The sequence below is a fragment of the Anolis sagrei genome, chromosome 1 (assembly GCF_037176765.1).
Source record: "Anolis sagrei isolate rAnoSag1 chromosome 1, rAnoSag1.mat, whole genome shotgun sequence".
Classification (NCBI taxonomy): Eukaryota; Metazoa; Chordata; class Lepidosauria; order Squamata; family Dactyloidae; genus Anolis; species Anolis sagrei.
This window is the reverse complement of record NC_090021.1, coordinates 95250596-95533702: the sequence shown is the minus strand read 5'-3', so window position 1 is coordinate 95533702 and position 283107 is coordinate 95250596. Positions and strand designations below refer to the sequence as shown.

Below are 283107 nucleotides of genomic sequence, written 5' to 3'. Positions count from 1 at the left end.
GTGCCATTATTCTTAACAAGGAATGGTGGGGGTTGCAGTCCAACAAAATCAGTAATCCCATATGAATCCCGCTCCAGTTCTAAGATTACGTTCCTTACAATCCAACCCAGTTCATATCTATTTGAAAGAAAGACTCACTAATTTAAATGAGTTTTAAATTAAAGGATTACAGCCTTAACACTTCCAGCATGGAAAAACATCCTTTTCGCTGCTTGAATTAGGGAAGTTCAAAATCAGTATTTCCTATTTGGTAAATTTGAGTTATGATCCACAAGTCAGCTCAGAAGAAATATTTTTAAATGGATTAACTGAGTTGACAGCCAAATATTCTGCTTTTACTAGACTGTTGATAGATATGTAATTCAATGGATTTTGTAGACTTTAAAGCTGGGCCAATTATACAATCATATTTGTATTTTTGAATGTGTTATTTATATCAACAGATAAGCATGGAAGGCCAATCTAATAAACATTCTGAAAAGAAAAAAAGGATTATTGAGAGTGTTTAACCTTGAGTAGTTTTCAATCAACAAGCCATTTTACCTATGTGTGGTTCCAGTAGAGATTTATTTGCATTTCTTTGAACATGCCAGATACAAGTATGCATTCAAGGTGAGGTTCTGTGAGAATGATAGGCTTGGGTGGAACTCAACAAATTAGAAAACAGACCAGACTGGTTCTGAAGATAATAAATAAGTCAGCAGGTAAGTCAAGTTCATAAAAAGAAGACACCTGGGAGAAAGAATGTACTGGAGGGAAAGCCCAATGCATCACAGCGCAGACTAGATCCTCAAATTGGCATCAAGAACAGTGATGGCACAGAAAGCAAAATCAGAATTAACTGGGGGGGGGGCTGTTTCTTTCATATATTCACCCACCCACCAACTGTCCTGATTGTCAGGGACAGTTCCAATTAATCCTCTACTGTCCCACTTTTTCAGCTTCTTGTAAAATGACTCGGTTCTCCCCCTCCCATTTCCCCCCCCCCTTTGGGCTTATTTCAGTTTCTGCAAGCTGATTTTAAAGTGCAAAGGGTTGTGGCATTTTCCTCATGAATAATATTCACCATCTTAACCACATTGAGGGCTCATCTACTCTGACCATAGATGAGTTTGGCAGAAATGGGTTTCACTGTGTAGATAATTAAACATGTCTGGGACAAGTTCAAGGCCAGGAAGTTGGTTACATTAACCACAAAAGGTGACCTCAAGCAAGTTCCAAAATCTGCAGTATCTATGGTTTGGCAGCCATCAGAGAATGCCCCTTATTTCCCTAGGGAGACATATGAGGTGGGGAAGAAAGGGAAAGGGGCACTTTGTAAAATCCAGAATTTGGGGGCAGCAAAGATGCCCCAAGGGCATAGCAGGGTCCTATTGTCCACTTGGGACAGGTAAATTTACTAAATTCACTTGTTGGTAAATTTACTAAATTATTTGTTTACTATTTTCCTACTGGTAATTGATGATCTCCACTGCTAACCCCCCCCCCCCCCCATGCCAGCTTGCTAAGTAAACAAATTCCTTCAAACTATTATATTTCTTTCCCAGAAACAGCAGGCTTTCCCATTTAACTAAACATGACAGAGGAGAGACAGCCACTCTTACCGAATTCTAACAACTTGATTCACTAGAAGACATTTTTAACTTCAGTGTTTATAGGGGCATCTAGAAAGTTAGGAAAATAGTAAACAAATAATTTAGTAAATTTACCAACAAGTGAATTTGAAGCTATGGATAAATTATAGAAGTATAAATAGTTTAATGCATATCCTTTAAAAAGGCAATGATGAAATCAGTACCGCACACTCTTTAAAGCCTATTCCTTATAAACAGTCAGCTGTCAAAATACTTCCAGCACATCCTGCTACACCTTTCCGGTACAGGTAGTCCCCAAGTTATGAAAAAGATAGGTTCTGTAGGTTTGTCCTTAAGGTTTGTTGAACTTTTATGTAAGTTGGAACAGATACATTTTAAAAGTGTAACCTCAGCCAAAAATACATATTTTTACGTTTGGATAGCATACAGAAGGGTTGACACCACTGTGGTGTTTACTTTTCTGTCTGTGCCCCTGTTCAAAAGATTGTACCTCATTTTCTGTCTCTGTGAGAATTGGATTTTGAAAAAAAATAGCTTGTTGAGAAAACAAGGATTGGTGATAAAGCTTCAGTGGAAACACCTTTTCCCCATGGTAACTCTTCAAGGAGTGAATTTTCCTTCTGAGGGGTAGATTTCTCTCACTTCCTGCTGTCTCACCCTCGTTCTTAACTATGAGTTGTTTGTAAGGCAGATGTTTGTAACTCGGTTTCTGCCTGTACTTTAAAAACAGATTTTGAAAGCTGTGGATCTGGGGAACCTAGTACTATAAATATGAAGTTGTTGTCTTCCTAAAATCTTGAAAAAACTCAACCAGACTCTGTGAAGTCATGTATAGCGGACATATGAGTATAAGTAAAGGTAAAAGTTTCCCCTTGACATTAAGTATAGCCGTGTCCGACTCTGTGAGGGTAGTGCTCATCTCCATTTCTAAGCCAAAGAGCTGGTGTTGTCCGTTGTCCGTAATGGCCAGTATGACTGCATGGGGCCCTTTACCTTCCTGCCAAAGCGGTACCTATTCAGCTACTCATATTTGCATGTTTTCGAATTGCTAGGTTGGCAGAAGCTGGGCTAACAGCGGGAGCTCACCCCCTCCCCAGATTCGAACCATCAACCTTTCAATCAGCAAGTTCAACTGCTCAGAGGTTTAACCTGCTGTGCCACCGAGGGCATATACACATAGGAGTATACACATACAAACACACCAACATATATTTGTCATACAGATTGAAATCATCTTTAATTCCTTTTGGATTTAATTATAGTTTAAGAATAATACTGTGATTTCAGGGTACATACACGTCTGAAGTAATAACACATCAGATTACTTTGGCTATACGGTTTATAGCATGGATGGTCAGACTGAGTACAATTGCTTTAAATTAATGACAGAATAAATCTAGGTATCTTTTCCAAATAATACAAGTTATATTTTTCTTTTCATCCAGTATATTCTTGAAGAATTGTTATACAAATATTTCACTTTGATAGCTGAAAACAGCTGCTGTTTTGTAACTATACCCTGACACCACTAGATGTCATCAGGTTTCTGCCACTTTCACAGCTGATAAAACTTAACATAAAATGTGATATCCATTTAATAATTGTTTAAAATAATTTTACTGTGTTTAATTTATTTGCTGATATTTTAGACAATCTAAATAATTTTATTTACAATTTGTATGTTTATTGCCATTCCTAATTTGATACATTCAATTTCACTGATTTAGAACAATTCTTCCCACAAGGTTGGACATTTAATTGTGCTACATGTCTGGGCCAGTTTAGATGTCCACCATTATTTTGGCTACCTCTATTAATTGCATTTGGTGGCAGGAATGAGCAAACTTTAATGGAAGCCATGTATGGAATTTATTTACTTTGAAAGTATATGTATGTGTGCTTGTCATAATTACAAGTCCATGAAACCTCAATATATGAAACCTGACATGGGTGTTACAAGGACCTAACTATATGAACTTGGGTTTTATGTGTATGTGTTTAATATATTAATTTGAAATCCATTGAAAGTTATCTATAACATGCAATACCATTTCAGTCACTAAGTGGAAGACTTTTCTAACCAATACTTCAGTTTCCACTGCAATTTGCATATTCCTTATCCTAAAGGCTTGAGACCAGAAGAGGTGTTTTGGATTTTGGATGTTTTCGGATTTTGGAATATCTATATTTGCATATATGTATGTAATGAGATACCTTGGAGATGAATCCAATTTAAACAAGAAATTCAGTTATGTTTGAAATGCACTTCATAGACATAGGCAGAAGATAATTCTATGAAGTACACAATATTTTATAATTATGTACATGTAACGAAGTTTGTGTGCAATGAACAATCAGACAGTAAAGATGTTATGATCTTAGCCACCTATGTGGACGATTTTGGAGTATTTTGGATAAGAGATGCTCAGTCTGTGCTACTATTTCCACTAATTATTACTACTACTAATATTAGTTATTCCCCGCCTTTTTCTCAATCAAAGTGGCTTACAAAAGTTAAAACAAATAGTAAAGTTCATATCCCACAAAAGTTAAAAAGTATAATTAAACTATCAAAGGATTAAAATCCAATTAAAAGTATAATTAAAAAGAAAATTAAACAATATAAGCAATGCAGCACATTATTAAACCCCTTTCCCATGAGCAATCAGTTTTCAAAAGGATGTTGAGAGAAAAATCATTACCTGTCTGCAAAAGTCTATGAAGCAGTACATAAATTTAACTTATTTTGGAGCATCCACTGAGGGCTTTTCCACACAGCCCTATAACACAGAATATCAAGGCAGAAAATCCCACATTATCTGAGTGTGGATTCAGATAACCCAATTCAAAACAGATATTGTGGGTTATAGCCAGCCAGTTAACATTCTGGTTACAGCTCTTTGGACTAGCTAAAGTTTCCAAACAGCATTCAAAGGCAGTTCTATATGGGTGGCATATGTCACCATAATCAAATCGAATTCTCTAGCAAGAGGCACAGTTGACACCCAAGTTTTAACTGGAAATGCATTCTTAGCCACTGCAGAAACTTCAGTTTCCAGTCTCAGGGCTGATGTTAAGCGACAAACCATCTTCAGGGGGAGAATAACCCCTTTTGGCAGAGGCTGAATCCCTATTCCCTGTTCTGACTGTTCTGAAGTCATCCCACTAGGATCTTGTCTGAATTATATTTCAATTTGTTTACTTCATCCAGTTCATTACAGATGACAGGCACTGGTTTAGACTGAAACAGCTTCCTTGGGATATAAATGTCATAAATGTCATAAATAAATAAATAAATAAATAAATAAATAAATAAATAAGGGCATTGGATCCAGATTAAGTTTACCAGAATTATAAATTAATAGGATGCAAATAATTCACGACTAATCTTAGGGCCCTTCCACACAGCCCTATGTCCCAGAATATCAAGGCAGAAAATCCCACAATATCTGTGCTTTGAACAGGGTTATCTGAGTGTACACTCAGATAATGTGGGACTTTCTGCCTTGATATTCTGGGATATAGGGCTGTGTGGAAGGGCCCCCAGTGAGGTAAAGTAATTTAAGCTCTGGAACTCTGCCTCAAAACCTACAGGTTGACTTTAGAAAAGTCACTCTTTCCCACAGTCTTAGGCGCCTTCCACACAGCTGAATAAAATCGACATTATCTGCTTGGAACTGGAATAAATGGCAGTATGGACTCAGATAACCCAGTTCAAAGCGGATATTGTGGAATTTTCTAACTTGATATTCTGCCTTAGACTCCTTCTACATTGCCATATAAAATCCAGATTATCTGCTTTGAATTGGATTATATGTCAGTGTAGAGAGGCTTTAGGATTGTCAATCAGTCAGGAACTACATGACAGCAAACAACAATCGCAGCAACAGCTGCAAAATAATTATGGTATGCAATCTTTAGAAAGGAGCTTGATAATGGCAATTCCAAAATTGCTGACATCTTAATATGTAGATTTCTGACTTGACTCTTTTGATTAGGATGGTAAGATTATTGTTCAGATATCTTAAATGTCAGTTTTCAGAGCTTTGAAGCATTAGGAATCCTGGCAGCTACTGTGCGTGCCACCCCCATAATATCTCCACAGATATGTATCTTAGGCAGTCTTCCCCACAAGATTTCCCTTCTTATTCCATTCCAGGCAGGGAGAAAAATGAGCAATGAGATGTTGAAAGTAAAGATAGGGCAAGGAAATGGGAGGTGCAGCGGGTGTATACCCTACTGCCTTGAGGCATTTAAAAGGATAGTTAAAATCTCTGACAAAGGACTTGACAAATATCCTTTGGTGAAATCTGAATTATATATAGCTATTCTGTATGCAAAGCTTCGAAAAAATAAATTTTAAGACTAAAAAGCCATGTTTCTCAGAGGATTCTGGGAGCTGTAGTTTACCAAAGAACTTTGCTAACCTCTATATGAATGTATTCTTAATAATAAATACGGGTGGTTTGTTTTTTTTAAAGGCCTGGGGAAGCATAAAACATAGAAGGGTAGGTTGCAGCCAGGTATGTAGCCGGGGGGTGGGGGGTGGGTGGGCTTGAGGGGCTTTGCCCCCCCCCCCCCGAAATTCTCATGGTGGTTCGCAAAAAGGCCTTACTGGTGCATTATTTAAACTGTTATGTTTATTCATATCATGATCTGATCACCATACTCAATATATCCCATATGCATGGGGGTATTGGGGTAACGATAAAAATTTTTAACAATAAATTAATAGATTAACGTGCCAGTAAAAAACAAGCCGAGCCGGGAGAATCCATGTTGCAAAATCCAAATTTCCTTTTCCTATTGCCGCTGGCCTCTAATCGAACGCCTGGCCCCAGAGCCAGGTCTTCAGTTGTCTCCTAAAGGACAGGAGGGAGGTGGCCAACGTGATATCCTTAGGGAGAGAGTTCCACAGACAGGGGGCCACTGCCGAGAAGGTCCTGTCCCTCGTCCCCACCAACCGCATTTGCGAGAGTGGTGGGATCAAGAGCAGGGCATCTCTTGATGATCTTAAGCTTCGTGATGGTTCATATATATTGTTTTATATATATTGATATGTCTATGATGGTATGGGTTGGTGATACAATCAACTGTAAATGACTTGGCACTGTGGGCCTCCATGTTTTTCATCCATATCATATTACAAAGGTGGGAACAAGGAGGAGAGGATGGGAGCACGGGAGAGAAACCACAATCAGCTCATTATCATACATGAGTCAGCTACGTCCCTTGAAATTTTGTGTCCTGGGAAACATTGTAGGCAGCTATCATGGTCCTATCAGAAAATTCATCCATTCAAGAGGAGCTTGACCCCTGACCCCCCACTCAGCCCAAGATGGTTGAGGAGCTGACTGCTTTGGCAAACTAGGAATCCTCAAGAGTACCTGGTGCTGCATCCTTTCATAGCAGCAGTTCAGCATCAGTGTCCTAAGAGAAAGCTTAATCCTCTCCAAGTCCATGAGAATGTCAATGTCTGAGCTCAATTTCAAGTGCCAGTCAAAATTCTTGGCTATAAGTAAGGACTTATTGAGAGCAAGCACTTCCTTAGGGATATGTGGATCTGAGTTCTGGGTGGGATCCCAATAGTTCAATAATATGAACATCATTTCTGGCACAGCAAATTTGTTGGAAATAATGTCATTTATGAAATCCAATCCCTGCCTCCTAATAATTGCTTGGCCTTTAAGTGAGTTTAACTATTTCATCCTGGGAGCTCTCGACTTGTTTGTTGCTAAATGACATGATAGATTAAACCCCATGGCCATTTATTTGGCTTTGTGCTGTCCTCAACTGACTTCGATTACTCACTAACAAGACTTGATTGTTTTGACCTCACCTCTTCTCCTGGATTCTTCCTGTCTTACCTGTGATTTGGGCCCTGAATGGCCTTTGGCTCATATCTGCAGGTCTTCTTACTGATGAAAATAAATGGAGAGAAAAATGCTAAGTATCATGATGTGAAAACATGTAGTTGATGTCACAAAATGAAGCTGAACAAATTGGAATGAGAAGTGTGTGGCTTTAGGTGCCAGAAAGAGAACATAAAGTCCCATATCAAAACAATTCCTCCAGGCAAAACAAACTCTTATCTTGTTCCCAAACTAAGGCTGTGTGCTGAATGTGGCCCTCCGAGGACCTTTACCCATCCTCTGCCCTTAACTTTACAATTAGGGTTGCTTTGAGTCTAAGGACCCTTCCACACTGCCCCTATATCCCAGGATCTGATCCCAGATTATCTGATTTAAATTGGTTTATATGAATCTCCACTGCCAGATAACCTGAGATAAGCAGATAATCTGGGATCAGATCCTGGGATATAAGGGCACTGTGGAAAGGGCCTGAAAGGGTTTGAACACACACAACAACATTCCTAATTAACTTGACTATCTCATCAGCCAAAAGCAGGCCAACACTTCCCTTTTCTTTTCTTTTCCTTTTTTTTTCTTTTTGCACTACAGATAAGATGTATGCAGTGTGCTTAGGAATTCATTCAGGTGGGGGGGTTTTCTTTCTTTCAAACTATAGTCCAATAGTCTGAAGGGCTATGAACCGGCCTTCTGCCTAAAATGTTTGAGGACTCCTGATCTAAACCAGCATGTCAGTGAAAGCAGTGTAAGGGAGTTATGGGTGGGTGAGGGCTTATGATTAACTAGTTTTTATTGTATTATAAACCATAAACCAATAAAAAACATTGAATAAAGTATTAGTTTACTAACTACATCTGGCATGTATCAACCCTTCAATAAATATGTGTTAATATACATTGAGAACAAAGGGGAGAAAGTTTAAATCTCCCAGAAAATCCTTGGGTGCAGACTTGGCAGCAGCAATTAATTGCTCTAATTTGGACAGAATTTTATATGACCAGATAATTCCATAACAGTCATCAGTCAAAGCTTGCTTCAGACACAGTACAAACCTGTTTTACTGCAATAGTAAAAACAAAAATTACGAGTGTTTTTCAGCCAGCTTGTATTTAACCACACCTAATACCCTTTGGCCCAAAATATTTGCTGTGTTAGTATGCTTTTTTCTCTTTCATGTCATTTTAAAGTAATGAGGAAAACCAAAACATTCGATTGAACTACACTCAGGTGTGAATATATTATGCATATTTCCTAATGACAATGCACTGCCTAATGACAGTATGATGAAATCTCAATAAAATTCAGAGGTTTTTTTCTTCTTCAAAATTCCAAATTAAGTTGTGGTGTACTATAAATCATGTAACTTTGACAGACTTTGAAAGCTTTTTCTCATGACTAAATTATAGCTCTTGATATGAAAACATGTAGGAATGTTGTGTTCTACTGAATTCTCAGAGTTTCTGTTGAAACAATGAGCTGAAAGGTTCAGGTGTGAATTCGTTTCATCAGGGTGGGCAGATGTGAGAGCAATATGCAACTTTCTGGAGTTGACAGATAACAAGACACTTCGAATCTCATTCAATGTGCCCTACTGGGTGAATTTGCAAACCCCACTATGTATTAAGAAACCTCCAACTGACTGTAGTGGTTGTTACCTCATCTAGTAGCTACTGCAGCTAGCCAGTAGTACCACCATTTCTGTTGCTATTCTTATAATTTCTTTATGTTCTTTAATAGGCGTCACTTCATTGGGCAGCAGAGAGAAGGAAAGAAAGGAATTAATGCTTTTCATGCACACTTTCCTTATTTCTTATCTCTGCTATGTTAAGAAGTTAGTTGTCACTGAGATGGTAAATAACCATATAAAATTGCTGTGGTGGGACTCTCAGGGCTGGAAGCTGCTACTCCAGTCTTGTAAAAGTACAACTGTTTCTAATTTCTATGCCATAATATGAGTCTACAAGAACATAATAGATAAGCAGAGAATAGGGATGTGTGTAGATTTCCAGATGTTGTTGGACTGCATTTCCAGCTACCCTTCCCCATTGGCTGTGTTGACTGGGGGCCCTTCCACATAGCCCTATATCCCAGAATATCAAGGCAGAAAATCCCTCATTTTCTGAGTGTGGACTCAGATAACCCAGTTCAAAGCAGATATTGTGATATTTTCTGCCTTGATATTCTGGGATATAGTGCTGTGTGGAAGGGTCCTAGACCTGATGACTGACTGTAAGAGCTGTTCAGCAGTGAACAGCTTCCAAGCACCTTTCTTGGAAGCTTTTAAACAGAGGCTGGATGGCCATCTGTCAAGGGTACTTTGAGCGTTCTTTTCCTGCATGACAGGGAGTTGGACTAGATGGCCCATGTGGTCTCTTCCAATTCTATTATTCTATGATGAATGTTTCAGTCTACTAGTATCTGGAGAGTCACATGTTCTTCAGCCCAATATAGATGGGTGTATACTAGGCCTGGGTAACAACGGAAAAATTTGTTTCTAAAATCGATTCGTTTTTTGGGTTTTTTTGCGTTTCGTTATTTAAAATAATTACAAAATTTTCCTTAAAAAAAGTTCGATATTTACGAAATTTCGTAAATGGTAAAAAAATTACGAAACAATAACGAAACAATAACGAATCGATTCGTTAATGGCGGCTGCGACCACGCAATACGCTAAAAAAACTTCTGAAGCTTCCCTCTCCCTCTGTTGTTGACTGTTGGTGTGATATTATAATTTTTTTCACTAATTAAACAAAAAACAACTATAAAACTTGCCCCAGACATGCGGAAATAATAACGAAACGACCTCAAACCAATAACGAAACGAATACATAACGAAATACGAAGCATTTACAAAACGTATTTAAAAATTTGTTTCGTTTTCAAGTTGCTCCAGAATGGTTTGTTATCGCTTCGTTATTAAAAAATTAACGAATTTTTAACGAATTACGAATTAACGAAACGAAACCGCCCAGCCCTAGTGTATACAGAGTTTGTGGAATAGGGATTTGAGAGTTCAACTAGGACTTTGGGAGACCAGAGATCAATTTACGACAGATCCATGGAGTCTTGGGTGACCTCAAGGCAGTTACACTCCCAGTCTTGGAGGAAGGCAATGGCAAATTTCCTCTAAATAAATCTTGCCAAGAAAGCCATATGATAGAGTTGACATAGGTTGAAGTCAACTTGAAGCCACAACAAAACAAAGAGTTGAAGTGACATTTCTGGAAATCACTATTATCCCATATATGTTTTAAATGTTCTGTTAGATTTGTATTTTAGTATCAGTTCTGTGATGGCTAAAAGAAAAATCTGTTATCAGAAACCATATGCAATAGTGTAAAACTTTGTTTTCATATGGCTGTAGAAGACTCCTACATTGTTTCTCATAAGCCTTCGGATTCATAGGGCGCCCTTGAATAAAGGAATCTGAAGATTTTAACTAAATTGACCAACAAGGTATATATGTTTTTAAAATGATGTTCAAATAATACTGGTCAATCTGTTTTTGAATACAGATTTTGAAAACGGGATTTTTGTGCTTTTTTTGCATATAAGACCAATAAGCAGAGGGCAGGGAAACAAGGGGCTTACTATTTGTGCACCTGTAAGGCCCCATGTATACACTTCTATATAATACAGTTTCATGGTGCAGTTTAAGTGCAATGAATTGCAATATATGGCAGTATAGACTCATATAATTCAGTTCAATGCAGTTAAACTGCATTATGGAACTGCATTATATGGCAGTGTAGATGGGGCTGAGACTCTGTCATTTCAAGATTTTATTGTAATCTGCTCTACTCACAACATCTATGCAATGCCTGGCCCACTGGTACTTGCTGACAAAGTACCTCAAGTATCACATTAAAAGCTTGGACTGATTTAGTGAATCTTACTTTAGATGATTGGTCAGGCATGTCTCAAATGATTCTGGGAAAGCTTTGTCTATTTTACAAGGATAATCCTGAGCTTCCCAATCTGATCCTAGCAATAAATCTACAAAGTAGCTGGGAGTCAGTAGTGGCTGCTCTTAAGAGTATGGCTCCTTTAGCTAATTTATACAGTATTTCAACCCCTTTGATATGCAACTTCAAAAAGAAAACATTAAATAACCTATGTTATCTGACTCCAGGGTCCATGAGAAGTTTTTAATTAGCCAAAATTAAGAAAACCAATTAGCATGTTTGCTCTAACATACTGAGTTGATTTTTCAACATTTGCCTCATAACCCCCATCATGACAAGGATTTTCAGGAAATGTTTGCAAAATATCTGCATTTGTATAATATCAAATTCCTGGGTGCATTGGAAAGAATTTTATAAACACCAGGTAGAACTCAAGAAATCGAAGAAATAATACTTTAAATGAAAAAAAAGTTTTTATAAAGCAGTAAAGTGATGTTGTTTGCTTTTGTCTTATTTTACTTTTAATATTTGTATTTCATTATTAATATCAAGGTAATCAAGAGTTTATGGTATAATATTGGATATGTTTAATAGTAACTCTCAAGTTACCAGACACTTAATTTATTTGGCACCTACCAATCCCCATGGGTGCCAGTTAACAGAGTATACTATATTGTTCCTCTAGTCTGACAATACACATTTAGTATATTTTCCAGATAACGCTTCTGGAATAAAGTCCACTTCATCATATGTAAATGGTCCATAATTCATGCTATCATAGCTGTGCTAATTTTTCTGATGACTCTGGTGTTTTTAATAGTCATTGCTGCTATATCTCAATACACTAGCACTGGGAAGCACAAGGAAGTGGTTTGTATTGCCTAGACACCCTGTTTTTTGGTTTTCCACATAGAGATTTGGTTGGTCACTGTGTGAGCAAAATGCCAGACTAGATAAACCTTTGGTTTGATTAAGAGATGCTCTTCTGTAGCTATTTTCTATATGACTCACTGCCCCACATTAGTCCTTTCCTAGGGCCCTTCCACACAGCCATAGGTATAACCCAGAATATCAAGGCAGATAATCCACAATATCTGCTTTGAACTGGGTTATCTTAGTCCACATTGCTATATAATTCAGTCCAATGTTGATTTTATAAAGCTGTGTGGAGTGGGCCCTAGTCACGATCACTGGAAAATATGTCAGTGTGGACTCAGATAACCCAGTTCAAAGCAGATATTGTGGGATTTTCTGTCTTGATATACTAAATTATGTGACTGTGTGGAAGGGCCCTCAGGTCTTCTTGAGCTAAAGTAAAATGCTGATCAGATTTAAAATATAAATTGTCCAGCTCCACTTGCTCATTCAGGAACAGTTTTTTCAACGGAGATATTACTTACTTACTTAAGTAATCCCTCGTTGTCCAAGTATGATGGCCTTCCAAATGTAGTGTCTTGGCGGAGGATATTTAGGTGACTGTGGAGCCCTATTCTTGATTCGCATGTTCTTCCACAGTGAGGGCATTGGTTTTCAGATGAAAGGTGGACCCTATCAGGGTTGGCTTGACATGCCTTCCTCTTAGCACATTTCTCCCTTTTGCCTTCCATTTGTGCCTCTTTGAATTCTGCAGCACTGCTGGTCACAGCTGATCTCCAGTTAGAGTGCTCAAGGGCCAGAGATTCCCAGTTCTTGGTGTCTATGCCACAGTTTTTAAGGTTGGCTTTAAGCCCATCTTTAAATCTCTTTTCCTGTCTAACAACATTCCATTTTCCATTATTGAGTTGGGAGTATAGTAACTGCTTTGGGAGATGATGATCGGGTATTCGGACAATGTGGCTAGTCCAGCAGAATTAATGGCATAGAAACATTGCTTCAATCCTGTGGTCTTTGCTTCTTCCAGCATGCAGTATTGTCGGAGGCAACACTGATGGAATCGTTCCAGGTGTTTGGTGTGATGTCTGTAGACAGTCTATATAACACGGTTGGGAGGACAATAGCTTTATAAAAAAGGACCTTGGTATCCCTACGGATGTATCCCTCCAGTGTAATTGTCAAACATAAGGATTCCGAACATCATTCAGAAAAGTGTTATATTTCAATGTTAATGTTGACTTTTGTGGAGAGGTGGCTGCCTAGATAGTGGAAATGATCAACATTTTGGTCAACAGATATGTGGATAATATGTAAATAAGAAAATGTTATTACAAATTATCAAAGTCCCAGTTGGTGAGTAAGATAAAGTCTGTTTTTACTGCTTTTTTTTCTTCTCTGTACCTTGTATGACAGCACATTTTGAATTTTTCCCTTCATTAACTTTCTGAGAAGAAATCCAAATTCAGATTGAAGATAACCTTGCTTGCATATGCTTTAGGTATGGCTTACAGGGGTGTGGGAAATTGCAGCAAAGACTAGTAACCACATGAAACTCCTCCTGCTACCATTAGAAGCAACAAAATCCAGCATAATTGTGCAAACATAAGGATTCTGAACATCAAAGCATGACTAATTGAATGGAAAGATTAATTTGTTCATTTCACAGCTGTCTGTTATTTAATATTAAAAGATAAAGCAACGCTGGCACTGGTATATATAGTTTTTACTTTATGAGTGAAGGCTCCTTAAGAAAACATATGGTATTTCTTAAAGTCTCTGCATGGGTTATGTATCTGAGGCTACAATCCTTAAGCAGCTGACCTGTGTAGAATTTAATTTGACTACCTAATTTAAAGACAAACTGCAGCAAGAGACCTGGTCAAAGATTCAAAGGATAAGAGGCAGACAGTGTATCTGGGGATGGGCCAGTGTCAGATATTGGAGCTTTTGGAGGATCAAACTGTCTTGTGGGCTCATTCAACAATATTCGAGCTGGTAGTGAAATTTAAAATTTGGGCTTCCTTTGACTCAAAAAGCCTGAACTACCTACTTTAGTAGGGGAGTAGAAGGTATATGTCATAGCGGATTCTTTGTATGACGATGATGATATTGCCACCAACCATTTTTAATGTAGTCTATCAGCAGTTTCCCTAATCTGTTATATTAGGATTAGGATATAATTAAACTAGCAGCCAACAGCCATTGAAGGGTGCTTCCAGACAGGACTAAAATTTGCTCTAAAGTGGGTTTAAAAACTCACTTTGGCACATATTTCAGTACCCACACCCCCCCTCCCCCCAAAAAACAGGCTTTCCTGGGAGTGGGGGAGGGGGTGACTACATGCCACCCTGATTCAAATCAGGATGCATGCAGCCACCCCAAAGACCCCCAATTTACCCCTAAATTAAAGCTAAAAGTACCTGGTTGTCATAAGTTCCCTCCTTGTGCCCTCCTGGCACAAGGAAATTAAACATCAGGAAAGGGGGCGAGGAGGAAAATCCATCCTCACTCCCCCCTCCCCCCCCCTTCAGTCTCCTGGCATGTCATTTCCTCGTGCCAGGAAGGCATAAGAGGGAACTTATGATGACCAGGTACATGTTACTTTAATTTAGGGGTAAATTGGGGGCTTCAGGGAAGAGGGTGGGTGGCCTCTCTGTCTTTTGGGTTCCAGGAACCCCCCCCCCCAAAAAAACCAAGATGGCTGTGTGGATTGGGCCCAGCAATCATGTGACGCTGTCCCCGAGTCCAATCCCCACAGGGCGCACACCTGGTAAGACCCGGATCCTGCTAGGTATTTAATTAAGTTGGCACAAACCAAGGAAACATTGATTTGCTCCCTATTAATTCAGTTTTACCAGAGGCACCTGGTAAAACCAAGGCAAATCCTGGGATATGTGTCTGTCTGGATGGGCCCTGAAAGGTGATTGGACATGGTATAAATCCTGGTGTCCTCTCCACATGACAGTTTACTCTATCATTCCACTTTAACTGCCATGGTAACATCCTGTGGGATTCTGCAATTTGCAGTTTGGAGAGGGGTATTTTGAATTCAAAGCTAGAGAGCTCTGGTGTTAGCAATACCACAATCCCATAGCATGTAGCCATGGTAGTTGACAATTATGTTGATGTTGGGGTTTTTTTTATAATGTATTCCTTTGATTAGATATGATTATGATGGTGCTGTTCATTTTTATTGTATGTTATGTTTTTCTACTTTTTATATGTTGTTTGCCACTTTGAGTTCCAAGCGGGATAGAAATAGATAAATAAAATTTAATGTGAAATCATAGTGTTGTGATTGAATAGGATTTGAGTTGGTTTAGAAGTTCTGTCTTTTAAATTATTATGACAAGGTGTGTGTCCCCAGATGTATAGTTTTGTAATAGAAATGTGCTGTCCAAAGTGCAATGCACAGGTCATGTTCAGCACAGTCTCTGAAGCCTTCTACCAGTCCCACAAAGCCTAAAATACCCTTTCCTTTAAAAGAAAAAAAATTCATATGATTTTAGGCATTCCATCCCCCAAACCAAGTAGAAAGTCCCTCAAATATGTAAAAATGTGGAGACTCCCCAAACATCCCAGAACCTTGAACTATTCCCAAATACTATTGAGTCCCCCTAGGGGTGAGAAAAGCAGTATATAAATACTGCAAATAAATAAATAAATAAATAAAAATATTCCTTATCCTGAATTCCAACATGCACAATTTTCCACATGTGCAGCTGAAATAATTACCTCTTTGCTTTCTGATGGTTCAATGAACAACCTTATTTCTTACACAAAATTATTTGAAATGTGTATAAAATGATGTTTAGGCTATGTGCATAATATGGATGTGAAACAAATGAATTTTGTGTTTAGAGTTAGGTCCCATCTCCAAGTCATCTATTCCGCATATGCAAGTGTTTCCAATATCTGGAAACATTCCTCCCCACAGTCACTGAAAACTTGAAGGAGTTCATGTGAAACCATCCATCTAAGCCAGTGTTTCTCAAACTGTGCTCCTCCAGGTGTTTTGGACTACAGCTCCCAAAAATCCCACCCAGTTTACCAGCTGTTAGGAATTGTGGGAGATGAAGTCCGAAACATCTGGAGGAGCACAGTTTGAGAAACGCTGATCTAAGCAACCAGATTATGATCCACGAATAGTTTCAGAGTATCATTTTATTCAATTTTCCTGCAGTAAACCTACACATATTGTGGAAAGAACACCTGTGTCTTCCTTCCATCCTTGGAAGTGTCAGTCTATGGGAATGTGGCTTTAACTGACAGGACAGGCTTACCTGGGAATGCGCTCCATTGAACTTAGTGAGGCTTAATTTTGAGCAGGCATGCCTATACTATTAATTTCATCATTAAGATTCTTTGCTATGATTCATACCTGCTGCAGAAGCAGGAAACCCATTTGTAAAATTATTCTGTTTTCTTTTCATCAGAACAGAGGGTGGTTGCTTTGAGTAATAACAAAGGAAATCCCCTTTACATGAGGAAGCAGGGATTTTAAAATCTGATACAAAATTACTTTTAAAAAGTAATTGTGAATGCTGATCATCATTTGAGAGAATTATTTTACAGCAGGTGATATAAATAAAAAAAATTGCAAAGACAACACCAGGTCTTATGAGAATCATGCTATATAGTTGTATTTGCTTGTCCCACTTCTCCTTTTCCTTTTCAACCCAATTTTTAGTTTAGACTGCTGTCTAGAACACATTTCTCAACCTGTGGGTTGGGACCCTGGGGGGGGGGGTCACAAGGGGGTGTCAGAGGGATCACCAAAGACCATCAGAAAAAAACCAGTATGTTCTGTTTGTCATGAGGGTTCTGTGTGGGAAGTTTGACCCAATTCTATCATTTGTGGGGTTCAGCATGCTCTAATTGTAGGTGAACTATAAATCCCAGAAACGTCAACTCCCAAATGTCAAGGTCTCTTTTCCCCAAACTCCACCAGTGTTCACATTTGTTTACATATTGAGTATTCTTGGCAAATTTGGTCCAGATCCATTATTGTTTGAGTCTCTGGATGTAGGTAGACTTAAGGTCAGTGCCTTCCAAACCCTTCCAATATTTTCTGTTGGTCATGGGAGTTCTGTGTGCCAAGTTTGGTTCAATTCCATCAATAGTGGAGTTCAGCATTCTCTTTGATTGTATGTTAACTATAAATCCCAGCAACTACAACTCCCAAATGACAAAATCAATCCCCACCCCGCAACCTGAAATTTGGGCATATCAGGTATTTCTGCCAAATTTGATCCAGTGAATGAAAATACATCCTGCATATAAGATATTTACATTATGATTCATAACCGTTGCAGTTATGAAGTAACAATGAAAATAATGTTATGGCTGGGGGTCACCACAACATGAGGAACTGTATTAAGGGGATGCGGCATTAGGAAGGTTGAGAACCACTGCTCTAGAGGTTTTAAACCATCCAGTTGTGGGCTAACCAATGAAAGGCAAATCAGGCTGGAAAACCTTAACAGCATTAACCACCAGGAAGTCTCCAGGACACAAAGAGTCTTATATAAGCTTAGAAGACCTGCACAGCCAAGGAGAGAGCACTGCAAAGAATTTCATTGCTACATGAAAGGCCAACAAGGTTATATTTTATTGGGTCGTTCCTCTGTATTTGAAGTTTCATCTAAAACCTTCAAAAGAGATATCCAGCTTTTCCCATGACCCCTAGCTGTCCTCTGAGATTATAGAACTATGGCCTTAATCTTGTTGTGTATTTAGATCCCTTTCTTTGGCAGGTCTGGACTTATGAATCCAATGATGAAAAGGGCAGGAATCTTGTCTATTGCTTCCCCACCCAACATCCATCTGTGCATTAATCTAAAACATAGACACATAAAAGCTGCATATGTAGATTTGGAATTATGTGATGAGAATCTGCATGCATACAATGTATTTTCATGGCTCCTATTTACAGCATGTAATTAATGAGTGGGCAACAAGTAAGATCACTTTGTGCTGTCAGTGGCAAAGATCCCAAACACTTTTAGCATAGGCTAATATATGCCAGCATATTTATGATGAATCCCATAGTTGCACAGTTGTTTGTATAACAGGTGCCAAGGTCTTGAGCTCAACCATTGTGTAACAGTCAATTAACTCCCCACCCACCAAGTCAAAAGTGAGAAATGCAGCTATGTAGGTCCTAATAAAACATGTGCCTGCACTAGAGACCACACTTACGCAGCGTCTGAGAAAAGCGCAATGGGTTGTGCAACTATTTTTATGTCTGCATAGTGTCTGAGAGAGCCAGCATGATGTAGTAGTTTGAGTATGGCCCTGGCGATCAGAGTTTGAATCGTGTTCAGCCACAAAAACCACTGCATGGCTTCAGGCAATTCTCACTCTCTCAGCCTCCAAGAAAGGCAAAGGTACACACACACACATCTCAATTATCTGCTCAAGATCCTGCAAACTCAAACAAAACAAGAACTATGCTTCCAGGTTTTGAAAAATGCAAAGTCATTATAGGAGTCAGCTGCTTTCCAGTCGACAGAGGAACAGACTTACCTTGATTGCAGGAGCTGCTTCCTGGTAAGTGGGGATTGGGGGGTCATGGCAAGATTCTCTGTGTAGCACTGTAACTACGGTGTTTATGCATACATAAATTCCAACATGATTCCAGTCATAGTTATATAAAGGTGGGTTAGACATTCATTCATACATACATAATGAATAAACAAAGTTGGAGGGATAGTATGGATCGTATTTACACCACCAATAATATCTGGGAAACAGCTATTCAAGCGTAGTTCAGCACATGTGGAGACGCCCCCCCCCCGGGGGGGGGGGGAGAACCATAGATTCTGTGATAGTATGAGGTTTGCACAGTTTTCATGGATTCAAGAAGCATTCAAGAAGGTTGATATAAATTACCAGGAGATATATATTTGGTTCATATCTCTCGACTTGGCAGCGAATCCAATGAGCATATCTTTGAATTGGGAATTCAGGGTCAGCAATGGTTTGGGAAAAATGTGAACTGTACTCAAGGAATTGATGGCTTTGCTAGATGGGTTTTGCCAGAAATGGGAATCTACGTACTTTTAAAAAGGAGAGTAGTAATGCTGAACTGGTTAGGCCTCGCCCGCTTTAACCATTTTGAATCAGATTCCTCACAAATTTATAAAACAATTTTCATGATCTAAGGATGTTACATTTTTGTTTTCCTTACATTATTATTCTATATCAAAAGCATTGCATAAAACTGATAAAAAAAATAGAAGGAGCACAAGCAGCTAAATGTTTTTGACCAAAACCGGGCAATAGCTACCGCATTATGTGTAGCTTTAAATAAGTCTTCCTCTGTGTATGAGCCAGGGCATTCTGGACAAGCATACAGATGCAGAGTTGTTTGTTCTGCTCAACAGTCTCACAGGTGAAGGATCCTTTTAGGTAGTGCCATTTTGCCAGGTTGACTTTTGATTTGTGCACTCCGCTTCTAATTCTGTTCAGGGACTTCCAAGTAGTCCATTTATGGTTTGCCCCTGGAGACAGACCCTCATGGTTTAGCTGCCCAGAGAGATATTCTTGCTGTTGCTGGGGAAAGTTAAGAGGAGTGGTGGTTCTCATGAGGCTTTTCCTTGATCTGAGTCTACTGGGAGGATTTTCTTTACATGACTTATGTCATATCACAATGGTCAAAAAGTTCATTCCCTAAGTGAAGATGGCTTTTATTCAGAAAAAAATGCATGCAAGGCAAAGTTTAGAAAATGTCTTTCCCCACCCCTTCCAAATAACACACTGGAATGCATTTTAATATGTAGCTGGCTGTTTGCTGTTGACTTAAAGTTCAATAATATCTGAATGCAAAAGAGAAGTTATTAAAGAAAACACTGTATGAGTCAAACAAGCCTGTGGGCAAGAAAACAAAGAAAGCAAAGAGAAAGGCAGATGTTAACAATGTAACATATTAATATATAATTGAAGTACCCATGATTGTATCACTTGCTCATATATGCAGTTTTTAATGTTTAAAATGTCCTATTTGACTGGGAAGTCAAGTTGTGCAGCTCTCTAGCTATCTTTTACAAATCACCTGCCACAGAAAGTTTCTTTACTCACCCACTTCCAACGCCAGGAGCAAGAAAGCTCAGAGTTTTATAGTGAAGATTGTTGTCTTCACTCATAATCCAGTATAGTACAGACTAATGCAGAAACAGGTAGCATGGACAAAAAGAGGCACCCAAAACTACTTGATGGCACCCAACAACAGCAAACTACTAAATCTGCCAGCCTTTTAGAAAGCATGGAGTTTTCACCAGATTTCTAACTCCACAGGAATCTACAGACAGATCCCCAGAAGCTTCTTAATAGTATTAAAGTTTGCTTTCGGTATATTCAAAGTACTACATTGGCATACAAAGCACATGCCATTCATTAGATCCACATTCTTTATTAACTATTGTCTGATTACAATCCTATTAAGAAGTTAGTCATTATGTATTTCTTTGAAGCCTTTACAGAAAATGCTCGAGTTCCTTTTGTTTTATTGCATAACCTAGAGTTCTCACGTATTTATTTTGAATTTTACTGCCATCAGCTTTTGACAAAACTATGTGCATGCAAACCCAAGCGAGGCAGTTCAATTATTATTTCCACACACATGAAGAAGAATGTTTTCATCTTTTGAGAAAAGAACAAATTGTTTCTTCTAAATGTGAATGTAACAATCCTATGTTTTACTGACGTTCATATTTGTATGTATATATAGAGCTATGTGTTTAGATACATTTGCATCACTGCAATTAGTGGATACTGGTCTTTTTAGCTCGATTGGTTTGACATTTTAGCATTTGACATATGGCACAAGACATTTTCTAAAAAGGATTCCTGTTGTTAACATTAATAATCATGAACAGCACTTCAGTGTTAACCTGCAACGGCTATTTGAAGTTGCTGCTTTGTTATTACAATTGAAGGAGGCCTTCCAGTTTACATTAATATACTAGTTCACTTTTTGTGTGAACTGATTATTGATAGAGTCAAAGGGTCAGAGGCAAGCTGAGTCCTCTGACCTACCACAGAATTCCTTCTACTGTATATCACACCTCGGCTATTGTAATAATTAAGGAATTCCACAAATGGAAAATAACCAAGAAATCCACTGTAGGACACATTAACAACTACACAAAGGTGGGCCTAGCTGCACCCTACAAAGGAATATAAACAACACACCAACCACGACTGAAAGAACAAAATAATTCTTCCATCTCAAATACAGTATTTGTTCCAAACAGTCTATTTGTGCATTAACAGGGTGTTTCAACAAAGGTGGGGGATATTTCTGTTCCCCGCCTGCAATTGGAGGTGTCCCCAAGACTGGTTTTGATCCTGAAACTTAACACATTTCACTAGATAAACCTTATTTCTGGTAAATTATACAACTGATGATCTACAGCAAAGGAAAGCATTGTAGCCCCTTAGCTGAATGGGTTCCAGCATCCTCTTGGTAGTATAAAGCAACCAAAGAAATTCCATCAGACTAAACCAGGGCCAACACCCTCTATCCCTGTGGCTGGATAATGCATGTAGTGGGTGGTGATGCAGTTGTGGAGAAAGCAACCGGCAGATGGATCCCCAGATAGAATAAACAAACAAAATTAATTAGGGCAGGCATGGCCCAGCTCCCATCCTAATGAGAGCAGCATAAGTGAGTTGTTGAAAAGAAGGTGTTCTGAGTAAATCTTGCCAAGAAAACCATGTACATAAGGCACATAAGAACAAAAGGCACATAAGAACAAAAGAAAAGTAAACTTTGTTGGTTGGTTCCGAGCCCATTGGTGCCTTCTCATCCTTGAATTGCCATGTTAAAGTTGGTATAATAAATATAAAACAAACCTTTTTATACCACGGGGCAGCTGTTAACATTTGGCCACAACATTGAGAAGGGCGCTAGATCCCATTTACCTATTGGCAGGGGCCTTATCCACTATAGGAGCTCTCCCTGATTTCTGTAGATTACCGTATATACTCAAGTATAAGCTGACCCGAATATAAGCTGAGGCATATAATTTTAACACAAAAAACTGGGAAAATATATTGACTCGAGTATAAGCTGAGGGTGGGAAATATAGCAACTACTGGTAAATTTCAAAATAAAAATAGATACCAATAAAATTACATTAATTGGGGCATCAATAGGTTAAATGTATTTGAATATTTACATAAAACTGTAGTTTAAGATAATAAATGTAATAGAAATAAAATAAGAGAGTAAAATAATAAATGTAATAACAATAATGATAAAGTAAATTAATAAATGTAATAATAACAATAATAGAGAAAATAATAAATGTAATAATAGAGAAAAATGATAAATTTAATGATGATTATGATAGTAATAATAATAACAGAGTAAATAAATAACCTTGACATGAGTATAAGCCAAGAGGGGCTTTTTTAGCCTCAAAAAAGGGCTGAAAATCCGGCCTATACTCAAGTATATACGGTAGGCCTTAATTACATCATTTGCTGTTCTGGAGGACCTCCCTACTCTCAGAGGTTATACATAAGTTGTACAATATGTTATTAAGAAGGAAGTGAGTCCTCATTATGTTAGCTGCCCGAATCCACCTAAAAGAAACAAGTCACCTTGAGAGAACTTGAAGCAAAATCCAGTTTATCACATCATTTTGCATGCTTTGCAGAGAAGGAAAAGCTCTTGCAGTCTGCACATTGTGTGAACATGAGAATTGGTCTGACTCTTTCCTCATTTTGAATTTAGAATTTAGAAGTCTTCCTACCAACAGGAGCCCCATCTACACTGCCATATAATGCAATTTTAAACTGCATGCTATGGTCAGTGTAGACTTATATAATGCAGTGTAATTGCATTGAACTGCATTGTACGGCAGAGTAGATGGAACCAGAAATAAATGGCAGCCTGATAAGGGAACATTTGCTAGATGTTGTAGCTATTTGTCTCTAAGTAGACAGGAGCTACAAGAAAGCCTTGTGGTTTATTTTATTTTATTATCCTACCCACCACTCTTAGATAAACAACTATAGAAAGAGATAGTTACAGATAAACCAGGATAAAACAAGTGTACCGCGAGATGCACAATGAAGTAGTTCGATAAAGTAGACCCGAGTGCAAATTCCATCATGACCACAATGCTGAATAAGGAACCTTGGGCTGTTTTTGCTTGTTAGCCCAAGCTATCTCTCAGGGCTTTTGTGATGATAAAATGAGATTAGTCCATGTTCAAGTCCTTTAAAGAAGGGCTGGCTAAGAATGTGATTAATAAATAGAGCAAGTCTTCCTTGTATGTATAATGTCTCTCTTTCTTCCAGCTTTTCTTTGGCAGAAAACATTCAAAATTCTGAACAAGTAAGGCTTGGCTGTTTACATTATGCAAACGCAATATGTACTCTGGCCCTGAGACTTTAAGATTAGCAATAAAGATTTTTTTTTAATTTCTCAAAGGAACCACAAATAAAACTCCATAGTAAAAAACACAGGATATCCAGAAAGCCGACAAACCATGGTGTTATCATCTGTCAAAATGGTTATATTTTCTGCACTATTTGAAAATCCTTGCAGTGAAGCAATGCTACTGACTGATTCTGGCCCTTGAGCCAGTGGATGCCAATCCTTGGCAAATGTCCGACAGAAAGAGACAGTTGTTTCCAATGGGCACAAATTCACTGTCAGTTCGTGACATAATGGAAAATAGCCCGAGAAGCATCAAGTTAAGGACAAATGCCATTGGCAATTAATTCTAAAGAGGTAATTACGTTCATCCATTGTAGCTAAACTGAAAAAAAGAGTCCTAGGTGAATGTAAAGGTGTTATGGGTGCTCCCAGACAGTGCTTTTACAATGCAATCATGCTACCACATACATAGAAGGTGACAAGAGGTCCAGACAATGATGAGTTCAGTTGGCAGCCATCCTCTCTTTTCACATTGTTTCTTCTATCTCTTCCATCTCATGTGCAATGGAGGTGTTGGAACCTGCCTCTTTGCATCTTTATATAGAATGAGGGAAATGCCTTCGTGCAGAAGAGTTAACTGTTCGAAGAGATGATAATCAGCCTGTGCATGCACACACATACACCAGGGAAAGCAGGCTTGAAGATTACAATCAGCCCTCCACATTAACTCAAGTTTAGGACCCCTGTGAAAGTGTAAAACCGCAAATAAAGACATTGCTATGTTTTCACCTGAGAGAATACCTCTCCAGGAATTTCTAGGCCTTCCAGCATATACTTAAGGCCAATTTCTACTGGAAGTTGACCATGGAATCCTAGAAATGTGTTCTCTCTAGAAATCTCTACATCCCCAACATGACTGGAGGATCTTTGTCCCACCCTGGGCATTCAACAGATATATAAATCCAATTTTCCTAGTTCCAACAGACCTCACAATCTCTGAGGATGCTTGCCATAGATGCAGGGTTTTTTGTTTGTTTTTTTGTCGTGTCAGGAGCAACTGCTCCTGTTGTGAGAGAATTGGCCGTCTGCAAGGACGTTGCCAAGGGGACGCCCGGATGATTTTTGATGTTTTATCATCCTTGTGGGAGGCTTCTATCATGTCCCCGCATGAGGAGCTGGAGCTGATAGAGGGAGCTCATCCGCCTCTCCCCAGATTCGAACCCGCGATCTGTCGGTCTTCAGTCCTGCCGGCACAGTGCTTTAACCCACTCCGCCACCGGGGGCTCCATAGATGCAGGTGAAACGTCAGGAGAAAATGCCTCTAGAACATGGTCATATAGCCTGAAAAACCTACAACATCCCAATGACTGGAGGAAGTTGGACATCTATGTAATAACACTGAGGGATCTAGATATTTCCTGAGAGAACTTTTTAATCAAATCTGTGAATACTCACATCCATAAAAGTCAAAACTGTAAATGTGGAGGGATGTCTGTACTACAAGATCCAAGCATATCACTGGAGACCTAAGCATCCCCAGTTAAAAGAACTATGTAGGATGGTACCTCAGCTTCAGTCTCTTTCCTGAATTGAACCATCCTGAATTGAACAGTTATTAATGCAGTAGCTAACACCTAATTACTATATTGATTCCTATATTGCTTTATAATGGGACTACTTTTGAAGAAAGCCATTTCCTATTTGGAAACTTTAGTTACTTTCAGCACAATTCTAATTATTATTACTTCTCTTTCAGGCTGTATAAGTCTTATGAGCTAAATATCTGAAGGAATGCAAACCTACCTATATACTGAGATCATCTTCCCTATATCTCCAAATAAAACAGATCTTAAAGAGCTGAATTTATCTAACTTTCTTTTTCTCTCTCATCCAAATGAAACCACATTTTGATAGCACTGTCCCTGGGACACCTCCTCACCTGGAAGAGTGAGAAATAACTATTGTATTCTCAGATAGTCTAGAATTTGATTCTTCATTTGTTAGGCTACCATTACTCTTCAAATTCAGAAGTGTACATTTTGAACATTCGGATTTAACCTCATCTTTTAGAGTCCCCTTTAATGTTACAAAAATCAGTCTCTTGGGTGAAAAAATAACAAAATGTTTCTGACTGTAATGCTTCATTTTTTTTAATTTAAGGGAACACAGTCAAGCCTGGACTCAGTATTCTTTCTAATTATCTCATGAAACATAATCTAATGTCATTTCATTACAGGGAAAGCTATGACAAATACTTCCTCCAACAATGCTTGATATCTCACTCATTTCAAAACAGATCTCAGTCTAAATCCCCCAAAGCTCTTTCTTCCGCTGCCACTCCTAGCTCATACTATTCGGATTCATATCAGCTTCTTTCATTATTAGGCTTATGAATTCACTAATTCATGTTTTAGACAACTAAATGCTCAGCAGTTGTAGTATTTGACCTAAATACCCCAAAGTCACTCGATCTCATCTAGAAAGCTAAGCAGGAACAGGTCTGGTTAGTACTTGTATGGGAGGCCATCCATGAATCCTAGGCTATATTTCAGCAGAGAGAAAAGTATTATTATTACTACCCTCCAACTCTTCCAATTATTCAGGGACAGTCCCAATTAATCCTCTGTCATCCTATTTTTTCAGCTGCTTTTAAAATGTCCCAGATAATATATCCTTCCATTTTACCCCATTGTCTACAGCTTAGTTCCACAGTTATCCAGAAAGTAAAGTTACAAGGCATGTAGAGTCCGACACAACTGGACTTAATGTCAGAGGAAAACTTTTACCTATTTAGTAGCTTTTGTGGAGAATCTTTGCGGGGGAAATTGGTATCACTGTCATGTACCGGGAAGCCAGCAGAAGCGAACAAGCAGTGCCAGTCATCAGTAGCTCATCAAATGGCGCTATGGTGAAGGTTAGAGATTAGCGTCCTCGATCTGTTTCCCTCCAAGTGCAAAATTTGCACTGTAATACGCTACCTAAATGCTAAGGGCATGAACGCTGCTGCAATTTATCATGAAATCATTTCAATTTATGGAAAGAACATAATGTTAAGACAGCATGTGACAAAATGTGTATGGAATATATTGTGAGACCATAAACAAACTTCTCAGAGCCATCCAAATCAAACATCGTGGGATGCTGATAGAGGGAGTTTGTCTCCTTCATGACAATGAGTGTCCGCACACCACTCACACAATACAAGAGTTGTTGACTTCATTTGGTTGGGATGTTTTAAGTTGTCCTCATCTCGCCCCCAATGACTATCATCTGTTCAATAAATTGAAGGAACACCTTGGTGGAAAACAGTTTTTCAACGACAATGAGGTGAAAATCAAAGTGACAAATTAGCTGAAAAAGGCGGAGGGAAACTTCTATGACACAGGCATTAAAAACTCATCTCACAGATGAAAAAATGTATTGAACTGAATAGTGATTATGTGGAAAAATAATATAATACCTATGCTACAATCCATGTAAGTTTTATTAAAATATATTCATTCTTTGTATTTAAAAAAATATCTTGTAACATTACTTTCCAGATAACCCTCATAGTTTGCACTCAACTAATTCTGTGGGGTGGGGAGGAAAGAGGGAGAGATCTTCCCTTCCCAGTGGACTCAGGGCGCATCCAGACAGGTCCTATAATCCAGGATCTGATACTAGGTTTTCTGCTTTAAACTGTATTATGTGAGTCCTCACTGCCAGATTTATCTGGGATAAACAGAAAATCCCAGGATCTGATACTAGGTTTTCTGCTTTAAACTGTATTATGTGAGTCCTCACTGCCAGATTTATCTGGGATAAACATAAAATCTGGGAACAGATCCTGGGATATAGGGCCTGTCTGGAAGGACCCTCTGGGAATAGCAAATTTGTCTATTCTTTCTCACTGATAATGTTGGCCATTTTCCCCCAGTCTGATGTTGTTTGGCCATATATGTTCCAGTTTTAATCTGAACTTTGGAGGTTATGCATGCACTAACACTAGTTGCTGCTATTGGTAGACGCTTACTTCCCCAGGGATACTATAAAACTTACTTTAAATGTTACTATTTTAATGCCTCATAATAACCATAATGAAGTAATCATAATAGGTCAATCACAATTCCTTTCTCTCTCTCCTCCCCCATAGACATGTGCTTTTGTTATTCATGCATAGTAAGAACATACTTTAATTATATATAACAATAGTAGAAAACTACTAAATTGCTGGGATTATAGATGCTTCCAATGAGTAACTACATGATGAAAAAAGGATGCTATATTTACCTCCCACCTTCTTTCTAAATGGTGCCTGACTAAACTAGAACACACGCATACTAGTGCATACACAAAAAAAGGAGTAGACAGTAAATCTGTTGGCAAGGAATTGGGGGGGGGGGAATGTATGAGCAAGACAGAAGGAGAGACAAGGAAAAGACACCTAAAGATTATAGGGATTTTGAATTGCCAGAAAGGGCACCATTATGAATGAATTTTGGGTGGGGTGGATTATAATGATTCTAAGGAGTGAAATAAGGGAAGTAAAAGCAAAGAGGCATGTGGTTTTCTATCTGGCATCTGTGGTTTTATCATTTAATTCCCTTGAGTCTATATAATAGTACACTATACAACAGAAAGTAGAATTGTTAGCTTAGGAAAAGGATGATACCTTTGACCTTTTTTCAAAACCTGTTTCACATTCAGTAGTATTCATGGCATGAGAAGAGGGTTGAAGGTTCAACCTGTGGGGGAAACAGAAGATATGACTATTCCTAAGGGCTCATCTATATTGACCAGTGATTGCAGGGCCACTCTGGAACAGAAATTATGTGAAGTAGCCTCCTTTCCAGGTGTTCATGTAATCTGTGCCCAACTCATGGAGGTGGCGGGGTGGTGCTTACATGGCTCATCTAGGACAAAACCAATTTGCCCTAGCTAGATTGTCAAATTACCGTATATACTAGAGTATAAGCCGACCCGAATATAAGCCGAGGCACCTAATTTTACCACAAAAAACTAAGAAAATAGATTTACTCGAGTATAAGCCGAAGGTGGGAAATGCAGCCACTATGGGTAAATTGCTAAATAAAAATAGATACCAATTAAATTACATTAATTGAGGAATTAGTAGGTTATGTATTTTTGAATATTTACAAAAATGGTAATTTAAGATAAGACTGTCCAACTCTGATTAATTATTTACCGTCTTCAATGTAAATGTGCTTACGTATCCTTCCAATAATAATAAAGAGAGTAACATAATAAATGTAATAACAACAACAATAATAAAAAGAGTAAAATAATGAATGTAGCAATAACAACAATTACACAGTAAAATAATAAATATATAATAATACAGTAAAATGATAAATGTAATAATAATATATAGAATAAAATAATAAATGGAATGAAAATAATAATAATAACAGAGTAAAATAATAAATAACCTTGACTCGAGTATAAGCCGAGGGGAACTTTTTCCACCTAAAAAAGGGGGCTGAAAAACTAGCATTATACTCGAGTATATACAGTATCTTCCCCAACACTACTGCCAGGCAACCATAGAGGTCTGAGAGCGCTCCTGGCCATTGTGGGTGTCCATACGGACATCAGTAAAATGGCAGCATGACCAAGGAGAATGAGAGGAGGAATGGTGACATGGGCCGGATCCATCCCCCTTTCCCTATGCTGATGAACACAGGGAAAACGAGTCGGTAGCGGTAGCCCAAGTACATTGGATCTAGTTATGCTGTCCATAATGTGCCCAAAGTGCAGGGCTTCTCCAAAGTATTCCCTTAGCACAGTGCTAAACCAGTTTAAAATGGTTTACCTCACAATAAGGACCAGAAGTCCCTAGACATCATGTAGATTAAGATCTTGTGGGGAGGCCCTGCTCTCAGTCCCACATCCTTCGCAGGCTTGATTGGTGTGGACGAGAGACCACAGGGCCTTCTCAGCAGTGGTCTCTCAGCTGTGGAACTCTCCACAGCAAAATTAGATCAGCTCCCTCCTTCTTGAAATTCGGAAAGAAATTAAAAACATGGATGTGGGACCAAGCCTTTGGACATTAAATTTCAGTGCAATAAGTGAATACAAAATTTACAATTTAAGACTGGAATGGCTTCTGGACTATGTTTTTGGATTGTGTGATTTTAATAATTGGTTTTAAGGCAGAGATGTTTTTAACCTTTTGGTTTTAATGTATATGTTTTATTTTACTGTATGTTTGTATATGCAGCATTGGATTGTGCCTTCCTGCAAGCCGCTCTGAATCCCCTTTGAGATGCGAAGGGCAGGGTATAAATATAGTAAATAATAAATAAATGGACCCCCAGGAGCAACTTCACACTCATCATGGGGTATAGATATGCTCTAAGGATCTCATCACATTAAGACATTTCCCATGACTCCAAGTTACTTGTCCAGTTTAATTGCTTGCCCCTTTGAGCAGGGCGATTTTATCCCATGGAAAGAAGAGGTTCTAAAGTGATGTCAGTTTTCTTTAATGTAAGGGGCTTTGGGCAGGGCAAGGAATTTCTTGGCTTTCGGATATAGTACTTTTCTCTGTTCTTTTTTTCAAAAATGATTACAGACCGTGTGATTAATGTAAGATGAATGTATTGCCAGCTCTTAGGTTGTGAGTGTGATGGGGAGGCAGAACTCAAAATGAGACACTGACGATCTAGACGGGTGATTCTCTACATTGAAAAGACGGTCAACCGTTCTTTTCCATCTCAATGTACTTAGGTCATATGAAGAGAAAAGGCATACATTTCATTTTTTTCCTGCTGCTGCTTTGTTCTACTTTTTCCCATTTTTGTCTCCTTCATTTAGTGTTTATCTTTTTCTATTTTTCACTTCCAATCTTTTTTAATTTATTGAATGGTTGACCATTGGTATTGATTAAGACACATCCCAGTTGCACCTTCATCAATAATGTATGCAGTTTTTTTAAAAATAGGTTTTAGTAAAATATCCACACTTTGCATACACACTCATGCTTTTTGAGGGCTTTGGAGAGCACTTTGTTCATATTTTTGCTGTCCTTTGAGAGGGCTTTTTCAAAACCAGGAAGTAAAGCAGTTGTAGCATGTGCAGCTGCCTTCAAGTCTCCTGTTGACTTAAGGCAAGCCCGTGAATTTCTTACTTCCTGATTAGAGCAAGTCTTCTTGTGGACTTCAAGCAATTTGGGAGACTGATATCCACAAAAGCCCGTACCAAAATGTAAAACATTGAATCTCATTTCCCCCCTCCCTTTCCCTTGTTATTATGTATTTGAACTGAAATTATGCCACTGATGTGTGGTGCTTTGCATCTTGAGAGATTTAATGTTCTGTCTGAAATGAACAGTCCTGAATCTTCGTGCCTCTGAGCTTCTCATCTGTAATTTTCTCTGAGTTTCAAATACAAATTTTAATCTTCAAGGTCACCAATGATGCTGAATTCATGGTTGTATATTCTCCTGAACTGGATATACAGATTGACTGTCCCTTATGCTTGGAACCAGAAGTGTTTTGAATCTGGGATTTTTCAGATGTCTGTATTTGAATATAAATTACATACACAATATCTTTGAGATGGAACCTGAGTCTAAACACAAAATTCATTTATGCTTCATATACACCTTATGCACACAGCCAGAATGTATACTTATACACAATTTAAAAAAAAGATTTTGTGCATGAAATGCAGTTTGTGTACATTGAACCATCAGACCTCAAAGATGTCATGATCACAGCCATCCATGTGGACAAGATCACGTGTTAGATTTTAGAAAACTGGATAAAAAACAATTATATAAAAAATAAAAATAGCAATCTTTCATAAACCTCAACATTACATGTTGACAAGACCAAATTTTTCATGATATCTATGGACAAGATGCCAGTGTGGTGTAATGGTTTCGATGTTGGTCTAAGATTCAGAAAGCTCTGGATTCACTCAACCAATGAAACCATCTTGGGAAAATCACATTATCTCACACAGTTTATGACCAGCCTCCTTCAAATAAGTGTTGACCAGAAATCCTTAGGACAGGGATGCCTTAAGTCAGAATTTATTTATTTATTATTATTTATTTATTTATTTACTACGCTTATATACCGCAATTCTCAGCCTAATGGCGACTCATTGCGGTGTACAACATAGAAAAACAGGTGCAAAATACAAACATAGAGACAAATAATCCACAGTACATCATTAGCAAAACATCTCATCAAAAACATCAACATTATTACAAAGCCATTCCGAGTCGTCTCATCGTCAAGTTCACAATCCAATACCATTTCCGTTGTTCCATTCTAACCACCACATCAGACGGGGCTTGGGAAGCATCCTATGACACTTCCTGGCCAGTCCAGCAACGGATGGGCATGCTGCCCACCCCACATCATCACTGGACTTCCAGTGGAGGCCCACTCCAACATGGGAGCCTGTCCGTGTTGTGTTGGCTCCAATGGAGTCAGCACAGATCCTCACTACCCAGACGACACTTCCCCCAATGTGATGGGGGAACCGTCAACACAAGAGAGTGGCATGCAGAATGGCAGATTTGCCCTGTTGCCTTTCTTTTCTTCAGCAAAGAAAAGGTCACAAGAGCAAGAGAATGGAGAAGAGAAGACAGCACTCAAGAATGTGAAATATCCACTATGCATGTTCTGTTGTCATTGAGATTGTTTGGAAGGCCTCCTCTCTCATTGGTTGATGCGGTTTTTGCTACACGAGGAGCAGGACTCCAATTTGTCATGAGTATATTTATACAGTATATCCTACCAAAATGATAATTTGCTATTACACATTTTAAAAAAAACCCAAAATAAGTGGCAGGATGATCTATTGTCTTTCCTGGGTAGATGCCACAATGATTACTTTAAAATGAATTGCTACACAAGTAATGCTATTTATAGTATGAAATTACACTAAGGAAGCTCTAACACACAAGGAATGGCAAATGCTTTCTTATAATTAAATTGTTTGGTTTCTGCAACAGTTCTAGAGTTTTGCAATAACGTTTTACTACTCAGGGTAATTGTTACTTCATATATTTGTGCTAGTCTCAGATAAGTCATCGAAACAGACAGTCCAACATTTCAGACATTCAAATTAGTTTTGAGTCATTATTGTTATTATTGCATTTTAAAAACTATATCACTGGAAGCATACCTTTCAACTGTTCCAGTTTACCAGGGGCAGTACTGAGTAATCCTCTGTTCTCCCATTTTCCCTATTGTTTTTAATCGGACCTACTTTCCCCCATTGTCTTCAGATTTCTTCAATTACGCAAACTGAGTTCAAAAGCAATTTGCAGTCAATTAACCATTGGGGGCAGGAGGTGTGGAATTTTTTTGTTCTTCCCAGAAGACTCCTGCAAAAGCAAACTGCTGCAGTCTCTCCTCACTTGTTTGTTCCTCCTCATTAACAACTTTTGCCTACACCCAGAGGCGGCCCTAGGTAATTTTCAACGGTAAGCAAACAGTATTTTGGCGCGCCCCCCCCCCACCCCATGATATATATTTTCTGTTCATCGTGGGAGTTCTGTGTGCCATATTTGGTTCAATTCCATCATTGGTGGAGTTCAGAATGCTCTTTGATTTTAGGTGAACTATACATCCCAGTAACTACAGGTGCTGCACTTGCTCCTTTGCCTGGCCCGCTTTGGGTCCAGAGGCATGCCTGAAGACCCCGGCGTGTGCACCAAAAGTCACCTCTTCTCCTGACTTTCTCCTCAGCCATTGGGACCGAGAGAGAGACGGACAGAGGTGGAGATGCCCATCTTTCCTGAAGGTAGGCGCAAAAACAAAGGAGGGAGTGGAGGTGGGAGATACCTCCAGCCGGAGGGGCTCTCTCTCTCTCTCTCTTGGTCCCAATGGCTGAAGAGTAAGTCAGGAGAAGAGGCAACTTTTGGTGCGCATGCTGGGGTCTTCAAACACGCCTCCGGACCCGAAGCGGGCCAGGCAAGGTGGCTCCGCCCCTTGGCCCACCCACGGATTGGTGAGAGGAGAGGAGGTGGGTGGAGCGCCCGGAGATCGGGAAAGGGGAAGGGACCGAACATGGAGAATGATTGAGAGCCGGCTCTGCTCGCACACCCGATGGCCGGGTGGAGCAGGAACGAAAGGAGCTAGGCGAGGGTCAAGGGCCCGGCCCCTTTGGGAAGAGGATCGCCCAGCAGCAAGGCAAGAAAGCCGAGGCTCCCCCTGGACTGCTAGGGATGTTGTGAGCTGCGGGGGCGCTCCTCAAGTGGCGGTCGAGGGACATTTTAAAAGGCGCCTCTGCACCCCTGGCAAAAAAAGTGTTCTGCCACCGCTTACTTCGCGTAATGGATGAGCCGCCCCTGCCTACACCCTGATGTTGTTTGGTAATGGCTACATGTACTCTGATTTCCATCTGTGAAATGTTGAATGTAGAATTACTTGTTGCAATTATTTTGAGAGATAAGGTAAAAAAATAAATTTGTATATCTTTCATTTCTTTTATGCTATTTATTTGTGAAATATAAAAGCTAGGTCAGTTTATATGCAGGTCAATGTGAGTACTGGGCCTTAATTCATAGCATAAAAGGGACCATTCCCTTCTCTGAGTAGAGTGGCAGAAGGAAAGAGTTTAGTCTGTTCTGAGTGAACCTAAAAGAAACACCAACTCTCTTGATTCTCTCTGCTGTGGTGTTACTTCTGGCCATTTTTAGTTACCTAGGTGGGAAAATGGGGATCCTGGGTCAACATTGGAGCTTTCTCCTCTCTACAAAATCCATGATTTTGGATCCAAAACCTGCTTTTGACATATACATGAGATCAATTTATACATGTATTGTAGTCCAGCAAGCGTCAGAGGATTTTTCTGAAGGTTCCAAGGATGAAGGGGATGATGGGTTTCAAAGTAAGGCATCTGTGAGTGATTGGAGAGAATTGGAGGCAGATGAGGCCAATGTTTTAGATTCCTGTGGTCATTCAGTGGAAAGTGAAAGTTCCAGTTTCCTGGAGAAAAGACCTTGGGCCAATGGGGAGGTTTCTAGGGAGACTAGATTAGACATGAGAACACAGGGAGTGAAAACCAGGCAAACTAGATATTCCCAGTGAATCTGAGATAATTTCATGTGTGTCTTAGAGGGATTAAATTAAGTGGTTTGGTTTCAGGCCCCTCAGAAGAGAAAACATTGCTATTAGAAGATTGTTCTTCTATTTCTGCTCTCAAGTTTTTGTTCAAGTATTCTCAAGTTTCCTGTGTTTGCTGATGCCTTTGATTCCTTGGAGAGTTTATCTTGGAAAAGTTCCTGTTTTCATGTTCATGGATTTATATTTGGAATATTGCTGTGGATTTTGGTTTCCTTGACTGTTCCTTGTCATTTTTGGATTACTACTATTTTGTATTTTCTAGGTGACTGATCCTTTTGGAATTGTCCTCCCCCCCCCCCCTTTTTTTTATATGCTTTCTTTAATTAACATTTCTAGATAGAATTACTGGACTCTGGTGTTGTGCTGGGTGAAAAGGTGTTTTAGTGCTAGGTTGCAACAACATGAGTATATATGGTGCTTGCTGACTACTACTGCTCATTGTTTCCATACAAAAGTTTCTTCCAACTTCTTTTCTCCCTTTAGCTTTTCAGGTGCATATTTAAAAAGACAAGCTGGTTCATATTAATTATTTATTTGTCTATTACATGCAACCTGCAAGGAAATCACATATTTCTCTCTACAAATCTCCTGTAAAGTAGGCCAGCCTATGGAGCGAGTAGCCCCAGGTTGCCCACTGGATTTATGGATCAACATGGACTTCAACCATGATGTCCCTTGCTCCTGCTGAACATTCTAGTTAACATAACACACTGGCCCCTGTTTTTTTTTAAAGCCAAATTTGATTAAAAAATAACTGTAGTCTTTGTAACTCAGTCTTGGCATTTATTTCCCAATGCCATGTTTAATGTGGAATATATGGTCAAATGAAAGTGCCCCTGGTTGTGTTCAGTTTGCAAACTTCTCAACTGCAATTACAAAATTGGAGAATAAAAGAAGGATGTGAACACAAGAAACTCTTTTTTCAGACATGCAGACTCTGGGATTTTGTTTTCTGGAAACTTATAAACGGCTCCAAATATGCTAAGGAGTATGACTGACAACAATTACTTTCAATTGATTTATGACCTTGTAAAGTTGTGTGCCTGTATATCTGATGATGTCAAATCGATTTCACCATGCCTTTCCTTCGAAGTTTGAGTCAGTCAACAATAACAAATTCAGTAAGAATCTGGTGAGTGAAAATCATAGCAAATAAGCATTCAGAGCAGCAAATGAAAGCTTATCCAACAATAGAAGACCATAAAAGCAAAAAAAATGTTTCACGAAATTATTCTCAAGACCAATGTTTTACTCATGATAAAACCAGACTGGAGAAAATATCAGTAAATAGCTGGTCTTTAGCCAAACAAATGATATGATAATTCTGGTATCTCTTGAAAAGCTATTTGCATTCAATGGTTAGGTGGGAGACTGTTGATGAATCCCAAGTGCTATAGGCTGCATTTCAGAGCAAGGAACTGGCAAAACCACGGGATATATAGTATGCCTTGACTAAGAAAGACCTCTGAAATTCAAGGGGTTGCCATAAGTTTACAATTTGAAGACATTAACACATACAGGCTGTGTCCGTATGGCCAAAATAAAGTGGGCTCACCTTTTAGCTGTGTACAGCTGGATTTGCAAGATTTGGATTTGCCAGCCGGGAAGCTCCAGAGTGATTTCTTGTTTTGGAGCTGTGGACAGCTGCATCAGGCTGTATCTGACAGCTCTGTCCACTCTGGCAAAAGACACACCACTGGATCACTACCAACAAACCTCTCCCTCCTAGAAGCTTCCTGGCAACATCATAGTTCCGGTGAAGTTACACTTACAATCAGAAATTCAATGTTTCTAACAAGCCTTTGGCCCAACCAGGCATGTGAATAGCCAAAGGGCCCTGGGGATGCTCCTGGCTCCATTGGATCAGTTCTGGAGCACTTTAACCTGGATTTACCTTTTTTTAGGTGTATATACAGCCACAGTTAGCCCAAGACTTCGATAATGCTTATCCCAAATCTCACTCTATTTACCCTTCTCTTCTTCTGCCCTGTTCTCATTTTGGTTTGACTCATCTAGTGTCTTCTTCTCCTTTCCCCTTTTATATTTTGATCTAGGTTATATCAATAGCAAAGTTATTTCATATACACTTTTCTCTGTAGTGAGGATATTTATTTTATTTATTTATTTCAATTACTTCTACCCCACCCTTCTCACCCCAAGGGGGACTCAGGGCGGCTTACAGACGAAGGCACAATTTGATGCCTGAATCAATTTACAAACAATACAGAAAAGCAATTCAAACAGTTAACAAATTAAAAACATCAATACATAATGAAATAACAAAACAAAAAAATCTCATGCTCAGTGTTCAGAGTTCCGTATATCCATTCCATTCCATCTGTCCTTGTTTATTGTCAGATCTTTACTTTAGCTGCCAGAATGTCCAAAAGCTTGGTCCCATATCCAGGTCTTCAATTTTTTCCTGAATGCCAGAAGGGAAGTCGCTGATCTAATCTCCCCGGGGTGTGAGTTCCACAGGTGAGGGGCCACCACTGAGAAGGCCCTGCTCCTCGTCCCCGCCAACCTCACTTGTGATAGTGGCGGGGTCGAGAGCAGGGCCTCCCCAGAAGATCTTAAACTTCGAGATGGGATGTAGAGGGAGATCCGTTCGGACAAATACACTGGGCCGGAACCGTATAGGGTTTTGTAGGTCAAAACCAGCACTTTGAATTGTGCTCGGAATTGGATCGGCAGCCAGTGGAACTGACGCAACAGGGGGGTGGTATGCTCCCTGTACGCCGCTCTGGTGAGCAATCTGGCTGCTTCTCGCTGGACTAGTTGAAGTTTCCGAGCAGTCTTCAAAGGCAACCCCACGTAGAGTGTGTTGCAGTAATCCAACCGGGATGTAACAAGAGCGTGGACCACCGTGGCCAGATCTGACTTGGATATGGCATTGATAGGGCAACTCCAGTATAACATTACTTTCAAACTATGTGTATAAGATGTATGTGAAAAATAAATGAATTAGTATTTAGACCTGGGTCTCATCTCCAAGATATTTTATTATGTACATAAATGCAAATACAGATATCCAAAACTTCCCAGAAATCACAAGTCCAAACCATTTTCTGACCCAAGGATTTCAGATAAGAGATATTCAATCCGTATAGCATTGCAACCTTTGACTCTGCATTGTTATCGTTGGCACTAGATGCTAGCATATTGAATCATTCTTGCAGAAACTTCTGTTGTTTGATTTGTGGCTTTATTATATAATTGCTTCACAAGCTGGCATTTGTTTGCTTTTGCTTTGTGTTTACACCTAATTCTCTGTTTTATTAGTTATCAGTCATGAGTGTTGACTACTTCATTTTTGTGACACCTGCAATGTACCTCAGGTTGACATGTCACTACTTTTGTTTCCTCTGTTCTCACAAGAATGTTACTCCATTGGAAGGGAAAGAGGAAAAACTTGACAAGGCTACTTTGCCCAGACTCTCTTTACATTAGAGAGCCCAGAACTTGGGTTATTTCAGTAGGAAGTCTCAACACTGGCATAGATTTCATTATGATTTTCCCTGCTTACAGAGCATTCTTAAGTATAAAGAGGCTTACAAGCAAAGCATATATAGTCAGCTCTCCAAATTTGTGGATTTAACATTTGCAAATGTGGATATTCATGGATTTGATAATATGTACTCTATAGGAATCTTTAGGTCATCCAGTGTGGCCCTGCTGTAAACTTCTGCTGGAAATTGACCATAGAGTCTTGATAGAGGGCCTAGAGATTCCTACAGAGATGATCCCTCAGGTTTAAAAAAAAACCCTGAATTTTATAATTCAGGTTTTCCCACCTTCACAGGGGTTCTGCACTCCTGACCCCCCATGAAAATGGAGGTTCTACTGTACTTAGAATTGCTCACATGTGTTCAGTGTAGCTTAATCCCAAGTAGGTGTGATTTTATTTCTCTCAGGAGGAGTTAATGACAAGAATTGTCTTAATATTTCTCAATGCCTGATCATTTAATACACTTCTGTTTCACCCTGCCTAAGGAAGTTCAACTACATAGGGTTCATGAGAGCCCAATTTTGCCGGTTATTTCAGAGAAGCCTGCCGAGCCCCGTTTTAGGGCACATCTATGCCGGATTAGTCCCAATAAGTGTTCCCACTGGGATCCCTCCAGCTGCCATGGAGGTGGGAGGTAATTTCCACAACAGGTGTTGCCAAATTGGTCTGGTGCTTCTGGGCGGCCACCATAACAACCTCCCCCCTCCCCCAGCTTTCACAATGTGGTGATCTCCAGCCACAACATACCATCCCTTGCTCTGGCATCAGCCAGAGTGAAAAGCTGTTAAGGGAGGGACGGGGGAATGGGGGAAGGAAATTTAGATGCACAATGATGTATGCAACAAAGCCTTTCCATCAATGTATTGGATTTTAACTTCCTTGCAAAGAGGGGGTGGTAAAATCATTCCGGTCAGTTGTGCATTTGGCAGGGAAACCTCTTCACTGTAGTAGCAGTGGGAATGGAGTTGTAAGCTGCAGCACATGGCAGTGATATTACTTCATATGACTCCATGCCCTTCAGCTATGTTCTTTCAGGTCTTAGGGCAGGCCTGTAGCCAATTTTTTCAGATTAAAAAACCTGGTTTACTCATGAATTTTAACTGGTTAACCAAATCTCCATGCTAAGTCTATGAGTCCCTCCAGAACTGCAAGCACTATCTCAAGCAAATATTGACAATTTATTCACACTGTCATTACTTGCAGCAATAGCCAATGTAGCGAAGCAACCAAGTTTGGGGGGAGGGTGCTCTCATTAAGGAGGCCAGACTTGGTGGAGGTGGTTGACAGGGGCAGAGATGCAGGCTACTGAAGGCTGCTCTGCCCCCTGCTGTGCTCCTTGCTTCAGCGTGAGCTAGGAGGCAAGTTTCAACACCACCACCCCCAAATTTTCAACCCCACCCAAAAAGGTTTTCTGGCTACGGCCTTGCTTAGGGGAATATATCAACCCCTCCAATCAATTACAGAATCACAGCTATGCTTGCTAGATATTTCGCAGCACCAGGAATGGAGCAACTGAAATAGTTCCAGTGGTTGTTACAGCTGCCAGCATTTAAATGTATAGTGTTACTGACATTGTGAAATGGGTTTCATGACAAACATTCAAATTATGTAACTCACAAAGATATAAGACCTTGTGCCACAAATGTATTCATACATATAATATACATTTGGAAAATTAAGAGGAAAAGAATAGTTATGATTACTTTCTTGAGCCAAATTCCTTTGTATGGTATTTCAGTTTTCCCCAGTTTTTTAGATTTCTCCCTCTGAGGGTGTACTAGTTTTATGTTTGGAAAAAAACATATGCATACAATAATGTAAGCAAAATATATGGATTAAATTAACAGACAGTTAACCAGCCTATTTTGGAATGCTAAATGTCTAGAGGCAGTACTAGGTTTTATATTTGAATGAAGGCACAGTAGCTAGTAACCACACCTGGAAGATTATAAAGATGCCCCTGCAATATGACATTTTAAAGATATCCATGTTGCAACCCAGCACATATTTATTTCATTTTAGCCCTTTGGCAGTCAATTATGGATAGTAAGTGGAAAGGACTGCACGAGGGCAAACAAACTGAAACCTAATCTAGACAAAACAGAGGTGCTCCTGGATAATCAGAAGGCAGATCAGGGAATAAGGATTTTGCCTGTACTAGATAGGGTTATACGCCTCCTGAAATCTTCAGCTCGCAGCTTGGATATTCTCCTGGACTCAACTCTGAGCCTGAATGCTTAGGTTTCAGCAGTGGCTAGGAGTGCATTTGCACAGCTAAACTAGTGTACCAGTTGCACCTGTTCCTTGAGATGTCAGATCTGGCTGCACTGACATATACCTTGTTTACTTCCTATTTGGACTACTATAACTCATACAATGTAGTACTGCCTTAGGAAATGGTTTTAAAACACAGTGGGGCCAGAATGCTGCAGCCAGAATGCTGACTAGGGCCAGTTATAGGAACCATGTGATTTCATTGTTAAAATAACTATTTGTTCAATTCTGGGCATAATTAAATGTGCTGGTCATGACCTATAAAGTCCTATATGATTTAGGTTCAAACTATCTGTGCTGAATGCATTGTTGAAGGCCGTAATGGCCAAAGTCACTGGGTTGTTGTAGGTTTTTCAGGCTGTATGGCCATGTTCTAGAAGTATTCTCTCCTGACGTTTTGCCTGCATCCTCAGAAGTTGTCTGCAATGCCTTTCATGTTCCTTAATTGGTGTTTGGGCGCTACTTCAACCAGAGAAGTCAGTCATAGTAGAGCACCTGATGAACCAGCCTGGACACAGCATATTATTTGAGAACACAGAAATGCTGGACCACTCCAACAACCACCATGTCAGATTACACAGAGAAACCATTGAAATCCACAAGCATGTAGACAATTTCAACAGAAAGGAAGAAGCAATGAAAATGAACAAAATCTGGCTACCGGTATTTTTAAAAAATCTAAAATTATAACAGTAAATAAAAAAACAAAACTCAAACCCTGGGGAACGCCAGAGAAGAAACAATCAGGAACAGCTAATCATCTCTCAACAAAGAATTCCCCCAGGTAGTAACAGGGCACACCTAAAAATTGTCAGACCATCAAATGCTAATCAAGTGGCCAATTGAAACATTCACACCTAGTTCCAACAGACAAGAGTTATTTCTCCCACCCTGGACTTTCCACAGATATATAAACCTCATTTTCCTAGTTTCCAACAGACCTCACAACCTCCGAGGATGCCTGACATAGATGCAGGCGAACCGTCAGGAGAGAATACTTCTAGAACATGGCCATACAGCCCGAAAAACCTACAACAACCTAGTATCTGAGAGGCTGTATCTCCCTATACTACCCTACCAGAACCTTGAGATCTATAGGGCAACACTTTCCCAAACTCCCGTCACCAGACACAAGGGACAGCCTGATAAAATCCAGATTAAAATTCACAACTTAGAACTGACTGGGTAGGTCTGCTGGAAGAGATGCCTCTTCAATTATGTCTTACATTCCAACAGCTGATTGGAATGTAAGACAAGGCAAACCAAATGTCAAACCAAAACTGGCATTTGTAGTTTAGCAGTTGTATCATTAGGAGATATAATGATACGGGGGGGGGGGGGGGGGGGGAGAGAGAAAGCTCAGCACAATCTAACAAAATCTAACTTTTCTCTGTGAAAAGAAGTAATAGAATCATAGAGTTGGAAGAGACTGCGTGGGCCATCCAGTCCGACCCCCTGCCAAGAAGCAGGAAAATCGCAAAGCACCCCCGACAGAAGTCCCTTTGCTGAGAACTGTTTTCCTCAGATATTTGCAACAAGGGAAACTGAGGGCAAGTGGCAGAAACCGCTTGAGTCATTTGAAACCAGTCTGAAAAAAGCATTCCAGCACATGTTAACGTGAACAGCCCTGCATTGATGGTTAAGCAGGCAGAACTGATCCTTTCAATTGCTATTTTTCTGTGGGTAAAATTCTGTCCTCAGATATGTATAATGTACTCAGTTCCCTCAGTTAAGAGGGGAGTTGTCAATGACACTTGATCATCCCAGTTCATCTTCAAGACAAACTGACCAGATCAGATGGACAGCTATTAAGAGCAATTGAAGAGCTACCTTATTACAATGGAAAAGACAATCTTTACTGATGTCTTGAAAGTTCTGGATCAATTTTTAAAGTATTTGCTGTCGGCATTTAAATTGTTTTGCTGCAATCTAGAGCCCAAGCTCAGAGAATGATCTCACATGTGTGTGCAAGGGAGGGGGGGGGGATAAATGGTTTACTTCTGAAATGTACATAGCATCCGTAATGCACTCTATGTGGGGCTGCCTTTGAAGACAGCTCAAAAACTGCAATTTGTCCAAAGATCTGCAGCCAGGCTACTAACTGGAACAAGCTATAGAGAGCACATGATGCCCCTACTAAAGCAACTCCATTGTCTGCCAATAAATTTCTGGTCCCAATTCAAAGTGCCAGTTATAACTTATACAGCCCTAAACTACTCGAGTACTGTCTATATTCATGATCACATCCTCCACTATGAACTGATATGGCCTCTAAGATCTGCCGGGGAGGCCATCCTCACAGTCCCACCACCATCTCAAGCGCAGTTGTTGGGGATGAGGGAGAGGGCCTTTTCAGTGGTGGCTCCCCGGCTTTGGAACTCCCTCCCCAGGGAGATTAGACAGGCCCTCACACTGTCCTCCTTTTGTAGGGACTTGAAGACATGGCTTTTCAATCAAGCCTTTGAGAATATTTAGCCCCTAGTTGTCCTACCTAGTAGTAGCACATCCTGCACTTTATCTCATGCCTTCTCTCAATTACTGCAGTGGCACTTATTTTATTTTAATGTTTACAGCCCGGCCATGGTGCCAGTAATTTCCCGTCACAGTTAGAGGACCGCAGCTTTATTGAGTCTGGATTGATGTATTTGTATGTGCATGTGTTTTATTTTATTGTGTTTTATATTGTGTTCAGTTTTATGTATATTTTTAGGCACTTTGTGCCGTCTGGAAGCCACCCTGAGCCCTTTCAGGAAGATGGTGGTGAGGTATAAGAATAAAGTTGTTACTGTTGTTATTTTTAATATTATCTCATAGGTAAAGGTAAATGTCTTCCCCCGACATTAAGTTTTGTTGTATCGTACTCTAGGAGGTAGGTGTTTTTTTTGTGTCAGGAGTGACTTGAGAAACTTCAAGTCACTTCTGTTGTGAGAGAATTGGCCGTCTGCAAGGAAGTTGCCCAGGAGATGCCCAGATATTTTGATGTTTTGCCATCTTTCTCTCATGTCCCCGCACAGGGAACTGGAGCTGACAGAGGGAGCTCATCCGTGCTTTCCCTGGATTCGAACCTACCCTTGTGCCAGCAGAACTGGAGACTGACAGGTTGTTGGTTCGAATCCTGGGATAATGTGTAATGTAATACAATATAATACTAATAACACTAATATAGTATTCTAATTATATATTTTATATTACATGTAATAGTACTAATAATATTATGGAACCCCCTCCCCAGGGATATTAGATTGCCCCCCTTCCTCCTGACTTTCCGGAAAAAGTAAAGACCTGGCTCTTTGAGCAAGCTTTTGAGAATGCAGCGGAATAGATAACACGGAACTATGAATGATGAACATGGAATGGCCAGGCGATGTTACTGGATAATGTTTTTAACAAGATGACACTGATGATTATATGCTTTAACTGTTTTTATTTATGTTTTATATTGTAATGTTGATTGTTTTTAATGGCACTTTTATGAACGCCTGACATTGAATTGTGCCAGTCTGTAACCCGCCTTGAGTTGCCGTATGGCTGTGGAAGGCAGGCTATAAATATAGTAAATAATAATAATAACATAATATTACAATATAATGGTATAGTACAATATAGTAATAGCTAATGCTAATATTGTGCTACGGTAATAATATAATATATTGTATTCACATATTACTTGTAAGCTGCTCTGAGTCCCCTTCAAGGTGCGAAGGGTGGCATATAAATGTAGTAAATAAATAAATAACTATAGTTTATTGTATATGTCCAGTGAAGTTGGATCAATTTTTTAAGAAGTGGGGGGGGGGGGGGCTCTCATCTCCATTTCTAAGCCGAAGAGCCGGTGTTGTCCGTAGATGCCTCCAGGTCATGTGGCTGGCATGACTGCAATGAAGCGCTTTTACCTTACTGCTAGAGCTGTATCTATTGATCTACATACTCACATTTGCATGCTTTTGAACTGCTAGGTTGTCATAAGCTGAGGCTAATAACAGGAGCTCACCCTGCTTCCCGGATTCAAACCACTGATCTTTTGTTCAGCGAGTTCAGCAGCTCAGCGGTTTAACCCGCTGTGCCACTGAGGGCTCTCAATCTCATATATGTGCTGGGCAGGTCCGTAGCCAGTATTTTGATTCGGGGATGGGGTGGGGGGCTGAGTTTGATTGTGGGGGGGTGACTTTGGTTGGGGGGGTGAGGATCTACCCTAGCAAACCTTTTGTATTATTGTCCCAATACCCCCATGCATATGGGATATATTGAGCATGGTAATCAGATCATGATATGAATACACATAACAGTTTAAATAATGTACCAGTAAGGCCTTCTCGTGGACCACCCTGAAAATTTCGGGGGGGGGGGGGCTGAAGCCCCACAAGCCCCCCCCCCTATATGCCTGGTGCTGGGAGAATGGTGGGATTTAATTTAAGAGTGGGAATTGAAGTCCAAAACACCTGGAGGGCCGAAGTTTGCCCATGCCTCTTCTAGAGTGCAGGGATGCACTTGAGGTGAGCCTCAGTGGGCGGGGGAAGAGGGAATCCCTGGCAGTGGACGTTGCGCAAGAAGCGGAGGGCGGGGCGGGGCGAGGGCGGAGGGAGGGGCGGGGTTTCGCGCGCGCCACAGAACACCTGGGCGCTCCTGAGTCCCCCCCCCTCCCTCTCTGTAACCGTCGCCTCACGCGCGCGAGGGACGAAGCCGCCCCCGGAGCAGCAGCGTCGCCTCCTCCGTCCCTCTCGCCGGGGGTCCCACCATGGAGAAAGCGGGTTTGCGCCGCTTGGGGAGGCTCTTCCGGCACCGGAGCGAGTCGGAGGACTCCGAAGCGGACTCGCTGCCGTCTCCGTGCCCTTCCCCGGCGCCGGAGCCGCGACGGGAGCATCGCCTCAGCGCCAGCAGCCAGGCCAGCTCCCCGGGGGCGCGGAAGAAGCGCTCGGGGTTCGGCCCGTGGCGCCTCCGGAGGAAGGAGAGCAAGGAGCCGGGCGAGGACCACCGGGTCGGCGGGGGCAGCGTGCCCGCCTCGCCCTCCTACTCGCCGCACCCCCCGTTCAGCGCCTCGGAACCCAGCACACCCACCAACAGGTATGAAGGTCCAGCATATTCATTCTACGCCAGGCCCGGGCCAACTTGGGCCCTCCCTCCAGGAGTTTTGGACTTCAACGCCCAGCATTCCTAACAGCCTCAGGCCCCTTCCTTTTCCCCCTCAGCCGCTTATGCGGCTTAGAGGGGAAAGGAAAGGGCCTGAGGCTGTTAGGAATGCTTGGGAGTTGAAGTCCAAAACCCCTGGAGGGCCCAAGTTGGCCCAGCCCTGCTCTATAGCCGCCCTTCCAAGGCATCATCATATTCCGCTGTCCAACTGCTCTTCCTTAGGTGACATCTCCTTTCCTACATTCAGAAACCCTCGTCCAGAACGGGGTGGTGCTTGTTTCTAATTTTAGACAGAAAAGCTATACCTCAAGATATACAGGCAAGCCCTACCTTACGAACAAGAGAAGATTTCTTTTTCAATAGGTTTGTTCTGAAGTTGAATTCATTTGTCAGGTAGGTTTTAACTATCTTATCTATCTTCAGGCCTGTAGCGAGGGGGGGTGGGGTGTTAGGGGTTCAACCCCCCCCCCCCCCCGAAATGTTTCAGTAAATTTTAACTGGTTAACCAAATCCCCATGCTAAGTCTATGAGTCCCTCCAGAACTGCAAGCACTATCTCAGGCAAATATTGACAATTTATTCACACTGTTATTACTTGCAGCAATAGCCAGTGTAGTGAAGCAACCAAGTTGGGGGTGTGTGTGTTGAATGCTCTCATTAAGGAGGCCAGACTTGGTGGAGGTGGTTGACAGGGGCGGAGCTGCAGGCTATTGAAGGTTGCTCTGCCCCCTGCTGTGCTCTTTGCTTCAGCGTGAGCTAGGAGGCAGGTTTCAACCCCCCCCCCCCCCCGAAAATTTCAACCTCTCCTGAATTTTTTTTCTGGCTATGGCCCTGTCTATCTTTCTATTTATCTATGGCAAGCCAGTAGCCGGGTGGGGTGGGGGGCTTGAGGGGCTTCAGCCCCCTCCCTGAAATTCTCAGGGTGGTTTGCAAGAAGGCGTTACTGGTACATTATTTAAATTGTTATGTTTGTTCATATCATGATCTGATCACCATTTTCAATATATCCCATATGCATGGGGGTATTGGGACAATGATACAAAAGGTTTGCTAGGGTAGATCCTCACCCCCCCCCCAGAATCAAACTTAGCCCCCCCGAATCAAACTCAGCCCCCCCCCCCCCAATCAAAATCCTGGCTATGGGCCTGAACTATGGATAGCATAGAGAAGGGTGGACACACCCCTGTGGAGTTTGTGTTGGTCCCTATGCCCCTCTTCAGAGGATTTCGCCTCACTTTCTGTCCCTGTGATCATTGCATTTTAAAAAAATGGGCTTGTTGTGCAATAAGGGTTGGTGATACAGCTTCAGTGGAAATACCTTTTGCCTATGATAACTCTTCCAGCAGCCACTTCAGCACACTATTTATTTATTTGTTAAATTTGTATACCGCCTTTCTCAGCCCACGGGCGACACAAGGCGGTTTACAGAGGCAAAATTCAATGCCCAGCAACATCATAAAACATTTAAAACATTAACATAAATATACAATCATAACGAAGTCAATAAAACATAGATCGTGAACATCTCCAAGTTAAAATCAAGGTCCAGTCTCATCATCCAATCGTTCCTTATTCCTATGTCTGTTACACTGCCTTTTCAAACACTTTCTCAAACAGGCAGGTCTTGACTTTCCTCCAGAATGCTAAAAGAGAGAGGGCCGATCTAATGTCTCTAGGAAGGGCGTTTTGGTTTTTGACTCCTGCAGAATTCTGGGGTTTGTAGTTTAGTGAGGCTGTTAAAGCCTTCTCCCTAAACTACAAACCACAGAATTCTGCAGGAGGCAGCAACCGGATTTATAGAGGATTCATTCTCTAGTGTGATGAGGTAGCAGGAGAAAAATTCCCTTCTGAAGGTGAGAGTTCTCTCACTTCCTGTTGTCTCATCCCCATTCTTAACTGTGAGTCATTTATAAGTCAGAGGTTTGTAACTTGGAGACTGCCTGTATTTTAGGAAGGGAAAAGGTACAATGATGTTTCAGTTGTGTTTTCAGCAGTGATGCTGCTGCCTACTAGTCGCCTAATGGCCACCACAGGAATTTCACTGGATTTTCTTAGGCTGGGACTACTTAGGGCAGGGGTCCTCAAACTTTTTTAAACAGAGGGTCAGGTCACAATCCCTCAAACTGTTGGAGGGCCAGATTATAATTAAAAAAAAAACATGAATGAATTCCTATGCACACTACAGATACCTTATTTGCAGTGCAAAAAAACACTTAAAACAATACAATAATTAAAATGAAGAACAATTTTAACAAATAACAAGTATTTCAATGGGAAGTGTGGGCCTGCTTTTGACTGATGAGATACAATTGTTGTTGTTGTTGTTGTTGTCGTGTGCTTTCAAATCATTTCAGACTTTGGTTGACCCTGAGCGAGGGCTGGGTAAATGACCTTAGAGAGCTGTATCTGGCCCCAGGGCTTAGTTTGGGGACCCCTGACTTAGGGTATAATGCTAATTAGGAGAGAATGCTTCTGGATCATGGCCATACAGCCCAGAAAACTCAACAGCAACCCAGTGATTCTGGCCATGAAAGCCTTTGGCAACACTAATTCACTTTGTAGAATCAAAGTAGTTAGACACCCCTTTAACTGCCATGGCCCAGTGCTTTGTAATCATAGGAGTTGCAGCTTTGTGAAACACCAGCCCTCTTTAACAGTGAAGGTCAAATGAGCTCACAGTGCACAATGGCTTAAACCCTTGTGCTGGCTGAACTGCTGACCAGAAGGTCAGAGGTTCGAATTCATGAGACTGGGTGAGCTCCCATCTCTCAGCCCCAGCTTTTCATGCGGGGACATGTAAGACGTCTCCCACAGGATGGTAATACATTTGGGCATCCCTTGGGCAACGTCTCTGCAGATGGCCAATTTTCTCACACTAGAAGCGACTTGTAGTTTTTCAAAGTCATTTCTGACATGATGAAAAAAAATTGAAGGTTAAAGACGTTGTGGAACTACCATAACTAGGATTCCATTGCACTGAGCCATGGCAGTTCAAGTGGAGTCAAATTATATTCATTCTACAGTGTAGAGACACTCCTAGCCCACATCTGCACTGACCATGTAATGCTGTGTCAAATTGGTATTGCAGAAAGTGGTTTCCCTGTGCAGATTATTATATAGGAAATCCTAAAACCAATTTGAGGCCTGGATGGGGATTAACACAAACCAGAGAACACTGATGTGCAAGAAGGGATTTCTTTTGGCGGTTTTGTGGTCAGTGCCAATGGTGTCCTAGTTTACTGATGGCCACTGCATGAATTCCATTGGATTTCCATAGGCAAGTTTTACTCACGTTTTTTTGCAAGTTTCTTCTGCTGAAATCTAGCCTATAGCAAATGATATTCATTGGGCATCTCCCATCCAACTGTCAACCAAGGCTTGACCCTGCTTAGCTTCCAAGATCAGAAGGGATTGGGTGCTTTTAGGGCAGGGGTCGGGAACCTTCGGCCCTCCAGGTGTGGTGGACTTCAACTCCCACAATTCCTTGAGGCTCGGCATTCGCCCCAAAGGCTTACCTTGGCCCAACGAGGTTTGTTTGGCTCTTTTTCATGGAGGACGGGCAGCAAAGGGGGAGAGACGAGCGTAACGTAGCTGTGCAGATGGCGAGGAAGGATGCGGAGCCCACAGACTGGCCTCGGAGGGAGAGAGCGGGCGGAAACCCCTGCGGGCAACACGCCTCCTCGCCGCTTCGGCCCTTAGCAACCGCCCCGCATGGACCCCCTCCCTAGCAACGACGCCGGCTGAGTGACGTCGTGCAGAGCTTGTCGGGGAAAAGGGAAGGCGAAGGCTGGAGGGAAAGGGCTCTGCGCTGTTTACAGAGACAGGGAATGTTGTTGTCCTCTTGGACAAAATGGGGGGGGGGGATGTCACACTTATACAGAGGGGCATGGCCAGGCCCTGTAGTGTCCTGCCATGCATTTTGGGGGAGAGGGGCACAAGAAAGTTCTGTGGCACTAGAAATAGCCTTGCTAGTAACATGTGACCTGCAGTTCAAAGTGGCTATAGCTAGGGAGGGGGTCCATGCGGGGCGGTTGCTAAGGGCCGAAGTGGCGAGGAGGCGCGTTGCCCGCAGGGGTTTCCGCCCGCTCTCTCCCTCCGAGGCCAGTCTGTGGGCTCCGCATCCTTCCTCGCCATCTGCATAGCTACGTTACGCTCGTCTCTCCCCCTTTGCTGCCCGTCCTCCATGAAAAAGAGCCAAACAAACCTCGTTGGGCCAAGGTAAGCCTTTGGGGCGAATGCCGAGCCTCAAGGAATTGTGGGAGTTGAAGTCCACCACACCTGGAGGGCCGAAGGTTCCCCATGCCTGTTTTAGGGTATCTAGATTTCTCAGTAATTATACATACACAATTAGTTGTACCTCACTCACTAGCATTAACATCACCACCACCACCCCGCCGCCATCAGTTCCTTCCAATCATCAAAATTACCAAAAAAGTTTTTTAGGGATTTCCAGTCTTTGAGACCTTTCTCTGCTTACACAAGACAATTTGTTTTACTGGTTGCTCCTCCATAGTAGAAGTCTTCCATCTTCGCACATACAACAGTCTTGCTGCCAGGAACCAATCTTTCATAGATAGATCTTCTCCAGCTTTGCAGCCAACTGTCCCAAAAGATACAATTTTGGTTTCATGTGACTATTAATCTTTAAACTCCTCTGAATCAACATGTGTTTTTGTACATGTCAGGCATTTTTGTTTTGTTTTTCTGAAAAACAGGAGCTCTGCTTTTGTTTCACTCCCAGAGTTCTGTCAAGACTGTTGGATGTTGGAAAAGAGCATCATGTTGGATGTTGGATGGAAACAGTCTGTGTATATCCTATTTGTTTATGCTGGACTCACGAGAAAGGGATAAGCAACCAAAATTATAAAATTCTATTTGTTTGAAGCATTAGAGATTTAGCAGCACCTTGCATCAGAGCAGATGAATCAGACGCTTAAATGTATATAGGGAAAAGACACCAAGAATGAACTGACTATATGTATCAGGTGCAATAACATTGGTAGTGCTCATTTTGCTGAATTGTCTGAGCAGTGCAATGGTTTGAGTGTTGGACAGTGACTTCAGGAAACCAAGGATCGAATCTGTTTCCAGTCGTGGAAACTTCCTGGATGACCTTGATCCAGTCTCTCTCTCTCTCTCTCTCTCTCTCTCTCTCTGCTTATTAGGAAAGCAGTGACAAACCTCTTCTGAATAAATTTCTGAGAAATTCTTGTGGTACTAGGCCTGTTAACACTACACAGTTAGAGTGCTATATTCCACTATAACTGCCATGGAAACATCCCATGGTTTGGTTTTTAGGATTCTCAGTCAGAGAGCTCCATTGGTACCTTCCCAAACTACCCTGCACTCTGTTCAGCTAACGGAATACTAATGCTATAATTTTGTGGTGTGGATTAGGCCAGTGTTTTCGTTAAATAAGTATAAATTTGAAGGCATAGAACACAGCAGTAACAAAATGCTTGCTATTCAATTGATTTTTAGACAATCTTTTCACCAGCTTGGCATTCTTCTGATGCATTATTATAGCCCCCATTAACATTCTGGCTGGGGGTAATGAGAGCTGTAATAAAACAACCAAAGACCTTCCAGTTGTGTGTGACAGGGCGACAGAGAGGTCTATCTCCATCTTCAAAGTACCCTCTTCATGGCATAAGCATGGCATGACATGACATGAGAGGAAATGCCTTCTTCTCAGGTGTCTGGTACTCTGAGGTATTAATGCAGTTTGACACCACTTTAACTTCATGCTCAATGCTATGGAGTTGTAGTTTTATAACTTCTCTGCCAAAGAATGCTTGTGCCTCATCTAACTACAAATCCCATGATTTCATAGCATTCAACCATAGCAGATAAAGTAGAATCAAACTGCATTGATTCTACAGCGTAGATGCATCCTGAATATGAAGAGTGTGCTTAGTTAATCCTTGGTTAAAGCTAGGGAACATTAGTCACCATCATTATATCCTCGCACAATAAATCCTAAACAGGTTAATTGTGCATTGTGAAAATTACTTTTGTACCTACTGATGATTAGTGTCACTGCCTGCCATCTGTGACTTTTAACATCCTTGCCCCATACTTTATGTGAAAACTGGCACATGATTCCTTGATGCCAGTTGTTTGATATGCTAACACCCCCAGTCTCTATTCATGTTTGTTTAGATACTGCTATACTTTATTTGCTTATACATAATGTTCACTTCTTTTAAAAAATATTCCTACCCCAAGTAACATACAAAATATGAATGATAAAATATTTACTAATAAATCTGTCATTCTGTACACAATCACTTGGCAATTAGTTTTTGTTGAATGCATTAAGAATTATTTCGAATATACATACATAGGCAGGTGTGTGACGATAATTATTATGGCATCATCAAATATAACAGCAAGATGATGAAGACTGTTATTATTATTAGGAATGACTGGGCACTGACTGTAGTTTGTACATACAGTAATTTGGCACCAAATCAGATTTGTTGTCATTCAGTTGCTGTTGTTGCTATATGCCTTCTAATTAACTTACAGTAATTTTATTTTTGTTTTTGCTTTCTTTATGCTTTCTTTTGTGCTACAGGAATGTGACTTGCCAAAAGTAACCTGGTAGATTTTATTGACAGGGTGGGGATTCAAAATTATTTTGGGGAGCAAACATTCACAATCTTCTGGAGTTCAACTTTCAAATCACACTCCTTGAAATATGTCAAGCAAACTCATAAGAACAGATACATTCTTCTGTACACATTGTTTACCTGGTTTTATTTTGGGCAGTTGTTTTTCTTAATGTTGTACTGAGTAGGTGCTGATGTAAAATGTTATTATTGTTAAGTTATTATGTTTATTTATATCCCACTTTGTTCTCCACTCAAAATATTCCTAACTCAAAATATTCAGGCCTCACATCAACACCCAACTGTATGACTTGGAAATCAAATTAATCTTTATGTCTCAATGTTTTACCTGCACACACATTAGATAAAAATTGCTAACTTTGAACACCTGTCAGTGTGATCCAGCAGCTAGAACACTCTCTCCACCTGGCGGCTTCCTCCCCCCCCCCCCCCCCCGCCCCCAACACAGCAAATATTGTCACCTACACCCCATAGAGGATATGTGGGGGCAAAATGCCTCCAAATGTGGCAGGTGCGTGTTGACATTCATGGTCTTCCAGGTTAGTATATAGTTTCCTCCCACACTTAGCCATTTATGTTTTATATCATTGAGCAATGTATAAAATCCTAATTGATCTGAACTTGCATTTTAATCTGAGTTCTAAATATTGTTATACATCTAAATATAGTTGATTCGAGTGGGACTTCCAAAGACATACAGAGGTAGCTGTCAGCTTAATTTTTATATGGCTCTGCATTTATTAATGTCTTTTAATGATAAAACTAGATGAGTAAATTATAATACTTATGCATTCATATAACATCACCTTAAAATACTTGAACAACTCACCTCTGAGGATGCTTGCCATAGATGCAGGCGTAACGTCAGGAGAAATGCCTCTAGAACATGGCCATATAGCCCGAAAAAACCCACAAGAACCTAACTATATTATTGTTTCTCAAACTCCCTGCCACCTTTATCTTAGAGATATTATGATCTTTATCTGGGTCCTACCCTTTCATCACTGTCTAACTTGTGCAACTGTTTGCTGGTTTTGGGCAATAGCAACTCAAATGTTAATCTTGCTATTTACCAAGATAACTTTTAACTTTTGGAGAGCAATCAGAAGGAGAATACAATGGTTTGATAGCTGCATTTTCCCTTAATTATGTTACTGCATTAGTTTTCTCTCCTTCATTACTGCCTAAAATCCTAATGTTTAAAGATAACTTTCTGCATGAAATGACATATCTGAACTATGCTTAAGGAGGCTCACATACATAGCTATAATATGTGTCATGAATGAAACACATGGTTTTGTTTCATGGCTCTTTCCTTCTCTATGGCTTTTGAGAACTTAAATCAACCCATGTTATGTTCTATCTACTCATGTAATCATTCATGTACCATAAACAGAGATTCTGCTTTTTCAGAAGCAGTGCAAAGTCTAAAAAGCCCAATCCATTCTTATTTTATGTGTGGCATTGATGTTCACAAAACGGAAGCTATGTTTGGCCAGATCTAGCATGACTAAGGGCTTGTATACATTGAAACAAAAGCCTAGACTTGCCATGGATAGATTGCTGGACACAATGCATAGTGACTTTCAGTCAGTATCTTGTGTTTTTTGGCCATATTTTGAATTTGCCCACTTTCCCACTCTAAGCAAAGTTAGGAGATATTCCAAAGTTTGTTTGAAACTCCAGAGTATTCTGGGGCCTTGGACAATTTGGATAGCTAGAATGGATTCCAGAGGCATCAAGGAATGCTACCTGTTAATTTTCCTGGTTTTCTCAACAGTCTTCCTACATGATATAAAAAAGATGGTAGTGTGGAAATCTGTTACTTCCATGGCTCCTTTCAGAGGTTGCTGTGATTGTTTTGTATTATCAGAATTAATGTGTGGGATACCACAGGATTCTATCTTCCTGTCCAGACTTTAAAATATATAGATGTGTGAGTTGTGGTCATGCATGGCATCTCACTCAACCTTTTAGCAGTTCTCTATATTTATCAGACTCAGGAGCAGCTGTTAGCTCATATCTGTACTGTCTGGTGAATCCTACTGTTGGCTAATTGAGTGAGAACAGACTGAAGCTGAATTCATACGTAAGTTGAAATGTCAGTTGGTTGGAGGACTAGGTTACTTGGGAACAGTGCTAGTGTATTCCTGGGAAGGACTTTGCTTTTGATACTCGGGTTCCAACTCTGGCAAGGAATCAATTTTAATAAGCCAGTTTAACTAATTGACTGAACTTCCCTTTTTTGATATAAAATTGTATTTATTACAATCCACTCTTTGATAATCTTCCATTTGGAATTTGCCGCGTCTGCAAGGATGTCTTGTTGTTATTACTGTCAATGTAATCACCATCACCATCATTTATTTATTTATGTAGCACCATCAAGTGTGCATTATGCATTAGAACAAAACAAACAAAAACAACTGATCCTACCAGAAGCATACAGTCTAAATTATGCACGTATACTGTATCTGGTACAGACTTTTGCCGTCTGTCCTGTGCAGGAGATGTAACAGTCATTTTGACTTTGTTGTTGTTTATTCGTTCAGTCGCTTCTGACTCTTCATGACCTCATGGACCAGCCCACGCCAGAGCTCCCTGTCGGCCATCACCACCCCCAACTCCTTCAGAGTCAAGCCAGTCACTTCAAGGATACCATCCATCCATCTTGCCCTTGGTCAGCCCCTCTTTCTTTTTCCTTCCATTTTCCCAGCATCATTGTCTTCTTTAAGCTTTCCTGTCTTCTCATGATGTGGACAAAGTACTTAATCTTTGCCTCTACTATCCTTCCCTCCAATGAGCAGTCGGGCTTTACTTCCTGAAGTATGGACTGGTTGGATCTTCTCACAGTCCAATGCACTATCAGAATTTTCCTCCAGCACCACAGTTCAAAAACATCTATCTTCCTTCGCTCAGCCTTCCTTATGATCTAGCTCACACAATCATAGGTTACTATGGGAATACCATTGCTTTGACAATGCAGATCTTCATTGCCAGTGTGATGTCTCTACTCTTCACTATTTTATTGAGATAGGTCATTGCTCTCCTCTTTTTAACTTGATCAGCTTATTGTCTGGGATTCTGTGCCCACCATGAGGACGTACCAGCATCACAATGCTAAGTTCCCTATCCTGTGTTCTAGTCTACTGTTCAGCCAATCAGATTTCTTCAAGATGTCACAAATTGGTTCAAGTTTAAAAACAAATCTTTCTCTTACTTATAATGAGCAAACACTTTTGCCCCTGTTTTTGCCCCTCACTTTCAAAAGATACACCTTTTGATGCTTGTAAAAGCTCAGGTGTGATCAGTATGTGTGGATTGAAATACAATATGACCTTTTTATCCATTGATTTGATATCCATGTTTCATTTGTCCATGCTCCAAAAATATTTTGTAGGTCTCTCAAGGTCCTACAGCATGACTATCGTATTCTTCCAGTTCAAATATAGTCAAAATATAGGATTCACTATTGTTTGTACTTCGTTATCCATAGAGTTTTTGGATTGTATGCCTGTGCATATGAGAATCATACTGTAGGGGAAATCAGCCTAACATTTTAATGTAAATTAAGTGTAAAGCCACTTGAGAATATTCTTTTTTTTTAAAAAAACATTATTGGTGAATGACGTAGACAACCATAACCACATAAAAAGAAAAAAATCTATAGGCAAAAATCTCATGGACATGACTATGATACTGGTTCTTAATACAGTTAAAGCTGGTGAACATAGTTTTAGAGAAAAGTAGGACTATTGAAATGGGAAGGGGAAAGAGGACGAGGAGAGACAGAACAAGAGAAAAAGGGGGGGGGGGAGAGAGAGAGAAGCCAGTATCTGTACAACACACTTGAGTTTATTCTATTATTGTTTATAAAGGCAATACTCAAATAAATTCATAAAATAATATAAGGAAATAAACAAAGCTTCAGATTTCGATGGCAATAACATTCACTGTCTTTGCCAATTATGACATCCCCATCTTAGTATAGTCATTGATTTATATTAAGGAACAGATTCTTAAAATACAGCAATAAAATACAAGAAGAATATTTAACACTTATATAGAAAAGTCTGAACATTCAAAACACTTTGCTTGCATTATTCAGTAATTCCTATGTCACCCCTGTGAGGCAGGCCTACTGCATTTAGGGTTAAGAAATGAGCTTTGTGGTTTGGTCTTTTACTTTCTCAACGAAACTTAGTTATTAAACTATTTTATATTTGAAGGATTGCAGATAAGCAAAAGTACATAGGAAATAATTTATATTCAAAGGAGTTGTTATGCTAATATGAGTTCTCCTGGTTAAGCTTGTGCCAGGTGTGCTTCAGTTCTACAATGCTAATTCATCTAACAATCTTGCAATCTTGCTCTTAAGTCAGTTAATGGGAACTCCAAGGTATTGAGAGATTAACACTATGGTTGTCTAGTAATACTGCAATAATATTTCCTGGTGGCGGCATTCACCTGGATAATTCTTCAGGTATTATTGGCATTTTCAGTGCCCAGTTCCTGCTGTTATTGAAACCAGTAACAGTTGCTTCAAATTAGTCAGAGTTTCAGCCTAGTATTATTTCTAGCCTTGTTTACGTTTGTGCCAGATTGTCTCTATCAACATTTTGAACAACTGTTATAAATATTTCATCAGAGAATGAAATAAGCCCACACACTAGTTTGGCATGAGGACCAAGGTATTTCTATAGACTGTAGTAACAGGACGTAATTGAATGAAGAAAGATGTTTAACCTAGATATAAAGAAAACTTACGTAATGACCATAAAATACAAAATCGCTACATGATGCTTACATTTTTTTTACTGTTTTTTCGTAGTATTCTCATGTACTCCCATTACTAAAAGGGTGGGAAAAGAACTTCAGGGCATAGACAAGAGTATGTGTTTCGATGAAAGATGAATTAAAGCTTGTCAAAAATAAATAGATATTGGAACTGAAATGCACACAATTTGCTAGTGATGTGGAATTTCTAATGATGTACATTTTCTAAAACAGCTCTGACAATGGCCAAAGTATTGATGGGGACAAGAGCCTTAGATGAAAGGGTGCCCATTTACACACATAGGGTTGGAGTTGAAATGGTCACTGCTTTAGGACCCATTTTCCCTATATGAACCCATTCTCTCAGTCCCATCACTTTCCCAAGCACATTTGCTGGCATAAGGAATAGGGACTCAATCACTGCTCCTGTCCTTTGATCTTTTTCCATAGGGAGACTAGGATGTCATATGAGCACTTTTCCAGCACACTTTCAGAGCATTTAGTGGCTGTTTTGTTGCTTCTTTTAAAGATGTTGCCCAATGAATTATTAATGCTTTTAATTCTAAAGATTGATTACTGGTAATTGCTTTTCCATTTATGTTTTCCATTTTTTAAATTTGTTCTGGATTCAGTATTATATAGTCATCTTGAATCTCAACACTGGAAAAAGATGGATATTAATAAATAAAAGAATATAAAATATTCCAAAGGGGGGAAAAGTTGTGAAAAATATAAAGCATTTACACAAAATAGCAACCACGAGAGGACATAGCAATGCTAGAATCCAAGTGTACAGATTCAGGGAGGGAGGGAGAGTAGGGAAGTCTATTAAAGGAATATGAGTCAGAGTCTTCAGCAGGAATGACTTGTATGCTCTGCAGATGGAACTGGAATGAAGTCTTTCTCTTCCTTCATCTGAACTGTGGAGTTCTGCCTCCAGCAAGAGAACAGGCCTTCAGATTGGTTGACCTCTTCCACCATTTGCAGGAGGCAGTAGTTCTCAACCTTTGGGACCCCAGATGATTTGGCCTTCAACTCTCAGGAATCCTGACAGCTGGTAAACTGGCTGGGATTTCTGGAGTTGTAGGCCAAGACACTTGGGGACCCACAGGTTGAAAACTACTGCCCTAACGTTTTCTGAAAAGAAGACACAACACTGTACATAGAAAACATACACAGGGTTTTTTTTTCAGAGCCCCAAGTTAACATTTTACAAATATTGAAGATGCCTGTATCATTGGGAGGCAATGAGGACCTAACTATGTAGTCTTCTCTCCCCCACATACCTTAAGGCTAACAGTATTGAATTATTTTTAAATGTTGCTGCTTGTCATTTTATGAGATGATAATTTTTCTATATTTTTATAACTTTAAGCTATTAAAACAACACATTAGTCATAAAATAATAAGCAATGATGATGCAAATAGGTTTTTCATATGTTAAGCACCATCCCCCCCTCCTGTTCTAACAGAATAAAATGTCACTCCTTTTCCTTCACATGAAGATAAACATTTTCTCCAACATATATAGAGCATTTTATTTTTTCTCTTCGCTGTCCATAAATAGTCTGGTGTTATTGCGTGTACTGGATATTATGTGCTCTGCTCTGGGATATTGTGTTGCTTAAAGTTCAATTGTTTTGGAGGCAAACCTTTTTGCAGGTGGCGTCATTTCAGCCTTCAGGAACTGAGTAAGTGTTCATGGATATATATATAAAAAAATTGCCTTCTAAATTTTTGCAGCCAACCAAGATACCATATTAATGACTTTGTCAGGCCTATAACAGTCTGGCTAGTTGGCAGCTTGTAGAGTTTGGAAGAAAAGAAAGAATAGAATAAAGTACTTCTACTAAGTTCTGGAGCTAATTTTATTTTGAAAGTGGAAATGAAGCTGAGCATGACTCCCCCTAACAAGGGATGGTGACTTATAGTTCTGCAAAGGACAAAGGTACCAGACTGCACAATAGGGGTTAAGTCTTGGTCAATTTGTCAAGGCCTTAACAAACAATGAGGACCCCATGAAACTTTGGGAATGGCTAGACCTTGGGGTCTCTGCCTTTCTCTCTCGAGAGCTGTAGTTTTCCAAGGACCATGGGACCGGCTTCCATCCCAGCGCTGCAGGGCTTTGCGTCTTGACCCAGTGGAACCCCATAGACTCCCTTTGGTGGCTTTTTGAATTCTGCTACATTCCTGGACTTCACTCTCTTCAAGGACTCGCTCTCTACCCACGAACTTTCTTCAAGACAACTTATGAATTCATGCTGTGTCCTGATATCATCTGCTTTTTATAATTGGTATTATTAATCTCTCTCTGGGGTCCTGGATGGGAAGATAGCTGCATATGATTTAAATATGTAAGGGAACCACCTGGCCTAAACAATTGTTTGACAAAAGTTTCTGTAAGATAAGGGGAAACCTTCCCCTCTGCTTTTTGTTTACTTCCCATTGATAGCATAAACCCCAGGCATTGTTCCTCTGTCTCACAGCCAGGAAGGACACATGTTGATTCACAACACTCAAAGCAGCCCTGTATGGGCTCTTTGTCTCACAAGAGGACATGGCATTCCTTTGTTTAAAGATTCCTTCCCAGATTCCTTTGTGTTCCATCATCCCACCTCCATCTCTCCTGATTGGCTGTCGCCTATGGACCACTGGAGCTTCCTGATTGGCCCAGAGGCGCCGGGGGCGGGAGGGCCGCCTCCCAGGTGTCCGCCCATCACCCAATCACAGCAGGGAACAGCAGGGAAGCCGGGGCGGGGAGTTTGGACTCTGCAAATTTGAATTTACTATAAATATGACTGCATTGGTGTAATCTCCTCATGCTCTGCTGGCGAATGATTGCAGCTTTGCATCCGGTTTCAGCTGAATCGCATTAAACTTCGATGGCTCTTCTTCAACTGGTGAGACTTTTCATTGGGAAATCAGGCAAAAATATGGGATGCTTCTCTGTCTCGCCAGGGGAAAAAAGAACTCTTTGATGAGTCTAATTGGTCTCTGCCTCCTGACAAAAACCCCTAAATTTTAGCTCTATAACAGAAACTTGTAAAGAATATGCTTTGAATGATTTTATAAATTTATTAGCACTGTTACTGATCAATGAATTATTGATCTAAGACTCATGTTAAATTTCCATTGAATCTGCAAACAAGAGATAGATAAATTATTTGCTTTTTAAATAATGAAAATGGGTCAATGGCACTCTACCTCATCACATGGATAAGATCCCATGGGGTGATCCGTCACCCTCCATGATGAATTGGCAGGGCAGTGGGGCAATTCTGGAGCCACACGTCACCCACAGCTGACGCTTCCTCATCCCACATGGGGAAGTGTCGCTGTGTGACCCCCCCCCCCCCCCGGTGCGCTAACTCCGTGGTTATCTATGGAACACAGGAAGCCTCCTGTGTTCTGAAGGAAGCGTCCTGCCATGCTGCCAAGATGCTTGCTCCACAGAGCCCCACCGGAAGCCACCAAATGTCATGTGATGTGTGGTGTGGGGCTCAAAGAAAGATCCTGGCAAGGAAGATCCATGCAGCATGCTAAGAAGCTAAATTCAACAAGTGTAATGTGGTGGTTAAGAGAGACATCCCAAATAGAAGTAATGTCCTTCCAGTGACATTCGTCTTTTGCATTTGTAATAAAATATTTTGATGCTGGAAATGTGCTAACTGTGTAGTTTTTTTAGTTGATCAGAGTATTATAGACAGATTAAACTAGCCAATCAATTATCTGTCTATAGCAATTCTATATTACAGTAATTTCATGCAATATACTCTGAAATTAAGACATCTAGGGTAGCATTCACCAGTTTTTCACACAAAACACATTTTAAAAAGCATGCCAGTAACAAGTTAAGACAAGTTCTTTGTACTGCTTTAAAATAGTAAAGATTATGGGGTCAAATGTGGAATGTGCCCTTTCATGATAAGCCAGAGAATTAATCTACCCATAAACATCAGAAGAAACCATTGTGCGGGGGGCATACACATAAAATAAAACTAGTATTTGTTGCAATATAAATTGGCAAGCTCTTGAAGGCTCACAACAACAAAAGTTTCTGCAGCACCTTTTTCTTACTAGGGAATAACAGCTGGCATCATTATAGTATTAATTCTGTTCCTGTTATTTTTACCATGCATTGCTTCTAATAATTGTGCCATGCCATTTGGTGAGGATTTGTTTATATAGAGAATATATAGCAACTACTATGAGAAATATTGCTTAGAAATAATGAGCATTGTGACTTGAAAGTGCATAACAACAACACTTTTTCTACTTTTTTGTATAGGAGGTCATCTTGTTATTTGTCTATATTTTACAAAATAGTTTTCATCATAGGAAAAAGACAAAGGGCTGGAGACCTTCAGCTGGGCATGTGGAACATGTTACTCAAATGGTGGTCTTTATTGGAATTATCTACTTGTTCTACAGGATTTGTGTCCCTGAACACCTGTACTAAGATTATAAATTTTCAGTTCTCCTGTTCAAAATCTGTTTATTTGAATAATATGAAGTAAGTGGGTGGAATTCAAAACTGTACACTGTGATAATAGGCATATCTAAAATGACGTCAGAAAATTATTTATTGCAAAGATAGGTTTATTAATGGAAAAATAGTCTAGGTAAATTTGAGCATTTGATGTACTGTATATAGAAACAGCCGTATATATCAGAATTGGTAACACCGGCCCACCAGATGTCTTCAGATTGCAAGCCCCATAATTTCTCACCATTGGTTATGTTGCCAGGAGTTGTGAGCCATAATAATCTGGAAGATCACATTTTGCCCTCCTTTGCTGATGTTTTCCAATACTTGCGATCTACAAACAAGCAAATAAGGTAAACTTTGCACTCTATGCCCTGCTTCTGAATAGCTTGGCAAGTTGTAGCTGGAAATAGTAGAAAACCAAACTTACGTAACCAGTTTGTTAGGATCCTATATTTTGGGAGAAAAAGGCTTGGCAACATGAGGACCTTCAGAACCCAATGGAGAGCTGAAATGATTTCATTTAATAGCTTAAAGCTGTATAATTAAGTGGAAAAGATATGTAATGTGTTTAATAATGTCTACAATAGTTGTAAATGTAGGTGAATATGGGTTTCACTGTGCACTTGTTATGATTTTAAAAGATAGCATGTGCTCTCTACATAGCTGATCACATCTGACTATATTATAGACATCATACAACTCCTGTACTTTTATAGCTTTTGGCCTTTTCTATCAAGCATTGAGAGTGTCATCACATCTAGGCTGCAGTTCTATATTCACTCATCTTACTGAAGTCAGATTTACTCCTTCAGAATAAATGTGTACAAAACAGCACTGAAAGTAGAGACCAGTATTGCATGAGAAAACTTGTGAGTTTTACAAAAATAATGAGTGCTTATAGTCTGTGTGCAGCACAGCTATGCCTGTAGTATTTCTTTGGTATATTGTTTACTTATATTCTGTGTATATACAGTACAGTGATTTGCAACAATTTTAAATTACTGTGCTGAATGTTTCAACAGGCTTACAAGTAGATCCAATTAATCATTAATTGTCAAATATTATATGTATGTGAACGTATGCACGGACATAAGACACAAGCAATAAACTAATGAAATAAGGGGTATATGTATAAGAATTGATGGACATTGTAGAAATAGCCTTTTTTCAGTGAGAGATTGTTGCAGAAGAAGATCAGAAAGTGAGCTGGGATTGTTAAATAACTATTCATCTGAGTTTGATAAAAGATTCTGTATATCTGCTCTTGGCTTGATCCTTTTGTGGGAACCAAGCACTCTGACTAAGCAGGATGTAGAGAGGACCACACAAGGAGTACCCCAGGGCAGATCTGCCTACCCCTTTCCCACCTGCTGGGGAAAAGTCCCATGGGGTATGAATAACTGGGATATAGATTTAATCCACTGTGCAGTTCCCATTGCCACCTAGGGAGCCAGGCACTACTAAATTCCATTGATTTGTGTTGGAACATTACATGGTATATCTATTGATACATATAAGAGTAAATCTGTTGCAGCCTTCTTCCGCCTTCATAGCTGTTGTAACATGTATCATGTTATCCTCCGCCTGCTCCGCCGTTGAGGTCTTTGGGTCTTTGGACTGTGCTTGGTCTGGAACCTCCCCTGCGGCCACTCCTGGGAGTGCACAACTCCAGTTGTTGTTCCCATTGGTTCATTGGAACATGCAAGCCCCCTTACCACGACAAGGTGACAGTCCATCGAGGGAGGTCATTGTGTTAAACTACACCACCAGTGGAACCTCACTCTGTGAAGACGGTGTGTTGATCAGTTGTGCACTGACCTCCACACACTAAAAAAACTCACACACAGGTGTCTTCCAAACAAAATAAAAACAAACCAACCAAAGTCCCATGGCGATCAGTGAGTGGTGATGGGGGCAGAACTGTGAAATCTGGAAGCCCCTAGTCACAGACTGGCACATGGACGGTGGATACGGACTTAGTCGTTCTACCTCAAGGTCCGAGGCAGTTGAGTAGTTCGGCAGCTGTATCCATGACTGAGCAGCCCTTTTGAGGATCCACTCTGCTCACCCCACACGGGGAGGGGGCTAGAAAAGGTGCCCTAAACATAGTCTGCCTCTCTTATCCCTGACTGGACTGCTGCATCCAGTGGGGTCACCACCCTGCGGCCAAAAAAGAAAAATGAACTTCAGTACATGATACATACTGACACTGATGGACAACACTGACAGTGAACGCCCCGAACACAGAACTGCCATCATTGCAAGGGAGTTGGGACGATTTAACCTCGACATAGAAGCCCTTCAGGAGACCCGGGGAGCAGGAGAGGACAGCTGAAGGAAGAAAAAGGAGGCTACACCTTATTCTGGAAGGGACTGCCCGAAGAAGACCAAAGAACGCACGGAGTTGGCTTTGCTATCAGAAATGATCTGGTGAAACATCTGACCGAAGCACCCACAGGCATCAACGAATGACTCTCAACCCTCCGAATTGATCTTGCCAAAAACCAATAGGCAACCATTATAAGTGCCTATGCACCAACACTAGATGCTGATGAAGACATCAAGGAAAAAAAATACTGTCAGCTGGACACTGTCCTATTGGAGATACCTAAGGAGGACAAAATCATCCTCCTGGGGGACTTTAATGCAAGAGTCAGGTGAGACTTCGACCTGTGGCCAGGGATCATAGGAAAAGACGGGGTTGGAAACAGCAACTCAAATGGCATCCTGCTTCTCACCAAATGTGCGGAACACAACCTTGTCATCACCAACATGCTCTTCCGCCAGAAAAACAAGTTCAAGACATCATGGAAGCACCCCCGGTCAAAGCATTGGCACCTCTTAGACTACGTAATCCCACGTGCCAGAGACCGCCGTGACATGCTCCTCACAAGAGCCATGACAGGTGCTGACGACTGCTGGACAGACCACAGGCTAATCCGATCCACAATGGCTATCAAGATCGCTCCCAAGCGCAGACTCCAAGGAAGAAAGACAAGGCGCAAAATGAACACCCAAACCCTTCAGGAGCCCTCCAGACAAGCCCTTCTCCAAACAGCACTCAAGGACCATCTACCCACAGAACACCCCGAAAATGTTAAGGAACATTGGAACAAACTGAAGACCTCCATCATCACAGCCTGCAAAGGAACTATTGGGTATCAAACCAAGAAACATCAAGATTGGTTTGATGAAAATGACAACGAGATCCAACAGCTAATTGACAATAAAAGGAAAGCCTTCCAAACATGGCAGAGAGACATCAACTGTGCTTCTAAGAAAAAGATCTACGCCAGTGCAAAAGCTGAGGTCCAAAGAAGGAGAAGAGAACTCAAGAACATCTGGTGAAGAAATCCAACACCTGGCAGACACCCATGATGCTGAGGGATTTTTCAAAGACACAAAGGTCATTTATGGACCAAGAAAACATGGCATACAGCCTCTACGCTCATCAGATGGAACCAAACTCCTGAAGGACCAAAAATCAATGTTGGAAAGAACACTACCAAAGCCTCCTGAACTACAACTCCAATGTGGCTGAAGAGGTTCTCTTACAAATCCTGCAACAACAAACCAGGGATGAGCTTGCAGCACTGCCTAGTTTGGAAAAAGTCAACAATGCCATCAGCCAACAAAAAAAAAAATAACAAAGCCAGCGGACCTGATGGGATCCCTGCTGAAATCTTTAAAGAGGGAGGACCTGAGCTGACACACCAACTCCACCAACTCATAGAAAAAATGTGGGTGACCGAGAAAATCCCAGCAGATTTCAAGGATGCCACCATCATCACCCTCTTCAAAAAAGGGGAAAGAACAGACTGCGGAAACTATCGAGGTATCTCCCTTCTAACCTCCGCTGGGAAAATCCTTGCAAGAATCCTTGCAAACTGCCTTCTACCCCTCTCAGAAGACACCCTCCCAGAATCCCAGAATGGCTTCCGCCCCTCCAGAGGAACCGTGGACATGATCTTCACTGCACGACAGCTCCAAGAAAAATGCAGGGAACAAAATCAACCTCTGTACATGGCATTCATTGACCTTGCAAAGGCATTTGACACAGTGAATCGCAGTGCTCTCTGGACCATCCTCCAAAAAATCGGGTGCCCAAACAAATTTGAAAATCCTGCGACTCCTCCATGATCATCATTATCATCATCATCATTTAAAAACTTATTAATCGCCCTCCATCCGAGAATGCTCTAGGCGATTTACAGCTAAATTATAAAAGATAAAATACATACATACAAAAATTAAAAATTAACAGAGATTGAATGCTCTAGTAAAAAGCCAGGTCTTAAGTGCGAGTGTAAAAGGCCCTAAGTCACGCATGGCTCTCATGTAGGGCGGCAAGGAATTCCACAAGGCAGGGGCAGAAATAGAAAAAGCCCTGTGTCTGGTCCTTTCCAAGTGCACTTCTCTAGGACCCGGTATATGGAGTAAGTCACGTTGGGCTGATCGTTGCGACCTCCGATGATGGGAGAAGGAGAGGCGGTCTCTAAGGTACGATGGACCCTGGCCGTAAAGAGTTTTAAAGGTCAGAACTAGTATCTTATACAGGCCACGGTACTCAGTTGGAAGCCAATGTAAATGTTGCAGCACTGGTGTTATATGGCATTTCATGGGCGTTCTTGTGAGTAGCCTGGCTGCCGCATTCTGAACAATACGAAGCTTTCGAGTTGTAGACATCGGAAGGCCCACATACAGGGCGTTGCAATAGTCCAGCCTAGACGTGACCGTGGCATGGATGACAATTGCCAGAGCCTCGTCAGATAGGTAGGGTGCCAGTTGCCTCGCTTGTCGTAGATGGAAAAAGGCCTGTTTACTGGCAGCAGTGACCTGAGCTTCCATTGTCAGCTGTGAATCCAGGATGACACCTAAGCTCTTAACAGTGGTCGATGGAGATGACATGATGGCAACAGTTTTGGACACCAATGGCTCCCAAAGTGACCCATTTAAGGTGGAATCAGGTGTCAAACAGGGATGTGTTATTGCCCCAACTTTATTCTCCATCTTCATTGCTGTGATACTTCATCTTGTTGATGGGAAGCTTCCCAGCGGAGTGGAAATCATCTATTGGACAGATGGCAAGCTGTTTAACCTCAGCAGACTGAAAGCCAAAACAAAGGTAACAACATCTGTTATAGAACTCCAGTATGCTGATGACAACATTGTCTGTGTACATTCAGAAGAAGATCTACTAGCCACTCTAAACACCTTCGCAGAAGCATACGAGAAGCTTGGCCTGTCACTGTACATCGAGAAAACCAAAGTGCTGTTCCAGCAGTCACCAGCCAACCTCTCTCTAATGCCAGAGATACAGCATAATGGTGTAACATTAGAAAATGTTGATCATTTCCACTACCTTGGCAGCCACCTCTCCACCAAAGTCAACATCGACACCGAAATACAACACTGCCTGAGCTCTGCGAGTGCAGCATTTTTCCGAATGATGCAGAGAGTGTTTGAGGACCAGGACATCCGTAGGGAGACCAAGGTACTTGTTTATAAAGCTATTTTCCTCCCAACCCTGCTATATGCCTACGAAACATGGACTGTGTACAGACATCACGTACAACTCCTGGAACGGTTCCATCAGCGCTGCCTCCGGAAAATCCTGCAAATCTCTTGGGAAGACAGGCTGGAAGAAGCAAAGACCACCAGCATTGAAGCGATGGTCCTCCGCCATCAACTCTGCTGGACCGCCACATTGTCCGGATGCCCGACCACCGTCTCCCAAAGCAGTTGCTCTACTCCGAATTCAAGAACGGAAAATGGAATGTTGGTGGACAGGAAAAGAGATTTAAAGATGGGCTCAAAGCCAACCTCAAAAACTCTGGCATAGACACTGAGAACTGGGAAGCCCTGGCCCTTGAGCGCTCCAGCTGGAGGTCAGCTGTGACCAGCAGTGGTGCAGAATTTGAAGAGGCATGAATGGAGGGTGAAAGAGAGAAACGTGTCAAGAGGAAGGTGCGTCAAGCTAACCCCGACCGAGACTGCCTTTCACCTGGAAACCAATGCCCTCACTGCGGAAGAAGATGCAGTTCAAGAATAGGGCTCCACAGTCACTTACGGAACCACCGCCAGGACACCAAACTTGGAGGACCATCATCCTCGGACTATGAGGGATCACCTAAGTAAGTAATGAGAGTAAAGAAATGCATATATTCAACCTTTTCAAAATAAGCTTGTGGGAATCCCTCCCTGCAGATGAATGCCAATAATTTAAAACCCGAAAATTTAGACTGTTGTTTTCCAAATATTGGAATTGGTGTGAGGTGCTTCCTTCCATATATCCATGCCCTATGATGCTTTCAGAATTTACCTAGACCATGCTCTTCAAGGTGTCAGAAATTACCAGTGCCAGGGGAAAGTAGTGAAATTTTAGACACAGGTATGCATCCACACCACATAATCATAGAAGTTGACTTCTGGGATTTGCAATTTTATAAGGAGCTTAGAATTTTCTGCCAGGAAGCTCTAATGCTGCAGTTCATTTGAGTATATTAAAGAAATCTGAATACCATTCCAAACTACATTAGAGCTTTCTGTAAGATTAAGGCTACATCTACATTGCCAAATAATCCAGTTCTAACTGCATTATAATGCTCAGTGTAGACTCATATATTGCAGATTGAACCACATTGAATTGGATTATACAGGGTGAGGCAGCATAACTTTTTAAAAATGCACGCCATTCAGTTGGTTGAAGACATAGCGGAGTGCTAGTGGTCGCGTTCGAAAGGCGGGAGTATAAAGTTTTGTCCTGACACAGTTCAGTCGCCATCATGCGTTGGAACAGTGAGGAGCGTTCTTTTGCCATTGAGGCCTACTTATCGAGCGGATTGGGAGTGACCGGCCCGCTCTCCAGATTTGGCCCCTTGTGATTTTTTTCTATGGGATTTTTTGAAATCCCATGTTTATGTGAACCGTCCAAGGACCCTACAAGATTTGAAGACCAACATCCAGGTAGAAATTGCCAACATAATGCCTGCTATGCTGGCAAGAGTCATGACAAATGCCAGAAATCGGTTTACTCAGTGTATGGAGAATGGGGGACGTCACTTACTTAATTTGATCTTTAAAACTACGTAAAACAAAACTTTAGGTTTGTGCCTACATTATAAAAAAAATTCTGATTCATACAATGAGTTTTATTAAGTTTTGAAAAAAGTAAGTTATGCTGCCTCACCCTGTATGAGTCTACACTGCCATGTAGTGCAGTTCAATGCAGTTAATCAGCATTCTGAAACTCGATTATATGGCAGTGTAAATGGAGCCGCAGTTGATCATCAGGCAGAAGGCCTTTGCCCATTAAACTGACACTGAGCCCCCTTGGGTCAAACATAAATATCCTAAAACAATGGTGTACAACCTGTGATCTAGGTGTTTTGGACTTTATCTCCCAGAATTTGTGATCATTAGACAAACTGGCTAGGGCTTCTGGGAGCTGGAGTCCTAAAAACCTGAACGGCTACAGGCTGTATACCATTACCCTAAAGGCACAAAATCCTGTTTAATCTTGGAATCTAAACAGAATCTGTTCTAGTGGATGAGAAACTGAAAAGAAATACCAGGTACTGTAAGCTATATTTCAGAAAAAGGTAATAGCAAACCGCCTCTTAGTATTCTTTAACTAAGAAAACCCAATGAAATCCACCAAATTCACAAGTCTTGTTGAATTTGATGGAATATATATTAGAAAACAATACATATAAGTAGGATTGTACTGCTTTAGGATACTTTTTAGTTTCCTATTGTGTATTGTAGTAACATGCCAGCCAATGTTTGTGGTTTGGAGCAAGGCCATAGTTCAATCCTTGAGACAGGAATTGGACAGGCTCAGACCTGTAACACAATTAGAGTGAAAGTTGTTTAAGCAATGGATATTTTATATTTTACAAATGGTATTCTTTTTTGCTGATTCAAAAGTTGCCATTTAAAGAGTCTCAGGAGAATGTCTCCACTTTTCTCTATTCACAATGTTCTCCAGGAAGAGATTTTATTTTTTCCACTATGTAAGGCTAAACCATGGAAAAAGCTGGAAGAGCAACCTTTTTTTTTTTTCATGTCAGGAATGACTTGAGAAACTGCAGGTCACTTCTGGTGTGAGAGAATTGGCTGTCTGCAAGGACGTTGCCCAGGGATGTTTCATCATCCTGTGGGAGGCTTCTGTCATGTCCCTGCATGGGAAGCTGGAGCTGACAGATGGGAGCTCATCCCATTCCCTGGATTCGAACCACCGGCCTTTTGGTCAGCAGACCTGCCAGTACAAGGGTTTAAGCCATTGCCTAAATCAAACCCAATTGATTTTTGAATTCTGAATGCGAGTGTTTGCGGAAGTGGGCACCAACCAGAATTTATGGGTCTTTAACCTGTGATATTACATAATGAAGAGTAGGCATTGGGCTATTTTTCTAATGCTGGAAAAGTGAAGCAAGCATACCTCAGAACCTGTTAATTTTAGACTAATACTGTAATGTAGGTACAGAACACATTATCAGACCAAAAAAAAAAAAAATGTGAAGGAACTGCTAGGCTAAGCTGGCCCAAATAAATAGAAGGTCAGCTGCTGTCCTCACCTTTTTGCCTTGTTTTTTCTTGTGTTCTATTTTGAAATGGTCATATGACTGATCAAATAAATAAATATTATTATTATTATCACATATCAGACCAAGTTACATATGTGCCTTCTAGGTTTCTGCTGCAGTTTTGCTTTCATTTTTAAGGGTAAATTCTAGTTAGGTAGTACATACTCTTGCTTTCTTTAACAGCCTCTTTGTTTACAGTCCACAGAGATCTCCTTGTAGGTTAAGAGGCACTGCTAAAGCAGAGAATGCAGGGTGAGGAAATCAATGCCAAGTAATCTGCATGGAAATTAACTGCAGAAACATTGTAATAAAAATCATGCTTTTACTCTTCCTGCACATGGGTAATGTTCTAAGAATTATAAAACCATTCTTTATTGCTGCTTTCCTCGTTGCTATAGTCAAGGCTAGCTCGGTATTTCTGGTTATATTGTTATTTTCAGGGCTAGCCTGTGGTCTAAGATCTCCAAAAGACATGTATTTCTAATTCCACAACCTGCTGGTTGTTACTTAGAGGTTTTTAATGTGATGTGATGAAGTGACTCCTTTTCTGTTTCTGACATAGGTAGCTTTCTTTTTTCTGTATATTTGTGTTATCGTCTTTTCTGTACCAAATACATGTTGACAACGGAAACTCACTGCAGAAATGGGTCAAAATTATATTCCCAGATTGTTTTTATCACTAAGAGTTTTTTCTCTTAAATAGTAATAGTAACAGCTTGAGATGGTGGTGCCACCAGCCTGCTAAAGTTACTTTAATACTCAGGTACTAGACAGACAGACAGACAGACAGACAGACAGATAGAGGCAGTGTACATTTTTAATTTGTCCTTCACTTAATTTTGTACAAGTGTATGATATTAAGGAGAAATAAGTTCAATACTAGAAATCACACAAATGTAGAGAAAATAATGATGTTGCCAGGCCAGCTGGTGTCTTGTGAAAGGCCTGTTCATGTGAAGTCAACCATTTAGTTCCTCCTTAATGTTCCAACTGAAACTTTGGGAGCACAAATGTTGCATAAATCACTCCACATTGTTCCCACATAGCACCCCTGTGTTGCATTCTTTAAAAAATTGTATCTGCTGTTTCCAGTGAATGAATGAAAATATGTCTATAGGTGATTTGCAGGTGAAGTTAATGATTAATTAGTTATATCTATCTGTGCAAATAACACTCTAAAAACAGTGGCATTGCAGCATCCGCACTGCTTGAAATGTGGGAAGACTGGCTGTGTTTTCATTCACCACTTGACATTTTCAAAGAAACCGTGTCCGTTTAAATTATATAGATGCTTTCATGAGCAGCTGGATATTTTTAGACTCTGAAACTAATGTTGCAATGGGGATTCTCTTCTTTAGAAAGTGATGTGTTTAGTCCAGGGGTCCTCAAACTTTTTAAACAGGGGGCCAGTTTACTGTCCCTCAGACCATTGGAGGGCCGGACTATAGTTAAAGTAATACATGTAATAACAATAGAGAAAAGACTGACTGGGGAAGGGGGTGAGAGAGAAAGAATGGGAAGGGGTGTTAGAAAAAGTGGAAAAATGAGGTGAAAGGGAGATATCTGGAAAAGCAGGACAGATTGGGGTGAGAAGGGGGCAAATAGGGAAGGAGGAAAGATTGAGATGGAAAAGGGGGTCTGGAAAGTGGGAAAGGTTGGGATGGAAAGGGAGGCTGGAAAGTGGAAAACTGCAGTGGGAAAGGGGGCAAGACTGAAATGGGGAAAAGGCTGGAACCTGGGAGAGGCTGGGATGGAAAGTGGAGAGAGAGGGACTGGGGAATGGGGGTAGTAAAGACTGGGATAGGAAGGGGGAAACTAGAAAAAGGGAATACTGGGGTGGGAAAGGGGTGCTAGAAAAGGGGTGGGGCTGAGGTGGGAAGGGAGGAAGGTGTTGTCTGGCTCAGCCAAGGAGAGAAAAGCCTGGGGTCGCCTCCTCCTCCTCTCCCCCATCCCCAGAAGGGAGACCTGGAAAGCAGGGAGGAGAATGGAAGCAGGGGGGCAGCTGCTTGATTGTGGGAGGGGGCTCTCCTCCACACTTCCATTCCCCTCCCCACTTTCCAGGTCTCCCTTCTGGTGGGCAGAAGGGAGAGAGGAGGCGACCCCAGGTAGCTGGTGGATCACGGGAGGGAAATGGAAGCACTGAGGAGACTCCCCCTCCCGCGATTCACCAGCTCCCTACCTGCCTGGTTGGCCAACTGGAGAAGGAGGAGGAAGAAAAGAAGAAACGGCAGCAGCACCCTTTCTCCTCTTCTTCCTCCTCTTCCTTCTCCAGAGCCAATTGGAGGAGGAGGAGGAAGAGGAAGGAGAAGGGGCGCTGCTGGGTTTCTTCTCTTCTTCCTCCTCTTCCTCTTCAATGGCCAGTTGGAGGAGGGGGAGGAGAAAGGCAGCAGTGGCCTTCTCCTCTTCTTCTTCCTCCTTCCTCCAACTGGCCATTGAAGTGGAAGAGGAGGAAAAAGAGAAGAAGCTGCAGCAGCGCCCCTTCACTTCCTCTTCTTCCTCCTCCTCGATGGGCAGCTGAAACAGGAGGAGGAGGAAGAGAAGGAGAAGGGGCGCTGCTGCGTTTCTTCTCTTCTTCCTCCTCTTCCTTTTCAATGGCCAGTTGGAGGAGGGGGGGGGGAGAAAGGCAGCAGCGACCCTTCTCCTCTTCTTCCTCCTCCTTCCTCCAACTGGCCATCGAAGAGGAAGATGGGGAAGAAGAGAAGAAACTGCAGCAACACCCCTTCTCCTCCTCCTCCTCCTCGATGGGCAGCTGAAACAGGAGGAGGAAGAAGAGGAGGAGAAGGGGCGCTGCTGCGTTTCTTCTCTTCCTCCTCCTCTTCCTCTTCAATGGCCAGTTGGAGGAGGGGGGGGGGAGAAAGGCAGCAGCGGCCCTTCTCCTCTTCTTCCTCCTCCTTCCTCCAACTGGCCATTGAAGAGGAAGAGAAGGAAGAAGAGAAGAAACTGCAGCAACACCCCTCCTCCTCTTCCTCCTCCTCCTCCTCGATGGCCAGCTGGAGAAGGAAGAGGAGGAGAAGGGGCGCTGCTGCCTGGGCAGCGTAGATAAGCGACTGCTCCAACTCCCAGAGCAGGCAATGCTGCTAGACCAGCCCTGCGTGAGCTGCCTGCCGGAAGCTAAAGCCAGGAGGGCCGAGTGGAGAAGGAGAGCCCAGCTCTCACCCCGGCTCTGACGGCGCCCATTTATCCGGCCCTTTCTTGCTGCCCTTGGGAGGGGCAGCCCTTCAGGGCACGGTGACCCAGCGCGGGCCGGATAAATGCCCCTGGGGGGCCGGATACGGCCCGCGGGCGTTAGTTTGGGGACCCCTGGTTTAGTCAGATTTTAAAATATGTGAAGCAAACTGGTTCTATCTATTGAAGACAAGGGCTGGACTTCTGTTTCAGAAACTCTTTTCTCCTGGTACTACCATCCATATATTAGCAATATGAGAAGTTGTTTATCAACATACAAAGTAAATTGCTCAGAGACTACCACGTATCTCAATGACAGTGCAAATCCCAAGTTGAGCATCTTCCACTCATTCTTCCTCCCAGAATCAACACCAAAGTAAATGTTCCATATCATCTGAGAGATCCATCTATCATTTGGATATTTACAATAAAAAATAGCTAAGAGGTGGCAAGTGTGGCTGTCTGGATGAGGATGAACAAGCTGAAGATTAATCCCGACAAGACAGAGGTCCTCCTGGTCGATCGTAAACCAGACCGGGGTATAGGGTGGCAACCTGTGCTAGACGGGGTTGCACTCCCCCTGAAGTCACAGGTCCGCAGTTTGGGGGTACTCCTGGATCCCTCACGTTTGAGGCTCAGGTGTTGGTGGTGGCCGGGGAGGGCCTTTCCACAATTGAGACTTGTGCGTCAACTGCGACCGTACCTCAGGAAGGCGAATCTGGCCAAGGTGGTCCACGCCTTAGTCACCGCTAGATTGGATTACTGCAATGCACTCTACGTGGGGCGGCCTTTGAAAACGGCCCGGAAATTTCAGTTGATCCAACGGGCGGCAGCCAGGTTGTTAACTGGGGCTCCTTACAGAGAGCTCCTCCTGTTCAAGGAGCTCTACTAGCTGCCATTCATCTACTGGACCCAATTCAAGGTTCAGGTTCTTACCTATAAAGCCCTGAACGGTTTGGGACCCGCCTACCTACGTGATCGCATCTCTGTATGCGAACCCACACGATCTCTTCGATCTTCCGGAGAGGCCCTGCTCTCGATCCCACCAGCATCGCAGGCGTGTTTGGTGGAGACGAGGGAGAGGGCCTTTTCGGTGGTGGCCCCTTGACTCTGGAACTCCCTAAAGACATCAGACAGGCCCCAACCCTGGCAGTCTTCAGGAGGAGCTTGAAGACATGGCTGTTCCAGTGTGCCTTCCCGGAATAACTGAATCCCATAGCACTTTGTCCTCCAAAGCACTTTACATTTCCCTGAGTCTGCTTGTATGCCCTCCACAAACACTAGTATCACCTCTCGTTCATGGTTCAGCATTATTTCCAATTTTAACTTTACATTTGGCCTTCCCACTGTTTTAACTATGTGTTGCTTTTTTGATAATGTTGTTTTTTATTGTCTATGTTTTTAATTGCTTGTATTGATGTTTTATTGCTTTTGTTGTTGTGTTTGGGCTCGGCTTCATGTAAGCCGCACCGAGTCCCTTGGGGAGATGGTAGCGTGGTACAAATAAAGTTAATCTATATATATAATAAAGAAGAGTGTTTGTATGGGAAGGACAGAGGTGCGGAGGGCGGAAGGGGTATGTGCCAGCGTTCTGATTGGCTGCCGCTGTGGTGCTATTTGCATATGGTCTCTGATTGGGCAGCTTCAATAGGAGCCCCTGGTGGAGAAGAGGGCTCATGGCAGAAACGGGGCATGACAGAAGGAAATTTGCATATGGTCTCTGATTGGCCAGCCTCAAATCCAACATTCTGAGATGACAAAGAGAGGAAAGGAAAGGCCAAAGGGGGCTGGGTCAGAACACTCCCAATACAGACCGAAATAGGCACACAGAGCCCCCATCACCCACTCGACATCCTACTGCAGTTTGGAGGAGGATGAACCATGGATGATGGGACTTGCAGTACCACCACTCACATTCTGAGACCGCTGTTAACCTTATCCAATGACTGATCAGGACCAAACTTCGCACAGAGACCTCTCATGACCCACTTTACGTCCTGGTGTGGTTTGGCTGGGGATGGACCATGGATTATGGGATTTGCAGTACCATTGCTCATTCTTCAGACCACTACAACCCTCATCCAATTACCAAAAAATACCAAACTTGGCACACTGAGTCTCCATGACGCACTCTACATCCAGGTGCGGTTTGAAGGAGGATGCACCATGGACGATGGGACTTGCAATACCTGCACTCCCTTCCTAAGACCATTATAACTGCCAACAATGATGGATCAGGACCACAATTCACACAGAGAGTCCGCATAACTCAATCTACATCCTGGTGCGGTTTGGAAGATTTTGACAATGGATGATGGGACTTGCAGTCACTTCACTCACTTCCTGAGACCACTGAGACCCACGCCAATGACTCATCAAGACTAAACTTGGCACATGGAGCTTCAATGACCCACTCTACATCCTGGAGCAGTTTGGAGGATGACAGACCATGGATGATGGGACTTCAAGTACCTCCACTACCCAAGACTGCTGCAAAACTCATCTAATGACCAATCAAGACCAAAGTTGGCACACAGAGCCCCCATGACCCACTCTACATCCTGCTGCAGTTTTGGAGAAGGCTGGACCATGGATGATGGAACTTCCAGTACCTTCACTCACATTCTGAGACCTCTGCAAACCTCATCCAATGACGGATCAAGACCAAACTTGGCACATAGACCTCTCATGACCCACTTTACATCCTGGTGTTATTTGGAAAACTTTGGAGATGGATGATGGGACTTGCAGTACCTTTGCTCACTTCCTGAGACCACTGAGACCCTCGCCAATGACTAATCAAGACTAAACTTGCCACATGGAGCTCCAATGACCCACTCTACATCCTGGTGCAGTTTGGAGGAGGACAGACCATGGATGATGGGACTTCAAGTACCTCCACTCCCTTCCAAAGATTGCTGCAACCCTCTTCTAATGACCAATCAAGACCACACTTGGCACACAGAGCCCCCATGATCCACTCTACATCCTGCTGCAATTTGAAAGGGGATGGACTTTGGATGATGGGACTTGCAATACCTTCACTCACTTACTGACACCACTGCCACCCTCATCTAATGACTGATAAAGACCAAACTTGGCACACAGAGCCCCTATGACCCACTCTATATCCTGCTGCTGTTTGTAGGAGGATGGCCCATGGATGATGGGACTTCAAGTACCTTCACTCGCTTCCTGAAAATAATGCTGCCATTATCCAAAGACCAATAAAGACCAAACTTGGCATACAGAACCGCCATTACACACTTTCTCTAATAACCCGGGCAACGCCGGGTCCCCAAGCTAGTAAATAATAAAAATAAACTGTGGAAGTCTAGAAGAGCATTTTAGCCCTCCAGGAGACCTTGGGGAACTACACCTTCCCCACTACACATACTCCTGCAAAATAAAGCGTCCCCCAGGGGATCTTTTTGAGCATTCTCAAGGGCTTATCTCGGGGGGGGGGGGGTGTTAAAATGTTGGCAAAATTTTGTTTTGACCCCTAATGAGTCACCAGGGGGCAGTATGTCCAAATATGGTGGCAATTCCCTCCATATCCCTTATAAATCAGTTTGGGGCATTTCTAAGCAGCAATGTTTTGACCCCTCAGGCCCTAGGGGGCTGTATGTGGTCCACAAATCACACTTTGTCCATTCCTCTATAAAGCATGGAAATATCTGTATCAGTTTTGCTAAAGGGACTTCATTACTCAGGGTTCATTAAAAAAATATTTTGCCTCTAAATACAAAGTGATTTATAACTGCCCAAGAGAAGCATTGCCTGTTCTCTTAGTACTAGCTTTTCCCATCCCAATTTACTATGTTGTCAGATAAGATGAAGATTGGGAATGCATTATTTATAAAACAAAAACGAGTATTTCCTATATTGAAATGGTACATTAGGTTTCCAGTTCCTTCAGATTTACAAGTAAGTGGCATGTACATCTCTCTAGGAGTAATTCCTAGCTTTCTTTTACTTTTATTTGGGTTCTGTGGAGCTGACTATTACCAAATACAGTATTACAATATTACAGACACAACTGAGCTTTATACCAACTATACAACAATATGACATTCTATGCATCTTAGGATGTGCAAGTCTTAGTGCAGAACTCTTCTGCCTGTGCTGCTCAGTAATACTGCAACATTTGGCACAACTTCAAAATCTTTATTCAGGGAGAAAAGAGCCTACTCCTTAGTCCTGGCAACTACTTTTCTTCTACATCTTTCTTCCTATTCTTCACAACTCAGTCAACAAAACAATTCCTTCCTTCACTGGGCCAACCAATACATAGTGGGGTTATGCAACCAATACATAGTGTATTTAATGTCACAGTAAGTTCTTTCATATTAAGTGGGATGTTTACTATATTTACTATTTATTTACCATATTTGTACCTTGCCCTTTTCACCTAGAAGGAGACTCAAGGCAGCTTTACACATAGGCAACAATTTAATCCTATAAAAACATACAATTAAAATAAACATTTGAATTTAAACCGCAAATTGTGTGCCTTCTAACTTAACGGCAACTCTGAGGCAAGCCTAACAGGGGGTTTCTTTATAAATTTATATCCAGATGAGCAGGGATTTGAACTCTGGTCTTCAGAGCCATAGTTCAACAGTAAAATCACATTACTAAGCTACTTCTTAATAAATGGGTTTACTAGTCTTTCTTTTCATCTGCCAAAATCTAGTTCTGCTTTATCTACACAGTAATGGTATATTTTATACATTATTGCACTCAATGAAATTTCTAAATGGTAGTGTTTCAGTTGTCTTTTTTGTTATCAAAAATTATGTGCATAAGATAAGAAATGCAAAATAAAATATTTCTGGGAGCATTAAAAATTCTTGGTGCTTTCCCAGTGCTAATTAGATCTGCCGCAATATATCCTTGTGAATACCTCCAATCACAGTTAAAAGATGCATGCATGTCTGACTATGGAGAAAAGCTATTCTGACACTGGGTCTCTGAAAAATCCAAGTATATGGTATGTGTGGTTCCATGGGAGAAGGAGATATATGCAGTTCTAAAACTTATTAAACCTATAGAAACACAAACACACACAATCACTCTATCTCTGTCCTTCTTGGTGAGATAAGATATACAATGATAGTGCTGCTTTGGAGTGTCACATTAGAAAAATATGGTTAGATCTGTGCAAGAGTTATACACAGCAGCTTTAGAGTGTGAAACAGCAGTTACAACATCTCTTGTGAATACAAAATAGTTGCAAACTTTGTCACAAATGTTTGGGAAGTATAGTACAGTGTAATGACAAAAGAACATTTATGGGCATAGTCCTCTGAATGTAGGTGGAGGTTTATGTTATTTTAATTTTGAAAGATGGAAATGAGTCTAATTGTTTTGTTGCCTGAAGTTGTCAGACGAGTTCCTTTTTCACTCAACTCTTTTGCTTTGTTTGTTCCTTCTTCTCCCATATCTGCATTGCATATCTCTGTGAAAGATTTGCTGCCTTACCTCTCAGCTGACTGTTCAAGTGCTGAACCCCTGAGCAGTGCAGATTTGATTTCAAAGATAAATGATCTTTGATATGTACATCAAATCCATGCAGGAGACTTCCTTCTTTATTGACTAGAAGGAGAAGATTTTCTCTATCAATTATTCTTCTATCTGATGAAATAATATATATTATAGGGCAAATGTAATGGTGTGACCTCTCTGGTTGATCCCAAGCCTTCTTTACAAGTTAATACTTCCCTGGTTTATGAAGGGAGATATATCTATAACCTTGAATCCTGACTGGTTCCCTTCCCCTGTGCTATACCTCTCTAGTTCCATCCTGCTTAATCCGATGCTATGGATGCCTGACTCTCTACAACTATACTTAGGAAAGGCTTCTAGACTTTAAAAAAAAATCTTTGGAGAAATAACATTTGCAATGTCTTTAGTTCTACTGCATAAATTCCAATCTTCAACAATGATGGGGTTGACACCTTATTCATGATGTTTATGTTTTTAAATACAGTAAGAACGGACTAGCAATTTGGTTGTTTGACATAGAGACCAAATTTCAAATCTCCACTCAAGCACAGAAACCACCTTGGACAAGTTATACTTTCTTAACCTCAGCAGAAGAAAGTGGAAAACACTTTCTGAGCAAATTATGCTAAGAATATAATAAAATAAGACATAGTCATACATTAGAGTCAACTTGAAAGTACACCATGACACAATAAACTATTGCTCTTCTCAGAATCGAAGTTTAGAAATAGGGGAAGAGATCCTGTTAAAGAATCAGAATGCTTCTATCAAAGTGATAGTTTTAGCCATCAGTAACTGCCATCTGATTTAAAAAAAAGGAAAATATGACAAAATGTAGCAGTTGCACCATGACTGTGTATATCAGGGTTCGAATTCCTACTCAGCCATGCGAACCCACTAAGTGACCTTAGGCAAATCACAGTCTCTCAGACTTAGCGGAAGGCAAAGGCAAACCCTCTGTGAGCAAGGTTGCAAAAAAAGCCCTGTAAGAAGTTTGCCTTAAGTTTGCCATAAGACAGAAATGACTTGAAGGGACACAACAATAGCTAAAAGAGCACACATTCAAAGTATTACAATACAGTTTGTTAAATAAATATCCTCTTTTGTATCTTGTGTATAGACAACTTTTCCATGTGCTGTATATGTTTCTCTTTGCAAAAAAAAGGGGGATTGCAACTTTTGTATTTACTAATTTGGACAAGCGTCCTCTTGACTCCAATAAAGTGAGTATATAGTTATATTGGACAGTGCCTCATGTGCCTTCAGGCAGAGACAATTTTTGAAATCCCACATAGAAAATAAGCACATCTAAATTCATGCAATTTTTGAAAAGTTGTTCTGAAACATTTCTGCAGTGCCATAATGTTGCATTTTAAAACATCTGACCAGTCCTGTTTTTATATTTGAATTCCTCCAAATGTACTATGGTAATTTCATGACTACCGTATATTCCGGCATATAAGACGACTGGGAATATAAGACGACCCCCAAATTTTCCAGTTAAAATATAGAGTTTGGGATATACTCGCCATATAAGACCACCCCTCTTCCAATGCACACCAAATAAAATTTTTTAAAAATCAGATTTGAATTCAATATGGTAATTTTAATTCAAATGTTTATGACATGCAGGTTCCTATGAGAGGGACATTGTACCTTACATTGGACATTATAGTTGCTCTTCCTCCCTTGAATTTCATTTACACTTTGGGTCCTTTACATCATTCTGGCAAGTATGAAAGCAGACTTTAAATGGTTCAGATTACATTTATGTTGCCATAGAAGCTTGCATGCAAATAGAAGTCAGGCTTTGTACTATGAGTACTGAGGTGAAGGCAAAGCATTTGTAAAATTTTTATCTATATGCAGTCTTTAAAAATCAGGACCTCCTATCAGAAGAGAGGGCCATATTGGACCCTCATCCTTCAGAAATGTAGCATTTGGCATGGCACATGTTTACTGGGTCACATCTTGACATGTCTTCATCCTTAAATCACCGTGACAGCTTGAATTGTTTTAGAGTTTCTCAAGAACACAGCCAGGTGATGTTTAATTGTTAGAAGGGGAAAAGAGATCAGAAAAGAAGAAGGGGGACCCTGGGTAAATAAGAGCTTTCAAGTTTGACTTCTGTCAAAAATAAATGCAAAGATACAGGATGGGGGACGTGGCTCGAGAGCAGTACATGTAAAAAAGATCTTGGGGTCCTTGTGGACAACAAGTTAAACATGAGCCAGCAATGTGATACAGCGGCAAAAAAAAAAAAAGCCAATGGGATGTTGGCCTGCATCAATAGGAGTCTAGTGTCTAGATGAAGGGAAGTCCTGCTCCCCATGCTCTATTCTGCCTTGGTTAGACCAATTGGTCCATTTCTGGGCACCACAGTTGAAGAGAGATATTGACAAGCTGGAATGTGTCCGGAGGAGGGTGACTAAAATGATCAAGGGTCTGGAGAACAAGCCCTATGAGGAGCAGCTTAAAGAGCTGTGCATATTTGGCTTGAAGAAGAGAAGGATGAGAGGAGACATGATGATGTCCATGTATAAATATGTGAGAGGAAGCCACAGGGAGGAGGGAGCAAGCTCTTTTTTGCTGCCCTGGAGACTAGGACGCAATGGAACAATGGCTTCAAACTACAAGAAAGGAGATTCCATCTGAACATGAGGAAGAACTTCCTGACTGTGAGAGCCGTTCAGCAGTGGAACTCTCTGCCCCGGAGTGTGGTGGAGGCTCCTTCTTTGGAAGCTTTTAAACAGAGGCTGGATGGCCATCTGTTGTTTGCAGAATAACAACCACAATTTTAGGCTGTAATTCTTTGGAGTTATTTAGCATTTTTGGTCTTTTGAATATCACCAAAAGTAAGCACTTTGAAATGTAATTGATGTACAGTACTGATGAATATCTCACAGTATTTTGCTTAGATGCTGTTATGCTGGTATTTTGTTTGGTCATGAACTATTTTTGATGTGTAATTTGCCATTTCTCTTATTGTGCTGTACTGGCATATGTCTTCCTTTTCTAGTAATGTCATCAGTAGTGGACTGGATGAGGGCAAACAAATTGAAATTTAATCCAGACAAGACAGAGGATCTCCTTGGTCAGTCGGAAGACAGACCAGGGAATAGGGATTCAGCCTGTGTTGGATGGGGTTACACGCCCCCTGAAGACACAGGTTTGTAGTTTGTGGGTCCTCCTGGACCCTGCATTGAACCTAGAGGCCCAGGTATCATTGGTGGCTGGGAGGGCTTTTGCACAATTAAAACTTGTGTGCCAACTGCACCCATTCATTGAGAAGCCAGATCTGGCCACAGTGATACATGCCTTAGTTACATCCCATCTGGATTACTGTAACGCGCTCTACATAGGGCTGCTTATGAAAAGTGTCCAGAAACTTCAGCTGGTCCAAAAAACTGCAGCCAGGTTGCTCACTAGGGCTGGCTACAGGGAGCGGACAACCCTCCTATAGCAGCAGCTTCACTGGCTGCCAGTGCTGGTTATGATGTTTAAAGCCCTAGCTAGATGGTTCAGGTCCAGGCTATTTGGCTGACCAAATCCTCTTATATGAACCTGCCCAGACTCTGAGATCTTCAGGAGAGGCCCTTCTCTTGGTCCCACCTCCATCTCAAGCTCAATTGATTGCAACGAGAGAGAGAGAGAGAGAGGGCCTTCTTGGTAGTTGCCCCTCGACTCTGGAACTCCCTGCCCAGGGAAGCCAGAATGGCCCCCTCCCTGCTGTTCTTCCATTTTATTAGTCTAAAACCATTTTATTCAGGTGGGCTTTTAAAGATGATGGTGTTCAAGATCAATTCAGGGGGTGCTGTCGTTAAAAACAAATTGAATTTGTTTCCATAGTTTTCAACTGGGAATTTTTAAATACTGCTTATATTTAATCCTGTTTTAATGTTTGTGTAGTTGTATATTTTAAATGGTTATGCTAATGCTTTATGTTAATGCACTTTCAGTCCCCTTCGGAAGAGTTAATAGTAATAATAGTAATAATAATAGTAACTACTCAAGAAGTCAGGCCCTAGTAAATTCCATATGTTCATATAACTGTAGCCAGGGAACTACTGCAAGGTCTTCTAGACTGGAGGTCTCTGTGTTTTGCTGGGCTCATAACGACAATATATAATGAAGAAATAATGTGCTGTTGCTTCCAACGCCTCCAAGAGAACTACCTGAAATCAGATTTTCAAGGTAAAGCAGTGTGGATGAGCCAGTGCCATATTGCTTCTGAGTGCAAATATCTCTGGAGCGTACAGTAAACATGAGGCCATCACTGTGCTGCACAGTCGAGTAAGGACTGACACAGCACCTGTGTTTTGCATAAAAATCGAGTTAATAAATTTTGATAATCCCATAGATGATTACTAGTGGTGAAGCTATCAGCATCACAACAAGAGGTGACTTTCCAGTGCAAAGTGTGTGGCCTTCTGACAGCTTTTCGCTGGTGTATGCAGATTAAGTAGCAGAACTGGAGAAGTCTCCAGACTGTTTACTGTTTGTCACCATCCTTAGCTGTTATCTGATGAAAGAACCTGCTTACAGTAGTATACCCAATATCCAAACTTGATGTGGTGATCATCACTATATTGACTTCAGTTATTTTCTGCAGTATAAAGCATAAAGAGGCATACGTGGTCTTTCCATCTATGCACAGAACAGGAGCCATATAGTTGGAGTTTTGGTGCATGACTATGCACTTTTAAAAACAAACAGCTGTCTTTAAAACTCAAGAGTCACCAAGCTGCCCATACTCACAATGAAAATAAGAGTGCAGTAGGTCCAAGTATTCAGGCCCCTGTTTACAAAAATGCATTCCTTTCCATTTATCTCTGAGATTCCAGGAGCATGTGTATTCACCTATTCATAGTATGATTTGTCAGGTCAGTGAAGTTACTTCAAGGCGCATCACCTTGATATGGTATTCTGAAATAGTTTATCACTGTATTTTCAGATTTGATTTTTAAAAAAAATCTGTGTTCTCTTTTGAAACTTAAAAATATTCAAGACAAGAAACTCAAGTGAATTAAAAAGGATTAACTTTAAAGGAGTAGTTTGCAGATCAAGATGAGAACATTCAAAAATAGGAAAAGAGGAATCTGTGTCTGTTCACACATAATGATAACACGTAAGGTTAAATGCTGACATTCTGTGCCTCTGTTTATTCATAATGATAATGCAGGTTGACTGGTTAGTCCTGGTTTACTGTGAACAAGTAGCATGTTGGTGCATGTAGTCCCTTGCTGTTCTGTGCGAGTAAATATTTAACATGGCAGCAGTCACTTATTGTGGCACCTTGTTTTACCTGATCACGTAAAAGGGAGTGGCAGATAACAATAATGTATTTATATCTTATTTGCCTCTCTTATGCATCGCAGCAGGAAACAATAGATTACAGTACAGTAACTTATAGACATAAATTAAAAACACAAACACCAACAAAAAATATAAAGTGTGTTAAAAAGCATGCCATCAGTTTTAAAAGAACAGATATTAAAAACAATCTTCATAAATAAAAACCCTCATAATTAAAAAAAAACCATCTGGATAGTCTTGTTAGAAGAGATTAGCCTTTAATGTTGTTTTAAATGTAGACAGTGTATCCAGCTGTCAAATCTCTTCCGGCAGATAATTCCACAATTTGGGAGTGGCTGATGAAAAAGTTCTCTGGTTAGTACTAACCAGCCTGGTCCTGTCTGACTGAAGTAAATGTCTAAGAAAATTTGAGTGTATGGGACAGATTATATGGGAGAAAACAATCTACTAAATCATATAGCACTTTAAAGGTCCCAGCAAACACTTTGTACTTTGCCTGGAAACTATTTGGTCACCGGTGGAATGGTTTTCATACAGGTGTAATATGATCTTGCCTAGATGCACCAATAACCAGTCTGGCTGCTGTGTTTCCAAACTTGATACGGGGGTTGCCCATTGTATAGTGTATTGAGAAGCCCAGCCTCGAGGTTTCCAAAGTATGCAGTACCATCTTTAAACCCTCCAGCTCTAGGAAGGAGCACACCTGTTGCATGTATCTGAGCTGCCATTTCAGCACTCCTAAGCTGCAAACACAGACTTTTGGGTGTGCATTACCCCAAACAGGTCTAGTTTGTTACATGTGTAGGTGCACATGTTTATGGCATGCATCATTTAAATACTGTGCTGTTCACCTGTCTTCAACCTGCATTAAGTGGTCAGTGTAGATGTGCCCATAGAGCAGGCATGGGCAATTTTCAACAGGTGTTTTGGACTCCAACTCCTACAATTTCTAACAGCCCATTGGAGAAGGGCAGAATAAATATTACCCCTAAGCAAAGTGAGGACTATTGTAAACTAGAATAATTCCTAATCTGTATTTCTACTCAACCGAGATTTTAAGATATGGATCAACATTCTTGCAAATAGGTTGAATAATGTTAATAAAAACACATCAAAGACCATATCAAATATGAACCTAATATTTAGCTAATATTCAAAATTTAAATATTTCGTATTAGGAATCAGGAAAAATGCATTTATATCTATATTTATTGATTTAGAATCTTTGCTAAGTTTTCTTTGAGTTTTCTTTGGCATTTTTGTTGAATTTTGGATTGACAACGATGTGTTAGATGAGTAAAATTGATATATTCTACATCAATTAATTTTTTCAAATTAAAACAAATATGTTAAAACTAAAAAGAGGCACATTCTACTATGATGACGACTACTATTATGTATGTTTATACCCTGTTTTTTCCCTCCACTCAAAGTGACTTACAGTAAAACCAATGTAATACAATTTAAAACCTAAAACTAAACAAACATTAAAATAGAATGAAATATTAACAATATTAAAAACAAACAGTTAAAATCCTTAAAACCAATTTAAAACCTATTAATAACCAAAACAACAGCAGTCCCTGGCTAGTTCTTTAAAATCTCCTTCTTTACAATCCTCTCTGAATAAAAACGTTTCCTGCTGCTGGATGGATAATAGGGATTGGGTAATTCTGGCTTCCCCTCTGGCTTTGAGGGGCAGCCACCAAGAAGGCTCTCCTCTCGTTCCCCCACCGAGATTTCTTGCAATAAATGTGGGCACAAGAGAAGGGCCTTTCCTAAAGATGTCAGGGCCTAGGCAGGTTTGTACAAGGAGATGTAATCAGCCAAATAGCCTGGACCTGACTTGTTTAGGGATTAAAAGTCATAATCAGCACACTGAATTGTCCCTGAAAACGAACTGACAGAGCAGCTGCAACAGGGAGGTTGTCCACTCCCTTTGGCCAGCTCCAGTGAGCAACATGACTGCAGCTTTTTGGACCAGCTACAGTTTCCAAGTACTTTCTACAATACTTTTTATCACATCTATTATTTATTTATTTATTTATTTAATTGTGTCAATTGCAGATGTTATTTGATCCAATGTTGAAATACCTGGATTAAAATGGGGGGGGGGGGTTGAGGGAGATCAATTTAAAATAAACTTACTGCTGTTATTAAGTTTTTGAGAAAGTAAAAGAAACATTTCAAAAGGTTATGATACCTCAGGATTTCTGCCAGATATCGAGACATAAAAGTGACAATGAAATCAAATGCTTAGGATTAAACACAACTCAGTGATATATGTCATTTTCAAGGAAGTATTGAAACTCTCAGAGGGGAATCTATGTTGATAATTTGTGAAATAGCAAAACACAAGTCAATCATAATGCATTATACCAGGAAAACATCTTAGAATTAATAAAATAGAACCATTAAAATTTATTTTATGAGAAGGATGTCCATAATGAAGATTAGTGGGTTACCAATATTGCTATATTTTAAAGTATTTAATCGCCTAGATAGGATGAGTCCACTCCAAATAGTATAATACACTACACTGGAATATATAGGTCACAAATTTGTTGGTTACAGCTATAAATGAGGTTAGCCCAAATACATTGGTCTGCATCCAGGCACTGATGAGACCTATTTCTGACCCGATTGTCATGAAGCCAAGACCCAGCTTCCAAACAGGAGGTTAATCCAAACAGCGAACAGTCCAAGTTCAAACTGAAGAAATCAGTTGAAGAGACACAAGCTTGAAGGAAATAACACAAGGTGAGCCAATAGTCCATTCCAAGATTCAAAAGCCATTTTCAGCAGACATTAGAGCAGTGGTTCTCAATCTTTTTTTGACCAGGGACCACTCTCCAACATTTGTACCAAAAGAGTTACAAATCAGTTTTGGTCAACTTTAGATTCAGTTTGGTTATTTGGGGGTGCTGATTCAGAAAACTTCATTTGATAGACCATATCAACTCTAGTTTCTGATACAGAACATATGCCATCCAGTAGTCACCATCTTTTCACCCACAGAAAACCATATTAATAAGCCCTGGCACTATAACAGGGTTTTGTGAGACTGGTTGCTCTTCTTGCAACGGTATAGTAATGTTGAGGCCACGGACCACAGGTTGGAAACCACTGCACAGAAGTCTATCATCAATCCAAAACCCAAATGCCAAAGTCCATGAGTTAGTACAAGGTTCACAAATCCCAAAATCACCAACAGTCCGAGGTCACAACTTTTAAATTATCTCTTTACCCTGTACAAATTAACTATGTAACATCAACTGAAGCATAGGTTTAAAAGGACTGTACTTGAAAATAATCGTTTGATAAAAGATTTGAAAAAAGAAATCAAAACCCTCTTGCAAAACAGGACTAAATGTCTAGCAATTATTAAAACAAAATCACATACTAATTTTCAATCTGACAAAAAATTAAATGGAATTCATGACCAGGTTTCTCAATCTTTATTGCTTTAGATTGCAGTGAAGAATCAGATACAAAGGATTTTGGAAACTGAAGAGTCTAAAAGTAGGAAATATTAACAGAATTTGTGAAATTATTATAATCAAAGTCTATATATCTATAGCCATAATAAAAGTGAAAATATGTATGTGTGTGTGGCTGGGGTGCCCACTTTCACAGACAGGCTCCCGCTTCCACAAACAGCTACAATCCTCACCCATAAGGAGCCACCAAAGACCCTCCCTCCAATGGCACTGCAGGTTATAGCGAGCACCACAAACATGTACAACCCCTGCTAGTGTCCTCCACACACACAAGAGTGCCCCACCACCCAATTGAAGGCTTTGATAATGAGAACAATACCATCCTAGGTTTTATGTGCTTCCTCTACCACAAACATTTCAGTGTATCTGACTCTCTCCATTGGTGGGGAATTTGCACGATCCCATCCGCTGCCTCTCCTTTCCTATTCTTTTCTGTGAGGCACGACAAACAGAGTGGAATTGATCAGCAACTGAACATAGTGAAGGGGGCTGGGGGACTGACTCAACATGATGGAAGTTGTAGTTCAACCTTTATCAAGACAGAGCTCTGTGACCCCTACTAACAATGGACCTGGACCACATTTGGCACACACAATCCCCATGGCCAACAAAAAATATTGGAGGTCTTTGGGGAGAATTGACCTTGATTTATAATAGTTGAAGTTCATGCACATCCAAAGAGCACTGTGAACACAAATAACAATGGACCTTGGCCAAATTTAGCATGCCTACCCAATATCCCCAAATTTGAATACTGGTAGGTTTTGGGGGGAATTGGACTTGATATTTGGGAGTTGTAGGCACTGGAATTTATAGTTCACCTGCAATCAAAGAACACTCTGAACCTCACCAACAATGGACCTGGACCTAACTTGGCACACAGAACCCTCATGACCAACGAAAAAATACTGGAGGACTTTGGGGGGAATTCACCTTGATTTGGGGAGTTATAGTTCACATTCACTTACATACAGGGAACTCTGTGAACCCCTAACAACGATGGAGTTGGATTACAGTTGGCATACATAACCCAGTACACACAAATTTGAGTACTGGAGAGGTTTGGGAGAGATTGACCTTGATTTTTGGGTGTTGTAGTTCACCTGCAACCAGAGAAACTGTGAACCCCACTGATGATGCACCTTGATCAAACTTGGCACACAGAATCACCATGACCAACTGAACATACTGGAGGAGGTGGGGAGGGGGGGGGACTGACTTTTCTTTCTGGGAGTTCACTTACATCCAGAGACACTGTAATTACCACTGATGATGGGACTAGACCAAACTTGGCACACAGAACCCCAATGACCAACGGAACCTATTGGAGGGGGTTGAGGGGACTGACCCACCAGGATAAGCGGTAGTTCATCCTTCAGCCAGAGACCACATGCCCCCACCGATGATGTATTTAGAGAGCAGACTTGCCCAACATGGCAAACTAAGTACTGATGGGGTTTGAGGGGATTAACCTGGCATGATGTGAGTTAGTTCATTCTCAACCTTATGCATTTTGTAAAATGAAAAAAGACTTTTTCAAATAACCCAGTCAACACTGTGTACCCAAACCAGTTTATAATAAATTCAAAAAATTCAAGCAAGAGATGTAACAATAATTCTTCCCCTTTGTAATTCATACAAGATAGATATTAAAATTTTACTTCCCTTTCCCCATATTGCAGAAGAAAAATATCAACCAGGGTCTAATAAACTGGTTCCCTGATGCAGCTGTTTTCATTAGTGGAACCAGAATTGGGTCTTGTGAAACTTGTCCAAAAGCTGGTAGTTTTACTGATTGCCTACAATGTAAAAAGTCAGCCTGGTTATTCTGCTGGTTTGTTATCTGTTTACATAAGCAGACATTTGGGGCAAAAAAGAATCCACTGTTTCTTAATTTTCTCTCCTTTGGTGTCGTATAATAGCCTTGTCAATCTAGCTTGCAGGCCTCAGGCAATGAAGCAATTCAAATAGTTTGTTTTTCATTCATCTTTATTTATGACCACTTTCTCAGCTGAATTTTCATTACTGGTGCTACAATTAGTCTTAACGGGACAAAAAAGAAAAAGAAAAGCATTAGATACCAAAGTCTTTGTCCCATATAATGTGGGCTCTTGGTATCTGCTGGGGTTTGGGTCCAGGCCCCTCCTCCATGGAAGCCAAAATCTGTGGATGCCCAAACCCAAGGGTCCTCAAACTAAGGCCCGAGGGCCGGATATGGCCCTCCAAGGCCATTTACCCGGCCCTCGCTCAGGGTCAACCTAAGTCTGAAATGACTTAAAAGCACACAACAACAACAATCCTTTCTCATCAGCCAAAAGCAGGCCCACACTTCCCACTGAAATACTAATACGTTTATATTTGTTATATACTACAAATAAGATATGTGCAGTGTGCATAGGAATTCATTCATGTTTTTTTCAAATTATAATCCGGCCCTCCACCAGTTTGAGAGACTGTGACCTGGCCCTCTGTTTAAACAGTTTGAGGATCCCTGCCCAAACCCATTATATATAGAATGGCACAGTAAAAGGGTGTCCCTTATATAAAATAGAAAAATCAAGGTTTGTTTTTTTTTCATTTTTAAGGAATATTTTCAAGCCAGATATGGAGGATCAACTGTATAACTTCCATCAGCTCTGTAGGGTGATAATCACAATTTAATTTTTGTTTGATAATTTAAAAAGCAGACTATTTCTAGTACATTATTTTTTCTGTTTAAAGTATGTATAAAATGGTTGTGGGATAAACTATTCTCCAGGCAGTATGTATGATTACTTGAAGCCACAAAATATAATAAGCAGTGATATAGCTGGAGATCAGTAATGAACACCTATTCTCACTGTACAGTCCAGTGGAGTTCTGAGATTTTGTGGACAGCCCACCCCCGATCCAGCTTCAAGTTGCATTATATGATCTGTGTAGGCACATCCTTGACCATCCTTAGAAGCCTCTGATGACTCCATCTTCCACAAATTCATCCAATAACATTGTAAGGCCATCCAAAAATATTGCCGCCCTGTGGCAGTGCATTCCATATTAACTAGATCCAAAGCGAAAAAATGTTTCTTTTTCTAACATCAGAATCTGTCATTTTGTTCCAGTGGATGGCCCTAGGTTCTAGTATAGGGAGAAAAGCTCCTGTCCGCTTTTTTCCACAACATACTTTATGATTTCTCTTTTTATATCTACTTTTCTTATCAAAACAGCTCTAGATGTTGTAAGAATTCCTCATTAGAATTTATACATTTCCTTGAACATTTTTGTTTTCATTTTCTGTACCCTTTCCAGTGCTACACTTTTCACTTGTCATCAGATCTGTTCATAGCATTCTAGGTGTGGTCATACCATAGATTTGTATAAAATACAGGTGGCAGTTTAATTTCCATATACTCCACCATTTAAGCATGTCCTTTTCTCATGTTAGCCTAGGCTGAAATCCAGAATACTCCAGAACAATAGATTGTATGATGGTTGCTGTGGTTATGTGGTTGCTCCGGCACAGAGTGTCTACACTACACTACAGCAAATTTTTAATACTAGGCTACTACACCTGGCCATGTAGGAGCCGAGGATGAAATGTTCTTCTTGGCTTGTGGCTCCATACTTCTCTGTATGCAGTTGCATGCGGCCACTTGTTATCAAAAATGGCTGTGTGTGTCAGTGTTGACACACGTGTCATAGGTTTGCCATCACAGGCCTAGGGCTACATTTGTCCATACCTCTACATCCTATCAGTCATGTGGCTAATTCTTCAAATATTTGGGTGTGCAGGATGGAGAGGGGAATATAAATGATTTCTGTTCATGTTATCTGTGAGTGAGTGAGAAACTTTCTGTTTCACAAGGAATTCTAACAAACATATATTTTATGAAAGATATTTAGAGAACAATGTAGTGATTGAAATGTAATCAATGAAAACTTGCAACTCAGCAGGCAATATTACATCTGATGAAAAGGAGAAACAGCTGTCATTAATAAATATAGATGCCCGTTTATGATGTCATATTTCTTGCAGTTTTGCTTTTATAAGATAAATGAATAATCAGATGCAGTCAAAAAAGAAACTTTTTTGACTGCAGCAGATATATAATAAAATATATATCTTGTCAGTATGTAATGTTTTCCAGTATGAAAATTGCTTATAGTTTAAACTGTATGGTTTCAATAATGCATGGGTTAAAATATAGAAATGTGTAGTATTGGTAGAGTGTTACTTTTGTAGTTTCCTATGTTGACCGGATAAAATTCTGATAAGAGAGGAATGTGCTTATTGCGATGTGCCTAGATGTGAGGGGACATGATTGAAGGTTGTTTTGTATATTTGTGTAAATAAAGCTAAAATGCCGCTTTTGGTAAAGGTGAATTAAGGAGTCTGGTGTTTTTACCACTTTGTGCCTTCAAGTAGAAACTTGGAAGGTCAAAGCAGCTAAGATTTAATAGAGGTGGCACTAGTAATGTATTGAATGTCATGACTTTAAAGCATATATTAAATTCTTCAGTCAGATTTTCTCCTTATGAATTAGGAGTGGTGTTTAAACTACGTATTCTAAATATTTGTTTTGAAATAGGTTAAAACTTTTCTTCCCTTTTTTTTCCAAGTAGCAAGTGTTATTCATGTGTGTGGCTTATTGTGATTCACTAATTCCAAAGTAGATGCCATTCAGGTTTTTGATCCTACTGCGTTAGTGCCTCCTTTGGGTAGGGCTGGTTTCATGACCAAATTGACTTTCACTATGATTAGAAAGTACTGATGAAAATATACTGGTTGATACTGAACCATACATTTGACTTTCTTACAAAATCACTTTATAATTTGGCTTATCAAAGACATTGTTTAGGGAACACCTTACTGGAAGAGCAGGCTCTTAGAATATTAGGTACCAAAAAGACAGATAAGCCAGTAGGCAGGCTAATGTGAAATGCTCACTCAGCATCTGCCCACACTCTGCGTTTTTGTAGTGTTTATCTACTTACTTTCATGAATGCTCATATTGTTTTTAGAGTTGTTTCTTTTCTGGCTGTTATATCAGCATTAGAGACTGTCCAGAAGAATAAGTTTTTTAAAGTAACTAGAACATTATAAATCATAGACTCCAGAGAAACATTCAATAACATTGGTGAACTATAAGTCAATGTAATGTTTGTATATATTTATGGCATTTAATGTTTGCCGTATATATATTGTGCTCCACCCTGAGTCCCCTGGGGGGTGAGAAGGGTGGAATACAAGTGTTTTAAATAAAAATTTAAAAATAAATAAAATTTAAAAATAAATAAATAACAATGAGTGTTATTTATTGTGATATAAAAGGAAGCAACTGATGCTTTTTCCAGACCAATGTGATTTATTAAAAATATGTGTAATGAAAATTAATTGTCATTATTAGAATATTTCATCCACACATGAAGGATGGTGTTAACCTTGGGGCAGGATGCAGTAGAATTTCTATAGGAAAATTGCAGTTTATAAAACACACACAATATAACTGGAAGCCATGTTGTCCTTTTGAAGGGCTATACAAATGTTATTTCAGTGGATATAATGGCAGAACATCTTGTCTCTTAAGAAAGGGTTTAAATAATATATCTGTTTGCCTCTAATGTACTACAAGGCATTTTAAACATTCATTAAGTGGTATGAAAAAAGAAGGGGAGTTGTGTCACTCGACACTAGTAATACTGCAGACAGTAGTCCCAGTTATACTTGCAAAACAACATTTCATATAGAACTGAATAGTCTCAGCTAAATTACTGTTTGGGAAAGCTTATCCCCAATGCCTTCACAGAGGGGACATGTTGTGCTGAGTCTCTGAACTGGCAGTGTTGCAAACAGGCTTGACATATGTATGAGTCCTATCATGCTTATGCCGCCGCAGGACTTTGGAATGAGATCCAATGCCATTCTCCTGCTGAAGTTTGAGTGAAGTCTTCTTATGACTTCAAATGTCTCTGGATTTCTAGTGATCCTGACAGGCCTATATAGAGGTTTGCAAAGTTGTGGTTAACCAGGTCATAATGAAGATTGTTCAGCTTTGCATTGTTATTCTTGGGCAGATTTTTTATGATGCTCTGTCATATCTAGCAGATACAGTAGGATAAAGACGACATTGGGCATGGATTAAAGTGTCTGTGTGGAGGGGAAACGGAGCCCCGGAGTTGACCGATAATTGGAGTAGTGAAGAAATGTGCAGTTCAGATGGATGCAAGTAGCTTCACCCCTGACAGCATTTTTACTTGTCCTATGGATTGGCTGATAACAGCAATCCTTGACAGATTCTATCCCCTGTTCAAGCAAGGATTTAAGCCTGTTGCTTAAATCCTTGCTTGAACATGTGTTGGTCTAAGAATCATGAGACCCAATGTCTATCTTATTTTTCTTCACATTGTCTCCCTAAGGAGAATAATATATGAATATAGCTGATTTGGATTTGTCATATTAAAGTTGTAATAATCTAATTTAATCCAGAATATGTGTTTGTGGTGCACAGAACTAGTTTTTTCAGAGTCATCATACTGAAGGCTTGGTGTTCAGGCAAGTGGGGTAGAGGTTGTAATTTATCTATACAATGTCAGGGGACATGACTTGTAGGTTTTAGACAGACTGTTAATAAGCCTTCCCAGTTATCCCCACTTGCAGCAGAATTGACTAAACAAACCATAAAACCTTATTTAACAAGTCATCTGGACAGTTGTGAAGCAAACTGGCTGAGAAACAACCCAGAGCAGGGAAAACACCCATGTTAAGAGCTCTGTGGTTTGTTTAGCTGATCCCACTGCAAGGAGGAGCAAACAGGCTGTATGTATTACTATTGTTTCCATAACTGATAAGCCAAGGTTCACACGGTTCCCTTTGTTTATTATGTCAAGCAATCATTGTCATGGTATTGTAGGATGAACTGATTGTATACAACTTTCAAACAAACATTAAGGCAAATTGTATCCCCAAATTGTTGTCCAATTAAAGTGTTTTACTTGTTGGAAGTAAGAAACCTCAGAGTTAAGTCCCAGATCTTTGGTTTCCACTAGGTGGCAAGATTTCATAGAAAGTTTAAAATATTTCCACCCATCTTTCATTCGTATTCTGACATACTGTGCTGATTATTCTACAAGCAAATAATGGCTCCATCTACACTAGCATATAATGCAGTTTGAACTGCAAAATATGGTCAGTGTAGACTCATATAATGCATATTGAACTGCATTGTATGAGTCTACATTGCCATATAATCCCATTCAATCTGCATTATAATGGCAGTGTGGATGGGCCCCCAGGCAAAATGATTGCTCTCTGTAGATCTGCAAACAAATGCTTACATTTAAAACCACCCATAAATATATTTTAGTCCTTTCCATAATCCAAATGCTACATAAAAATAAGTTTCTAGACGGATAGAAATAACTGGATAGACAGTATTTTCAATTATGTTTTCACCCTCTAAAATGAATATGTATATTTTCTCCCATATATCATTTTTTTGCCTTTATATTGAATTGTTTATTGGAAAATGAAGGAGAAACACCCAAAATCTATGTATTTGCAAAGACTGTGTGACCAAGTCTATCAGAATATTTATTTATCAAGGGCCACCAGGTTGTCCTGATACCTGGAATTGGAGATTCACTCAGATCAATAAACAATTAGTATGTAGTGAAGTTGGACGTTTAATTAAACTTGAGTAGCTGGCGAAGGCATTTATGAAAACATATTTTCCATGTTTATAGCTTTTCCACAACATTATGCCAATAGATCGTCCTCAGAACCTCAGTTTATGAATACTTTTAAACTTATGAATAGGACTTGGGCCATCTGCCGGGGGTGCTTTGATTGTGCTTTTCCTGCATTGCAGAGAGTTGGACTAGATGGTCTATGTTGTCTCTTCCAATTCTATGATTCCATGATTCTGTGATTCTAATCCTAATTACACAACCAAACCCTATTCCAAGTTAACTTTCAATCTGGTCTACCCAACCTTCTAACTTCTTTGTAATGTCTTCCCCAGGATACCATTTTTTCTTTAAAAAAACAAAACTCTGAAATGTCAGTTCTGAATATTAACATTTCATTTATTCGTTTAAAATAATTTTTATTGTGTAAAGGTGGTGTACAGAATGCAAAAGAAAGAGAAAAACATCAAATACACATAAAACAAATACATCTGTCCATCAGGACCCCCCCCCCCCCCCATCCACTCATGACTTTCAACACCACTTAGCGTGAAATTAATATCTTATTTAAAAAACCTACCCTTATCTTTATATTAATAAATTCCCCCTTGTGGCTACTTTAAAGTCTATAGTTGTCTTCCTTTCTAAATATTCAAATGCAAGCCTCCATTTTCTAGCAAAATCTTCATTATTTCCTCCCCTAAATACCATTGGAGAGCTGGACCTTTTGATTATAATCTGTTAATATTCTTCTCCAGTCCTTTATAAGTAACTTTTCCCCCTTCCATGATTTTGTTATTTTTTAATCTTGAAACAACAAAAATGTATTGTTAAAATTCTATGTCTTCTTTACTAATTCTTTCATAAAAATAAACCTAAGAGAAATTAACATTTTAATATGCCAAGCCAGTTTTGAATATCAACAGTATAAAAAATATCTACCATAATGCCCTTGATATCTGCTGGGGTTTAGTTCCAGGACCCCTTGTGGATTCTAAAACTGTGGGTGCTTAAGCCACATAATACCAAATGATGTGATAAATTTCTACCCCTTATATAAAATGGTAAAGGTTTGCTTTTCAAATTTTGAAAAATATGTGCAAGTTGTAGATCAGGGGTCCTCAAACTAAGGCCCGGGGGCCGGATACAGCCCTCCAACGTCATTTACCCGGCCCTCGCTCAGGGTCAACCTAAGTCTGAAACGACTTGAAAGCACACAACAACAACAATCCTATCTCATCAGCCAAAAGCAGGCCCACACTTCCCATTGAAATACTAATAAGTTTATATTTGCTAAAATTGTTCCTCATTTTAATTATTATATTATTTTAAGTGTTTTTTGCACTACAAATAAGATAGGAATTGATTCATGTTTTGTTTTTCAAATTATAATCTGGCCCTCCAACAGTTTGAGGGACTGTGGCCTGGCCCTCTGTTTAAAAAGTTTGAGGACCCCTGTTGTTGATGATTGAATCTATGGATGCAGAATCTGTGGCTCCCTTAAAAATCAGCCTAAGTAAAGTTTGAGCAAGAATAAGTTTTATCATTTGAAATATTTTTCTTATAGAAGAAACAAGCTATTTTGCCTCCACACTCTTCCTCTCAGCAACCCCAAATCTCCCATTCTCAGCTCCTACAAAACTATCAATTAAACTGCCAACTGCGTATTCATATTGTGGAGAGAACAGGATAGAGCCAGGAATGGAGAGAGCTCCAATAATCTTGAGATGCAGTTTCTGTATAGGTGTTTTCTTGGAAAACAAACTAAGAGATTTTTGGAGAAAGAGCTTACTGGTATTGCCAAACTCAGGAATGACTGGAGAAATGTCCTGGGTTGGGTAAGGATGCAGATGCTCCACCAGGGGGCACTCCAGGATGAGTTTTGCCACCAGAGATAGTACACACATAGCTGCAGGTAAGCTGGCCAAGACTGAGGCAAGTCTTTCCCAGCCCCAAACCATCCTGGGCAACTTGACAATTGAAAACACTGTAAACCACCTTGAAGTAAAAAGGAGCCTGCTATATTGTCTGGAGGTGACTTACAGAAAAGTGTTTATATCACTACAGTTTTAGGTCCTCCAGCTTCTTGCTGGAACTTCTTAGCAGATGGACTTAGCAGGATTGCACTGTTAGCAGATTAACCTGTTATAGTCTAATCGGAAAGCTGTGCCTGGTTAAGCAACTCTGTTTATTTATTGATCTATACACTAACAAAATGTATACAGCAAGTGCCTTCTTTCGTCAAGATGCCTGCTGTTATATGAATACTAGGCCTGTGCGATTGATGAAAAAGATGTTTCAATACTCATTACAAACTTACGGGGCACCAGCAAATCGTTTTTAAAGTGTTTCTAAAATATCATAAATGTACATTTGTTACTGTAACGAGAGTAACAAATTATTAGATACTATTTCATTAAGTAATTGCATGGGGTGAACTTCCAGGGCTTCTTTTCACTCACTTTAGAGCTATTGGGATGAAATTTGCTACAGTGGTAGAACATATTTACCACTATTACCCCCCCCCCCTTGCCAAGTTACAGAACATTTCACTCTATTGATTTTTGATTATTTTTAAAAGGCTTTTTTTGTTTTACAAAAAAGTACAAGAGCTATGTCCTTGAATTGCTCTATAATTACATAACATAACCAGGGTATAATTCTCTCCAACTTTGTGGCAATCAACACACACAAAACAGGCTGACAGTAGCCCTCGAAGATAGTGATACCATCAAAAAGACTTGTGACTGCCTCAAGCAACTTGCTGTGTGGGTTGTGGCAACCAATACACACAAAATAAGCTGGCAGTTCCTATAAGATACCTTCAAAATGCTGCAAAAATTATTAAAAACACAAAGCTTCAAGCTATCATCGACTTCTCTCTCTCCAGTGCTAGTATCCTAGTGCCTGCTTGCCTGCCTGCAAAGCTAACTACCAGTGTTGAGTTCTTTTAACTTTCCCTGCCTGATCACAAATGGAGGCTGTGACATGGTGCTCGGAAATTTAAAAAGCAGTGCTTGTGGCTCTGCCTCCTCCCCCCCCCTTCTTCAGTCTTGATTAGCTGAGAGGCATGGCAAGAAGTTTGGCTTTACATCCTGTTAGTGCTTGATTGCTCTGTGAATTAAAACTATGTTGCAGAGAGTTACAATGTTTACATAACTTACGAAAAAATACCAGATGAAAGTTTTTATTCTTAAATTTTTGGTGTGGGTGATGCCTACTTGTCAGATATTATGTTGTATGCACAGATCTAATTAATAAGATCCGAATTACGACAGAGAAATGAAATTTTGCACAGCTCTAATGCTTACATTTTCTTAAAAGAACGTTGCTTTTTAGAAGAGTTGTTTTTCTCGTATGCAAATGTATGTACATTTGTATGTACATTATTCAGTTCATTAACAGGTTTTTATTTTTAAGTGGCTCACAGACCTAATGTTTAACTAGGCTCATACATGCCAAGATGTCGCACATGCCTTCCTAAGAAACTAATTCTGTTAATGTGCCAATAAGAAGATCCTGCTCCTTCTATCTACCTATGTACAGTAGTTCTCTAACTGATGGAAATCAGAATCAAATGTTATTTGAAAATATGAGCAAATGCTGGCTAATATTACTTTTAGCTATCTGAGATCCAGACACCTCAGTGCAAAAGTGCAATACAAGTGCCTTTTCTTTATACTATGAAGAATCCGGGGCGGGGGGGGGGGGGACCCACAGCTGAGTGTCATGTTTTTTCTGATGACGCTGCATTCTAGACAGCTTGTTGGAGGCATGTATGTGGAGCTGTGTAGGTTTGGACAGACAACCTATACTTTACAGGACCCTGCAGCATGAGGTGGAGCAAGAAAGAATTCACATAGTCTCCTGAGATCTACCCCTTCCTATTATTTGCATGAAATACATGCTCTTGCAGAACAGAATGGGATTCTTAACTTCAATTTGTGCATATGTGGTATTATTAATTGTAAGCAAAATTTGGGCACAGTTTGGTGGCTCCCTACTTTTACACAAGAATTTAAGAATTTGATACAAACCAGCTGTTCTGTGTGAATGGAAGGACTCCTTTAATTCACAGGCATGAGTCAGATCGAATTGAGTTCTAGACCTCCACTATTGGAAGTGGGTCCCCAGATGTTTTGGCCTTCAACTCCCAGAAATCCTAACAGATGGTAAACTGGCTGGGATTTCTGGGAGTTGTAGGCCAAAACCCCTGGGGACCCACAGGTTAAGAGCCACTGCCTTAGACAGAAAGCTTGAAAAAATAGAGACAAAAAGGAATGCTATATAGGAAAAAACGTTAAAAGATTGTCTAGTCTATAGAAGATAATGTGAGAAACATTTTGCAATTGTCATGCTACATGTCAAACAGAGAATGGATTCTAGACAAGAGACATATAGTATATTTATTTCTCCGTTTACCTGAAGTGAATGCATGGCCTCACAAGACACACGAAGATTGGAAAAACTAAGGACCAGGAAAGCACATCTACTTTGCTCCCTGACTTTCCTTCTACGCTGCAGAGACACAGATACCATCCCACAATTTCTCGCAGCCAAAAGGACTTTCAAAACACCACAGGCTCACCAGATCTATGACCGCCTGGAATGCAACCTCTTATGAGAGGGAATTCACACCATCTGCAAAGAACTTGCAAACACAGACAAGGAACTGCTGCACCTCCATATCAACATCAGCCAGAAGATGAATTCCCAGGACAGGGACAAAATAGACAACATCACTTACAGGAAAATGGAGAAAAACATGGATGCCCACACCAACAGACAAAAACAAAAATTCCACAAACGCCAAAAACAACAGCCGAAAGCAGAACTGGATACATCACGGACCATCATCAACCTGACAGACAGACAACTCTCTGAGGACCAAGTATCCCTACTAGCAAAAGGAGGAAATTTTGCTGTAACCGCCACCAGGATCCCAGTAGAAAACATCATTGGCAATGTCGAATCAGCAATTTATCGCCTCCCCGAGGAAGAAGCAGAAGAAGTAAGAGCGGAAACAGCAAGGATCCTGAAAAAGGCAAAACTTTTCCCCAGTAACATTACAAGGAAGGAAAGACAGAGACCTCAGAGACCTCAGCTCAGATCCTGACATCATCATTCTCCCAGCAGACAAGGGGAATGCCACAGTAATCATGGATACAGAACAATACAAGGAAAAGATCAGAAAACTCCTAGATCCTACTATATACAGAAAGCTTAAACAAGACCCAACTTCCAAAATAACCAGGAAAACCAACACTCTGATTAAGAACTCCTCAATCAACTTTGACATACGACAACAGCTATGTAAATCGGAAGCCCTTCCACCTAGGCTTTATGGACTCCCAAAAATCCATAAGAACTCCACCCCACTCAGACCCATCGTGAGTGCCATTGGATCCCCAACGTACGACTTAGCATAATTTCTTGCTGCACAGTTACAAAGCCATATTGGGCTCACTACACACTACATCAAGGATTCAGCCCACTTCATAGAAAAAAATCAGCAATCTCAAGCTAAATACCAACGACAAACTGATCAGTTTTGTTGTGGTGTCTCTATTTACCATGGTCCCGGTAGCAGACCCCATTGCACTAATCAACCAGAGGTTCCCAGAAGATATCACAGCTCTGTTTCACCATTGCCTCACCACCAGCTACTTTCAGTGGGACAATGAATTCTACGAACAGAAAGATGGAGTAGCTAATTTCTACATGGAACATTTTGAAAAACAAGCTCTGGAAACAGCAACAAAAAAGCCTACTATATGGTTCAAATATGTGGATGACACTTTCACCATTTGGAGCCATGGAGAAGAAGAACTAAACAGATTCCTGGACCATCTTAACAGCATCCATCCAAACATCCAATTCACCATGGAAAAAGAAAATGAAGGAAGTCTGCCTTTTCTAGATGTCCTAGTCATCCGTAAACCAGATCAACAATTGGGTCACACCGTTTACAGAAAACCCACACACACAGATAGATATCTACATAAAAACTCCAACCACCACCCAAGTCAAAAAAGAAGCACCATTAAAGCCATGGCAGGCCGTGCAAAAAGAATCTGTGAACCTCACCTCCTTCCAGATGAACTGAATCACCTCAACTGGGCTCTACAGGCCAATGGATACTCCACCTCAGACATCAGAAGAGCTGCAAGACTGAGAACAAGCCATGAGAGTAAAGACGAAGATCCACCCAGAGGAAAAGTGTTCTTGCCATACATCAAGGGAACCACTGACCGCATAAGGAAGCTGATGAGGAAACACAACATACAAACTATCTACAGACCCACCAAGAAAATCCAACAAATGCTACATTCAGCAAAGGACAAGAGGGATCCTCTCGCTTCTGCAGGAGTCTACCGTATACCATGCAGCTGTGGACAAGTCTACATAGGGACCACCAAACACAGCGCCCAAACACAAATCAAGGAACATGAAAGGCACTGCAGACTGCTTCAACCAGAGAAGTCAGCCATAGCAGAGCACCTGATGAACCAACCTGGACACAGCATTTTATTTGAGAACACAGAAATGCTGGACCACTCCAACAACCACCATGTCAGACTACACAGAGAAGCCATTGAAATCCACATGCATGTGGACAATTTCAACAGAAAGGAGGAAACCATGAAAATGAACAAAATCTGGCTATCAGTATTAAAAAAAACTCTAAAATTAGAGCAGCACAACAACAGAGAGGAAACAAACAAGGACATCTAATTACCTCTCAACAAAAGATTGCTCCAGGCACTGCCAGGCAATCAAATGCTAATCAAGGTGATCAGTTGAAACATTCACACCTAGCTCCAGAAGATAAGAGTCCTTTGTCCCACCCTGGTCATTCCACAGATATATAAACCCTTTTCCCTAGTTCAAACAGACCTCACTACTTCTGAGGATGCTTGCCATAGATGCAGGCGAAACGTTAGGAGAAAATGCCTTTAGAACATGGCCATATAGCCCGAAAAAACCTACAACAACCCACTCACAGGAATAGTTTGATAATAAATAAATAATCACATTTTATATATAAAAGCATATAGAGAAATATAATAACATTTAAGGTTTCTATTTGGAGATTCCTAGCAAATTCCAAAGGCTTTTCAGTATGCTTTGCATTCAAATTTTATGTCTGCCTGCCTCTTTCATTTTATATTGTGCTTTTCTGATTGTATACCTAAGAAAAGGGCTTTCATTTCAATTGAATGGTGAACTACTTTGGAAGTATTATTGGCCGGAAGTGTGGTAAACCACTTTAAATCTCACAAGAATAGACTAATTAAAAACATTTGGGGAGAGTTTTTTTACCTCATAATAACAAGAGATATAGGTTCTCCAAAGGAGTAACTCCGTGACTACATATGACTTTGGGGAGATAAAGCAGAGTATAAATAATAAAAAGAACTGGTGGGATCATAAACCTGCAAAGGTCGTGGAAAATGAACGCACAAAAATACTGTGGGACTTTTGAATCCAAACTGACAAAGTTTTGGAACACAATACACCAGACCACAATTGTGGAAAAGAAAAAAGTTTGGATTATTGATGTCACTGTACCAAGTGATAGTCAAATTGACAAAAAAAAACAACAGGAAAAACACAGCCATTATCAAGACCTCAAAATTGAACTGCAAAGGCTCTGTCATAAACCAGTACAAGTGGTCCCAGTGGTAATCGGCACACTGGGTGCCGTGCCAAAAGATCTCAGCCAGCATTTGGAAACAATAAACACTAGCAAAACCATTTGCGGACGCCTTCCTCGTCACCAGGGATCGTCTGTTACAGAGCAATGGCGTCCACTCTGCTGCGCTTCTCCCTCCACAGACTTCCCCCTCCACACGGGATGGAGAAGCCTGTGGAGGGAGAAGCGCTCTCTGCTCTCCCGCGGAGAACAGAGAGCGAAGCAGAGCGGACGCCATTGCACTACAACAGAAAATCCCTGGTGACGAGGAAGGCGTCCGCAAATGGTGGAGGCGGCGCCAGGTGAGCGTGGCCAGGTTTCCGGGCCAGAGAAGCCAGCATCGCTTGGCCACGCCCACCTGGTGCCACCTCCACCATTTGCGGACGCCTTCCTCGTCACCAGGGATTTTCTGTTGTAGAGCAATAGCGTCCGCTCTGCTTCGCTCTCTGTTCTCTGCGAGAGAGCAGAGAGCGCTTCTCCATCCCGTGTGGAGGGAGAAGTCTGTGGAGGGAGAAGCGCAGCAGAGCGAACGCCATTGGCGGTGGCAAGGGGCTTTGTGCGAGGCCAGGACAGGCCGCGGGGGCCGGATAGATGCCCTTGGCGGGCCGCATGCGGCCCGCGAGCCGTAGTTTGGGGACCCCTGATCTAGAGAGTTAAATATTGAAAAAGAAGGATAAAACACTCATCAAAAGATGGAAAACACTTCTCAAAACAGGCCAGATGCCAGGTTCAACAAAACAATAATTCCTGAAGAATTATGGGAGAACTGAAAGACAACAAACTAGGTCTCAGTAGGATTAACTTAACAATGTCAATAACTTAAAGGTTAGTAACATTGTTTGTTTCCTGCATATGCATATCCATACTGTCTTAGACTCATTCTGCATGAAAACGATGGTTTCCATATAATAATGCTGTTTTGTCATTTATTTCAAGTATCAGCCACTTGATAAATGCCATCTGACATTCTGGGCCGTACAATTATTTCATTTCATTTTCTGAATTTTTGAAACAATAATCACTATGGTCTTTCTAACAGATTTTTATAAACATGACAGTACAGCTTCACCAACATTGTCTTGTGCTTATCATTTATAAAATACAAATTGTATTTGTTTTTCAGATACTTTGACATGCCTGATACAAAATTTGCTGCTCAAACGAATCAGCTGCCTCTAGTCTCTTTGAAAGAGTCGCAATTCGCTTATGCTATTCCAATGGTTTCCATAGCTTCATCTACGCTGCCAGCATCATTTAGAAAGGTAAGAGAAATCAGTAAATACTAGACAGACTGTCATTTTTTAAAATGGGAAAAATGCTGTTGAATATGTCTTTAATTCTGATAGTTTAGTATTTCTTCTAGTGCATTAGAAATAAGAAATGACTTTGGAAAGTTTTGATAAGAAAAAAATCCCTATCTCAGTCCAAAACATATGATAAAGTATAAAATATATGCTTTTTTCATGGTTCAGCTCCATGTAAAAGTACAACAATCTATGGAAAAGTACATTTTAGAAATAGGGAAATAAATTCTTTGGCTGCACTGTGTTTTTCCCCCCTTCTTTGAATGGATCTTGTCAATTGAAATAGGGGAACAAGAATGTAATTCAGTTTAGCATGCTATGAGCTACATTTGATTGTACTGTATGAAGATGTTCAACTTCTCCGGTCTAGTTATTCATCTTACTTGTTTAAGTATTGTGTCATGGTGGAAATCAGCATGAAAGGAGGGCACTTGTTATATCTATTCTTCTGTGAGAACTATTCTTAAGTGATTACCTTGCAAACAACATTATGCAATCCCTTTTCTGTCACAACTTATTTTAAAAGCATCAGGCTGGGTGCATAAACAAAGTTTCTCATAAACTACTATAGATCATAGACTATTTACTAAGCTGATCATTTTGCTGAAAGACTAACATGTAAATTTTAATAAATGAAAGAATAAATGCATGAGCACATGGTGCTTAAAATAAATAAATAAAATTGTAGTGGTGAAAGAAAGAGGAGATGAAAGAAACATCTCATAGGAAGCACATGAAAGGGTAAGACTGATCCCTGAATTCACGTTCCACTTAGCAGTATACACATTGGTCATATGTTTCTTTACTACTGAGGAACCTACACAGATCAGAAAAAATGTTTTTTATAACATATATGTCTTGACATGTAAATAAAACCTTAATTGAGCACTTTAAAAGTGTATGTGCAGGCTATGTTTGGTCTGTGTCCATGAAAGTGTATGGGCTTGGTTCCAGACACTAAATTAGTTCTCATGGAAATCAATAGTCTTAAGTAAGACAGTATACTCAAAAAGATCTTTATCACTTTCTAGATTAAATTCTGCATGTTGCAGGTAAGTGTTTTCAGAGTCATTTTTGCAGTAGTAGTTGTATTACTGAGAAATGCTGGACAAGGGTATTGTCGTCGATGAAACTCAGTGTAGATGGACATGCATGGCTGGATTTTACTACTTGAAGGTGTGACTGTTTGCCTTCTATTTTGAACCTCTCCTCCTTTTTGACTTTCCCTACAGTATACAGATTTTCATGACATATCTGTATTTAATGCTTTATACTGCTATACGGTATCACTAAAGGTGGTTATATATTTTGTAGCTACTGTATATCAATGAGCTAAGTTTCATTGATGGTTTATAGTGTCTTGTGTGTTAGATATGGATTTTGAACTTAGGGAACTTTTTATATGTTAGATTTGAACTTGATAAACTGCTCAGAGGTAATAGATTCCCAAGATAGGACAGGATTACAGAAAATAAAATGAGTCATTGGATTTTGTAGTGAGACACCTGAATGTGCTTTGAAAGAACTGACAAATATTCCTTACACAAATGGCTTATGTGATTGAGCTTTAATTGCAACTGGCATCTTATCAGGTAAGGATAGAAAAAGCTACTGTACTTTGTAAATTGAATACTTTTGCAGAATCAAACAAGATTGCCACAACAGGCCACTGCTTATCTTAAGTGGCATCAGGCATTCTCATTACTCAGCACATTAATGAATTACACTTTATCTCCTTGTGAAACTCTCCCTAATTCTTTAAGAGCTAAAGCTCTTGTTATGATTCAGAATGATTCAGGAGGAACATTTCCCAGCCATTGATATCAGGCTCATTTATTTATAAATGTACAGTATTATTTGTTTAGTTGTATGAATTGGAATTAAGCTACTTTTTCTTGTTCTACAGAGTATGCATTTTCCATAATTTTTAATTTCTTATTTATGATAGTAGTTTTGGATTATTTCACCGCACTGCTGTTATTTCTGTAGTAAACTACTTCCTTTTTGTCAAGAATATATCCTGGAAATTTTTAGAAGCTTCATTCCTTCAGTATTCATAGTATGTAGAGAAACCTATGTGAGCCACTAATTGGTTCAGTTTCATAACCCGTTTCCTATTTTTATAGCTTTGTGCTAAATAAAATAGAAAGAAGACTGAATTGTTTATTTGGATTGTGCTGGTTAATCAGTTGAATTTGTTTTTAAAACGTATCCACTGAAATGTGTTAATACATTTGAGGTGATTGTTGTTCTATATAATCATGCTATCTAACCCAATAATGTCTAAATTAGCACTTTCTGCAGGAAACGTTTGCACCTCTTCATCTTGCTTAGATGAAGAGTCTGAATCCCTGCCTCCCAATCACCTGAATGCCCCTTAGTAAAGATATTTTAGATCCTTGAAAGAAAAAAACATAGGAAGAGTATCAAATAAAATTCATTGGACTAAAGAGGGGAAGGAAAAAGCAGGGATATTATCATTAGATATTTTTAAAGCGTTCGATTGTGTGGAATGGGAGACATTAAGGGAAATATTGAATAAATTTGGAATGGGAAATAGAATAAAAGGAGTACTAAAACAATTTTACTCAAGGAACTCAGCAGTGGTAACTATAAATGACGGAGTGACAAACGAAATAAAAGTGACTAGGGGAACCAGACAAGGGTGCCCTTTGTCTACGATACTATTTGCTATGGTGATAGAACTGTTTGCTAATAACATAAGGAATGATAAAAATTTAGAAGGGTTAGGAAAAAAGGAGAAACAGAAGGTGAGCTTATTCGCTGACATTGTTATTTATAGAAAATATAGTGGAGAAAATGGATAGAATAAAAGAACATTTGGAGATATTTGGGAAAGCAACAGGTTTACAAGTTAATTGGAACAAGTCAGAAATGATGCTACTTAATTATACAAGAGAAGAAGAAAAAGATTTTATAGAACAGAGCAAAATGGGAATAAGAATTAAGAATAAATTAAAATACTTGGGAGTAATAATAACTAAGGATTTAAAAGAGATAGAGGAAGTAAATGTAGTAACATTAAGGAAAGAAGTTCAGAAAAAGTTAATAGAGTACGAAGGTATACGCTTATCCTGGTTTGGAAGAATAGCTTTAGTAAAAATGAAAATACTTCCAAAAATAATTTTTATATTTAGGATGCTACCACTTCAAATCACAGAAGAAGAACTAACTAGATGGCAACAAATGATTAATAAGTACTGTAATGGAAGTAAAAGAAACAGACTAAATAAACAGTTATGGTACAGATCGCAAAAGGAGGGTGGATTAGCGCTACCTAATATAAAAAAATATTATGAAGCAAGTAGATTAAGTTTGGTTATAGAAGGAATGGTTAAAAAAGAGGGAATAGATTGGCTTAGTAATGATTCAGGAAAAGTGGAAGATGAAACTTGGAATATATTTTTTAAACGGTTTACTAGAAAAGAAATGAGGGAAATTAGAAACCCAATGCTGAGCAACATACTGAAAGTATGGAATAAATATAAGGGGAGGTTAATAAAGGAGGGATCAATTATAACCCCAATAGTGATGGAAAAGAAGTTCCCAAAAATGTTTTTAAAAGTAATGGATAAAAAGATAAGGGAAATAAATTTAGATAGGATAGGGGATTGGATGAAGGTGGAAATGAAGAGGGAAATGATGCTGGAAGAGTTTAAAGAAATAAAATTGTCATGGTTTCATTGTATACAATTAGAACAATGGTTAATAAACTGGAAAAAAATAATAGAAATGGAAGCCAACTCAATCAATTCGAACAAATAATACAGAAGGGAAGGGCTGTAGAAGAACACGAAAACTTGAGAGGTATAATTAGCAAAATTTATAAGATACTAATTGAAATGAAGGATGAAAAAATAAAAAAGTGCACCCTTAAGGAGATTTGGGAAGAGGATTTAGGGATAAAAATAAGTGAAATAGAGTAGCAACAATTATGGGGACAAAGACATTTAAAAAATTTATCGATACGAGTTAAAGAAAACTATTACAAGTTAATATGGAAGTGGTAAGAATAGCATATATGAATAAAAATAACTCAATAAATTGTTGGAGAGGGTGTCAAAAACCAGGAACATATATACACATGTGGTGGCAATGTAAATATGTAAATAATTTTTGGGAGAAAGTATTTAGAGAAATAGAAACTATAATGAATATAAAAATAGATAAAAGTCCTAGTATAGCCTTACTATCATTATATAACAATAAGCAATTGAAAAAGGAGGATAAAGAAGCGATAACAAACTTACTAACTATAGCAAGACTGCTTATAGCAAGGAATTGGAAAAAAGAAATGAATATACAAATAGAGGAGTGGTATAAGGAAGCGTGGAAAATAGCAATAAATGATAAATTGACATGTATATTAAAGGTTAAAAAAGGTATATAGAAACAAAGCGATTTTGATGCTGTATGGGGAAGATTTGTGGTAAATGGATTAAAAAATAAGGAAGGAAAATTACCGTCACAAGAAGAAATGAAATTTTGGACAGATGAAATGTAAGAATGGTGGCTTGAGACGGGTGGAGGGGAGCACTGTGGTGAAAAAAGGAAAAAAAGAGAAAAGGGGGGGGGGGAAATGTCAAAGCAAAACAACAAAACAACATGTTAAAGAGGCTGATATACAAAATGCAATAGTATGTAATAAATGTGATAAATCAATAAAAAATTGTTTTAAAAAAACATGTAGAAAGTGAATGCTGTTGAAAGTAATGTGCAGTGTGTAGCCATTTATCTTGCTGCACCTCCTGTTCATCAAAAAGTTAACCAGTTTGTTAACATTCTGACAGTGTTGCTGTTCATTTCTATTAATTCTTCCCAGTACAAGAAAAATCTATTTAAGGTGGAAATTCTGAGTACAATAAATGAAGAATTGTTATGGCTACAAAACTGGCTGCTATGCTCTTTATTTACCTCGTAACATAGTCACTGTTTTGTAAAATACAATGCCTCTTTAATTATAAATATTTTTGCGCCACAATTCCTAAAGTTCTGTCTATTCCCTTGCCCATCTGTGAGCCAGTTAAAACATTGTTCTGAAACTTTGTTTTCATTTTAAGAGTTTAACATAAGAAAGCTGCTAGGGCAATAACTTCATTCTGTATTTTAAAATAATATATTTACCTATCTATCTATCTATCTATCTAAAGCTAAATATATGCCATTTTCACAGTCTACTTTTCAGCATGAAGGATATTGATTAGAAATGTGAAGAACATAGAAAAATAATTTTGAAATCATAAGTTCATTATAGCTACTAGGTGTTCTGATCCTTTATTGAGAAACTGGTGTTGAAGAAGGAATGTTTAAATATTTCTCTGTCAAGTTTTCTGGTCAGAATTCGCTTCTTCCTACACAGATATTTGAACAGCTGTCTTTCCACATTTGTGGATTTAACTTTTGTGGATTTGATTATTTATGGATTTGATTAAAAATATCCTGTCTTAGAATCGGTAGGTCTCTCAATGTGGTTCTATGGTCAGCTATCAGTGAAAGTTGACCAGAGTCAAGATCTAGAAATTCCTAGGGAGATGCTCTCTCTGGTTAAAAAAAGGGGCAATCTCTTAATTTGCAATTCTTCACTTTCATGGGGATCTTGTGCCCCTAACAAATGTGGAAGGTTAGCTGAACTTTTCATTTATGAAAGCTAACAAGATTTAGGGGAGTTGCTTTAGATTATCCAGGTGCTACAAGCAACTTTAGATGCTATAGAGAATTGGAAAGAAGATGATGATAATGGAGACCACAAATGTAGTATGGCCATAGGGGATATATATGGGGGATATATTCCTGGATTTTATATAGATTAATGAAGCTGCAGATAATATCCCACTGTGTTATTCTCAATGAGACAGATGATAGAAGTACCAAGAAGAGGATGTAGCCTGTACAGAAGGCTATAAATGGATAAGTGGATCAGATATGAGGTTTTACTGTAAACATTTGTGTAATCACTTGCTTTGTATGAACTCTCTGGAACTCATTTATAGAGAAAGAAATACCAGGGACCTTTCCATAGCTTTCTTCCTCTTCACTTTTATCCTCATAACATTCTTGCCAATTAAGTGCAGCTAAGAGCAGGTACACTGTAATATGGAGGATCTGGTTCACGTTCCCACCAACTCATGAAACTTGTTGGGTGACCTGGGATCAAACATGTTTCATGAGTTGGTGGGAACTTGAACTGGACCATCCTTGTCCTAGTGCACCCTCCTAACTACTGGCTCTGCAAAAGATGTTCTTCTGTTTATTGAATTCTGACTGTCACGCTATTTGTAGGTTACTTCTTAGGACATTAATTTTAAAAAGAAACTTAAGCAATAAATAGAAATGTAAAATATTAAAAAATCCCACAATAACATTATCTCTTGTTATGACCTGTACGTTTAGATGTTTTGCATATCAACCAAGAGATAAAAGCAATATAAATAGTTTAAAGCATTTAGTGAATATTTCTTCAGAGTCCTTTAAGTTCTGCAAAAGATTTCTTACTAATAACTAATATTTTGTTATAATGAAAGGGTACTGAATGTTGTAAGTCACCTTGGATCAGATATGAGAAGATCAGGATATAAATTACATGACTATATGAACAATATGTTTTCGGAATTGTTTAATAAAAGGGTTAATAGCACAATTTTTGGGATCTCTCGGAGAAAGTGTCTGGTGAATACTGACTTAAGGAAGAACACTCATTCAACAAGACTACAATCCTGTCACACTTGTTAAGGAGTAAATCCACTTAGCTAAATAAGGGCTTCCTTAGGAGCACATATAGGTAGGATTTGTATTGCAAAAGTCATGTGCCTTGGTTGTTTCCATTAATTAATTCTAGCTTCCTTATATTTCTCATTGTAAGGGAAAACCCACATCCTAAGTATGCACACCACCCAACATTCAGAGAGGAAAAGGTGTTTTGAAAAACATAGGATGCTTTTCAGGTCTTGATGCAAAGCATGAGATAATGGCTTTGCATCAAGACCTGCAAATCTGGATTCCTTGTTTCATTCCTTTGCTTAGTTCTGTGAGGATACAAAACACCATAGCCAACTAGTATTTTTCAGTCTTGTTCTGGCAAAAATAAAATCTAGGACCGTATCCTCATTTTTAGAAGCTATCTGCTAAGATTTATTTTTTATTTATTTATGTAAAAACTTATGCTATGGATCTTGCATTACTCTTTCAAAGTTGGACGAGCCTATTGACATCATTTAAATTTAATTTTAACTTTAATCTGTCATTATAGGCTTAATGAAATAAATTTCAGAGAAAACTGCCATAATAAGCAGTGTGTTGAGTTAATAACAAAATGTTATAGACTCTTGATGGCTCCTTAAGACTTTCAGCTATGGCCTTAAGGGGAACTCACCCTAGGCTTCATTTTAGAGAGATCATTTTTACTTTGCCAAAACATTGGGTGTAAAATACTGGGCAGTGCTACATTGAAGCAGTAAAGTATATGCTTTGAGAATGCAACTGTAGTGACATTTAAAAAAATATCAGAGTGTGCGCTCCAGGAGGTTCAGGAAGACAAAAAAGAAATGAAAACCAGTTTGGGATAGATCGGACAGAGCTGGAGCTGCAGATTTTCATGTGGCAGCAATTAGTTAGCTCTAACTAAAATAATGGTTCCCCAACTTTTTTGGTCATGGAACCCTTCAAAAGACACCCCCCCCCCTCCGAGGAACACCAACCCTGACCCTGAATTTTCAATAGAACCTTAACTCTGTCCCTCAACATTGTGATCTCACAAAGGTTCTTCTTTTTTCATCTTCTCCTATTACCTGAGTGTTTGTATAATGTGGTAGGTTTGGAAATTAAGATAAAACATTTTAAATATAACCACAAATTTTTATTGTGGTACAAGAAAAATATTGGATATAACCACAAACTTTTCCTCTGATCCAGAAAAATACCTAAAGTGATATATTAAATGTTTCATTTTTGTGCTTAAAATAATTTTAAAATTGGGTGTTATGTCCTACAGCTGAATATGTAAAACCAGGGTAGCATCCAACATCCTCCTAAATTTGTTTTCAGTGTAAGCATGCATTAAAAGGCTTGATTCCCATTGATAGATGGACATGAAGTAGAGCATTGTTTGGATAGCCTTTCTAGCTGTTCACAGAGATATGTCCATCAGTCCTACCCAACAATCATTCAGTGGCACTGATTCAAATTTAATTTTTAAAGCGAGGTACATTGAATTTCAATTAGATTTTCATACATGCTTTTGTGGAGCTAGAAATATGATCTATCCTGATAAGGAAGCCCCCCCCCCCCATTTTTTAAAAAAATCCTGGAGTGGAGGGTGTGTGTTTGTGTTTGCGTGCTTGTCAAACTACATAAAAAGGTGGGGATAATATATTGGAGGAGGTAGTGAGTGGTACTGTGTGAGCAGTCTCAAATGCTGTCTGTAAGCAACAGAAGATTCTCAAAATACGAAAAGACTGAGATCAAGCCTGATTGCTGTTTGTGGTGTGATAAAGCCCTGATTTTCAGGAGAAGGAACTGCCAAAACCACCTCTGAGTATTCTTTGCCTCAGAAAAGCATGTGAAATAAATGGGGACACCATAAATTGATGGGCAATTTGAAGGCACATAAACACATACCAAATATAGTTGTCTAAACGGTTGCTGATCAATGCAATATTATGTTCATATATCTATTGTAACATGGAAGTTGAGAACTTGAGAGTGGATTAGTGGACATTTAGTTGACACATTGAAACACTCTTAGTCCCTTTGATAGGGCAATGGATCTGGATGGGATGCTCAAATGAAAACTGCTTTATTATATTTTGCTGTGTTTTGTAAAGCAACTGAATAAATGTATGTCACACCCAAACATTCTACAGGAGCCAAAGAATGAGATGCGGCTATATACGCCTCTTCATTGACCATTCCTGTTTTTAATTGTACATTAGGAATGTACATAAAAATTAACACATGAGGAATGTGTGTTTGTTTACGTATTTAAAGTGTCTTTGTAGAATCTGTGATAATGGATGTCTTAGGGCACCTACTGAATGCTTCCTCTCTAATTCCTCAGAATTCCCCCTTGGGGAGTTGGTTTAGCAAAAACTAAGGCTTTCTTAACCTTCCCCATTCTCAGATGTCACAATTTGCTGTGACTCACCTTAAGAGGATGTCATTGTCTGTGTACCGAAGGGATATTATAGTCAATTTGAACACTGTTTGCTTTTCCTTATGACATTCCATTTGAAGGGAAACAAGAACGCAATGAAACCTGGGAGAGTCAGTTGTAGTGGATGTATTGCATTAATGCACACATCACTGCATCTCATAAATCCTTGTCTGCTTGCCCTTCTGCAAAAAGCAAAACTGAATTATCATCATAATGGTAAGACAGCTCATCAAATTTTTAAATCTAATTTTATGTGTATTAGATTCAGAATATTTGTATTTTCTTAAACTGTGGTTGGCACTGCAGACTGAGTAGAAGAATTTTGTTTTGCTCTTGGGTGTGGAGGAGATAAGAACAGGCATGTCTTCTGAGACTTGCTTGCTGTTTTAAATCTTGCTCATATCCCATACCTTGTTGTAAGCTTCACGTGAACACAAGGAATTTAACTTTAGTTATCTCTTCTGCTTTGCTTTCTCTGGAATGCTCCATTTGATTTACAGCCATACTGAAATTGCATAGAGAGAAAAATGGATTAGTCTGTTACTTATCGAAAATATATTTTAATCCAAAAGGACATTTCACTTATTTGGCTTTATGTGATCAATTATCCTTGTGTGGTAACATTCTGTATACATATTGCAGTGGACTACATCTACCTGAAACTCAGAAGAATGCAAGAATATGGCTAGTTTTCAGGGGGAGGGTGTAGTTAAGCATTCTAAATGAGATTTTTAAGAGAACAACAACAAACAAGGGGTGTCTCATTTAATTCAGTTCTCTGGGTGGCCATTGTAATTTTGTAATTCAGTTTTAATCTAACGTTTCATTTTTAAGTAAAATCAATAATAATGCCACTAAAGTATTATTTTAAAAGAAACCTGGCAAAGTAACACACATTAAAGATCCATGTTGCAATATATGACCAAAGTGTTATACAGAAACAGTTCACTTAGATACTGAGACAACTTCATTATAAACCACAAAACTACGTCAGGGTCAATAGTTAATATTGCTGAGAGGAGGGGTCACATTTACTGTAATTCAGCATAAAACTAGATAAAGGTATTTCTATAGTCTAATGTGTTTTGTCTTCTGTGATGTTAAATCTTCTTGATCGTTAATTTAGTTTTTTGTTTTCATTTCCCTTATAAACAAGCCACAATTAGAATTACTGATCCAGTTTACAACTGTCAGTGGCAAAATTTTCCATTTTACTTTCTCCAACCCCCTTCCGTACTCACTCATTACAAGCTTCATTGAGCTAGAAAGTTTGTTCAAGTATGCACCTTTCCTTCCCCATACCCAAAAAACCTGAGCTTACATTTGCCTTCCTTTCCTGAATATAAAGTTGAAAGATGTAGGTGACCTGCATAGAATTTTCTTCCATAACAACTTCATGCCTTGTTTGTCTGCATATATGGGGTGGGGAAGACTTTGTTGTGTTTGGTGGACTCATCCTCCATAGTGATGCAACAGCAAGCATATTCAAAATCTTTGCTGAGCATTGACATGCTTTTAGGTGTTCTAATTGTCTCTTCCATAGTTTATTTTTATGCAGAACAGCTATAAGCAATGTTTCAAATAAAAATGTCTGAAGTTTACTATGTCACAGAAATTAAAATCAGCTTGCCTATCATTTATATCATATTGTGTTTTGCTCAGCTTTCCTGCCCAGCTATTGGGGAGTAATTATTATTCACAACTATTAATCATGTTAGAGGCCATTTACAACTCAAATGTAAATGTGATGAGGGCATGTAAAGTGGTTGATGAGAGATACTTCGGTATCCTTTTATTCAAAACAAGTGATGAGAACTGGTAAGATTGTCTCATGATGGACGGTCAGAGTAAGTCAGAGTGTAGATGGTTTTGTAACATTGTTAAATGCAGATTCTCAATATACTTTTATTATGCTACTTATGCTGACAACCTAATCTCACAACTGGCAGAAACGTGGAGTATACAGCAGTGTTCCTTAAGTACATCATAAGCTTGTAATGTAATATATATGAAGGAAGAATATATATAGATGCACATAATTTCAATACAGAGCTCGCTTTGGCAATAAACTTGCTGCACTATTGAAACATGTACTGAATAAGCACACCTAGATTGTTCTCAGGGGAACCAGTTCTTCTGCATTAAAGCATATGCAAAAATATCACAGTGTTTATTGAACCATTCTTCTCAGGGTAGGATTGTAAATAGCACAAGTTGGCTTATTGTATGATTCACAAAAATTCTTTGCTTAAGAAGACATCACACATTTCCACTACAAAAGTGGAATACTAGCAACCAGCAATGAGTTAGGAACCAGGTACATATGCCAGGAAGGACACATTTCTCCATAGCAAAAGCCCGTGCAAATCCATTTGTCATGTACGTCTGCTTTTGTTGTGTTGTATCTGTGTGATATGAAAAAGTTTGCATTAGGTTCAGTGCAAGGTAGCCCAATGTGATAAGGCCACATTCTAACTAACTATATCAGCATTCTCCATTTTGGTTCTGTTAGATAAATGCCAAATGAGGTGATTTTGTGGATCAAGCAAGTGGTTGTGGATAGCATGGCAAATACTTTAAAATCATAGGATAAATAAATTCATGGGCATGCCATGCCCATGAATTTAAATGAGTTTGCAAAGAGCAGCATTGATTGTAATGATTAGTCATTCATATTCTTCCTTTTCCACAAACAAGATATATTTACATAGTTTCTCTCTCATTTGTTTTCAGAGGCAAAAATAGTAGATGCATTTGCTATCCACTTCCCTACTCCTAAAATTTTGATAAATTTAAGATCCTATTAAAATAGTGTTACTTCATAGTATTTAATCTTGACCAGTTTATGTTATTTTAAAAAGCTCATTTTATTTGCACACAGAGATATACTTATTTCCAACTATATGACAGTATATCAGTAATAAGGCAAATATCTCAAGAATAAGGCAAAGAGTGCAAGAAATATTTTGCTGAGATCATGAAGTTGCTAACAGGGCTAGTCTGCTAACCTCCCCCCCCCCCCCAATTCAATTCACATGTTATTAGCACTGCAGGTTGATACAAGCTGAGTGTAGAATCCACTGAAGGCATTTATTGGTAGATGTCTGCATTTCTACTAAACTAAAAGTTTAGTTCTGAGAGAGTATGTGACTCACCCAAGGTGACCCAGTGGGTTCCCATGGCCAAGCAGGAGATAAACCCTGGTTTCCTAGAGTCCTACTCCAGCACTCAAAGCACCACGCAGGTGATGTGTTTGCTTATGGATACTGCTTATTCAAGACTAGACTGTCATGTGAGTATGAATTTCACTCTTGTGGTTTATGGATTTTATTACGTGTACACTTTATACTAGGCTTGTGCTTTTCGGGTGAATCTTAATCCGTTTCTACTTGCTGGATGCCGGAAGCCCCCCATATCTGTTTTCAGGCATCTCCCAAAAACAGGCATGTTTCCAGGGCGTTTTTGTTTCGCAGCTGAAAATCTGGCTATTTTCCCTCCATTGGCGACAATGGGGGGAATTCGCCTCCCAATCCCATCATTTTAGGCAATGGCATAGTTTGTCCTTATATCCTTCATTAAGACCTAGATTTAAAAGCATCTGAGTTACTTAAGATACCATTCTTCCTGTGATGCTTTCCTCTCAGTCTGCAGAGGAGACCTGGGTTTCAAGAAAGGGCTTAAGATACCAATCTTCCTACAATGCTTTCTCCTCCTCAGCCTGCAGTGGAGACCTGGATTTCAAAAAAGGGCTTGAGATATCACTCTTCCTGTGATTCTTTCCCCTCATCTGTAGAGCAGACATGGATTTCAAGAAAGGGCTTAAGAGCACCCAAAATATCCAGTCTCTTGCTGTCCATTCTGCTGAAGGGGCGGCAGTGCTGAAGAGAGAATCTGTACACACTGAATGTCATCTGTAAAGAAAAGTCTGAAGAGATGATTAACCAGTTGGGTTGCTGCGAGTTTTCTGGGCTGTATGGCCATGTTCCAGAAGCATTTTCCCCTGACGTTTCGCTCACATCTATGGCAGGCATCCTCAGAGGTTGTGAGATCTGTTGGAAACTAGGCAAGAGAGGTTTATATATCTGTGGAATGTCTAGGGTGGAAGAAAGAACTCTTGCCTGTAGGAAGCAAGTGTGAATGTTGAAATTGGCCACCTTGATTATCATTGAATAACCCTGCCGCTTCAAAGCCAAGGCTGCTTCTTGCCTGAGGGAATCCTTTGTTATGAGATGTTAGCTGACCCGGATTGTTTCATGTGTTGAATTCCCCTGTTTTCTAAGTGTTGTTCTTCATTTACAGTCCAGGTTTTTGAGGGTTTTTTTCATATTGGTAACCAGTTGTTCCTATAGATATGCATCTGATCTACAACTAAGAGATAAGGAAAGTTAGGCTTTAGTGTTATATTTTTCCAGTCTGATTTTGTGGGGGTGGAAAGTTTCATCTTTTTCTTAAACTGAGCATTCAAAACACCCTTTGGACTCTCATCTTTTTTTCTCTGTGGCTTTCAAGGAGAGGCAGGTTACGAATTAAGATCTGGGCCTCTGAATTTGAACTTTAGTTAGGTGAGCAGAAGTGCCAATCACCTGCTATTTAGATCATTTGAGCCACTTGTAGTTTTATGCCTCCAGGTAATGTCTGACCAATGGAGACCCTAAGGCAATAATAATAATATATTTATAGCAACAACTGGTTACCAGTATGAAAAAAAACCCTCAAAAATCAGGACAGTAAATAAAGTGCAACACTCAGAAGACAGGGGAATTCCACACATGAAAGAATCCGGGCCAGAAGATTCACTGGAACTTATGTCACAAGTACTACCTGCCAACAGTAAAGAATTGGTGGGATCATAAACCCGCAAAGGTCGTGGAAAATGAACATGCAAAAATAGTATGGGACTTTCGCATCCAGACTGACAAAGTTTTGGAACACAATACACCAGACATCACAATTGTGGAAAAGAAAAAAGTCTGGATTATTGATGTCGCCATACCAGGTGACAGCTGCATTGAGGAAAAACAACAGGAAAAACTCAGCTGCTATCAAGACCTCAAAATCGAACTGCAAAGGTTCTGGCATAAACCAGTACAGGTGGTTCCAAATCTCAGCCGGCATTTGGAAACAATAAACATCAACAAAATCACGATCTGTCAACTGCAAAAGGCCACCTTACTTGGATCTGCGTGCATCATTCAAAAATACATCACACAGTCCTAGACGCTTGGGAAGTGTTCGACTTGTGATTTTGTGATACGAAATCCAGCATATAGATCTTGTTTGCTGTGACATACTGTGCTTTTGTGTCAGTAAAGTAATAATAATAATAATAATAATAATACTTTATATAGCTCCCGTCACCATTTCCCTGAAGGGACTCAGTGTGGCTCATAAAAGCACTCCAAAGTGCAGCACACATAACATACACAATACATAAGCATCTAAAACAACGACAACATTTACATGATCCATGGGGTTGTCTTAGCAAGATTTGTACAGAGCAAGGCTGCCTTTGCCTTTCACTGGGGCTAAGTTTGACATGTCCAAGATCACCCAGTGTTTTCCATGGCTGAATAGGGATTTGGAGCCCTATTTCCAGAATTGTAGACCAATGCTCAAACCTACATCATTCTAGCTGTCTTGGGCCTTTACAATCATTATTTTGTGACAAAAAAGGCTTTCATGGGAACAAGAATACTATCTTCCTGTGCAAATTTGCATCAGATGTTTGTGTTGGTTTTGCATTGCCTGCTTTGCATTTCAGTGAGGCTAAATCCCATCTGGCATAAATAAAATATACATTTGCCAGGGATTATTCTTTTTGCTCATCACTTAAGGCTTTACCAGTTCAGTGAGTTGAGTGAGCAAAACAGTAAATTAAGTAGAATGGAAACGAATGATTGGTTCTCTAATTTGAGGTCTTGATTTATGCATATGTCATTCCATCTCTTTGCAGACTGCATGTGTAGTTCTCTCCTATGTTGTGATGTGTAGTAGCATATTTTCTTCAGAATACTTTCACTGATATCTGATAAAATTGATGCTCTCCACAGATGGATCAGTTTGTTTAAAAACAAATAACCATTTTATCATACCAAACTTCTTTTGAAATAACATGTTTTAAGTCGCGTTTTATAATTGCGGTAACTTCAGATGTGGTTTATTGGCATTGCCTTAGCTTTTTTTTCAAAATACCCAATAAGAACTGTTGGCTTTCTACCATAGCATCAAAAGCAGTTGGTTTTGCTTGAGGCATCTTTTTGTCCTGAACAGGCTGTGAGGCTTTGCTGCAGCAGCACTTGGAATTGCTCAGACTTGTGTGAGGCAACCAGCCCTGTGAAAATACCTCATTTCCTGGGCATTGTTCTACCTGTCGAGACCTTTTGCTTCTGTGCTTTGGAAAATTATACCTGGTTCATTGGCACCCTCAAACAAGCAGCCCTATCCTGCACTTGCTTCCCTCAGAATCAGCATTACTAAGGATGGATGCTGCTGCAGTCCAGGAATATCCTGGATTGCCCACATGTCCTATGACATTACATCTTTGGCTTTGAGGGAAAGCATGCAGTCTGAGCATGGTCAGGAATATACAGGACTGTGTTGTCGAAGTCTTACATGGCCAGAATCACTGGGTTGCTGTGAGTTTTCCGGGGTGTATGGCCATGTTCCAGAAGCATTCTCTCCTGACATTTCACCCACATCTATGGCAGGCATTCTCAGAGGTTGCGAGGTCTGTTAGAAACTAGGTAAGTGGGGTTTATATATCTGTAGAATGTCCAGGGTGGGAAAAAGGACTCTTGTCTGCTTGAGGCAGGTATGAATGTTGCAATTGGCCACCTTGATTAGTATTTGGAAGCAGCCAGGCTTTGAAGCTGCAAGGCCGTTCAATGCTAATCAGGTGGCAACATTCATACTTGACTCAGACAGAGACTCAAGATCTCTTTTAAAAAGAGACCCAATAAAATATAATATTTATTTTAAAGCTGTATCTACAGGTATATAATTTACAACCTGAGAGTTCTGTTTGCTGGAGCTCCGGTGAGCGAGCTGCATTTGGTGATGCATTTTAGACTGCAGGTATCTGTGCGGAGGTTTGGTCTTGGGAGCAGGGCTCTGGGCAGCAAGGCGTGGCGTCGCCCCTCAGCCCTGGAAGCTCAAGGCCGGGTTGGGAGGCTCCCTCGGCCTTCGAGGAAAGCCGTACCAGGGAAACCCTGCGACGGGGCCCGCCTCGGGGTCGCCAGAGGTCAGAAAAGACTTGGGAGCACGCAGCCACCAGCCCTCTGGCTTGACCTCCCTCCCACCTTCCTTCCCTCCTTCCTTCCTTCCTTCTCGCCCTCCCTCCGTCCCTGCCTGCTTGCCTTGGGTGCAGAGCGGCAGCTGCGGCGGTGGGCGCCGGAGGCGGGGGCGGGGCGGGGCGGGGCGGGGCAGGCTAGGCTGAGGCGGGCTCTGCCGTCAGACGCTTGGCGCCTCCGCTGGCGAGAGTCACCTGAGGGAAAAGGACGGGACGGGCGCTCTCGGGTGGGCAGCGCAGCCCAGCCGACCGGGAGCAGTAAGTCACGGGGGGGGGGGGCTGTGGGGAGGGGCGCGCGGAACATCCCGCGGAGGAGGCCAACCAGGCGCACCTTACCAGGCGCACTCTTGGGGAGGCGGGGGGGGGGGGGGGGGGGGAGGCGCGAAAGCGCGCGAACCTGGACGAAACCAGGAAGCTCCTTGCGGCAGAGCGCGCGGTGGCCCGAGTGGCCCGTGACCTGGCCGGAGGGGCTCCTGGGCCCTCGAGGGCTGCCTTGCTTGCGGGAGACTCCTTCCGAAAGGAAAACACGGGGCGCCGTGGCCTCACCTGCGCGCCGCCGTCCTGCGGAATGCGGGCGCCGCCTTCGCCCTTGTTGGCTTTCGAGCGGGACCCGGGTGGAAAGGAGTTTGGCATCGAAGGAAACGGTAGACCTCGTTGATTCCGAGGAAGGCATTTCCTTGTTCTCTCGAAGCAGACCCAAGCTGTGGCTCAGAGAATTAATATTTACAGCAGAGTCTCAACTAACCATCACCCATGGGGATTGGTAGATGCTGGATACCGGCAGTTTCTGGTTGCGTGAGAGTTACTGTTAAAATAAGCCTGACTAATACTGTACCCCGTATTATCCCATCCCATCACCCCAGTATTGGCTTGATATTACTATTGAAGTTCAGTAATTAAAAGCAAACCAAGACAAATATGGACAACTTAATGTAATACCGTTTCACAATATTATACAGGTATTTTAATTTGTATTTAAAGCAGTGTTTCTCAACCTGGGGGTCGGGACCCCTGAGGGGGTCGCAAGGGGGTGTCAGAGGGGTCTCCAAAGACCATCAGAAAACAGCATTTTCTGTTGGTCATGAGGGTTCTGTGTGGGAAGCTTGGTTCAATTATATCATTGGTGGAGTTCATAATGCTCTTAGATTGTAGGTGAACTATAAATCCCAGCAACTAAAACTCCCAAATGATAAAATCAACCCCCCTCCCAACCCCACCAGTATTTAAATTTAGGTGTATTGGTTATTTTTGCCAAATTTGATCCAGTGAATGAAAATACATCTTGCATATCAGATATTTACATGATGATTCATACTAGTAGCAAAATTATAGTTATAAAGTAGCAACGAAATAATGTTATGGTTGGGGGTCACCACAACATGAGGAACAGTATCAAGGGGTCGGGGCATTAGGAAGGTTGAGAACCACTGATTTAAAGTATTTTTCTTCAGTTTGATTTTTTGCTGGTTGCTTGAGCATTCTGGTTGCTTTGAGTTCAGAATACCTGAGCCTATTGTATTTTTTTTTCTTGAAGGAGAAAAGGGTGGCCCTGAGCCACACACTCCACTGCTGCAATGACACAATCTGCATGCAGCTAATAAAATTCATATTTATCAAGAATGTGACCTATGTACTGACTTGCTGTAGAAGTTTAATTGGTAAAGATATCCTTTGCTCGCCAGTGTATCCCAGTGATTTATTTTACTCCCAGATAAATATAGGATTGTACACAAAGGCAAGTAGATACTGATTATTTTTTCTAATGGCATGCGTAAATAGGCCATTCTGTTTGTAGCCTTACACCCACATCCCTGGAAGTACCTACCATTAAATTCAGTGGGATTAACTTCTGAGTAGACATGGTTCTTTACTCGTAAAAATGCCCTTTCGAAAGAATGGTGGAGAGCCTGGATGATCATCTGATGAGAGTGCTTTGATTTTGTATTCTTGCATGGCAAGGGGTTGGACTGAAGGTCCCTGGGGTCTCTTCCATGTCTATGATTCAATGAGTTTCATTGCACCTCCCCATTTCTTTGGCTATACACATGCTTTATAGTAGAAATAAATGTGTACCAAATACCCTTGCTTTGAATTCTGACTTTCTTCTTTTTTCCGATTTTCTTTTTAGTCCAAAAACCGCACATCAGAGTCTTCTAAGGAAGAAAACAAAAAGAAACCAGTTTTGGGGAAATTTGGAAACTTTTTTACAACAGGAAGAAGGAAAAAAAGTCAAAACACATTAGAACCTGCTTTGAGGCCAAAAATTATAGGTGCCGATTCTGCATCCCCTCAAAAGAACTTAGCTCCATTGGCATCACTAGATATTGATGACATAAAAGATCTGTCTAAAAGCGAAGAGTCTCTTATTGACCAGGCCTATGATCAGAACCAGTCAAGGACACCAAATAGCATTGACGACCGAAATGAGTATCTCTACAATAAGGACCTGACTCCTTTGTATAATGACATTGTTTCAGAATGGAATACTAAAGGGATTTCTTCTGACAGTGAATGGTCATCTGAATGGCACAGTAGTAATGAGACAATAAAGGATGCAGTATTTAGTAGCAGTCTTTCACTCCAGACACTGGGGGCAGAGAATGAGCTTGTAACTGATACAACTTATACCACAACCCCAGACTTCCGCAAAACTTTAGCTAACACATCCAGTGAAGATCTAGAACACAGCATATTAGACCACAAGCAATTAGTGGATGTGCATCCATTTTTGGGATCAGATTATGCAGCTTCAAATGACCAGTTCTCTAGTTTGGAATCTAAGCCATCTGAGCACATTTGCCCTTCCAGAGTGTTGACACTAGATATCTTTCTACACAAAACAGAGCAACCAAATTCAAATAAAACAGAGACTGCTACGTTAGACAAGCCTTGTAGTAAAACAGACGCCATGGATAAAAAAACTGCAGCAAGGAGGTCTGGAAAGAGGAGGAAATCTCAGTCTTCCAGTGATGTGCCAAATGGGGATAGAAATGTGGCTGAGAATAGTGTCAAAGAAGAACCTGGTTTTGGTAGTATTTCTTCAGATCTGACATCAGAAAAAATAAACAACTCTGAAAGAAAAGCTAAAGCTTCTCCACAGAATAATTATCCCACAGCCAACCATGACACAAGGACTGGAAGTAACCACAAAGGACTTAATAAAACAGAGCTAGATAAAAACAAACAGCAGACCTCAGCTTCATCTCCATGCAAGAAGAAATCCCTTAAAAAGAATCAGTCTGAGGCAGGTCCTCTTTCACCTACTGGTTTGAAAAGTCAAGGCAAAGATTCTGCCACCAAAAGACAAAATGAAGGTGTGGCAGGTAGTAACCCAACATCTAAAAGCACTACATCAGAGAAATCATCTTCTAGTGAAAGCTCTATGGTGACTTACAAAATTTCTCCCACAGAGCCTACAAGCACTTCGCCACTTTCTGAAGAGAAAATAGACTCAAAAGTATCACATTTTCCCAAAAGCACTGATGGCAGTGGTTTGGGGCAGACTGACAAGTGTCGAAATGGTGAGATGGGAACTACAGATGAAAAGTCCTCTGATTTGGGCACAGTGAAACAGAGAAATATAAGCTTTGATGTTTCCAGAACCGTCACAACAAAAGTTAGCCTGTAAGTAGTTTTACATTTTCAATTAGTATATTTCTTGAAGCAATTTTAATTAAATCAGCCAGTAAGCATGTATTGTAATTGCTATCTATTCAAATGTCTGGATTTCTCTTGTTGTGATATAAGTGATACTTTTAGACTGAAACTTCAAGGCTCGTGTACTGATGCTGTTTGCCTCCAAGCTGTTTTCTTTTTCTTCCTCTTGCCTTCCAGGGCTTACTACCATTGTGAATACTTTTAAGGATTCACGTAATTGAAGATAATTAGACTACTTTTGTATTGTTAGCTTCCATTTGGAACAAAATTTTGTTGGAGCACTTCATTTCACATTATAGTCTCCATTGTTGCGAATTTTTTTCTTTGCTCAAGAGAAGCTAGAACTCACAGTAAAGAGATTGGGAGGATAATACAGCCAGGCCTCGACATTTGCTGGACTTGGGGGCACAGGACCCCTGTGAAAGTGGAAGAACCACAAATTAGGGGAAAAACATATATCTGAGATAACACCTCTTTTAGAATGTGTAGGTTCTCCAACATGACTCAATGGTCAACTTCTACCAGATGTTGACCACAGAACCCTGCTGAAAAACCTAAAAAGGCCTAGACGTGTTCTCTCAAGGAATCTCTAGTGCAGCTTTGTTGTCAACATCCACCAAAAGTTGACAATAAAGTTGTGCTGGGAGGACCTACAGATTCCTAGGGAAAACACACTAATCAAATTTTCAGATAATCAAACCCATGAAAGTTAAACCTGCAGATGTGGAGAGCCAACTGTAATTATACTCATATTGGTGCCCTCAACAACATTTTGTATGGCAACAAATCTCTTTCCATCTGCATTGTTAAAAGTAGCTGGCTGAGGGCCAAACTACACATCACATGGAGTTCTGCAGAAGTATGTCCTAGTGGAATTTTTAATTTGCTTCGTGGTGAATAATGCATGAACAGAAAGGCCTTTCCACCAGTCCTTAATAAATGGATTAACTTGTGTGAGGGGAGGCAGTATTGAATTGATACAAAGCATTATGATTTCCCAAGCACTTAGAAAAATACAATAACAGTAGTTTTTCAAGTCTGATTTATTTTGTAGAGAAAATTAACAGTGAATTTAAAAGTTTGTCAAAGGACCACGTTAAACCATTTGTGAGTGTCAGATTTTCTCATAGAAAGCAAACAAATCAAATACCTAGGTATCTGTCATTATACCAATTGGACATAAAATGGCATACCTTTTATGATACTTTCCCAGTAAAACAGGCTTGTTGCAGAAAATCTATTGGGATCAACAATTCACAAAAATGGGAAGTACAGACATTTACAAGATTAGTATGTGAGTTATACAAGAACTGTCTCCATAATTAAAAAATAGATAAAACACCAAGTTATGCAATGAAAACGCAAAACTGATTCTATCAGTTGCATATGTATAACAATGCAGAAACCATGAGTTGTGTATTACCAGTAGGAACAGTGAATTCTCACAGGTGATAGTCTATGTTGCTCAAGCAGCCTTTGCACAATCATCACTTGCCACGATTGCCTGATTAAAAAGACAAAATGGTTGCCTGAATGAAGCACATGGTTGCTGCCATTTGCTGTCATGGCAGTAACTTTAGAGATGACATTTCTCTCTTCATGTCACTGCACCCTGACAATTCTGAAGCTGCTTCAGATTCCTCGACTCTTTATTAGCCATGGCTTAATTAATTTTGAATGTCAGAAGCTGTGTAGATGGCCATAAGAATTAAATGGCAGTGTAGATGGCCATAAGCAGCTCAGTTCTGTGAACTGCATTATATGACAGTGTAGATGTGGCCTATGGACAGTTATCACATTTCACAACTACATGAGTGGGGCAAGCTGGATGAAGCACATAATCAACATAGTTACAATTTTTATCATTGCACTGACTGCAGATATGACCCTTCTTTTCTTAATATCAGTGGTAGCAATCCTATAATTCTTAAGGCTCCCTCTTTATTTATTTATTTATTTATTTCCCGCTTTTCTCCCTGGTCAGAACTCAAAGCAGCGAAATACATATAAAAAGTAGAAACATAACATGCAGTAAAAATAAACTGCACCATCATAAACATTGTCACATCTAATAAAAATAATAAAACATCAATGCAATTAGCATCCAAACAAAGAAAACAGTTAAATATTCAATAGATTAAAAATCCCATATAGAATGTCCATATCAGCTCAATATATTTCTAGAACAATTTGTTGCAGAAGTTGAGATGTTCACAGTATGTTAGGCGCTTTGTATAGGTCTTTAGGGCCAGTAGCCCCCATCATATTTGGGGGGACGGGGGACGGACACTGTAGATCACTATTTGCACTTACATTAGAAAATATCAGTGGGAAGTATCAGATCACAGTTGTCTGCAAAACCTTTTGTTTCATTATGTAAAATATACATCTGTGGTTTCTTTTTCATTTATTCTTTCTTTCCTTAGCGTACAACTTATAAGTACGCTAATTATTTCTAAAACCATGTCATGCTGAAGATGACATTTCTTAATTAAAACAAGTATATACATGGTAAGGAATGAGCAAGCTTTAATAGCTGTTTATGGATCACTTTGACTTCACCAACTTACCTGAATAGTTTTTCTGTTATCTTTTTGTTTCCAATAGAAATATAAATTATCTTTAAAGTTGTAACAATTATCTTTAAAGTTTTTACAATTCAAACATGTTTTTAAACATTAAATTAAGAAGTGCTTCATCATTTGAAGTATCACATTCATTCATATCTCACTATGGTTAGTGGCTACCTTAAGCATGGATAGGTGGAAGTCTACTTCAAAGGTTTTATGATTTTTTTTCAGGGCTGTCAGGCTGGATTTGACTCTAGGAAAATAGTTGTTTTTTTCTAAACACAGTGTATAAGGTTTCTATTGAACTGCGTTGTGTGACCTATAGATACTTAGCTTCTTTTGATTCTAAGCTTTCTAAAATCTCTTCAACTTTCTTTATGACTTCATTTCAGTGTAGCTTTGTGAGCTAACCAAAAATACATCACTTTATGGAGGAAGGAAGAATTGCCTATGGATTTATTTGGCAAAGCATTTTATAAATGAGAGTGAGAATCACATTGTATTCCTGAGGAGATACAGATTAGTCATCAGAAGATATCCTTCCCCCATGTGTTTTGATAAGGCCATGAAGTGTTATAGAAAAATATAAATGGTTTGTAATATCTGTGTGTGATTCAAGGAAATTAAAATCACTTCTGTTATTTTGATTTTGCATTGCATTGTTAACTTTATTTCCTAAAACTTGGAAAGTGATACATAAGTTTATTGATTAGTTATTTGATGTGCCTTGAATTACTGATAGCCTCATCCTCTGTTGACACCCACAGCAGATTTCTTAATGAGTGTTATTAGAATAGTAAGGTTAGTTGTGGCTTCAGTTACAAAAATACTGGATTCAATCCTAATTTCTTCTTATGTGAACAAAGGACTTCTTCCATTCATGAAAGATACTGGTGGATCCTGGTCATGACAGCAGGGAATTTCCAGCATTTATTTTTCTGTACATCCCACTATTCTGGAAGGCACCTAGTTCTCTAGACAACATTTTTGGAGAATGAAATGGATTACAAAGAATAGGGGGTAATTGTCCTAGGCTTCCTCTCTCAAGGAAATTCCCTGAGTGAAACTCTATTCAGGTAAAGCTCCTGCTAGTGAAACAAAGATTTGAACTAAACCCATTCATCCTTATTTATCATATACTGGTAGCAAAAATCCTGTGCACTCAGCCTGAGAGTAAGCCTCACTGAATATAATGGGGTTGAGTTCTCAGTAAATACGCATAGGATTGTGCAGCACAATTGCAAGTCTTTATATTTGGGTCTGAGTCCCATTAATACAGTAGTTCTGTGAAAACATTATCAAGATAGGTTCTAAAATAGCTGCTCTGTTTTGAATTGAATCTCCTTGAAATAATTGGGATGTACTTCCATGTAACATGCATAGCAGGATAATGTTGTTGTTATCCATGATATTTTAATTTATAAAGTATAAATATCTCCGCTTGTATTTATGTTGTTTTACCAGTCTGGACACATCTGTTAGCATAGTTTCCAGAAGAGATTATGAATTATAATTGTAGTCATTTTATGTTGTATTGTATTATAGGAGTCATAAATTATTCAGCAACTGTTTTTCCCCTTGCTGCATTTTAGAGACAAGTGAACTCATTTTAAAAATCTGTCAAGTGTTATTTTTTGGAGAGAAAAAACCAAACCTTTCTCATAGACAGTGTAACTTGCCTTTTCATTTTAAAAGTTTGATATTACTCTAGTTTAAGAAATGTAGTCTTGAATGGGATTTCAGTCAGTTTACTTAAAGTTGTGCAACAATATTTCTGAAAGGAGAAATCTCTGGTCTTTATCCACAAAGTTAATTTTGTATACTCTTCATACTTAATTCAATGCAAAAAAGCAAAGTGCATGTTGAGTGCTCCTTATCCAGAATCCCAAAATACCCCAAACTGCCCACATGGGTGTCTGAGGTAGTGACACCTTTGGATTCTGATAATTTAGTGGACGGAAACTATGTTTCATGCACAATGTTGTATAAAATTACATTCAAACTATGTGTCTAAGATGTATAAGATAACTGAATTTCATGTTTAGACTTGTGTCCTATCTCTGAGATAACTCAAGATATCTAGACTATTGTTTTGTTTCCTAAAATTAGAGTGAAGTTTCTGTTTTTCAAATTCCATTTAATTGTCAAATACGGGTCAACACCACTTTCTGCTATGCTGTCTAAAACAATAGGCAGTGCAGTTATGCTAATGGTAGTGGGAAAATTTAGTATTTGTTCTCATATTTTATGTTTAAACATCCTTTGCATCCATCTTCATTGATTTGTTATGTTAGCTACTACAGAGAGATGGAGTTGAGGGGATTTAAGTTGTTTTTTTTAAATATGTACAGTGTTCTCTCAGATTTTGCAAGGTTTTGTCTTGCTTGACACTGTATTTAAACAACAAACCCCCTTTTGACCAGAAATTACCAGGGATGGATGACATGGGGAGTGATATCTCAATTAATTTGCTTTCAGCTTCAAAAAGAATATGCTATCTTTTCAAGACTGTGAGCTAAATGACCATGTTTTCTTTATTCTTTTATTTATTTATGTTAAAACATTTCCTGCTCAAAATCATAATCTGTTCTGTATCTCTTTGATATTTCTAAGCCTTGACACAGTTCAGATATGAATAAGCGATAAAATAAAAGCATGGCTCTTAGATATGTGCTGGAAAATTCTTGAAGTCACTGCTCTCTCACACAAATGAGAGGGACAAAAAAAGCAATAAGCTAAACAGAATACAGTCCTCAAGGTCTTCAGTCATTGACTGATCGTGTGATGTCAAATAATTCTGATCAGAAAAATTAGGTCTTCCCATTCTATTGGCTCAGCTACTATTCTCTTACTAATGCTTTACCTGTTGAGTAGGTAAATACACTGCAGGAATCTAGATCACACCGTTATATAATCAACTGCTACCATAACAACTCAGAGGAAACCAACTTTTAATTAAATATATATTAGTGGAATGTCTCTATATCATGTATTTCTTCAAACAGGAAATATGGTGATAATGATTCCACTTTTGTTCTAATCAGACTCAAGGTGGCATGATTTTTTTTAAAACCCCAGATAAATCAGATAAAAAAACTAACTTCATAACAATAATTTAAAATGTAATTACATAATCATTAGAATTAGAAATAAAACAGCGAACATAAATACTGTAGCATCTGTGACAGGCCTTTCTCCCCTGAATAGCCAACCATCTAAGCCTGGCCAAAACAAAAACAAAAAGTTCACCTGCATATGGAGTAATCTATTTACCCAAGTGTGAATGAATGAGTAAGTACATGCATACATTGCGATGTGAGACCAGTGTGTGTAAAGCAGAAATTATGTCCTCAATTTGTTTCTCTCAATTTCTTATTTGTTTGGTGGATGTGCTCTTTTTCATAACATGCTAATCCTCTTATGTGTAATTTTCACTAAATTCAGAGGGGGGGTTGCTCTTGCCCTACAACAACGCCTTAGTCATCTTATGGCATACATTCGCAGATGACAAGGGGGTGGAGGAGTGCTGAACTAAAATAAAATTCTTATGCTTTTTGTCAAGTTCATGCTATAGTACAGAATTTACATCATGTCTTCCATAAATATGAAAGCATTCCAAGTTTTCTTATTTTCTCTACTCCTAGCTCGTCTTTTTGTTTCTTTGATAGTCTGTATCCATCCTTGGATCTCTTTCTCCAAAACAGTGTTTCCCAAACTTTCCTCCTCCAGGTGTTTTGGACTTTAGCTCTCAGAAATTCCTGCCAGCTTACCAGCGGTTAGGAATTGTGAGTACTGAAATCTAAAACATCCGGAGGAGCACTGTTTAAGAAACTGCTCCAAAGGATCACTTCAATATATAGTAGACCAGACTAAAGGTCCAAGAAGGACCCAGTTTCCCTCAATGTCTACTAACATGCTTCCTGGAAAAGGGCATTAAAGCAACTACTCTAAAAACTCCAAACTTCCCTAATCCTATTTGAAGCTCAGAGCTTGGTCTTTACAGGCTTGCTGTGGCCTCTTATTTCCCATGATTGGAGAGTCCCCCTTTGGGGGTTGAGAAGGATGGGATAGAAATGCGAGAAATAAATAAATGATACTTATATATGCCCTTACATTTGTCATAGTGATCTGATTTATGGATCTCAACAAAAGGATCCTTGTTTAGAATAAAATGATCCTTTCTTCTGTTTCACTTTTAAATGCATATTTAATGACTCCTGGTTTTCATACAGTCCAGTTTATTCCATGTCATTTTTCTAAAAGCCATTTTTATTTTACTTCTTACTTCTGAGGAAATATATCTGTCTGTTCAGAATCCAGTTGTATTGCTTTCAATGGAACTTACCTCCAGTGAAATTTGTATATATTTGCCTGGAGTAGGCCACACGGGCTAAGAGGCCTACTCCAGGCAAATTTATTAGGCCACATGGACTAAGAAAGGACAAAGAATGTAACTGGGGGATGAGAGAAGACAGGATTTGGCTACTAAGGCAAAGGATCACTATATAGGAGATGGATAAAAAAGAGCAAGATACTTCAAAGAAGCAATTGCCACCAGAACTAATTCACATTGTTTTAAAATACAAATTAATTAAAATGTTGGTGATGACAGGAACAGTTAATGATGATTTCATCTGTGCCTTTGCATCATGTGCCTCAATAATTTAAATCCAGGAATACAAGAATGGACAACATCATACTTACCCTGTGTCAGTTCACACACAGCATGGGTTTCTTCATCCACAGACACCCTGGAGGCTCTTGGTTTCATTATAATCTAAATAATGTGGCGAGAGGAGAAGTAGGGGCATTCAGAGCCAACAAGAGGGAGGGAAGAATGGTACAAAGAAATGTTAAAGGAATGTGTGTGTTCTGACATTTTCTATTTAATGTCCAAAAAGTGAGAGAAACAGCCAAGTTTAATAGAGGAGGGGGCAGAGTTAAGACGAAAACTCCATAAAATAGTCAGTGGCTCCACTGACACAAGTTTCATTGTTATTCCAGTCCAGTTCATTGGCTGGCTTGAAATTGTAACTCTGAGTAGTTTGGGACTCAGATTGGTGGTCCCATCTAGAATATTTAGTGCTCTATGCAAAATGTAGTTTTAAAATGCAGTTTATTGACTGGATATGGATTCTGTTCACTTTTTTTTTGATATCTTAAATAGTTTTGAAATGACACAAATTCTCCTAGTCAGTGAAGTGGATGCACATTGAGAATGATATAGAAGTTTCTAAAGAGCTAGTATTTTATATGGGGTTTTAGAAGCATGCAGATTTTGAACCTGTTGTACTTCAGACATCTAGGGAACAGCTTCTCTTTTCTGAGGGATATAATATCTGACAAAAGAAAAACATGGTTGCAATCTATTCAATATGATTGCAAGATGAAAAAGATATTTGTAATTGTTTCTATAAAAAGTCACATCCACTGAGAGTTTACAGTGATTATTTTGACATTTTTAAAAAGTAGAGTGAACTAAGGTAGTAGTAAATCAGTAAAAATATAGGACCTAAAATTAAAGTGAAAGGTAAAACAAATGCGTTGTTAAGAATTCCATGCATGTTCACAGAATATTTCTCAGCTACAAAATACAATGTTCCTTTTGAACTGTTTCTGTTGCTATTCTAAAAGAAGTTGTTCCCTATTCTAATCATATATTTGTATATTTTGTTTTATTGTGGATTTTTTGTTTGCTTGAGTTAAGTAAAATTTACTGCAAAGACATAAGCAATCTTTATGCAGTGATTTATGTACATTACTGTATGAGGGATATTCATTAATAAAAGGAACTTATCATTGGAAGGGATATTGAAGATCCTGTTCAGTCCCCCATCCAGCTAAGTTCAGGTTCTGTAACACAGGTTTCAACATTCCTAATGGCTGGCTTCCATCAAAGGAGAACTCTCCCCTTCCGATGCAAACTCCTCCACTGTTTAAATGGTCTTGCTCTTGGAATGTTTTTTCAGCTGTTCAGCTTAAATTTTTATTGGGCAAAATGATAACTTGAAATGATATGTCACTCTGGGTGCACCGAAATTTGCTGCCAGAGACTTCAGGGTGGGAAAATAGCCCCTGTACAGTAGCCCACCCCTGCTGTAGAGCAGGACAGGTTTTTTTTTTCTGGCTCATCTTTGCCTAATGACATTTTATGCCCTCCTTTCATCTTCTCATTTGCCACCTAAAGAGAGGTCAACCCTCCTGTTTAAGGCGCTCCATTGGCTGCCGTTCATCTTCCGTTCCCAATTCAAGGTGCAGGTGCTCACCTACAAAGCCCTAAACGATTTGGGACCCGCCTACCTGCGTGACCGCATCTCCATATATGAACCCACACGATCCCTTCGATCATCTGGAGAGGCCCTTCTCATGATCCCACCTGCATCGCAAGCGCATTTGGTGGGGACGAGGGACAGGGCCTTCTCTGTGGTGCCCCCCCCCCAAACTCTGGAACTCTCTCCCCAAGGACATCAGACAAGTCCTAACGTTGGCAATCTTTAGGAAGAGCCTGAAGACCTGGCTGTTCCAGTGTGCCTTTCCAGAATAGGAACTCCTAGCATCATGTCCCAAATGCATTTTTTTAGATATTTAGGATTGTCTGCACATTGCACCTACCTCCAAAAACCTCTACATTTCACCTGTCAAGTCCAGCACTTTTTAAATTTTGTCCATTACATTTGGCCCAGCCTTAGGTTTTAAATGCGTCATAGTGTCATGTTTTTAGTGTTTTATTGTTTTGCTTGATGTTTTATTATTTGCTTTATGAGTTTTACTGTTGTATTTGTTATGCTGTTGTTTGTTATGGCCTTGGCCTTTGTAAGCCACATCGAGTCCTTCGGGAGATGTTAGCGGGGTATAAATAAAGTTAATAAATAGTAAATAATAACTCTGTAAAAATTAAATTTAAATCATTTTCCATAAGACTTTTTCCTGCTTCTCTGCATTTGGGTTGTTTTCTTCTGCCTGCATTCTGATTAATGACACAAAAGGTCAAATATGGCCTCTCACAGAAAAGAGTGGAAGTATTACCCTATGTATTTATAAATCTAGTCAAAATATCAACCCAAAAAACTTGGGCCAACTTATCAATGGGTCAGTTTGAATACTGTACCTTAACTCTTACAAAAAAAAACCCTTTATCACCTTAACTCTTGGAAGCACCAATACCTTTACTCTCTCCACCACAGCTTCTGGATTTTTAAAATGGGGAAATAGGGGCAGCTGGCTCACAGAGTTGAGATTGTTTCCCCTCTTCACTGAATTACCCTTGACTTGGGTTGCTGTGAGTTTTTCGGGCTGTATGGCCATGTTCTAGTAGCATTTTGTCCTGACATTTTGCCTGCATCTGTAGCTGGCATCTTCAGAGGACCGTTGATAATGCCAGTCACAGATGCAGGTGAAATGTCAAGAGAGTATGCTATTGGACCATGACTATACAACCCGAAAAGCTCACAGCAACCCAGTGATTCTGGCCATGAAAGCCTTCAACCCTTGACTTATTCATGGTTTAAAATCCATTATTTTTGCACCCAAATCTGGCCATGACTTACACATAAAATAAAGATGAGTATATGCGGTATTTCCCATAATTTGAATGCTATTCTTCTTTGAGTGCAGCATAAGATTGCATTTAAATCCCAAGAAGAGTGGTCTCCAATCCTACTTACTGAGTTGTATGTTTCACAGAGGCCAATAAGATATGGCCCATAAGGCTGAATAATTTGAAGTAGATCCACTGTATTCAATTGGTAGAGTTAATTAGAAGTATTTCACCATAATTTGATTACCTATATAGATTTGTTTTTTTTTAACACATTAAAATGAAATATTATTGGCATAGAGTGCAATGTAATTCTTTTTTTTTATTATTTTAACTTTCCAGGCCAGCTAAACCAAAAAGGATTGAGTTAAACCTTAAAACATCAAAAAGCCTGGAAGATTTAGGAAGTGACCATGACTCAGTGGACAAAGCAGTCAAAATTAACTTCAATATTGCCAATAAAATATCCATGTTCGAAAACAAACAGTCAAATCACACGCAATCTACTGAAGGCTCAAAAAAAGGTTCAGTATCAAATACATTTGTTGGTAGAGCAAAACTGAAGTTTGGGAAACAGCACACTGAAAATGAACAGCTTAACAGAGCAATAAACAAGGCAAACAGCCGCCAGAAAACATTGCAAAATGGCACAAAGATTAAAGAAATCGCTTCAGATATAAAAATCAAGTCAGAAGGAAGGACCCAGTCCAACATTATAACAAATGAGGAAGTTGGAAAAGCTGCTGAATGTCAGGTTAATCAAACTGGTAACATAGATATTCTTACAGCTAAAAATTTGGATGTAGAATTAATGAAGGAGAATCTGCAACCCAAAAGTGAAAACAAATCTATAGAACAGCGTAAAGAGATTGCAAACTTCCAAAATAATAACGTTAATGTGAAGGTTGGATCCATGTCTCCTGAAGGTGAAGAGGAACATTATTTGAAAACAGACTTAAGTTCCACAAATAAAGATGAAAAGAGTTTCTTGCAATCTGACCTCACAGCTAGAAAGTCAGAATTTGAGCAAACTCTGATTCCTGAAGACAAAACCGAAGATAATAATATGACAAATACTGTTTTAGAAAATATACAAATGTTTGAGCAAAATATCAGTGGACAGCAAAGTCCAAGAGGCAGTTGTAGTGTTCTCAAATCTGGTAATGAAGAACCCATTTGTGAGTCCCCATCCGATATGGCAAAATTTACTGAAACACTTAAAAATCTAGATAGCGCTATTTGTATACCCCAGAAAAAGAAAAAGGCAAAGGTTCCAAAATCTCCAGCACCTCACTTTGCTATGCCTCCAATTCACGAAGACAATTTAGAGAAAATATTTGATCCAAATGTATTCACTGTTGGTTTGGGAATGAAGAGAGATAAGCCACAGGATCTAGCCCCATCCCTACAGCTGAAGCTGCAAAGTTTAGAAACTGAGGTGAGGGTCAGACCCAAACGTGCCTCTGCTGAAAACAGCATCATTCTCCAGTGTCTAAAATCGAACAGAGCTGATCCTGTCCTTTTCCCAGAAACAAATGGAAAAGAGAGTAAGGATAGTACAGATGGAGAAGTTAAGCGATCTCGACTTGAGAACAGTGCCATCTTTTCAAGCCTATTGTCACCCAGTACAAAAGAAAAAGTGTTTGTGCCATCTGTGACCTCTATAAACACAATCACAACATCATTTGCATCTCAGAAGACTTCTGATTCCTTGGGAATACCTCCTGTAATGTTTGATACAGCTCAGAGGCCAGAGGTAATAGAACGGACATCAAATACCTCCCCAAATGTTAAAAACTGTGCATTCTCAGATATATTTTCCTAGTAAGCAGCCTCTGATTGTTTTTTATCACATTGTTCAGTCTTTTTCAGATTTTAAGGCTACAAACTATATAGACAAATACTTACAAACTGATGACGCAAAGAACCAGAGAATTTTACAAATGCCAAATTTTGGAAACCTTGACACCGGTTTTTCAAGCTGGATGAAACCTGGACAATATGAACCAAATAGTTTCCTAGATATAGAGGTTGGTTTGAAGCTGATTATATACTTTTACACATTGAACCTTCATGTTTTTGTTATATACACAATTTTGATGATAGAGCAAAAAAAAATTAAATAGATAGATGTAGAAATGGCCACTGTAGTTTCTAAAAGAAATACTTTCTTCACAGGGAAATTTAAAAAAAGGTTTCAAAACATTACTAATTATTTAAAAATGTCATCTCATGATTGAGATGACAATAGTATAATAAATATGTATGCACTTTAAGGTATAGTTCTGTAGTCACCTCTCCCTTGCAACTCATGTTATTTCTGGTTTATTTACAAACAGGAAAATATTTATGGTTGCACTGAAAGCAGGTTAAGAATTCATATCTGCAATAGTGCTGAAATAAAATGGTTAAATATCTCACATTATGCACTTAAAAGTATGGTGATGGATTAGTAAAATGGTCAAATATGCTGGACTGCATTGTCCCAAAGAGACATCCATTGTATAGTAATGCACAATCTTATGAAAATTTAAAAGAGTGATTTCTAAAATATTTTATATACATTCTATTTTAAATTAAAGTACACTGAAAATACAGATTTCACTTTCGTAAACCTAACTTATATGATGGAGTAAAATACATCTTATTTTTTGTTTGAATTCTTATGGTTTGCTTCCTTTGTTTTAGCAGGCATTTTCAGGAAACAGCCAAAATAAAATTAATCCTAGGCCTGGAAAGGTAAGTTATTATTTTTTTTGTTTATGACATTCTTTGTCCATGCTATGTTTTCTTGTTAGATTAAAACAGCTTGTGATTTTTTTAAATACAGATTGTGATTGTGAACAAGCCAGGTCCTTCAGAAAGTACCATTGAGGTGTTTAATGATGTTTTGGATTGCACGTCTTGGGTATTCTCACCTGTGATTTTTGTTAAAATCATTCGAGGATGGTAAGTATTTAAGATCTTTTTTTCCTCCTTAATGTTTCCCTAATTCTAAATCCAGTCACTTAATTCTGCTTAAACATGATTCATTTGTTTTATCAATGTATGTTTGGCCCTGTGCCTGTTTTATTGCCTATCTTGGTTGAACTAGTTTACTTTGAATTTCTTCTAGGGCATGTTTTGAACTGTCCAAGCAAGCATAATATTTGAGCTAATGCATGTAGAACCTTTATTGTTAACTATGTTCATATTTTCCCATTTAGATGTCAAAAGGCCCACCTGTAATCCTAAATGACATCCACTTTCTAATCCCCGTGTTTCCTAATTTCTGAGTACTGCTTTCCATCTTTGGTAAAAACCAGCAGGAAGACTATATTGATTTTACTGAATGCTGAATGCAGCAATTGGGTTCTTTTTACAGTTTATGTTGTTGGTTGTTGCTGTTCTGGGGAGCACAGGGCACTCTCTCTCTCTCTCTTTTTTTTTTGCAATAGTTTCACTGACTACTGGTCCTTTTGGGTACAGTTTATCTGAAAGGAGTATCTATGCCTATGTATTGTGATGTCTATGAGATCTTTTGGTGTCACAGAAATATTTGTGACTGGGCTATCTTGTTGGTTGCTCCCAATCTCTTAATTCCATTCTTAGGGAAGCTAAACTGGCTTTCTTCCTTGTGATTTATTATGAAGAGATGAAGACTTTAAAAAAAAATCAGCCAGCCTTTGAAATGTGATTCTATAAGGAAAAGACTTAATAGTGGTTGTACTGGTACTTCTTGTCTTTTAATTTGTGTATTTTAAATTGCTTTTAATTTTATTGAGTCTAATTGTACTTTAATTTCTCTTTTTACTAATATATGTGTACTACCCAGAGCCTCAGTTTTGGGGGAAAGGCAGGATATATAACAACAACAATAATAGCAATAGTTATTACAAATGGTGATGGTAGTGTTGCTGCTGCTGTGACAAACAGGGGCAGGCAACTATGGAAGGGAATGGGGCCACATTAATCCCCAAAAGACCTTGAAAGGCCACCCTGTTTTGCTCCTGTAAAACAAAACAAACTCAAAATGCCAAACTTTTTCCCCAGATGCCTCCAAAGGGACAGTATTTTTGGGTTTTCTGAGCCATTTTAGGCTTTCTGAGCCAATGTATGTTTTTAAAACATCAAGAAATGAGTAGAAGTCACTTACTGATTGCTTTCAGATTTCAAAAAAGGGCCTCCACTTCCACTAGAGAGTTTGGGAGGCATTTTGGAGCATTTGACTCCCTGGGAGCAGAATGGACTTGGGGTGCATGTGCCCGGTGAACTGCAGTTTCCTCATTGCTGTGAAAACTGTTCTGCATTATAGAATTCCTGTGGCTGCCAAAGGTGTGCAAAATGATTATAATAAAATCTAGATATCTTAAGACAAAAGAACTTGCTAACAAAGCAAAAAAGTGAAATGAGGCATGATTATAGATTTCACTTTGTGCTAGCTATTTGTTAAAGGGCAAAAACAAATTACAATAATAATAGTATACGTAATTTATACTATAATTTTAAAATTCTTTATTTGTGTACATGAGTTGTATGGAATCTGGTGCAGCAGCACACCAAGCTAGTAATACAGTGGACTGAAGGTACTACCAGATCCCTTCTGAGGATTCCCTCTGTGAATATAGAGCTACACATAGGTGCGCACAAGAGAACAAATTGTGCCCATACTCAGTATAGATCAAAAGTAATGTAAAGATGATCAGGCTCTTTTTTTTCTTTTTTTTTTGGTCTCCAGATAAATAAAACTCTCTGTCTTCCTCCCTCGTGCCTTTTTTCTTGTCAATTTCTCCCCCAGATTCCTCCTTGGCTTCATCTCTGCGCATCTGCTCTTGCTTTGATTTTCTCCTTTGCATAGTCTCCTACCTTTCTTCTGACACAGATTTGTGGCTCCGCTCTCTTGATCTACTTTCTGGATTTGACTGATGCTGTATACGTCTACCACCAGGTTTCTTACCTTATTTCATTTCTGACTTTATAGTGTGGAATTGGCTGTGAATTTCTGTTTCCTAGTTCCTTCTTGTGCTTCATCTTTTGAGGCTGGTGTTGCCCTTTCCCAAGTTCTAGTTATATCTTCTTCCCCTGTATTTAAAGGACTGTTTGGCCTTCAAGAAGATAATGCAGACAGTCCACTGTGAAGAATTTGCATGGTACTCTGCAGATGAAATTGCCTATTTTAACTTGGATGCCATAGTTGTTGATACAGTCTCAGGGATAAACAGTCACTGCTTGTCAAATAATAATGAGTTCTTTACAATTTGTACAATGTGAGAATGTGAACAGGATGCTTGGAGAAGTGAGAACCACCAAATGTCCACTAGATCCTTGGTTAGGTTTCCATTTGCTACATTGTAGGCTTCTCAAATGACATATATATTTCTCAGGATCTTGCAGGATTTGCTTCCTGCATGGTTAATTTTTTAAAACATGGGATCTAAGGTGACATTTATTCTTCTATCTGGTTAAAGGTTTTATATTTTGAGTGTTACCAAATCAGCAATTTTACAATGGTGAATTATTCCTTCATTTTATTCCATCATGTCTTTCCCCTAATAACCACAATCCCACATTATGAGGACACAACAAACAAACAAAACCTTTGAACCCACTGTCTGACAATCTAGAGGAGTGCTTCTCCCTCTATAATGCCTGCTTAAAAATTGAAGTTTGCTAGAGGGTCCTCCTTTTTGCCCCACCAGAGAAGCAGTAGACCTTTTTAAGGTATGACATCCCTGGTTTTGGAAAGCTTTGTAAATTCAGTTGGCACCAATATAGCACCAAGTACAAACATAGCTATTTGTTAAAACCTTTGGGGCCTGATTATTTTACTTTAAAATGTCCACGCTCATATTTTGATATTTTAAACTTATGTTTTAACTGGTTGAATGGTTTAATATATATATATTACTCTATTTACATTTTTCTTGTTTTATATTGACTTAATATATTTAAATCAATTTCACTTGGAAATGTAGGGCTGGAATGCTTCATTTTCTTTCCTATAAAGTGTCTTGTAAAACTTGATAAGAATTCCTTCTATTAAAAAACCAAAATTAGCCTTTATCTAGTTTGTGGTCAATATAGAAATAATAATAATTCCAGCCATGAAAGCCTTTGACAATACAATAATAACAATAATTGTATTTCTTACCCGTCTCTCCTCGTATCTCGAGGCAGGTTACGTTATCGCTAAAACCACATCTGAAACATTCTATAACATACACATATTAAAACATACATATATATATATATAAACAGAACAAAGATAAAACATAAGACACAAGTTTGAAATTTGTGATTAAAACTGGTTGGGTACACCTGCAGGAAGAGATAGGTTTTCAAATATGTTTAAAATTTTGACAGCTCATTCCGCTGTTGGAGCTCTTCTGGCAGGTCGTACCAGTGTCTTTCATAATAATAATTTTATATAAACTGTTGTGTACTATTTCTGAAAAGCTAGTAATGTACAGATAGTCCCCAAGTTATACAAACAAGGTAGATTCTGTAATTTTGTTCATGAGTTTAATTTGTATGTAAATTGGAACACATGCTTTTTAAAGTGTAACACCAGCCAAATATATATATCTTTTTAAACTTTGGATAGCATAGGCAAGGGTTAACAACCCCGTGGAGTTTGTTTTGTTGTCTGTGACCCTGTTCAGAAGATTTCACCTCACTTTCTGTCTCTGTGGTAATTGAATTTTGAAAAAAAATGGCTTGTTGTGGAAACAAAGATTGGAGAGAAAGCTTCAGTGGAGACACCTTTTCCCCATGATAACTCTTTCAGGAGCGAATTTCCCTTACGAGGGGTAGATTCTCATGTCCTATTTTCTCACCCCTGTTCTTAATTATGAGTCATTTGTAAGTTGGATGTTTGTAACTCAGGGACTGCCTGTATTGGTTTTTTTTTTTTTAAGAAAGCAACATGTATATAGGCTGTCAGGCATTTTTAAAATACCACTAGCTCTAACTTGCTGCCTGCTTCATTTTACAGTTGGATTTTGTATGAGAAGCCAAACTTCGAAGGGCCTTCTATTCCTCTGGAAGAAGGAGAACTGGAACTCACAAATCTTTGGGGAGAGGAGCCATATGATGATAAAGATGGACGCACAACCCATGAACCTGCAGTGATTGGTTCAATCAGGCATGTAATAAAGGCAAGTAAAGGCTTGGCTGTCTTGTTTCTTACTATAACTTGTACTTTGTACTAATTTATAGGACTTGCAGCACCCTAGTAACCTCAACTTGTTTGTTTAATGCTGCTGAATTATAAATGAATCTAGGGTGTCCCTAACAATATGGCATATTCTCTACACATGTTGTAATGTTTTAGATGTTCTTTTCTTTTTCAGGATGTTAGTGAAGTTTTAGTTAATCTCCTGTCATCACAAATAATTCATTTTTAATTATTTGATTTGGTCAGATACGTACTGCGTGATGCAATGTATATAAGAATCCTATCTTGTTTGAACAGCTTCTCAGTTATCAACTTTGGTATGCATATTATTCATCCAAATAGGTGACTATATGCATAAAATTGGACATTCACTGTGCAACCAAATTCATATTTGAACAAGAATGCTGTCTGTACTGTTTTGAATAATACATAAGTTCTTGTGTACATTTCAGCTCCCAGAAATCCCAGTCAACTTACCGGCTGTTAGGAATTGTGGGAGTTGAATTCTAAATCACCTGGAGGGCGATCTACACCCTAACAAAACTAGTTTACTTCATTGAAAAAATCAAGCCATTTTTCACACACAACATAGATTCCATAAGAGTTACAGATAAGATAGCTCATGAACATAGAATTCAATGAAACATAAATCCAAAAATGAGATGGATATAACAACTCATTAACCAGATGAAACCATACAACAGTGTTAATAGCTGTGCTCCACCCTTCCATCTCAACAAGGCCATTGTCCTGGCACATGTTTTTCAGTTAGCTAATGTTGAGCAAGTGTGGTCAGGGCAGAGAGAGAAAGATGAGATGGACTGGAACAATCTTAAGGCTCGCTCCAAAGCATAATAAATTCAAAGTCTACAAAATGCAATGTTCAATAAAGTGCAAAGTACGATCAAGTGAATAAATACAAAGTAATGTCTTGATCAGAATAAGAAAGTGGAACAAAACATGAAATATACATTAAATTGCTATTTTTAAAAAATCTACTAGCACAAAATTACATCTCCAGCTGAGCTATATGAGAGGCCCCTCTATCCACCTTTAGGTTAGGATTTGCAATCACATTTTATTTGTGTTTTCCATTTGTTTGGTTTTTCCCCCAGTGTTGTGGGAAAATTCTAGATTTGGGGATTACAAGAGCTGCGGTTGAGTGGCAGAGTGGTGTAGTGGTTTGTTTGTTGGACTATGACTCTAGAGACCAGGGTTTGAATCCCTGCTTGGCAATGGAAAACCACTGTATGATCTTGGGCAGGTCACATTCTCTCAGCCTCAGAAAAATGCAGTGGAAAAAAACCCCTTGAACATTTTTTTCTAAGAAAACCCTTAGGTTTGCCATAAGTCGAAAATGACTTGGAGACATGCAACAATTGCTTTAGTGAGGAATTACAGTCAGTGCCAGCATGAAGGCTCAGAAGCTGTTGCTATACTAGGATTGGCAAATTCAGTGAGCCGAGTACCAACTTGCTGTCCTCCAGGAACTGTTCAGACTAACAACAAAATCCCCAAATATGACAAAAAAATAAAAATTAGTGTTTTAATGTTAAACAATGCATAGTGGGTTATGGCCTATTGAACAAGTAAATAAATGGTTGTTGCTGGAGGCTTGGACAACATGACAATTTATTCCTTTTTTATAAGAAAAAGAGGAGAGGATCAGTACCTGGAAAAATGACTATACTTTCCCCACGTCTCCTTTACATATTTTAAATTTAATTTTATTATTTTGCCAGGATTATAGACTATGCCGAATTGACCTGTTTACAGAACCAGATGGTTTAGGTCTTGTGAATTCATATTTTGATGATACAGAAGAAACACGATTTGGTTCTCCCCAGAAGACTTCTTCAATCCGAGTGCACTGGGGCATGTAAGTTCATGGATATACATGAATGAATGAATAAATGAATATGTATGTATATATGTATCTGTAGACTTATGCATTGTATTACGCTTTCTTTTGTATCAGTCTTTTAATGAATGATGATAATTTAAGATATGATTTATTGATAAATGTTTTACATATGAAATATGAAAAAGGAACTTCACTATCAGAGGCTTTGGCAACCAGAGTTAACCTGTGCAGGCCTTCCCCAAGTTACAAACAAGATAGGTTCTGTAGATTTGTTCTTAACTTGAATTTGTATGTAAGACGGTACAGGTACATTTTAAAAGTTTAACATTAGCCATGTGTGTGTATATACTTTGGATAATATAGCTGTGGTGTTTGTTTTCCTGCTTGTGTCTTCAGTGGAGACACCTTTTCCCCATGATAATTCTTTCAGGAGTGAATTTCCCTTCCTAGGGGTAGATTTCTCTTACTTCCTGTTGTCCCACCCACATACTTCACTATTTTGGATGTTTGTAACTCAGGGACTGCCTGTACTCATCTTTTGTTCACATTTGGAAAGCAGAAGTAATTTAATTTTCCTTCTTCATGGCTATATGACTTTTGAGCCTGGCTTGTATCATAGAGTTTTCCGTTGATTAAAAAAAAGATTTCCAAAGTGCAACTTGACAGATCAGTTATTTTTATTCTGATCCAGAATGGGCTACTCCAGATTGACATTGGAGGCAGGGCTGTAGCCAGAAAAAAATTTCGGGGAGGGTTGACAATTTCGGCGGGGGGGGGGGATTTGAAAATTTCGGGGGAAGGGTTGAAAATTTCGGGGAGGGTTGACAATTTCGGGGGGGGTTGAAACCTGCCTCCTAGCTCACGCTGAAGCAAAGAGCACAGCAGGGGGCAGAGCAGCCTTCAATAGCGTGCATCTCCGTCCCTGTCAACCACCTCTACCAAGTCTGGCCTCCTTAATGAGAACATTCAACACACACACCCCCAACTTGGTTGCTTCACTACATCAGCTATTGCTGCAAGTAATGACAGTGTGAATAAATTGTCAATATTTGCTTGAGATAATAGTGCTTACAGTTCTGGAGGGACTCTTAATTTTTTGCATCTCATAGACTTAGCATGGGGATTTGGTTAACCAGTTAAAATTCATGAATAAACCAGGTTTTTAAAAAAAAATCTGAAACATTTCGGGGGGGGTTTGAACCCCTAAAACCACCCCCTCGCTACAGGCCTGATTGGAGGTAATTACACTTCCAACGAAATTGTTTTGCCTCTTCTACTCACTATCCAATCTGTGCTCCCATCTGAACTTACCACAGTGGTACCTGTTGGACACCAATATAGAGGGAGACTTTTCTTAGTGCCTGGAATGATGCTATTTAGCACACCAGGGAGACGGGGGATATGGAAGGGAGAGAGGAGTAGTTCCTCTTCCCCTTCCACCCTCCTATCTTCTCGATGCATTGGATAGCATATTTCCAGGTGCTAAGAAAAATAGGTGGTGGGGGGGGCACGGCAGTTGCTGTCCCCTTTTCCCATATTGCCTGAGGGAATTGCATCAAATCAATTGTGAAGCAGCACAGTTGATTAGACAGAGAAGCTCAGGTTTATCCAGAGACTTCAAGTTATGCAGGTCAGAGCCATACTACTGCCAGATCAATAAAATAAAAGATTTTATTGATCTGGCTCCTCTTCAATGTATCTGACTCCTCTTCAAATTAAATTGTGTGTCAAGTCATACCTTTACTGACCATGGAAATAAGGATGAAAAATGTTCTAAAGCTTTTAACTGTCAGTGACTGTCACCAAATAGGCGAGAGGTGGATATAAAGTGGCACATTTAGAAGGACCTGAAGGGAGCAATGATTGCTACACATTCTTGCTCTTGGGAGAAAGAACTATCAGAAAATATTTATTGATTGGCCCTAGTTAGTACACCAACAGATACAGGTGCTGTAGACTGTATTTCAGAAAAAGAAACTGGCTAAGCTGAATGACTCTTGCCTAACAATACTCTTGCCTTTGAAATTCATTAGGTCACCATAAGTAAAAACTCTACCGTATTTTAAGGCACGCACACACAGAGACACATACATGGAGTGATCTTGTAATACATGTATTACTTCAACATTCTTCCCCAAAATTGCTAAGATTGGAGTGCTTCGGATCTTTAAAAGAGCTTCAAGTACGTGTGAATTTCCCATGCTGGGGCTACTCCAGAATATTTTGCCTGGAGTAGACATAGCTTCTGTTTCTCTGTATTAAAACTGCCAGTCCTGAATCTTGAGAAGCATGCAGACTCTGATTCAGCCTTCTTTGCAGGTGCCCTGCATTGTTCTGTCATCTCCCAAATCAGCCTTTTTTTATTCTTTGATAAATCTAAAGCATAGTTACTTACATTGTGTTGTAATCAGTTGTAATCATTGATCAGAATGAAAACCTTTGTGTTATTCCATCATGAGCTGTTTAAAAATATTTGACTGGATGTTTGTTTGCACAAGAGGATTAGGTTCTGATCCTCCATTGCACCTTCTTCAAGATTTGAGAAATATTTGTTATTCATTATTAGTTCTTCTAAAAATGTTTGGCAGGGAGATGGTGAATAAGACCTCTGCTTATGCTGTCCAAATCTTTTACTGGACAAAATATGCTTTCCTAATGTATCATTGTATTTGCAATCTTAGTTTTTGTAGTTTGATCTTTCTTCAAAGCTCACTCATGAAAATGGGTCATGGTGAGGCTGGGTATTCTGAGAATGACAAGTATGTGAATAGTGCTGTGGACATGCTTTGACACGTACTTACATCCATATCTTAACAACAGCTAGGCAGATTAATTTGGCACTTAACATTAGAAAATATGAATAGAAATGTGACCACTCTTTGTCTTAAACATTTGCAGGCACTTAAAAGAGCTTTACACTAATCTTCATGATAATTCCACAAGTTAGACCAGTCTTATATTGTCTGCATAATTTTGACATTTGAGAAGGAAAAAGGCTAAAACTAAGGGATGACTGGCAGGTGTTAAGGTTAAATGTGTTTACTGCAACATTCATTTGATGTGAATAGCTTTTGTTAATTTAAGTAGCCATAGGATGAAAGATGACTGAGACTGCTGCTGTTTGTGATTATCACATTTGCCCAATTTTTATAATCTGTTATGGATGTAACATTTTTTATGAAAGCACATGAAAAACATTTCCATTATTGGATATCAGTATTTTTTTTTCTGGCAAGGTAGAATGACAGACCAGAATGATGAACTTTGGGAGTTCAATGTGCCATGTTAAGTTGCTTTATCTTAATGGAATCTACAAAATTGGGTCCATTAACCTCTGCAGCTAAATCTAATTTTAAAACTCTGACACTGAATCAAAGTGTCTTGTAAAAAATAGTGGTACACATCCTTCAACATGTCTAAAAGAGAAGTGTGTATTAATAGAGTAATAGTAGTAGTAATAGTAATAATAATAATTTTATTTCTTACCCGTCTCTTCCCATAATAGCCATTTATGCTCCATGTTCTTCCGAGTTTGGAACTCAAAACAGGTTACAACAAAGTTAAAAAATGCACAGTAAAAAATAAGCACAGACAGTTTTAAAACATTATTTATAAGATTTGCAGAAAATGATAGTGAACAGAAGAAGAAAAAGCTTGATGTGGGCTAGAGCCAAATGAACATTATTAAAAAGAAAAATGCCTTGGCATATTAATGCTGGATTGTTGCTGTTATGTTGCATGCACAGTGATCAAGAGAGGAACTAACAAACTTCTGCTTGTGCCACAAGGCTCTTAATACCTCACTACACAAGCCACAAATTGCTAATGCTATAGTCCATTATTCAGATGATATGATACAATGACACCTTAGCCTTATGTATATATACACATATTTATTTGCAAGCATGTTCCATTAAATTCCATAGAAATTCCTCCTAGATAGTTATGTAGGATTTTTTTAAACTTAGTTATGATGCTTTGGCAAAATAAGAATGTCTTTAATGGGGCTTCCTTGGATTCCTTTCAACGTCAATTGAGCAGAGTTTCACTGAGTAAGCTTTGTGCTTGTTCTCCACTCCCTTATATTCCCATTTTTCCCTGGTGTGTTCAGGAGAATTTTCAAATCTTCCAGAGCACATTTCAGAAGTGAATGGCAGAGTGAGTGAATGTGTTCTGTAAATGGTATCCGTTCAGTCATAGAAAAACTTTCCTGAGTTTCAACCTTTGGCATTCCTCACTGGGTCTTTCTTTAGACATTTTTTGAATTTTAAAGAATTCCATTTTCAGATTTCTTTCTTTGTTTCCTATTTATAGATGGCTACTATATGAAGAACCTGGTTTTCTGGGAATTCCTTTAATGTTGGAACCTGGAGAATATCCTAATCTATCGTTTTGGGAAAGGAAAGATGCATATATTAGGTCATTGAGGCCCTTGAAAATGGTGAGATAATGATATATGAGATATACATTTTCAAAACTGATCATGGACCACAATTTCAGTGTGAACTGTAAAGTCATTTAGAATTCAAATAGCTAGAGACAGTTAAAAAAAATCGTATTTTTTCCATAAAATTGTTGGATTCAAAGAATTTCTTCTGTTGGAGGAAGCCAATGCAATAAATATATTTTAGAATATGCCTTAGCTTCCATTTTGAGATCTTATTAATAGTCATTTCAATATTTTGTGATGGTCTAGTCTTACTGAATGAAAAATGAAATAATTTTCCAGCAATTTTTTTCTATTTTTGTAGGGTGGACGTAAAGTTGAGTATCCTGCAAGCCCAAAGGTAAAATATTTCAATATCTATTTTGCCTATTTAAATATGTAATTACTAGATCTATTTGTAATAATGTTTTTGTGAACTTAGCCGCCTATCATATGAACAATTATTAATGTGCCGCCAGTTCTTATTGCTGACAACAAATCTTAAGTCACTTACCCATAATATTTATATTGTTCCAAATAGGTCTCCATCGAGTGCTTCAAACTGCAGTTGTGTTTATTGAAACATTTGTTTGGGAGGGATAGCCAATACCCAAGAAGACAGGAGTAGAATTCAAAACAATCTTAACAGTTTAAAGAGATTGGCCAAAACTAACAAAATGAAGTTCAACAGTAACAAATGCAAGATGCTCCACTTAGGCAGAAAAATGAAATGCAAAGATACAGAATGGGAGACATAGCCTGACTCGAGAGCAGTACGTGTGAAAAAGATCTTGAAGTCCTTATGGACAACGGCAAAAAAGCCAATGGGATTTTGACCTACATCAATAGGAGTATAATGTCCTTCTTGCCAGCCGAGAGAGAAAGAGAGGCGGCATCCTCCTCCTCCTCACACCTAGAGCCAGCCTGCTCTTCATCCTGGAGGTTCTGCCTGCTTGCCTTGCTTCCTTTTCTTCCACTACATTGTTGCTTGGGCAGTTTAAAAAGCCCGACAGGAGAGGGAGGGGAGAAAGGAAGGAAGGATTGAGAGAGAGAGGGAGAGAGAGAGAGAGAGAGAGAGCACTCTCCTCCAGATCCACCCCCTCCCCTCCCTTTCCTTCACTTTCCCTCATGGCTGCCTGGGAACTCGCATGGGAGGGATTCTGTGTGTCTCTGTAAGTGTGTATGTGTATATATACACACACACATCTCTGCACACTTCAGCTCCCAGAAAGTTCACCCATATTGAGTTATGGGAAGGAATTCTCAGAAATGAAGTCTAGTACTCAAAGAAAGGACAAAAACAAGAAACGCTGTCCAGGAAGGCACAATCAAAGAACTCCCGACAGAAGGCCATCCATTTTATTTTACAACAACCCTGGGCTACAATATCTACAATAATAATATCGATATATCTCTCATAATATCTATCAGCCTTTAATAATAATATCTATGTCTGTAATAATAATATCTATAGGTCTATTATAATAATATCTATATGTCTATAACAATATCTTCATGTCTATAATAATATCTGCATGTCTGTAATAATAATATCTAGATGCCTATAATAATATCTGTAGGTCTATAATAATATCTGTCTGACAATAATATCTATATATCTATAATAATAATACCTATATGCCTATAATAATAAAATATCTGTACCTCTGTAATAATAATAGCAATATCATATCAATAATAATAATAATAATAATAATAATAATATCTATACACCTATAAGAATATCTATGTCAATACTAATAAAAATGTCTATACCTCTGTGTAAAAAAAATAGTGTCAGGAGTGACTTGAGAAACTGCAAGTCCCTTCTGGTGTGAGAGAATTGCCCGTCTGCAAGGAGACATTGCCTGGATGTTTTGATGTTTTCCCATCCTTGTGGGAGGCTTCTCTCATGTCCCTGCTTGGGGAGCTGGAACTGACAGAGAGAGCTCATCTGCGCTCTCCTCAGAATTCAAACCTGCGACCTGTCGGTCTTCAGTCCTGCTGGCACAAGGGTTTAACCCATTGCACCACCAGGGGCTCCACCTCTGTAATAATAACAGCTATATCATATCTATAATCATAGTAATAACAACTAGATGCCTATAATATCTATAGTAGGTAATAATAATATCCATACATCTGTAATAATAATATCTATATGCCATTAATAATAATATCTGTGTCTATAATAATAATAATAATAATAATAATAATAATGATATCTACATGCCTATAATAACATCTATACATCTATAATAATAATAATCTATATAAATAATAGTAATACCTATATAATATCTTTGAACTGGGTTATATGGCAGTGTGGACTCGGGTAACCCAGGGCCCTTCCACACATCCATATAACCCTTTGTCCTCGAGGAGACTGAAATGGGCCTATATTAGGTTGACACTTTGCCACTTCAGTTGTGTATTGATAGTATAGAAACCAGCTCTTCCTCTTTTCTTTCTTTCCCATTTCTCCACAATGGGCCACAGCAATGCGTGGCCGGATACAGCTAGTGTTCTATAAATACAAAGGAAATGTTGAAATTAATATATTGAATACATACTATAACATACCAGACCCATATACATCCTGATACCATGTGATCTCTTACCAAAAGATTGCTTAATACAATTTTACCAAGTAATATTTCTCTGCTCATTGAGGGAAGAATTTCAGTACTCAAGTGAGAAGTGTGTATTGAGGATGTTTTGCTATTCAGAATTCTATTTTCTACAGAGAAAGAGTGTTGTGCTGTAAATTTTGAAGAATTTCGCTATGAATGAGAAATTATGTGATCATATGGCATTTCTGAAGGAAGATGTTATAACTTTCAAATGCAAAAAGACAATCCCTCTATAGTATAATTATTTAAATATATTTCAGGTCCATAGTTCTTTTCATGTTCCGTTTGAGAAAATAGTTATTTATTGCCTGGTTTCAAGTAATGCCTTTTATAATTTTTGAAGGTATTTTACCCAAGATACATTATTATATATGTCTTTTCTCACTACTAATCAAATGCATTTGGAAGCCCTCCCCATTATTTGTTTAAGGGTTAAGTCAAGATACTTGGTGGAAAATATGTTATTTTAAAACATTGAATTCAGTTCTCAGCTTTTAGAAGATCTTTTTATCAGGGATCTCAAGACTTTTTATCTTTTTTTTAATGGTAGTATCAAGCACTTCTCAGGGAGATATAAAAATTTGAGTTAGAAAAGTTTGATCTTATTCTTTTAGCTTTGGCTTACAATCATGTTCTTATCAGTTGGAAGCAAGTATTGTGGGATAGCCTTGGATTTATTAATATATTTACTTGTATTTAATTTATTTATTTTAGTTTGTTTAGTACTATTGCAAATTGTTTTCATTATATTTTGACATCACAGGATCCAATATTTATACTTTTGCCAAAGTGGTGGAGTTTTATCTTCAGTGCTCCGCAGTGTTCTCAATTGTCCAAAAATCTGCCAAAACGACTTTCATACTCTTTCTTAAAGGCTTATCTTACAAGTTTGCCATAGGAACCTATTGGGTAAAGTGTAGTACTTAATTTTTATACTCCTTTTTTTCTAAAGATAATAATTTATGAGAAGCCATTCTTTGAAGGGAAACACATAGAACATGACTCAAAATTAATTGCTCTGACTGAAGAAGGAAAACAGAAGGATGAATCAGCAGTGTTGGGGAAAGGACTAACATCAATAGGATCCATAAAAGTGAAAGAAGGAGTGTAAGTATAAGGCATTCAAAATTGTCATTTCATCTGGTAGCTATGCATGTGGTTTGTGATTTTGAAAACCAACCAAGTTGTCCATCTTCATCATGATGAATAATGATTTGCTGAAAGCCATTGCAATAAGTGCACACAATTCAAACAAAAGGGGGAAAAATCTTTCCATCACATTCCAGGGAATACAGTGGATATGGTGTAAAGTGCTCCCATTGAAACTTTGGGATCACAATTAATCATGGCTAAAATCAGATTGTTGTTGACCTGCATGAGGATCAGCCCCACAGCAGCCAAATTCATGGGGCAAGCCTTGCCCCGCATTACCTAAAGCCAGGGAAAGTTTGAATTCTGTCCTAGAATTTTTGCTTCCCCCCACCCAAAAGTAGGGCCCAATTGGGCTAGTTCCCAAAGAGTACCAGGTGCAACTGTCTCCACTACCATCCCACATTTCCCAGGCTCAGGTGGGCTAGAGAGACCAGATAACAGTCTCCTCCTGCCAACTGTATCGCAGTGGTCACTGCCCATGACACATGTATTTACCTGCTCGCTGTCACTTGCTGTGACATCAACTGGGTGTGACAGGGAACGCTGGGAAGGAGAGGGAGTAGATATTATGGAAATTATGGAAATTACATAGCTGTCTGCTGTTTATGCTGTGAAGCGTATTGTTGACATTAGTATGATGACTCAAAAGTAAATCCTACTAGAACTTTATAATATGTTTGAATGGTGGTTAAGTAAATACAAATGCAACATAGTAAGTTTTGCTTATTTTTAAACTTGTTGCATGATCTATTTACAAATGTAAATATCATAGGAACTGCATTTAGTTAGTTCTGGCTAGTGTAGAATATAGTCCACTTTCTTGCACTGGGTAGACATATATAGCACGACAGTGTGCTCATTACATTGGACACAGCTACATTAGGCACTATTAATAAAATAAATTTCAATATAAAATATAAATGTATGTATATACACCTCTCTCATTGCAATTGTAGGGCATATTCTTTGTCTTTATTTTCTTTTTTTGTGATAAAATTATTGTTCATAATTTCCTCTTGTGGTTAAATCTTTTTTTTTCCCTTACCATTCATTAGATGGGTTGCATATGAAAAGCCTGAGTTTACAGGACACCAGTATTTACTGGAAGAAGGAGAATACAAGGAATGGATGGACTGGGGTGGTTACAATGAACAGGTGCAGTCACTACGGCCTATTCTAGGGGTAAGTTCAAGAATTATGCTACACAAGTGCAGGTCTAGAAAAACATCAAGTGCTTGCTGTATTTTTTTTTTTTTTTTGTATTATGGGCGTATTGAGCACCTATTGCCCTATGGACTTTCTGCTGCCACCTTTAGCAAGGCCATTTCTTTTATTCGTGTGGTGCCATTATACTTACTCTCTTACACACAAAGATTATATGCCTGTCAGTCTACCATACACAATTTCAGAGTGTGAAAAAGAAGGGCAGGGCAAAGAAGAATATTTTGTTACTTCTGCCATCCTTGGCACACCTGTACTTCCTTGCCTAATCCTACTGGAATGAAGCACATGTGGAAGCAAGCTATAAAGAGAGGAAACTTCTCTATAACTGAGTCAGACCGTGTCAGCTTTGTTTCCAAAATCAAACAGGTTGAACTATATTCAGCCTGGTGTGGTGGTGCTTACTGGTTCGTGAACTATAGTCCTAAATTTGGATATTACAAGGTCTTTCGAAAGTACATTCATTTAGGAGGCAAATTGGCATGTGGTGGAAGCACCCGATAATCCCAGTGCACCCCCCTTCTATAATCCTAAAAATTTTAAAAGTTTCCCACAGGAAAGGTTAGAACACTAACAGAAATCGAATCATATTTTGGTTTTTATCACACCTGTGCACAAGATGCCTAATTTATGACTAGTATATTATTTGCTTGTATTTTAGTTCTGATTTATTTATTTTACCCCCCCCCCCCCTTTTTTTTTTTGTTTTTTTTGTTTTGTTTTACAGAGCTTTTCACAGCCTCACATGATCATGTATTCTGAAAAAGACTTTGGAACTAAAGGTTCCAGCATTGACGTGTTAGGAATTATTGCCAATTTGAAAGACACTGGCTATGGCTTAAGGACACAATCAATCAATGTCCTCAGTGGAGTGTAAGTCCATTGTCGAGCTTCATGTTCATTTTTCTTTTGCTAGACAGGGTCTGAAGCACTAATCACTTACTTGGTCTGAATAATTGGTAGTTTACATTTTGTGTTTGTTATCTGATCAGAAAAAGAATTGTTCTCTGTGGATGACAACGGATTTTTTTAAAAATGTGCTTGTTTGTTGGATGATTGTGGCAATTTTAAATATGCTAATGAATTACGGAATTTCTCCAGAGCTCCCAAATCCATAATGCTCCAAAATTGTCTACATGGATGACTGAGATGGTAATACATTAGGTTTCTCATGGTTCAGTGTACAAAATTATTAAAAAAAATATGGTGTATCAAATTACCTTCAGCTTGTATGTATAAGGTGTGTATGAAATACAACTGAATATTGTGTTTAGACTTGTGTCTCAAAAATCCAAAACACTTCTAATTCCATTTTTATAAGGGGTGCAAAACATGTATCTGTTTCTTAATGCTATCTTGATTTCTGTGATGAAAAATATAGTCCATTGCTCTGCTAGTTTACATAAGATTAAGGATTATAAATGATTAATTTCATTGGATAATATGGCTGTCATCTGGTTGGTTAGTCTCGAGTAGCATTAGATGCATAGATGAATCTAATAGATTCAATGGGTCTATTCTAGTCAGGACAAAAAGAGGATTCATGTCTGTTATTGTTTTGCACCTGTGACAAATATTTCCAGGTTCAATTACCAGTTGTTGTCTTTCAGACTCTTGTTGAATACAGCAAATGCTATCTGCTTAGAAAGCTAGAATGTATTAAAACAAAAGAAGGGCTTCGCCTTCATCCCCAGTACTATAAAAACTCGTAGTAGTAGTAGTAGTGATAATAACTTTATTTATAATCCACTCTATCTTCCCGAACAGACTCAGAAGAAACAGTTAGCTTTAGTTACTTGAGGAAAATTTGGAAAGGTATTTTACAACATAGCTTTATTTGTACATTCGCCTTACTTTTGTCAAATAATAGGTAGAAAACACTCAGGCCATTTGAAGACTGTATGTGTCTAAACTGCTGTGTTTCCATAGCAGTGTGCTTCAAATATAACCAGGTGTTGATTGGCATATTGCAACAGTTATCATTTCAGCTACATACATGCCAAGCTTCTTTGCGAGCAAATGAGAAATCAGTGTGAGTTGTTCTGGGAAAAGGCAAGGATATGTGACCAAGTCAGTATACCGAGGCAGGTGATACAGACTTTGTGTAGGTAATATGGAGCTTTCTGAATATATTCTGACACAGATTCACAAGAAGTCTAAAGAGAAAATTATTGATATTTCTATTTATTATTTTTAATAGCAATTCTGTAAAGTTCTACTGAGAAGTGAGCTCCATTGGATTCAGTAAGGCTTACTTTCAGATAAATATCTACATTATTGCATATATGCCTCCTTCTTGAGGTGACAAATCAGAAAGATTAGTGTAATTTCATGGATAACATGAGACTTTCCTCTTGTAATCCTAGGTTCCAAGTGCAGCTCAATTTATTTGTTTCCCCAAAAGACATTGGAATACGTCACAGTCTTACTTATATATTCTTAGGACAATGTCCTTATTAGGGTCAACAAATACTCACAAAATAGTTTTTCAGACCATGGGTTTATGAGGACACATTTCAATGCAGACATGCTAGCTTGCATTATGCCAGAATTCTACATTACACCTGGACTAAGGACCTATGGTTTAATGCTAGGTAACAGTCCATGATAAGAAGACTGTATAGGATAGGTATGTAGCCACATGAAAATATCTGAACCAAGCTAGTATTTTAACAGACCCTGAGGAATCCCTGCTTTTTGTTTCCATTTATCACTGCCCCTCCCCCATATCCGTATCTATTCATTCAGGGATTTTTACTTCTGTCTCTTACTTCTGTCTTCTGCTCTCAAGCATGTGAGGGTCACATCTCAGATGACAACTGGTATTTGAAAAAATTAAGATCTGTATGACCAACATGTTTTTTTCCCCCCTGCTTCCCAAGTAGTTTCTATGATACTTGGATAATAATACAGGAGTCCTGTGGATATGTGACCAGCCCAAACCCAAGGCTGTTTCCTGCTAGCAGTGACAGGAAGGAAAGCCTGTATTCAACATATTTTCATGGATATTTTCACTGTAGAATAAAGAAACAAAGAATTGTTCAGTAATTAGATTCTCAATATGAAACACTTTGACTATGTTTTTATTTTAAATGCCTAGCATTATCAGGATAGCTTACTGTTGGCAGATATGGAAGTATGTGCACCTGATAGAAATCTGTACTGTAGAATTAAATTTTTTTGACACTACTTTATAATAATAATAATAATAATAATAATAATAATAATAATTTATTTATTTATATCCCTCTCTCTCTCTCTTTGAAGGGACCTGGAGCAGTTTACAACAAAGAAAATAGAAACAAATAATAATAATAAATGCAGACACTGTCAAAAATAACTTAATAACAATAAAATAGACAAGGCAAACACAAAACATAGTACACATAAGTTAAGAATTCGAACTATAATAAAATATAGTGCAATTTAACTGCCATGGCTCAATGCATTGGAATTGTGGGAGTTGTAATTTTACAAGATCACTGTCAAAGAGTGCTGGTGCCTCACCAAACTACAAATCCTATGATTCCATAGTATTGAACTAGAGCTCTTAAAATGGTGTCAAGCTGCATTAATTATATAGTGTAGATCCACTCTGGTCTGTGTGCAGAATTTTTGATGTAATATTCAAGAGCAAACATGTCAATTGCAGATCAGACTTTGTGGTTAATGTGCTGTTCATACCGCTGCCAAGCGGAATGCAGGGCAAATTGGGTGTGTTTTGAAGAATATGTCTTTGAAGATTAGTTAATACTCTGCTGAATGAACCAAGAGAAAAAATCAGAATGAGAGAGGATGAAACATCTAAATTGTGAAGCAAAATATGGCCAAAAGAAGCAACATTGTCATTCTAAATATTTTGATTTTTTAAATCCTGCTACTTCTATAGTTGTTTTAAGCTATTTGCTATTAAACCCTTAGGACCTGGTTATATTTACTGTGTTCGGGACTAAGAAAATTAAATTAGCACTATTTAAAATATGAATACTATTCTGAAATATGCTGGGTAATATGGTTTTAAATGCATTACTTTTATAAACTGGAGGAAAACAGGTTTTACCTGTATGACAAAAAGTGATAGCCCTTGGAAGGAGAGTTTGTAGATACAGTGTCAGAATACCAGTATGACAGAAGTAATATTATTATTATTATTATTATTATTATTATTATTATTATTATTAAAGACATTAGACTAGCATCCACGTTGGCAGTCTTTAGGAAGAATTTGAAGACCTGGCTATTCTGTCGTGCCTTTCCAGAATAGGATAACCCAGCACTTTGTCCGAGAAGCACTTTACTAGAGTTTAAGACTCTCTGCACATGGCACTTGCCCAGATTTCCAATACACCTCCTGTCACACCCAGCACTTTTTAACCTGTACCCATCATTGGCCCGGCCATGATTTTTATTGTCTAATAGTGTAATGTTCTGCTATTGCTTATGTTTTTAATTTGCTTTGTTTTGTATTGTTTTGTGTTGTTATTGCTGTTGTGTTGAGGCCTTGGCCTTTGTAAGCCGCATCGAGTCCTTCGGGAGATGCTAGCAGGGTACAAATAAAGTTTAATAATAATAATAATAATAATAATAATAATAATACAGATTGAGTATCCCTTACCTGGAAATGTGAAATCCAAACAGCTCCAAAATGGTCTACTCGGATGCCTGGGATAGTGACATCTTTGCTTTCTGATGATTCAGTGAACACAAACATTGTTTCATGTGCTAACTTTAAAAATTGTTTTAAAAATTGCCTTCAGGCTATGTATATGTAAGGCAGTGGTTCCCAACCTGTGGGCTGTGGTCCACTGGTGGGCCGTGAGACTTAAAATAATGTCCGCGGCTCTAGATGATTAAGTATGGTTTTCTGTGGGCGAGCAGATGGTGACTACTGGATGGCATATGTTCTGTAACAGAAACTAGAGCTGATGTGGTCTAGCCAATGCAATTTTCTGAATCAGCACTCAAACGAACCTGAGTCCTTCCGGGGAGTGAGAGTGGTCTTATGATGACGTCTTCTTTATTATGATGATGCTATTGTATTGTAGGTACAGTATTAGGACCCATACAAACTTAGAAGATTATAATGAAGCTTCTGTGTGTGTGGCTTGAAAAATGTTCTGGCATGCAGGGGCTTGTAAAATTCTAGTAAAATAAGCTTGACTTATTTTTCAGGTGGGTGGCTTATGAAAATCCTGACTTTACAGGAGAGCAGTTCATCCTTGAAAAAGGACTGTACTCCAGCTATGAGGCCTGGGGAGCCAAGGATTTTAAAATATCTTCAGTTCAACCCATCACTTCGGTAAGAAGGTCTTTTTAAATGAACACACTTTTTATTTCCTCACACTTGTATTTTTATTCTATAACTTCATTCACTTCCCTAGCCCTATGATATGCTGTTTGCACTATCCCTTGCCCAGCCCTTTTATAGTTGATTAAGTCCATTTTATTTATTTATTTTGCACTATTTCACCTTGGTCGCACAACCATGTCTTCAGCCTTTTCCTAAAGGTCAGGACAGAGGGGGCTGATCTAATTTCACTCAGGAGGGAGTTCCACAGTCGAGGAGCCACCACTGAGAAGGCCCTGTCTCTTATCCCCGCCAACTGCACCTGTGAAGGAGGTGGGATCGAGATCAGGGTCTCCCCAGAAGATCTTAACCTCCTTGCTGGCTCATTGAGGGAGATAGGTTCGGACAGGTAAGTTGGGCCATTTTAGAACTCCTGGCCATTGCTATTGTTGAACCACGTGTGATGGAGCTTTATCAGGTTTTTTGTATTTTACAATGTTTTTATTTTATTTTTTTCACTATTTTGTTTATTAAGTTACAGTGATGTTGTTCTACATTGTCTAATGTGTCTAGTCCAGATGTAAACTGTTTGTATGGTTTTCTCTTGGCATTGAATGTTTGCCATATTGTTGGGGAGATAGGGTGGTCTATAAATGAAGGTTATTATTATTATTATTATTATTATTATTATTAATCTATCAGCATATGTTTGCAGATTTTTAAAGTTGTCTTTGTTTCATTTTGTCTTTGTTCTCCATGCATTTTAGGATATCACCAGTGAGCACACTGGAAAATTTAAGGTAAGCATTCCAAAATCTTGCAAGGTAAATTCAGAGTGCAACTGAAACTGCAGTATAATAGCCTAAAGGAAGATTCAAAAACTTGTGGTATTGCAACTTCTGCCATCATACCTAGCTATTATATCCAGTGTCTATGCTGGTTGTAGAGGAACATCTGGAGGGTGATGCATACTTGGCCTTCAGAAAAAATAGGGTGTGGGGAGAATAATGGGCAATATAGTTCATGAAAAACAAATAGTCTTAGTGGCAGGTAATTAGGAACAGTGTAAACGGAGCACCAATAACAGCAATCTGAGCTGCCAAGAGTTGTATAATACAGTTGGGAAGCAGCTGACAGACATCCCCACGTGCTCCCATGAATTATCTCCTGTTGAACAGGTAGAAGAGGGGTCCCTGTCACAATTCCTTCTCACACTAAAGATTGCTCATGGGGTGGGGGACAGGGGTGGACCACCAGCCAGCTGCTTTCTGATCAACAAGGAAACAGCTGTTGATCACAGTAAGTAAGAATTGGCAGATGATCACTAAATATCAACTAGGGGTTGTGAATATGAAACGGCTGAGTGCATTACTCTACCCAGCAGGATTCCAGCCAATGTTCCTGCCATGATGAGGGCAAGAGTGGAAAAGTGTCATTGTACTGAACTCTAGAAATACTTGAAAATAGGGCGTGTTCTCTGCTTCCAAATCAAGCATGACTGAAGGAATGAGGCACTTCTTCCTCTCAAGCTACAAACACAGGAAATTGGTAGGAATTCATCTTGAAAAACCACTGAGCTTTAGAGTTCCTGTGGCTTTTTAATGCCTCCTGCCAGCATTAAGTTCAAAGCAGGTCCTAACCAGACTTTTATTATGAACTGAGCTAGGTATTTGCCAGCTCAGAGAATGTTATGTCTGGCAGGTTCATGTGTGGAGCCCTAGCAGTAAAGAATTAAAACAGGCCAGTATCGTGCTAGACAAAGAATTTTGCTTGCAGCTCATAGAACTGAGCCAGTTTGCAACATCATAAAAAGAATATCACCTTAGCATCATCTGAGTAGAGATGGTTGGAAATAATGGTTCCTTTAACAAAGAACAGATTTGAAATATAAAGGCTGGGATCATTAGGGACTTAGGATGGCATAAGGCCAATAGATATCATTGTATGTCTTTTAAAAAAAAGTCTTTGTGCATGTTAACCTTTTTTTAATCAACTTTGCTTAACAATTAACTTTTTTTCAGGACTACCTTTTTAGCTACCTTATTACTGCACTCCTTTCACAGATTTTTAGTAGCTGGTGGAGAACAAGGAGAATCAGAGAAGCATCTGACTATGCCTTTACAGCCAAACACAAAACAGGCAATCCACAGAGATGTCTATGGTCCTCTAAGAAATCTTGACAGATTACATTAGCATTCTGTGTCTGGGTGTAAGGACCTATCCAAACATTTCTAGGCTCTCCATTGGCAATAAAATGGCAGTGGAGTAGGAGATACAACAACTAAAAGCTGAGTTGTCAAGGGGAGAAGAGGGGAGACATAGACCTGTCCATGGAACTTGTATGCCATGTCTGCTAGATATGATCTCATACAGTGTGATTCTTAGATTTTATGTAGTTTTGGGAAAGTGCTTGTTTTATACATAATTAATGAAAGTCCAACTAGAATTATCTGATGACTCAATGTAATGTTTGCGAAAATGTTCTATTTTATCTTTAAAGGTGCAGGTATTTTCAGAGCCAGAGTTCCAGGGCAACAGTCAAATATTTGAGAAAGACATTTCTCAAATCGAGAAATCATTTCCTGTTATGTCTTCAAAAGTATTATCTGGCAGGTGAGTACAAAACTGAATTAGTAAACACAAGTTAAGCAAGATAGCCACTTAGAGAAGGAAATTTTTGAGCATAGAATAGATATGGATCATCATATGGATCATCTAGGTCCTATTCACTGAATGGTGCACACTTTTTGATATCAACATCCATATCCATGTGGTGCCATCACTGATTATGTATGTCAGTGGAGCTCAGTTGAGACATATGCCTTCTTCTTTGAAAAGTACTATCTTTATAAAAAAAATCACGTGAGGAGTGATGAAGGTTAAATTTCAAAGATTTGATTTGAAAACATATTTTCTATCTTGAAAATAAATGAATCAGAGTGCAGTGAATGTATTTCAAATTGTTTTGCCCTCACAGTAGAATATTTATATGTTTGTTTTGAATTGGCCAAAGGAGTTGGGAGTAGGAATTAATGGTTTGCTTATTTTACAATATTATGTCTGCCATCGGCTTTCTTTAAGGAAATTAGAACTTCTGTGTTAAGTTGAATGCATGATGCATCTCATCAGCAAGCTGAGGCCAGACAGTCATCTTGTTCCAATAGCTAGTATTTTATCTTTCTTGCAATCACACTCTCTCAGGCTCAGTGGAAGGCAAACTTCCACCCAACAATTATTGCCAAGTAATCCCTGTGATAAGTTCACCTTTGGTTGTGATATGTCAGAAATGACTTGAAGGCATTCATTAACAACAATATATTCTTTTCTTACAGCTGGATTGCATATGATCAAAAAGACTTCTCTGGGAATCAGTATGTGTTAGAAGAAGGGGCCTATCCTGATCTCTCTGCAATGGGATGCCTTCCCCAGACATGCTTGAAGTCTCTACAAGTTGTAAATATTGTAAGTTTATGTTAAAGACTTTAGGAGTAGTATAAAGTGAAACCGGATCTATTTTAAAACCAGTGTGTAGAGGTATTTTGATGTAATGGTTTTAGTGTTGCACAGTGTCTTTGGAGAATCAGGATTTATATCCCCACTCAACTGTGGGAACCCATTAGGTGAATTAGGGCAAGTCATCCTCTCCCAGTCTCTGAAGAATGGAAAGACAAATCCCTTCAGAACAAATCTTGCCAAGAAAATCCCATGGTAAGGTCATCTTTGGGTCACCATAAGTCAGGAATTCAGTGTAAACAGTAATACAGTGGAGAGGTATCAGGATGCATGGCTAAGTAATAGAAACAAATGAGGAGTTAGAACCTGAACATAATGTTGCAGTGTAGCTTGTTCAAAAAGATATCAAAGTGGAGAAACATATTGTTAAACGTGTTATTCTTTAATACAGAGCAACAACACGGTTATTGTTATTTTACCTATACTGCACAATTATCAAATCATGCAGGAAAACACTATCAAAGTACCCCAACAGATGGCCATTCTGCCTCTTTTTAAAAGCCTCCAAAGAAGGAGCTCCCACCACCCTCTTCTGTCGAACAGCTCTTACATTCAGGAAGTTCCTCCTAATGTTTGTCTCCAAGGCAGCAGAAAACAAACCTGCTTCCTCTTCCTTATGACCACCTTTCAAATACGTAAACGTGATTGTCATGTCTCCTCTCAACCTATACCTCTGCAGGCTAAACATGCCAAACTCTTTAGCCAATGAGACACTTTGTTTATTTAGGATACTTGTAGCACAACATTCTGCATAGGTGGTAGAGCAAATGCTAGTGAAGTTTGGACAGTTTTGAAGACGTTTTAGCTTTTTTGCATCATGTTATTAATAAATTACATTAAAAATTCTCAAATTTAATGGGAAGCTTTTGGTGCCACAGCCTTTTTTTAGTGGGCAGAACCAGATCCCAAGAGCATCACAAAGTAACTAGGCCCCGACATCTGTCTCTGAGAATAGGCATTGGGTGTGTCTCCTGTGTCAAGGAACAAAGTCCCCTGAAGCAGCAGAATAGTTCATCACTTTTGACACAACACCACTGCCACTTCACTCTGCCTAATGCATAAGCAGCTGCCAAAAAAAATCAGGAAGTAACCATGTCAACACTTTTTTTGACTATGTCTGGGAATTTAGATTCTAATTATTTGTTTTGGGGAAGTTGGTGGGATTGGTTTGGCTTCTACAAAAGTCCTACTTCAGCAACCATTTGGACTTCAAGGGTGTCAACTATGAAGCAGAGTGGAATAAAACTATACACAGCTTATCCTCCTTAACTATGGACTTGCACCCACAGATTCAACCACCTGCAACTTGGAAATATCACACACATAAACACACACACAGATCCAAAAAGCAGAGGCTGGATGGCCATCTGCCAGGGGTGATTTGAATGCAATATTCCTGCTTCTTGGCAGGGGGTTGGACTGGATGGCCCATGAGGTCTCTTCCAACTCTTTGATTCTATGATTCTATGAAACCCAGATTTTGCCATTTTATATAAGGAACACCATTTTATCACAGCATTGTATAGAATGGGACTTGAACATCCACGGATTTTGATATTTGGAATGAGGAGTATCCTGGAACCAAGCCTCTAGGCTATACCAAGAGCCCACTGTATTTGTGTTCCCTAGGGTTTTTGTATCTAACAAATCCCTTTCTGTTAACTATAGTAGTACTCATGAGTCTAACCCTTCAAAAATGTCTTTAGTTCTTTTCAAAACAAGAAGGCCCAAGAGAGTGCTCTGAGATACCCATCCTATTTCTCAAATTTGTTGTGTGATCTATTGCAAGCTACTTGGGCTACCTGAATTGCTATGCAATGAACGATTTTTTAAGTAATGGTTCTAATACAGAAAACAAAAATTATTAGTCTGACTCACTAAATCTATTTGTCTAAATTCAATTGATTCAGTGGGTCTTCTGTAAATGGGACAAATTGGTGTTCTTGTCCGGGTGTTTTGGACTTCAACTCCCAGAAATCCCAGCCATTTTAGCAGCTGTTGGGATTGTGAGAGCTGAAGTCCAAAATTTCTGGAGTATTAGAGTTTGAGAAACACTGGGACAGTAAAATGTTATACATAATACTTTGAATCCCATATTGAGAATAAAGGTAGGATATAAATCCCATAAATAAATTAACAACCCACATGTATTTCACAATTTCTGCTGTTCAGAGCACACTTATTTGCCCATGTAGCTGTAGGGAAGGTTTGGCATTTATACCTACTGCTGACTCATGAAAGTGCCAGCCAAAGATGGAAGGTGTGGCTGTACTATGGAATATCTCTTTTATGAGTAATTCCATTTATTGCCAGTTTGCCATCTAACCAGTTTTGGCCCATATGACATTTCTTGTCTTTGAAAATATAACTAAAATCTATAGTAAATTATTCAGCTTGAGAGGGAAGTTGTGGTGGACTGCAGTTTCAAAAGGCAACCAAGTTAGGGCACGCCTGTTCCAGGAGATCCCTCTTTCCCAGCTTCAAGCTCACAGTCCCTTTCCTTGTAAGAAAACACATACAGGATTCCTTTATAAGACTTGTGGCAGCACTGTGAACACCAAAAGGTTCTCCATAATTGCTTATTATTACTGTTATTAATTAAAATTGGACTAACAAGTCCTTTTAAAGCTAATGAAATTTAAGCATTTTAAAGCCCATTCACCTAGCTTGAAAACATGGCTAGCAACTTGGGAATACAGAGGTGACTCTGGTTGGATCAAAACTGCTCTATATCCCAGAATCTGATCCCAGATTATCTGCTTATCCCTGAATAACTGGCAGTGTAGACTCATATAATTCAATTCAAAGTGGATAATCAGGGGTCAGATCCTGGGATATAGGGTAGTGTAGATCCAGTCTGAATTAGACTTGGAAAATGCTCTCACCATGGCGAATGGTTGAAACTGATGTCATAGAATCATAGAGTTGGAAGAGACCTCGTGGACCTTCCAGTTCAACCCCCTGCCAAGAAGCAGGAAAATCACATTCAAAGCACCCCCAACAGATAGCCACCCAGTCTCTGATTAAAACCCTCCAAAGAAGGAACCTCCACCACACTCCAGAGCAGAGAGTTCCATGGCTAAACAACTCTCACAGTTAGAAAGTTCTTCCTAATGTCCAGGTGGAATCTCCTTTCCTGTAATTTGAAGCCATTGTTCTGTGTCCCAGTCTCCAGGGTAGCAGAAAACAAGCTTACTCCCTCTTCCCTAAGACTTCCTCTCACATATTTATACATGGATATCATGCCTCCTCTCAGCCTTCTCTTCTGCAGGCTAAATGTGCTCAGCTCTTTAAGCTGCTTCTCATAGGGCTCATTCTCCAAACACTTGATCATTTTAGTTGCTCTCCTCTGGTAAATTGTCACTGGTAAATTAAAGTTGTAGAAAAGGTATATGCTTCTGATAATCATTTTCAGAGCAGGATGGGAAATCCTGAATTAAGTTGTCCCTTAATACTTCATGAATATCATGTAACTGACCATAACATTTTAAAAGATCTCTAATATAAATATAAGGAAATAAACTTTTTCTTTAAAATAGGAACTTTCCGAGCCAATGATAGCTCTCTATGAAAAGAAAAACTTCAAGGGAAGGAAAATAGAATTTACTACAGAAGTCGTAAATCTTCGCTTCCTTGGCTACAATCCTGATGTAGCTTCACTAGAAGTCCATGGTGGCATGTAAGTTATATTTTGAATGTAGAGTTTTCTCTTGATTTTACAACAATGTCTAGGACTTCCTTCTTTGAGCAAGGCTGCCATCATGTTCCCTTTTAATTATGAGGAGTCAGAGAAATATCAACCTATCAGAGTCCACCAGAAGATTTCAACTTGTATATTTTAGTCTGAACAACCAAAAACTGTGAAGACAAGGGGTTTTTACCTGCCTTGATTGTCAGTAGTAATTTGTGAAGGAAGGCATGATATAATTGTGCTATATTGTAACTTAATAGCAAAGAAACAGTTCTGCTAATCCGATCTGGTCCATGACATGGATTTGTAGACATGGTATCCATTTACACTATATTTGCTGAAGGCAGAATCCCCCTTCCCATTCTCAGACATATACAAAGACCTTTACAATTTTGCTGCTTTCCCCTAATGCACTAACCTACTTTGCTTGCATTCCAATATTAGTCATGATGCAAAACGTAGTTTGCTTGGGTTTTTAAAAAGTGTTCATACCTTCATACTTCTGATGTCTTGGTCTGTTTTGTTACAATTTCCTGCATTTCTTAGGCTTATCTTTACTCGTAGATAAATGTAACCACTCTTCTAAAAGTTCCAGGCACAATGAAACTGGGATTTAACTTGCCAAGCTAATCTGTATTACATAAGAAACTATAAGAGGTGGATCCCGGCAGGGTTAGCTTTACCTTTCAAACAAAAGCTTGAGGAGATGGTGGAATATTCAGTCAGATATAGGGTCGTATCTAACTAAGCCTGCCTCCCATAGACTTCCATCATAGGCTGTCACCATGGACTTTCATCAGCAGCTAGGTCTAGGTCTCCTCTTCTTCAGTCCTTGAACCCCCATCTCCAGCATGGGCTCCTGAGGATCTAGTGCAGTGATTCCCAAAGTGGACATTACCACCCCCGGCGGATGCTGCAGCGATCCGGAGGGGGGGGCAGGGCGGTAATGACCACAGGTACATTTGAGGGCGATGAATAACTGTGAGCGGCGGTGAAAGCATAAAAGAAAGAAGATAAGATTTAGAAAAAATTATTTCCAGGGGGTAGGCCAAATAAGTTTGAGAACCATTGATCTAATGTGACAGAAAGCCCTGTCCCCGCAAGTCTGGCCTTGCAGTTCCAACCCTTGATCTCTTCACCCTGCCCTTTTATGCTTAAGCCCTCCTAAAGAAGTGGCTGTGTTTTCCAGTGGATTCAATGTGGTAAGCATGACCAATCTCCTTAGAAATTCCTAAATGGAATAGTCACACTAATTTATAGAAAATAAAGCAAATACTTAGTATGTAGCAGACAAACTAAACAGGAAATCCCAGAACTCTTTCTTCAACTGTTGCCAAATACTTTTCTTATCTTACCCCTATCTTGGGGCAAGTAGCATTAATGTAGTTTGACATCACTTGAGCTGCCATGTCTGAGTGCTGTGGAATTGTGTGAGTTGTAGTTTGGTGAGGTACCAGCCCTCTTTTGCAGAGAAGGCTAAAGATGTAAAACTAAAACTCCCATGATTCCACAGCATTAAGTCATGGTAGTTAAAGTGGTGTCAAACTGCACTAATCCTTAAGTGTAGATGAACCCTCTGATTGCCCACATTCTATTCTCTTTTTTCCCACCTGACTCCCATTTGAGCCTTTATGCTCACAAGACTCAAATTTAGACACCCCCCCCCCCCCAGCATTCCTTGAACTGTGGTTGACTGTCCCCTAATGGGACTTGCCCAGCTCTTCTTTTTCACAAAAGAAAAGCCCTGTTGCACAAGATAACATCAACTCACACAGCGGTAGTCTTTATACATAATAAAAAGCTGTGGTTTTCCAGTCCACCTCAAACCCCAATTTCATATTCTATATTTAATTTCTAATCATTGCCCATATTTTAACTACTCAGAACTAAGGCAAGGCCAACTGTTGTGGCAACATATTAAGATCTTTTGAAATTAATGTATATCAATTATATAATAGTATGGTACTGTACAAGATGGGGTGGTGGGTGCAAACAAAAGGCTTGCTTGTTTCTTGTCTTTCTTAGGGGCACTGCCTTGCTTTTTATGAGTACTTTTTAGATACCAGCTTTTATCGTGGCCTTTATTGCACCCACTGTTGTTTGATGCAATATAGCCACTGTGCGTCCAGCCTAAAAATATTTCTGTGAAGCAAGTTTTACTGGTTTCATGGGATATAATAATATATCTGGGGTTGCTGCTGAACTAAAATGTATATGCGTTATGCTATATGATATTGCTATGAAAAATTTAAAAGGATTTTGTTTCTTTCAAGTTTTGTACACTTTGTGGCTATAGACAGTAACATTTGGTTTGTTTCAGATGGATTATTTATGAACACAATAATTATAAAGGCCGCCAGATTTTATTGGCACCTAACAAAATACGAAACTGGTATGAGTCCAGTAGCTATCAGAAAGTAGGATCTCTAAGACCTTTATTGCAGGTAAGAAACAGCTGTCCTTTGTGGAAAGCACTTAGATTTTTCTGCTTTCACTGTAGTGGTGTTCATATGTAAATTTTTTGGTCATAGTACTGATAAAAAGTGCCATTTTAATCATAGCATATGATACAAATAAGAACCGCATAGTGCAGTGTTTTGAGTGTTGGACTAGAACTCTGAAGACCAAAGTTTTAATCCTTTTTTTCCATGGAAACCCACTAGGTGACTGTAACAAATCAGATTGTCTCAGCCTCAGAGAAAGACAAAGGCAAAGTCCCTCTGAATACATCTTGTCAGGAAAACTCAGTGATCGGGTCTCCTTATGATCACCATAAGTCAGAAACAACTTGAAGTTATGCATCAACAACAATACAAATCAACACTCTGGCAGAAATGACTAGATTATTTAAATACAGGACTTCAAAATAATGACTTAGATTGCAACACTCAATTCCAAAAATTATCTGAGTGGTTTAAATTTGAGTAAATTGCTTTGTGAAGATGATTAGCTCAACTAAAGGTGGCTCTACACTGACCTGTTATTCTTGGGCTGATGCAACATGTCCCTAGAATGGTTATCACAGCAACACATACAGTCACTGTGGAGGCAGAAAGTAGTCCCAACAACTCAACGGCATAAAACCCGATTTGGTGTCATCAGACAACCACCTTAACTGTCCCCTCCTGTTCACATTGCGGTGGTTTCTGAATGTCTCTCTCTTTCTCTCTCTGTGGTTGGGTAAGCTTCTCTAATCCAGGTTGTAATATTATTGGTGCTATAAGGGTGAAAGCAATATGGAGTGACTACACTGGGGAATAGTGGGTATATTAATATCAATAATATAGTTCAAATGTTGTGATCTTTTTACAGAAAAGAGTCTACTTCACACTTAGAAACAGAGGAAATGGAAAGTTTATGTCAACTGATGGCAATCTGAATGACTTGAATCTTCTAAGGATACAAGGCGTAGATGATACTAAAACTGATGAACAAATCTGGATGTATCAAGACGGATTCATCAAATGCAGGGTAAGGTTGTGTATTAAACAAGTTTTGATAGGGTATGCAGTTACTGGCATCCTGGATCCTGTGGAGAGGAAGACAAGATATAAATCAAATAATTAAATACATAAATTCAGCATCCTACATATGCTTTTTGTGTGAAACATGGTTAAGAATGTTCACTTATGAATTTTTTTAATGTCAGGAGCAACTTGAGAAACTGCAAGTCACATCTCATGTGAGAGAATTGGCTGTCTGCAAGGTTGCCCAGGGGATGGCCGGGTGTGTTACCATCCTGTGGGAGGCTTCTCTCATGTCCCCACATGAGAAGTTGGAGCTGATAGACGGAGGCTCACCCCGCTCCCCAGATTCAAACCACCAACCTTTTGGTCAATAGTCCTGCTGGCACAAGGGTTTAACCCATTGTGCCACCAAGGGCTCCTATTCACTTACGATAAAAAAGGATATAACTGAAAATGAAACAATCTCCTTATGTTTTAAATTTTAAGAATTAAGCATTCTAGCCATTTCTTTCTCATAAAAGATTGTGATCTTGGTTTGCATAGCTTCTACAGGGATTGAAGATGCTCCAAGGGGATGCCAAAACAACCAATAATAAGTAATACTCTCTACCTCAGGAGCTCTCACATCTTTGCACTAGTCTTGAGGAGTCCTGTATTTCTATTTCCATTGCTACTCTGCTGTTCCCTTTCACTTAGGATCCTGAGCAATTTGGAAACAATTTCGTGTAATGGCTGTTAACCAAACCTGGGCCATTGATAATGAAACATGGGGCAAAAATGTTGAATTGCAGATAGCAGACCTTTAAAGTATTAATAATTATTATGTTGCCACCTTCTTCCTTTTGGTTTGTAGGAACAAGTTTAGCCATTTTTGCATCAAATTACAAACAGCACCTACATGACTTGCCTATATAGCTATCAGCACAAACTCGACAGTAAAGTCTAAACAATAACACAAAAGAAAATCCGCCTGAGTTACATACTTCTATGATCAAAGCACATAGCTGTCTTCTAGCTATAACATCAAACAAAGTGAAATAAGCATGAGTGACAAGCCATGTGTCCATCTGTATGTCTTTTGAAAAGTTGTGTAAGGTCTCTCAAAGCACTGTGCCAAAGGGAGAGGCTCTTCATCTGCACAAGCCACTTTATAATAGTGGTACATTTGGTTCCATTTTAACCACCCATGAGAGCATGTTTGGACAGGGAGAGATTAGAAGCTGTAGGCTTAAAGCAGAATATAAAAGTAGGGGCGTTAATTTTAACACCCCATCTAATACAAAAAAAGATTCGTGCATTTCAACACTCAAAAGGTGCTCTACAGCATGGCTTTAGTTGTCTTCATTTGAGTGCATTCAAATATATTCACTGAATTCTTGAAGCTTGGATCTCAGTATAATTAGTTCAGTAATAAAATATATGCTTTACATAAATAAAGTCCAGCTTCAGTCCTAGAATCTTCCCTTAAAACAGAGTGGCAACTGTATGCAAGTTCATGCATGCAATTGTCCACTTCCCCCAAGTATAACTAACGGCAGTTTCATTCAAAAATCAGTTGAAATGTGCAGTCTGGAAGTAGCTAGCAAGCACTTCCTGTTTCCATGCCCTGTGTTTTTGGCCAATTTTTAGCCACGGGACAGGTTGGGGTGCAGCATATTGAGCTTGTTAATTGAGTGCATTTCGGACATTTGGGTGTATTTGATTTACAATAAAAATATATTTTTAAACAATATGTGCATCCAATTATCTTTGGAGTGGTAAGGGAGATTTGGGAGGTGCAAAAAAAGGCTGCCAGCCCCACAAACTCCTGAATGTAAAAGGATGTCAGATTGCAGTCCTTGGGGATGGGAGGGAATAGAATAGGCCAAATGATGAACTTGACTATCTCACCAGCCTCAGATATTTCTGTGTTTACTAAGAATACTAAAGTCCATTGGTTGCATTCACTTGGAAGTTAACTGTAGTCAACAAACTGTTTTGGCAGAAAGAAGGTTTTTCAAGATACCCCGTGTTTGTAATTCAAGATATTTTAAATGTCAAATAATTGTGATAGTTTGGCCTTTCAGCTCTCAACATTTTGTAACACACTAGTAAGACCTCATCTTCCACATGGCAAAATTGTGCCACGAAAAAAATATTAATAGAATACTATGGGGAATTCCTATAAATCTAAGATTTGCATCTTTCTGGATCCTATTACATTCTATCCCACTCCTACAACTGTGTATAGATATGCTTTATAACTAAGGCCTTAATATGACTTTGTTTCAAAGGAATCTGTTTCTATCTACAAAAGCCCTTAGTAAAATAAAAAGTTAGTCTTAAAGATAATCTTCCTTTTTTCCTCCTCTCTTCCTCTTTCTTTATAAATCTTTTTTTGTAGGGAGGGGGTACCTTCAGTTCCCAGATTCCCCAGCCAATATGTCCATTGACCATGCCAATTAATTTATTCATTAAATTTATATTCTGTCTCTATGTGTAAGATTGAAAATAATTTAAGTTATTCTGAGCGTGCTAGTACAAAGAAGTAACTTTCCTGGGTTACCTCTCAATGTATAGCAATAGAACTTGAAATTCTTAATTTTCTGAGATGCAAAGCTATTAGTGTTATTAGGCTCTGACTCTTATTGTCTAACTTCCCAGGTGGCAGAAGACTTCTGCTTGACAATTGTAGGAAACCTGATAACTCCTGGTGCAAAACTGGGTCTGGCGCTTCAACAGAATGAGGACAAACAAAAATGGAGTATTAATCCAGATGGCAAGATCTACAGCAAGATGAAGCCACACTTAGTATTAGATATCAAAGGTAAGAGCGGTGGTTGTAAGTTATAAATATCTCTGGTGTTAGATCGCCTGAGAGTGAACTTTTTTTATCATTGCTATAATTGCAGTGTACATAATGCATCAACAAAACACAGAGTAGTAGTATGCTTGTGTTCATGATGAGGGTGACTGTCTTCTTCTGAACACTTGAGCAATTTCCATTTTGTATACATTGTAGGTATATGAACTTTTGTTGGAGGTTGGGCATCCTCAAGGAACCACTGCATGTCACAGATCATGAGAGTCACTTCCTCCCCCCACCCCCCGAAAAAAAAAGCTGTATAAAATAGACATTGATAGCACAAATTATTTTAAGTCCTTTCTTCCTAGGAAATTTATTAGGTTTTGTCTATCACTTGTATCAAGGAAGCTCAATACATTTTTCACAAGTTAATAAATATTTACTGAATAATATCCAGATATGCTAGGATATTAAAATCTCTGGTCTAATAAGAATATAATTTTGTCCCATTGTATCCTTAAAAGTAGAATGGAAAGCATTAATCAGTTTGAGTGAGCATTTCGATCATAAAGACTTTGATGCCCTCTTGAGGATACAATGAATTATTACAGTAATAGCATGAATCATATGTCTACATTGAACTCAGGTAGATGTGTACAGGACTCCAGCCTTGTGAAACCAATACCTATAACCACAAAAATAATGTTGCCTTGAGTCCCCGTTCCCCCCAAAATGAAGTATCTCATTATATTGTTACTAGGTGCACTGAGTTATTAGCAAAAGAACATTTATCTTAAACTAGATCAGTGTCCAGGCTATTACTAACAAATAGTCATTCCCAAGCCTCTCTCACAGGGGAATATAGTACACATCCTAGAATATTATTTGTATAAACTGTCATACCAATGTTGTTATTTTGCTTAAAGTAGAAGCATGATTTCTGTTAACAACCAAGAATGCCCACTCATATTGCCTATAAAGCTATTTTTTTAATCCTTGGGAGACAATGTACAATTCTGTACATTGTGATTAGCCTGTCTTGTGTATAATTTGAAGCATCACAAATGTGTGAGCATCAGATGAATAGGGTCAAGAGTACTGCCTTATATGAAGAAAACAAATGTAGGAATAGAAAAGAGGCAGCATCTGAAATATTAAATATAGCCTAGTAGTGCACTGTAACTGTCTTTGCATTCCAAATTCTATATTAAACCATTATTTTTTTATTATTCTAGGAGGAAAGCACTATGATCAAAACCACCTCATTGTCAGTTCAACCAGTGAAGATAGGCAGACGCAGTACTGGGAACCACTGGTCATCTAAAAAAAAGTTATAATTCAGAAGCTCAAGATCTAAGGGATAGTACAAGAAGAGAAGCAAAGAATAGGATGTTTGACTTTGAGAAATTGTGACGACAGAATTAAGCACACCTTATGGGAGCCCTGCACTCTCCAGGCCTTCACCCTGACATGGCCCCAACTGCACAGAGAAGCAAAGCTATTTTGCTGACTCACTCCCTTTGTCAGACACCTTGCACCCAGCCTCACCACACACGCAGCTACCATGCAGATGTGGGGGTGTAGGCTCCCCATACAAGTTGCAGCTCTTAAATTTGATGTAAAGCCAGGATGCTTCTGTGGGGCTCACCACTTCTAAATTTCTCTCATCATAGGGAGGGAGGGGCAGGCCATATACCACGACTGGCTCTCTCTTTCCTCGGGGAAGTGGGAATGTTTGAAGGTGAATTATTCTGTCAGCCTTCAATCTAGTTATGTGTGTATATTATGGCTACTAGCCCTCCCTCTGAATGTCTGTTCTTTCTTCATTGCAAAATTTGAAATGCATCACCAATAGTTACTTTACAACTATTATAAATTACTAAATTATTTCCAAAAAGTAGTTTTAATGTCCTTTTACTCTATGCTGAAGTTTTTTGCACTGGTATGTGTCTATTAAAAACTCAAGTATTCCAACAGCATGTAAAATGACAAACTGTTTACCCATAAGAAGTCTTTTAGAACATATCAAGTGATTAAAATAAAAGGAAAATACTGCATTATCACTAAATGTAATAGAATAAGAGTATGTATTAAAGAGTGATACATTGTGAACAACAGAAACCCAAAAATATATAAACCAGAAATGTTGCTGCCAACTGAAATTTCAGGTGTTCAGCAGAATGCATTACATATCTGCTCAGCTGCCTTCCCTTGCAAGCTTACAAGCATTGTCTTTAAGTGGCACTTTTTTCATATTTTAATTCTTCTACTTAAAAAAAAATTAAATAGAAACATGTAACGAAGTTCATAAATTTTAAAACTGATTGAGATAGGGGAACGCTTTACTCAAGAGGCTATACCAAATGCTCGCTTTTCAACTTCCTTTGTTCTGAAGTCTCCCAGATAAAACTCACTATTTACATTTGTACATTATGTTTTATACTTCTAGTTTTTGTCGTCAGTTACTTCAGTGTTAAGGTTTTTTTTGTGGTGTCTGCATACATAATTTTCATTAAAAATCCAGTTTTATTTTCTTCATGCTGAAGAAAATGGGTGCTGCTCTATACCACAGACAGACAGCATTGCTGATTTTGAAATACATGTAAATCATCCCCAGGATTTACATTTACACATCTGTAATTTTTCTGAATTGTACTATATGTACAAATATGATGCCATATTTGTTGCTGACATGTAAAGCCAAGAGCATCTTGGCTTTACACACCCTAAACAAATAGGGGAAGTCCAGTAATCTCAGCAATCACAAGCTATAAATTAGAAATGTGAATATAGCTTTTGCATTCTACTAGAAAATCCAGAGTAAAATGAAAGATTCCAGCAGAAACACATAATTATTTTATCTTCTCCACAATTCTCTAGTTCTATTTTCCAGTGTGAAAATTATTCTTCATTAGTTACTGTGTTTTTAATGTTCCTATGTAAGCCACTTATAGTTACTACTTGCTGAAGTGCTTAGTTCTGTGTCTTGAAAATGTTTTTAGTAGTTCTGCACTGACTTATGTGGACCGCTGTATTTTCTCAGTTTGTCATTGTTTGTTAGGAAACTAGTACCTTCCATATAAATGTTCCAGTTTTTTCCTTATCACTCCAATCTGTTATACACATTTTTGCAGCAGTCAATATTTCATTACAGTTCCTTTTTCTGGTTCCTTTTAAGAAAATGTTGCTGATTCTTTTGGTACAGAAAATGTTTTTGGTTTTAAGGTGTTGTTCTCAATTGCAAGCATTTTATGTCCAAACTGTTGTATAAATGCATATTTTACAAATAAAAATTACTTGGACAAAACTTGTTTCATTTTGCTTTTATGGCTCAGGATTCTTGCATAATGTCCTGCAAGTAGAAAAAAACCAGGAGGAGCGATGATCCTATGAACTACTATCACCAGAGAAAATAAGAGTCTCATTTGAAGCATCACATGGCACAGCATGAAGCACAGATCAATAGTTACGAGTTGCAGCCCTGCCAAAACTGCAAATGTTAATGGGCTTTTCAGCCATTACAGAGCAAGTAGTATCAGCACATTTTGGATACCTGACACATTATTGCTTAAACTTGGAACAGAATTGCCACAAATAAATGGAAAATGATACATCTGCCATGGTTTCTCCAAAAATGTGTCCACGGATGCATTATCTCCCAGTGATAGGGTCCTTAATAGTTTTCAAACATTGAGTATTAAATTTGTTTTTGAAAAGTGCCAAAATGTTCAACCACACACAACTTTAGTACAACACACCTGCTCCCAATTTTTCGTTTAAAATGTAAGACAAAAATATTTAAAGTACTCATTGTGAGTTCATCTAAGCAAGTAGTGGAGCACCCAATTCAGACTAGAGTTGAAAATGATGGTGCAAACAGATCTTTTTCTCTTCGCATGACTAATATTAAACCTTTTCAGATAACATTTGCATGTTGCTGAAATAACACCTTTAGTACATCAAGGGTTCAAAAATTATGTTGAATGTTTTTAAATATGTTTATGGCTTATTGTACATTTAATTTTATAGATTACTGTTATATGTATGGTTGACTTGAATTGTTTTTAAAATGTTGTGAGCCACTTTGGGTCCCATTTAGGGAGAAAAGCAGGATAGAAATAAAGATGATGATGATTTACATTGCCAAACAAGGTGAAGAAATTTCACAGAAATCAAGAGTACAAACTGGTAATTATTTTTTATTAGTTACACAGATCACTGTTTTTCCTCGTGCATGCCCTTCTTCCATCTTCCGGAAGGCCTTGGGAACATCAGAAAATGAGAAAACTTGATCAATAACTGGATGTATCTACAAATGAAGAAAAATACTGTTAGAATGCTGTAAATTTTATCTACAACAGTACAAACTTGTGCCTCTGATAATGTTTTCAGGATGTCTTTAATTAGGCAGTAAAGGGGAAGGTTCCCTGCCTTATATATACTATGATGTAACTCAGTATTCTTTGCCTAAGAAAAACATATGAAATTCATGGTATTACTGTAAGTTGACACATGTTTCGGCGGTGCATATATGCAAAATTGAAAAATCAAACATTGCAAATACTCTCAAAGCAGTGTTTTCATCAAGGTCATCACTTATACAAACTCTAGTTTCTTGAATAACTAATTAAATTACATTATCTTAATAAAATCATACAAATTATGGGATCTATGCCACTTTTCCTCCAAGAGCACAGGATAGCCTACATGCTTTAACCAACTCTTAGTCAAGCAGTCTTGGGGCACTGCTAGGCCTCAGCTCATGGAGTCTCAATACTGCATCTATTTACTAGGACCTCAGGTAGATTCCTATCAGCTCTGAGTGATCATTAGTGACAACAGAAGAGTTTTCAAGTGGAGTATAGATGAAGAGCAAAGATATACAGCTTCCACGCCATTTGGCAATTAAACATAGGAAAAACATTTCCATCATGTCAAAATTAATCAATTGCAACTTCTCCAAGTACACTCAACAGGTATCAAGAAAACATTCTGGAAGGATGTGTTTGGCTTCCTTAAATTTTTGTCCTTGTCACCTTGACCTCTGGCACATGCAAAAAAATATATACATTGTGTGGGACTTCCTAGTTTCTCTGTTTAAATCTCCATCAGTGTGTATCTACCGGTACTTTTAGCTGGCAGAACTAGCTCTCTTTCTAAAAGCACCCTTAGTTTTATGGACTTTGCGGAGAAGTCATAAATCCCTCCCATGTGGAGAGACATGTCCAAGGACCACGAGACAAAAGTGTCACAACCTGATTCACCACATCCTGATTTTCACCATTTGCCTCTTTTCTCTAGATCAGTATGAGAAAACATACAGCCCTCTATAATGTTTGCTTGCAGCTCCCTTGGCCTTTCACCCTGATTACTATGACAAAGGCCCTGTTCTATTTCTCTTGCAAAGTTTTCACCCTTTGGTCCTTCCTCCACCCACACAGTAAGCTTTACCCCTCCTTTCAAAGGATGTCCATAAAACATGCCCAAGAATGCTTGTTTAGAATACTGGGATTTGTGAAGCAATTAGGCTTCGAAAAGGGGAATTTTTCAGGAGAATGGCAGCAAGCAGTAGCTCCCTCTCCCCAATCTCTCAGTGGTGAGGAAGGGGGTGGTTGATAATGTATGACTTTGACCGGTAACTAGATGCAGAATGATGACATCATTTAATTGCATCAACCTATGGGAACACAGCCAAATGCATCTTCACCCTCCCCCACCCCACCAGCCATGGAATTATCATAGCAATGGAGGGAAGGCTATCACAATAAAATGTGCATCAATGATAGAGAGAGGGGAGACTTTGGTCATTGTGAAGGGAGGAAGTTAGTATCAACGTCTGACAAATGACAAAAAAAGAACAACACACATAGGATACACACTTGCATATGTCACAAACAGGATGCCAGTCACTGTGTGTGATGATCTTGTACACTGGGAGTCTTGCTTTCCATTGTCAGTGTGAAAGGACCTTCTATGCCCACACAGCAGTCTAGGCTTCATCTTGTACAAGGGAACCGCTTGCAACTCACACCATGAGGCAGGAAAGGCTCCATCAGAGCCTCCTGTGAGCAGCTGTTGGCATTCCGTTACATTGTGCATGTGTGGATTCTCGCCTTCATATGCAACAATCTCACCCAAGCAGCAAAGCTTTCAGGGCTAACAATACCTCTGCCACTCAAACTATAAGTCCTCAGTCTCCAAACAAAAACACTCCATAAATTAACTTAATACTGCATATTTTATCTCAGAAGAAACAAGACATTAACTCTTCATAAATAATAAATCCTGGCCAAGAAGGTAAATATGTCTTTCCTTGGTGAAGACCACACTGCCACACAACACAGAGCAGTATATTGTGTGTGTAATTTTTTTTTAAAAAAAAGGTAGTATTTCCTAGGATAAATCCATAGGGGGCACACTTTCACTGCTCTATGAAACCTACAGTACCATTTAAATGTAGGCAATTTAACTTGAAATCATTATAAGATCCCAATTTTAAGAGGCTGCTATCAAATCCACAAACCCAGCTATACTGTTGCAGACCGCAGTCTGATGGCATCATTGACCCTCCGCAATGAAGGGAAGTGGCATGAATGCTAAAACTGATGATCCCAGCAATCTGGCACATTAAACACTTTATCTAGCCGGCTGATCCAGACTCATTGTTTCAATAAACCTGAAAAGGGCTGACCGTGTACCCAGTACAATATGCCATTCAGTGTTTACGGCAAACAACCTGACAAAGACAAATATTTCTTCCTGTGCTCATAGCCGGTCAGGTCAGCAAATAGTGACATGACAGTAAGTGGAGATTAAACCAGACAATGAAAACACTTATCTGTTTACAACTACGCATCAGCCCCCTGGCCACAGAACAGTTGTTTGTTCAGAGAAGAGAGATTAAAATGATGACTTCTGTGCAGAGAAAGGATTACATGCACCAATACAGAACTGCTAGTCTGAAAGAATAAACCCATACTGAGCCCGGGGTCCCGTCAGACATATCTTTCAGCTGTTCATTCCTGGCAGCAGCGACTTCTGAACTGACATCCAGTATACCAATAGCAAACTCTGTTTTCTGAGTTGGGTCTTTTTTGTAGTAAAATAGTCTAATCCATACACAAAAACCAGGTAACACTTTGGGCTGTCAGAAGTACCAAAAGCAAAACACCCCTTTTGAAAAAGAAGCCTTAGAAGAGAAACCACAAAGAGCTCCATAAGGACTGAGCATATTCTCCAATGAGGGCATGCTTATTGACCAACTTCTGAGGGGATATTCAGAGAAACAGAAATCTGGTGGTGAAGGGGAAAGAAATTGAGCATTCAGGAAGAGGGCAGGGCAAGCAAGGACAATGAACAATAGTACGGCATACTACAGCTTGAGTATCCCTTATCCAAAATGGTACCAGGAATGTTCCATATTTCAGATTTCAGAACACATATATCACAGAGATGGTAGTCAAGTTCATTTATGTTTTGTATGTATGTTCAACGCATAGCCTGATGGTCATTTTACACACCATATTTTAGAAATGTTGTGCATGAAACCAAGTTTGCTTACACTGAACCATCAGAAAGCAAAAGTGTCACTAATCTCAACCACCCAAGAAAACAGTTTGAATTTTGGAGTTATTTCAGATTTCCAGATAAGGGATATTAAACCTATATAACATTTTGTTATGGGCCCCAATTGTATATACTGATAGATAAGCCAACTGCTATGTTGACTACGTAAACAAAGGGATCGTTTAGCACCTTAGAGCCTAAAGGAAAGAATGCAGCTTTTCAGTCTCTAAGGCAGTGTTTCTCAACCTGGGGATTGGGACCCCTGGGGGGGTCGCGAGGGGGGGTCAGAGGGGTCACCAAGGACAATTAGAAAACACAGTATTTTCTGTTGGTCGTGGGGGTTCCATGTGGGAAGTTTTGCCCAATTCTATCATTAGTGGAGTTCAGAATGCTCTTTGATTATAGGTGAACTATAAATCCCAACAACTACAACTCCCAAATGTCAAGGTCTATCTTCCCCAAACTGCACCAGTGTCCACATTTGGGCATATTGAGTATTCATGCCAAGCTTGGTCCAGATGCATCAGCGTTCTCTGGATGTGTGTAAACTACAACTCCAAAACCCAAGGTCAATGGCCACCAAATACTTCTAGTATTTTCTGGTAGTCATGGGAGCTCTGTGTCCAAAGTTTGGTTCAATTCCATCATTGATGGAGTTCAGAATGCTCTTTGATATTGTAAGTGAACTATAAATCCCAGCAACTACAACTCCCAAATGACAAAATCAATCCTCCCCTCAATCCCACCAGTATTCAAATTTGGACATACTAAGTATTTGTGCCAAATGAATGAAAATACATCCTGCATACCGGATATTTACAAGATGATTTATAACAGGAGCAAAATTATAGTTGTGAAATAGCAATGAAAATAATGTTATGGTTGGGGGTCATCACAACATAAGGAACTGTATTATGGGGTCACAGCATTAGGAAGGTTGAGAACCACTGCTCTAAGGTGTTTCAGCATCTCTTTGCAAACTCATATTCCAGACTTACATAGCTTTATTTTTGATTTCTAGAGAAACAAGACAATGGTAAAAATGCTTCACAATGTAAAGAGGGCAGCAGAAACAATCTACCCTTTCCTTATAAAATTTAATGCAGCTGGACTTTATTTTATACTGGGGAGAGAGGTGGACAGTCCACTTCCCATATTCTTCCCACCATAAAAACACTGATTTCTGAAGTCAACAGTTCACACTTTTCTCAGTAGCAGAATCCAGACCTTTCAGACTGCAGCCCACAGCATGGAAATGTATTAATAACGTGAGAGGCGACCAGCCCCTCACCCTGGAAAGGCTCTGTTCTCTAGAGCATAGGCAACAGGAGGGCTGCAGAGACTGTTGGCCAAGGCCTTCCTGACTACTCACTATTTGTCGTGTTATTTTTATTGGCCATTGCTGTATGAACCTTGGATGAGTAAGTGGCGGCAACTGAAATCACAGCTGTATTTGGTACTGTTCTACTGTCTGAGCGGAGCCCAAAAGGGGGCACTAGACAGAGAAGGATAGTCCATTGTATGGGGGGGGAAGGGAGGTTGAAGGAGTAAAACAATTTTTTCGTTTTCCTGTTATTCCTCTCACCCATGTTGCCCTTGTGGAAACAACCCTCATTTATGACATTGGGGGAGGGGGGGGGGAGAAATAACCAGAGAAAATGGAGGAAACCATTTTCCTCCTTCAAATCTCCCCTCCCCAAAAACGGACTATCCTACTCCATCCAGGCTCCCTTTTGATGGCCGCCCAGTTAATAGAACTTTTACGCTGCTTGTAATTGAGAGGAATCTTTCTTTTTATACAGTAAGACACTTTATTCCACTTTGCTTTAACGGTCATCACTTCCTGCCTGGCCTCGTGTCCTTCACATTTATTATTCCTCTGATAGTCATACTGCAATGGCTGCCCCTTTCCCAGATCCCTAAAGTCAGCATCTGATTCACTCTGAACTCAATGCTGGGGAGAGCTGACTGTAGCAAAAAAGATACTAAGCATGCATCTGTTTACTGCACAAAGTACAATGTAGCTTATAAAAGTGCCTGTTTGCTATACTATGCAACACAAAATACCCCAATTCCAGAAGAAACTACTGCTTTCAATGGACGTCACTGCCCATTCGAATGGGGGAAGCTCACAACAAAGAGCAGCTGCTTCATCTCTCAATACATCCACAATTAACTATCCTAAATACTCTACACAGAGGGTACATTGCACTGACTGAAGATACTTTTCAGTGTTGTTTGGGAATATCAGGGAATTAAACAGGGTTTCCACCATCCACAGACTGCAAGGCATGATGGCCTAGTGTCAAATTTGTTATTCTTTAAGGCCGGGCTGTGGAGTCAGCAGAAATGTACCAATGTTGACTTCTAAAAAAACAAAAAAAACAATTTATAATATAATTATATAAAGTAAATATATAATTGGGTTGCTGTAGGTTTTTCAGGCTGTATGGCCATGTTCTAGAACCATTCTCTCCTGACGTTCTGCCTGCATCTATGGCAGGTATCCTCAGAGGTTATGAGGTCTCACAACCTTAATTGAAATTTCTCTCAAGTATGACTTTAACAATGTACATAGACAAAATGGAACAGTATACATGCATCTAAAGGAAATCAGGAACAGTTGAGGATTGTGTGTAGATGTCATTCTATGAGATCTAACCTAAACACAAAATCTCTGACTTTAAGACTTGCCCTCTGCAAAGAAAGAGCTAAAGCATAAGCAAACAATTCTATCCTCTATGCTAATCTTGTGACAAAAGAAATCTCAGGTCATCCACAAACACACTGAGAATGTTCTCAATAGTACAAGCTTCACCTGTTCAGAGTTTTACGCAGATGTCACACCCTTCAACTATTGACTATACAAAGGCAGCTCAAGTACTTCCCAGCATAATGCAAATTTCCCAGCCCTATCAAGTGACTGCACAACAGTGCTTCTGGGTTCACTATAGCTTACAGCGGGGGTTCCCACCTGTGGTCTGTGGACAACCAGTGACCCGGAAGAACTGAAATATGGTCCGCAGCCTCACCGTTACTACACCATTGCAACAAGAGTGAGTGGTCTCGCAAAACCCTCTTAAAGTGCCAAGGTTTATTAAATATGGTTTTCTGTGGGCAAGCAGATGGAAACTTCTGGATGGCATATGCTCTGTATCAGAAGCTGATGTGGTCTATCCAATGCAATTTTCTGAATCAGCACCCCAGATAACCAAACCGAATCTAAAGTTGACCAAAAACTGATTCGTAACCGATACTAATGTTGGAGAGTGGTCCCTGGTCAAGTGGTCCCTGGTAAAAAAAGGTTGGGAACCACTGACTTATAGGGATGTTTCTGCATTACCTAAAAGAAGCCCTTAGCATGAAGCAGTATCATGCTATTGTGAGGAATATTTGATTGTCCAACGGAAAGGTATGTTAGAAGAACAGGAAGTTCAGCTCTAGTCGGCCCATGCAGCCAAAAACCCTCAAGATTTTGCCAGAACAATAAGGTTCCTAATATTCACTAGTAACAGCCCCCCTACACACCAAATTCAAGTCCCATTATATACAGTAAAATGGTCTCAGTTATATGAAATAGCAAAATCAATGTTTGCTTCTTCTTTTTAAAAACATTTTCAAGCCATGGATGGTTGACTCTATGAATACAGAAACTATGGATATGGGGGGGGGGGATTACTGTGTGTGTGTGTGTGTGTGTGTGTGTGTGTGTGTAATTAAATCAATTAAATATATAATGCTGGTATCATATCAAAGAGGCCTTGCTTTCCAGGAAATCCCGGCTTTGAATCGTGACTCTGGTATCATCACATTTATCGTCCTCATTTTCAAGTCCAGAGGAGATTGTAATACTGGCTTATTTTATAGGAATGCCATTAAATAATGCATATGAAACACTGTGAGTACTTTTAAAACACTGTACTCATCTTAAGAACTACCATTCTTTATTACTACTTATATTATTCGTAAATATTCGTCACCACTAATCTAGAGAGGCTTAACAAGGGGAGATAGCAATATTCTTCTTTTCTAAACCCTTCAGCGTAGCAGCTTCTGTAATGCTGTGTTTCATTTCTCTGTGTATTCATCCTCTCTGTTCACAGATTTTAGCAAATTATAGGCCAGCAAAGGACTTCAAGCCTCGTGTCTCCTTGGAAGCTGGTGTGTGTATTGAACATAAATGCACACACCACGATTAAAATAGCCAAAATGGCAATGGAATAGCCAACTCCTCATCTATCCAAAAATGTTTAGATTAAATAAACTGATGTTTCAGCAGGCAGTGGTAAGTAAAATCAATAGCAATTCAGACATACCTTTCCTATATTAACAAGATCAGCAATTTCATCCAGATAAGGACCACTTGGTGTGAAAAATGCCCACCGGTAATGGACTCCTTTACAAAGATGCTGAATTGAAAAACAAATACATATAAAGAATGGTCAAAAGTGGATAAAAAAGCATCAGCAATTGAGGCACACAAAAACAAAGCTTTAAAATAGGTTTAACTTAAACATACCTTTATAGTTTTCCCACCAAAGGTCACTCCAGTCTGTAGCATGCCATCAGCTACACCAAGTCTATCCACATTCACGAGGAAGGGTGTTACCAAAGAGACATACGTGGCCCCTGACCACTTCTTAAGGAGATCAGGAGCCCACTTTTCGGTGGATCCACCAATATTATCTAGGATGAAATCAAACCTAGAGAAAATAGAGGCAAGCAAACAAAATAAAATGAGTGTACAGAAAAATATGATAATGTGATATAATAGGATTGAGGGCATAACCTATAGAATCGTAGAGTTGGTAGAGACCTCATGGGCCATCTAGTTCAACCCCCTGCCAAGCAGGAAAATCGCATTCAAAGCACCTCTGACAGATGGCCACCCATCTGTCAGGGGAGAGAAGGCTGAGCTCCCTCTGTCAGCTCCAGCTCCCCATGCAGGGACATGAGAGAAACCTCCCACAAGGATGGTAAAACATCAAACATCCGGGCATCCCCTGCGCAACGTCCTTGCAGACGGCCAATTCTCTCACACCAGAAGCAACTTGCAGTTTCTCAAGTCACTCTTGACACACACACACACACACACAAACTAAAGTAGAGCTTTGTTGTTTTGAAGTTCACAAACAGGAGAAGGCAAATGAGCAACATGGACAGTATTAAATATGTAATAAACAGCATCCAGTTCATGGTGATACTGCTCATGCATCACATTTCACATGTCAATCACAACAGCAACAAAAATGTTATTTAGGAGATATCACACACACACCCCTCCCCCCTCCCCTCCCCCCCAGTAAACAAATACTGTATTCAAAATGGCTGGGCCTGTAAAATACTCTCCTTCTCCATATACATAGTAAAAGATTTCAAACAGACTTGTTCCATAATTAGCAAATGACTAGAAAGGATACATGCAGACACTTTATATTACATGTCCATTCATCCTAACAATCATTTTATGGTCATTAAGAGTCTCATGATACCAGTGCAACAGAATAAGTGACGGGCAACTTGTTTAAACACACAGAAAGTTAAACCCAATTTGGATTTTAAAATGTTGCCAGGTGGAGCCATGATGTAACCGCATCAATACATACGCTGGTAACATTTTCAACTCCTTTTCCATATTCCCAGATTTATAATCAATCACTTCATCAGCTCCAAGGCGTTTCACCAATTCACTGGCATCCTCAGAACAAACGGCTGTCACATGAGCATCCCAGGCTTTCACTAACTGGGGAAAAGACACATACCAAAAAGAAGAAGTCAGAGAGCAATCGCTCAGGTGTTCTATGCAACTATTCATTTCATATTTGGATTGTGCTTGTACAATTTAGCTTTAAACCATCTGGAATCCCACTCATAGGGCAAATGTGAAATATAAATAATAAATATAATTCATGTTTGGATTTGGCATTAATGAGAGTATTTCAAGGTGGAAGAATCATGTTGTAACTTGTAACATTTCATCACCATGAACAGGAAGAGAACTTCCTTGGATCTTTGAACTTGGAGGTTCGATTTAGCCATCACGGCCATATGGATTCTAATAGGCATGTCCTCCATGAATTTCTAATCCTTTTTTCAAAGTCATTTGAGCCAGAAATTGAATGCACTGGCTCCCAGGCCATTTCCAAGCTCAGTTCAAAATGGGCAACAGGTTACCTGACAGGTGGATGTCCATGCCATAATATCCTCTTTTATCTTTTATTTCACCATTCAAACTATGGCAGGTGGCCCCTGGAGAAAGTGCCTTCTCAGAATTGTCACTCTGAGTGTGCCATACTTTCCCCAGAGATTTGTCTTGCACACTTATTCTGCATTGTTTTGGAATCAGCCTCTTTTCATTCAAGTTGGTCTGATGCATCTTTTTATTGTTGTTGTTGCAATTTTCATGATATGCTTCTGGATTTTACCATTTTCAATGGGTAAATGTTTTTTTTTAATTTGTACATTTTGAAATTTTTATTATCATTTTCAAATTGAAATGGACATGGTATAAAGCTATTACATAATAAAGAGATACATAAAAAGCTGGGCTACTAAAGAACAAAATAATAAACAAACCATTTTAAAGGGTTTTTTTGTATCAGGGGTGACTTGAGAAACTGCAAGTCACTTCTGGTGTAAGAGACTTGGCTGTCTGCAAGGATGTTGTCCAAGGGAAACTCAGATGTTTTACCATCCTGTGGGAGGCTTCATGTCCCCGCATGGGAAGCTGGAGGTGACAGGCGGGAGCTCACCCCGCTCCCCGGATTCAAACTGCCAACCTTTTGGTCAGCAGCCCTGCCGGCACAAGGGTTTAACCCATTGCACCACCGGGGGGCTCCCATCTGTCAGCTCCAATCCAATCCAATACTGAAGTAGTCTTTCCCTATATACACAACTGCAAAGTCCTTTCCTATATACATTTATGAAAAGATTGGGATTCGATGGGGGAGCCCTCCAAAAAGACCATACTGTGAGGGCATTCTCAGCTGTGGCACCCCCGATTGTGAAGCTTTATTTGGAAGCCCATTTGGTGTCCACACAGCTTTCATTTCCACAACAAGCAAAACACGGCCTTCAGGACTTAATTAGATTTATTTAAAATATCTATGGATACACTTTTAAATGTTAAACCTTTTAAACCTGTTCAGAATTCGCTAAATTGCTTTAAATGATTTCTTTTAATCTGCCTAAATTTATTTTACTCATACATTGCCTTAGATCTCGTGATGTTATAAATGTTTTAATAAATAATTAAATAAACAATAAATATATTTTCAAAGTCAGAAAGCTTCCCTGTACAATTTAGTTTTGACACATACCAGCAGTTCGCATCTTGAGTACTGTATACTAAATGTACATGGAATCTTTCTAATTGCAGGTCCATCCCTTTAATAACCTTTACTTCAGGTCAGTAAGATAGCATAGTAATATCACTGGCAGCCCATGAGCCAAGCAGGAAGGGTCAATTTCCACCCATGCCCTGATTTGGACCATTGGCCACTGGTAGTGACTTGGCTAATGGAATTGTATGACTAAAGTGAGACTTGACTGAAAGTTTCATGCTTCACAATTTGTTGTAAAATCACAAACATGGCAACCTCTACCATCTCTAGTGAATATACAACACGTTTTCCTTTTCCTGCACATTTCTGCACATACGTCATCCCCATAAGTTTCAATACATTGGTCAGGATTATCAGTTGTAACTTAGTTACCTGTATAGCAAAAGTTCCTACTCCGCCAGAGGCACCAAAGATTAATACTCTAAGAAATAAAATCACAAGCCATTAGTAGGTACACACACATATCTTTCTATAATCCAACATTCAAAAGAAATGAAGCTGGTGACATTTTGTTGTCCAAGTTTCCTTCTCAATAGTCCTATTTTATACAAGACAAGGCTAAAGTAGAAGTCTATCAAACCAAAATGCTAGACCAAGATGGCAACACCAAATATACTCTCTGCTTTTCTATATCAGAATGCAAGGAAAATATTCATCTGGTGATATAGGAGAAAGCTTTCTTCAGCCAAGTACCTCATCTACCTTAAATATCCAATGATATATGCTAAGAGCATAACAAAATACTAGGAAAGTTAAAAAGGACAGAAGTTTACCACATAAGTTTGAATTTCTACTGTAACACGTTTCAACACTCTATCGCTCTTATGAAACTGGAGTAACTCAATTGTGTTGCACCTTAAGCCAATTGCAGAAGAAATTTTGCTACAAGCAGAAAAGCAGGCAAATGAAAGCAATATCTAAAAGCAAGCCAAAAAGTCATTTTTAAATTACATGTCTTTCTTGGTCAAGACAGGAACAAGTCATCCTTCCTCCACCTGAAGACACATGGTCACGAATAAGGAACTGACATATTGTTAACATTAAGATTTACATCCTGTCCAAAAAGCCTTTGTGCCAATAAAGAAAGCTCACAGTGTAATCCTAGAGTGGTTGAATAGGGCAAGGTGAACAAACTTCATGAAGTCTAATAAATTTCAGAGAGCACAAACATTACCCACAGACATTTATATAACAGAAAACTCTCTGTCTTGAGTACATTCAAAAGAAAGTAGGTCTATCACTCCTTAAGGGAGGCTCCAGTGCCACAATTGGCTACTTACCTTTTATTGCTACAATTATCCTTATTTAGTCTTCCAACTTGGTTCATGGCAGACCATGCAGTTAAACCTACATAAGGCAGGGAAGCTGCCTGAACATGACTGAGACATCTTGGTTTTCTAGATACCTACACAAAACGCAAGAGACAGACATGCATCTAAGAAATGAAGAGAGTTGTATCTTATTACTGGACGGAAATGATTTAAAATTTTCAACTGCTGAGGGTAAATAGATCATTATGTTCACATATTCTACTGTGTATATTTTTGTGCACACATGTAAAATGTCCTATAAGATTTGTTTGTGCATATTAACAATGCAGAGCTCATAAACACTGGGCTGCTATTAAGGTAAGGACACGCTAATTCAATGGTTCTTAACCTGTGGGCCATGGACCACCAGTGGGTTGCGAGGACAAAAATCTGGTCCACAAGCCTTCTTCTCTTTATTTATTTTATTAATTTCTGCTCCTTTTGTGCCGCCTGCCATTCCTTCCCTGTTGCTGACCATGGCATGTGTTCTGTATAAGAAACTAGAGCTTATGTGATCTATCCAATGCAATTTTCTGAATCAGCACCCCAAACAAAATCTAAAGTTGACCAAAAACTGATTCTTTTGGTACTAATGTTGGAGAGTGGTCCCTGATCAAAGTGGTCTCTGATCAAGTAGTCCCTAGTCAAAAAAAGGTTTGGAACCACTGTTCTAATTGTAAAATACAACATTAGAGTCGGATTACCTGTGGCAAGTAGAATGGCCAAGAAATGGCTGGTCATTTCCCCTTTACAATGTTGAAACACTAAAGCATGGAAACCTATTGATGGCCTATGAAATGTAAATTCAATGCCATAATATATCCTATTGTAGAAAGTATAGTAAGGTACTTCATATTTTCCAGCTAGGAGAATGAAAAAATCTGCTAAATACCTATCTCCGTTTCTCTATCTTTTCCCCCCTCCCTCCTCGATTTAAATGAAGAGAGAAGGAAGGAAGGAAAGAGAAACATCAAACTGTGCCATATAGATTAAGGGAATAGCCATTATATGAATTATATGGTATTTCACTTGACTTACAATACTTGCATTGTAAGCATTGAACACTTCTAACATATTGCCTTACTTTTGTGTGTATTTTTATTTCAATAAATAAAAAATGTTTTGTTCATTACCTCATTTCCACTTGCTACAACAAACTCTGATAAAGTCCCTTGCTTCCAGGGTGGAATTGCTGCCCAGACCTAAACACACAAAGAACTTTGGATTGTGTAAATATAATCAATAGCTTTTTGCCAAATATAACACACTTTCCAAGCCTTAAGAAGATCATCTCTCTATGAGAAGAAGAAATTAATAGCATATTAACTTGCTATATTGTAGTATACGATGGGAAGTATTGAACAAGTTCAGCAGGGCCAGGGGCCATTTTCCACATCTCCTCACAGGTTGTACCAAAAACTAGCAAAACCCAGAAACTACAGCAAGTGTTACAGCAGTTCTAGGAGTTGGGTTTGGGTTGATAAACTGGGTTAGGGTTCAGCAAGAGTCAATGAGGAGACTGACACCCCATCTATACTGCCATTATAATGCATATTAAACTTGATTAGATGGCAATGCAGACTCATATAATCCAGTTCAACGTGCAATCTATACACTGACCATATAATGCAGCCCAAACTGCATTATATGGTAGTGTATATGTTGCCCGGGAGAACTACAAAGATTCACGGAGTTGTATGGGACCTTTACCCCACTTGACAAAATGTTCAGCTTTTCTGATAATAGAAGTCTCCCTTAGGGGATAATTTCCTTATACCTGCTGAACCAACAAAATTGACTTTTAAGATGTATAAGTACACTTTTCCACCTCTAGCCTGAGAGGGAAAACCATGGCTAAAGTAACAAATTAAGTTGTTTTTTTGTTTTTTTTACTGAGGTTGAACATCTCTAAATCAATTCAAAATAGGTCATGTCTCTTCAACTCACATCTTGACATTACCTCATCTCCAGGTTTGAAATAGGACACATTTAATCCACATTCCATCACAACCCCTGAAACATCGCGGCCAAGTGTTAAAGGAAATTCACTGCCTGTTGTTTTGATCCGCAATGGATCTCGCTTCAGCCTTAAAGCAGCAGCTCCATAACCACCTGCGCAAAAACAAAACACAGAGGTTTGCCTTGTGGGCATCTATACAGATGTACAGACCATCTTGCACTCATGCCTTATCCATCTCATATTTATCCCCACAATCATCTAAAGAACTTGATCTCCATTATTCTTGTAGCATGGATCGGAAATTGATCTGAGAAACCCACTGATTTAAGAGGCTCGGCCATGGACTAAAATGAAATTCCCCAGGTTGCTGCTTCTCTAACATGCCAAGTTTATTTATGGATTGGATTTGTGATCCCCATGTCATATCACAAAGGGCTTCCAAAGCAGCTTTGAGCAAAACAACCATAATATCATACTTAATATCATTGCTACTTATATTTTCGTATATATTTTATTTTCATATGTTTCATACATACTTAAACAATAGTGTTACCAGAGAAACTATGATTTTTGACAGCAGACTTTTATAGGAATGTTATTAAGGCAGGGATATAATGTTGTTTAAAAAACAGTTTATTTTAGTTATGGTACATAACAGAGCAACAAATCATAACCATTATAGTCAGGTAACAATATTTTTGATGTATACATGCCTATCTACCTTAGTCAATCAACCAGTTAATTCTGACATTGAGTACATATTATTATCAGTTTCTTAACTTAAAACATATAGACTTGCTATTTCTACATGCTATGCACTGTTTTCAGTCTAAGCTTTCTTCTCATTTTTTCTATTTCACACACTAACACACAACACAGACCATACACTCACCCCAAACCACTATCCCACACAAAATAAAAACCTCTTCCCCACACCTGTGCACCCTTCACCATGACTTCCAACACTGAAGCACTATGAAGCCTTTAAGCCCATTTATCCGCCCTTGTTCATAGTAAACCTAAATTCCTAATGGAGCTTCTCTATGTTACTGACTCTCTATTCAGATACGACATGGCCAACTTCAATTTTTCTAAAAAGTCCTCATTACTTTTGTTCCTCCTATTATTGGTTAGTTTAGCCATTAGCATATATTCCCGCATTCTTTCCCTCCAATCCTTTTTTGTTAAATCTTGCTGCTGCAAAGCTATATTGGTATATTGCTTGGTCCTTTTGATTATTGTTTTCTCTATTACCATATCCCAAAATGCCTGAATGGTCACACAATTCCACCACATATGGAGGAATGGCTCTTTCTGTTTCCTGCACCTCCAGCAAATACCTTGTCTACTTTAGCCAGTGTTGCTGGGGTGATATAGCACCTATAAAACATTTTATATTGATTCTCTCCTATTGATCCCAATAACATAAATTTGAATTCTTTGTTCCATAGGTCAGGGGTCCTCAAACTAAGGGCCGGGAGGCCAGATACAGCCCTCCAATTACACGGCTCTCATTTACACGGCTCTCGCTCAAGTCTGAAATGACTTGAAAGCACACAACAACAACAACAATCCTATCTCATCAGCCAAAAGCAGGTTCACACTTCCCATGAAAGTACTAGTAAGTTTATATTTGTTAAAATTGCTTTTCATTTTAATTATTGTATTGTTTTAAAGTGGGTTTTGCACTACAAATAAGATGTGTGCAGTGTGCATAGGAATTCATTCATTTTTTTCCCCAAATTATAATCCGGCCCTCCAACAGTTTGAGGGACTGTGACCTGGCCCTCTGTTTAAAAAGTTTGAGGACCCCTGCCATAGGTATTCCCAGTTATCCAATTCTATTGGTCTACCTAGGTCCTTGGCCTAAGATATCATTACTGTATTGACTCTGTCATCTTCCATGTTGTGGGTCTTATTTACAACTTGTTAGCAAATAGTAAAGACTGAGGTTTTTGCAAATTGAAAGCACATGCCCTTGAATGCCGATCATGCCATATTTTTGTGTATATCTTCACGATGCTAGATTGTACATATTTTTGTGTATATCTTCACGATGCTAGATTATGTATGGAAGCACTTACTTCTCATGCTAAGGTCTATAGGGTTTAAGCTCGCTGCGTGGACTTTAATAATAACTTCGTTCGGGAAGTGTATGATGGGGAACATCATGTTGCTGGTGAAGCGGAGGGCATCATTCTTCCCGTACCGGTCGATCACCCAGGAGGGCATCGTGGTCCAACGTGGGCAGGAGGCGTGCAGGCATCGGCCCAGAGGCTGCGGGCAAGGGCCTGCTCCCCTTCCAGGGAGAGAGGCCAAGCAACCAGGCCTGGCCCAAAACAGGCTGAACACTTTCCTGGGCAACATGGTGAAGGCGAAGGGGAGAGATTAAGCTGCTTTAGCAACCCAGAAGTTCGTGAAGGCAGCTCAAAGGCACCCTTTCCCACAAATCTGAACTGAATCGTGATATCTCAAGATGATAACTTCTAGCTTTGCTCCTTTTCCTTCAAGTGAGCATCTCTCACATTATTTCCATTTATCAAAATGTAAAATAGACCTAGGAAGACAGAGAAGGAAGCAGTTGTTGCCTTCCAGTTGAATTTACTTCAATTCGTTGGGTTTTCCAAGAAAGGAGATTTCTGAGGTTCACAGAAAGTAAAGCTCGGTGGGTTTTGAGGGGGGAAGAAGGGCGGCTCCTTCCCTTCAGATTATGTCACCCACAGGCCCTATTTTCCCGAAATGCATTGCCTGGCACCCCCGCCCTCCCCATGAGGTAAAACTTGCAGCCTCCAGACACGGAACTCTCTCTCCCCTAAGTCTCCTTCAGACAAACTCCCTTTCTCAGTTCCACGAGAGGGACGGTCTGCCACCGGGGCCAATAACAACACGGCAACATTCCCTTCCTACAAGACTTGAGCCAATCAGCGGCGCTGATGTTAGCATGCGGCTTCAAGATGGCGGCGCCCATGAGCCTGTTCGGTCACTACCGGGAGGCAGGGACGGGTGCCGAATAGGGCTTCGCGGAACGTTCCGCCCGGCTCCGCGAGGAAGATGCTGCGCGCTTCGATCCGAGAGGTGAGGGAGGACACGCCGGGTGGGATTGGCTCTTTTCCCTCCGGTGGGCGGGGCAAGAGATTGACTCCTCACTTTCATTGGCGGGAGCACCTTTCAGTCTCTTGCTTGGCAACCTGGCCACCTAAGGGCCTTTCCACACAACCATATAACTGATAATGCATAATATCTGCTTTGAACTGGTTAATTGAGGGCCCTTCCACACAGCCATATATCCCAGACTATCAAGGCAGAAAATCCCACAATATCTGCTTTGAACTGGGTTATATGAGTCCACACTGGCATATAACGCAGTTCAAAGCAGAAAATGTGGGATTTTATCCAAGGCCTAATTGGGTTTTGGCCTCATCTGTGCTGCAGGTACATGAAGGAAGAGGCATTCCTGCCTGGCAGAATGGGGTTGGACTGGATGACCTTTGGGGTCCCTTCCAGCTCAATGGTTCATGTGGCTACACCAATGGCTACACTGGGAGAAGCTTCACCTGTTGTAATTCTGCTTGTCAGGAAGCTGCTCTTGCTACAGTGAAAACTGGAGGCTGCTCCTGGGTCCCTGAAATGGTGCCTCCAGTTTTCACTCTGGTAATCATAGGGCCCTTCCAGACAGGCCCTCTAGCCCAGGATCAGATCCCAGGTTTTCTGTTTATCCCAGACTCATATAATCCAGTTTAAAGGAGAAAACCTGGGATCAAATCCTAGGAAATAGGGCCTGTCTGGAAGGGCCCATAGCTACCTGACCAGCAGGAACACAACAGGTGAAGCTTCTGCCAGGAACACTTCCTGAAATTCCCTCTTTTTCATTGCTGTTGTTGTGTGCCTTTAAGTTCTTAAGGTGACCTTATTTCTGAGGCAGAGAGTGACTTGCCCAAGGTTCCTCAAAGAGTTTCCATGGCCAAGCAGGGAGTTAAACCATGTTCCCTAGAGTTGTAGTCCTGTGCTCAAACCACTATGCCTTGCCCGCTCTCTTCTGAACAGATGTTAAAGGTACAAGAGCAGCCTTCAGTTTTCACTGTGGTGACCCTTCCTATCATTGTTAGACATGCTATAGCCCACCTGCTCACACACCAGCAGAAAGAGGCTGTATCTACATTGTAGGATGAATGCAGTTTGACACCACTTTAACTGCCATGGCTCAATGTTATGGGAGTATAGGAGCTGCAGTTTAGTAAGGCACCAGAACTATTGGGCAGAGAAGGTGAAATGCCTTGCAAAACTGCAACACTCCTGTTTCCATAGCATTGAGCTTGGAACGTATCTCCCTCTACAAACCATCTAGGACCTTAAGATCATCTGTGGAGGCCTTGCTCTCAGTCTCACCGCCATCGCAGTCCTGTTCGGTGGGGATGAGAGACAGGGCCTTCTCCGTGGTGGCCCCTCGGCTGTGGAACTCCCTCCCTAATGAGGTTAGATCTGCCCCCTCCCTTCTGACCTTCCAGACAAAACTTAAATGCTGGTTATAGGATCAAGAGTTCACAGACTAGTTGTTTTACTGGGAAGACAAGAATTTATTGGGCTGTTTTGGATGACAATTTAAATATGGAAATTGTAATCTGGCGAGCTAGTTCTAATGTGTATTTTTTAACTATTTAATGTATGGATGTATTTATTATGTGTTATATCATGCTTGGCATTGAATTGTTGGAGTGTTTGCCTGTGCCTTCAAGTCACCTGTCAATATATGAATTCCTTAAGGGTTTCTTATAGAATACTCAGAGGCTCCTTCCTTGGAAATACAGCCTGCAGCCCTTTGTGTTCCTTGACAGACGTGACCCTGCTTAGCTTCCAAGGCCAGATAGGATTTGGTGCCTTGTAAGTTATTTGGACCTGGATGGGGGCACTTAAAGTCCTTGGAGTAATACAACAAAATCAAGTACAGCTATGCCATGTGACAAGGATGCTTTTGATTTTATTTATATTCCAGTCTTCTACCAAAACAGTCAAACTCAGTCATTGCAATTCAGAGACAGCTTTTGTAATGGGATTTTTAAAGAAGAAAAGCTGTTGTTGGTGGTGTGCTCCTTCAAGTAATTTATGAGTTATGGCAACCCTGAGATGAACCTACCAGGGGGTTTTCTTGGCAAGATTTGTAGGGAGGGTATTGCTTTTGCCTTCCTATGAAGCTGAGAGTGTGTGACTTGCAGGGTCACCTAATGGGTTTCTGTAGCCAAGTCGGGATTCAAACTCCAGTTTCCAGAGTTGCAGTCTAACAAGCCAACTTCTATAGCATGCCAGCTCCCACCTGTGATGTGCAGCACTGCAATTATGTCTGCATTTATTTAAGAAGTAGTGTCATTGAGCTTAGTAGAATTTACTTCTGGTTAGATAAATACAGATCTGTGTTCCCAGGTGAGCATTCTTGAGCATTGGCACACCATGTCCTCAAACATCTGTGTTTAGCTTTCCCCATCCTTCTCTTGTCACCCCACTGCCAAAAGTGCCTCCATAATGGAACATCCACTCCAACAGATGCAGGATATCAGGTTAGACAGCCCTTGATTACAGTCTCTCTCAGCATCTCTTCAGCAAGAGGTACTCTTAGGCCCCTTCCACGCGGCTGTATAAAATCCACCTTGAACTGGATTATATGGCAGTGTGGACTCAGATAACCCAGCTCAAAGTAGATAGTGTGGATTATCTGCCTTGATATTCTGGATTATATATCTGTGTGGAGGGGCCCTTAGCAAAACCTCCTGAGAAGACTTCAGGACCAAGGAAAGCAGGTCTTCTACATCCTTTTACACTGTCATTTCAGACTATTCTGTGTTTGAAATAAAGTGATGATCCCCATTTAACTATTGCATGCCTATTGAATATAATCCTTGTATATTCACTTATTTTCATTCAGATTCAGATTTCTCAACACATACATATATATGATCGCTTTAGCTTCTCTACAAAGTCTACAAAGTCCACAACCATGTTTAAATCAAGCATATATTCAAAATATAAAGTACACATTGACTTATCTTTGCAAGGAAATCAAGACAGTAATGCATGTACGCATAGATTATTCTTTGTAAGTCATTGTATAGAGAGTAGGAATCTAAACTGCTATTGTCCCCCACTACCATACACACAAAATAGAAGAAACCTATCTGTTTACACATACCCACCAACTATCTCAGTTTGCTGTTAATCCTCTGTCATCCTACTTTTTCTGCATTAGACCAGGTGTCTGTTGTTACCAATGGACTATAGATGTGGGTGAACAAATAGAAACTTAATCCAGACAAAACAGATGTTCCTGGTCAGTCCTGGGTGCAGGCTATTTTAAAAACTATCTTATTATACAAGACAGTGCAAGCTTTATAGTTCTGTTGGAGAGGATGTTTTCCTCATGCCCTTCACAGATACATTTGGTGAGGACATGCGGTCCTCCATGGCTGCTTCCAAGTTGTGCAGTTCTCTTCTACTGGTTGGCCCCCTCCCTGCTCTCTTTCTGCCAGCAGACCAAATATATTTTTATTCAAACAGGAAGTGAATTTTTATTGCAGAGCAGCTGTTTACGAATTTTACAATAAACATTTTAAATTGTTTTGGAAGATGGCTTGTGTCCCACTTTGGGGGAAAGGCAGCATATAAATCAAATCCATTCAATAGTATATGTGAGAGCCAATGTACTTTTGAACTTTGACTGGATCTACTCTTCCATATAATACAGTTTGGAAGTGCACTACATGGCCAGCATAGGCCCTTATAATGCAGTTAACTGCACTGAACAGTATTATATGGGCCCCTTCCACACAGCGTAAAAAAAAATCCCACATTATCTGCTTTGAACTTGAATATATAGTAGTGTGGACTCAGATAACCCAATTCAAAGCAGATAGTGTGGGACTTTCTGCCTTGATATTCTGGAGGCCCTTCCAGATTCCCACTATCTGATCCAGGTTTTCTGCTTTAAACTGGATTATATGAGTCCGCACTACCAGATAATCTGGGGTAATAAGAAAATCTGGGATTAGATCCTGGGATATAGGGCCTGTCTGGAATGGTCCTGGGGGCCCTTCCACACAGTCCTATATCCCAGAATATCAAGACAGAAAATCCCACATTGTCTGTGTGTGGACTCAAATAACCCAGGGCCCTTCTACACAGCCCTATATCCCAGAATATCAAGACAGAAGATCCCACAATATCTGTTTTTAACTGGGTTATCTGAGTCCACCCTCAGATAATGTGGGATTTTCTGCTTTGAAATTCTGGGATATAGAGCTGTGTGGAAGTGGCCCCAATTCAAAGGAGATATTGTGGGATTTTCTACCTTGATATTCTGGGATATAGAGCTTTGTGGAAGGGCCCTCTGGATCTGAATTCCCACTCAGCCATAGAAACTGGTGGATGACCTTGCTCAGGCCACATTCCACCTCAGAGTAAACAAAGGAAAAAACTCATTCGGAACAAATCTTGCCACAGATATCGGGGATAAGCTCACCCAACAAAAGCAGTATGTATGTGAAGTATTCCTAATCTCATATTAGAAATTATATTTTAAAATGTTTAAGTGTTTTTAATCATGCTTTTCAAAAAATATATTGATATTTAATTCTTTTCCATTTTTGTTTTAGTTTAATCTTTTTAAAGTTATTGTGATTTTTTGTAAATTTCACTTGGGAGACAGGCAGGATATAAATTAAATAAACAAAGAAAACAATCAATAGGTTTTGCCACCTTGGCCAGACTTAGTTGCTTGGGCTTTCTGGGTTCCAGTTGTCATCTGTGAAATAATGGAAGGTATGTTTACATTTTGAGAACACAATCCTGAAAATGCTTTCACAACCGTACTTCATGTAAACAAATATGGAGAAAGCATATTCATCTCTGTTTTGTGTAAATAGACACAAGACTGCATTCTCTGAATATATGTGTATGTTTGTTGATTCTATAATATGGAAAATAATCCCAAAAGTCTTAACAGAGCATCTACCTCTGATTATATAAGAAAAAGATCTATGAGTAACACGTTTTAACAGATATAAATTTTGACCTTATTTCTCATCTGTTTGCAAAACTAAATCCAATGTTATTCTGTATTGTGACAATGTTGCAACTATACATTTTGATAATGTATCATATAATTTCTAATAGTATTATCTCATAAGTCATTGAAATTGCTTTTTAAAATATAGGTGGTCATTCTGAAAACTGCTTAGACATTATTAAAGTTTGCTATTTAAATTCTTCCTAAAATAGAAATCTTTTTCATATCAGATTTCTGCAGCACTAAAGGAAGGCCAAGTAAGTCCAACAGAGCTCTGTCAGAAGTGTCTCTCCCTCATAAAAGCCACCAGATTCCTTAATGCGTACATCACTGTAGCAGAAGAGACAGCATTAAAGCAGGCTGAAGCATCGGAAAAGAGGTACAAGAAAGGTACATTAATTCCCCCAAGTGATTGCTTTTCTCTTAAAAAAAATAAAACAACATTTTTCATGTTTACATTATCCACTAAGACATTTTCTCTGTGTTATAAAATTATATGTACAATTATGTTTGGGTCCCAGGTTTTATTTTAATTTCTGTTTGTACCTGCATTATTTTCCTGTAGTTATCATTGTGAAGATCACAGATGCAGATGTAGTGATTTTTTTGAGCTGTAATGCCTTATCTTTAGCACTTACATGCTAAAACAAGAAATCTTGAGTTCTGGAGCATATTCACAGACAATGCAATTTCAGTGAGTTCTTGGCATCTGCTAGGGATTGGTTCCAGTACCTTCATAAATAATAAAATCTATGGATGCTTAAGTCCCATTACATATAATTCCACAGTAATATTGTGCAAAATGACAAAATCATGGTTTTGATTTTTGGAAGGGGGGGGGGGAGGAAAGAATATTTTCAAGCCTTGGATGGTTGAATCTGTGGTTATGAAGGACTGGCTGAATAGCATTGTGATTCCCCTTTAATAGCCACTTTAATAGTGTAATCCTGGGTTTGGCAATTTAGGGAGACACATTTAGCTCAGCCAGAGCAGTCTAGCATTTCACCAAACTACAAATCCATGGAATAACAGTACTATAATTGTTTGGGGTGGATGGGTCCCAAATTTTACAGGGTTCTCTCTCACACACAGAATTATATATGTAAATTTAGAATTGCAGATCAGTTGCCACAGACCTACTTAATGATGTGCTTATTTCACCTAAATGAAGGTTAATTCAGGCATTTCCATTTAAATTGATTGAGGAAAAAGCTTCTAATCAGTAGGAATGTTTAGTCCCAGTCTTTATTTAGATTTGCTTGATAACTGGATAAATTTGTTTCCAGGCTCCTCTAAAGCAGTGTCCCACAATCTCAGTGCTACCAGGCTCTTGGACACCATTCCCATCATCCCTCTGGGGATGATGGGAGGAAGAATAAAATGCCTGGGACTCAGATTGAGAAAGGCTGCCTTCAAGAATCAATCAGAAAGGAAATTGGGTGTGCTCCCTTTATACCGCTGCCTAATCTGTTTAGACATCAGCTGCTCAGTAGCCATGTGTGCTCAAGTTGGGCATAAACAAGCAAAAGTTAAATTTCCATAACTCGGTGTTGCATCGGACTTGGATACAATTTTTTTCTCACTGAATTGCATATCCTTGTACTATCTACAATACAGGTCAGAGTCTAGGACCTTTAGATGGTGTTCCTGTTGCTGTGAAGGATAACTTCAGTACAGCTGGAATTGAGACAACATGTGCGTCCCTTATGCTAAAAGGTAAAGTAATGTGTTTAAAATAAGCCAACACCCCAGAAGCTCTGCTCTTTAGTCTGTGAAAGAAAGAGAACAGTGTGCTTCTGTTCAGACTTGAAATTATTCATTTACTGGCAGGAGAATATAACTGATGAGTAAATTGATTGGATGGTTTTTATGGAGCGATCTTAAATGTGCCTAAGAATGTGATGATGCAGCTGTATTTAACCCTGGTAGCTGTATTTTTCATGAGCCTAATTATTTGCTGTATTTGGCACATTATGTTATTATAAAATAACCTCAGGTAGTATGCTGAACATGGTACTAAAATCCCAGTGTAACATTAGGCTTGCAACTGAGACCATCAGATATTGGGCCATTATCACATCTTTCAAGAATCAAACTGCTTTCCCACCTGTTTCTGAACACAATTTAAGCTTACTTTTATAGTCCTACATACACAGTTTGGGATTTGACAGATACCTGTTCCCATGTCCTCTTTCCTATGCACTGCAGTGAGCAATGGAGGTTTTCCTCTAGGTGTCCTCCATATGATATTTGGTGATTACAAAGAGGCCTTTTGTTATGATGTGGCCCTCTTACGGACAATCCTCCCTAGATGTGCTCCCCTAGTCTTCTCATCAAGCGTCTTTATGTTCCCATTTGAGTTTTAAAAATCCTGGGTTCCTTCGCTCGCTGCTTCTATTATAACATTTGTTTGGCAGCATTGTTCTCATTTTCTTGTTTGCATATATTTTTATAATGAACTACCTTTCGAGCCGTTTGGCTGAAGGTCATAACAAAATATGCCAAATGTTGTAGCTCATATCATATATGAAACAGATTGCTGAGAATTCTGAGTTAATATTCATGAACATGTTGACCATTTATCCCTTCTTGGCTCGCCATACCAACAGGTGTAGCTGAACTAACCAGGAAAATGACCCTATTAAATCTAAAACCCTGAGGAAACTAGGAAAGAAAAAAACCATTTCAAACTCTAGCTTCAAATTCTGACTTGTTAGGGAGTAAAAAAAAACAGGATTCTGGTTAGGGTAATAGAAAGTTTTTATTTTCTTAGTTTATCCTAGTTAGCTAAGATATTGCCCCCAACAAATTACCATATCAGGCTTATTGATTTGTCCAGACATGCCCCATTCTTCAGCCAATTCTCTTTCCATTTTCAGGATATGTCCCCCCTTTCAATGCAACAGTTGTCCAGAAATTACTGGATCAAGGAGCTATACTTCTTGGAAAAACAAACCTAGATGAATTTGCTATGGGGTAAGTTGACTTAAAAACAATTAAGATCTGACCATGTGATACTTGCAATATGCTTCACTTCTTTTTAACTATACAGTTATTCAGGATTTGGCCATACGAAGCAAGGGATTCTGGGAATTATTCTGTCACAGAGGCATGATAGATCCTTTTTGCTTCATTGAGCCCCTTTACTTCCAAGACAAAAAGGCATTCCCTTCCACACTGCCCCTATATCCCAGGATCAGATCCCAGGGTATCTCTTTTTCTCCCAGGTTATCTGGCAGTGGGGACTCATAATCCAGTTTAAAGCAGATAATCTGGGATCAGATCCTGGAATATAGGGCAATGTGGAAGGGGCCTTAACGAGGATGGATTATTAAGGCCTATCCTGTGATTTTAGGAGGAATTTGTCATACTATTTCAACCTGTTTTCAACTTCTGTCAGTAGAGGTTTCCCTTTTAGTAAAGGAAACAGATAGCTAGCTGGAAAAGGTTTTGCATTCAGTACCAGTTTCTGTAATTCTATGAAACTAGATTTTTACTAGATTTTTACTTTGTTGGTTAGGGATGATGCCAGTTTCAATCCAACAATATCTGGAGGGCCACATGTTTCCAAGTTCAGAAATCCCACTGTATAAAATAGAGCCAGCAGGTGTATAGGTGTTATTCCCAACACTATAGGGTTGCAGCATGCTATAAACTATGATAGCTGTAGACATCGTTAACTCCACAATTCAAATCTAAAATGCTAAATTCCCCAGCTGTTCTCCAGACCATCCAATGGCTAAAGAATAAAACATGTTGAAGGGCTCCAGTTTGTTCATCTCTCATTGAATTCCTTAATGTATAACATCAGGACTGATGGGCCTTTATGATTCATTTTTAAGTAAAGGTTTAAAGAGAAAAAAGGATGCCTTATAAGCTGTCTTCTTGCTTCCTAACAATTTCTCTTCTTAGCTCAGGGAGTACAGATGGAGCCTTCGGACCAGTTAGAAACCCCTGGAGTTACTCTCGACAGTACAAGGGGAAATGCCTGCAAAACCCTAAGGCTCAAAATGAAGACGGCAACTGGTTGATAACTGGTGGGAGCTCAGGAGGCAGTGCTGCTGCGGTGTCATCTTTCACGTCCTTTGCGTAAGAGACTTAAGAGCAGTTTCATTATTAATAGCATTTGATTAGTACCGGTAAGATATTAGCATCCTTATCACATCACACTGTTACAGCACTATATTCCACTTTAAATGCCATAGCAACATCCTGTGGAAGCCTGGAATTTGTAGTTTAGTGAGGCCCAAGAATGTTTACTGATCATTCGAAAGGCCCCTCCTTAAATTGCAAATCCCAGGATTCCATAGGACAATACTGTGGTTATTATATGTTTTCAATGGTTTTTGTATTGTATTGATTTTATATTGATTTTATAATGCTGTTTTAAATATTTTAATTGTATATTGTGGATTGTTATGGCATCGAATTGCTGCCAATTTGTAAGCTGCCTTGAGTCACCTTTGGGCTTGAGAAAGGCGAGATATGTCGCAAATAAATAAATAAATGCTATGGTAACTGAAGAAGAACATAACACTATAGAAATATAGTATGATATGCTGCTAAGTACTCCACAAAGCTTAGAAGCTTTGTTAAGCAACCAAACCCAATGGGTGCTCAGCAATGGTTCCACTTCATCCTGGAAAGAAGTGACGAGTGGGGTGCCGTAGGGTTTGCTCCTGGGCCCAGTTGTGCTCAACATCTTTATTAATGACTTGGATAAAGGTTTAGAGGGCATGTTCATCAAATTTGCAGATGACACCGAATTAGGAGGGATAGCTAATACTCCAAAGGACAGGATCAGAATTCAAAATGGCTTTAACAGATAAGAGAGCTGGGCCAAAACTAAAAAAATGAATTTCAACAAGGAAAAATGTTGGATACTACTACAGTTAGGCAGAAAAAATGCAAAGATACAGAATGGATGGTGCCCGGCTTGACAACAGTCCATGTTCGAAAGATCTTGGAGTCTTAGTGGACAACAAGTTAAACATGAGCCAACAGTGTGATGTAGCAGCTAAAAAAGCCAATGAAGCAAGGGAAGTCATGGTGCCTCTCTATTCTGCTTTGGTTAGACATCACCTCAAATACTGTGTCCAATTCTGGGCACCATAATTTAAAAGACATATTGACAAACTGGAAGGTGTACAACAGAGGGCAACTAAAATCATCAAAGATCTGGAGACCATGCCCTATGAGGAACGTCTTAGAGCTGAGTATGTTTAGCCTGCAGAAGAGAAGGCTGACATGATAGCCATGTATAAATATGTGAGAGGATGTCATAAGAAAGAGGAAGCATGCTTGTTTTCTGTTGCCCTTGAAACTAGGACTCAGAGTAATGGGTTCAAATTACAGGAAAGGAGATTCCACCTGAACATTAGGAAGAACTTCCTGACCATTCAAGCTGTTCAATGGTGGAACTCTCTGCCTCAGAGTGTGGTGGAAGCTCCTTCCTTTAAAACTTTTAAACAGAGGCTGGGTGGCCATCTGTCAGGGAAACTCTAATTTTGCTTTTCCTGCATGACAGGGGGTTGGACTAGATGGCCCATGTGGTCTCTTCCAACTCTATTCTATGATTCTATAATTTACAGTGTGCTCTATACACATAGGTTAACACTTACAAGGAGGAGTGAGAATGGGGTAAAGCACTCTGAGGTTTAATGTATTGTCAAAGGCTTTCATGGCCAGAATCACTAGGTTTTTGTAGGTTTTTCGGGCTATATTACCATGTTCTAGAAGCATTATCTCCTGACATTTTGTCTGCATCTATGGCAGGCATCCTCAGAGGTTGTGAGGTCTCTTGAAAACTAGGAAAGTGGGGCTTATATATCTGTGGAATGTCCAGGGTGGGAGAAAGAACTCTGGTCTGTTGGAGCTAGGTGTGAATGTTTCAGTTGGCCACCTTGATTAGCATTTGATGGCCTGACAGTTTTTAGGTGTGGCTACTGCCTGGCGGAATCCTTTGTTGAGAGGTGATTAGCTGTTCCTGATAGTTTCTTGTCTGGAGTTCCCCTGTGTTTGAGTGTTGTTCTTTATTTACTATTATAATTTTAGAGTTTTTTAAATACTGAGGTTTGTTTTTTTCATGTGCCAATAGGATATGCCATTTTGTGCTGCTGGGAAAGAATTAGTTGTGACAATGTGGAGGAAGGGATGTAACTGATAACCTCAGCCTCCCTTCTCAGTACTATGGGATTAACAACATATCCAGCTCAAGCCCAGTCAGAACAAAAGGATTGGGTTCTATGAAATTTTACAAAATCTCCTTCTGTGCAGTGAAATCCCCTTTCATCCCAGGCTTTGATCTGACATCCATGTTCAGATACCATGGCTTTTCAGACTAACACTGTGCAAATATAGGACTGTTTCCTACATTTCTGAGCTATACCAACACTGTTACCATTTTTTTAAAAAAAAAGTAGTAAAAAAGTAAAAACCAGGAAAACAAAGTGAACCACAATAAGATTTCTAATTTTGACAGCAGAACCAAATTTTCTGCCCTCAGACTGTTATTGGAAGTGATTGACTTCAGTTCTGAAAAGAAGTTCTGTATGTAAGCTTCATGACGCAAAGAAGTCCAGGAAGAAAAATGATGTGTACCATGGAAACTGTACCTGTTCAGTTTCTTACAGATCTAATAGGCACCTTTGGCATAACTGAATGTTACAAATTCAGAGCAAATAAGTGGTTTGCTCCTAATTGCCACTGTTTGTTCTTCAACCGCAGGGCACTGGGTTCTGATACAGGCGGATCCACTAGAAATCCAGCTTCTCTCTGTGGAGTTGTCGGGTTGAAGCCAACCTATGGCCTAGTTTCCCGTCATGGTCTTATTCCACTTGTTAACTCTATGGATGTACCGGGCATTTTAACAAGATGTGTAGACGACTCAGCCACCATATTGGGTATAAAATGTCTCTCTTTCTCTCAGTGTCTCAATCCTGATTTAATCCCTTGACATACTCTACTGGTCTCTTCTCTATACCTTATAAGGTTTATAATTATGTATATTAGGTATCCTTGGTGGCCATGATCTGAAAGACTCTACGACCGTGCAGGACCCTTTTCAGCCGTTTCAGCTGCCCAGTTTGACAGAGCTGAAAAATCTTTGCATAGGCATACCAAAGGTAAGTGGCATGTAAGTGTCGGCATGGGAGAAAATAAATCAAGCTACACTGAATATTTATATTCCACTCTTTTTATCATGAGATCTCAGGGTACCATAGAGATAACACAATACAAACAGTTTAAACTATTCCAAATTAAAATCAGTAAATAAACATGATAAAAGCACATTGAACAGCTCAAACAAAACAACATGGAGAGTTTAAAAAAAACATACACAATAAGGTATCTGTGGTTTTATTTATCCATGTCCAACAACATATGTCCCTTATAAGTATTTTCTAGGTCCTTTAGCACAATTCCCTAGTATTCTTGGGACAAAAGTCCTTTATTTTCCTGCTTCTTGGCAGAATGGGGTTGGACTGAATGACCCACAAGGTCTCTTCCAACTCTGTGATTCTATAATTTCAATAGGGTTCACTATTATCTGTAGTTTCCCATATCCATGAAAAGTCTAGGAACAGAAGTTGGCCACAGAGTCATGCTGGAAGACCTAGAAATTCCTAGAGAGAGAGACTCAGGTAAAAAAAACTTTATTCACAGCTTTCCACTTTCGTGGGGATTCTGTGCACCCAGTCCCAGCAAATTTGAAACTCCTGATAAGCATGTCTGTGTGTTGTAGGGAACTATATTCATATTCTAAATATCTGGGTCCAAAGGTCTGTTGATCATTTTTGTTAAGCAGTTCCTAAATAAAGCAAAGAAAATAAGCTTTACCATCCCTGTTAACTGCTATGTATCATATCCAGTAGTCATGATTACCAATTAAATGGCAACAATACTGGAATAGGACTTTTGTTCTATTTTGAAGAAACATAAACACAGTAGTTACTCTGGGGAGCAGAGGTATTCTTTAATCCTGAATATGGAATGGGGCCGTCTATGAAATAAGTGAACGCCAAAGAAGGTGCAAGTCTACTGAGGAGCGCCTTTGTAGTTATTGAATAATCCTCAGTTTGCACTTGAGGGAAATAGCAGAACATCTTTTTGCCAATGAGTTCCTAGTCAGACATTCTACATTGCAGTGGGACTTAAAGTCATTTCCGACTTATAGCAATGATAAGTAAAGGTAAAGGTTTCCCCTAACATTAAGTCTAGTCGTGTCCGACTCTGGGGGTTGGTGCTCATCTCCATTTCTAAGCTGAAGAGCCGGCATGACTGCATGGAGCGCCATTACCTTCCTGTAGAAGAGGTACCTATTGATCTACTCACATTTGCATGTTTTTGAACTGCTAGGTTGGCAGAACCTAGGACTAGCAGAACCTAGGACTAACAGTGAGTGATCACCCTGCTCCCCATATTCGGACCACTAACCTTTTGGTCTGCAAGTTCAGCAGCTCAGCAGTTTAATCCACTGTAACTCATAATTCTGGTTCCCTCATCTCATCCCAGTCATGGTCAACTTGCTGTCCTGTGAAGTTCGGCACTGAGTTTGTAACTAGATTCACACTAGTTAAAAAAAAACCTGCCACATAAAAAGAGTGAGGGAGAAATTTCATGTGCATATCAGAAGTTTGTGTTAACCCTCCATGACCTACTTGAATACTTCTTAATGTTCCAGTCGAGATATTAATTATAAAATGCATATGAGGGTTTTGTCTCCAAAAGGTACCAAATCCAAAAAAGTGAAAAATGAATTATAGATGGCAGCCCATTGTTGGCTAGAAGTAGAATATTATGTACAAATCAAAACTAGCAAAATGTAAATCACTTTGGTACAGGGTTGGTAGCCAAAGAATGCATATCCTCAGCATGTTCTCTTTTTCAATTCCTGAAAATTTGTTTAGATGGATTTGGTTCCTTTCGGAAACAAGCTCCACATATATGCATCCACTTTGCATATCTGTGTATACAACTATGTTTCCCCCCCTTTGCCCCCCCCCCAAGGAATACAATGCACCGGGACTGTCCCGTGAAACACTGACGCTCTGGTCCAAGACAGCTGACCTTTTTGAGAAAGCTGGTGCCAATGTGGTTGAGGTGAGCCTCCCCCACACCTCTTACTCCATCGTCTGTTACCACGTTCTGTGTGCAGCAGAAGTAGCATCAAACATGGCTCGGTTTGATGGTTTAGAGTACGGTAAGTGCTTTGCTGCAAAGGATTTCTTGCAAAAGAGATACAAATTCATTTCCTAGAATTCCAACATAATAAAAACCTTGTTAAGAAGGACAACTGCAGTGTTGTGCCATAAAATACTCTTTATATTTGGCAGCTCCTAAGCTGTGTAAGATCTGCTGAGCTTCTAGAATTGATCTCTCTGAGTCCCCCTTTTCCCACTGTCGTTGCCCCTTCAGCTCTCATTGGTGTTTATGGTGTTTGTTGGCCTCCATCATACTTGCCTTCATGTTTCCATCTGATTCAGTTCAGGCACGCGCGCACACACACACACACACACACACACACGTATATATATATATATATATATATATATATATATATATATATATATATATGACCTTGTGCAGGACCATAAGGAAACATGGCAGAGAGAACTGAGAGTCAACTGGTGGAAGCTTCAGAAGTGATAGCTATGCATATATTATGATTTCAGATCATTTGTAGACTTGGGATAAATGGAAAACTGGTGGAGGGTGCAAGTGCAACACTACTTGTGTAGTTTAAGGGGTATTACTTAAAAGAGAAGCACATTTCCCTGCAAAATTCCAGTGCAGTAACTTTTCTTTCGCCTTCCTCACACCCAATTTTGTCCAGTGAAATTTCCAGTGGGCAGAGTTGATTAACTCAAGGGCTTGGGCAGACGCCTTGGAATGTGTAATGTTCAGCCAGATCAGTCCTTGTATAGTTATTAATCCCTACTATCCTGATGTTTGAAATCACAGCAGAAAGGGGAGTAATGGTTGTGAAAGTGAGTGAATAGTGGACCACTTTCAGAGGGAATGCCCAATGAGGCCCACTGCAAGTCTTTTCTTGCTTAGCATGGGTCCAGAGTGTACCTGAGCTGATTCTGGGAATGCAGGTTGCTTGGCACAGTGACAGTAGTATTTTACGCAGGAATGGTTGGTTTCTGGAGTTGGCAAACAGAACAGTTTCTCTAAACATAGAGCGAAGAATGAGCCATGCCCAGGAGCTATCATTTTTGGACTGAATAGCCCATTCAGAAAGGGATTGTGTGTTTGTAACTGGACAGGAGTTCAAAGAATGATGATTGATAGAAAGCTGGTTAAGCCCTGCACCAGGCAAGAATATTACACATTCAAACAAATTCACAAAAGCACCAGGCAAATCTTGATTCACTCCAGAGCAGGCCACCCTCACAAAAACCAAGTGTGTTCAAAACAAACAGATTTGGAGAACAGGATGGGGTTTTGAAAAATCTTGGTCATTCTAGGTAGGTACACCTGTCTTGCGAGTCCCAACAGCTAGCCTGAACTCATTTGCGTCAATGGAGATCCAGGAATGATGTCAGAAGAAGGGCACAACATGCCCCAGTGCTAATTCTGAGCCATCGTTTCTGATGAGCTTTTTAATTACAGAAAGATTAGGTCTTTTACAAAGCTCTGAAGACTCTCCTACTGACCTCAGCAAAGTCTGTTGGTGTATGAAGTTACTTTTTTCATTATTCCTGGGAATGTGTTTTTGTTATGAGAAAAATGTTGTCTCAGCTGTGTCCTCTGAAGAGTGTGCTCCGGCTGCAGTGCAAAATACACACATTGTTCAGCTGGATTGTCGGTCTCCGCTCAAGGTCAACTGGAGTGGGAAGACAGTGTCATTGAAATACCTCTGCACTTCCTGATCAAACACAATGGGTTCTGTTCCATATCGCGCTCCCCTGTACCTTTCAATGAACTTTTTGCAGGGCCAAATTCACTACAGTTGTGTACTTCCACACCTCGACTCCCAAATTCCTGATTCCTGTTTCCGTCATTTTAGAGTAGACACAGCTGGGTCTGGGCGGGGGAGAGGGAAATAACAAAGCTAGGTCATCCTCCCTTGATATATAAAACATTCCCATTAGGGCATAAAATAATTTGCCTCTCTTAGTGATACAGTAATTCCAACATAGGTTGATGTTTGTAATATTGATATGTAATTTCAATAATGATATTGAAATTTCATTAGCCTAAATGACAGTGTTATGGCACAACAGTTTTTAGGTAAAACAAGTTCTGAAGATAAGAGCTTCCTCATCCAAATATGTAATTAATGTTGAATAAATGAAATTTAAAGAAGACATTTTAGGTCTACTGTGAAGTGTTTTAGGTATGTCAATAGGTTTTAGAGCAGTGTTTCCCAACCTTTTTTGACCAGGGACCATTTGACCAGGGATCACTCTCCAACATTAGTACCAAAAGGGTTATGAATCGGTTTTTGCTCAAATTTAGATTCAATTTGGTTATTTAGGGTGCTGATTCAGAAAATTGCATTGGATAAACCACACACAGAACATATATCATCCAGTAGTCGCAATATGCTCACCCACAGAAAGCCATATTTAATAAACCTTGGCACTATAAGAGGATTTCTCGAGACCAATTGCTCTTGTTGCAACAGTGTAGAAATGGTGAGACCACAGACCATATTTTAGTTCTTGTGGACCACTGATAGTCCACGGACTACAGGTTGGGGAACCACTGTTTTAGAGAAATGCAGTGGGTAGAAATTATTATTATTATTATTATTATTATTATTATTATTATTGGATGGCCATATTCAGATTTAGATGAGATATGAATAACCCTCTTTCAGAAGCCCTGTTTCTTGCATAAGAAACATGCTAAGAATTTCATTTCATTTAGCTATACGGGTTGATCACATCCAACTTTTGTTAATGGCTTCTAAACAAGCCAGGATCTGAAGTCATGGTTTAATGTTTGCTTTTGAATCACGGCTTGTTTAGAGTAATTGCCTATCGTTCCAGGTTTATTTCTAACACAAATCTATAATCAGTTGTGGGTCTCTGGCTCATGCATGTGAACAGGAAAATATTTTGTGCACAAAGCTCAGCAATATCTTAAAGTAGATTTTGTTATCAAAAAGTACCATCTCTAAAAATGACATAGGTAATAGCAGTATCTATAACAATGTAATAGTTTAAAATTACCTTCAGAAGTCACAAAGGCTCTAAAAATTTCAGATCATAAATGTTATCGCCTGTCCTGACTGAATTTTATTAGTTCGAATAAAGAGCATGAATAAGATAATTTCTGGGAGATTCTAGGGCACAGATCCAGATGAGTTTTCCCTGTGTTTGTGTCTCCAGATAGTTCACAAATGCACTCGAGCTGAGCCTCCCAGGGGTCAAAAAGCAATGTTAGCAAAATAATAATAATAATAATAATAATAAATAAATCCAAAAACTTCATTCCACTAGGGGGCATAGAGGACATTTCCACCATATTTTGTCGTTGGAAAAACAAAACATACCACTTAGGAGCATTTAGGGGCACTTCTCACTTTTGGGATTCCCAAGGAATACATCTACATTATAGAATTAATGTAGTTTGATACTGCTTTAACTGCCATGGCTCAGTGCTATGGAATTCTGGCTTTTGTAGTTTGGTGAGGCATCACAACTCTTTGGCAGAGAAGGCTAAAGGCCTTCTCAAACTACAGCTCACAGAGTTTCATAGAATAGGGTCCTGGCAGAAAAATTGTGTCAAACTGCATTAATTCTACAGTGTAGATTAGGCATGGGCAAACTTCACCCTACTGGCTGTTAGGAATTGTGGGAGTTGAAGTCCAAAACCCCTGGAGGGCCAAAGTTTGCCCATGCTTGGTGTAGATGCACCTAGAGTCTCATCGGGGGTTGATGCAACCCCTAGCTTTCCATAGTTGCCAATCCTTGCTCCAGGGGGACATTTTTTGCTAGAAATGTTCAGGCAGGAAACTCCAATTAATCTTAAATCTGAATAACTGCCTCAGATAGCTGCTTTTGGGGCCCGTGAGGAAATCTTAATTCTTTATCCAGATTGTCTTATGTTTGGCCATATGCAATGCGAGCAGGCAAGCTGCACTAAACTTCCATGATTTATGCTGTTGTTATATCTGTTGTCTATTCATGAGGCAGTTGTGAATGGTTTTAGGATGTGTTTCCAAAATGCTGGTGACTTCTAATTTTAGGACATCGGAGCAGTGTTGACAAATCAACTGAAGCCTTGTATGCAGCGACACGCAGAGAAGGCTTTAATGATGTTGTAAGGGGAAGAATTCTATCAGGAAACTACTTCTTGCTAAAACAGTAAGTTCAGCACATTTCGAAGCTTGAACTCATGAGGCCAGCATTTTATTTGTTGTTCAGTTAAGGGTGACATTACTCATGTTGGACAGATTTTTCCACCTAGTTAAGGCATTATTATTATTATCGCTGATACTGCTGCAGCTGTAACAGAGAGCAGCAAACATTGTTTTCCTAAAATGCTGCATAATTTAGTATTTTGACATTCTCCCTGTCTCCCTTCACCTCCTTTCCTATGTTTCTACTTATCTGCAAGGTCACTTTACTTCTAAATGATCTGTATCCGTGCTTTTGCCACTATTTTTGTTTGGGTGGGTTATCAGTTTTTAATAATAGATAATTTATTTATTAGCATTTAATTCTCCTTGAAAGAAAATGGCATAGAACTAAGAAGCAGAGAATGCCTTGAAAATATTCTCAAAATAAATTACAAGTAAATGTTGCAATTACACAGAAAAGGTCATTATCATTTATCTGTACCTGAATCTCCAGCCTCAAAAGTACCTGCTACTTCCATACTCTGTGCCACACTAAACCTTGCCTTGAAAATCTACAAGAAAAGAGACCACAGCTTCAACTGGATAGCTTTTCTATCAAACTGCAATGATTTTTAACAAAATAATGAAATAACTAGTTTCAGCTTTCTTCTGTTTTTCTGTAAGGTGTACCATAAGCTCATATAACATAGTGGCACTGCACAACAGTTCCTATATCAGTCCTGTTTTGCGTGTTTTATTATGCACTGATCCGGATCTTTAGAATGGGGTCAGCTATGGGCCCCCTGGTGTTGCAGTGGGTTAAACCGCAGAGCTGCTGAACTTGCTGACAGAATAGTTGATGGTTCGAATCCGGGAAGCAGCATGAGCTCCTGCTGTTAGTCCCAGCTTCTGCCAACCTAGCAGTTTGAAAACATGCTAATATGAGTAGATCAATAGGTACAGCTTCTGCGGGAAGGTAACGGCACTCCCTTCAATCAGCCACATGACCTTGGAGGTGTCTATGGACAATGCCGGCTCTTTGGCTTAGAAATGGAGATGAATACCAACCCCCAGAGTCGGGCACAACTAGACTTAATGTCAGCAGAAACCTTTACCCTTACCTTTATGAATCTACAGTGGGCATGGGCAAACTTTGGACCTCCAGGAATTTGGACTTCAACTCCCATAATTCCTAACAGTCTACTAGTTAAGATCACTCTGACCAAAAGGTCATGAGTTCGAAGCCAGCTCGGGTTGGAGTGGGTCTCCAACCATTGTGTAGCCTGTTGTCGACCTTTGCAACCCAAAAGACAGTTGCATCTGTCAAGTAGGAAAATAAGGTACCACCTTAAAGTGTGGGGAGGCTAAATTAACTAATTTATGAGGCCATAAAAAAGTCTCCAGTAAAAGCATGCGGGGAATGTGGAAGTACTTCACCAGTGTCGCAGATGGACGATGAAAGCGACAGCTCTCCTGGCGGCCAGAAAAAGTTAAATAGCCTCTGTCTATGTCTGTATATGTTGTATGTCAAATTGGCATTGAATGTTTGCCATATATGTGTACACTGTAATCCACCCTGAGTCCCCTGTGGGGTGAGAAGGGTGGAATATAAAAGCTGTAAATAAATAAAATAAATAAATAAAACACCTGGAGGGCTGAAGTTTGCCCATGCCTGATCTAAGGGAATAATCCTACATTCCTGGGGATGGTTGCCTAGAAGTAAATCCTATTGAACCATGAACCTTTGTACTTGTATGGCAGGCAACTGCACTTGATTCTCAAACCCCAGAAAATATAAGTAAGTTTTCATAGCGCTTATTTGAGATGAGCAATACTGATAAGTGCCCATGAAGTTTGAAATGAAATCTGGTCTGCTCTCTTGAGAATGAGCAATGGTTATCATCTACATATTATCTAGCTTCAGAAAGGTCCATATAGTGTTGTGATGCTTTGAACCACAGGGTTGGGTTTATTAGCAAACTCTGGAAATTTTCCATTTATGCCCACCCCCATCCCATAAGGCTATAAGGTGGAAATAATGACTCATTTTTCTGTTTCCAGTTCTCACTGACCTTTCCTTTTACTTCTGCTTCTAGAAACTATGAGAAATATTTCCTCAAAGCCCAGAAAGTAAGAAGGCTCATTGCCACTGATTTTGCAAAAGTTTTCAGTTCTGGGGTTGATGTTTTGCTCACTCCCACTACTCTCAACCACGCTGTGCCATACAGAGAGTTCATCAAAGAAGACAACAGGACCCGCAGTACACAGGACGACATTTTCACTCAGGCTGCCAATATGGCTGGTAAGCAAAATGTGCCCATTGCTAACGATATCATTTATTATTTCTTCAATTGGTCATTTTCAGGCAGTCATCATCATTTTTCTTCAGGAACACAGGAGGGATCTAATTAGCAAGATGTGATGACCCATTTATTTAAAAAGAGAGCTGATAACATCTGAATTAGAACATCAGTCGAATCTAATTTGAAGCCACTTTGTGTGCCTGTTCACCTCAGAAACAATATATCTGCCAGGAATTGTTGCTGGGTGCTTTCAAGTCATATCTGAGTTACGGCAACCCTAAAACAAATCTATCAAGAAGGTTATGTTTGTAAGGTTTATTCAAAGAGGGTTTGTCATTGCCTCCCTCTGAGGCTGAGAATGCGTAATGTGGCCAAGGCTTCCATGGCTATGTGGGATTTTGAACCCAGAGCCATGGTCCCACACTCAAACTACTTCACAACACTGGCTCTCCTGAAAATTATACAGAGCATATAAATTGGGCTTGATATTTGGGCAATTTGTTGTTGTTTATTCTTTCAGTCACTTTCGACTCTTCGTGACCTCATGGACCAGCCCACGCCAAAGCTCCCTGTCAGCCATGGCCACCCCAGCTCCTTCAGAGTCAAACCAGTCACTTCAAGGATCCCATCCATCCATCTTGCCCTTGGTCGGCCCCTCTTCCTTTTTCCTTCCGTTTTCCCCAGCATCATTCTCTTCTCCAAGCTTTCCTGTCTTCTCATTCAGTGGCTAAAGCACTTCATCTTTGCCTCTAATATCCTTCCCTCCAGTGAGTAGTCGGGCTTTATTTCCTGGAGTATGGGCTGGTGGATCTTCTTGTGGTCCAAGACACTCTCAAAATTTTCCTCCAACACCACAGTTCAAAAGCATCTATCTTCCTTCGCTCAGCCTTCCTAATGGATTTAGGACACTTTATTGCATCCTTTCACAGAATTTGCTTCTACTAGCTTGACAGCATTCTAAATCTAGTCTGGCCTTTCCAAAAGTTTCAACCATTAACTATAGCTACAAATGATGGACTCTGGCTGGTTTGACATTAAAATGGGAAGCTGGAAATGGCCCAAACTTTATTTTAGGAAACAGCAAGTATCCTGTTCTATGCTGAATATGTATCTCTTGTCTGTTACCAAGGGGATGACTGGAAGAACAGTTCAAGTATTAATGTTTGAATCAAATAGTAATAAGGTTGTTATGAGACAGGAAGCCTCCTCCGGTTTATTGTGGTTATTTTCACTTTAATTGGCTTTGCCATATGGTCTACCTCTTGTTGACACTTCTTCCCACATAAGTGACAGATGGGTATTTGTTGTCATCTCAGTCATGATAAGTTGAACCAGGAATCTTGCTCTTCTTCAGAATCTTGGTTAAGATTCTTGGTTTGCTGTGAGTTTTTCGGGCTGTATGGCCATGTTCCAGCAGTATTCTCTCCTGACATTTCGCCTGCATCTGTGGCTGGCATCTTCAGAGGTTTTTATTCTTCTTGTTTCTAAACAAAGATCACATCAGAGTCAGAACTGCTCCCAGTCCATAAAAAAACACAACTTACGTAATGCTAGATGCTTTTTTGCAATAGTCTAAAAATAAAGGAAAAAGCACAGAAACATAACTAAAACTTTTTGTGCCTTGTTCTTATCACATGAGCATGAGGTGAAGGAAATGTACTTTTTCACCAAAGGTTATAAGTGCATTGTTTCCTATTTACATTCTGTCTCACTGCACACCATTGACAGGAACATATGATTAGCTAATGTTGTGTGGTAGGTACAGTAATTGATTTCAGAAGAGTTTACACCCAGCAATTAAATATCAATATAATTACTTTGTCTGCATAAAGTTTGGATCTGTGGTTTTTTAAAACCCACATGGCAATAAGAAATTCAATGACTGAGGTCCTCGTGGTCAAGAATAGCATATGTTCCACATCCCGCCATTGTCACAGGCACGATTGGTGGGGATGAGAGACAGGGCCTTCTCAGTGATTGCTCCCCGGCTATGGAACTCCCTTCCTGGTGAGCTCAGGTTGGCCCCCACCCTCCTGTCCTTTAGAATGATGGTAAAAACTTGGCTTTGGGACCAAGCTTTTGGGACAGGACAATGAAGTGGCAGTGGGAAAGATGTCAGGGCCAATTGGATTTGATGCAGATGGCTAGGACGGTTTTAAATGGTGTTATTTTAAATGGTGTATTTTAATATTTCGATAAATGGTTTTTAATGTTTATGTATTGTATCCAGCCATTGAATGTTTGCCATGTATATGCTGTGCTCCGCTCTGAGTCCCCTTCGGGTTGAGAAGGGCAGAATATAAATGTTTTAAATAAATAATAGTAAATAAGGAACTGTGCTATGGCTTCCCTGTCACCACTCCAGTGCTCACTCTACGGCAGACATAGGCAAACTTCAACCCTCCTGGTATTTTGGACCTCAACTCCCACAATTCCTAACAGGAATTGTGGGAGTTGAAGTCCAAAACACCTTCGGACCTGAAGTTTGCCCATGCCTGCTCTATGGCAATTCAGTTGTTGGTGGAGACCATTGCTGTTTGGTTGGGTGTGGGTAACTGTATCTCAAAGAAGTGTCTGTACATCTTCTGCTGAGACCAGCAGATGCTGCCAAAATATGTCTTTGCTGTTCATCTGGTTTGGGATATTACCATTGACTTCTCCTATTGCTCTCCCCACATCAGCAAACAAATGTGTGTGTGTGTGTGTGTGTGTGTGTGTGTGTGTGTGTGTGTGTGTTGGGGGGATATTCCAACATAATGATGAGTCTTATGGAATTTTGGACATTATAGAGGGAAGGGAATACCAGCCTTTACACATACAGCCAAGACACATATGCAAGCATAAAATGGATTCCACTTGTGAATATTAGTACTGTATTAGGGTCGTTGTGTTTAAAGGTCTTCCCATCAACCAACTCCTGTGGTGATTCATTGGTGAAAAATGAATGTATTCTATTCTCAGAGAGTTGAAATGAATATCTTGTTCTTACCGTGGGAAGAAATAAAACATGGATTGTTCTTAAGGGACATATTCATGGTAGCTATGCAAAACAGTCATAGATTGACAGTGGTTAGTAGTTACAACACTGTTTTTAAAAGACTTCCAAACATTGGGTGATAGGGAAAGCTGCTAAGATGAACACTTAAATTAAAATGTAAACTTTCACTGAAACATCAAATAAAAGACCATCATATCGATCAGATGACTTGACTTTTAGACACAAGAGGTTGGCATTCAGGTCAGAGTTCAGTTCAAATTTCATTGGATAATGTGTTGTCAAAAGCTTTCATGGCCGGAAACACTGGGTGGCTGTGAGTTTTCTGGGTTGTATGGCCATGTGCCAGAAACATACTCTCCAGAAGTGTTCTTTCCTGACTTTTCGCCCACATCTATGGCAGGCATCTTCAGAGGTTGTGAGGCCTGTTGGAAACTAGGTAAGTGGGGTTTATATATTTGTGGAATGTCCAGGGTGGGAGAAAGAACTCTTGTCTGCTTGAGAAAAGTGTGAATGTTGCAATTGGCCATCTTGATTAGCATTTAATGGCCTTGCAGCTTCAAAGCCTGGCTGATTTTCTTTCTCCCACTCTAGACATTCTACAGATATATAAACCTCACTTGTCTAGTTTCCAACAGATCCCTCAACCTCTGAAGATGCCTGCCATAGATGTGGGCGAAAAGTCAGGAAAGAACACTTCTGGAACATGGCCCAGAAAACTCACAGAAACCCAGTTTCGTTTGATAACTTGGAAGTTGTTATTTCATGTCCATTAAAGGATTTTGCCAATTGCAACATTCACAGGCACAGAGAAGAAATGTAGTAGTCATGGGCGATTTCAACTATCCCGATATTTGCTGGAAAACAAACTCGGCCAAGAGTACAAGGTCCAACAAATTCCTCGCTTGCCTTGCAGACAGTTTCATGGTCCAGAAGGTAGAAGAGGCACCAAGGGGATTGGCTACTCTTGATCTCATCCTAACAAATGCGGAGGACCTGATCGATGCGGTCGAAGTGGTAGGATCCTTAGGGGCAAGTGACCATGTGCTCCTGCAATTTGAGGTACAAAGGAAGGCCGAAACTAAGGCAAGTCAAACCCGTATTTTGGACTTTAGGAGAGCTGATTTCCAAAAAATGAAGGAAACGCTGAGCAGCATTCCGTGGACACAGATACTAAAAGACAAGGGAGTTACGGATGGATGGGAATTTCTCAAGAGTGAAATACTCTATGCGCAATTGCAAACCGTGCCAACAAAGAGAAAAAATAGGACAAGTGCAAAGAAGCCAGAATGGATGTCCAAAGAACTTCTAACTGTGCTAAGACACAAAAGAGACATGCACAAGAAGTGGAAAAAGGGAGAAATCACCAAAGAAGAATCCAAACAAATAGCCAACACCTGTAGGGAAAAGGTCCGCAAAGCCAAAGCAAAATACGAGCTCAGATTTGCCAGGGACATTAAAAACAATAAAAAGGGCTTCTATTCTTATGTCAGTAGAAAAAGGAAAAACAAGGAGGCGATAGGACCTCTTTGAGGAGAAGATGGGGCAATGCTGACAGGGGATAGGGAAAAGGCAGAACTACTTAATGCCTTCTTTGCCTCGGTCTTCTCACAAAAAGAGAGTCCTCAACCTCAGCAAGATGGAGTGGATGAGGGATTGGAGGACATCCAACCCCTAATTGGGAAAGAAGTCGTCCAGGAATATCTGGCCGCTCTTAATGAGTTCAAGTCCCCAGGGCCAGATCAACTACACCCCAGAGTATTGAAGGAACTAGCGGAAGTCATTTCGGAACCATTGGCAACCATCTTTGAGAGTTCTTGGAGAACAGGAGAAGTTCCAGCAGATTGGAGGAGGGCCAATGTGGTCCCAATCTTCAAGAAGGGAAAAAAGGATGACCCAAACAACTACCGTCCGGTCAGCCTCACGTCGATACCGGGCAAGATTCTGGAAAAGATTGTTAAGGAAGCGGTCTGCAAACACTTAGAAACAAATGCAGTCATCGCTAATAGTCAACATGGATTTATCAAAAACAAGTCATGCCAGACTAATCTGATCTCTTTCTTCGATAGAGCTACAAGCTGGGTAGATGCGGGGAATGCCGTGGATGTAGCGTACCTGGATTTCAGTAAGGCCTTCGACAAGGTCCCCCATGACCTTCTGGCAAGGAAACTAGTCCAATGTGGGCTAGGCAAAACTACGGTGAGGTGGATCTGTAATTGGTTAAGTGGACGAACACAGAGAGTGCTCACTAATGCTTCCTCTTCATCTTGGAAAGAAGTGACAAGTGGAGTGCCTCAGGGTTCCGTCCTGGGCCCGGTCCTGTTCAACATCTTTATTAATGACTTAGATGAAGGGCTAGAAGGCATGATCATCAAGTTTGCAGACGACACCAAATTGGGAGGGATAGCCAATACTCCAGAGGACAGGAGCAGAATTCAAAACGATCTTGACAGATTAGAGAGATGGGCCAAAACTAACAAAATGAAGTTCAACAGTGACAAATGCAAGATACTCCACTTTGGCAGAAAAAATGAAATGCAAAGATACAGAATGGGTTTCGCCTGGCTCGAGAGCAGTACGTGTGAAAAAGATCTTGGAGTCCTCGTGGACAACAAGTTAAACATGAGCCAACAATGTGATGTGGCGGCAAAAAAAGCCAATGGGATTTTGGCCTGCATCAATAGGAGCATCGTGTCTAGATCTAAGGAAGTCATGCTACCCCTCTATTCTGCTTTGGTTAGACCACATCTGGAATATTGTGTCCAATTCTGGGCACCACAATTCAAGAGAGATATTGACAAGCTGGAATGTGTCCAGAGGAGGGCGACTAAAATGATCAAGGGTCTGGAGAACAAGCCCTATGAGGAGCGGCTTAGGGAACTGGGCATGTTTAGCCTGAAGAAGAGAAGGCTGAGAGGAGATATGATAGCCATGTATAAATATGTGAGAGGAAGCCACAGGGAGGAGGGAGCAAGCTTGTTTTCTGCTTCCTTGGAGACTAGGACGCGGAACAATGGCTTCAAACTACAAGAGAGGAGATTCCATCTGAACATTAGGAAGAACTTCCTGACTGTGAGAGCCGTTCAGCAGTGGAACTCTCTGCCCCGGAGTGTGGTGGAGGCTCCTTCTTTGGAAGCTTTTAAGCAGAGGCTGGATGGCCATTTGTCAAGGGTGATTTGAATGCAATATTCCTGCTTCTTGGCAGGGGGTTGGACTGGATGGCCCATGAGGTCTCTTCCAACTCTTTGATTCTATGATTCTATGATTCTATGATTTGGATACAAAATAGTTTAAGTATAATTAAGTGAAGTAATGTGCCTAGTTGGCTATTGTGTAGAGAAGCTAAATAAATAAATAGTTGCCACGTGTATATATTTTTCTTGTTGTTTTGATATGAAATTACTTTAAAATGATGCAAGGCAATTTTTGTGTGTCTTTCAGGGCTGCCGGCTGTAAGTGTTCCTTCTGCCCTCTCAGAGGAAGGCTTGCCAATTGGGCTGCAGTTCATTGGCCGTGCTTTCCATGAGGCACAACTTCTTACAGTGGCCAAATGGCTTGAAAACCAAGTGCAGTTCCCTGCCATACAGTTAGAAAGGATCATGGATCATCTTGACCTTGTCTCTCACCAGGAACAGTCTGCATTTTATTCATGAAGCGTGACTGGAGGACTTATTCAGTAAAGAGGGCGGGAGGCGAGGGAGATTGTGGGGCATCCAAAGCACTGTGTTTTGAATGTAGCTTTCTGATTTAAGAACTTTGAACAGAAATAGAGGCTCAAAGCCTCCAATATATTTTCTGTGCAATGAAATTGCCATGAGATGTGGAACTTGATTTTAGTTTCTGAATTATTATTTAATGAAATGCTTCTGCTTTTGCAATCACTATATTTCAGTCCAGAAGCACAAAAACTGATAATCAACACAGTATCTTACAAAGGAAGCTGCTTCGCCCAGTGTGCAAAGGTACAAGTCAGAAACCTAGACTTGCAAGCAAGACTTAAGAGAGACATATATCAACCAGGATCCAATATGGTACAATACTTGCTTCCATCAGTAGAATAAGGGGAGCAAAATCCTTCTCTTCAATGCAGGCCCTTGTGCACATCCAGAATTTGCTCCAGAGCAACAGGGAATACCTCCACACAAACTTTTTTTGACCAGGGACCACTCGCCAACATTAGTACCAAAAGAGTTACAAATCAGATTTTGGTCAACTTTAGATTTGGTTTCATTATTTGGGGTGCTGATTCAGAAAATTACATTCAATAGACCACATTAGCTCTAGTTTCTGATACAAAACATATGCTATCCAGTAGTTGCTAGCTGCTTACCCACAGAAAACCATATTTAATGATCTAGAACCGCAGCCCACAGGTTGGGAACCACTGCCTCCACCCATCCTGGCACCAAAATCCATTTTTTCAATGATGTGAAGGGCTGTGGGTTGGAAGAGAAGCTTCTATTAACGCTGGCAGACAGACACCACAGCATGTCATTTGGGGCAAAAGTGAGGCACTACTTTCAACCTGATAACTGAATTCTGTTTCAGATATATAACTGGAACCTGTATTGCATTATGTGATGGGGCTGTGAGCAAAAGAGTAGAACCTTAAAATCCCTGCATATTTGATCTTACTGCTAGAATCAGAACCTTGTTGTTGGGCTTTGGGTCATTTTTTTTTGGCAAGGTTTATCTAGAGCAGTGTTTCTCAACCTGGGGGTCGGGACCCCTGTGTGGGTCGTGAGGGGGTGTTAGAGGGGTCGCCAAAGATCATCAGAAAACATAGTATTTTCTGTTTATCATAGGGATTCTGTGTGGAAAGCTTGGTCCAATTCTATCAGTGGGGTTCAGAAAGCTATTTCATTGTGGGTGAACTATAAATAATCCCAACAATTACAACTCCCAAATGGCAAGGTCTATTTTCTCCAAACTCTACCAGTGTTCACATTTGGGCATATTGAGTATTTGTGCCAAGTTTGATCCAGATCCATCATTGCTTGAGTCTACAGTGTTCTCTGGGTGTAGGTGAACTACAACTCCAAAAAACTCAAGGTCAATGTCCACCAGACCTTCCAAGTATTTTCTCTTAGTCATGGGAATTCTGTGTGCCCAGTTTGATTCAATTCCATCATTAGTGGAGTTCAAAAGGCTCTTTGATTTTAGGTGAACTATAAATCCCAGCAATTACAACTCCCAAATGACAAAATCAGTCTCCTCCCCTAACCCCACCAGTATTCAAATTTGGGGTTATCGGGTATTTGTGCCAAATTTGGTCTAGTCAATGAAAATACATCCTGCATATCAGATATTTTGATTACGATTCATAACAGTAGCAAAATTACAGTTGTGAAGTAGCAACGAAAATAACATTATGGTTGGGGGTCACCACAACATGAGGACCTATACTAAGGGGTCGCGGCTTTAGGAAGGTTGAGAACCACTGGTCTAGAGGCATTTGCCTTTGCCTTCCTCTGAGGCCAGGTGAGTGTGATTTCCTCAAGGTCATCCTCTGAGTTTCCATAGTTGAGCAGAGATTCAGAACTGACTCAACAAGATTTCAAAACAACTACAAGCAGTCCCCAAATTACCAACAAGATAGATTTGTTCTTAAGTTGAATTTGTAAGTCAGAACAGACACCGTACATATTTTTAAGTGTAACTCCAGCCAAAACTTTGGATAGCATAGGGAGGGATTGACACCCCTGTGGTGTTTGTTTTGCTTTTCTGTGCCCCTGTTATAAAGATTTTACCTCACTTTCTGCCCCAGTGACAATTGGATTTTTTTTTAAAAATAGCTTGCTGTGGAAACAAGGATTGGTGAGAAAGCGTCAGTGGAGACACCTTTTCCACATGATAACTCTTTCAGGACTGAATTTCCCTTCAGAGGGGTAGATTTATTTATTTATTTATTTACCTTACTTATATACCGCTGTTCTCAGCCCGAAGGCGACTCACAGCGGTTCACAACAAATATGAACAGCAAAAATTCAGTGCTACAGTATAAAAACAGTTAACAACCTTACACATTACACAATTAATAAACAGTTACTACAATACCCATTCACTGTCGTCTCATCATCAAAAACATGTTCCAGATTCGTCATCCATTGTTCCATTCCAGTGTTCATTAACCAATAATTGCACTAATTATTGGAACGCCTGCTCAAACAGCCAGGTCTTCACTTTTTTGCGGAATACCATTAGAGATGGTGCTAGTCTAATGTCCGTAGGAAGGGCGTTCCACAACCAAGAAGGCCCTATCTCTCATCCCCACCAGCTGAGCCTGAGAAGCAGGCGGGATCGAGAGCAGGGTCTCCCCGGAAGATCTCAAAGTCCTGGTGGGTTCATAGGCAGAGATGCGGTCGGATAGGTAGCTTGGGCCGGAACCGTTTAGGGCTTTAAAGGCCAACGCCAGCACTTTCTCTCACTTCCGGTAGTCTCACCCCTGTTCTTAACTGAGTCATTTGTAGTCAGATGTTTGTAATTCGGGGACTGCCTGTAGTCTTCAAATGCGCATGCTTATTTCAAAATAGGTCTCACTATTTTCACTGTAACCTTATTTAGCAAGAGTTCTCATTAATCCTGTTCCTGAATTTGAGATTTAGCACTGGCAAAACACACGGTAGTAATATGACAAATGGGCTAGTCCTGCATTATCCTTGCTTGTATTCCTTTCTCTGTTTTTAATTGGAGATTCCAGAAAACAGTGATTTGATTTCTTAGGCCACCCAACACAGAAACAGTTTATAGCATAGTTTTAATTGGCTTTTAAATCAACCTAGGACCGCCACTGACTAAATAGGAGGTGATGTGATCATTTTTTTGTTCTTAGCATCTTACGTGAACACACACCATCTTTCAAGAAGCTCTTTGTCCTGGGAGCATTGATCACACACATCCAGGGTGCAAGTAATTAGAGTATGATGAAATGGTGTTTCATTGTAGGTGAAAATAAATAACTGAGAACACTAAAATCAACCTCATGAGAATAAGAGCTATTTACACAGTACATTAATCAACTTAAAAAATACCATTAGGTTTTCAGAATGGCATCTTAATTAAAAAGAAGAGGAATCCAGTTACAGCTAGTGAGAACTTATAGCAAATGACAGCAAAGCAAAGCAACTGTATTCAATAAGTCTATAACTGTAAAATGCATAACCTCTTGATTTCAATGGACTGTATATGTATGATTGAGATGTCATTTCCTTACTGATATTTTAGCTAAATAATACCTGATAAAGGGACCATATATGCTTATGGAATGTAAGAATTTTCGTTCAGCAAAGGACAAGAGGGATCCTCTAACCACTGCAGGAGTCTATCATATGTGTCAACTGTGAACAAGTTTACATAGATACCACCAAACGCAGCATTGCCCAAACATGAATCAAAGAACATAAAAGTCACTGGAGACCTATTCAACGAGATAAATCAGCGATAGAACACTTGATGAACAAACCTGGATGCAGAATATTATGTGAGAACACTGAAACTGTGGACCACTGTGACAATCGCTATGTCAGACAGCACAGAGAAGCCAAAAAAATCACAAGCACGTGGACAACTTCAGCAGAAAGGAGGAAACCATGAAAATGAATAAAATCTGGTTACCAGTATTAAAAAAAAAACACCAGAATCAAGACAGTAAATAGGGAACACCACTCAGAAACAGGAGAACTCCAGACAGCAGTCAAGTGCCAGTTAACACCTCCCAAGCAGAGGATGCCTCCAGGCAACAAAGTCCAGACTACATCTATGCAGATACCCTCACTGATTGACTTCACAGCTTCATGGCTACTCAATGCTATTCAAGCCTGCTAATTGCAATGTTCATCTTAGCTTTAAACAGACATGGGTTCTTCCTCCCGCCCTGGACATTCCACAGATATATATGCACCCCATTTGCCTCACCTCCAACAGACCTCTAAAGATCCCAGCCACAGATGCAGGTGAAACATCAAGAGAGAATGCTACTGGAACATAGCCATACAGCCCAAAAAACTCACAGTAACCCAGTAATTCTGGCCATGAAAGCCTTCAACAACACATTGGGAAATATTTCTCTTTCAGATGTTTTGGGTGACATTTACCACATTTTCTTATCATTGGCCAACTAGAACTGATGCTAGTTGTTGGCCAACACTGTATGAATGGCAACAGTTCTCCAATTCTGGGCACCACAATTCAAGAGAGATATTGACAAGCTGGAATGTGTCCAGAGGAGGGCGACTAAAATGATCAAGAGTCTGGAGAACAAGCCCTATGAGGAGCGGCTTAAGGAGCTGGGCATGTTTAGCCTGAAGAAGAGAAGGCTGAGAGGAGATATGATAGCCATGTATAAATATGTGAGAGGAAGCCACAGGGAGGAGGGAGCAAGCTTGTTTTCTGCTTCCTTGGAGACTAGGACGCGGAACAATGGCTTCAAACTACAAGAGAGGAGATTTCATCTGAACATTAGGAAGAACTTCCTGATTGTGAGAGCCGTTCAGCAGTGGAACTCTCTGCCCCGGAGTGTGGTGGAGGCTCCTTCTTTGGAAGCTTTTAAGCAGAGGCTGGATGGCCATTTGTCAGGGGTGATTTGAATGCAATATTCCTGCTTCTTGGCAGGGGGTTGGACTGGATGGCCCATGAGGTCTCTTCCAACTCTTTGATTCTATGATTCTATGATATCTTTAGTGCAGTAATACTTGAGCTTGTGGTCTTCCAGATACGTTGAGCTTTAGCCCCCAGAAGCTCCAGTCAGCAGCATAGCCAAAAGTCAGGGATTCTAGCAGTAAGAGTTCAAAATATCAAAAGGACCAAAATTATGCTCTGGGATGGATGGATTGAGAGTGCTATTTTTATGTAGTTCATTTCATATGTGAAACTGAATCTTAAATGTACAGCTTATATGCTGGTTGTGACACACGCACATCTATTCGATTCTGTTCTGGCTTTCTCTACCAAAATATGCAAAACTAAGTGATAACCAGGATACTTACAAGAAAAACAAACTTTCAACTCAATTCTTACTTTTTTAACTCAAAACAGAATGTGGGAAGAATCCCAAAGATGCAATTTACATTTTATTTCCTCATTACATTAGTTAAATGTTAAGATAGGACTACTCAGAAACAATCCTGTACCATAAAAGTGCTTACATTCTCTTCAGAGGCACATTTTTCTTAGGACTGTTGCTATCATAACATAAAGATATTACTCAACAAAATTATATATTATTATAATAAATAATAAAACTATTTATACCCCACCCTAACCCCCCGTAGGTGGTTTTCAACAAATATCAGCAAACATTCAATGTCATAATGTACTAGACAAAATAACCAAAACCACCCAAATCCCAGAAACCAATAATTACCTTTTTCTTGGCAAATTCATTTCCAAATGTCAGGATGCATCGAAGAAAATAATAAAGACAAAGTCAAAATTGTGAGTCCAAACCCCAAGAAAATACAGGATATTCCATTGCCCATAGTTAACTTAATGTTAGGGCCAAATCGCCTCCTAATATTAATCTAACAAAGGGCTCATATAATAGTCAACACCCTTCATTCGCATCAGACATATGCTTTTTTCAGACATGCTGCATGATAAATAACTCTTCTACCAAAACCTCGCTCAGCAATGTTACCTTTTTGACTGCAGGATCTCTTAGTCAGCATCGCCCGTATTTCCATGCTACAACTAACACATATGAAGATGGTGAAGGTGGAAGAATGCATGTGATCGCATGATTATTGATGAGATAACCACTGTTCAGTGGGCTTTCATGAAACTAGAGCTGCCTTAAAAGCCACTGACCATGACTACAGTCTATTTGTAGAGCACAGAAGACAGAAGACAATCATATTTTGTAGCCAATTTCATTCTGAACGCCTTTTGGTGCAGTCAAAAAAATAGCATTATAAATATAAAAAAACCAAACAGTGCCATCCTATACATGCATCAGCAGAATAATTTTTTTATTAAGTCCAATGATACTTAGGCCGAAGTATAGGATCTGAGCGAGGTGCCCTGTAGTGAGATAGACCAACTAGTTCTCCTCACCCAATACTGGCAGTTAGGAATGTCTTCAGATTTTGATCTGGATTTTCTAATTCTACCTGATGATTCTCTGTTGAAGAACAACCACATTTAGCTTCAAGAATTACATATGATCACTTGTATCAGGGTGATATGGCAGTGTTGCTACCAACATAAGCCGAACAATCCTACCTGGATGAAGGGCCAACAGATTTTGTCTGTATCCTTATTCAACTGACCGTACATCTTGCTAAATACCTCAGAATCCTTTGCATCCCACAGAGATCTTATGAGAGACATATGGTACATTTCTACCAACCCTTCAATGTGGAAGGACTTTTTTGAAGGTGGAAACTCTCAGAGTGTTCTACACCATCTAGTCCAGTGTTTCTCAACCTGGGGGTCGGGACCCCTGGTGGGGTCACAAGGGGATTTCAGAAGGGTCGCCAAAGACAATCAGAAAACATATTTCTGATGGTCTTAGGAACCCCTTTGGCAAAGAAGGCTGAAGATCTCTCTGCCTATCTTTCTCTTCCTTTTTGGAAACAGATGGTGAACACTCTCACCCAAAGCCCTCTTCTGCTGTGATTGGCCAACCTCTCAGCCAAGGGCAGGGCTGTTTCTGAGACTCCAAGTGGAGAGGGGAGTCCCTTCAAGGCATGGGGGTTCTGTGTGGGAAGTTTGGCCCAATTCTATCGTTGGTGGGGTTCAGAATGCTCTTTGATTGTAGGTGAATTATAAATCCCAGCAGCTACTACTCCCAAATGCCAAGGACTATTTCCCCCAGACTCCATCAGTGTTCACATTTGGGCATATTGAGTATTCGTATGAAGCTTGGTCCAGATCCATCATTGTTTGAATCCACAGTGCTCTCTGGATGTAGGTGAACTACAACTCCAAAACTCAAGATCAATGCCCACCAAAACCTTCTAGTATTTTATGTTGATCATGGGAGTTCTGTGTTCTGGTTCAGTTCCATTGCTGGTGGAGTTCAGAATGCTTTTTGATTGTAGGTGAACTATAAATCCCAGCAGCTACAACTCCCAAATGACAAAATCAATCCCACTTCCAACCCCACCAGTATTCAAATGTGGGCATATTGGGTATTTGTGCCAAATTTGGTCCAGTGAATGAAATACATCCTCCATATCAGTTATATATTATAATTCATAACAGTAGCAAAATTACAGTTATAAAGTAGCAACAAAAGTAATTTTATGGTTGGGGGTGATCACAACATAAGGAACTGTATTAAAAGGTCAGAGCATTACAAATGTTGAGAAACACTGATCTAGTCCCTTTAGAGAAAGGGCAGATCATCATTTTTCTGAAGCATCACATGGCTGGTCTGACTCCAAACTGATCATATAGGTATCTTTTCCCAACATTGGGAGAAGCATGAAATAATTTGGGACTGATTCATCATAAAAATCGCATTCCCCATCATACAGATCCATTTTTGTCCTTTTGGCAATGACAGAAGAAGGGTGTGCTGAGGCTGATGTGGTAATTCTCCTCCATGCACAGAGAGGCACTCTGGTTGGTGGAGGGAGTCAAAATCCAATTTGTTCCACCTTCAAAATCCAATTTGTTGACCAACAGAGCAAAGGGTAACTCCTTTTCAGGCCCAGAGAGGTGTTCTGGAGAACAAAGAGCCACTTTCTATTCAAACCTCACTTTCTCAATGGAGCAGAATGTGTATGTGTATGTACATGAGGAAACTTGGCCCCTGCATCATATGTTTTCCCCTGACCCACAAAGATCATGCACCCCCTGCTCTATGGTGTCAATGACATCAGAAATATGTTACTCTTAAGTAAATGTGTGAGGCTTTTCTCATCTCTTTCAGACAGTATTTTAATGGTTTTTTTTTCTCACAGCTTGACTTATTTTGTTACCTAGAAGAATTCTAGGAGAAAACAATTTGCAAAAATTATTTTAAGTTATATTGCCTTGTGTATCTTTGGACGAATGCTGCAGCCAGTGTTCAGCTTCATCTAGAGTTTACAAGAAAGAAGTAGTTCAGCGTCTGTCAGACAGCCTAGACTTCAAGAATACAGTGGCCAGAGAAACAGCTGATTCACAATGTTGCTTCTGGCTCTCTGTTTCAGTGTTATTTTGGGATATACATATCAGTAGTCCCTAATCTGGTGCCCTCCAGATGTGTTTGGCTACAATCACATCATGCCCTGTCACTTCTAGACATCGTGGTTGAAGATGATGAGTCCATCACGTCTAGAGGGCAAGAGGCCCAATAAGGGCCAACAACCAAGAAGTATTTGGCATACATGGCTAGTTTTTATAATAAGGGATACCTATCAGGTGCCGCTCCCTTCACTTAGCCCCCTATTTATTTATCGTACCAGAAGCTATCCGAAGTGACACTGCCCTAGCTGAATTTGGCCAACTGAAAATACCAAAAAAAAAAAAAAGAGAGAGAGAGAGAGAGAGAGAGAGAGAAAAGTTCTGTTTGATCTACCACTGCAAAAATGGTTGGATATGCCTCCCTCCGCCCAGTTTTATTTCCTGTACCAGCTCATTTACCTGTTTTTCAGAAAGACTCACCAACAGGCCATGCATAGTGCAGAAGCCTTTGAGAATCGGAAAGAAAAGTGGCTCTAGCTTTTGTAAATTGATATGCTGCTGTCAAGAATATGGAAATTTAAAAGTCAGTAACCATAGCAATTGAGCAGCTTATCTCACCAAGGTGTAGAGAAAACCCTGCTTCTTGCCCCTCTCCCACACAGCTCATTAAATTGTCACCCATTTGCTCCATAGAAGAAACTCATTAAGCAAATGTCACATTTCCATGCTGGCCAGTAGAGACATGCTTTCTATCAGAATATATGTCATATCTAGAGAAGGTCTGCAGGATTGGGGAGCAGGTAGCATTAGGTGTTTGCTTGGGACATGCTGGCTGTTCGTGCCTGCCTAGCTTTGTCCTATACATTCCACATCCCTCAGGGTGCTACTTGTCCTTTGGTGCTACTTTAGTACCATGAGTGGAGAACAAATTGTCAATCATGCATCACCATTTCCAACCCTTTGTGTCTATCCTTGTGTATGTTTCTTTTCAAAGGACACTCTACTCTTTTTCTCAGGGTACACCAATGCTGGAGAATTAATGCAATTTGACACCACTTTAACTGCCATGGCTCAATGCTATAAAATCATGGGAGTTGTAGTTTCACAAGGGGTTTAACTTTCTCTGCCAAAGTATGCTTGTGCTTTAGCGAACTACAACTTTAAGATTCAATAGCATTGAGCTATGGCACTTAAAGTGGTGCTAAACAGCACTAATTCCACAGTGTAGAGATGCACCCTGACTCATCCTTTCTATATACATTAATTTTGATGCCAGTATCTGTGATTTTAAAGAATTGTAAAACATTGCATGGTCTCGACTTTGAGAGAACTACCTGAAATATTATGTTTGTGACTAATCAATTATTGACTAAAACAGTTGGGCGAGGGGCGGGGATCAGGAACATTTAGTGCTTACTAAATGTCCCTGGTTAAAACAATAATATTTAGCCATAAACAATATCTGGAATGGGTATCAGGAGAGTGTTATTCCAACCTTGACATGAAAAGAAATGGCATGGCTCACACCATCACGAACACAACTAGATGTGACCAAGTATCCATGTAATCCAGAACTCTTTCTTGTACATTGGCCTTTCAGACTGAGCTTACCAAGAGTGTAGTTTGGGATAAAACAAGAGAGTAAATTGTGTTCCCAGGTAATTCTGTTTTCATTATGGTTGTTGCCATGGCCATCTTCTGAGGCAATCTAGGAGAGAGCAAAAAGTATTTGAGTCCCCAACTACGTCAAATGTCTGCCTGTTGAACTGTGATAAACATACAGGGTGTGCCTGTTCCAGATATGTCTAGCAACCTCTGGATAGACAAGAAGGTCAGTATTCTCCATGTATGCCTTTCCTTCAGATCCAACAGCTGGAACTACACAGAACTTTGATCTGAGCAAAGCTGAAAAACCACCATTTGGAAACTTTCAGGAGAATGTTGGTGTGTTTCATGTTTTCTATGGCTGGTCCCAAATAGGAATTTGAGAGAGCAATCAAAATGAGGAAAAGGCAAAAGGAGATAAGATTAGAAACTTTCCATCAGCACCACAGACCTGAAGATCTGTCAAAGACACATACTACAGCTGTTCTTATCTTAGTTTTGCAAACCGTATTATCTTTATTGCACAAGTTGAACATCCCTTATTCAAAATGCTTGGGGTCAGTAGTATTTTGGAGTGTTTAGGATTTTAGAATATTTGTATTTTCATATATATTCATACACATAATGAGATACCTTGTAGATTGGACCCAAGTGTAAACACAAAAATAATTGATATTTCATATACATCTCATGCAAGTAGACCAGCCATGGGCAAACTTTGGCCCTCCAGGTGTTTTGGACTTCAACCCCAGGAATCCCAGCCAGTTTACTGGCTATTAGGAATTGTGGGAGTTGAAGTCCAAAACACCTGGAGAGCCAAAGTTTGGCCATGCCTGAATTAGCCTGAATCTAATTTTATACACAGTAATTTTAATAATGCTGTGCATGAAATAAAGTTGTGCACGTTGAGTGATCAGGCAACAAAAATGTCACTGTGCGGACAATTTTGAAATATTTGGAATTCTGGATAAGGAATGCTCAACCAGTGTTATTGTTGACTTTTAATGTGTTTTATATTTTTAACAAACACTGCCCTGCTCACAAAACTTTCATTCATGTATGGTTTAAAACCATACTGAACAAATAAATATTATAGCAAAATAATGTAGAACCTTAGATTTGGATTTTAGAATATTTGTACTTTCATATGTGTACATAATGAGATACCTTGTAGATGGGACCCTTAAATCAAGAAATAGCTTTCTAAGATCTCCAGAAATACTCACAGGAACATCTCAGCAAGCGAGAGTCCAAAAGTGGCAGGCTAAAACCCGGAACCTCAATCCCATGGCTGATACTGAATGAGAGACTCCCCCATGGGCACACAGAAGACTGGGCAACTTGGAAGGCGTTGAACATACTGCTCTGGCACCACGAAATGCAGAGCCAAGCTTAAGAAATAGGGCTACAAAGTGGAGCCTATGACATGCGAGTATGGAGAAAAACAAGCCACAGACCACCTACTACAATGCAGCCAGAACCCTGCCACATGCACAATGGAGGACCTTCCCACAGCGACACCAGAGACACTCCAAGTGGCCAGCTACTGGTCAAGGGCATTTAGCATACTTCCAAGTTTTTTTAACTTTGTTTGTGTTTTAGATACATTTTACTGTACCCTCAATTCACTTCTGACATGATAAATAAAATAAATTTAGAGACAAATTGTGGTGGCCAGCTCAGGCTGATCATATTGACTGACAGAACAGGACAGCACATTCATACTTATTAGTAATTAGAACTTTTCGTGTGTTTTCTGACTTAAAATAACCTAACTGGACCCAAACACTCATAACTTGACTTTATGGTGGTAGAACGTGTGATTTACTTGAATACCTCAGATCTCAAATATTGTAGTGCCATACTTTCTGTGGTAAGGAAATAACCCACATCTCCTTTATTGTAGCTCTGAAGCAGCTTCCCCCAAATTATCCACCCTGAACATTTTTAGTAGGTCTCTGAAAGAAACACTTCTGAGAACCAAATCAAAGCGTCCAACTCAAGCTGGCACTTGGTTGCTCAGCCATGGGTATTTTATTATGAGCTCATTGCATACTTGAAGACTCTTTAAAAAAAAAAGAAAGCAGATGTTATAGTCTCTCTTTCTCAAGAAATAAAATTAATGTATTTTTTAAAAAAACAGAAGGATTTCTAGACACAGTGGGAACCACATTTCAGAGAACTTGGAGATGAGAGGAAGATGGTTAGCATATGAATTATTTATTCATTTATTTCAAACATTTATATTCTGTCCTTCTCACCCCTGAGGGGAGGGGGACTCAGGGCAGCTCACAACTGGCAACCATCAGATGCCAAACACAGCAATTATAATAACAATTACAATTAAAACAATTAGTTAAAACATCAATTATAAAACATACATTTAACACAACTCAACACAAAAGTCCCAGTCTGAGGTCTGTCCATTGTCATTCACACAAGTCATTTACATTATTATCGCTGCGTCTGCTGCTTGAATGCTTGGTCCCACAATCAAGTTTTAAGTTTTTTTCTGAAGGATAGGAGGGAGGGGCCAACCTGATTCCATTAGGGAGGGAGTTCCACTGACAGGGAGTTCCACTGATAAGGCCCTGTCTCCCCTCCCCACCAATCACGCTTGCAAGGGTGGTGGGATCAAGAGCAGGGACTCCATCGACTATCTTAAGCTCCAAGGTGGATCACAGAGGGAGATTCATTCTGAGAAGTAAGCTGGGCTGGAACTGTTTAGGGCTTTATTGGCTAAAGCCAGCATTTTGAATTGTGCTCGGTAGCAGACTGGCAGCCAGTGGAGCTGATGTAACAGGGGGGTGTTATGTTCCCTGTATGCTGCTCCAGTGAGCAATCTGGCTGCCACTCATTGAACTAATTGAAGCTTCCAAACAGTCTTCAAAGGCAACCCCATGTAGAGCGCGTTGCAGTAATCTATACAGGATGTAACAAGAGTGTGGACCACCATGGCCAAGTCAGATTTCCCAAGGTATGGGCACAACTGGCACACAAGTTTTAGTTATACTATTTTACAAAAGTTAGATATGTGTCTACAAGCCTCATTGAACAGAAGTTATCTGTACAGATCAATGCTCAAGTGTAGGTAATAGAAAACTTTGCATATGAACAGTGGAAATTCCAAAACATGTAAATGGAACATACTAATTTTTTTGCCTTGCAAAGCTGACTGCATCCCTCCCACCCTCAACATTTAGTCTGCTTTTCTTATTCAAAGACAGGGAGGAAACTACTAGCATCTGGATTTAACCAGATTATGATTTGATATCAGGCCTTTCCTATACGCTTTCAAACATCTCTTTGCAATATTGATAGCCATGATCATGGTATATTCTTACCATAGTCTATGCTCCCACAAAATCATGGCATAGGTTACCAACAGCTGAGTGAGGATTTGAACCTGCATTCTAGTTCATAGTGTTGCTTAAATGGAGAAGTTACTACAGGGGAGGTACTACTTGAATAAGACACCAAAATCCCAATGTCTTATGCAGAGTTGGCATATTATGAGAAGATGTGACTCATTAGAGAAGACAATAATATTTGGCAAAGAAGGAGATTGCACTATAAGTGGATTGATGCAATGAAGCAAACCAGGGCCCTGAGTGTATAAAATCCAAGCAGGGCTGTTGATGATAAGGTGACTTGCAAGTCTCGCATTCATAAAATTGAATAGCAGTTGATTCAATAGCAGTTAGCAACAATGATAATATGGCAGTTTGAGTGAACATACCAGGTCAAAGAGAAGGCTTGTAACAGGAGCAATCTTTAGGAATAATCCAATAATCAAACTTTCTGATGACAGAGATACTGGTTTCTCACAAAGTATCCCCTTACATCTTACTGTACAAAATGATGCACCTGTCTGATAGTAAGGTCACACATCCCTACCTACCACCCTTTCCAGAAATGTTGGACTACATCCGTCATCTTCGCTAGAATAGCATGATGTCAATAAATGATGGCAATCATTGCAACACATCAGAGAACATCTGGTTAAAAAAACTGAACTAGGCACTGTGGAAAAATTAAAAAAAATCCAGTGCCAAAGAAAATGTGTAGGCAGATGCTAAGGAGATATCCTCCTTATCACCTTGAATATCTATAAGTGTGGCTGCTGAATAAAGAATAGACATGGCAAAACCATTCACGGGAAGAGACTTAAATACAGATGGTTTTCTGAGAGTGGTTATGTTATTCTGCCTTTCTCATCTAGCTGCCCCCAGGTTAATGTTTTGCTGCTACTCTGAGGGTTAACTCCCATATGCTCAACAATTACTTGCATTTTAGCATAAAGCATTTATACAAGCGTTTTCTTGGACTGATGCTGGAGGGCTAATAGGACAGCCAGGAAAAGGTTGCCAAAGTAGTGTACTTTTTACAGAAACATTACTTTTAAAAATTAGCATCTGCAGAGCAGCCAGCTGGGGAGGGAACATCTAATAAGTGTCATGCATACTTTTTGAACCTTAAAAATGTTCTTTAATCTGTTTTCAGATGACGCATATTCAGAGAAAGAAGTAGACATAGACTCCAGCACTGGTTTTATAATAGCTATATTGGTTACACAGTGCCAGTGAGTTATTCACCATTGCATATAAGGTACGCCACATCACATATGCTGGAGCCCCCGGTGGTGAAGTGAGTTAAACCCTTGTGCCGGCAGTACTGAAGACTGACAGGTTGCAGGTTTGAATCTGGGGAGAGTGTGGATGAGCTCCCTCTGTCAGGTCCAGCTCCCTGTGTGGGGACATGAGAGAAGCCTCCCACAAGAACAGTAAAACATCAAACCATCCGGGCGTCCTCTGGGCAATGTCCTTGCAGATGGTCAATTCTCTCACACCAGAAGTGACTTGCAATTTTTCAAGTTGCTCCTGACACACACACACAAAAATAACATCTACTCAACATGCCCACCTTTGATCCATAAAGGTAAAGGTAAAGATTTTCCCCTGACATTAAGTCCAGTCGTGTCTAACTCTGGGGGTTGGTGTTCATCTCCATTTCTAAGCCGAAGAGCCGGCATTGTCCAAGGTGATGTGGCCAGCATGACTGCATGGAGTGCTGTTACCTTTCCACCAGAGCTGTACCTCTTTGGATTAGAAATGGAGATGAGCACCAACCTCCAGTGTTGGACACAACTGGGCTTAATACCAGGGGAAAACTTTACCTTTACTATACATACAATAGTTAATTATCTGCTCACAGATTGTGTTACTATGTACTCAATAAAATTATTTTTAAAGGAAAAATATATGAGAGGAAATGACAGTAAGCAGCTTGAAAAGAACTTCCTAGACATTGTATTGATGGAAGGCTTTCATGGCTGGAATCACTGGGTTGTTGTAGGTTTTTCAGGCTATATGGCCATATTCTAGAAGCATTCTCTCCTGACGTTTTGCCCACATCTATGGCAGGCATCCTCAGAGGTTGTGAGGACCTCACAACCTCTGAGGATGCTTGCCATAGATGCAATTGAAACATCGGGAGAGAATGCTTCTAGAACATGGCCATATAGTCCAAAAAACCTATAACATTCCTAAACATTGTCCAAAAGATCTTACAATATATCAATTGAGGAGATTTATCTGAAAGAGGGTTATTCCTTTTCCTGGCACATATTCTTCTATTGTTTCTTTTTCATCTCCATGTGAATTCCACCTGGAAAAAAGCTGAACATAGAATTACAACTCATAGTTTGCTTCCTTGGTCCAAGAGATGTTGCAACCCTCTTTCTTCACAGGCAGCAGCAGGAAACAATTGGCCAATGACTCTCTCCATTCCTCCAGGGGTGGGTAAACATGTCCTTCCGGTTCAAGGGCCTAAGTAGCATATTTTTTGCAGATAATCATTTAAGCAACTGTTACAGAGCAAGATAAGGAGCCTTGCGACATGAGATCTTTAGCATTCATATTTTATCCACAACCTCCCTTCCCCATGACTCCATCATTTAATCATTTACCCAGTTTTTCTCCATTCCAAAATACTGAAAACTCTCTACTAAATCTTAGTTTACTGGCAGCAACAGCTTTAAATTAAAATCTGCTGGAATGACTCAACAATTATGACACCTCACTGCAGACCTGACTCAAAATCTAGACAAGATGGAGCCACTCAGGGTACTCATGACACATTCTTGACTATTATTATTATTATTATTATTATTATTATTATTATTACACTTAGCTGGACCATAAGGAAGGCTGGGCAAAGAAAGATAGACGCTTATGAACTGTGGTGTTGGAGGAAAATTCTGAGAGTGCCTAGGACTTCGAGAATATCCAACCAGCCCATACTTCAGGAAATAATGCCTGGCTGCTCACTGGAGGGAAGGATATTAGAGGCAAAGATGAAGTGTTTTGGCCACACAATGAGAAGACAGGGAAGTTTAGAGAAGACAATGATGCTGGGGGAAAAGAAGGAAAAGGGAAGAGGGGCCAACCAAGGGCAAGATGGATGAATTGTATCCTTGAAGTGACTGGCTTGACTTTGAAGGAGCTGGGGGTGGCCACTGCTGACAGGGAGCTCTGGTGTGGGCTGGTGCATGAGGTCATGAAGAGTCAGAAGCAACTGAACAAATGAACAACATGTTCACGTATATCCTGGTTTCTCTCTCTACAAGAGACTCAAAGCGGCTCACAGTAAAACCAAATGAAATACAATTTAAAACCTAAAAATATACCAACCTTAAAATAGAATTAAATATTAATGATATTAAAAAGTAAGTAGTTAAAGTTCTCAAAAACTGATTAAAAGCATGTCCAAAGCTAATGCCACAAGGAAATGACCGAGGAAGTAGTTTCCTGGAACTGCCCAAAGTGTTCTTTATCCTGTTTATATTGTGATGAATAATTGGAAGATGGATCATCTCTTTCAGAAATGGTGTGTGCCACTCCTCTTAAAGAGTTCTGCCCTTAGGAGAACAGTCCTGCCCCAATCGCAACCAGGAAGTAATATTCATGTCCCCACTTGGTCAACTTTTAAAAACTTTCTAAAAGGAGAAAGCATCATCTTGTTCTTTACATTAGCCAACAAACTGTCTCAGTCCAGCCTAGGTTGTAATAATCTTGCTCCATAAACTCTGATAAATTCTAAGGATGCAGTGCTCACCCTCCCTTTGGAACTGATCATTGGAAGTAAATTGTGATCTTGATTGAGGCCAGCATTAAATCTTCATAGAAGAGTAAACCCACCACACCTAAAAAGTGCTTCCAGGAGTTGGAAGGGACTTCTCCTCTTGTATTTCCCCAGAATTTGCCAACTTTAGCCAATACCAAGATTTATGCACAGACCTACGTTACATCATCTATAGCTGGAGGGTGAGGAGATATGTTTTTACAGAAATAGCTCTCATCTTTCAAAGATGTCTCCTGCTATCTCCTTGGCTGTTGACTTGTAATTTTCCTAACAAAATATGTACCTGGTAATTTGCCATTCTGGTCATTAGGGAGGTCTTCAACAGGCCTGAAGGCTCCATTTACCCTTCCTCTCTCAACTCCCAACCATAATGCTATGGCACTAAATGGTCTGGAAATTCACTAGACACAGAAATATATCTCATGGGGCTTCTGTGCAATACAGGGGAACAGAGCTAAAGATGTATTGTCGAAGGCTTTCATGGCTGAAATCACTGGGTTGTTTATATATCTACAGATATATAAACCCCATTTTCCTAGTTTCCAACAGACCTCACAACCTCTGAGGATGCCTGCCATAGATACTGGTGAAACATCAGGAGAGAATGCTTCTGGAACATGACCATACAGCTTGAAAAGCACACCACAACCCAGAGCTAAAGATACTGGGAGTTGAAATGCAAAAAATAATTTTTCCAAGTTCTAGTAAAAAAAAAAGTAACAGTTAACGAAATAGTTACATTAATTATATTGCCCTGGGGTCCATTCACACTCCTCAGTTAAAGAGCTATGATTTCTCTTTAGCTGCTGCGGCCACATCCAATGGGAGCACGAGATTTATAGCTTAGGGAAGGGACTTTGGAGTTCTAGTAGCCCACCAAACTGCAAACTCTAGAGTGTTCTTATGGTACTTAAAATGGGATAATAGTAGGGTCCTGGTCTCTGACTTGGATTTATCTCTTCTTCCAAAGGTTATTATTACATTTGTTATCAGGCATTGCTCTTGCTCCCAATTATCCCCATAAAAACATGAGCACATTTGGTCCTCTTTCCTCTGCCATTCTTGAGTTGCCTGTGCCAGGATAAAGCAAGAGTAGATATTTTTGCCAAGAACATTCAGTCAGACCTTTGTCTGAAACTCTCCCAACTGAAACCAAAACTGGAAAAACACCTTCCAAGAAAAACATCACAACATTTGCAAAACCATCTGATAGGCAAATGGAACTAAAAACCATTTGCAGTCACCACCAATTAAAACTGCCAAGAATATTGCAAGCATCTGGGATACTGTGCGCGACTCGAGCCAAGGGGGCTGCTGTCACACCATCTTCCATGCCGAGGAGCTTTCCTTCAATCAATGCCCTTAAAGGCGCCTTTATTACCTCCCCACTAAAAGCAGTACCTATTTTACCTATAGGCATTTCTGCTTTTGATCTGCTAGGTGCGCAGGTGAGCTGCGGCTAATGCCGGGGTCCAGGTATGGCTAATATGCCATGTTCTAATTTTTGTTGTATGACCACAGACCATCAAGTTTAATGCAGTGCTTATCTGTCATGAAGGTGGTTCCTGAAGTTCTCATTGAACATGATACCTTTAGCATTCATCATTCAAATCAGAAATAGCAATACAATAACAAATTAGGAAAATATTTCAGGGCAACCATGTAACCCGTTCCCTTTCCCTGAAAAATTCAGAAGAGGACCCAGTCCCTCGGGGCCCTTCCACACAGCCCAATATCCCAGAATATCAAGGCAGAAAATCCCACATTATCTGAATGTGGACTCAGATAATCCAGTTCAAAGCAGATATTGTGGGATTTTCTGCCTTGATATTCTGGAATATAAGGCTGTGTGGAAGGGCCCTCAGATATTTGGAAGCTGCCTAAAGAACAACTGGTTTCCAGAAATAGAGTTTGGCGGGGAGAATACCACATCAAACTATTAGTAGTCATTCCCAAACTTGGTACCTTTCAGATGTGTTGTACTATGACTCCTACCATTGCCAGCCAGCCCTGTCCTAAGGAAACCAGAAATCTTGAGGAACAACTGACCTCATTTTGCATTTTAATTACATTCTTCTTTCCTTTACTATTTAATGTTAGCCAGCTTAAATCCCATTTGGGGGCCATTTTTAAAAAAAAATCACAATAACTCATTTAACTGGCTGAATTTGAAACTTTGGACTCACAAAACATGTACGCTACTACAATTTGTTCCCACCACAAGACGAGTTCTCTGATAACTGAAAAGGCTATCCAGTTAAAGTTTCTTCCATCATCCTACACACTCCTATGTTCTTTTTCCAACTTAATTAATCAAGTACACTTTGCAACCCATCCCACTCTTCTTAGTTAGGTACCCGTCTCCGGATTAATGGCCTATTTTATCATTCTGGTGAGTAGTAGTTATGAAGAAGTGACTTTGTGGATTATTCACAATTGCCTCTAAATTGAATGATTAACATATCTGCAGGATAGATCAAGTAACAGTTTGACAAGTTTCTTGCCTTTCATAGCAGAGTGCTTTTGGACTCAAATTTAAAGAGCTCTTTTTATTTACATAACAGGGATACCAGTGGCACTGAATTCAGTCCAGGTAGGACTAATATGCCATGTTCTAATTTTTGTTGTATGGTCACAGACCATCACATTTAATGCAGTACTCATCGGTTGGCTAAAAGCGTTACATTATTAACTGAATATCTACACAACATATTGACCACAAAGCAATCATAAATATAGGCCGGGGGTTAACTGCTTCTGTGTACCAACAGCAAAACAAAAAACCAAAACATGAAGATGAACTTTAAATACGTGAACTGATATGAGATAAGAATTGTTCCCCATTTTCTCAAAAAATTGTGCTTATTTTGTCAGGAAGGGAACATGAAATTAGGTATTAGTGAGTGACCCCCGACGAATTCAGGAACTTCCATTTTCTCTTCTGCCTAATAGAGATTTGCATTCAGTTTAACAGCAAACACAAGTGCCTAGAACCTAGCAGTTCAAAAACATGCAAATGTGAGTAGATCAATAGGTACTGCTCCGGTGGGAAGGTAACAGCGCTCCATGCAGTCATGCCGGCCACATGACCTTGGAGGTGTCTACGGACAACACCAGCTCTTTGGCTTAGAAATGGAGATGAGCGCCAACCCCCAGAGTCGGATACAGCTGGATTTAATGTCAGGGAAAAACCTTTACCTTTACCTACAAGTGCCTAGGGAACTCTGCCAATCTGAAATGAGTTAAAAAAGAATTTGTAGGGTATAAAAGTCAAAATAAGTGGTTATGCTTGAACTATAGTACAGAAAATGGATAGTTTCCATGTCAGTGAATCTACTCCAGGTTTTAGTCACAACAGCACAGGTACTATCCAAGGTGTTGAATCCTATCCCCAGCTAGGTCTAGCACCATGGATAGGTCTTTTAAAATTAGCATTAAAACCAGAGGAGATTCCCTGCTCCACTGAGACTAGAGCTCTCCATCTCCACTGACCAGGCCCGTATCCAGGATTTTGATTCGGGGGAAGGGGGCTGAGTTTGATTCAGAGGGGGGGGGGGAGGGGGTCAGGATTTACCCTAGCAAACCTTTTGTATCATTATCCTAATATCTCCATGCATATGGGATATATTGAGCATATTTTTTATAATTGTGATGGCACTAAGTGGTGCTTGCTGTGAGGCCACCGTGAGTCCCCCCTCGGGGGTGAGAAGGACGGGGTACAAGCGTATGAAATAAATGAATACAGAGATATTTGATTTCTGAAGGGAAAAAAATCCAAACTATAACTTAATGCTATTGAACCATATCAGTTGTGGTTTGGTGAGGCACCAGCATACTTTGGCAGAGAAGGCTAAAGACCTTGTAAAACTATAACTCCCATGATACCATGGCAATTAAAGTGATGTTAAACTACATACATTAATTCTGCAGTGTAGATGCACCCTTTATGAGATTTCCATTGGGGTCATTTATCAAAGTAAAGTTCTACCAGTAACACTAGCGTGATCACTTAACGTGGATCTCTTTCCTTCATTTGTTGTTATATCCATGCTACATCTGTCTTGTAGGCATGTATGTATTAATCAGAACAAAATTAAATGTGACTTTTGAGTCTGTGAATAAATACATGTTTCCATTATACTTTTGTCTATAGCAACCAACACAACATAGTACTATTTTATTTGAGGTTGTCTTTAGATGTGTGCTGGTTGCCCATAAGCTCTGGAAGAGGAGAAATAGCCTTGTTTTGGGAGCCTTGTTCCTTCTGCGATACGTGCTCAAAAGGAGCCTTAACGTGCCTAAACCTACATCAGTTAAAAACCTAATTAAGGAAACTAATAATGTTTGGTTTGTAGGTGGTGGTGGTAGCATTGCCTTCTCTCAGGGTCACATCAACTATTGTAGTCTTTTTGTCATTGCTGCTGTTCTTGATAGCAAAGAGGGTGTGTGGGTGTGTGTGCTGTGTGTGTGTGTATTTCAACACAAGTAGCAAGGCTCAGAGAGAGAACCCTTACCATTATTCCTGAGAAAAACCCTGACCCTGTCACGTTCTGGGCAAACCGATATCACTCTTTCCAAAGCCATTACAGTGATCTCTTTGTGCTCTATCAATTATTTACACGTGAGGTCAATAATTAAGATGCCCTAGGATGAGTTCCTATAACAGAACAACAATTTCAGTGATTTGAAATTGAAAGGATAGATAGAAAGTCTTGCTTCTCTGTGACTCTGGGCACAAACAGATTAAGAATCTCTTATCCTGAATTCAAAAACCGAAATACTCCACAATGAGAAATTGTCCAAATGCCTGATGGAGATAGTGACAACTTTGCTTGCTGATGATTCAATGTACACAAATGTTGTTTCACAAACAAAATTATTAAAATATTGTTTATAAAATTACTTTCAGGCTATGCACATAAGGTATATATGAAACATATGTTAATTTTGTGTTCAACCTTGAGTCCAAGATATCTCATTATGTATATGTATGACTATATCCCTCCCTCCTTATGCTCCCTCATACTCCCTGGATGCCCCTACCCCTCTCGCTAGATTCTCTTCACTTTTCATTTCTTTCAAGCCTTTTATTATGCCTCTATATTCTAACCTCAAGTCTAGATGCTAATGATTTTGATATATAATATTTTTATGAGACTGTACTCTACTCTCCTTATGCTGGTCTATAATAGTAATAAATATTTGTTGTTGTTGTGTATATGAAACATACATTAATTCTGTGTTCAAACTTGAGTCCCATCTCCAAGACATCTCATTATGTATATGTATGTACAAATATAGGTACTCCAAAATCCTAAAGAATTGAAATCCAAATCGCTTCTGGTTTCAAACATTTTGGATAAAGGAAACTTACCCCTTTCAGATAGAACAGGATTCTGCAGATATGTAACTGGAGCCTCGATGGCGCTATGAGTTAAACCCTTGTACCAGCTGAACTGCTGACCTGAAGGTTGGCAGTTTGAATCCACAAAATGGGGTGAGCTCCCATCTGTCAGCTCCAGCTTCTTATGTGAGGACATGAGAGAAGCCTCCCACAGGATGGAAACACATCCAAGTGTGCCCTGGGCAACATCTCTGCAGACAGCCAATTATCTCACACCAGAAAAGTCTTGTAGTTTCTCAAATCACATCTGACATGATAAAAAACCTGGAATGTTACTTATATAATTTCATTAGTGTTTACCTCCACTAATTCTGATGTCAACAGGAAATACATCATGGACCTTGGTTCATTCTATCAACACCATGTGCAGAGAAAGTTTTCCTAAAAACATGTTAATTGTAACATTTAGTGTCTCAAATGCATCTCTATCCATTTATCTTTTCCCCTTGTTTTAAAGCAAAGCAAAAAAAAGAAAAAAGAAGTCCCATATATCACTTTGGACACAGAGGAAAGAAATTTAACACGATAAAAACAAACTGTGTTTATGTTAAAAATTTTAAGATTTAAGTTAAATGCTTGAATAAAAACTTCATCAAAATAAAGGTTGAAAAGTGCCATCCATGATTTCACTTCCTTTCCACCCCATCTATGATTTGCATTTGAGAGACCCACATCTACACAAACTGCAAAATCCAAGGTCAGTCTGGAGTAGCAATACTCCAGCCTTGCCCCAGAGTTTCCTACACTGCCCACATCCACCCCACTGCTGTGGTGGGATCGTGTCCAGATAGTCTGCTGGACAGCTATTCTTGCCTTTGCTCTCTTTTGTGACCACAGCTGGCTACACAGCTCCTGAGAACTAGTGACCATCATTGAGCTCTTTTTGGCTAATGTTAGAACCCAATGATGGCCACAAGTTCTCTGGAGCTCTAGAACCAGCTGCTGTAGTAGCAAAGAACAATTCTGTGGCCACAATCTGGTCTTTCGAATTCCTTGTCCTCTTCCTTGTACCATGATGTTGATAACTATAGCAAGGTATCTGGGTTTCCTGACTGCCGTTCTCTGAAGAAGGCATACGTTGGTGACATAAACTGGAGTAATATCAAATTATGCCTCCATATGTCTTTCTACGGTGATTGTGGAAAGGGTATTCACTACCTCTTTTATGAAATACTTTTTTGTCCCATCGTACTTTGTCTGGAAGATAACATTACCCTCCAGGACAGTGGTTCTCAGCCTGTGGGTCCCCAGGTGTTTTGGCCTACAACTCCCAGAAACCCCAGCCAGTTTACCAGCTGTTAGGATTTCTGGGAGCTGAAGGTCAAAACCCACAGGTTGAGAACCACTGCTCCAGGACCTTAGAAGGGGCCCTAGCAGTTCCTGGAGGAAGTCTTTGTCACCATGTCTCCAGCAATAGAAACATAGTGGGGCATTTCTTGGTTGCCCTAGTCCTTTCCTGGCCAATAAACAATTGTTTCGGGAGGGAGTTGCAGGAGGAACATAAATCACTTGGATGAGTAGAGGAGAAAGGCAAAGTCCTGCCTGGTGGAAATTTGCACTCCACCCTGATGATACAGGATGTTGAGCATAAATTTAAATACTGACAACAAGAACAACCTTTATTGGCAGACACTAACAAAATCACAGCACAGACATGTATAACAAAAGGAAGTCACAGATAAAAAAGAGAAACATGATTACTAATCTCAAGAATAAAACTTGCAACAATCTCTCAAAAGAATGCATGGGTTGTTCATTGATAACACTGCAAAAAATGGAATACGGGTATTTATTCGTTTGTATGCTCCAAATATGATAGGATATGGATGAAATACAGGAATATTCATTAATATAAGCCATTACCTTGGAACAGGCCCGTAGCCAGGATTTCGATTCGGGGGGGGGGAGTTTGTTTCGGGGGGGGGGGGCTGAATCTGAGTGAAAGAGGGTCTACCCTAGCAAACCTTTTGTATTGTTACCCCAATACCCCCAAGCATTGAGCATAATGATCAGATCATGATATGAATAAACATAACAATTTAAATAATGCACCAGTAAGGCCTTTTCGCCAACCACCATGAGAATTTGGGGGGGGTGGGTGAAGCCCCCCAAGCCCCCCCCCAAGCCCCCCCCCCCCCCCCCGGCTACATGCCTGCCTTGGAACAAGCCTTATTAAACAAAGTGGGGCTTCCATCTGAGTAGAGTTGCGCTGGATTGCATTGAACACCTTTCCCACTTTTCTCCCATGGGTTGGACTCAAAGTGGCAACAAGTGGATTAAAACAAATTTACATAAAATACACATTGAGCAAGACATAATAAAACAACTAACACAAATACCCAATTACCTAAATCATAAACTATAAATTAATAGCTTAAAAATATACCATTAAAAAATCCCAAACCTCAGGCCATTCGTAAAACAAGGTTATATCCAAGATCCTTAAAATAATCCATTTTCATTGGGCCATGTCACATTGTCAGGTCTGATATAGCATTTAAGATTCATTTACTGGTTTTGTTGTTCATTCGTTCAGTCGCTTCTGACTCTGTGTGACCTCATGAACCAGCCCACACCAGAGCTCCCTGTCGGCTGTCACCACCCCCAGCTCCTTCAAGGTCAAGCCAGTCCCTTCAAGGATGCCACTCATCCATCTTGCCCTTGGTCAGCTCCTCTTCCTTTTTCCTTCCATTTTCCCCAACATAATTGTCTTCTCTAAGCTTTCCTGTCTTCTCATGATGTGGCCAAAATACTTCATATTTGCCTCTAATATCCTTCCCTCCAGTGAGCAGTCAGGCTTTATTTTCTGAAGTATCAACTGGTTGGATCTTCTCGTGGTCCAAGGCACTCTCACTAATTGGTAGTTACCTATTAAAATTGATCTGGGAAGACCTGACTCCACAGGAAGGTCTTAATTTTAGATCGAAAAGCCAGCAAGGAGAGGAGGTGATTACACCTCTCTAGGAAGAGAGTTCCAGAACTGTGGGACTGCCATCAAGACGGCCTTCTCTCTCATTCCCACCAAGCACATTTGTGATGGTGGTGGGACCGAGAGAAGGGCCTTATGCTGTCCTGTCCCCCTATTTGGCTTGAAAGCATCCAGAATACTTGTCCTTTTAAACTAGCAGAATGGACAGTAGTCAATATTTCTTTTACCTATTTCTTTGACAACTTTTTAGACCACATACTTCTTGGTTTAAAACAGTAAAATCTAATACTGACAATCTATAAAAACACAAAACTGAAATGATTTTTTAAAAAGCCAATTCAAAACAATAGTAAAAATGCAATAAAGTTTGTAGTTGCTGTAGAAGCATATATAATAAGATCTTTTCAATCAAAAGTAGGATCAAACAGGGATTTTACATTAAGTTTGAAACTGTTAGAAAATGCAATGGACAAGAACAGGGCAAGGAGTTCATCTTAATAACATACTTGAAAAGGAAAAGGAAATTAATTGAAGAAAGAATCCCTTTTGTTGTCAGGCGAGCAATACCGGTTACTTGGTATTGGCTTTTGATCTTTCAGGAGGAAAAAAGTTCTCTGGGGTGAGAAACAAGGGAATAACATTGTTCTCAGTATTTGACACAAACGTTAGCCCTCTTAATTATTAACATGAAACTCCATTACCGTTGGTGAGGTCTGGACAGTAGGTTGGCTCAACATTGGCCCTCTGGAGATTTATAAACAAAGAAAGCTGCTGGGATTCATTTTAGGCTCTCCTCCACTTTTAAAATATGTCTCATAGCTCTTTCTTCCTCCTGTGGACCAAATAACAAATAAGGAAATAGAGGACAGGATGGAGAGAGAAGAATACATTAGTCAACCAAGTTATGCCTCTTATAAAAAAAATCCAATTGTCATATTGGGTTGAGCGCCCTCTGTCAGCTCCAGCTCCCTGGGTTATACATGCTAATGCCAGCAAGAATTACTTATGCTCAAAGATAGAAAGACTCAATGATTCTGTCAGAAGATGACTAGCTTATGAAAATAAGTGAACTTGCAGAAATGGATAAATTTACTACATTGATTAAGGAGAAATCTTGAACTAACTTTAAGAAAGACTAGGCCCCATTTATTGCATTCCTCCAGCAAAGATGGGGCCAAATCTCTTTCACTGTATTTTTTTTTGGACTAGAAATGTGTTATTATGTGGGGGAAAGGATGTACCAATAATTCCTTTTCACTAAATGTGTGTAGAAAACTGGGAGAATATAACCATCAGACAGAGAATGTAACACCCTTAGATTAGATAATGTAGATTGTTTGTAGTTTGTTGTTTTCATGCTTAGGTTGTAGCAGTATTATTCTAGAAAAAATATTTTAAATCTTTTGTTGTTGATGATGTTGTGGGGTTTGTTTTTTGTATATTTGTATGTAGGTTTTGTTTTAATCTGTTTTTAATAATAATAATCCCAGGCGACAGCAGGATTGACAAGAAGCAACCTGAAAAGCTTACATGATACAAAGATTTAAAGATCAAACTGCAAAGACTCTGGCACAAGCCAGTAAAGGTGGACACAGTAGTGATTGGCATACTGGGTGCAGTGCCTAAAGACTTTGGCCTGCACTTAAAAACAATTAGCACTGACAAAATCACCATCTGTCAGCTGCAAAAGGCCACCCTATTCTGATCTGCACACATTATTCACTGGTACATCACATAGTCCTAGACACTTGGGAAATGTTCGAAATGTGATCCAATACAAGTCAGCATAATGATCTTGTTTGCTGTGTACTAATCTTGTTGTGTATTAAATAATAATTATAAAACAATGATTGGCATTAGCTATGCAATCATCGATTCCCCCATATTTCTTTGAAAGGGAATGTTGGAGGAGGAGTCAATTACTGTGTCACTCTATCTGTGTTGTACTTGAACTCCCATCATCCCTAACCAGCATGCTTGCTTTTGCGGACAGCCCTTGGCCCATGAGTTCCATCTAGTCTTTCCAAAGCACACATTCTCCAAAGCCTTCTGCACATCTCCCAAAATACAAACATGGGGGGGAAATTGGTTTCTCAGCTTGGTTGGTAGCCCCTCTCCTCCCTTCCCAATAACAATGCAGACTTTGTTTGCCTCCTCTTGCTGCTGTCGTATGACCCTGAAAAACCTACAAAATAAACGAAGCAGACTGTTACATTAGTGTAGTATTATCAGCCTAATAAATCACTAAAAGCACACTTTATGGGAAATAATACTAGGAAAAATAATGTCACGCCTATAAAATAGTTCCCCCAAAACCAAGTTTGCTACTTGAGCTCCAAATTAAACATTCAGGTAGCAAGTTTACAAGTAAACAAATAAACCTCACCTTTACCATTTGATAGTGAATGCTTTTGTTTGTAAAAGAATCCATCAGAGAAAAGGAAGTGACAAGAATGGAATGCAACCTTCCTTCTCAAGGTAATACTTTGTTTCCATTAAGGCAATTATCTTCCCACAACAACATGAGGAAGAATGAACATTTGTTGACACTGGCGTCCGTTTGCTGGCAATATAAAGCCATAAATATTCTATGGTTTCTCTGTGTCTACTTGACATTTTTTAACAATTGGGGAAGGGGCTTTCAAAAACACAGTGGTGCTGCATTTTTCTGATGTGTCAAACGGTGTGTATGTGCGTGGGTGCAGATGTGGGCCCACTAAACATCAAATAGAAAACATTTCGTCCTTTCCCCCCATTTAGTCTTTCACCTTTTAAGCAAATGCATTGCAGGTCTCTTTTATCTTTCCCTACATGAAATCTCTAAACATTTGATAACGGTTGATTTCTCACATTTAGATAGTGAATTTATAGTCAACCAACCAATTCAATGTATATTTACTTGGGAAATATATGGCAGTCTATGACAATTTGTTTGCAGTCCATTTATTTGGCCTTTAATATATGTTTTACTCGAAGATTTTACAAAAATTCCAGCCCAGGGCGCCAGGCAGCATCACTTTGCTGTGGAGTTAATGGTATGCCGAATTAGTCGCAGGTTTACCTGGTGGTCCTTTACTGGCTTGAATTTCAAATTATTTTCTTGAAAGAAGGTTTGTGTATGGGTATAAAAGGTAAAAGTAAAGGTTTCCACTGACATTAAGTCTAGTTGTGTCTAACTCTGGGGGTTGGTGCTCATCTCCACTTCTAAGCTGAAGAGCCAGCATTGTCCGTAGATACCTTCAAGGTCATGACTGCATGGGGCACCATTACCTTCCTGCAGAAGCAGTACCTATTGATGTACTCACATTTGCATGTTTTTGAACTGCTAGGTTGGAAGAAGCTGGATCTATCAGTGAGAGCTCATCCTGTTCCCAGATTTGAACTGCCAATCTTTTGGTCAGCAAGTTCAGCAGCTCAACAGTTTAACTTGCTGCACCACCAGGGTGTGGAGCCAGCATGACTGCATAGGACACCGTTACTTTCCTGCAGTAGCAGTACCTATTGATCTACTCACATTTGCATGTATTTGAACTGCTAGGTTGAGAGAAGCTGGGTCTAACAGTGAGAGCTCATCCTGCTCTCTGGATTTGAACCGCCAACCTTTTGGTCAGCAAGTTCAGCAGCTCAACGGTTTAACCCGCTGCACCACCAGTGTGTGTGTGTGTGTGTGTGTGTGTGTGTGTGTGTGTGTGTTTGTGTGTACTTTCACGCATATCTCAGTTTAACAGAAATTATGTTGATTCACATACATGGAAGGCCAGGGGCAGGGGAAAGCTTAGCATTCACAGCTGTAAGGCCAAAAATAATGTGAAGGATTAGAAACATGGAACAGCCCTAACAACAAGGTGAGTTTATCAGGGGAAAACATGTGGCTGGTTATGGAGATCTTGACATGGTATGATGTCAACAAGGTCATTGCTGGGTCAATACAGTGCCAAACAGAGTTATCACTGTAGACAAGTCTTTTCTTGCCCTAGAAAACCCAGAGACAGGTTTGCCTTAGGGTTGGCATAAGATGGAAATAACTTGAAGATCGACAACAACAACAGGTGTTCTTTGCATTTCTCTGAAGATTTACCTGAGAGAATGCTTAGGATTATGGCTGTAATCCTAAACATGCTATAACATGGAAATTATAGCATGTTTGTGATTACATAGGAAATAGGTCAGGAGAGAATGCTTCTGGAACATGGCCATACAGCCCAGAAAACACACAACAACCTAGGTCCTATTTAAATCGGAATATCTAAGTCCTGTTTAGGATTTGTCCATATATCTAGAAATGAATTCCTTGTGTAACTGTCTGCAGAGGTCTTTGTCAGGTTCTTTTCTGGCAAAGCAACTGTGAAGAGTTCTGGCCAATCAGGCTTAGTCACTTGGAACAGGACACATAACAGTCTGTAAAGGTCGCTGCTGTTAATGCAAGATAAATGGCAGAAACTTTGGTAAATGGAATGTGACAGGCAATGTGATTTTCTCCCTATCCAAGAAATGCAAGAAAAGAATTAAAGGTTACTTTTGGAAATAGCTAAAAATGCTGGTCTGCCCATCAGTGTTTATATGCCACTCATTGTTTCCACTATTTGGTGATTTGTGGTTGAACAAAATAATTGCTGCCAATGAGAAATACTTCTCTCAGTGTCAGAGGCAATATGCTTCTAAGTCTCTCTTGCAGGAAGGAATGAGCTCCCTGGTCCTGCTTGTGAGCTTCCTACAGGCATCTTTTAAGACATTCTTAGAAGGCTAAACTAATTAGGGCTCTTATGTTCTATGATTCATCCATAATAGCTGTTTCGCTCATGCAACCCATAATGCCACGTTCCAATAATTGAGCCATGAACAGAAAAGTAAATGCGAACTAATCTATGAGCTTATGAAGACAATCACTTACCTCTCCGAACGCATCTCCACCTATGAACCGGCTAGGACATTAAGATCGTCTGGGGAGGCCCTGCTCTCGGTCCCGCCTGCGTCACAGGCGTGCTTGGCGGGGACGAGAGACAGGGCCTTCTCAGTGGTGGCCCCTCGGCTATGGAATGCCTTGCCGGCAGACATCAGACAGGCACCTTCGTTGCTGGCGTTTCGGAAAAAGGTCAAGACCTGGCTTTATGAACAGGCGTTTGGTTGAACAGTGCAATCAATCAAGGAAGACGGTAAATGGAACATAGGAATGGCACAAGGATTATGAGAACGGATCTGATTTCACTGAGGCGTTATGTTGTGTGTGTTGACTGTCCTGTTCTGTTTTGTTAACTGTTGTGGGTTGATGTTGTTGATCCTGTTTGTCGCACTTGTTGCGTTTTAATTGCACTAACACTGTTAATAATTTGTACCATGTAAACCGCATAGAGTCGCCTGTCTGGCTGAAATATGCGGTATAAAAATAAAGCAAATAAATAAATAAATAAATAAATAAATCACTGTTTGTACTGTCCCAGGTGCTACTGATGATCAGAACTAATTAATTAAAATCAATTATCAAACATATCACAAGTTACCTAACAAGAATGTATTAAAACTTACTTTTAATTTAATTGACTGAATTTAAGGAACTATCCAAGGGTTCAGCATGTAGGCTAGTTCTTTTAACATTTGGATTAAACCTACAGCAGATTTGGATTAAAGAAACCCCCAGGCATCATTGTAAAAATACACAAATAAAAAAATGCCTGATAAGGCCAGTCTGTGTATGTCTACTCAGAAGTAATTCCCATAGCATTCGAGTGTATTATTCCAAGGTAAATGTGCAGAAGAGTGAAGCCCAAGTGAATTATTTCCCTGGCCATAACTGGGGTTGTATTGCATCTTATGCAAAAAAAAAAAAAAAAACTAAAACAGTAGGAGTCTGATTTTCAGGTTGGCAGGCTGATCAACTGTGACTCAGAGAAATGTGCAAAGTGGAAGTGTAGCCAGAGATAAAGCTCAGCCCAGCATGATGTTGCATCTTTTGGACTGGTCTCTGAAAGGACTCAACACTGCATCTGCTTCATCTCTCTTTTTTACTTCACTGTTGATTCCAGAATACTGAGGGGTCCTAATCGTATGTACCCTGGAAAGGGGCAGTGAAATTTGGCGTGAATGATGGGCACTCTCATTACAAGCAGCACAGTAAGATCCCTTTATCTGCAAGGGATGTGCTCCCAGGGCGGATCCAGACAGGCCTTTATCCCAGGAGAATCCGTATTTCAAAAATGCAGCTCTTCCTGGGGGCCTGTTCACACACACCCCAGAAAGCGTGCTTGTTGGCCTACCCACAACTAGCAGGCAAAGCCTAAAGTGCAGGGGGGGATTTGAAGGCCCTCATGAAGGAGTCTAGACTTGGTGGGGCTGGTTGACAGCGGTGGAGCGGCAGGCTATTTAAGGCTGCTCCACCCCCTGCTGTGCTCTTTGCTTCACCTTGAGGTAGGAGGCAGGTTCCTAATGGGGGATTAGGTCTTTCCCTCCTTGCTCCCTTCCCTTTTCCAGACAATTTTTGAGTTCATGGTAAAAAAGAAAAAGCCAAATATTGAAGACCAAGAAGGCAGCAAGCTGAGAACCATTGAAGAAGCTGGTACAGATAAAGACCCCAGAACATGTACACCTGAACTGCAGGTGATAACTGTGGAAGCTGTGGAAACTGCGGTGTCTACCACTGGTTCATCTAATCCAAGCCTTGCCAAAAAATATCATGTGTTGTAGTCTGGCAAGCATCAGAGGAGTTTTCTGAATGCTCAGAGGATGAGGGGGATGATAGGTTTCAAAGACAGGAGTCTGTGAGTGATCAGAGAAAATTGCAGACAGATGAGGCCAATCTTTTGGATTCCTTTGCTTGTTCCTGGGCAACAGGGGAAAGTGAAAGTTCTAGTTCCCTTGAGAAAAGACCTTGGGAAGATGGGGAGTTTTTCAGGGAGAATATATTAGACCCGAGAACACATGGAGTGAAAACCTGGTAATCTAGATGTTCTCAGAAGATCCAAGATAAGTCCCCTGAAGTCCAGATGTGTCAGGCATGATTTCATGGGTGTTTTAGAGGGCTTAAATTAAGTGGTTTGGTTTCAGGCCTATAGGAGGAGACAACGTTGCTATAGGGGATCAGTCTCCTGTTCATGGTTCCTGTTCATGATTCCAAGTTCATGGTTCCTCTATTGTCGAGATTCCTGGTTCATGTTCCTGATTTATGCCTATGTTTCTTTGAAGAATTTACCTTGGAGAGTCCTGTTTTTATGTTCCTGGATATACCTTTGGATTAATTTTGTGGGTTTGTTGGTGGGAATTCCTTGGCTTAGTGTTCTATCCTGGCATTTTTGGACTACTGCTATTGAACTCTAGCTTCTTTTGAGAACTGAATTTTATATCTGTACTAACTTTGATGGATGTATCCCTTTTCCCATTTTTATATTATTTCTTCATTAAACATTAAACATAAACACTAAAACACTAAAACAGTGGATGTGGCTCTTAATGAGACATGCCACATTATCACAGGGTGTCTGTGCCCTACACCACTGGAGAAATTACACTGCTTAGCCAGTATTGCACCACCTGACATCTGCCGGGAAGTAGCAGCCAATAGTGAAAGGACCAAGGCAGAGACATCTCCAGCTCATCCCTTGTTTGGGTACCAGCCAGCACATCAATGACTTAAATCAAGAAATAGTTTTCTTAGATCTACAGAGACACTCGCTGGAACACCTCAGCAAGCGAGAGTTCAAAAGTGGCAGGCTCAAACCCAGCACCTCAATCCGTGGGTGATACCAGACGAGAGACTCCCCCCTGGGCACACAGAAGACTGGGCAACTTGGAAGGCGCTGAACAGACTGCGCTCTGGCACCACAAGATGCAGAGCCAACCTTAAGAAATGGGGCTACAAAGTTGAATCCACGACATGTGAGTGTGGAGAAGAGCAAACCACTGACCACCTGCTGCAATGCAACCTGAGCCCTGCTGCATGCACAATGGAGGACCTTCTTGCGGCAACACCAGGGGCACTCCAAGTGGCCAGATACTGGTCAAAGGACATTTAATCAACTACCAAGTTTGCAAAATTTGTGGGGGTTTTTTTCTGTTTGTTTGTTTTGTTCTGTTAGAAATGTAATACAATGGTCTGGTTGCGGATGACACGATAAATAAATAAATAAATAAAACATTTTTATATTGGATCACTGGACTCTGGTGTGGTGCTGATTGCCCTCGCTAACCTACTCATTTCATCTACAAAGTGCACTCTGTAAGTACTGTGTAGTGTTTGGAGGAGAAGTTTGAGGTAAAGGCAGTCATCAGCAGCTTGGTGCATTGCTTGGTAAACCATTTGTGCAATTGAAAGTTGCAATAGGTCTTCCATTGACACAAAAAAAAACCCCAGAGTACCATCAGAACAACTTGTGCTTGGCTGAAAACTTCTTGCTAACTCACAGTGGAAAATATCCTGATGTAACCTGTCATCACAATAAAGGAAAGCAGAAGAAAGCAGAAGAAAACAGAAATAAGCTTCTGCCAATTATGGAAACTATTGTCCTTTGTGACCAAGAAGAACTGTGATTTTTTTTTCTGGCTATGGGCCTGCCACTAGAAAAGACATGAATGGTTGGTAAGGTAGGAGGCAGTAGAAAATGAGGAATACTCCATTACAGATAGATAGATTCAGTCAAGGAAGACCTGAACAGGGCTGTTGATGACAACACAATTTGGAGGTCACCCTCAGTCAAAGTTGACTTGACGGTAAATAACAACAAAATACCACAGTTAAAGGAATTTCACTGGCTGGCTGTACACTTCTGGTATGAATTTAAGGTACTTAAACCTTAATGATAGGGTGACTTGAAGGTCTTTCATTCACAGGGTCACCATAAATCAAAGTCAACCTGTCAGTAAGCAGTTAACAACAATAACAACAACAAAACAGTGTGAGACCTTGATACAGTATTCAGAGGAGGATTTCTCCTCATCTGCATCTGCCTGAGTACCAAAGCTTGCTGGAGTGGGGCTCTCCTCTGGGTCTCACCCATGAAAGCAATACATTGTGAGAGAACATGGGAGAGAGACTTTTCTGCTGCCCTTCATTTGACAGCTCAATTTGGCACTAATTTTGGCTTCCTTCAAATATCATATTGAAGCATGACTTTTAACCAAAGCCTTTAGGGTTTCTTAATTTTGATCTTAAACTGCTTTTATCTATATACCATGCCAAGATCCCGTGATACAGGGTGGGATATAAACATTTTAATAAAAGATTTGAACAAATAGTTCTAAATGCCATTCAAGGAGCTATTTATAGCTTGCAGACCTCCTGTGCCTAATAAAGTTTCATGTTTCCTGTTCATGTGCCATCAAGGAAGCAATAATGGAAAACTGAAAAGAATAAAAACAAAAGCAAACGTTAGTACCCAAATCTGCCAGTGATTTTGGGACAACCCATACGAAAGCCACGATGATGCCTTTCCTTGGCAGCATCTGTGTACTTTATCCGAAATACGTCTCAAGACTCTACCCTTCCTTTTTCCCAGATCATTTTTAATTAGAATAAATTGAGCATATGGCTTCTGTTGAATACTAGTTTATGATGCCAAGCTCTGGGAGACAGAAACCTTTTGTTTAAGTGTTTGTGTTTTTGGATTTGCACTGCTATTATAGCTATTGCCTTGAGACAAGGAAGGAAACTGCAACAGTTTACCTTTGGGGAAAATGAAAAGGTTTCACTGAAACTCACTGCAGAAATCTTGATCATTATCATAGTTTGTTCAAAGCAAGTCCTGTTCCCCTTCCCCCAACATCCCACATAATTTTAGCCTAGGAAGGAAGATGCAAACTCCAATAACGATTTTCATATATGGAAAAATGCATTATATATATAAGAGATGAAAACTGAAGACCTTTGTACTTCAGCACAATTTTGGATAAAAGTAGAATCACATATTTGGAGGAGCAGATATGTATAAACATATGCATTTCTGCCTTAGGGCAGGCCCTGAAAAACTAGTTATGCAATAGTATTTGACTCAGTGAAAAGATCATCCTAGAAGTCATCATTGGTCAACATATGTAACATCACAAGATACCTTCCCTAATATGTGGAGTAAAGTGGTTATTTTTTTAAAAAAAATGTTTAGTTTATTCATTTTACTAATGTAGATGAATCAATGCACATTTAAAACAAAATAAAGAAGAATAGATTGCCAGATGCATGTAGGATGTCAGGCCTGAGATAAAAAGTAAAGGTTTCCCCTTGACATTAAGTCCGACTCTGGGGGGGGGGGGGGGGGGGTGCTTATCTCCATTTCTAAGCCAAAGAGCCAGCGTTGTCTGTAAACGCCTCCAAGGTCATGTGGCCGGCATGACTGCATGGAGCATCGTTACCTTCCCATTGGAATGGTACCTATTGATCTAAGCACATTTGCATGTTTTTGAACTGCTAGGTTGGCAGAAGTTGGGGCTAATAGCAGGAGCTCACCCCGCTCCCTGGATTTGAACTGCTGACCTTTCAGTCAGCAAGTTCAGCAGATCAGCGGTTTAACCTGCTGTGCCACTGGGTGCTCCTATTCAGCAATAAATTTGCAGGATGTTGAATAATCCACGTGAATCATACACTATGAATGTTCTTAAAATCTTATAGCAATGTAACCGTAGACAAATAATTCATTATGCACTTGAAGGGTAGCAATTAAAAAGATTTTTAGCCATGACTACAGGTTAGTCTCATGTGGATCAAGAGCTTGTTTGCTTTATTTAGTATTTTTTTAAAAACTTGGAAGAAAGACTAAAGTGGGAGTAATAATACAGATTAAACTGTCATACATATATATTCAGAAAATAATTGTACTGACTATAAGGAACTAAATGACATATAAGGAAGAAAAGACATAAAGAAAATAGAGGAAATTTCCCCATCTAGAAAGCATTATTATGTAAAATGTCATATAAGGCATATATGATATAGGAGTGACCAAGGGAATGAGTTTTGCAAAATGAATTCAGAAGGGTCTGAAGGGCAACTCATAATGCAAACAGGTTTAACACAGAGATGGGTTAGGAAAGATAAACAGAAAAAATATCTTTCTGAATCAAATTTAAGTCCATGTCATTCTCAGTCGAGGGCATTCTGTTTACAGGGGAGACCATCTAAGTGCTTTATGAAAGTAAACTCACATGGGATGAGCATGAAGAGAATTATTCTGCCCATTGTTACCACCACAGCTGGGACAGTGAGGATTCAGAAGAAAGGGTATACATGTGCTGAAGCCATTTATTACCATGCAGACTTGAGAGAGCTCAGGAGCTCATCCCGCTCCCTGGATTTGAACCACCTACTTTCCCATCAACAAGTTCAGAAGGTCAGCAGTTCAACCCGCTGTGCCACCGAGGGCTCTTTTTTATACATCACATCAATATCTCAATTGAAGCTAGAGGTGCTTTCTGACGCTGACTCAAAGCAAGCCTATGCCACCTTGATTTTCCTCTTGAGCTGTGACTTTCAACACTTGCTTCTCCAAATGTGTGGGACTTGGCCTTGAAGGAGCCACAGGTCGCTTGGATTCTGGGGTCCAAGATATCTGGGACAATTAAGGGTAGAGAACAAGTGACCCAAAATGAATGATAAATAAGTAAATAAAAATACTTTAAGGCAGAAATGCATAGGCATTCATTGTAGCAGAAAACTCATACTTTAAAAAAGTACCAATCTGCAGAATTTTAAAACAAAATATTCAATGATTTTTCTTTCTTTTATTTTTTTTAGAGTATTTGGAGAAGCATAGTCAACAGCCATCACATTCACAGCCACTTCTCCTTGGCACTCAGAGAGACTGAACCTAAAGCCATCCCTGGCTGCTGCTGAATTACGCAGGACGGATTGTGGGAAACTGCCAGTACTGTCTACTTCCTAATGACTTGGCCATTGTGCGAGTTCGGTTAGGCCTAACAGTTTCTCTTATCAGCACTGGAATCTGCAAGAACCCAATACATCAGGCTTCTACAACAGATAATTTTGAAAACAATTGCATGAACCAAAGGAAGTGCGCTTGACTTCTGTCATATATTTCGCAATGAAATCAGCAAACCTGATGTTCTGAGAGTGTGTCTGCATGTTCTGTCTAAAGGACTTTTTTCCACACAGGTGAATCTGGCTCTCCACTGACAAGCCTTTGTCTCAGTTGCAGCCACTGTAATGATTTCCCCGTGAGGTCATTTGGCATGCAGGCATTCTTTGGGTTTATATTACAGTGATTTGATTCAGGTGATATCTAAGAGGAACAAGGCTACAAACAAAACAAACTGCTTCTGACATCCAGCACGGCAAGATAACGTTTGTTTTAAAAGTTCTAATTAGTGGGGAGGTTTCAAAACAGTGTCATTTTCTGATTTACAGATTCAAAATACTATTTGCGTAATGGAATGGTGTGTAGATGAAAGCCAATGCTTTTATATGAGAAACATAAAAGGTTACATTGTTTAAGAAACCCAAAAGAAAAGGATTTAATTCTTAACATTTCCTTGTTTGCTAAGAATAGGTAAGCCCACAACAATTGTGGGAGTTGGACTTCAACTCCCACAATTCCTAATAGCCGGTAGATTCAGGTTCCTCCAGAGCAAGTTTATCTGACTTCTGATGGACTCACCAAAGTAAATCAAGGTGTGGCAAATTGTTTTCCCATGGTTTTCTTTTGTACAGAGAATGAATTGGTTTTTTTCTTCCTCCATTTTACTTGAGGATTGTATAGGTAATCTGAGTCTCCATGGCAGGTCCACCACTGACTAGACCTTAAGCTACATTATAGGGAAGATAGTAGTGTCAAAGGAGAGTGCCAATCATACCACAGAAACTAAATGCATGAGAAGCCTGATTGTTAGTGGTTCCTAAATTCCTAAGAAGTTGGCCATCTTTGGCTAAAGCTAGACAAACATAAGATATTTTGCTGCATGAGCTGAAAGGCCAGATAGGTGACATTCCCATTCTAGACACAGAAAAGTATGTTCCTTGAACACTGGTGATGAGTATCTTTCACTGAAACAAAGGACAACATGACAGTTAAGGGAATGCAAAGTAGATTTTGGGTGCATCTACACCAAGCATGGGTAAACTTGAGCCCCCAAGGTGTTTTGGACTTCAACTCCCAGGCCGGTAGGGCCCAAGTTTGCCCATGCCTGATTTACACTGTAGAATTGATGCACTTTGGCACCACTATAACTGCCATGGCACCACATTAAATTAATAATCTATATGTATGTGTGTACGTGACTGGGGTGCCCACTTCCACAGACAGGCTCCCACTTCCACAAACATGCTGAAAAGACACCAAAAGCCCTCCCTCCAGTGACTTTTCAGGTTATAATGAGCACCATGAACATGTAGCCCAAACATTGCCAATGTCCTCTCCAAACACCATACTGCCCACCATCCAAGGAATGCTTTCATTTGGGGACAATTTCATCCTAGATTTTACGTGTTTCCTCTACCATAGACATCCCAGTGTTTAATGTATTGTCGAAGGCTTTCATGGCTGGAATCACTAGGTTCTTGTGGGTTTTTTCGGGCTATATGGCCATGTTCTAGAGGCATTTTTCTCCTGACGTTTCGCCTGCATCTATGGCAAGCATCCTCTCACTACCTCTGAGGATGCTTGCCATAGATGCAGGCGAAACGTCAGGAGAAAAATGCCTCTAGAACATGGCCATATAGACCGAAAAAACCCACAAGAACCTATCCCAGTGTTTTTTACTCTCTCCATTGGTATGGAATTTGCATGATCCCACCCACTGCCTCTCCCTTAACCCTTTCTTGCTCTTTTCAATTCTGTCTGCACAACAAGCAGAGCAGAACTAATCAGCAACTAAACATACTGGAGGAGTTTGGGGGGATTGACTCTGCATGATGGAAGTTGTAGTTCACCCTGCATCAAGTCATAGTACTGTGACCCCCCCCCCCCCCCACCTGATTATGGACCTGGACCACATTTGGCGCACAGAACCTCCATGATGTGAGTTGTCATTTGGTGAGGAAGAAAGGTGATGTTTATATTTCTATGACAATCCTGTCGCTGGAACTGTGGACATCTTTGTATACAGCAATGTAAGAAATGTCCTGGGAAGATGAATCAAATGTCATTTTATTTAGTACTAGCTGTCCCTTGCCACGCATTGCTGTGGCCCAATCTATATGTTTTGTGTGTGTATATATGTGTATATGTGTGTATATATTTGTGTATATGTGTATATATGTGTGTTTGCATATATATATGTGGTTTTGCGCATGCGTTGTAATGTATTTGTTTTGTTTTTTGGCTTTTTAAGTCTCTTCCACTGTGTTTTTCAGAGTGATGGTCACTCATTGGACTGATAGGTATATTGAGTCCAAATTTGGTGTCAATTCGCCCAGAGGCAGTTGTTGTTATGTGCTTTCAAGTCACTTCTGACTTGCAGAGACCAAAGTGATCTTATCATGTAGTTTTCTTGGCAAGGTTTGTTCATAAGATGTTTCCATTGCCTTCACCTGATGCCCAAGCTTATGCAGTCGGTTTCTATGGTTAAGAGGGGGTTTAAACCCTATTTCCCTATTTTCTATTCATGGCATACTGCTGCTTATATCATTATTTATCCTGTATATTCACCACTACATCTTGAAGGTCTGTGCTTCCAAAAGTTAATTGCATACAGTATGAAGAAGTATTTAATTTTGAGCCTACTGCTTCACAGAGAGAGAAAATTATCTTTGGAATCATCCGGTCATAGTGGTTCTTGGACATCTGCTGTTTTGAAGACAGGAACACTAAAAGGCAGATGCTACCAAACATTGATCTTCAGAAGGCAGCCAATTCTCAGTTCTCATTACTAAAGTAAAATGAGAATTCTGTATAATAAATAAGAGAAGCAAATCTGCTGTGTACACAAAAAGTGTCAGCTAAAATAATCATTAGTCAAAATGACAAATCCAAATTGTGCAGTTTATGAGTGTTGGACTAGGACTGTAGTGACCAAGCTTTGAATCCCTGCTTAGCCATGGAAACCCATGGGGTGATCCTGGGCAAGTCACACTCTCTCAGCCTTTTAGGCAATCCCCTTCAAGAAATCTTGCCAAGTAAATGCTGTGATAAAGGTAAAGGGAAAGGTTTTCCCCTGGCATTAAGTCCAGTCATGTCCGATTTTGGGGGTTGGTGCTCATCTCCATTTCTAAGCTGAAGAGCTGGCGTTGTCTGTAGACACCTCCAAGGTCATGTGGCCAGCATGACTGCATGGAGTGCTGTTACCATAATTCAGGAACTTCTTGAAGACACAAAAGAGCAACAACAAGAACAAGAACTTCCAACACCACAGCTGCTCTTCCAAAAAAGTGTATTAAATAATGTATACAATATAGCCTTGTGGATGGAAAAAATAAAGTATGTTTTGGGTGTTGCCCCTATTCTGACACTGTAATTTACACGTGAAGAACAAAGACAATGGCTTGATAATGGGAAGGGAACCAGCGTGAGAAAGTTAGCTTAAATAAACTGCCTAGTCTTGTCTTTCCTGTGATTTAAAAAAAATGTTATAATAGGATTTATTTAAACAAGGTATATGTATAATACCTGATATTACCAACTCAAATCATGGAAAGGGGAATAGATAAAAAGAAAACAAAATCCATAAAGAGAAAGAAAGGTGTGAGGGAGGCAAGATGGTATCCTACATCATAGGTGAATTAGTCAACATGATAAAATGAATTAGAAACAAAAGAAAATGGAAAAATCTATATAAATAAAAATGTAATGTTCATTTGTGGGATTAACATAACTCAAAAACCACTGGATGAATTGACACCAAATTTGGACACAATACATGTATCAGGCCAACAAATGACCATCATTCATAAAAACACTGAAAAACACAGCAGAAGAGATTTAAAAAGCCAAAAAACAAAAAATACATTACAACGCATTTGAAAAACCACATATGTAAAAGCTATAAAACATATCTCCAGAATTTACCCTGAGAGTCTGAGAGTCATACAGAAAATTGTTGCCTGTTACAATAGAAAATAAAAGATCTTATGCATATATGCATGTGTGTGTGTGTGTCTATATATATATATATATATATATATATATATATATATATATATATATATATCCTTTTCTCCCCCATCTTTGATTGTCTTTGTTTTACTTCTGGAGTTGATGACAAGTATTGGTGTGTTTATTTATTTATTTTTGTATTATTTTTTATTTAATCTCAAATCACTAGATGATAGGGCAATATAGGTCAGCAATGGTTCCTACAGTGACCCATTTGGACTTGCCACATTGTCCCAATGCCCAATCACCCTCTCCCAAAGCAGTTACTATACTTCATCTCAATAATGGAAAATGGAATGTTGATGGACAAGAAAAGAGATTTTAAAGATGGGCTTAAAAACTGTGACATAGACACCAAGAACTAGGAAGCCCTGTCCCTTGAGCACTCTAACTGGAGGTCAACTGTGACCAGCAGTGCTGTGGAATTTGAAAAGGCATGAATGGAGGGTGAAAGGGAGAAATGTGCCAAGAGGAAGGCGCATCAAACCAACCCTGACCAGAACAGCCTTCCACCTGAAAACCAATGCCCTCACTATGGAAGAACATGCAGAACAAGAATAGGGCTCCACAGTCACCTATGTATCCACCGCCAAGACATTACACTGGGAAGGCCATAATACTTTAACAATGAGGGATCGCTTAAGTAAGTACAATAAAATCAATTCAACAATATAAAGCATGAGAATAATGCTCCTACACTGGGTGGAATTTTTCCTGATTTAATCTTTTAAGTTTAGGATGGGCTAGTGTGAATTGACATGCAAGTGATTTCCTCATTCTTTTCTGGTCCATTTCTATTAAAGTTTCATATAAACACCACATGTTGCCAACTAAGAAGAATAAGAGGAGTTTTTTTATGAGATAAATATATCAACACATTTCAAAGACAAAAAAAAAAAATACAGTGCAACCCCCATATCCACAGGACAGATATCTGTGGTTTCATTTATCTGCGTTTGATAAAATATGTCCTTTCTAAGCAATTTCTGGATCCTCCAGCACATCTCTAAGATATTCTTGGACCAGAAGTTTTTCATTTTAATAGGGTTGCTATTATCTCCAGTTTTGCCTATCCACATGAAGTTTGGGAATATATTCCCCATGGATATGAGGGTCATACTGTTTGTATAAACAGTGGTTACAGATGAAAGAATATATTAAGCAAGATAATAAGATAGGCTTTATGTGGGAAGAAACAATTTGGGATAAAATCCTGAATTTAAAGAAAAAAGTAATTGCAGTTATTTATAATACACTCTTGAACTGGCTAACGGAATGTGAACAAGTGAAATCATGTATGATAAAATGGGCAGAAAATATAAGAAGGCCTATACAATTTAAAGAATGGGAACAGATGCGGAACAAAAAGTTGAAATATGTGTATGCAACAGACCTAAGAGAAAATTGGATAAAAATGTTCCACAGATGGTATACCACCCCAAAGAAATTATCTTTAATGAATAAAAACTCCTCTGATAAGTGCTGGAAAGGCTGCCAACAGATTGGTACTTTTTACCATATGTGGTGGACATGCAAAGAAATAGGGAAGTATTGGTCTATGGTACATGAAGAACTACAAAAAATTCTAAAAAGAACCTTTAAGAAGAAACCAGAATATTACCTGTTAGGCTTTACAGACTTGGATTTACAATTACAAGAAAATGAGGACAGACTTTTTACTTATATCACGACGGCAGCCAGAATTACTCTAGCAAAAATTTGGAAACAGAATAGTATTCCTACTAAGGAAGAATGGCTTGGAAAAATCAGAGAAATAAGAGAGATGGATGAACTAACTTTTTTGTTGAAAAAAAATACTGGAAATCTGATAAAGAGGACAGATTGGACACTTTATGACAATTACGAGAAAGAAGAAAGTAATTAAGAGTTTTATTTTAAAGTAAAGGGAATAACTTGGTTTTTGGAGACACAACACCTGATGAGGAGATGGAAGTCAACCCTTTTTATTTTTATTATTGTTTTTTTTACCCTTTTTTTTCTTATTTCTATTATAGTTTCTATAATTTTTTTTCCTTCCACACTGTTCTATCTTCTTTTGAATGTTCTCCCTCTTTCGTTGTATTTAGTAGATAACTCAATAAAAACTTATTTAAAAAAAAACAGTGGTTCCCAACCTTTTTTTGACCAGGGACCACTTGACCAGGTACCACTTTGACCGGGAACCACTCTCCAACATTAGTACCAAATGGGTTACGAATCAGTTTTGGGTCAACTTTAGATTCGATTTGGTTATTTGGGGTGCTGATTCAGAAAACTGCATTGGATAGACCACATCAGCTCTAGTTTTTGATACAGAACATATGCCATCCAGTAGTCACCATCTGCTTGCACACAGAAAACCATATTTAACAAGCCTCGGCACTATAAGATGGTTTTATAAGACCAGTTGCTCTTGTTGCAGCAGTGTAGTAATGGTGAGGTCGGGGACCATATTTTAGATCTTGCGGACCACTGGTGGTCCATGGAGCACAGGTTGGGAACCACTGATATAAAAAGATATATAAAAAGACAATACAGACATCTTCATAATACAGTACTCTATAATTAATGATGTATCATAGCATTGTTGTAGTATTTATCTTAACATGTAAAATTATAAATTGTCAGTTGCCATTTGACAAAAAACCTTAACCTATATAAAACGGAGTCCCCAAAGGTCAGCACGGCACCCCTTTGAGGTTTGCATCCTATTAGGTCCTGTCTCACTGGCTGCCTCTTTCCACAGATAATGAAGCACCCTCTAGTTTTTGGAATAGCTTTTAAAGGGTTTTATAAGGTTCATCACAATCTGAAAAGGCACTTTTTAATATTCTTTTCATTCAATTTTAAGGGGTGAGTAGCCAAGATTTGTATTGAATCACAAAGAGATATACATTGAACTATCTACCAACAAGTTGTGTTTTAAGAGGCTTCCCTCTCCCCAGAATCTTTCACTGGCTGCCTCTTTCTCTCATCTAGATCAGTGCTATTCAACATGCTGGGTCATGGACTCTGTGATGGACTGTGGAATTTATAGATGGATGTTTCCATTTTTAAAAAAATGTTGGAAACAAAGCATGAGGTTCCCATTTTCCTTCCTGTCTCAAGATCTGCATTGTGAATTGAAAGATGTTTTGGCTAGTCAACCATCATCATTGTTTTCTTGGTTGCATAGCCAGAGAAGTGCAAGAACTCAAGTGTTTTTTCAGAGCATGAGCCAAGATTAACAAATCTCACATACCATCACAGTTTTTAATTCTACAAGGACCCTAAAACTGGATAGACAGTAGGGGGAATGTGGGTTATGGATTTCATTCTTGGCAAGTCTATGATTTCTTCCCAGTGGGAGCACTGGGGTGAAAAACACATGGTGGGAAAGCATCCTTGCAAATGTCTCCTGCAATCCAGATCTACCCTGAAAGAACTCTGTGATTGGCACAGGAGACTCGTTCAAAAGGATTAGCAAAATGTTAATGAAGCATATGTGAATGGCAGCAGGAGAAGAGATGTTGTGGGAGAAACAGGGTGTGAATGGCTCTGTGTTGGAAATAGCAACCATCTTCAAGCCTCCACTAGTAATTTGTTTTGTATATGATTCTGTTTGCTTACTGTATTGTATATGTATGTTTTGGTATGCCGTTCTCCCTTAACTCTATGTTTCTTGAGGTTATGGGAGAGGCTGCAGACCACATGCTCAGATCTAGGACTGCTCAGAGCTCAGACTCAATTTTAGACTTCAGACTCCATTAGAGCACAGGCTCCATGAGAGACTGATTAGACTTTGGACTGTTAAGAGCAAACTCATGTTGCTGTTATTTGTAAGAAAGATGCCCCATGTTATCTGCACAGAAAAACCACTACCTGTAACTGAATTGACAAATTATGTACCTGTATGCTGAATACATGATGGTTGTGAGTAAACCAGATAGGTTACTTATTATGAAGTCTACTTCATTTTTGTCTCTTGAGAGCATGATATAGAAACAAGATATTTTATGGGAGAGTAGATGTTTTTGGGCACTTCTGAAGAACTGTTATATTTTGTGCATTGGCATAATCTCTGTTTCTAACAGATCAGAGACAACAAGGTTTTCAGTCTAACAACTAAAGAGAAGATTTAAGTCAAATGAGATTTTTGGCTCTTCTCTGGAAGATAATATTTTTACAAAAGGTTATGGTTTTCAAAGGGTTGTGAATGCCAAAGGTTATGGAGATTCTGGTTTTCCAAAAGGTTATGATCTCTAAAAGGTCAAGTTTTTTCAAAATTCTGCCCAATTTAACTGTGCTCTATATTGAACATTTTACCCTTTAGCTTACATGTTGGCAATTTTGGAAGACCAGAGGGCACCTTAGCCCTCTAGGAGACCTTTGAGTCATGATCTTCCCTACATATAGTCACAGGCGGGGAGGGGGGGGGGTCAATTTATGTCTCTAAACATCTCTAGGTACCATGTGGGCATATGGGTTCTTGTTGTTTGTTTGTTTGTTTTTTGCACCTTGGGCCTCCAGAAAGAATTAAATACAAAGTTTTTAAAAATGTTTGGTATCTTACATTGCAAATTTGGATTTGTAAATGCTCTGTGTTAAACCATGCTCTATATTCATGATAGTAGCACTATTGCCACAAAGCTTTTTGCCAGCAGATAGAAAGTGAGCAGAGAAAGGCTCAACCTAGCTTCATGAGGGAAGGGATTCTACCAAGCTGCATGGGATTCCTTCCTCTAGTCACTCTACCAAGAATATACTGTGCCGAGCTTCCCCCCGCCTTCCCCCTGCAATGGTATCTGCCCTGTGGAGACTTCAATGTACAGAAAACAACAGGAAACCTTCCATCCTGCCAGCAAAATACAGTCATATCCTATCAAGGGCAGGATGCACAGATCAGTCAAAGTTCAGCTGTCTATTTCTACTGGTTGAACGTTTGGCTCTAGTGCTAAAAGGGCATATGAATATTTTAATGCACAGAACAAAATATTAAGATGCAGCAGTATGAAGGGGATCAAGCTCTTTCTAGAGATCAGAGCTTAAGGGGGAAATACTTTGGTAATGTCTATAATGATACAATTGCTTTATGGTTCGTCTAAACAGTTTTAAATGTTAGTATTGGATGAGACTCCTTCTAAAATAAATATACCTATCTCATGATCACTCTGCTGCCAATTCTGCTCCATCTGTTTTGGGTTTTTGTGATAGGAATATGCACTCTTTTGCAAAATAAAATTATTTATTGGGGGGATTGATTTGATTAGTTCCAAAGCTGGAAATGAGATGGCAGAGACATTTGCTTTGGCATCATTGGCACTCAGAGGAAGGAGTGTCTCACTTCCATCTATTCCATCTATCCAAAAGCATGCTTCACATTTTCACAACAGATGGTTGATTGCAAAAAGTCATATATTACCTTGTGGGCACTGAAACTCTCTGGCATTTCTTTCTTCATCCGTCATTCAAATAATTTTCTGATCAAAGGCCATTAGTGTCAACATAAAGAATTCTATGGTCTACTCTGTAGTGTATAAATATCATAAAGAAAATGCTTCCATGTCAAACACCCTCTAATGACAGTTCCCTACCAGATCAGCTTCTACCCTTTAGCCAAGTGATCAAGTGGAGGGAGTGAGAACTGGATTTGATTGTAAATAGATTTCAGGCAGTTGTATTCTACGATGTGGAGTAAGGAATATTATTAACTAATGTTATTTTCCAAATATTTTTTACAAAAGTTCCCAAATGCCCTAGCCAGCATTCCTAATGCACAGGGATTATGAGAGTTAGAGTCCAAAACTCTAGAAAGCATTGGGTTGTCTACTTTTGCACATATGCAAAAGAGATGTTATTATAATGGCCATATTCATACTCTACTTTTCCTCTGATTGGCTCCAACCAAGCTGTATTTTAACTTTGCAAAGTTCTGCTAAGACATATTAACAGAAGCACATGGAAATACTCCTTTTCTGGACAATGGCTCCCAGCATCCTCCAGCATAGCCCATAGCAGTGTTATCTATGGAACTATGAAAGCGATGGACGAAAAGAGTAAATATTCTAGACTCTAGTTCAAATGAAATTCAGATATGCCTTAGAGTGGGAATGGGCAAATCCAGGCCCAGGGGCTCTTTTCTCATGTCCTACTCTCTCTCATCATCCTATCCTTCCTCCTCTCTTCTCTCCCTCCCTCCTTCCACTCTTTCGTCCTCCCTCCCTTCCCTCTTTTCTCCCTCCATCCCTCTCACTTTTTCTCCTTCCGTTCCTCCTTCCTTCCCTTTTGTCTTTCCTTCCTAATCTCTTTCCTCCCTTCCTCCATTCCCTTCCTTCCATCCTTCTCTTCCTCCCTTTCTTCCTTCCATCCTCCTTTCCTCCTGGGGGGTTTTTAGCTGGGAGAAGAGAAGGTAGAGAGGAAACATGAGAACCATATTTCAGGAGGTAAAAGGGTGTCCCATTGAGGAGGAGGAGGAGGAGGGGGAAAACTGACTTTCTGCTGCTCTAGAGACCAGGGCACAAGGGAGCAAAGGGTTCAAATGGCAGGGAAAGAGATTCAACTGAAAAGATTAGGAAGAATTTCCTGAGAGTAAGAGCTGTTGGAGAATAGTGTAGGTTGCCTGAGAATGTGGTGGAGTGTCCATCTCTGGAGGTTTTTCCGCAGAGGCTGTCTACTGGGAGTGCCTTGATTGTGCCTTCTTGTATGGCAAAGGATTGGACTGGATGGCCCTTGGGGGATCTCTTCCAGCTTTAGGATTCTAGGATTATATATCAGGAATAGACAAAACAGGGTCTAATGGATACACTTTTTCTCTCCCGTCCACCATCTCATCCTGACCAAGGCCAACGTTTGGGATCCAAACGTTTCCCATCTTTCCTTCACTTTCTGCCTTTGAAAGAGAAGAGGATTGGGAAGAAAGGGCAGGAAGGGGTCTTGGGGAGAACCCCCTCCCTACCCCACTCTAGCCTGCCATGCGGCCCCCAAGTTAGAAAGTTTGCCCATGCCTGCCTTAGAGTGTCCTAAAGTTTCACTTGCTTCCTCTGATGTCTTAACTCAGTTCTTCGGTCACTATATCATCCAGCCTCTTGAATATAGAGCATAAAGCTGACCTTATAGCAATACATCACGCAGTGCAGACAGCCTTTCTAGGGTTGGAACTATATCAACTCCTGTTAGTGCTCCTTCCATGGGAATAGTTCTATAAAACAGAATTGGTTATAATGGTATTAAACTAAGGCCTCTGGGTTATAGGCTTTAAACATCTTTTAGTGAGATTTTGTCTATCAGGCAAAATAAAAATGCCCTTTGAAACTGTTCTGCATAGAAATCAGCAGGTGAATCATTTGTGCAGAAGGCAAAAGGTTCAGTATTTTCAATGAGGTATGGATGCTATTTAATGCTGAGGAGCAAAGATCACACCATTACAGGTGTGATAAAGAAACAGAACCCAGGCTTTTTAAATTTATTGAACATTGAATTTTAAACGTTATGTGTAGAAAGATACAATTTGTGGTCAGGAGCCAAAACCCTGCTAGCATTTGAGCCTTTTAGTGCCACAATAAGGCAATTTAAATGAAAAAGATCCAGTTATTTCTCCCCCCGTAGAAACCTGCATTGAAACCTGTTGATCCCACAAAGCCTTTACTTAACCAGCAGTCTCAGCTTCTTCCGTGTTGTCTGCTCCAAGCTTATCGTATTACATTCACTATACCTTCAACAGGACATCTTTTTTGTGTGCTTGACTGAAACTGTACGCCATCTAGCCAAGGCACTTCTGTGATGCTAAATAAGAGATAGATAGACCAGACAGAAAGAGCAGATTGATGGAGAAATAGATATGTACAGTCATGGTTATCTTCCTTCAGCTTGTGGTCTAACTGAATGCAGAATTGTCTTTAGGTATTCTTTATTCCAGAGATTAACATTGTGGTAAATGTTCAGTAAATGCCATCAAATGTGCAAGATTAATTTTAAGAAGCATAAGATTTAGATTTGTCATTGCAGCTGTTGTTGTTGTTGTTGTTGTTCACGTTCAAGCTATCTCTTGGCAATGAGGTTTACCATTGCCTTTCTTCAGATACTGTCTTGTCCAAGGTCATTCTGGGGGTTTGTGTGATTTAAATTCTAGGGTCCTGATTCAATATCTCAATGCACTGATTTAGATTCACGGCACTAAATGCTAACAGTTCCTTATGTGATTTTTCATGCTTTTGTACATCCAAAGTGAAGGCAATATTATTTTTGTGCAGATATCATTTTTATCTGGGATTATTTGGACTCACTGGCATTTATTACAGTCAACCCACCGCATTTGAGGTTTATCTTTTGTGGTTTGATTAATATATTCTCTCTAGGTATCTCTGTGTCCTTCAGAATGACTCTATGGCCAATGTCTACTAACAAGTGACCATACAGTCATGCTAGAGCACTTAAAGATTCCTAGAGAGAACATCTCTGTAGAAATCTCTGAGTCATACAGGGCAATTCTATGGTCAACTCTGTAGTGTATAAATATCATGAAACATAAAAGGCAAACACGGTGATGGAAAAATTATGAAATGTATTCCTCAAACAAAGCTGCCAGTGGTTCTCAACCTGTGGGTCCCCAGGTGCTTTGGCCTACAACTCCCGGAAATCCCAGCCAGTTTACCAGCTTTAAGGATTTCTGGGAGTTGAAGGCCAAAACATCTGGGGACCCACAGGTTGAGAACCACTTCTCCTGGATTTTAGATCTATCCAAGGTGTTGTACCTATCCTGAAAATAAGTTCAGCAGATTCACCACATCACTGACATGGCATTAACTGCCACTATAGAAGCAATGGTCACCAGCACTGAAATGATGATTTTCCACCAAAGGCTTTACTGGACTGGCCATGCTGTCTGAATGTCTGATCATCATCTCCCAAAGCAGTTACTGTATTTTCAACTTAAGAACGAAAAACGAAATGTAAGTGGACAACAAAAGAGATTTAAAGATAGGTTGAAAGCTAACTTTAAAATGTGGTATAAACACCAAGAACTGGGAAGCTCTGGCCCTCAAGTGTTTTACCTGGAGGTCATGCTATGGATTTTGAAGAGGCACAAACAGAGAGTGAAAGGAAGAAATGTGCCAATAGGAAGGCTCGTTAAGCAAATCCACCACTAAGAGTGTACATCTGGAAGACAATCATACTCAGCCATGAATGATGATGCAGAACGCATTGCAGGCAAACTTTGGATATTGTTTTGATGTGATTGCATCACCATGACCTGAATGTAGATCTGGACCATCTTTATATTCTTTCTTTAAATAGAAATTGCAATAGCTGTTAACAAAATTAAAGCCTCAGCTACACTGCCATATTATGCAATTTAACTGCATTGAACTGCATTACATGAGTCTACACTGACCATATAATGAAATTTTCAAACTGTATTATATGGCAGTGTAGATGGGGAATCAGCAAAAACTTGAATCCATAGGATCCCAATATATTTCATCATATAGCAGAGTGGTTCTCAACCTAGGGTCCCCAGATGTTTTTGGCCTACAACTCCCAGAAATCCCAGCCAGTTTACCAGCTGTTAGGATTTCTGGGAGTTGAAGGCCAAAAACATCTGGGGACCCCAGGTTGAGAACCATTGTAAAAGGAGTGCATTAGCGTGACTACATAACAGAGAAAAGAAACACCTTGCTACCTGAGAGTGGTGAGTGTTACAGAATCTCATCTTCTTCTCCAGTTACAGATTGATCCTGAACAGAACAGAGTAACTTGCCCAGGACTATTCACTCTGCAGGTAATGTAATAGCCTTCAGGGAGGCAAGAAGCCAAACCGTAAGTATTGCATCCCAGATTAACAGATACGAGGATCTAATATACAGAAGGCCAGATTTCTCCTGATATTATGGTAATATTACAGAATTTTCATTTTCTTTCTTTTGTTGTTTCATGTCTAGACTCATATAATCCAGTTCAAACCAAATAATCTGGATTGTTTTATTGGAATTGTAAAAGTCCTTCCCTAAATTGCAAATCCCAGAATGTCATAGGAGGCAGCCATAGTAATTAAAGTAGAATAACAGCACTATAACAGTGTAGTGTGAGCCTTACTTTTGTTATCTCAACTATATTTCATTACTGTTTTACAAGATAGCTTTACTTTTAAAACTCTTCATTTTAAATTTTGAAAGGTTTTTTTCTATGTTGTTTATATATTAAATTAAATGTTGACATATAGATATTTGAACAACATATTCTTTAAAAGACAGTATGTTGAATTATTTTCCAGTAATTAGGTTGGTTCACACCAAACAGAAATGAATTCTCTGGAGAGCTTTCTCTCACATGTGTGGGAATCAGACTATGTCTGATCTGGGAAGTATCACCTCAGATCTCCATCATAACTGTTGTTTTTTAAGTTGGTAGAGAAGTTGTTTTTAAAAGGAGGAAATGTATTTTCTCCTATCATGAAAGAGAATACTGGTCACATTAAAACACACTCATTAAAACTATACAGCTTGGGTCCAACCTATCTTCGAGACCGCTTCTCCTTCTATGAACTGGCATGGGCCCTGAGATCTACCAGGAAGTCCTCCTCTCAGTCCCACCTCCATCTAAAGCATGGTTGGTAGGGATGAGGAGGGGGCTTTCTTGGTGGTGGGCCCCCAGCTTTGCCCCCCCCCCCTTGAGGGATTAGGCTAGCTCCCACTCTCCAAGCTTTTCAGACAAACCTGAAAACATGGCCTTTGACAATGATTAGAATCTTAATTACTAAAGGACTTAGTGCAGTGGTTCTCAACCTGGGGTCCCCAGATGTTTTTGGCCTTCAACTCCCAGAAATCCTAACAGCTGGTAAACTGGCTGGGATTTCTGGGAGTTGTAGGCCAAAACACCTGGGGACCCACAGGTTGAGAACCACTGACCTAGTGATTCATTTCATTTTAGCACTTTAGCACTTTATGGGACTGATATTGAACACAGCGTACTAATACTCCCAGGAGTGGCCGCGGGGGAGGTCCCAGACCAAGCACAGTCCGAAGACCCAAAGACCTCAACGGCGGAGCAGGCGGAGGATAGCATGGCACATGTTACAACGGCTGCGAAGGCGGAAGAAGGCTGCAACAGACTGAGAAGCCATGGTCATTGTGTTAAACTACATCACCAGTGGAACCTCATCTGTGAAGACTGTGTGTTGTTCAGTTGTGCACTGACCTCCACACATTAAAAAAACCCACGCACAGGCGTCTTCCAAAGAAAATAAAAACCAAGCAACCAAAGTCCCATGGCGATCAGCGAGTGGCGACGGGGGCAGGACTGTGAAATCTGGAAGCCCCTAGTCACAGACTGGCACATGGGCGGTGGGTACGGACTCAGTCGCTCTACCTCAAGGTCCGAGGCAGTTGAGTAGTTCGGCAGCTGTATCCGCGACTGAGCAGCCCTTTTTAGGACCCACTCTGCTCACCCCACACGGGGAGGGGGCTAGAAAAGGTGCCCTAAACATAGTCTGCCTCACTTATCCCTGACTGGACTGCCGCGTCCAGTGGGTTCACCACCCTGCGGCCAAAAAAGGAAAATGAACTTCGGTACGTGGAACGTACGGACTCTGATGGACAACAGTGACAGTGAACGCCCCGAACGCAGAACTGCCATCATCGCAAGGGAGCTGGGACGCTTCAACATCGACATAGCAGCCCTTCAGGAGACCCGGAGAGCAGGAGAGGGACAGCTGAAGGAAGAAAAAGGAGGCTACACCTTCTTCTGGAAGGGACTGCCCGAAAAAGACCAAAGAATGCACGGAGTTGGCTTTGCCATCAGGAATGATCTGGTGAAACATCTGTCCGAAGCACCCACTGGCATCAACGAACGACTCTCAACCCTCCGAATCGATCTTGCCAAAAACCAACGGGCAACCATCATAAGTGCCTATGCACCAACACTAGATGCTGACGAAGACATCAAGGAGAAATTCTACTGTCAGCTGGACACCGTCCTATCAGGGATACCTAAGGAGGACAAAATCATTCTCCTGGGGGACTTCAATGCAAGAGTCGGGCGAGACTTCGACCTGTGGCCAGGGACCATCGGAAAAGACGGGGTTGGAAACAGCAACTCGAATGGCATCCTGCTTCTCACCAAATGTGCGGAGCACAACCTTGTCATCACCAACACGCTCTTCCGCCAGAAAAACAAGTTCAAGACATCATGGAAGCACCCCCGGTCAAAGCACTGGCACCTCTTAGACTATGTAATCACACGTGCCAGAGACCGGCGTGACGTACTCCTCACAAGAGCCATGACAGGTGCTGACGACTGCTGGACCGACCACAGGCTAATCCGATCCACGATGGCTATCAAGATCGCCCCCAAGCGCAGACTCCAAGGAAGAAAGACAAGGCGCAAAATGAACACCCAAGCCCTTCAGGAGCCCTCCAGGCGAGCCCATCTCCAAACAGCACTCAAGGACCATCTACCCACAGTACACCCCGAAAATGTTGAGGAACATTGGAACAAACTGAAGACCTCCATCATCCAAGCCTGCGAAGAATCTATTGGATACCAAGCCAAGAAACATCAAGACTGGTTTGACGAAAATGACATCGAGATCCAACAGCTAATCGGCAAGAAAAGGAAAGCCTTCCAAACATGGCAGAGAGACATCAACTGTGCTGCTAAGAAAAAGATCTACGCCAGTGCAAAAGCTGAGGTCCAAAGAAGGACAAGAGAACTCAAGAACATCTGGTGGACAAAGAAGGCTGAAGAAATCCAACACCTGGCAGATACCCATAATGCTCAAGGATTTTTCAAAGCCACAAAGGTCATCTATGGGCCAAGAAACCATGGCATACAGCCTCTACGCTCATCAGACGGAACCAAACTCCTGAAGGACCAAAACGCAATTGCACTACGTTGGAAAGAACACTACCAAAGCCTCCTAAACCGCAGCTCCAGTGTGGCCGAAGAGGTCCTCTCACAAATCCCGCAACAACAAACCAGGGATGAGCTTGCAGCACTGCCTAGTTTGGAAGAAGTCAGCAATGCCATCAGCCAACAAAAGAACAACAAAGCCAGCGGACCGGATGGGATCCCTGCTGAAATCTTTAAAGAGGGAGGACCTGCGCTGACACACCAACTCCACCAGCTCATAGAAAAAGTGTGGGTGACCGAGAAAATCCCAGCAGACTTCAAGGATGCCACCATCATCACCCTCTTCAAAAAAGGGGAAAGAACAGACTGCGGAAACTATCGAGGTATCTCCCTTCTAACCTCTGCTGGGAAAATCCTCGCAAGAATCCTTGCAAACCGCCTTCTGCCCCTCTCAGAAGACACCCTCCCAGAATCCCAGAACGGCTTCCGCCCCTCCAGAGGAACTGTGGACATGATCTTCACTGCACGACAGCTCCAAGAAAAATGCAGGGAACAAAACCAACCTCTGTACATGGCATTCATCGACCTTGCAAAGGCATTCGACACAGTGAATCGCAGCGCTCTCTGGACCATCCTCCAAAAAATCGGGTGCCCAAGCAAATTTGTGAACATCCTGCGGCTCCTCCACGATGACATGATGGCAACAGTCTTGGACAGCAGTGGCTCCCAAAGTGACCCATTTAAGGTGGAATCGGGTGTCAAACAGGGATGTGTTATTGCCCCAACTTTATTCTCCATCTTCATCGCCATGATACTTCACCTTGTTGATGGGAAGCTTCCCACCGGAGTGGAAATCATCTATCGGACAGACGGCAAGCTATTTAACCTCAGCAGACTGAAAGCCAAAACCAAGGTCACAACAACATCTGTTATAGAACTCCAGTATGCTGATGACAATGTCGTCTGTGCGCATTCAGAAGAAGATCTACAAGCCACTCTCAACACCTTTGCAGAAGCATACACAAAGCTTGGCCTGTCACTGAACATCGAGAAAACCAAAGTGCTGTTCCAGCAGTCACCAGCCATCCCCTCTCCAATGCCAGAGATACAGCTTAATGGTGTAACATTAGAAAATGTCGACCATTTCCGCTACCTTGGCAGCCACCTCTCCACCAAAGTCAACATCGACGCCGAAATACAACACCGCCTGAGCTCTGCAAGTGCAGCATTTTCCCGAATGAAGCAGAGAGTGTTTGAGGACCGGGACATCCGTAGGGATACTAAGGTGCTTGTCTATAAAGCTATTGTCCTCCCAACCCTGCTCTATGCCTGTGAGACGTGGACTGTCTACAGACGTCACATGCAGCTCCTGGAACGATTCCATCAGCGCTGCCTCCGGAAAATCCTGCAAATCTCCTGGGAAGACAAGCGGACAAACGTCAGCGTGCTGGAGGAAGCAAAGACCACCAGCATTGAAGCGATGGTCCTCCAACATCAACTCCGCTGGACAGGCCACGTTGTCCGGATGCCTGACCACCGTCTCCCAAAGCAGTTGCTCTACTCCGAACTCAAGAACGGAAAACGGAATGTTGGTGGGCAGGAAAAGAGATTTAAAGATGGGCTCAAAGCCAACCTTAAAAACTCTGGCATAGACACTGAGAACTGGGAGGCCCTGGCCCTTGAGCGCTCCAGCTGGAGGTCAGCTGTGACCAGCAGTGCTGCAGAATTCGAGGAGGCACGAGTGGAGGGTGAAAGAAAGAAACGTGCCAGGAGGAAGGCGCGTCAAGCCAACCCCGACCGGGACCGCCTTCCACCTGGAAACCAATGCCCTCACTGCGGAAGAAGATGCAGAGCAAGAATAGGGCTCCACAGCCACATGCGGACCCACAAGGAAACCCATGATGGAAGACCATCTTACTCGTCCAACGAGGGATCGCCTAAGTAAAGTAAGTACTAATACTGAATCTTTTAAATCAGTAGGGGGTTTATATGATGTTTTATGTAAATATGTTAAGTAAACTTAAGTTGTTATTGTTTTATATTATCATGTACTTTGTTGTATTCTGTGTACTGTGCACTATTGAGTGTTTTGTGAGCTGCACCGAGTACCTCCGGTGAGATGGTGGCAGGATATAAATGAAGACAAGACAGAGGTACTCCTGGTCAGTCGCAGGGCCGAACAGGGTATAGGGTTACAGCCTGTGTTAGACGGGGTCGCACTCCCCCTGAAGACACAGGTTCGCAGTTTGGGTGTGATCCTGGACTCATCGCTGAGCCTGGATCCCCAGGTTTCGGCGGTGACCAGGGGAGCATTCGCACAGTTAAGACTCGTGCGCCAACTGCGACCGTACCTTGGGAAGTCTGACTTGGCCACGGTAGTCCACGCTCTGGTTACATCCCGCCTTGACTACTGCAACGCTCTCTACGTGGGGTTGCCTTTGAAGACGGCTTGGAAGCTCCAACTAGTCCAACGGGCGGCAGCCATGGTACTAACAGGAGCAGGGCGCAGGGAGCATACAACTCCTCTGCTGTACCAGCTCCACTGGCTGCCGATTAGCTACCGGACCCAATTCAAAGTGCTGGCATTGGCCTTTAAAGCCCTAAACGGTTCTGGCCCAACATATCTATCCGAACGTATCTTGGCCTATCAGCCCACCAGGACCCTAAGATCTTCGGGAGAGGCCCTTCTCTCCATCCCGCCTGCTTCACAGGTGCGGCTTGCGGGAACGAGAGACAGGGCCTTTTCTGTGGTGGCCCCACGGCTTTGGAATGCCCTCCCTATAGAGATAAGATCAGCCTCCTCGCTGATGGTATTTCGAAAACAACTGAAGACATGGTTGTTTGAGCAAGCATTCGGCTAATCCGATGCGATGAAGTCTCTGATCAAGGACTGGCAATCACAGACAACGAAATTGGATTATGATTTTAATTTAAGAGATGCATTGGTCTGTATTGGTGGCCCAATACTGTGTATTGTATATGTATGTGTTTTATATTTTTAATCGGAATATTGTTGTTTTTAAATGTTGTAAACCGCAATGAGTCGCCGATTTAGGCTGAGATATTAGCGGTATACAAGTGTACTAAATAAAAATAAATAAATAAATAAATGATGATGAAAATGAGGATGATGATGATGATGATTATTATTATTATACATAGCCACCTACGAACCCACCACCAAGACACCATACTTGGAGGACCATCATCCTTGGGCTACAAGGGATTGCCTAAGTAAGTAAATATATATACACTCACATCAAAACAAAGTCTGTATTAAAACTTTAAATTTCTGTCCTATCTAGTTTTTTTAAAAGAATGGAACATGTCAACTAAGCATAAAATATGACATTTAGTAACCTGGAAAAGTAATGTATTCCTTTATACAGAACACAGATTTTAAAGCAGTACTATTACTAGCTTTTTAAAGATATAGATGGACATTTCTGAAGGAGGAAAGGCATAGAAAATTGGATAAATAGTACAGAATCAATCACATTTCCTCTATGGTCTTGGATCATTTGTTAAGAGCCTGCGGATGAAGCCTAAAGCACGTCTATTATGCATTCATGAGCAGGAAGTGAAGAGTTCCACTTGGCTAATCAGAAGCCGATAACGGAAGGGAAGATTGTGTTCCCATTCATGGCTTCAACATCATCATGCTAGCAACAAGGCTTCAAACATAATGCTGTCAATCCTCTACACTTACCTAGGAGTAGGTCCCATTGAACTTGGTAGGGCTTCTTTCCAAGTTGACATGTCTACTTTTGCATTGTAAATTGCTATGCGCAGGAAGGTGCTTCAACGATTGCAGGCAAAATGGTAGGCTTAACTAGTCTCTCGATAATACTTCCTATTCACAGGGGTCCAATGTAATTTCTCTGAAATACTCAAGTATTACAAAAGCATTTTGCCTAAACAAGCTAAAATCCTATTTCAGTTACCTTTTATTGCACAACATATGAATGTTAGAAGGAGAGAGGTTGGCAGTTGTTCTAATCACAGTATAATCATTGACTGATCTCCCTATAGAAACCACCTCAGCCACAGATGGAAATTTGAGACCAGACGTCTGAAAGGAAGCAAGGAGCAGACACTGGCAAAAGTTACATTTGAGGTATGCATGTTAAAATACATGCAGGAGTTCTTAAATACAAAGGCTCCATTGTGAGACTTGTTAAGGGACTTTACACAATCTGAAATGGAGACGGAGGTGACTGAGAAATGCATGACAAATAACGGAAATCATTAGCGTTTATAAGCAAGTGTCAAACCAACTCTTGTGAGAAAGTGTTTGGCAAAGGGGAAAAAATCTCAGGGACGGAGAAAGCCTGTTCAGGTTACTAAAACACAAATTGAACTTTAAGTCATTAATTCTAAAGGGGGTTGGGAGTTCAATGCCAGATTTCAAACTGTTACTTCTACAGATTGCACTGGGCTCATTACTTGGAATAATCATTTATGGCCCAACCTTTGTTAGATGTGTTTGATTATAGATCCAATTATCATTGAGGATGATAGGAGGAGCTATAGTCAAACACATCATGAGACTTCCAGATAGGGCATGTAGTTAATAAATGTATGTGGCTTCTGATGTGCTGCTTTTTTTGTTGTTGTACGAGGGATATCTGGAAGGTAAGGTTACAAGAATTTTTTTTAATTGAAAGAATGAATATATTTTAATGAAACTTACATGGATTGTAGCAGAGGTATTACATTATTTGTCCATGTAATCACCATTCCGTTCAATACATTTTGTTATCACTGGGACGGGTTTTTGATGCCTGTGTTATAGAAGTTTCCTGCCACCTTTTTCAGCCAGTTCATCACTTCGATTTTCACCTCGTCATCATCAGAAAAGTGTTTTCCATCCAGGTGTTCCTTCAATTTAGTAAACAGATGATAGTCACTGGGTGTGAGATCAGGGCTGTAAGAGGGATGACTTAAAACATCCCAACCAAATGAAGTCAACAACTCCTGTGTTGCATGAGCGCTGTGCGGACTCGTATTGTCATGAAGGAGACAGACTCCTGTCAGCATCCCACGATGTTTGTTTTGGATTGCTCTCCAAATTTTCTTCATGGCCTCAAGGATAGATATTAATGTGGCCTAAAGACAAATCAGAATATAAAATAATTTGTTTCCAGAGCAGTGATCACATTAGCCTGTGGCAGGAAAAAAGGGGAACTCAAATATAAAGACTGTCAAATTTATGTTTATGCCATGAAAGTTTGTGATATAATACATTTGTTATTCTTTAATATTTCACAACGTGATTTGACAAAGTTCACCTCAACCCTCACACCATCCCTTCTCTGTTCAATTTTTTATTCCTCCAATGGTAGATCTGTTGGCATTACGTAGATAAATTAAGAGAAGTGGGTTCTGGCAGTAGAGCAGCATTTCTGCTGGTTAATGGTGTATATATACCAAATCATAACTCTTGTAAATGGTGTACTTTTGAGTTAGGCTTCCACAGTTATTCTGTGCATGTTTAGTTAGTAGTAAATTCCTCTGTGTTTGGTGGAACTTACTCTACCTGTCAAGGTTGCATAGGCTTATACTGCATGTATTTATTCACTAGAATTCCTTCACACACTAAAGATGTAAATACACAAAGTGATGAGAGGTAATCATGACTAACCCACAAAGTCAGCTAATATCTCATGTTCCTAGATTATGTTGGAAGATTAAAGCATACCGAACAGAAGCAGGATTGTTTTAAGGACAGCTTCCAGGATAATATTACTCTAGTTAGGAAAGACCCTAAAATCCAGAGCTACTTGTATAAGGGACACTGAAATTTATTCAGTGCCTTTGATTAAGCTCAGAGCGGGGTATTAAATGCATAGGATGCCTTGCCACTCCCACTCTGCCTTAATAAAGCCATTTTGTTCTCTCTCTCTGACATACTTGTTTCTTCCTCAATGATTCCATTGTCCTTTGATGAAATTACACTAGCAGTACATCTCAGGTTACCTGATTATTTTTTTCCCCTAAGGCAATGAGCAGGATAGATAGGACTTATTACAAGTTGAGCTAGTTAGAAGTCAGGCAAGGGAACAAAGGTTTTCTGCCATGCATTCCGGAAACCTAATGCACATTTCCCCAAAAAATCTTGAACATTTTGTTCACACTGCATTGACTTTAATGGAAACTGTGTGGATCATTATGTGTGTGTGAGGAGCGACTTGAGAAACTGCAAGTAGCTTCTGGTGTGAGAATTGGCTGTCTGCAAGGACATTGCCCAGGGCACACCCAGATGTTTTGATGTTTTACCTTCCTTGTAGGAGGCTTCTCTCATGTCCCCACATGGGGAGCTGGAGCTGACAGAGGGAGCTCATCTGCATTCTCCCCAGATTTGAACTTGCAACGTGTTGGTCTTCAGTCCTGCCGGCACAAGGGTTTAACCGACTGCGCCACCAGGGGCTCCGTTTGGATCATTATAAGCTTGATATTCCATAGCAGAACAACACATGGGCCCCTTTTCAGCTTCGTAAAAACAAACCAGGAACATTTAATGTCAGTCTAGGTTGGCATGATCACCTTTGTATTGATCACCCAGAAGTGATTTGCAGTTTCTCAACTTGTTCCTGACATGGAAAAAAAATCATATTTGTATGTGCTTTTTCAGTGGCTTTCAATGGTCTCAACCTTTAAAACACTTGAATTTTCTTGATGTGTGATTACACTTTTTAAAGATCCCTTTTGATACCTGAGAGCAAGGATGTCTTAGAAATGAGGTGCAAACTGCATTCTTACCATAAAACCAGCCTTTCCACTCCCACCTCTGGACACTGAATAAAACATGAGTGAACAGGAGCCTTGCTGTCCAGTTCTAGGCATGACTCATTCCTATTATTTGAGGGGCCCTTCCAAATATTGTTGGGACTACAGCTCCCTGCATTTTTCAACACATTGACTATCTCAGCTAGGGCAGTGAATGGATGCAGTTCTATCCCAAGGTAGATATATCTCTCACTTTAGTGTGGGCTTCTCAAGTTAGTTAGTATGGGCATCTCAAGCAATGAAGAGTAATAATATTTGGGGTGAGCACCTGTTTTACGGCCTGAGCCATTGATCAGGGGGTGAGACCTTTTTCCCATCAAATCCCTTAACTCAGTAGTTCTCAACCTGTGGGTCCCCAGATGTTTTGGCCTTCAACTTCAGAAATCCTAACAGCTGGTATTCCTGGGAGTTGTAGGCCAAAACACCTGGAGACTCACAGGTTGAGTACCACTGCCTTAACTGGTCTATGGTATCAACTTGTATAATCTTTGCAAGTCATCTCTTCTGGAAGATCTTCAATAAAACAAACATGTGGGACGTCAACAACTGATAAGATCACAGGGACATTGTCGTCTTCACAAACCTCTAAAGTACAGAGGCCCTTCTTCCTATGCCATGTGTTTAGTTATGGTAGATGATGTTAAAGACTTTGGTTACAAGAGAAGATAGACTGCACAAATATTAAATCAGATTTTCAATTTTATTTACAGTTTGCCCAATTTAAAATTAAAGCATAATCACAGAGCCACAATATCAAAGAGGGTACTTGATACAAAAAAAGAGAGGAAGGGACACACACATACCCTCACCATGGTATTTTATAGACTTCACTGTACAGGTACTTGATAATCCAATGCATGTGTTAGATCTTAGGTACCCAACTGGGTCAAAAGATGGGATTTGTTGAAAGCTACAGTCACATAGTAACCAGACAAGACTTTCTATGGACATAATACCATCAACAAGCCTCTCCATATTTCTGAAAATCCAAACATTTTGAGCAATGAACCTACATCATAGTGCCAGTCTTATTCCAAATTATGAAATATATTTTTGTACAGGAGTGCAAGTGTGTCAGTTTCAGCCTCTAAGAGATAGGTACTTCTAAGATTCTTAAATTGAAGATTTAATCACTTCATTATTTTTGTTTGACCTCATAGCTTTCTCCATTCATCTGGCCAAACATCATCTACTTCAATAAGAAAATAAAGATAGCATAGAAATTGCATCAGGTCAAGATTAACATTCAAAAACTACTCTGAGATTTTATTTTAAGAGGAGGCCGCCACGAGTATGAAGCAATCACAATAAAACTTAAGTGGTGATGATGTGATCCTTGGCTTTGCTTTATTATAGGCCATTTCAAACTGATCTTGCAGTGGTTTCCTAATACGGTACTTTTTATATCTTCTGGCATATGGGATTCACTTGTAGCTTTAATAAAATAGAAAACCTGAAATACCACAGTAGAAGTAAGATTTCCAATAGGTTTTCAACTACACAGGCTTAGTTAAGAACAGCCACACATTAAAATGAAAGGAGGTGGGATTGTTTGGTTTAAGCTTGTTGGAAACCCCAATATGAAATTCTGGATGGAAGTATTATTTTGTTGGATATATCCTTATATATGGAACAAAGAAGAACCACTTCAGTGCCCTTTGCATTTTCTACAGGTTTTAGAAGCTTGGAGGCCAAGCTTCATTTTCTTTCAAATTAGAAGTCCTCATTTTGCATAGCTTCATAAATTCTCTCCTTTAT

At 39.8% G+C, this 283107-nt stretch overlaps 4 protein-coding genes across 8 annotated transcripts in view; 2 read left to right on the top strand and 2 right to left on the bottom strand.

Annotated features, from left to right (window-relative positions):
* The first annotated feature begins 45153 nt into the window (after positions 1–45153).
* CRYBG1 (crystallin beta-gamma domain containing 1) lies at positions 45154–175022 on the top strand. Of its 5 annotated transcripts, none has more exons than XM_060753110.2 (23): positions 45154–45574; positions 104101–104239; positions 122867–124362; positions 134845–136258; positions 136365–136532; positions 137191–137241; positions 137333–137451; positions 141476–141638; positions 143401–143537; positions 147837–147963; positions 148274–148309; positions 151534–151688; positions 152789–152915; positions 153682–153827; positions 158127–158253; positions 159009–159041; positions 160742–160854; positions 161574–161703; positions 165294–165433; positions 167766–167889; positions 168758–168916; positions 171556–171718; positions 172933–175022. In XM_060753110.2, the coding sequence occupies exons 1-23, from the start codon at positions 45249–45251 to the stop codon at positions 173019–173021; spliced, it is 5682 nt and encodes a 1893-aa protein (XP_060609093.2). In that variant the 5' UTR covers positions 45154–45248; the 3' UTR covers positions 173022–175022. The 5 variants fall into 5 exon arrangements, with proteins under 5 accessions (XP_060609093.2, XP_060609094.2, XP_060609095.2 ...); XM_060753111.2 differs by having other exon boundaries at positions 45156–45574; positions 137194–137241; XM_060753112.2 differs by lacking the exons at positions 45154–45574; positions 104101–104239 and adding an exon at positions 113548–113666.
* An 854-nt stretch (positions 175023–175876) lies between these two features.
* Positions 175877–192681, bottom strand: RTN4IP1 (reticulon 4 interacting protein 1). The gene is made up of 9 exons (XM_060753117.2): positions 191961–192681; positions 189877–190028; positions 189050–189118; positions 187887–188011; positions 186979–187027; positions 184870–185006; positions 183783–183966; positions 183580–183672; positions 175877–176006 (listed from the first exon to the last, which is right to left on the bottom strand). The coding sequence occupies exons 1-9, from the start codon at positions 192241–192243 to the stop codon at positions 175890–175892; spliced, it is 1209 nt and encodes a 402-aa protein (XP_060609100.2). The 5' UTR covers positions 192244–192681; the 3' UTR covers positions 175877–175889.
* A 145-nt stretch (positions 192682–192826) lies between these two features.
* On the top strand, positions 192827–220352 carry QRSL1 (glutaminyl-tRNA amidotransferase subunit QRSL1). The gene is made up of 11 exons (XM_060753115.2): positions 192827–192951; positions 198157–198316; positions 199544–199642; positions 200806–200902; positions 201839–202015; positions 204653–204828; positions 204938–205050; positions 206936–207128; positions 211131–211248; positions 213320–213525; positions 219963–220352. Exons 1-11 carry the CDS (start codon positions 192928–192930, stop codon positions 220172–220174), a joined length of 1575 nt encoding a protein of 524 aa, XP_060609098.2. The 5' UTR covers positions 192827–192927; the 3' UTR covers positions 220175–220352.
* A 61678-nt stretch (positions 220353–282030) lies between these two features.
* Positions 282031–283107, bottom strand: part of CD24 (CD24 molecule) — an 8268-nt gene continuing 7191 nt past the window's right edge. Inside the window, exon 2 of the mRNA XM_060753118.2 lies at positions 282031–283107. This exon is cut by the window's right edge and continues 461 nt beyond it. The gene's annotated coding sequence lies outside the window, so the exon portion shown is untranslated.

Bases quoted from the DNA above. Each gene is read 5' to 3' on its own strand.
- CRYBG1 (XM_060753110.2), top strand. From the start codon at position 45,249: ATGGAGAAAGCGGGTTTGCGCCGCTTGGGGAGGCTCTTCCGGCACCGG. The intron at 137,452-141,475 runs GTAAGTATTTAA...TTCATTTTACAG, and splicing joins GTTAAAATCATTCGAGGATG to TTGGATTTTGTATGAGAAGC. The intron at 152,916-153,681 runs GTAAGTTCAAGA...TTTGTTTTACAG, and splicing joins CACTACGGCCTATTCTAGGG to AGCTTTTCACAGCCTCACAT.
- RTN4IP1 (XM_060753117.2), bottom strand. From the start codon at position 192,243: ATGTTGCCCAGGAAAGTGTTCAGCCTGTTTTGGGCCAGGCCTGGTTGC. The intron at 188,012-189,049 runs GTAATGAACAAA...CGTTTTGTGTAG, and splicing joins TTGTAGCAAGTGGAAATGAG to GTATCTAGAAAACCAAGATG. The intron at 187,028-187,886 runs GTAAGTAGCCAA...TTTATTTCTTAG, and splicing joins GATAATTGTAGCAATAAAAG to AGTATTAATCTTTGGTGCCT.
- QRSL1 (XM_060753115.2), top strand. From the start codon at position 192,928: ATGCTGCGCGCTTCGATCCGAGAG. The intron at 192,952-198,156 runs GTGAGGGAGGAC...TTTTCATATCAG, and splicing joins TGCGCGCTTCGATCCGAGAG to ATTTCTGCAGCACTAAAGGA. The intron at 211,249-213,319 runs GTAAGTTCAGCA...TTCTGCTTCTAG, and splicing joins AACTACTTCTTGCTAAAACA to AAACTATGAGAAATATTTCC.